Source organism: Eretmochelys imbricata, chromosome 9, assembly GCF_965152235.1.
Source record: "Eretmochelys imbricata isolate rEreImb1 chromosome 9, rEreImb1.hap1, whole genome shotgun sequence".
Classification (NCBI taxonomy): Eukaryota; Metazoa; Chordata; order Testudines; family Cheloniidae; genus Eretmochelys; species Eretmochelys imbricata.
This window is the reverse complement of record NC_135580.1, coordinates 99,780,273-100,068,630: the sequence shown is the minus strand read 5'-3', so window position 1 is coordinate 100,068,630 and position 288,358 is coordinate 99,780,273. Positions and strand designations below refer to the sequence as shown.

Sequence of the window (288,358 nt, the reverse complement as noted above, 5' to 3'; positions counted from 1 at the left end):
TGAACTGCCCTCAGTTCCTTCTCAGCTGCATTGGCCTGAGATGGAGCCTAGCCTGTCCGCACTGAGCGTGCCTTGGCTACTTTGCTTTTCTTTTGCTGAGCTTCGCTGAGCTTCATGTTTGTAACCCTTCTGCCCGTCAGAGTTGGCAGCAACAAGGGCCGGGTTCAATATCTAGGGGATCCATTCCAATAACACAATGCAAACCGGCTCGAGCCCCCACCCAGTGACCTGGGACAAATATATACCACCCCCGCTGGGCGCCTCCAAGAGGCAATACTTCCCCTCTCGCAAGCACATAGCCTGAGTGTAGCAAAAGCCTTTTAATAACAGAGAGAAACAATGTGGCATTATGTTGGGGAAACACCACCAACAGGATTCATAACACAACCCATGAGCAAAAAAAACCCACCCCAGGCAAATTGGGGAATGCCCTTTTCCCTTTGGTTCTTGAGTCCAGCAACCCCAAATCACCCAAGGTCCCAAAAGTCCAATGCCCCAAAAGTCTCTGTCCCTGGTCAGGGCAGCCCCAGAGTTCGAAAGTTTATCTGCGGAGCTTTACCTCCCAACCTGGGTGGAAATGGGACGGGGGTAAGAGGCACCTTACATGATCTGAAGCTGACCGCCCCACAGCTCCATAGCAGCGCTCCGCTCCGCCAGCCGCCCCACAAATTCCTTCGCTCCGCTGCGCTCCGCTCCGCCAGCCGCCCCACGAACTCCTTCGCTCCGCTCCGCTCCGCCAGCCGCCCCACGAACTCCTTCGCTCAGCTGCGCTCCGCTCCGCCAGCTGCCCCACGAACTCCTTCGCTCAGCTCCACGACCCACAAGCAGCTCCTGCCATCCACACACTGCTCCGCGTTGAACTGCTTCACCAGCCGTGCCGCAAACTGCTCCACAATATATCTTCAGGCTCCCCCACTACTTAACACAACACTCAGTGATTTCAGCTCTTAGGTGAATTCAGCTTGTAGTAGGGGAGCCCCAGTGCTGGTGCACTGTCAGCCCAAAGTGAGCTCAGCAGCCTATAACTAGACTTCTAATGAAATCAAAATTAGCTCTGATATTCCACAGTGGAGAGAGGAGGAAGTGCAATTAGCATGGAAGGCCCTCACCAAGGGGCCCATGCCACCAAGTATTAATACTTGTCCCCAGCCTCTCTCTATTCACACAGTTTTGGAACCCATGACCCTTGCCTAGCGAGTGCTACTTAGTTGATGGTGAATCCCTCCATCATAACAAAAGGCCACGTACAGTTCCAAGCACAGTTCCCATAATCAGGGTAATAACAATTTATTCTTCCTGCCCCAATAACAGAGACGCTGGGGATCCCACAGCAGCCAAAGTGACCATTTGAGCAGCTATGGTCTCATTCTAGGCGTGGTGGGTGTGCCTATGCAAATGACATCGGCCCCTGAAGTTCTTTTCCACAACTTGCCACACCTCACCACCAGATGTCAGGGTGGAGCTCATCCTGACACTGCTTACATCCTCCCCCCAGCCGAGACTTTGTCGTCCCGACAAATCACACCCCCTTTATACCAACTCATTGGTTTCCTCCAAAGGGCCTCAGGAAGCCCACTTTAGCTTCCACAAGCCTGTGTGCTAAATGTATTGGCTCCTCACTAGTCACCCCAGGTGCATCATAAGTTAACCGTTTCACTGGTCTTATCACCCTGTCTCGTCTATTGAGAATCTCTGTTGCCGAGGTAGGGAGAACATCCTCTTGAGTGACGGATGGAGAGGCTTCCCTGGAGGGTCCCTCGGCTACTGGCGTAGGCCCCTGCACTCCTAGTTCTAACGCTGGAGGGTCCAAGGTGCCCAGGACATCCTCTACCTGTCTGTCCCCATTGTCCAGTAACCTGTGTGTGTCATCACAGGGGGGTCTCATCAGCAGCACCGGGGTATCAGAAAGGGGCCTAAATAGTTCCGCCATTGGGTTTAGGGCGGAAGAGGGAAAACTCTCGTTTGGTTCAGCTGATCGAGACTGAAATCTTGTCTCCATCCCAGGATACACCAGGGTTGTGTCTTCCTCCTCAGACTCACTCTCAGATGTGCAGAATAGGGGTAAGTTAGCTGCAGGGGGCCCACTGTCTGTGTTGGATGGCGGCTTTGGTCTAGCACCTCTGTTCTGCCCGGCGGCCCTGCCGTGGCCCATCTCATAAGGGGTGCTTACCAATTCCCCCACAGGGAGCAAAAGGTTTCTATGCACCGTCTTTATTTGCCCTGGACCGTCTTCAGGTTTGATCTTGTAGACCGGCAGATCTCCCAGCTTTTCCATCACCAGGTAAGGTATTGCCTTCCATCTGTCAGCTATCTTGTGTTTGCCAGCAATACCCAAATTTCGCAGCAGGACTCTGTCCCCCGGCTGGAGCTCCTGCGAACGCACTCTAGCATCATATCGATGTTTGTTGCGGTCTGCGTTCTTCCGAGCCGCAGCGGTAGCTAAGCGATAAGCATCCCGCAGCTTTTCTCTTAGTCGGGATACATATTGCTGATGAGTTTCATAGCTATCTCCATCCTCTGATACACCAAAGCACAAGTCTATGGGTAATCTTGGTTCTCGCCCAAACATCAAGAGATATGGGGTGACTCCCGTAGCATCGTTCTTTGTGGCATTGTAGGCATGCACCAGAAATGCGACATGCTGGCTCCAGGTTGCCTTCTGCTCTGGTCGCAAAGTTCCCAACATATCTAATAGGGTTCGATTGAACCTCTCTGGCTGAGGATCACCTTGGGGGTGATAAGGCGTTGTCCTAGACTTTTTAATTCCTGCTATCTTCAGCACCTCCTTCAGAAGGTGACTCTCAAAATCCCGCCCCTGATCAGAGTGTATCCGAGCCGGGAATCCATAGACTGAGAAATATTTGTCCCACAATACTCGAGCAACGGTGGTGGCCCTCTGATCACGTGTGGGATATGCTTGTGCATACCGTGTAAAATGGTCAGTCACTACTAGAATGTTTCCAACATTCCTCTTGTCTACCTCTACAGACAAGAAATCAATGCATACCAACTCCAAAGGTTTGTTGCTGGTGATGTTCTTGAGATATGCAGCCCTCGTGGGCAGAGTTTTCCTTTGAACACATCGAGCGCAAGTCTCACATTTCCTGTGAACATCTTCAGCCATTCGGGGCCAATAGAACCTACTACGAATAAGTTCCAGGGTCCTCTCCATCCCTAAATGCCCAAAGTCATCATGCAGGGCCCTCATGGCCAGGGCTCTGTACTTTTTTGGCAGTACTAGTTGTGCTCGTTGTTTTTGTAAAGGGTCAGTGGTCATTCGGTGTAGCACTCCCTGAATCAGTTTTAGTTTGGTCCATTCTCTCAATAGTAGTTTACCCTCCGGGTTAGGTGGGACAACCGCAGCTGGGCTTCGCCCCTCCCTTTTGGCAAGTAGTGTATCACGAATGTCAATATCTTGCCGCTGGGCTTCTTGCCAGTCAGCCGCATTGAGCATGGGCAAAGGAGATTGGTCTAATGCAATATAGTTCACTGAAGCAGAAGGCATGCATTCAGGGGGCAGGCCCAAAGCTTCTGCAACACATCCCTGAAAGCCCTCACGGGCCTCTGGCTCTCGGCGACTCACACTGCAAATAGCTCTCACTCCATCTGTGGGTATCACAGCAACTTCTGGAGCCTGCGGACGCCTGGACAATGCATCTGCATCTACATTGCTTCTCCCTGATCGGTACTGAATGCTGAACTCATAGCTAGCCAAGGCAGCCACCCATCTCTGCCCTGTAGCATCCAGCTTAGCACTTGTTAACACATAAGTCAGTGGATTGTTGTCTGTCCACACCTGGAACTGAGCACCATACAAGTAGTCTCGAAATTTCTCAGTGATGGCCCATTTCAAGGCCAAAAATTCCAGCTTGTGGGTGGGATAGCGAGTTTCACTATCAGACAATCCTCGGCTGGCAAAGGCTACAGGTTTACATTTGCCTTCCACTTCCTGGTACAGGACTGCTCCCAGACCCTCCAAACTGGCATCAGTATGCAGGATAAATGGTTTGCTTGGGTCAGCAAAAACTAGGACTGGAGCATGAGTTAGGCAAGTAATGATTTCTCGAAAAGCCCTTTCACATCTCTCATCCCACCGTGGCCCAAATGGTGCAAAGGGGCCATTGTGTCTCTGCACAGGAGGCTTTGGGGACCTCCCCTTATTCTTGGACTTAGATTTGTTCTTGCTGGACTGATGTCCCCTGGTAAGATCATTCAGAGGCTTTACAATCGTAGCATAGTTTTTCACAAATCTGCGGTAGTAGCCACTAAATCCAAGAAAGGTCTTGAGTTCTCTGTAGTTACTTGGACGTGGCCATGTAGTGAGTGCTTCTATTTTATCAGGATCAGTACTCACACCTTCTTGGGACACAATGTGACCCACATACTTCACTGAGGTTCTGCAGAACTGGCATTTGTCAATTGAAAGCTTCAGACCATAATCCTCCAACCTATCAAGCGCTTTAAGAAGTCTTTCTTCATGCTCCTCTAAGGTTCTTCCAAACACAATCAGGTCATCCAAATAAACTAACACTTGCAGTAAATTCATGTCTCCCACAACTTTCTCCATGAGACGTTGAAAGGTGGCAGGTGCTCCAGAAATCCCTTGGGGCATGCGTTCGAACTGATAAAACCCTAATGGGCAGATGAAGGCTGTCTTCTCCTTATCTTCTTCTCCCAGAGGGATCTGGTAGTATCCACTTCGAAGATCCAACACAGAGAACCACTGGCTTCCCAGCAAACAGTCTAAGGCATCTTGCACTCGAGGCATAGTGTACTGGTCGACCACAGTACGGCTGTTTAGGGTGCGGTAGTCAATACACATCCGGATTTTCCCATTCTTTTTGCGGACTACCACAATGGGTGAGGCGTATGGGCTACGGGACTCTGTAATGATGCCATTCGCAGCCAGCTCCTGAAGATGATGTCGCACATCTTCCATCTCAGAGAGAGCAATCTTCCTAGATCTCTCCCTGAAAGGTCGAGAGTCATGTAGTCTGATATTGTGCTCTACTCCTTTTGCACATCCCACATCCCACTCATGCAGTGAGAACACCTTGGATCTTTCACAAAGTTTCTTCCTCAGGCGATCTTTCCAGTCCTCGGACACTGGTGAATCTCCAAAGTCAAACTTTGCTGGGTCTATTGTCGGAACTTGAGTTTCACACTGGGGTTTTACAATCGACTCAGGCTCAAAGAGGTCTGCTATCTTTTGTCCTTGCTTCACAACAACATCACGACTCGTTTCATTAGCAATCAGTATAGTCACCCTTTCCTGGGCTTCAGCAGGTAGGGTTATGACTCCACTGGGGACCAACACTCCTTCAGGGAGCTCTCCTCCCATCGGCTGCTCTATCATTGCTAATGTCCCTTTACTGCCTTTCAGACAGGTACTCATGACAAGCACTTCTTGCTCCGTCCTTGCAGGCACTACTAAGGGGGTTGTGCCCGCGTACTTCAGTGCCCCAAGCGGTAGCTCAGATGTGTCCCTTTTAGCGCTCTCAATTTTCCTATAGGCTTCAGCACAAAGCGTATGGATCATCAGGGTATTCAGGTATTGGTCCCCAGCCCGCCTTCTGCAGTAATCCGCGAGTACCTTGAAGAGACTGGAGTTGGTCCCTATCAGCACAGACACATCAGAAGTCCCTTTAGGGTCAGGGCATATTAAGGCAGCTGTGTCTACCTCTTCTCTTACCCCAGCAACCTCCTCTGGGAATTCCAGGTGCACTATAACATACCCTTGATAGGGGTATTCATCCATGCTGAGGCCACACAGGCCAAGGCCAGTCAGTGGCTGTATAGGCAGGTGCCTAAGCATCTGTTGGTAGAATGACTGAAATATAATAGTCACTTGAGATCCAGTGTCAAGCACTGCTTTACACTCCACCCCTTCAATCCTCACCGTGACCTCTGCTCGAGGCCCTATCAGTCCTGCAGGGATCCCAGCTGGACAGTCTTTTCTGGGGGAATCTTCAAATCCTGCAGACCTGGGGGGTCCCCGTCCCCAGACCCTCTGGCAGCTACCGGATCTCTCCCAACTGATCCTCAGCTTTCCATACACTAAGGAGGGGTTTTCTTCATTACGGCACTTGGCAGCACTGTGTCCATCCTGACCACATCGGTAGCAGAAGAATTGACCTTTTCCCCTTCGCCTGGGGGGGATGGTGGCTCTAAGTGCGGGCTTCTCAATCGCCACAGTTTGAGGCTTCTTATTCCTGGAAGTCTTAACTCGGTCAACGGTACTTTGCAGCTCAGCTATCCGTTCCGTCAGGACCTGCATTTGTTGGGCAAGTTCCTCTCTGGTGCTCACCATCAGTACACTGGCCGTTTGCAGTGGTGTTGTGCTGCCTGGCTCCGATGTTTGGGCTTCCCAAAACTCACTGGCAGCCTGCCTTTCTTCCTCCTCTCGGACCTCTTTTATCAGCTGGGAGTAACTTGGGGGATGTTCCCGTCGTTCTCTTAGCTGGAGATGAAGTAGAATCGGGTTCTGATACTGAGTTCCTCTTACAATTTGAGCCAGTCTGGTCTGATCCATCTGCTCAGCAGTCACTGCTCCCCTCATGACAGCTCTCTGAAGCAGTCTCTCCAGTCTCTGTATGTAGGCTGAAGCCTTCTCGCCCTTTTGTTGTCGGGAATTAAGGAACTTACAGTAGCTGTCTTCAGGGCCCTCTACGCTCCCAAAGTTGTGTTCAAGGGCCTCTAGGCAGTCCTTCACACTGACCCCAGGGTCAATGAGCTTCAGGGTGCGAATCACATCTAATGCTGGGCCGCCAAGGCTCTCTATAAGGCATCTTCGCTTTTCTGCATCTGGTACGGCCCACTCTTGCAGCATTTCAGTGGTATGCTCTAACCAGGGTTCAAACTCCTCCTCCCCAGCAAATAATCTTAACTTACGACAAGAGTCTGACTCAGCATGGGGCAGCACAACCTTTTCCAATGTTTGCCCCAGAGCTTTTGTCCAATCATCAGCCGAGGCTGCAGCCCCTGAGCTAGAAGCTGCTGAGCCAGGGCCCAACAAACCTGACATATTAGCCATTATACAAACAGTAATTTCCTCAAAATATAAGCACAAACAAAACAAAAAAAATATATAAATTGTTTCCCAATGTAGTGGATCACTCAACAGGTGCTTGCGAGGGGTACTGACCCAGGCTATCCCGGACGAGCCCCCAAAAATGTAACCCTTCTGCCCGTCAGAGTTGGCAGCAACAAGGGCCGGGTTCAATATCTAGGGGATCCATTCCAATAACACAATGCAAACCGGCTCGAGCCCCCACCCAGTGACCTGGGACAAATATATACCACCCCCGCTGGGCGCCTCCAAGAGGCAATACTTCCCCTCTCGCAAGCACATAGCCTGAGTGTAGCAAAAGCCTTTTAATAACAGAGAGAAACAATGTGGCATTATGTTGGGGAAACACCACCAACAGGATTCATAACACAACCCATGAGCAAAAAAAACCCACCCCAGGCAAATTGGGGAATGCCCTTTTCCCTTTGGTTCTTGAGTCCAGCAACCCCAAATCACCCAAGGTCCCAAAAGTCCAATGCCCCAAAAGTCTCTGTCCCTGGTCAGGGCAGCCCCAGAGTTCGAAAGTTTATCTGCGGAGCTTTACCTCCCAACCTGGGTGGAAATGGGACGGGGGTAAGAGGCACCTTACATGATCTGAAGCTGACCGCCCCACAGCTCCATAGCAGCGCTCCGCTCCGCCAGCCGCCCCACAAATTCCTTCGCTCCGCTGCGCTCCGCTCCGCCAGCCGCCCCACGAACTCCTTCGCTCCGCTCCGCTCCGCCAGCCGCCCCACGAACTCCTTCGCTCAGCTGCGCTCCGCTCCGCCAGCTGCCCCACGAACTCCTTCGCTCAGCTCCACGACCCACAAGCAGCTCCTGCCATCCACACACTGCTCCGCGTTGAACTGCTTCACCAGCCGTGCCGCAAACTGCTCCACAATATATCTTCAGGCTCCCCCACTACTTAACACAACACTCAGTGATTTCAGCTCTTAGGTGAATTCAGCTTGTAGTAGGGGAGCCCCAGTGCTGGTGCACTGTCAGCCCAAAGTGAGCTCAGCAGCCTATAACTAGACTTCTAATGAAATCAAAATTAGCTCTGATATTCCACAGTGGAGAGAGGAGGAAGTGCAATTAGCATGGAAGGCCCTCACCAAGGGGCCCATGCCACCAAGTATTAATACTTGTCCCCAGCCTCTCTCTATTCACACAGTTTTGGAACCCATGACCCTTGCCTAGCGAGTGCTACTTAGTTGATGGTGAATCCCTCCATCATAACAAAAGGCCACGTACAGTTCCAAGCACAGTTCCCATAATCAGGGTAATAACAATTTATTCTTCCTGCCCCAATAACAGAGACGCTGGGGATCCCACAGCAGCCAAAGTGACCATTTGAGCAGCTATGGTCTCATTCTAGGCGTGGTGGGTGTGCCTATGCAAATGACATCGGCCCCTGAAGTTCTTTTCCACAACTTGCCACACCTCACCACCAGATGTCAGGGTGGAGCTCATCCTGACACTGCTTACATGTTATTAGTTGGTTGACTTTTATTTGGAGAATTGTTTATTTCCTCCCTCACCAGAGCCCTTTCTCACTGAGAGAGGAGTGCCCTGTTCCCCAGGTTTTAAACGCTGCCTCGTGTACTGCAAGGTCATCCTGGTCAGTGATGGACACTCTAAGTGCATTAGCTGTTTAGGAAAGTCACAAGTCCCACAGAAGTGTAACGTCTGTTTAGTCCTCAAATCCAGGGCAAGAAAGAACCAGGAAATCAAGCTGCAACTGCTAATGATGGGGCCCTCCCTTCGATCTGCTTCAGAGCCAGGTAAGGAGAGCCCCCCTGTACATTAGTTTTCAGGGGTATCTAACGCCTCTTCGACCTCAGCTCGGCACTCCCCCAGAAAGACACCGAAGAAGAGGAGCGCTAACCCCTCTCTTAGGCATCCACTTTGAAAAGACCTCGCTCTCTGAGCAGGTCAAGGGCCTCAGAAGCTCCCACCTCAAGGCACTGTACTGCGGAGGCTAAGGGTCGCTCTGGTACTGGTGTGGTTAAGAGACCCTGTAGCTCTAAGAGCAGGCGTGGCTCCGAGAGGGCGCTGGTACCATCTGGAAGCGCTGGACAGGTTAAGCATAGAAGAGTGGTACTGCCAGACACCACCACTCTCCTGGTATCTTCTTTAATGGGCTCTTCAGTACCGGGTGTGACCAAGCCCCCACCTACATCAGTAACTATCTCAGAGCGCTCAAAACCTTTGGTCCTGTCCTGCAGGGATAAGCGCAGACAGTGCTGCAAATCCACTCAGCGCCGCAAGTCCGCGCAGTACCGCAAGACTTCAGGTACCCAAAGGACGTATCAGTGACTACTGAGCCCGAGTCGCCATTGCGTGCTGGTACCGAGAGTCTTTAGAGACCGAGTGGTTCTCAGTACCCAGACCCATACACATCTGTGGTACCACCTGATTCGCCACCCGATTCAGTTGGAGCTCCTCCATTAGAGGAAGAAAAGGATGATGATGGGGACCTCCCTTTGGTGTCCGTGGTTACCCTGCGTATCCACATAGGAACCTGCTTTCCTGAGAAGACAGGGATTAATTTGGGGGAGTGTTTGGTGGAAACCTGGGATTACCACCCCCTCCCCCATATGGACCTCAATGGCCATATTGGGATCCATGGGCAGCTTATTGCCAACAATTGTCCAGGACCCAACCCTCTCCCATCGGGATAATAGGGGGACACAAGCTTCTCCTCCCGGACACAACCCTCAACAGGAAGGGGCTAGGGTGGACAAAGAAGCTACCCCTCAGATTACCATCACCTGAATGGGCGGTAATGCTCTCCCCACCCCCATGGCCGATGATTTTTGGCAGTTCCAAGAACTTATCAGATGGGTGGCAGACTCCCTAAGAATATCTCTCAAGGAGGTCAAAGAATCACAGCACAGACTGCTGGATATTCTCCACTCTGCCACTACATACAGAGTCGCCCTCCCTGTCAATGAGGTTCTCCCGGAGCCTGCAAAAACAACTTGGCTTATCCCGGCCACAGAACCACCTACACGTAATAGGGCTGTTACAAATATTATGTTCCCTCCAAGGACTCTGAGTTCCTATTCTCCCACCCTCCATCCAACTCTTTGGTGATTGACATGGCGAATGAACGAGAAGAGTCCATCCCATATGACCGACACCAGAAGCGTCTGGATCTTCTAGGGAGAAAATCTTACTTATCTGCATCTCTACACTTCCTCATTGCACATTACCAAGTGCTAATGGGCAAATACAATTTCACAAATTACACAGAGCTTAATTCTCTTATTAAAAAATCATCCTCCAGAAGAAAGGGAACGATTCCGGGCTGTTCTTGCTGAGGGACGTTACTGGCCAGGCCAGTCCTTCAGGCATGCTTACATGCTGCGGGTACCATGGCTTGTTCTACCACCACTGAAGCGGTGATGCACAGGGCAGAGAAGTCCAGGATATAGCAGAGGGTCTCCCGTTTGACGGACTGGAGGTGTTCACGGAGAATACCAATGAGCTGCTCCGCACTCTAAAAGACTCTAGAGCCACATTGCGTTCATGGGAATTTACACCCCTGCGAACAAAAGGAAATTCAGTAGATCACAAAGAGCTCAAAGATCCCACCTGGTGCAATTCTCAGGATTTTAGAGACCTCTCAAACCTCAAAGAAAGAACCAGAGGTTCCAGAGAAAGAGATCCTCTAGCCTAACCAACACTAGCTCACAGCAGAAATAGGCGGAGAAATGTTCGCAATGGCATTGCCCTTAGCACCATGCGATCCCTGGGGTGAGCAGCATGGTAGCAGTATTCCTGGCATACAACACCAGGTGTTAGCATTCTCAACAACTTTCTGATTCGACTGCGGTTCTAAGCCAGGAAATGGCAGGGTAGCATTTTGCAGTGTTTTGATACTCGGTGTCCATGAAGTGACAGGCCTGCCCTGTGCTGTGACATGCTGCCTATCATGCACCTTTTCCAGATACCCGCCCCAAAACGATCTTAGGGTTTATGCTGCCACCCATCAGGCTAGTGTCCGAGTGCCTTCTATGTGCAATGAGTAGCAATAGCAAAGTCCCCAGGGACCTTAGCGGAGTCTCTGGTTCTCCTCCCTTTTGGGGGTAAAAACTCTGCTTGGGGTATTTTTTTGTTTGTGGCTTTTTGGTTTGGATGGGTTGATTGTGTTACAGGTTTTTATTTGTTAGTTTTATATATATATATTGGCTGGGGTTGTGGGAGGAGTGTTGAGGTAGATGGGAGCTCTTGGGTGGCGTGACATTTCCTAGAGGATAGTGAATGGATGACATCGCTCCATCCAGTGGTGTGTATCTTCACGCGTATTCCATCAGATCATCTTTATTTTTAATGGGCAGCTAACGAATAAGGTGCTCCAGGCCACTACTGCAGTATGCTACGGAAATGATGAAGAAACCTGTCTTCGCTCCAGCCCTCGTGCACTGTCTTGGAGGAGGATGGGCTGTAAAGCAACCACAAGCCGCTGGGAGAGTATTCCCACAGCACAGGGGTAGGGCAGGGCAACTGACTGTCCCTACACTGCCCCCTCAGTAGCCCTGGCATTGTGGGAGGAGGGGATGCATACACAGCCCAGAGCACAGCGGAGAAGGTGCGCTGCTCCAGGCTGCAGTGCAGCCCATAGGCAGTGTGAGAATGGCTGCTGTCCATTAGAACAGCCCCAGCACGCCAGGCCCTGGAGCAGCCCAGAATCTGGACAGCCTAAGCCACCTTTGTGCCCCCTTACCAGGGGCTGTGCCCAGTCATGTGCCCTCATCCCCTGGAATGGCTGTGGTGGCTTCCACATGAAAACTCCAGCTCCTTGTCCTTTCCTATCGGGCCACATACATTTGTGCTCTTCTTTCCTCCACACACCCCTTCCATCCTCTACACTCTTCCCAAGCCGCTCCCCTTGCTTCACCCTTCCCCTCCTCCTCCAGTTCTCAGCTCTGTGCCATCCATCATGCTCTCCCCTCGCCCCCCGGAATGGACTCCCCTCCTTAGCCTCAGAGCATCCACTTTATCCTGCAATAATTCCTCCTTAAAACCCACCTTTTCAGGAAATCTTTCTCCCTTCTCTCGCCCTGTGCCTCTCCTGCATGGCTGTCTGACGTTTCATCTTCTGTTGGTGTGTCAGGTTTTATGTAGATTGTCAAGTGTCTGGAACCTGGACTGCACCAGGTGGTCAGGAAAATGCTGTGTTAATTGATTATGTCAGTGTTTTATGATAATCCTGATCATTCCAAGAAAGCCCATTTCTGCATCAACCTTTTTATTGCCTTAAAACTTTCAGTAGGCATCCGTGCAACTGACAGCATTGCTAAGATCAGCCCATTTGTTCCTGTTCTTGAAGCATCTGTTCCATCATCCCACAAGGCATTCTGTTTCCCTGTGCCCTATCCAATGCCCAAGCTGGCGGAGAGCTGCGTTCCTGTGTTGCGCCAGGCTCTCATACTCCAAAGTTTTTATCTACAACTCCAGTGATTTATGCAGGAAAAGATTAGAATCAATTCCTCTACTCAGATTTTCCATGTTAGTAAAAAGCAGAGGAAAGCAGATGGGCATTCAGGTATCAACACCCATGGGGATAGAATCCCTCCCCCGACTCTGGTCACTCTGTGTCAGAATTCCTCCCCTGCACACACACACTCCCACCTCTACAAGGAGAATTCCAGTGGCAGCCACAACCTGGGGCCTTGATACTAGATAAGGGACAGGAGCCTTGACAGCTGAAGAGGCATAGGGTACTCCAGGGTCTAGCAGGTCCCCATGATTCCCAGGATTTGGTGGGTTCAGCCCCTGCTCCCGTTGCAGCGGTAGAGAGGAAACCCACCAGCCAGCACTGGACTGGGACTCAGGAGACCTGTATTCAATTCTTGGCCATCGACTTCTTGTGTGACCTGGGGCAAGTTGCACTGAGCCATAGCTCCCCTTTGTACAATGAGGATGTTAGCACTTCCCTCCCGCCCAGGGGTTTGTGCGGATCGGTTAATGATTGTGAGCGGCTCAGCAGCTACTGTCCTGGGGGCTGTTTAGACAGACAGCCATACCTCTGTCCTCTCTCCATGGTGCCTCCTACACCTGGGAATATCCTCCTCACCCTGTAGGCAGCACAACCTCTCTTTGATCCTCTTCCCACAGTGCTTCAGACAGCATCCTCTCTTGGCTATTTAAAGAAAAGAAGTCCCACCCTTTGCCCACCCCTGTGTTTGCGTGTTGCCTGTGGCCATTGTAAGCTGTTTGGGTAGGGGCCTGACTAGAGATTTTTGATACATTTCTAAAGCACCGAGCACATTCTGGGGCACTAAAGAAACCATCATCATCATTTAACCGGGAAGCCAGACATCTACTCCAGGCCCGGCATATCGATGACCCTACAAAGACTCCACTTTCCATGAAAAACCCAATGAAATTATAGGTTACCATTTCCAAGGTGCTCTTTCTTTACCAGACATTGGCAGTTGACCCCCATCCCCCATATAGGAACTACTTGGACCGAACCAAGATGGCACATTCTAGAAATGAAGTGAGGAATTAGGTACAGGGGTGTGGCTTATGGGAAGTAGAGGAGACCACCGAGCAGTAACAAGGGGCAGAGTAAGGAAACCCGAGGGAAGACACCAACAGTCATTAGCTGGTGTTGGTTGTGACTGCCGGTCAATTGTGGCTGTTATGACGGTTCTTTGCTGGTGACACCAGGAAGGCAAATACAGCTCTGGGGCGAGCTGCTGCAACACCTATTAACGCTAATGGTAATTGCACCTGCTAATACCAGAGCTTAGTTTGGTCCTGAGGGTGCAGAAACCGTGGCCCAGATTTCCTGTGTCTTGCTGAGCTGTGCTCATTCCAGGACTGGGAGGGACAAAGATGGTTTTATGTTAATTTTGTGGCCCTGGGGCTGACTGGTGACAAGTTTGGCCCGTTGCACAATTCGGAGTAGCCTCAGGGCTGCTCTAGGTTACACCCAGGACATTCAGGGAACACCAGAACTCAACAGCACGCCACTCATTCATCCTTTTACCTGGCCACGCTCCTGGAGCTTGGGCAGGAGTGGGTAGGCTGTAGAACTGCTACCCTGATTCTGCTCCACTGGGGGCAGGTAACCTGTTAAGCCGGAGTGATATGAAGCAGCCAGATTGTAGGGAAGAACCGGAGCCAGTGTTTCATGTTTTTTTTAATAGCCAGAAAAAAATAAATGTTTCATTAAAAGGCTTTTGCCAGTTCACTCCTCACACAGACGGCAGGTACAGCCCATCCAGATATGTGAGCCTTGCCCTCTTTGGCATTCCTTTGATATGTCTCAGGCATGTCCACAGAAAGGCAGTATAGACAGGTTGCTTGATTTCCTTAGACCAGAATGTCATCATCAACTCAGCTGGGAACTCTTACTGACAGGACAGGAATGCCAGGGCTGTAAATTTAGTCAAGTCTTGTGCACGCAGCACTTACCACAAGGAACTCATTTCCATTTTCTCCATCCGGGCTGTGCCTTTGGCTTGCAGCTCCCCTTTCACACAGCCACATGAGAGCTGACTGATCTGGAACATTTTTAAGATTACTGGCATTACCAAGGACACTTTGACCCTATTATTAATCTTGGCCTGTTAATTTTTTTCTGCAGTGACAGTTGCTTTGAGCACATAGGTGTTCTGCTTCTTTTGGGCCAAATTCACTTATGGCTTCGGTGAGTGCCACTCCCTTGCCATCTATGAGTATTCTGTGAATATGAAATGTACCATTCGCAGCAGGGCCCTGTGGCCATTTGCTGCAGCCTGGTTGCTAGAGTAGGACCAGTATAGCTGGGGTCATAGCCTCATGCCAGATTGAGGCTGCTTTGTAGTTAATCCAGCCTCAGCCAGACAATCTAATTCTCAATTACTACAGATATCATTATTCTCCTTACCTGCTGCCATAGCATTCTGCACAGCCGTGTGCAACGCCAATGGGAAGTTTTATCTGCAAAGATTTGTTTGGGTTGTGGGGGAGAAAGGCTGAATAATTTGTAATACCAGTCACGAACTGTACACTATATCTCTGGAAACTGTATTCCTGCTACCAGAGCTGTCCCTAGGGTACAGCAAATTGGGGCAACTGCTCCAGGCCCTGCGCTTTGTGGGGGACGGCACGATTGGTCCCAGAAGTGACCGATTCGTCACTTCCGCCCCAGGCCCCGCACCCCTCCAGAGACAGCCCTGCCCGCTACACCCAAACTGCACTGTTCTGGTTGGCTGGGAACAGGAAAGTTAACAATATTCACCTTTAAAGCGAACTGAAAACACCTGACCACACCCTGAAGAAATATGAGTGAGATTAAAACCATGGAAGACATTCTTCTATTTTGCTCCTATGAGCTTGGCAGAAACACAGCATTGTGGCTGCCAAATCTTGTGCACGCCTCCCTTTCTAGCCTCTTCCGATCAACAAATAGATTTGCTGATGCTTAATGACATCTCTAAAAAATCCTTCATAGTATGCAACATTATACTTGTCCAAGCTGATAAAGGAAATTTAGGTTGCTGATTGTTAGTGCTGTGGTAATTATCCTACTGACTTCCTATAGTGTCTAACAATTGCTGTGAATCTTCTCAGACATTTACAGGATGAGAGTTTTCAGAATGTGAAGGCAAAGATCGCTACATATAGGAAATTGGGCTTGATTCTGATCTTAATCTTGTACAAAGCAGGAGTAAATGGAGTTATACTTGAGTAAAATCCAGACTTGGGCTCTTGGTGATCTTTAAAATGCTAATGTTATCTATATCATTTCCTCTGGGCAACAATATACTCAGCCTTACAATTTCTGTCAGCTATTGGCAAAGTACTAAATTCAAGAAGCTCTTCATGTTTTTTCAACTTCTGTAGAGGTCTGTCTTTCCAATTAAGATTACATCATTAGCTTTAATAATTTAGAGACCACTCTATTGTCTTTAACGGAATCTATGTGTCATGCTGACTGGCAGAATAGGAACATGAACTATGTATTAAACAGTGAATCATTAGTCAGTAATTTGCTGCATGTGATATTTTGCCCTATTGTTCCCTACATAAAAGTGCAAGGTGCCAGCCAGGTCCCACCTTACCTCTTTATTGGAAGAAGTATAAAAACAGCAAAAGGATGTGCCAGGTGCCCTCCCTCCTCATCTTCCCCAACCCCCCACAACCATCGTCATCTGGTTGGCTGCCACTCTTCACTCATTACTGCCCTTTTGTGAGGGATGTCACCCTGTAGTCATGGGCACATTCAGAGAGAATGGGAACCTACTAGGTGTGTCCTTTGGCTCAAATGCTAGAGGTGTGTGTTTTTGGAGCTGAAGGCCCAGCCCTTCCTCTGCGTGTATGCCATGAGCATGCCATGTAGCCTCCTGTGTAGACTGGCCTAAACCCACATGCTATGCGGAGCACTCTGCTTTCATACTCTGGATTTCAAATTCTATCTTGTTCTGAGTAACGTTTTGTTTCTGAAAACTGATGGTCCATGCTTTTCCCACACAATCTTCCCCACTGAGTGATGGATTACAGTCAAGTTTTAACTATATTCTTGAGTCCCAGAGGCTCATTAGAAGAAATTTGTCTCTTCCTATGTGTTACCAAAGAGATTTCCATCGAGATTCCTTTGAATGTGTTGGCAGCTCTCTGCCAGATAAGTGCGTTTCCACAGCACTTATCACTTGCAGTGCTGCACATCCCTAATAGTGTCACAGTCTCATTTTTGGCATCGGATTTTTTTTTCCTGTCCTACAAAACAAAGTTGAAAGAGCAGACAGCGGTCTCACCGCAAGTTGTGCTGAGCAGGCCAGGTGACGCCGACCAAGGCTTTTAAACAGTTGTTACAAGGCAATCCTCTTGACAAAGTTGACTACTGTGACCAGATTCCCAGGGGACCCAGCTAAGGTCACATAATTAGGGTAAACTGCAAAGAATGGGGCAGACAATCCCCATAAAACTGGTGGATATTCCAATACTTAGATTCACCAAGCCAGCATAAGACAGCTTCTTTGTTACCTTACTGGTTACTCAGAAGTCCAAACAACACAGTTCCCTTAAAGTGATCCAGCCTCAGGGCTCCGCCTAGACACCCAAGTCAGACATGATGAGGATTAATGAAAATCTTATTTATCATATAAAAAAGGGATCAGACACATTACCTCCCAGGTTAATATCTTACCCAAATACATACTTACAGCCAATTCTTATTAACTAAACTAAAATTTATTAAAAAGGAAAAGAGAGAGAGAAATGGTTAAAAATCAGTATACATATAGACATAAGCACAATCTTGAAATTCAGATTCATAGCAGAGATGGTGAGCTTTATAGTTGCAACGAGTTCTTTTAGAATTTAATCCATAGGTTATAGTTCAATATCCAATATTATATTTGGTGTGTTCCAGCTCAGGCTAGGATCTCAGTCTTGCGACTCAAACTTCCCCTGATGAAGCTTAAGTAGATCTGAGATGACAGGATCAGGATCCAAGAGTCTTTTATACAGTGTTTTAGCATCCACTTGACCATACAGTCCTGGGTAAACAACAGGCTTTTGATGTAACCTTCTGTTTCCTAAACATCACCAGTTATGTTACACAAATTAACATAGGGCAATTTATCCATTAGGCCGGCTATCACAAACTTCAAAGAGACATATAAACAATGACATTATTGCACCCAAAATTCATCTAAATGTTAATATTCCCTTCTGATCTCTAAACCAACAGCTATAGTGACAGACAGGAACTGTCTGTTTACATGGCTAACATTTATGAGTACACAATTAGTATCACTTCTAACTTCTAACAATATAGGTTTGCATTTCAAAGTTCTAGCCTATCTACTATAGAATGACCCTAATTACTATTTCTAACATGTCTCTACAGGTTGGCTCTGGGTTAGTTAGCCTGCAAGCTATTTAACCCTTTCTGGCCATGCGTTATACTTTGTATAAGATTTGTTGCAATTATATAACAGTGGTAGCAATAATGATTTGCCTGATGATATTTTAATTAGATAACATCACAACTACCAATAATGAATCTAATTCAGCTTGTTCCTGGACCTGCAATGTATTTTAACAGGAAAATCCTCCTTAATGTGGAGTCCCATTTAAGATCCCAATCCTGCAAAGACTCATGCCCATGTTTAGTTTGAGGTACTGAGAGTAATCCCACTGAAATCTATGGGAATATTCACAGTGTATCAAATTAAGTATGTGCACAAATCTTTGCAGGATTGAGGGCTAAGGTACTGTATGGAAAGCTGAAGGACTGTCATAATCTTAAAATGCACTACTTGCAGACTCTGAAGTAGAGAAGACTATCCACTCCTCAGGAATGAGGATCTGTCCAAATATCCAAAAGTTTAGAAGTCTAGCCTAAGTGACAAAGACCCACAATTCAGCTTCGAGCCCCTGGCCAGAAATATTTGCCATTTAATGAATTAATTATGAATGTATTGCAGTAGTACCTGGATTCCCATCCCCATTGTGTTAGGTGCTGGACACAGACATATAACAAGGTGGTCCAAAGAGTTTACAACCTAAGTATAAGACAACAAGAGAAAACAGGTGGACCTAACAGATAGATGCGGGGGAAGCACAAGGTAATGAGACAATTATGATCAGCATGTCATCTTGGCAAGTGCTGATAAATTATTCTGCTTTGGTTCAGTAACATGTACTTATAAAATTACTGTACAGATGCAAAATGAAAGGAATGTTTAATGTGTCAGAAAGCAGTTAGATCCCTACAGTGAACTGTTGTTGCCTTATTCATTGATTATTTGGTGGTGGATGGAAAATGTCCACATAAGATAAATCTCATAGGCAGGAATATATATATGTATATATATATAGATATATAATATAAAATGAGGAACCAAAGAATTTGTCTCTTGCTGGATTCAAATGTTCATTGCTAAAGCTGGTCACAAAAAAACAATTTTTCTCAACAGGAAAAATCCCTTTTAAAATTTTTTCAACTGAAAATTTTTGGATATTTTACAGGAAATTTTGCATTTTATTTCATCTTGAAGTGTCATTTCATTTTTGGCTTTTGGAAATGAAAACATTTTGGTTTTCTATGGTTTGTTTTTGGATTTCCCCCTGCTTCTCTTTTTATTACATTCCACTCTTTTTTCCACTGGAAACCAGGGAAAAACAGTAAGAAAATGTGGGAAATCCATTTCTGACACTTGAAAAACTAATAAAATATAAGTGTTTTCCCCACTTTCCCACACATTCTTACCATTTCCCCCCATTTCCAGTAGAAAAAGTAAAAAAGGAAGAGAAAGGGGGAATCCCCCAAAATAAAAATATTAAATCAGAACATTTACATTTCCAAAAAACAAAGGAAAACATTATTTTAGAATCATAGGACTGGAAGGGACCCCGATAGGTCATCTAGTCCAGTCCCCTGCACTCATGGCAGGACAAACTATTATCTTCTAAACCATCCCTGACAGGTGTTTGTCTAACCTCCTCTTAAAAATCTGCAACTTAAACCTCCCTGGCTGCAATTTAAGCCCATTGCTTCTTGTCCTATCCTCAGAGATTAAAGAGAACAATTTTTCTCCCTCATCCTTGAAACAACTTTTATGTACCTGAAAACTGTTATCATGTCCCCCCCTCTCAGTCTTCTCTTCTCCAGACTAAACAAACCCAATGTTTTCAATCTTCCTTCATAGGTCATAGGACATTTAATCATTTTTGTTGCTTTTCTCCGGACTTTCTCCAATTTGTCCACATCTTTCCTGAAATGTGGTGCCCAGAACTGGACACAATACTCCAGCTGAGGCCTTAACAGCCCAGCATAGAGCAGAAGAATTACTTCTTGCTTACAACACTCCTGCTCCATCACAGAATGATGTTTGCTTTTTTTTTTTTTTTTGCAACAGTGTTACAGCGGTGACTCATATTTAGCTTGTGATCAACTATGATTCCCTTCCAACATCTATTGTCCAATCCCAGCATCTGGCAGTCAGAGGTTTAGGGACATCCAGAGCATGGGGTTGCATCCCTGACCGTCTTGGCTAATAGCCATTGATGGACCTATCCTCCACTAATTTATCTAATTCTTTCTCGAACCAAGTTATACTTTTGTCCTTCACAACATCCTCTGGCAATGAGTTCCACAGGTTGACTGTGCATTGTGCAAAGTACTTCCCCCTTTTTTTTTTTATACATGCTGCCTTTAATTTCAATAAGTGACCCCTGGTTCTTGTGTTATGTGAAGAGATAAACCACGCTTCCCTATTCACAATTTTATTAGACCTCCACCATAGCCCCTCTTAGTCGTCTCTTTTCTAAACTGAACAGTGCCAGCCTTTTCAGTCTCTCTTCTTATGGAAACTGTTTCACACCCCTCATCGCTTTTGTTGCCCTTCTCTGCATCTTTTCCAATTCTAAAACATGTTTTTTTGAGATGGGATGACCAGAACTGTATGCAGTGTTGAAGGTATGGATGTACTGTGGAAATATAGTGGAATTATGATACTGTATTTTCTATCTATCCCTTTCCTAATGGTTTCTAACATTCTGTTAGCTTTTTTTTTATTGCTGCTGCATATTGAGCAGATGTTTTCAGAGAACTATCCATGATGACTCCAAGAGCTCTTTCTTGAATGGTACCAGCTCATTTAGACCCCATCATTTTGTATGGATAGTCGGGATTATGTTTTCCAATGTGCATTACTTTTTATCAACACTGAATTTCATCTGCCATTTTGTTGCCCAGCCACGGGTCTTGTGAGAGCCCTTTGTAACTCTTCACAGTCAGCTTTGGACTTAGCTGTCTTCAGTAATTTTGTATCATCTGCCAACTTTGCCACCTAACTGTTTATCCCTTTTTCCAGATCATTTACGAATATGTTGAATTGTACTGGTCCCAGTACAGACCCCTGGGGGACACCACTATTTACCTCTCTCCATTGTGAAAACTGGCCATTTATTCCTACCCTTTGTTTCCTATCTTTTATCTAGCTACTGATTCATGAGAGGACATTTCCTCTTATTCCATGACAGCTTAGTTTGCTTAAGAGCCTTTGGTGAGTGACTTTGTCAAAGGCTTTCTGAAAGTCCAAGCACACTATATCCACTGGATCATCCTTGTCCAGATTCTTGTTTATTCCCTCAAAGAATTCTAATAGATTGAAGAGGCATGATTTCTATTTACAAAACTTGTATTGACTCTCCCCCAACATATCATTTTCATCTATGTGTCTGATAATTCTGTTTTTTACTATAGTTTCAACCAATTTGCCTGGTACTGAAGTTAGGCTAACTGTCATGTAATTACCAGCATCACCTCTGGAGACTTTTTAAAAAAACAGCATTATATTAGTTGTGCTCGTCATCTGGTACAGAGGCTGATTTAAGCAGTGGTTACATACTATAGTTGACAGGTTTCAGAGTAGCAGCCGTGTTAGTCTGTATCCGTAAAAAGAAAAGGAGGACTTGTGGCACCTTAGAGACTAACCAATTTATTGGTGCATAAGTTTTCGTGAGCTACAGCTCAATTCATCGGATGCATCCGATGAAGTGAGCTGTAGCTCATGAAAGCTTATGCTCTAATAAATTTGTTCGTTTCTAAGGTGCCACAAATACTCCTTTTCTTTATACTATAGTTGTTAGTTCTGCAATTGCATATTTGAGCTGCTTCAGAACTCTTGGGTGAATATCATCTTATATGGTGCCTTATTACTATTTATCAATTTGTTCCTCAGCTTCTATCCCTCAATCATGTAACTCGGGATCACGGCTGCTCAGAGACAGAGTTTTGTGGATCTTCTCTCTGTAGTCACTGTCTTTCCTATAAAAGCTGTATAAACAAGCCACCAAAGCAACCCTCCCAAAAGCAAAGAAACAAGTAGCTGAGTCATTCAACAGCTCCATTTATTATGTGACACCCTTCAGTTCTCATTTCAACCGTTGCTACCTTCCTTTTTCACAACCCACCTAGCTCCACCCTTATGCTGCACAACCAACCACATGTATGGGTTATTGAGCCATATGCTTTAACAATCAATCTAGGGTGAGTGGGGATTTCCTACATCAACCTCAACATATTTCTGTACACGCTCTTGCATTAGCATTCACCAGTCAGGGAGGGATAGTATCCCATTTTACGTGGGAGCTGCAAGATGGTTTTCTATGAATGGATAATCTAGGCGGGTAACAATCGATCTGAATTTGGTAGTAATGTTTAAACAGAAATGACAGCACTGCAATCTGCACCTGAGGGTGGACTGGTGCATTAGCTCCATGCTGCTTGTTCAGGGTGGAAGTGGGGGGATGTGCAGGCCGTGGTTGGTGAAAGGGAGGCAGTGGGGAGCTGAGAAGGGGAATGGATGAGTGGCGCGCTGACTGACTTAACTGCTTATTTTCCTTTTTGGGGACGTTGTATTTAACTTGAGTCATGCGAATTTAGCTGAGGCAGGGCTGCAGCTAGTAGCTTGACAGGCCACTAATAACGGTGCAATCTCTAGCACCCTGTCAGCCCAGGAACAAAGTGAATGAAACCACTGCCCTTCTGAGGGTCTCATCATTCCTGATCACTCAGGGTGCAAGGTGGTTTAGGGAAAGGCCTCTCTCTCCCGTAGGTGTTTGTACAGCTCCGAGAACAGTGGAGCCCTGCCCCTCCCTGCCCAACAGAAATAAGCACCAGCCTCTGTAAGCACCCAGTGCTGTGCCAGAGCCCCTGAAGCCTCTTGCCGAGAAGCGCCGGCAGCCTCTCTCTCTGTGTTTGTACAGTGCCTAGCTCCGCGCCTAGGTGTTGGTACAGCGCCTAGCGCCGTTCTTAGGTGTTGATACAGCACCTAGCACAGCGCCTAGGTGTTGGTACAGCGCCTAGCACCGTTCCTACGTGTTGGTACAGCGCCTAGCACAGCGCCTAGGTGTTGGTACAGCGCCCGGCACCGCGGAGCCGTGCCCGAGCCGGGGTCGCTTGGTGCTAACCCCAGTGAGCTGCAGCCCCGGCCCTGACCACGGGCACAGCAAAGCCCCAGGCGGGATCCTGGCGAGCCTAGGAGAGCCCCGCGCCCCGCCCAGGCTCTGCGGGGAGCACGGCCCCGCCCCCGCTCGGGCTACGCCGCGGCGTCCCCCGCCATTGGCCGACTCGCAGCGGCCCCGCCCCCGCCGGCAGTGGGCGGAGCCTCCGCCGCGCCAGCGCCGCTCGCGAGACTTGCGCGGCTCCCGCTGTCGCCGCCGCCAGCCGCCGCTGCCGCCTCGCCTCGCCTCGCCTGCTGCCTGCCGGGGCCCGGCCCATGGCGTCCGACAGCGACACCGAGGAGTTCTACGATGCGCCCGAGGACGTGCACCCGGGCGGCGCCTCCCCCGCGCCGTGAGTGCCCGCCCCCCCGGGTTCCCCCCCCGGCGCCCCCCCGCCCCAGCGGGCTCCCCCCCCTCCGGAGTGCCGGGCCCCTGCTCCAGCGCCCCCCCCGCCCCAGCGGGCTCCCCCCCCCGGAGTGCCGGGCCCCTGCTCCAGCGCCCCCCCCCGCCCCAGCGGGCTCCCCCCCCCGGAGTGCCCGCCCCCCCGGGCTCCCCTCCCCCGGAGGCCCGGGCCCCTGCTCCAGCGCCCCCCCGCCCCAGCGGGCTCCCCCCCCCGGAGGGCCGGGCCCCTGCTCCAGCGCCCCCCCCCCAGCTCCCCCGCGCCGTGAGTCCCCCCCCCCTCCTCCTCCTCCCCCCTGCCGCCGGCAGTACGGCCCCCCCACCCCCCCGAGTCGGGCCCCATTTCCCCGGGCTTCTTCCCCTCAGCCCCGCCCTGCCCCCCCTGCCCCCCCTTCCCCTTCCCCCTGCTGCCCCGGCCCTTCAGCTCCCCATTTACCCCCCGCTCCCCCCCCGTGGGCCCTTCTGAAACGGGGGCGCCTGGGGCTCCCCCTGAACTCCCGGCCCGGTGCCCTCCCCCTCAGGCGGCGGGGGCTGGGGCGGGCCCCTCACCCGGGCGGCCCCGGGGGGCGCGTTGGGAGCGAGCGATGCGCTTCCCTTTGCACCGCCCCAGCCCGGGGGGGGCCGCCCCCTTCGCTCGGCGGGGGCCCTTCCGAGGGCTGGACGTGTCCCCTGGGGCAGTCACCTAGCTCCCCTGCGCCGCCGGCTGCCGGGGGGGGAGATGCCGAAGGGTTTAGCCAAGCTTTTTTGTGAGGGAGGAAACAGCCCTAAGTCTTCAGTCTGTTCGTCAGTGGGTGGGACACCTCTGGTTCTTGGGGGAGTAGGTGGTGATCACAGCTCGATGGCACTGGGATGTTAGATAAGGATCTGACTTTACAAACTTTTAAAAATGTATTTTCCTAACTGAGGCTGCTTCCAAACTCTTCTGTCAAAAGGTCCTTTGTTCCTTGAAGAACTAGTCGTGTTTGCTTTGGTGATTCAGATGTATGCAGTAGTAAAAACAAATGCAATAGAAATGGCTTCCTACAAAATAAAAAATGGGGTGAAATTAGCTATTTAAAAAAAAAAAAATCCCTGCAATGTTTGCGAGTCAACCCTTGCAGCATGGTGCCAGTACATGAGATCATGAAAATGGCACTGATTGGTTTGTATTCATTGTCCAAACTGAGAGAGAATCTGCATGTGAAAAGCAAATTAGATATTTATAAAGGTCATGGAAGAGTTAATAACCATGTAAGAATTAATAACATGAGTACTAGTTTTTAAAAGCAAAATTTTTAACTTCATAGTGTTCTATTTAAGGCTGCCTTATGAGCTGAGATGCAGAGCATGAAAACAGTTTCATGTTTATAAACACAGAGCTCATACCTAGGAAATAGAGTTCTTGAGGCAAGCTACAGGTTTTGTTGACCTGCTTCGATATCATGTTTTATGCTTTTGTTACTTTTCTTTTACGTTGAATTTGGAGTTTAAGAATGCCTGTACACGCAAACAAACCACGCAAGACTCTGCAATTTAGATGATGTCATCTTTCATTCTAGAATATTTGTGCTACGTCATTTAGTTACTTATTTCATAGGATATACTCTTGCAAATGCTAGTTCAGTGTCTATTGTCTTGAATTAGAGAGGGTACCATTATAAGTGTTACAATTCAAACCATTACTGTTCAGTAAAACCAGGTTGCCTACAGTTGTAACCTCTGCTTGTTTGTATCATGGGGTTCTTTTAAATTGCTACAGCTGCATACTGTTTGGAAAAACTCATAGGTCTCGTATGTTTGCTGTGTTTCAGAAACCGTTCTCTGCTACTGAAAACTTTAAGCATTTTTGTTCTACCAAAACCTATAAAGTTTTCATTTTTATCTTGAATATAAAAGCTCTTTAATTGGCTGCACTTGATTACACAATTGCTGTTGGGGAGAAAAATATCACACAGATGACAAATGGGAAATCAAAAAACTCTAACCCTATTCTTAGTATCCATTACATATTTTTTTACATGCATATTGAGAATCGTCTCTATAAAATCATGTTTGTGTGCCCTGGCCAAGTAATGCATTGCCTTATATAAGGACAGAAATATTTTTATTACATCCAGTAGAAGTTGGTGGTAGACATTACTTTTATATATAATCTAGGAACCACAGTGAACCATAGAAGTAAGGCAAAATCAATTATGTAGAAAATGAGGCTTTTTTATTAAGTTAGTTTTATGCTATATGAACTACAATGTGCATGCTGCTTCATACCGCGGATGTATACCCAATCTTTCTATAAACTGGTGTAGTGCTGTTCAGGCATTATAAAACATCTTATGGATTAAATAAAGTTTTATTTAAATGTAAAATCAGAAAATGACCATCTGGAAATTAAGTATATTATCTGCAGCAGGGGTAGTTGTGGCTTTAGCTAAGTAAGCTTTTATTACAGTTACCTGTCACAAACACCTTTCTTTTTAACTATATTTTAAATAGGTATTAGCTGGATCAATTCTGTTTTACACACAGTCTGAACCAAAAGCTGTGCGTCCTTTGACCTTGCAGTGGAAGACTTGTTGAAAGAGCAGTAAGATGTGGGATCAATTCCATTTTTAAAACTTTGAGTTAGGGTTTTAGTTTTAACAGTCTGTATATCAACAAGCAGCCAGGTTCCAGAGCAAAGCAGTTGATACTGAGTCCACTCTGTCTGCGCGCACGCACACACCCATGCACTTCTGTCAAAGCTAGTGCATTCTGCACTATCAGCTTTTTACATGCACTCTGTCCTGGGCTATCTGAATGTCATAAAGAAGTATATTAGGGTTACTAGAGGGGGTCAACAAGCATGTGGACAAAGGAGATCCAGTGGAAGTAGTGTATTAGATTTTCAGAAAGCCTTTGACAAGGTCCCTCACCAAAGGCTCTGAAGCAAAATAATCAGTCATGGGATAAGAGGGAAGGTTCTTTCATGGATTGGTAACTGGTTAAAAGATAGGAAACAAAAGGTAGGAATAAGTGGTCAATTTTCAGAATGGAGAGAGGTAAATAGTGGTGTCCCCCAGCGATCTGTACTGGGCCCAGTCCTATTTAACATATTCATAAATGATCTGGAAAAAGGGGTAAACAGGGAGGTGGCAAAATTTGCAGATGATACAAAACTACCAATATAGGTAAGTACCAGGCAGACTACGAAGAGCTACAAAAGGATCTCACAAAACTGGGTGACTGGGCAACAAAATGGCTGATGAAATTTAATGTTGGTAAATGCAAAGTAATGCACACTGGAAAACATAATTCTAACTATACATATACAATGGTGGGGTCTAAATTAGTTGTTGTTACTCAAAGAGCTCTTGGATAGTTCTCTGAAAACATCCACTCAGTGTGCAGTGGCAGCCAAAAAAGAGAACAAAATGTTGGGAATCATCAAGAAAGGGATAGATAATAAGATAGAAAATATCACATTGCCTCTATATAAATCCATAGTACGCCCACACCTTGAATACTACGTGTAGATGTGGTTGCCCCATCTCAAAAAAGATATATTGGAATTGGAAAAGGTTCAGAAAAGGGCAACAAAAATGATTAGGGGTATGGAATGGCTTCCGTATGAGGAGAAATTAATAAGGCTGGGACTTTTCAGCTTGGAAAAGAGGCAGCTAAGGGGGGATATGATAGAGGTCTATAACATCATGAGTGGTATAGAGAAAGTAAATAAGGAAGTGTTATTTACTCCTCATAATACAAGAACAAGGGGCCACCAAATGAAATTAATAGGTAGCAGGTTTAAAACACAAAAAAATATTTTTTCATGCAACGCACTGTCAACCTCTTGAATTCCTTACCAGAGGGTTTTGTGAAGGCCAATACTATGACTGGGTTCAAAAGGGAGCTAGATAGATTCATGGAAGATAGGTCCATCAATGGCTATTAGCCAGGGTGGGCAGGAATAGTGTCCCTAGCCTCTGTTTGCCGGAAGCTGAGATTGGGTGACAGGGCATGGATCACTTAATGATAACCTGTCTGTTCATTGCCTTTGGGGCACCTGCCATTGGCCACTGTCAGAGGACAGGATACTGGGCTTGATGGACCTTTGGCCTGACCCAATATGGCCGTTCTTATGCTCTTAGACCTGGTATGTGATTTTTCTAATGTCACTAACCATGGTCATGCCTAGGCTGGATGTATAATTTAGTGGCCACCTTCAGGAAGCCTCTATAGAATAACTGGGAGACCTAGAGAATTACTGGTCTTACCCCATTTTGCTAATTTAGTAACCAGTTGCTGTAGGATTTCCATGTAGAGCTGGTTGGAAAATTTTTGACAAAATGGGTTTTCATTGGAAAATGCTGATTTGTCAGAACTAAGGTTTTTTTACAGGGACCTGTCAGTTTTGGGAAGGTTTCTCTGGCCCAGATTGGATTCAAGAGAGACTGACCAATTTATAGTCAGTCCAGAATAGGCCATAGCCTGGTAGTTAGGGCACTCAAGTGGAATGTGGTAGATCCAGGTTCAAGTCCTTGTCTCCAATTTTTTTTGCAAAAATCTGTGAAAGATCTTGGATTCATCCCAATGCAGAAATATAAATTCTTGAAAAATTTTATGGGATGTAAAAACAGTTTCCCACCCAGCTCTAATTCCATCTCTATCATTAGGTATGGAACATGCAAAACAGTGAAATTAGGGAGAAATATGATTTCTCACAATTTCTATGATCTGTCATTAATGTTTGTAATTAATACTTGGGCTCAGGAGTGCAAAACAGGAACTAATTTACATCGTGGAATACTCCAAATACATGGTTTTTCTTTAGCAGCAGGAAACAAGAGGCATAGCCTAATAAATAGAACATGGGACTGAATTCTAATCCTCTTACTGATATGGTACCTCTGGCCTTGGACAAGTCACACAACCTTTATGCTTTGCTGCCTGAAAATCAGGGATTATACTGCCTGCCCAGATCACAGGAGTGTTGTGAAGACTGTTTTAAATAAGCTTTAAAGTGCTAAGTATTATTACTAACAAAACCAAGTATCATTTGTTAACCAGCTGTTTTTTCAAATAATATTCCCACTATATTTAGCAGTCAAAATGCCTGCCATTATGTTTGACCCTCTGTGGGCACAAATAATTTAGAATTAATTGCAACATCTTTTGAAATTGGGCCCACTCCATCTGGCTCACACAGCATTTTTTGTTGCTACCTATATGATTCGTGTGCTTCTGAGGTCGGATAAACATATTTTGTTTTAGGTAGTGTTCTGCTGTCCCTGTTGCTCTTGGAGATTTCTGTGCATGTGGGAGGAACAGTATTTGAGATGAGATCCACCAGAGAAATACTGAGAGCGTAAGAACTGATTGGAGGCTCTTCCCATTCAGGGTGTGTCTACACAGCAGCTGGGAGTTGTGGTTCCCAGTGCAGGTAGACATCTATGCACTAGCTCTGCTTGAGCTAGCACCTAATCGTAGCAGTTTGGCCACAGAAGAAGAGGTTAGCAGAACCATTCAGTACGAACATACAACACCCAGGTAGTTCCTCTGATGCTTTGTTGGAGTTCTCTGCTCAGCATAATGAGTCCTGTGACAGCTTCTGAAGACTGATGCTTCAGGCTATTTTTCTTGCTAATTTTTGCTAAAGAACTTTTTCATGACTTAGTTCATTTGATCCTTGGAAAGAACTTTAACACACTTACACACACAATATTCTGCAGTGCTTTACAGATCTAAATGTGTACATATATCCTTCAGCATGGTGTGTGTGGGTGTGTGTATTTAACAACTTTAATGTGTCATACCTGAATTTTTTTAAAATGTTGTTCCTAATACAACTTTCTGTGCTTATAAAGGTCAAACATAGCATAAAGTTGGGCCTGATGTGAACAAAAGTGGACAAGTAAATGGTCACTGCTGAGTCTGACTTAAACACAAATATGAATTTAACAACTTAACAAAATAGAGGTTTAATGGAATCAGACACATCACGTGTGTCTATACAAATGGCAATGTTTTAATGCCACTGACTTACCCACTGGGACAGCTATATTTAAATCCTCTTGTAAAACTGTGCAGAACTTTGTGATTTTATTGCCTTTCCAGTAGACCGTATCTCTTGTTTTTTAGCCTTCTTATCAAATAGGACATCAACATTAGATAAATTTACTCCATGTCATCAATAACATGTCATATCAAGTTGACATATTGACCTTTTTTTATATGACCTAATGTACTTAGTCAATTTATGAATGCTTTTATTTAAATCTTGCTTACATGACTAGATTTTTAAAAATTGTTTAAAAACCTGTGTAAGTGTAACGGGCCTATGTAAATGTTACATACAACGAGAGAGAGAGTGGCTGTATACTTTCATGTTCCAGTTTTTAATAGCATATCAGTAAGGGCAATATCCTCCTATCGGGGGAAATGACTTAACCTCCCACCCCAAAATAGTTAATTTAGACATTGTAAAACATTCATGAGCACCCATATCGTTGCTGGGACAGATCTTTTCACAGTTCCTTTGTATTCTGTTTCTGCCAAGAGTAGGAATACATTTGAAGAGGGTTGGAGTTGTCCTTGGGGAGCATGACTTGGTCTGATTAACTGCGTGTTCATTCATACACGTGCATTCAAACCCCAGGCTCAAAGTTAGGATGGTGTTCCAGTGCTTCTGTGGGGAGACCCATCAGTATATGCAGGATTTATTAACAAAAAAAGTTAGTGTTTATGGTTACAGGGATATGTTCTGAACATGAACCAGAGTCGTGCTGTCTTGCTGAGACAGCAGACAGAAGGTCAAACAGTAGCTCAGATACGTAGACTACACCACTTATATCAGTTGAATATTGACTCTCAAGTTTAATAGTGGTTTAAATGTCATCGCTAACAATTTCACTTCTGAACATGTCAGCAAAATAAGACTGACTTTAGAGGTGGGAAAAATGTATTAGGCCACCTACTTCTTTCCCTGAGGCCTGAATAAGATTTTCCCAATGTGTGTGTTCTCATGGCTTTTTCCAGACTAATTAGAAATGGCTCAAGCAATGTGGTTTCCATCATATAGCTAAGAAGACTGATCTTTAGAAGTTTTCCTGAGCCTAATTCTTTTTTTCTTAAATTAATACCATTATTCTTAGTTTGATCCCAGTGCTCAAGGTGAAAGGATGTAAAGAGGGGTAAAAGCTACCTGTGGAAGGGGTGTTATAAATTGGGCATTGGTTTTCAGTTTGACACCTGTGTGGACTGCACACCCCACTACACAGGTGACAGTTCTTGTTGCTGAGGGCTTCCAGTGTAATCTCTCTGCAAAAGTTTGGTTTGGTCAGATTGCCGTAATAGCCACAGGTTAGGTTTTTCACTGTTAAGGGTGTCCATGTGTAAGTGTCTAGCTAAAACTTGGAGCTGATGGAAGACATATGTGTCAATCAATAAACTTAACGTTTGATTGTTTCATATAACCAGCTCCTTCCCTCAGTTCGCTGGGCCTTGGGGAGCAGTGGCCTTATCACTGCTCCCCTACTTGAACTGCACTTTGACATTAATTTCTGTCATTACCAATGAAACTTAGTCTAGTGACAACCACTGGTGTTTGAAAACCCTTTAAGTTTTGATGGTGGTATGAAGAAAAAACACCCCAAGTCCTACTTGTGATTAAATTGTGTTGCTAAGCTAGAATTCTTTAGATCTAATAACTTAATAAAGATGAGTTCAAGCTATTTATTTTTCACTTGTGAGCTTGCTTGGTGTGTTAATTTTGTTTTTGAGCTCTAAATCTTAGTGTAATGGAAGGGCTATTGTATTGCCTAGAATGCCTCATGTAGCTTTTAAAAAAAATGGTCTGGACTAAGGTATAAGCAGAATAGCTTTGAGGAATAGCACAAAGTTGCTGTTTTATTGTTGAAAATATCGGATTAGTTATTTTTAGAGCTGTTTGTTTAAGCAGCTGTCAAGCTTCTTATTGCAGTACTATGTAGGAGTAGTTTGTATTTTGGAGAATGGAAAACTTGTTTTTCCACATCTGGCAGCACTGTTGGGAAGGCTGGGTTTAAACACCCCATGCTGCTGCTCTTATTGATAGGCCAACTTTTCTGCAGATGTCTTCACTTATGATTTGGGAGCAGCATCTAACATTCCACAAAAGCCAGTAATGGGGATGTATGACTCTGAAGCACAAAGCCAGCACTTCAGGGAAAGCAAAAATACAAGAGGAGGCTGAGTATGCAAGGCCATCATTACACTGTAAATTCTTCAAAATAGTGACTTGATTTGGTATTTTTATCTGTTGCGTAGTGATATTCATAGTAACAGCATACATGATTTTAACAGGAATCACAACTAGCAATAAGAAAAGGAGTACTCTTGGCACCTTAGAGACTAACAAATTTATTTGAGCATAAGCTTTCGTGAGCTACAGCTCACTTCATCGGATGCATTCTGTAGCTCACGAAAGCTTATGCTCAAATAAATTTGTTAGTCTCTAAGGTGCCAAGAGTCCTCCTTTTCTTTTTGCGAATACAGACTAACACGGCTGCTACTCTGAAACCTGACAATTAGCAAGGAGGATTTTGTATGAGTATGCCATTGTGCATAGTCAGTTGACTCTCACTTGTGGGCTGCGTACACTGGTGGCAGTGTTACTTGAAAACCTTACTATTCCCTCAAAAAATAATATTGTGACTCATGGCTTTAAAATCTTGTGGCTGTCATTTTGTTTAACACAACTTCAAGAAAAACCTTCTGATTGCAGCCAAATGTTAAGTGATTATCCTTAAAGAATTGTCTACTCCAGTATCACTAAGACCCTGTGTGCATAGGAATATCTTTCAAAAATTTCCCACCACTGATGATAGTGGTTCAGTTTTCTGTTAGCAATTTTGTGGAATGCAACTGCTGCTGTTTTAAGCACCATGTTGTCTTAACACTCAACTGGGGTCATCTCAGACCTCATTTCTTGCTCTGCATGCAGCCGTGAATATCTTAAACAATGTCCACTGTGATTTATGTGGCGGAGTACAGGAACCTAACAGTAGGGATAGACTGGGTTTGATAACTACAGACTCAGGAAACCCAACCAGTCTGGGAAATAATGAGTTAAAATGGATGTAACATTTCTAATTCTCTGAGAAATCTATTGAGATGAGTTTGAAAGTGCTGGTCAGTATATGAAGTAAAAAAACGAGGAGTACTTGTGGCAAGTTAGAGACTAACAAATTTATTTGGGCATAAGCTTTTGTGGGCTAAAACCCACTTCATCGGATGCATGCAGTGGAAAATACAGTAGGAAGATATACATACACAGAGAACATGAAAATGGGTGTTGCCATACCAACTGTAACGAGACCAATCAATTAAGGTGGGTAATAGTTTGTGATTCTATACACTCTTCTATGACAAACATCAGTTTTGCCTCCCAACACCGCTGTGGGATGCCTTATCTCCATTTTACAGACAAGGAGGCTGAAGCATAGAGTAAGTGGCCTGCCCAAAGTTGCTCCCACCTCTCCTGCTGTGTTCTGCACACTTTTCAGGCCTTGTCGCTCCCTTTGTCACCTCATCCCACTCTCGCCTTTGTGCTTCTTGACGTGCTGCTCCTTATGTCTGGAATGGCATCTGCAAGTGTATCAGAATTTGTAACTTGCCCACTATATAATTGCTCAATTTTTTTCTTTTAACCTTTGTCTTGTCTTTCCTTTCCCTTGCCCTTCCATTTGTCATCTTGTTGTGACCTAACTTCTATTGTAAGACTGAACTTTTCAAAGGAGACTTGGGCTTCCAACCCCCATTGCGAGTCAGTAGGAGTTGGATGCCTAAGGCCCCTCTGACAATCCGTCTCAACTCCCTGGGGAAGCATCATGCAAAACGATGGTGCTGTGTAAATGTTTAATATGGATAAAAATCCATACAAGTAATTGCATAGAATGCAATTTATCCTGGGGATTTAAGTGCTAAACTTGCCCTTCCGGATTGGGGACTTGAGTAACATTAAATATTCTAAACCAGATGTTTAGAGAGCTAAGGCATTCCCTCTAGCTGAGCCTATATGCTTCATTGCCAAAGTATATCTTCTTTCATTTTATTTGTAACTATGCTTCTGTGATGGGACATATGGAGAGAGTCAATCTCTCAGATAACTGGGTCCTGGACTGAGTCCTGGACCATGTCATTGCCTATGAGAACATCTGTTCAATGTGCAGCTAGGGTCAAAATGCCTAGATGATAGGCTGTATTAACAGAGAATAAAACTGAAAATATTGTAATGACCCTATATAAACAGATGAAATGCCCTTATCTGGACTACAGTTTTTAGGTTTGGTCACCCCCTTTGAAAAAGGGTATAGTGATAGAAGGGGTTCCAAGAATGGCAATGAAGAGTAATAGAGACATGAAGATTTTCAGGAGAGGAAAGTGATTCAGGCTCTTCAGTTCAGAGAAGCGGCAAGTGAGATGGTAGAGATAATGAATTGTATAGATAGGGTAATAAATGCCTATGAGGGACTTTATCTCATACCATGAGAAAAAGGCGTCACCCAATGAAATGAAACAGTAGCAGACTTAATACTGATAGGGGGATACTTCTTGTGATCTACACACAAGAAACTTGGAACTTCTTGTTACAGGAGATTGGGGTGGAGCATAGTAGGATTTTAAAAAGGGATTTGACTTCCATGGACTATAAAATATCCTCTGTTACATTAACTAGGTAGGGTAAATATTTGAGGGTTTCAGTGCTCGTGCTTTTAGGATGTAAGCCAACCAACTAGTTTTCTGGGGTTACTGTCTAACTATCCCAAGGCTATTCTATTATTGGAGTTTTAATCTTTGAAGCATCTCATACTTACCCTTATTAGAGACTAGGTAAAATGCTGATGTGACATGTATGGGAGTTCCTTTGTTCCTATACTTATTTTAACCAGTATCTAAAACTGCACTCAGTGAATAGGTAGCCAGTGCAGTGTACGGTGCATTAATTATATCCTTGTACTTGCTCGCCCCTCCTGAGACAAGCTTCTTTGTTCTCTATCAACTGATGTTTCCAAATGTTTTTCAAGGGTAGGCCGGTAGAGTGCGTAGGAATGATGTATCCTTGTGATTACAAAGGTGTAGACTACTGCAGTAAGATCTGCAGATAGAGGCTGCAATTATTCCTACCAGCCATAGTTCATAGGAAGGAGGAAAACATTACATGTCATTGGTGTCACATGGAAATCAAAGATCAGCAGTGGATGTGATGACTGGACTGGGATGACTGAGGTCAAACATATACCTCCTGTACAAGATGGTCTTGTGGCTTCAGTCCAGTCCTCTGTTTCCCTCTTCCTTTCAGCCTCATCTTCCTCTTACGTAGGCTTCCCATCTACTGTCCCATCACCAGCCGTTGGAGAGATTTGCTCCTAGCCATCACAGATTAGCTACATGCCATTGTAGGCACCTCTCGCCATACCATCACCTCCATAAACTTATCAAACTCAGTCTTGAAGCCAGTTAGGTTTTTTGCCCCCGCTGCTCCCCTTGGAATGCTGTTCCAGAACGTCATTCTGACAGTTAGAAACCTTCGCCTAATTTCAAGCCTAAACTTGTTGATGGCCAGTTTATATCCCTTTGTACTTGTGTCCATATTGGCACTTTACTAAAATAGCTTTTCTCCCTCCCTGGTATTTATTCTTCTGATGTATTTATAGAGAGCCATCATATCTCCCTCAGCCTTCTTTTGGTTAGGCTGAACAAGCCAAGCTCCTTGAGTCTCTTCGCATAAGACAGGTTTTCCATTCCTTGGAGCATCCTGGTAGCCCTTCTCTGCACCTGTTCCAGCTCAAATTCCTCTTTCTTAAACATGGGAGACCAGAACTGCACATAGTATTCCAGATGAGGTCTCACCAGTGCCTTGTATAATGGTACTAACACTTCCCTGTCTCTACTGGAAATACTTCCCCTGATGCATCCCAAGACTGCATTAGCCTTTTTCACAGCTACATCACCTTGGCAGCTCATAGTCATCCTGTGATGAACCAAAACACCCACGTCTTTCTCCTCCTGTCACTTCCAACTGATATGCCCCCAAGCTAATAGGAAAAAATCTTCTGGTTAGTCCCTAAATGCATGACTTTGCACTATTAAATTTCATCCCATTTCTATTACTCCAATTTACAAGATCATCCAGATCTTTTTGTATGATGTTCCAGTCCTCCTCTGTATTAGCAATACCTCTCAACTTTGTGTAATTTGCAAATTTTATTAGCGCACTCCCACTTCTTGTGCCAAGGTCAGTAATAAAAATGTTAAATAATATTGGTCCCAAGACCAGTCCCTGAAGAACTGCACTAGTAACCTCCCTCCAGCCTGACAGTTCACCTTTCAGTATGACCCACTTTAACCAGTTCCTTATCCACCTTTCAATTCTCATTAATCCCCATCTTCTCCAATATAACTAATAATTTCCCATGTGCAGTTGTACCAAATGCCTTACTGAAATCCAAGTAGATTAGATCAACTTGATTTCTTAGACAAAGGAAATGCAGTAATCTTCTCAAAGAAGGTGATGTATCATTGACAATGCAGGGCTAAATATCTCCTGTTTTCCCTTGCACTAAATTTGTCAAGAAGCTGTTCAGTGGTGAAGACATTAATCTTCATGAAGTCTCCACTCTTAGCTTGACAGTCTACTAGCTTGGAGCTGCCCAATAAGGGGAAACAGGGAGGAGGAGGCCTTTTATAGCCTGGTCAGTTTTAGAATGAATAGGTAGGTTGAATGGATGCAAGAGCAAGTTCTGCAGGAGGCTGCTGGTATTTTCAGTTTTAGATATTCTAATAAACTGGTTATGTTTGTGGCTGTCCCACTGGCTCATTTTTTGACTCCTGCTTTGCCTATTAAACCCTTTTCGTTCGGGTGTAGTGACGATGGCAGTGATATAATAACTTAAGCTACTCTCTAAACATTTCATCTGCATTTAACTGAAAATCAGTTTTGTTGGAAAAGATTTTTCTGAAATCTGTTATGCAGGGCTGAGCCTCTAACTGCTAAATATCAGATAATGGGATCATAGAGCTGATAAATTTCCTGGAGGAATATCAGATTATATTCAACAGCACATTCATAACAACAGTATTCATTTGCCTTACGCTTTTGTTTAGTACATGACATTTCATTGTTAATATAGCATAAAGAGACTTCCTAATTGAATTTTTCATGATGGCTCAAACTTCTATAATGGATTAATATTTGTACCAAATAAATTTCATGTCTTCCATACATGTATTTATGAAATTGCTGCTGTTCATATACAGAATTGTAAAATCAGTGTCTGATGAAATAGAACTGAGTGTTAATTTTAGGGGGCTGGGAAAGAGAAGGAACCCATTACAGAACAATATTAACAAAACCTCTTATTGGTAAAGGTGCCTACTAAAAATTTTTTTGTGTGATGTACTTGTTACGCTGAGTTATAAAGGCTTAAAAAGGTGACCCACTCATGCCCTGGAGGGACAAGCACTGACATTAATGAATAATTGAAACGAAGTACACACAAGCCTAATGAACAGGTTTTTTTATTCTTAGTGCACCACAGATTGCTCTGAAAATTATGCCACCACAACCAAGAACAATTATGGCAGATCATCTGAATGCCTTATTATGTTGAATAGATGCCACAGCAACAAAAAACTTTTACCTTTAATGTGACTTTTATTCAGTAGCCTTATCAAATACTTGTTGTGTTATACCTTGTGATACCTTTGACATTCTTATTGTATTGTCTTTGTAAGCATTCTGTACACTTCAGTAATACATCAGAAGTGGAAAATAATTAAGTGGAACTTGTGTGTGTTTTCCTGAGAAACTGCAATTAATTATTTTGAATCTAAAAAAATCTACCCACGGAAGGCGGGAAGAAGAATTAAATTGGTTTACTGTACTACTTACTTCATATAACTAGTGAAGGAATGTGAGGGGGTGTTTCCCTGGTGTGTTTCCTTGCTTAGAAATAATCACTGTTAGCACTGATAGTTACATACGTATATAACTTTGTTTAGTATTACTTTGTAACAGGTAGGATGTCCGAAATATCTTTGGCCACTATGGTCATTTAGATTGTAAGTTCTTCAGGGGAGGGACTGTCTACTGTTGTGTTTGCACAGTGTTTAGCATAGCGGCCCCCCATTCTTGGTTGGTCCTTGTGCACCACCACAATAAACATGTTTAATAATAATACTAAGGAACAAAGTACTTCTAAGATTTATGGCTGTAGTGACATGGTACTGCGTATGTCAATGCTCCTTTCTCCTTTTCAACTTAAAATCAAGGGGTTATAGTACAAAGTCATGCTAGTTGGAAATACAAAGTGGTTAAGGATAGCTGCTGGGAAGAGGGAGTGAGGAAGGAGAGGGAAGTGAGTGAGTGAGCATCTTCCCAAGCAATATGTTAAGAATAGCAGTAAAAGGCACATACTGATATTTGAGTGAAGTATTGATTTATTGACCTGAACACCTTGGTCAACATTTACTTCTAGTAATTGTACATCGTAATCACTGAAATAAGTTACTATCTATATTACTACAAATATTCTGTATATCTCTGGAAATCTCTCTCCAATGCACAGATGAATTTCAAAAGCATATTGTTTTTTCCTATTAAAGAGATGCTGTCAACTTGAAATCTAGCCAATTTTTAAAAAGAGCTGAAAGTAGTTTTGTGTACTGTACCTTACTTTAATAATAATAAAAAACACCACAGAAATCCCAGTCCATTCTTTGAAGGGCCTTCTTAACTAAAAAGAAAAACTTGACTGAAGTAAGCCGAGTAAATATTTTTCTCTGACCTTTCAGTTTATTTTTTTAGTTGTCTCTGGTGTAACAATGGTAGTCTTTTTAAAAACAAATGAACCAAAAAAAAGATGGTAATTACTTGTTTTTCAAGTTGATAGTGTCCCTTGAAACTGTCATTCTGGAAAAAAGATGAAGAAAAGGGTCTGGAAAAAACTATTCTCTTAGGTCTTGTCTATACTAGAAAGGGTTTGCTGATATGGCTGTACCAGCAAACCCTCTTAATGGAGTTGCAGCTTTTACTGCCAAGAGTTCTTCTGCAGGTGTTATGCCAGTTTCTTGAATTAAATAAGCTATTATCAGCAAAATAACTCTTTTGCAGGCATAACTATGTTTACAATGGGACTTTTGCTGGCACAGCTAGATTGGTTTAGGGATGTAATTATTTTTTTCACACTTCTAACTGACATAACTAGGCCTAATCAATTAGCAAGCAAGGATTTGATTATGTATGTGGTTCATCAAAGGTGTGGTCACTGATCTCTGCAGCCAGTTAAAATTCTTGAGCAGTCTTTTTACCGTAGCTTCAAACTTTGATGCTCTCATTGGAGGAAGCAAACTATGGGCAAACAGCCCATAATAGGCAGAGGTTATGGTGTATGTAACTTTAAGGGCCCTGAAGTCAAAACACTGACTCAGCACTATTCAATATAAGAGTATCTTCTGGAACACCAAAAATCAAGAACAGGTTCAGGAATTTGGGTACATTGCAGAAGTAAAATAAACCAGTGAACTTTCCATTGCTGTCAACCTGAAGTATTTTTCAACCAGTGGCCTGAAGATGAGTAGCTCTCTGGTGCCCAATCCCTTTCTCTAATTAGGTTTATTGGAAGTTGCGCTTCAGATTGGAAGCTAATGTAGCTCTCTGGCTCTGAATGTAAACTTCTAGAGGCCAATTGTCCAAGCTGCTTGTCTCAGTCCTGTGGCTGGCTGGTGGGAAGGTGTTCTTATCGCAGTCCATGCTAGTTGGAACTCTTGGTTGCTGCCTTTATGGAGAGGCTGAAGAATGAATGGACTTGTCAGAGATGACACACTCTGTCTGGGCTGAGGCACTTGACTGCTGTCTCTTGGAGTTTGCACTACTTTTCCTTTTAATGAGGGCTTCAGTTTTCAGTGATGCTTCTCTGTCATCTTCCATGAGCAATAACTCTATTAAAATCCCTCTGATTAGAAATGATCAATGGCCACAGAGATGGGATAGCATCAGTTTTATAGAAGGGATGGAGGGCAGGAGAATCCTATTATTTTGGTTCTTAGAAATTGCTTTTGGCTGGGCATTTCAAAGGAGATTTAGGGAGTTATTTTCCCAGCTCCTGTCAAATTTCAAGTGACAATTGAGCATTTAACTCCCTTCAGCTTCTCTGAAAAGTCTTCACTGTGAGTGCTGAGGAACCTGTGGTATAATCACTTGGTCTTCGTGTAGAAGAGGCAGACACAATATTTTTAAACTGAAAATTCAGAGTAAACCACCAGTTTAGAGAAGACCTTTGTCATTGTGATTTTTGTATAGTGAAACTTCTACTAAGTAATCAAGGGAAGGATTCATTTTTGGAGCTTTGGGATTTTTTTGCATACTTTCATCTAAATCTTTTTTCCTTTTTTTTCTAGCAGGTCACCGACAAAAGTTGGGTCCCATGTATTGAAGGTGTGTCTCTCTTTATATAATCTTAAATGTTTGTAATCTGACAAATGCTTATGTAACATGCCTGACTGTAAGTCCATAATATTGGTTCATATTATATAGCTGCATGCGTAGGCAGAAAATGGCAAACTAAGGATGAAGCTTTTTCCCAGATCATACTTTCCTTGTTGTGGGTTTGTTGACTTTTTATGCTTCCACTTTTTTTAAGTTTAAACTTTTCTTGTTTCCTTTGGCTTAAAAAATAAAAAAAAAAGAAAAGAAAAATGGACCCGCATGCTTTGACTAAAGAGCTAATAAATGGTATCCTTAAATTGGCAGAGTTTTTAATTACTCAAACAGTATATAGAGGAACTGGACCCATCTTTTTTTGTTTTATATTCAGATACAGGAGTATGTCAGAGTTTTGGTCACCTTGATTATATTGACTTATTTCAAATCATTGACTAAAATTTCTATTTGTATTTTGGTGACAGAAGGCAGTAAAGTGTTTTATGCTTCAAAAGCTACCACTTCAGGTTACGTGAAAGCAAAACTCTAAATTTAGCTTATCGAGGCAGCATCACCACTTCCCACGCAGGTAATTAGTATGCTGTTTCTCTGCACAATGACAGTGCAGCTGAACCTCTGGCATTTATTAAGTAGGTCAGGAATTGGTATATATACGGATACAATTCATTATACAGGTTGGGAGAAGGACCAAAGGCGATGCTATGCAATAATCTTTTATGTGGAGTAAAGCAGGACTGGCGTTTTCTGTCCCAGAAGTGCTGGGTAATCCGTAGTGAAAATAGAAATATTTTGATTCATCAACAGTGGTAGAAAGTAAGTCATAACACTGTCCCACAGATAACAGCATATCTTTATTCATTCCACTGTAATGTGATTTAGGAGGAGAGATTTAGAAAAGTCATTGACTTAATTCTGTCGTTACATTTATAGGTGTCTCACCTGGTATCCTGCTTTAATTTCAATGTCTCCTTGACAATATGGTGTTAAATGTCTAAACTTTTCAGTAAATGTAGTTCCATTTAATTCTGACAGAAAGTAGTACGTGGATGTGGATTGAGTTGGATTCCATGTATCACTGGCTAAACTTTGAGTGAGAATATTTGGCTATAATCTAAATTTTTAAGTATATGCAGTGGCTGGGCACTACTGTTAGTTGCGTATGGGGTCCTCACCATGTTACTAATTTTCATTTTTCATTAAGGAGCGTCTTCCTAAATCACTTCACCTTCAAAAGTCAGCCTTGTATAAAAGCAGACTATCAGTTTCACCACTTGGTACCATTATCAGTTCATTAAACTTGTGACCAGCCGTACAGTTGAAGGAGTTTGGGATCTTTCTCAAGTCCAAAGTCTACTGTGTTAATGTCAACAAAAGTGGAAATTAATCTAGCAAGCTTGTTGAGGCATGGACTACAGTGGGATGTATTTGTGTCAAAATGTATTTGCTTCTTGTCACCTTGTCAGTATGCTTTTGAATAGCCTAAATTAAAATGTTGTAGGAGTTTATTATATGATGTCTTGTCACTAAGAGTAATTAGAAAAAGTACATTAAAATATACAAGTATTTCTATTATGGGGAAAATGCCTATATATCCTCCTGTTGAGTAATATTGCTCATTAATTAATTCTTTGATAGAATAATGGCAGGTGCTTCTTTATTGTATATTAATGCACATTTCTGGGCCAACACTTAAAAAAAAAAAAAAAAAAAAGAAATGTGTGCGCCTAAAGTTAGGGTTTCAAAAGACAGCTGAGCTCCGCTGAAGTCACTGGTAACTGCTGAGAGCTCAGTAACCTGATGTGTAACCAAGCTGATTTGGGTGCTTGAAATCAGGCTCCTACTTTTCAAGAACTTGCCCTTATTTTCTAACTTTTCAATTCTAATTGTTGGCGTGTATTATAGACAATTCTCCCTGTTCCTTCTCAGGCCATAAACATGTTGACTTCTGATTTTTAACTGAGATTAGTTAAGGGGTTTAATTGTAGACCAAACTGGCTCCCATTCAGCGGTTAAAATTTGGTCTGATATTACAATTTTTTGACAAACTTGATATTGCAGTAAAAGCTTTGTTATCCGGCATGTTGTGGGAATGGGGGGTGCCAGCCAGTTAACTAAGAGTTATACTTACCAATGGATTACCAATTTTCAAAGAATTGGAATACAATAAAATGAATAAACATTCCTATTCTTGCCCTTTACAAGATGTGGACAAATATCTATTTTCTTTTTTAATGTCAACACAACTCTCTTAGGCTTCTCTCCTTTGCTTTTCACTGGTATTTTGGATGCTATAATGGTGGTGATATTTTACGATAGACACAGGACAATACACCAAGTAATAAACCAACCAATCACAATGGCGGATGCAAACAGAACAGCATTCAGCTCTTCTTGGCTAACTAAGTCCGACTGCTCTCGGAAATACTCGGGTTCCGAATAGCTTCGGCATTGGTCCTGGTTACTAGATGAAAGATTCGTGTTGGGAGGTATCAGAAATGCCCGTTTCTCGAACTTTCCAGTTGGTAAAGTGCTGGATAGCACATCTTTTACTGTACTAGGTTACTAAAATCTAGAAAAAACAGACCAAATCTGCTTGCAAATTCATACCAGAATGGTTGTCATTTCAAATCTCTATCAAGATACAGTAGTCTGCAAAATAAAGGGCTTCAGCCTCTGTCAAGAAACCATAAATACTGAGGTGCTGTAAAATGCAAAGTGCATGTACGTGTTAATATATATGAAATGTCAGAAATCTTTTCACTTTGGCTATGAATTTCAGATGAAAACTTCTGACAGTTTGAAGGCTTAATGAAATAAGAGGCCTGGATGGGGATGGGAGGGAGCGCTGTTCAATTCACATGAAAATCACTGCTTCCTCATTTGCTCTGTCTTCAGACCAGAGGCGTAGAATAGCGTTCACTGCATCCGAGTTCAGAGAATCAAGTGTGTTCATTTTACATTGCTCCTGCCTTGGTTTTACCTCTTTGCAGGTTAATCATTAAATTAATGTCAGATGACTCTTCTCAGCCAGTCGTGCACCAGGATTTGTCTCTTCTGTGTAAGAATAGCTAATACTGGCCTTTGCCTGTGGGTTTGGGCTTTAAGTGCCACCCTTTCTTTTTTTCCACACCATTGTAAGCCATATAGTATGTGAGTTGCAGAGTATCTAAAAGCTTACGGATCAGCATATGATCAATATTCTGTCAGCTCAAATGAAAACTAGCTTTTTTTGTCCACTTAGTGGCGTTGAAGAGGAGAGAGTGAATTCCTAATAAATAAATTGCAATAGCAGATGTGTAAGGAACACTTCCACTGATTATACTGGAAAATTGATGTCACTATCTTTTTTCTATTCCTGAAAAATGCTCATTTTTGCTCCCTGGATTAAGCTTGAACAAATGGTGGTGGTCTCCTGAAAATACTGCACAGAATGCCATATCAGAGCAGCCAGTAACTATTTAGAAAAGCTGTTCAAAATGTAATGTCTATAATTAACTCGAATAGCATATTTAAATTAAAGAAATACTTTTTCTTTTGGTCATTTTTTTGTCATTGTATGAAAAGTCCACACTTTTAACTTTCAGTTGTAGGTCTTTACCCAATCTCTAAAATGTTCAAAATTAAGGTTAGTTACTTGACCTAAATAAGTGGCTAATATTTTAGAATTGGGTTCCAAATGTTTGCTTTAGGTTTTAGTGTATTTAATACACTTAATATATAACTTTGTTGTGTCAATTACACTGTTTTCATGGAGCTGCTGCTATGTAAACTTGCTAAAATTTATGCTACATTGTACTTTTCTTGGCTAAGTATGACTGGGGGTGAAACAAGGTGCTCTAAGGGTTGCATTGTATGTTTAAAATTTGCTCATAAAGTTAAAATATAACTAGTGGAAATGCTATTCAGATGAATGGTGCAAGATGCAAACTGCCCTACATGTGAAAGTATTTTCTAACCACAACATTTCTTATTTTTGTAACAAGTAAATATCCCATAAGAATCACACTTTTTTTTTTTTTTAGAAGGTTAGGTTTGGAAGGGACCTCAGAAGGTCTTCTAGTCCAACCCCCTGCTTGAAGCAGGACCAGTCCCCAATTTTTGCCCCAGATCCCTAAATGGCCCCCTCAAGGATTAAACTCACAACCCTGGGTTTAGCAGGCCAATGCTCAAACCACTGAGCTATCCCCCCCCCCCCCCAATGATTTAATGACTTTCATTTTAGGGTGGAGCAGTTTTGTCTGTCTGTGGAGCAGTAAACAATTGCTTAAGTATTTTCTTGTTTGTGTTCATTAAACTTCGTAATGAAATGAGTGTAATGTACTGTACTGCAGTTTCATTAGATTCCAAAAGCATCTGAGTGAACATACCTTTGTATTTAGCTGTATTAACTAGTATTGCTATGCCAGGTGTTAAGCAGTCATAATTAGGAAAGAATACGAGGTTGTGAATTTTCAAGAGCTCAAAGACTTATTTGTGATTGCCAGATGTGATTTAACCTGGCAACTGCTAATCACATTACACTTGCTATTGTGAGTGATGGTAGTACTAGGTTTTAAAAATGTGAAAATTCTGCAAGTACGTACAGATCACTTGTATTGAGCTAGTTTTGCATAATCAAGACAAACTTTATGTAAACTATTATAAATATAGCTGTGTTGATCCCAGTATATGTGGAAACACAAGGAGGTAAGGTAGTGTCTCTTACTGAAACGAATCTACAAATGACTATATACAAAAACCCATGTATCACCAAACTTACCTTCGCAGATCCAGCAACCGCTTCAGACACACCAAAAGATCTGTTATCTACAGCCAGGCACTCAGCTACCACTGAATTTGCTCTGAAGAGAGAGTCAGGGATACACGCACCTAAACATACTTAAAACTACCTTTACCAAGCAAGGACACTCTACCAGAGAAGTAGATCGCATAATAGAAAGGGTCACCCAAATACCCTGGGAGAACCGACTTCAGTACATGGGGGGGGAAAAGCCACTGACAGCTCACCCCTAGTTGTCACTTACCACCCCACACTGGAGCCCTTATGGAGAATCATCATCAAACAATTACAAAACCATATTTTATGGGGACCATATCCTGAAAGAAATCTTTCCTGAACCCCCTTCTCCGGCTTTCAGACAACTCCCAAACATTAGTAAGCTCCCCATGGACCAGGACACACCAAATCAAAATGGCACCAGAACTTGCCAGTACAGTGGCTACAAAACCTCCAGACATGTCTCCACTCCTATGATAATGAATACCACTCACAACGCATCTTTCACGATTTATGGATCCTATACGTGCCTGTTACAACATGTAGTGTACCTCATCTCGTGCATCAGATGCCCCAGTAACAACTATGTGGGTGAAACGAGACCATCTCTGCCCTCTAAATGAACTCCCAGAAAAATAAGACAAAAATGCCATCTCATCCATCAGCGAACAGTTCACAAAGTGATCGCTTCATTTCTGACCTCTCGTTCCTCATCCTGACACATACACAACACCTTCAAAAGCAAGCCTGGGAACTTAAATTCATAATGCTGCTAGACACAAAAAGACATGGACTTAACAGGGACACTGTTTTCATGGCTCATTCCAACAATTTGCAACACACTGCATGCTAACCCTTACTGGTCCACTTCAAACCCCTTTTGCATAACAATCTAATCCTTATTGCTCACGAATCTCAAGTGACCTGCAACATGTTACCCCTTATGCTTACTGTCTGTCCCACTCTGATTTTTTTCCCTAGACCTGAAGAACTGTGTGTGGTTCAAAAGCTTCTACCTTCCACCAACAGAAGTTGGTCCAGTAAAAGATATTACCTTACCTACCTTCTTTCTCTTATAAATGTTTAATTTTTCCTAATTTTCATTTGTTGCAGATTATTAAATATGCTTGCATTTATTTCTCATAACTCAACATTATCTTCCATTTGGTTATTTTAGCAACAAAGTCAGAATACTTTTTGTGACATTTCAATGGGAAAACACTGGGTTTCATAAGCACAAGATTCTAATGTCTGTGTAGGATCATTTAGATGGAAGGAGTTTATCTTGTGATAGGCAGAGATCTTATCAAGCACACCTAAAATAGCAAGAGAATAGAAAATTACTGAAATTAAGTGACTTTTTTTAGTTCTCAGCGTAGTGTGTGTTGTCAATTTCTGTGATTACTCCAGTGTGACACCTTCTCCAGTTTACTCTATGAATTACTACTTAAGCTTGTCAGTATGACAGCAATAAAACCAGTCTTCAAATATAGCGGAATGTTTGCCCCCTTGGGATATTTTGCTGCTTTGCCGTTTAATTTGTATCTTTGCTAAATTACCTTTCTTATTGAGGAATTTTATTCCGTTCCTTATTACTGATGGTTGTTTTTACAGGAAACAGACAGCAATATACCCAGAGTTGCAAATGAGGCCCTGATACAGGAAGTAAAACAAGATGACTCTAAAGAGGTTGGTTAAACATCTGTTTAGCAGTGTGTATAAAGTCTAAACTTAGATTTAGAGTTTTCTTAGCTGAATTAAAATATTTTTAAAATTAATTTTTAATATTTTTAGCAATATATTGAAATTGGAATCAGTAAGTTTTTAAATTACCTTAATGCAAAGTTTTTAGAATTAGTTATTGTAAACAGCCCAAATGCTGTTCATTTAGGGGAAATCAAACTAAATATGTTCAAATAAAAATTCAGGATTTGTGGTCACTAAATCATTTGGCTACTTTACGGTATAATAAACAAGGGGAGTGAGGGGGATGATAAATGTCCAAAAAAATTAATCAGATTAGATTTTTCTGTGTTTTGTTACAATCTTTTTAAAAATATAAACTACACTAAAAAGCAAGAAAATGCTGTTTACGTTTTCTGAAGTCACTTGACCCCATTACCACTCGAGTGGGTGTATTTCTGTACCCAGCTTCTATCCCCCATAATTTTGTTTAAAAAATGCTGGAGGGTAATAATTATATTAATATTAATATTTAATATATTTATTGATGTCCTTATTTTCATTATAAAAGTGAGGTAACTTTTCCATAGACACTGAGACTTATCCTATGCTTGGCATGGACTGCCTGACAAGTGTGCTTTAGGAACTCTTCCTTCCTATATTTGTATGTCTTGGCAAACATATGTTTTGGGTTTTTTTAGATTATTGACAGTATTATAGAAGAAAGCCAAAAGGTACAACAGCTAGAAGATGATCCTTTGGCTTCTCAAGGAAAAGAACTAACTGATCAAACTTCAGATATAAATACTTGGATTCCTGGAGCAGATATCCTTAGTAATATTCCTGAACTACTAGCTACTGAATCAGCATTACAAGAAGATACTCAAGAACCTGTGACTCAGAGTACATGTAAGGAGGCAGAAGTGGAATCCAGAGGGTTTTTTTTGCCTTCTGACCATACCGTTGAGCATCAAGAAGGTGAAACCACTAATAAACTAGCAGAAATAATAAATGCAGCTGAAGAGCTTAAAATCACTGAATCTTACTCACCAAAAGAAACATCTAAAGATGAGGAAGTCACAGAAGTGAAGCAGACAGATATTTTAGAACAGGTGACTTCTGATTTCTTACCTACTAAAAATCTTACAACAGAAGAAATGCCTCCAGCCAAACCCCCAAGGCAACTTAGTGTAGAACCTGATATAGTTGCTAGCACTAAGAAATCTCTTCCAGCACGTCCGCCGCCTCCAGCAAATGTTCCTCCTCCTAGACCACCACCACCTGCTCGGCCCGCTCCACCACCACGGAAGAAAAAGAGTGAATTGGAGTTTGAGGTGCAAAAATTATCTGGTTTAGAAGGCAAGTATATGCTTTGCCCTAAGGTATTGTGTCCAGATTAGTGCACCAATTTTCTGTCTTTAGACGGTTGACATTTTTCTGCTTTTCAGAAGTTACTGAACCTCTTGCTTTTCTTTTGGTGAGCTATCCTTGAATTAAAGAGGAGCAATCAACTGAACAATCACATGGCATTTTCAGATATCTGCATGAGTTAGGAGCCGAGGCCCTTTGAAAGTCAACAGGATTCGGGCTGTTAACTCACATATTTTCTTTTGAAAGTCTCACTCCATACTTCTGTCAGAATTTTTCACCTGCTTTTTTTCAGAACACCTAAAAACAACAGAGCAAGAGAAAGCAATGGAAATATTTTCTCTATTTTCTTTTCTGTGTTTGCACCATTTTGTGATCAGTTTCACTGTTCCTTTATCTTTTCCCTGCTTATGTCTCTTCTGCACAGCAACAGGAGTCTAAATGTTTTTTAAAAAGTAGTGATTATAAAGCCACAGATTAGATGTGGGATTCAGTTCTGTTTTTGGCTAGATGGCTATGTTTATGGCTAGATCTTTAGAAGTAATGTCTTTCTTTAGTATTCATATTGGACTTTCTAAAACTCTGTACTCATGACTTTTAGTTATGATTGTTGCCCATACTGTAGGTATCTTACTACCTCCTTCTACTAATGATGGTTGGATGTGCATATGTATTGGCGTGTCAGAAGTAAACATGAGACGCAGTCCGGAATCTAGCACCATGCCACTTTAATTATGTACTGTCCCAGAGAATTGCCCAGCAACAGTAGGACAGCTGATTAGAAACAGTAATCAGTTCACAAAGATCACATTAAACCTTCAGTACTAAATTTCTGATGCAATGGCTGTCAAAAATAATTTTTAGTCCGAACCAAAAGAAGCTTGATCTTCTGGCACTCTGTCAACTATTTCTGCATAGGAGAGGGCTGTCTTTTATGTTGAGAATAGTGTAGGACAGAAAACTGCAAGTTTGATAGGCTATAAAATATACTTTGAGCAAGATAGAATTCTTGTGGTGAAAGGTAAAACACCCAGCATAGTACACATGAATTTGTGTATATACATATAATTATAAATCATAAATTTTAGTTTTCCAGTAATGATTTTCCCCATATGTATTGTCTGAGGATTTGGTTTTTAAGCAGGGCACAGCCCTAATGAAACTCTTTGATGAAACATTCCACTAGGAGGAAAATTAACCTTTGCTCCAGCAAATAAAGAAATGGTGTAGTTTCAGTATGCCAAAAGTCAACATAGATAAATTTTTGGGTGAATTTTAACCACTGTATGATGAAGAGAAGGAGTTAGAGATGTCATATTGTAACTGTATAATTTTAGATCATTACAGATTATTTCAGTTCCTGCTAATTCTAAAATTATAAATGACCTGTAAAATATTCTATAATAAATATTTATTTTCAGAGATTACTATGGGGGAAAACAGTTCAAGAGAGTTGGAAATTTTTCAAAGAGACATTATTAAGGGAACAATAAGATCAAACTATCTCACTGTGTAGGAAAGTTAGGAAGTAATGATCTGAAACTCAAAACAGAGTCTTGCAAAAAGTGGAAATAACACAACGAGATTAAATTAGCTAGAGATGTAAAGCATAACAAGAAAATATTCTACAAATACATTAGAAGCTAGAGGAAGTCCCAGGACAGGGTAGGCCTATTACTCAATGGAGGTGGGAAACAACAGAAAATGTGGAAATGGCAGAAGTGCTAGAAGACTTTTTTGTTTCAGTCTTCACCAAAAAGGTTGTTAGCATTGGATGTTTAATGTAGTGAATGCCAGTGAAAATGATGTAGGATCAGAGGCTAAAATAAGGAAAGAACAAATGAAAAATTACTTAAATGTCTGCAAGCCACCAGGGCCTGATGAAATACATCCTTGTATACTCAAGGAGCTGGCTCAGATATCTCCTCAGTCATTAACGATTATCTTTTAAAAGTCATGGAAGATGGGAAAGATTCCAGAGGACTGGAAAAGGGCAAATATGGTGCCAATCTATAAAAAGGGAAATAAGGACAACCAGGGGAAATTACAGACCAGTCAGCTTAAGTTCAGTACCCAGAAAGATAATGGAGCAAATAATTAAACAATCAGTTTGCAAACACTTAGAAGATTATGAAGTGATAAGTAACAGCATGGATTTGTCAAACCAACCCGGTAGCTTTCTTTGATGGGGTAACAAGCCTTGTGGATAGCCGGGAAACAGTAGATATGGAATATCTTGACTTTACTAAAGTTTCATAATGTCTCACATGACCTTCTCATAAAGAAACTAGGGAAATACAGCCTCGTTGGAGCTACTGTAAGGTATAAGTTCTGGGTCTGGTTCTGTTTAATATCTTCATCAGTGATTTAAATCAGGGGTCTCCAAACTTTTTGAATCATGCACCCCCCATGGCCAGCTCTAGGGAAGCAAAAAAAGAGCTGCCGAAGAATCAAAGGTCCAGGAGCACTGCTGCCCGCCATGCCGGCGGTGCTTCTCCTGCCACGTGCCCGCAGGGGTGGTCTTGCGCACCCCCTAGGGTGAGCGCACCCCACCTTGGAGATCACTGATTTAGATAATGGCATAGAGAGAACACTTATAAAGTTTGTGGACGATACCAAGCTGGGAGGGGTTGCAAGTGCTTTGGAAGACAGGATTAAAATTCAAAATGATCTGGACAAACTGAAGAAATGGCCTGAAGTAAATAGGATGAATTCCATAAGGACAAATGCAAACATCATTTTGGGCTGTATTAGCAGGAGTGTTGTACGCAAGACACAAGAAGTAATTCTTCCGCTCTACTCCGTGCTGATTAAGCCTCCACTGGAATATTGTGTCCAGTTCTGGGTGCCACATTTCAGGAAGGATGTAGACAAATTGGAGAAAGTCCAGAGAAGAGTAGCAAAAATGATTAAAGGTCCAGAAAACATGCGAGAAGATTGAAAAAATTAGGTTTGTTTAGTCTGAAGATTGGGGGGAAGAGGGGCATAAGTTTTCAAGTACATAAAAGCTTGCTACAAGGAAAAGGGAGAGAAAATTGTTAAGCAACGGGCTTACGTTGTAGCAATGGCAGCTTAGGTTGGACATGAGGAAAAACTTCCTAACTGTCAAGGTGGCGAAGCACTGGAATAAATTGCCTATCCAATGATAGATAAATTGGAATATCTATCTTTGGAGATTTTTAAGAGCAGGTTAGACAAACACCTGTCGGACATGGTCTAGATAATACTTAGTCCTGATGTGAGTGCAGGGATCTGGAAGGATTCTAAGTTTAAAGAAGCTATTACATTATTGTTTCACCAGAGTACGGTATCTGCACCTGCACTGCCTGTCTTCCTCAGTAGAAATAGTTACCTAACATAATCTTGTACAAGGAACAGAACAATGAATATGGTGTATTCAGCAGCTTGGTATATAGCAGGCTTCCCAGAGTTGTGCAAATTGCAGCTGAAGCATGTATAATGTATATCTCCATGCTAATAAATAGACAAGAGCTGCTCAGGCCCTAGGGGGGAAAAACAGTAACATAAACATTTGCTGAATCATAAAATATCAGGATTTGAAGGGACCTCAGGAGGTCATCTAGTCCAACCCCCTGCTCAAAGCAGGACCAGTTCCCAGTTTTTGCCCCAGATCCCTAAATGGCCCCCTCAGTGATTGAGCTCACAACCCTGGGTTTAGCAGGCCAATGCTCAAACCACTGAGCTATCCTCCCCACCTGGGTAGAGGGAGTAGAGGTTAGTAGCAAAACTTATTTTCAGGCTTAAATGATCCCCTTTACTGGTGTTGGATTTGTTTGCATAAGAAATCTAATTGGCAATACAGATTACTAATACTGTTTGATATTTATTTCAGTTTGAAAAAGGTGGTGTATTAATGTAACTTTGACTAAATTATCTCTATTCTGGTATTGCAATTTTAAATAAAAAAATTTCTAGGGCATATAATACTATCAAGATGCACCTTTTTCTAACCTGCAGTTGCTTTATAGTTCCTAGAGAGAATTTAACAACTGGTGGTCTCTTTGCTTTGAATACAGTGACAGAATGCATGGCCAAAGATTCTCAGCCTTCTTTGGATCTGGCAAGCGCAACCAGTGGAGATAAAATAGTTACTGCACAGGTTAGTGAACTGTTCTATTATTATGCATTGTGGTTATCTGGAGTTGCATTCATGTATCCGGGCTGCATGTGTGTGTACACAGACAAAATGAAAAGATAGTCCTTGCCTACAAATGAAGTAAAATCTTTGGATGACCTTAATAAAGTATTTAGAAATCATACCGAATGGGTTCATTTAAATAGGCACTTTCACATCATAACAAACTTGGAGGAATCAAAGGTCTGCATATGTGTAGCTAATATTGTGTAAAATACAATGCAGCAAAAGGAGAATTAAAATAATAGAGACAGCATGTTTTTAATTCTTGACAGTCCTTTAATGCAGATAGAGCCTCCCACAAGTGCCTGTGTCCTCGAGCTGACAACAGGTAGCAGCGCACTTAAATGCTTTCCCTTCCTTCTCCAGGTTCTCTCTAACCCCACCTACCTTCATCCCAACTAGTCCTGGGGAGAGCCAATTACAATAGAAAATACATTGACTTTGTCAATATTTTTTAGTACATCTCTCACCAGTGAAGGGTTTTTTTGTCTGAATAATATTTTTCTGTCTCCCAGTCCACCTTTTGTTTGATTATACAGTAGATTTTTGACAAAGTTGCTGCAGCTGAAATTGTGTCCAAATTCACTTTAGAGTTAACTCCATTATAGCCAGTGAAGTTGCCCAGGGATTTGTTTGATCCTGAGCTTTCACCACAGGATGTAGCAAGAGAAAATGAGAGAATCGGAAAGTCACTTAAATATAAGCACAGTCACCCTTGGGTGGGATAAAGGCAAGGGAAGCTATTTGATCTTGGGGCCCAATCTTTCACAGGTGCTCAGCATCCACACTTCTTTAACAGAAGTCAGTTGGAGCTGCAGGTGCTCAGCACTTGCAAATATCAGTATTGTGTATGTGGCGGGCAATCTGTATAGCTCTTCATTCAGAGTTTAATTTCAGAATACTTTATTTATAAACATTACATGTACATTTTTCAAATGGAAAATGATTATCTTTATTTTTCTGGAAATATCCTGTAATGTAATTGCCAATTTGCACTTCTGGAATTATAGTGAAACTAATATACTAAAAGAATGTTTGAAGTAAATACATATATTTATATATATATATCTATGCGCACACACAACTGCAGGAAAATGGAAAATCAGCTGATGGACAAACAATACCAAATGAATTGCTTGGACCACAAAGACCCAGATCTAACTCCGGAAGAGAACTCACAGATGAGGTATTACTAGCACTTCTATCCAGTTTTCTTATGTGTGCTTTTCCTTTCCAATTTCAGAGATGGGTTAGAATAGTCATGTTTCATCACCCCTGCTCATGCACTGTTGAACCATGGTATCCTGAGGTGGGGAAAAGGAAGGCGCGGTAGGAATGGTGCAGAGCAACACTATTTTTCTTCACAGGCTAGGCGTTCCAGTGAATCAAGGGCTGTGAATGCTCACAAAGTGTTTAAATGCCTCTGTGTTGAGTGTACTGGAATTCCAAGAGTGTTTGGCTGCATATTTTATTAGAAGATAGAGTATTTTCTGTTATACTTATGACTAAGGATATGCTTATGTTATGGAATCCGTGACTTCCAAAGACCTCTGTGACATTTTCTGCTTCAGCACCTGGGGCTGCGGGACAGGAGCTGGCAGCCAGCGGGGCCCCGGCAGGGTTCCAGTGACAGGCAAAAGCCTCCTCAGGGTCCCCCTTCAGGTTTCCAGCCACAGACAACAGCCTCCTCAGGGTTTCCCTGCAGGGTTCTAGTGATGGGAGGCCCTCCTCAGGGTTCCAGCAACTCACCGGGGACAGCCTTGCAGGGAGGGGGAAGAACCCTGCAGTTCCCAGCCACCATGGTGGCAGGGGAAACCATGGAGCTGCAGCAGCAAAAGTCACAAACAGGTCATGGCTTCCCTTAATTTTTGTTTATTGCCCGTGACCTGTCCGTGGCTTTTGCTAAAAATAACCATGACAAAATCTTACTCTTACTTATGACTTGTGTGTATTCTTATCCGTTCTGACATTATAGGATTCCCTCCCCTCATAAATAGGTACTAGCTGTCTTGTTGTTGGAATAACACTGTAAGCTTTGTGTTTTCTTCATGCCTGTCCCTTATGTATCTCTTTCTTCATTCCATACCTTAAATTTGTACTAGTTATTGCAGCAAAATTTTAGATTCCATTCATAAGAGCATAAGAATGGCCATACTGGGTGAGATCAATGGTCGACCTAGCTCAGTATCCTGTCTTCCGACAGGTTTCAGAGTAGCAGCCGTGTTAGTCTGTATCCGCAAAAAGAAAAGGAGTACTTGTGGCACCTTAAAGACTGTCAAATCTATTTGAGCATAAGCTTTCGTGAGCTACAGCTCACTTCATCGGATGCATGCAGTGGAAAATACAGTGGGGAGATTTTATATATGCAGAGAACATGAAACAATGGGTGTTACTATACACACTGTAACGAGAGTGATCAGGTAAGGTGAGCTGTTACCAGCAGGAGAGAAAAAAAACCTTTTGTAAGGATAATCAAGGTGGGCCATTTCCAGCAGTTGGACACTTCCGACAGTGGCTGATGCCAGATGCTTCTAAGGGAATGAATAAAATAGGGCAGTACATTGAGAGATCCATCCCGTTGTCCAGTCGCAGCTTCTGGTAGTCCAAGGTTTAGGGACACCCAGGTCATGGGGTTGCATCCCTGACCATCCTGGCTAATAGCGATAGGTGGACCTGTCTTTAAAATTATTCTTTCTTGGATTGCTTTCCCCCACTCCATTCTCAAACAAAGTAGCATCATGAGTGGAACTTCCAGCAAGTTTAACTTGTCATGCATCTAAAAAAGATGGAGGAAAATCTTTCCTCAGATCAAATTAACATCTTCCTAGTAAAAAGAAAAGGAGTACTTGTGGCACCTTAGAGACTAACCAATTTATTCGAGCATGAGCTTTCGTGAGCTACAGCTCACTTCATCAGATACATACCGTGGAAACTGCAGCAGACTTTATATATACACAGAGAATATGAAACAATACCTCCTCCCACCCCACTGTCCTGCTGGTAATAGCTTATCTAAAGTAATCGTCAGGTTAGGCCATTTCCAGCACAAATCCAGGTTTTCTCACCCTCCACCCCCCCACACAAATTCACAGTATGCCAACATTTTTATGGCTGATTTAGAACAACGCTTCCTCAGCTCTCGTCCCCTAAAGCCCCTACTCTACTTGCGCTATATTGATGACATCTTCATCATCTGGACCCATGGAAAAGAAGCGCTTGAGGAATTCCACCATGATTTCAACAATTTCCATCCCACCATCAACCTCAGCCTGGTCCAGTCCACACAAGAGATCCACTTCCTGGACACTACAGTGCTAATAAACAATGGTCACATAAACACCACCCTATACCGGAAACCTACTGACCGCTATTCCTACCTGCATGCCTCCAGCTTTCACCCTGACCACACCACACGATCCATCGTCTACAGCCAAGCTCTGCGATACAACCGCATTTGCTCCAACCCCTCAGACAGAGACAAACACCTACAAGATCTCTGTCAAGCTTTCTTACAACTACAATACCCACCTGCGGAAGTAAAGAAACAGATTGATAGAGCCAGAAGAGTTCCCAGAAGTTACCTACTACAGGACAGGCCTAACAAAGAAAATAACAGAACGCCACTAGCCGTCACCTTCAGCCCCCAACTAAAACCCCTCCAACGCATTATTAAGGATCTACAACCTATCCTAAAGGATGACCCAACACTCTCACAAATCTTGGGAGACAGGCCAGTCCTTGCCTACAGACAGCCCCGCAACCTGAAGCAAATACTCACCAACAACCACATACCACACAACAGAACCACTAACCCAGGAACTTATCCTTGCAACAAAGCCCGTTGCCAATTGTGCCCACATATCTATTCAGGAGACACCATCACAGGGCCTAATAACATCAGCCACACTATCAGAGGCTCGTTCACCTGCACATCCACCAATGTGATTTATGCCATCATGTGCCAGCAATGCCCCTCTGCCATGTACATTGGTCAAACTGGACAGTCTCTACGTAAAAGAATAAATGGACACAAATCAGATGTCAAGAATTATAACATTCATAAACCAGTCGGAGAACACTTCAATCTCTCTGGTCACGCAATCACAGACATGAAGGTCGCTATCTTAAAACAAAAAAACTTCAAATCCAGACTCCAGCGAGAAACTGCTGAATTGGAATTCATTTGCAAATTGGATACTATTAATTTAGGCTTAAATAGAGACTGGGAGTGGCTAAGTCATTATGCAAGGTAGCCTATCTCCTCTTGTTTTTTCCTCCCCCCCCCCCCCCAGATGTTCTGGTTTAACTTGGATTTAAACTTGGAGAGTGGTCAGTTTGGACGAGCTATTACCAGCAGGAGAGTGAGTCTGTGTGTGTATGGGGGTGGGTTTTTGGAGGGGGGTGAGGGAGTGAGAGAACCTGGATTTGTGCAGGAAATGGCCTAACTTCATTATCATGCACATTGTGTAAAGAGTTGTCACTTTGGATGGGCTATCACCAGCAGGAGAGTGAATTTGTGTGGGGGGGTGGAGGGTGAGAAAACCTGGATTTGTGCTGGAAATGGCCTAACCTGACGATTACTTTAGATAAGCTATTACCAGCAGGACAGTGGGGTGGGAGGAGGTATTGTTTCATATTCTCTGTGTATATATAAAGTCTGCTGCAGTTTCCACGGTATGTATCTGATGAAGTGAGCTGTAGCTCACGAAAGCTCATGCTCGAATAAATTGGTTAGTCTCTAAGGTGCCACAAGTACTCCTTTTCTTTTTGCGAATACAGACTAACACGGCTGTTACTCTGAAACCTGTCATCTTCCTAGTGTCATTAGGAAACATATGGCTTATTAATAAACTAAAAAAATGAATGGTGGCATGAATAAGCCAACCTAGAACTTAATCATTGCTGTCATGGGATGACAGACCATGTCTAGGACATCATTAGGTTAAAGTGCCTTTCAAAAGATGTCCTTGTTTTGTCCTATCTAGGACTCAACTGTTCTAGCCCACAGGGCCCCCTGGTGAATAGAGGTTGGCAGTAGGCAGATAAGATGGTCCTCTCTCTTTTCCATTTGGACATAAACCTAAAGTAAAGTTTGAAGAGAAGGATTTCAGAATTTTGGAATTTGCATCTTATCCAATCTGCTCCCTTATTCAGTTTTCTAACTGTATAGTGGTACAACTGGCTATTAAATAGGGCAGTATCAGTTACCAAATATCGATTCAGAAATTGAAGGTAGTTGAGTTTGCATGTTGTAAAACAGAAAACAAGTTAGGTCTGTGTTCTGCAGAGGTCACATAGAATGCTTCCCTTCACACATCTAAAATCTGTAACTCTACCCGTATAATCCAGTTAGTTGTGTCCTTTCTTTAAAGTGCTATCATTAGCATTCTACATGTCTAAATCAAGACAATTTATGAAAAAATCGTTCATATAATGCAGTATTGTAAGGCATAGAGTGTACTGCAGAATTTCCCAGTAAAAACCACATACAAAATATTCTGGTATATAAGGTATCCTTTTTTTCTTTAGAATCCTCTAAAATCGTTGTTTTAAGTCTCAGGACTTAAGGCACCCTCATTAATGTCAGATTCTTCGTATTTTCTTTACTGCAGGAAATTCTAGCGAGTGTAATGATAAAGAACCTTGATACCGGTGAAGAAATACCATTGAGCTTGGCAGAAGAAAAACTGCCACCAGGCATTAACCCTCTGACGTTGCATATCATGAGGAGAACTAAGGAATATGTCAGGTATGAATGAAAATGGCTTCTAGCTGTTCATCTCAGATAGCTTGTGATATATTGTTCAAATATTGCTGTTTTGTTTCTGTACTCATTATTTTGTTTAAAGCCTTTTTTAACGGAAGCAAGGAAGTATGTTTCAACCCATCCATCTGTTTGTGTTGTGTATAATTTGAATGCTGTTACCTGGTTCTCTCTGACATTAGCTTATTTAATTAGGTAACAGAGGATATCGAATGAAATACTGTATTTTTAGGATAACTGACCACTGGACAATAAATCTCTGACTGGATCTGCAGGTGTTCAGCATCTCTGAAAATCAGCCTTAACTCCAAACCAGACAGCAGTAAATATGCATAATGTTGTGTTGCTTCTGACCTGAACTGAATGCATTTTATTATAACCAAATAATAGGTGCCTAAGAAGTAGTTAAAATAAATTTATGGGAGAATAAATATTAAGAGGTCATTCATGCTTTGAAATTCTACGGGCACAATTACAGTTGAGTATTCTACAGTCTCCATCCTATTTAAGCAGGTTTATAATTTCTCTTTTGAGTTCTTGAATAAGTTCGGAGATTGTTGTCAATTGACCTTATGGTAGACTGTCGCAGATACTTGATGCTGATCAGCAAGTCATATTTTAATGCAGAGATCTCTAAGCCCTTAGCATAAATGTCAGATAGGAATTTGAACACTTGTACTGTTTATAAATACGTATAGCATTGGACAAAATAATTTTCAGACAGCCACATAAACTTCTGTGTGCGAAGTTTTGCTTTGCATTATTTCTTCCTTCAGTATTGGCTTTCTTAGATACATATTTGCTTAACATCTACAATTGGAAACAAAGTACCATAATGAAACAGAAGCATCTGTAACATGTTGTGAAACAATAAAAAGTTGTTATACGTACAAATAATTCGTTAGCCAATTCATGTATTTAGTCTGCTTCAGACATTTTTCAAAACACAGACGAGAAAGAATGTGGCCTTTCAGGATATTTGAATGTACATAAGGTAATAGATAACATGTACCTTGAATTGGTCGCTCTGGAGAGAGATGTGTATGCAGTTTGTCTTAATCAAGGTACCGAATGCATTGTATCTGCTGACTACAGCTATTGCTTGCTGAACACGATGCTGAACATTATTGGAGGCTGTTGAACTTACTAATTGACTCCTAAATCAAGAGCTATCAAGATGTGTGATATAAGCAGGAATCTAAATATATGGTTTAATGCTTAATAGAATGATGCTAGCACTTTAATTTGTGTTAAGAGCTGTTACAGTATTTTGCATATAACAGTGTATATTTCACAGCAATGATGCAGCACAATCTGATGATGAGGACAAAATGCAGACACAGCAAACTGATTCTGATGGAGGAAGGTTAAAACAAAAAACGTAAGACTTTAGGCCTCTTGTTTCACTGTTTTATGTGAACTACCAGTGTCTTTAGAAGTACAAATGTTTTGTTTTCATGTAATGATCTGTACTCTGGTCACAACTTGTCCCCCCCTTTCATGTTTCAAAATGATTTCAGGACACGGGTCTGAAATCAGTTATGACTACTACTACATATTAAAAATAGGTACCTATATTTTACCCTAATTAAATTACTGATGCTTACCAGCAAAAAAGCTGAACCAGCAGGTTTAAGACAAACAGAAGGAAATTCTGCTTCACACAACACACAGACAACCTCTGTTACTCATTGCCAGGGGATGTTGTGAAGGTCAGAAGTATAACTGGGTTCAAAAAATAATTAGGTAAGTTCATGGAGTATAGGTCCATCAGTGGCTGTCAGCCAAGATGGTCAGGGACGCAACCCCATGCTTGGGGTGTCCCTAAGCTTCTGACTGCCAAAGCTGGGACTGGACAGCAGAGGATGGATCACTAGATAACTAGTGTCCTGTTCTGTTCCGTTCATTCCCTCTGAAGCATCGGGCACCAGCCACTGTTGGAAGACAGCGTACTGGGCTAGATGGACCATTGGTCTGACCTAGTATGGCTGTTCTTTATATTAAGATGTAAAAATACAAATGGAAAGAAATAACACTTTTTCAAACCAAAAATGTTTTAGGGTCGCAAATTGCAAATACTATATGTGATTGGTTTTCTGTGCATGGCATGAGTGGTGAAAAAATATCCTTGCATTTTAAGGACTCAGCTGAAAAAGTTCTTGGGCAAATCAGTAAAGAGGGCAAAGCATCTTGCTGAAGAATATGGTGAACGTGCTGTAAATAAAGTTAAAAGTGTTCGAGATGAAGGTCAGTGAAATAGAATCATTATCTAATAGATCTGAATCTTGTGTATCCCTTGGGACAAAAGCCAGCTATATAAGGGAATCTGGGATTTTCCTTTGAGGGGAAAATTAAAAATGAATTATGCTCCCACCAAATAGCTTCAACATAATGCGGGTTCTCGAGGCTGAGGTCTGTCTTGCAGTTCTCTGTACGATCTGACAGATGAATACTTCAGGGGTGGTTTTGTTTGCTTCCTTTGTGGTGTTACTGTTTCTTACACAGTACAAACAGCTGTGGGGAGGGTGGCAGGAGCTGAATAATGATTTTAAGTGTAGCATAAAAACTAGCCTATAGATGTACAGGAAATACAGGGGATTTAAAGACATTTAATCAATGTATATACTTAATAAAAATATAAAGAATTATGCTTGGTGGTTCTTCTAGTGCTGGTCCCCATGTGTATTCCACACCGGGTGTGCATGCATCCGAGACTAGAGATTTGTAGCAGGGAGTGCTTTGATCTGTGCGTGCACAGTTGGTTTCCCCATGTTCCAAACCATGGGCATAAAGGGTGGCATGGACCAATGCCACTCCAATTCCTTCTTACCACCTCACGGCCCGAGTCAGAATTCTGTGTCAACTATGGTCTTCCTCTGCTTTCAATATCTATAAGTGGTCTCAAACTGTGAGCAGCATTAACCTGGAGTAGAGGCCAAATCAGTTAAGCCTAAGAAACCTTCTCATAAGAGTGAGGAGTATAACCACAGGCATAAGGACAGATTCCCCATCTGCATCTGCCCCTAAGAGAAAGCATCCCTCCCCATCCCAGTACAAGCTGGGTGAGTCACTGTGTGCTGATCATAAGGAATTAAGTCCTCCTAAACCTATCCAAAAAGGAAAGGTGCAACTGAAGAAGGGTCTGACAATACCGGCTCTGGCCCACAAGCCAAAAGATCAGCACCCACTGCTCCTGTCTGGGAGCTTCACGCTGGACCCCATTTGACAGTTCTGGCACACTCCAAGTGGGATTCTCAGATTACCAGGTCATTAGAGGCTCTGGATCTGTCCATTCCCATCTCAGGAACTCCAGGTAGGACTAAAATCTTTTCCTCGCCCGAAGATCTTTTCTCTCTGCCCTATCCACAATCTCCTCTTCTGTCAGCTTGTTCCTCCTTAGAGACATTTCGACACCACAAGAAACCCTCTCAGAGAGAAGATCCTCCCCTGCTGCATCCGCAAGTCACAGTATTCTCCACCGGCACAGTTGGTAGAACAGGAGCCTACCCTTTCAACAGATGGAGTCGAAGCTCCAGATGAGCACACTCGATTACACAACTATAAAGCACTGTTAGCAAAGTACAGTTTCCTAAATTATTCTGAATTTCTGGAATTCAGAGACAAATATCCTCAGGAAGACAGAGCTCAGCTCAAGCCTTTATTGATGAAGGCAGGTTGTTGGCATCATTCCAAGCAGCTGTGGATGCAGCTGATACTGTGTCTGTTGCCATCTCCACAGCCTTAGTCATGAGGCATGAATCGTGGCTTCGCTCGTCAGGATTCCCCATGGAGGTCCAGAATACCATCAAGGACTTGCCCTTTGAGTCTAATCTCTACAATGAGAAGACCAACGAATCACTACACTCTCTTAAGAACTCTAAATAAGCAGGAAGTGGAGGGTTTTCCTACACCCTGATCCCAAAGAGGAAACACCTCAAGCAAACCTACAGGCCATGACCTCCTCCCCCACAAGCATTTGTCACCGGCTCCCTTATGAACTACCACTCAAGCGACAGGGTTCAGGAACCCAGGTACAAGGCTTCTTCCACTTCTGTGATCACTGCCCAGGCCCACCTACCATGTAAGGATTTCTTTGATGTGTCACTCAAGGACTGTATAGCAATATTTGATGCCATGACATACTGCCCCCAATCTTTTGGTGGCCGCCTTACCTACTTTGTTCACAACTGGAGGGCAGTAGCAAGAGACAAGTGGATACTAGATGTCATCCACTCCAGCAGCACAATCAAATTTATTTCACCTCCCACCACAAACCACCTTCCCAGCCTCTTCTCAGGGATCATACTCATGAGAAGATTCTTCATCAGGAGGTGAAACTTCAGGAAGGGACCATAGAACAAAAGCCACCACAACATCCAGGGAAGGGGTTCTACTCTCTATATTTCATAGTTCCCAAGGAAAACAAAGGATGAAGACAGGTTTCAGAGTAACAGCCATGTTAGTCTGTATTCGCAAAAAGAAAAGGAGTACTCCTTTTCTTTTTTTTTAAAGGATGAAGACCAATTCTTGATCTACATCAACTAGATATCTTACTTGCAAATCAAAATTTCTCATGGTAATCCTGGCAGAAATAATTTCCTTACTGGAGAACACCTGGTTCCTTGCCCTCGACATGAAAGATGCATGCTTTCTTGTGCATATTTACCAGTCCCACAGAAGGTTTCACAGATTCATGAGAAGACGAGCACTACCAGTTCAGAGTACTCCCATTTGGGCTGGCAACAGCACCCAGGGTCTTCACGAAAGTCCTCTCTGTGGTGGTGGCAGAGTGTGACACCCTGTAAATCATGTTCACCACTTGCATGGTTGGTATGTGTTGTACAAAGCATGCCTTATGAGGTATCATTTGAAAACTCATAAGCTGCTGAGCGTCCTTAGCCTATTCATGTGTATCGTATATGCAGTTATGAGACTTTGCTATAGTGTACTGAAACATGCGGTGAGTCTGGGGAACGCCCGCAGACTAGGTCCTTAAAGATAACAAAAGGACTGCCAACAAAGACCTTGCATGTTGTCTCTGAATATGCCTCAAAAGTCCTTGCTCACACCTTCTGTGTAAGGAAAGTGACCGTTCACCTGAAAGATGTCTCGACTCTCACGTACACCACAGACTGTCTGCACCCCAGCAGGGGGTGGGGGTGTTCCTTAAGGAGAGGAGGAGGGTGTTAAATAAGAGACAATGGCTTCCCCATTTACCTCTCCTACCCCACCTCAGACGCATGAAAACAAGATCATTCAGAAGACAGAGAGAAGCATCATTGATGTGAGAGGGGTGGTCCCAGCCTGCGAAATGTATTGCAGCTTATGGTAGCCTGGGTAAAGTTTAGGAATTAGATTGCGATTTTATCATTTTATTTCCTTTTGTAACCAATTCCGACTTTTATGCCATTGTCACTTACAATCTGTCTTTCTCTAGTTAATAAACTTGTTTTAATATTTTAATCTAGGCCAGTGTTTTGAGTAAAGTGTCTGGGGGAATCTCTACTCAGGTTAACAGAGGCTGTGGCATGATCATTTCCTTCAATTAAATTAACTAATTAATGAGCTTACAGTTACTCCTCACTTATAGTTGTGTTGTTGTTACGTTGCTGATCAATTAGGGAACATGCTCCGTTTAAAGTTGCACAATGCTCCCTTGTAACATTGTTTGGCAGCCGCCTGCTTTGTCCACTGCTTGCAGGAAGAGCAGTCCATTGGAGCTGGTTGGTGGGGGCTTGGAACCAGGGTGGGTCAGCCGCCCCCCCATCAGCTCCCCTAAGTTCCCTGTGCGGCAGCCCCCCAGCAGGCTATCAATTGCCAGCAGTTCAGGTGTCCCTCCCCCATTGCCCTGTGCTGCTCCTGCCCTCTGCCCTGGAGCTGCTCCCCGGAGCCTCCTGCTTGCTGGGGGCGTGGGAGAGAAAGAGGGGTGCTAATGTCAGGGTGTCCCCCTCCCCCTGCTCTTGTACCGCATCTTTACAGAGCCGGGGGGGGGGCACAACAGGGCTCAGGACTGAGGGAGCTTGCTGACAGCAGCTGCTGTCTCAACTTGCTGATCTACTTAAAAAGGCAATGTACTTAGAGTGGGGTCAGCATACTTAAAGGGGCAATGTGTGTGCGTGTGTCTCGCGCGCTCTTTCACACTCACAGCCACACAGCACTTTGGAAAGTGGAGGGAGTGGTGCTCTCCAGGGGGATAGCGTGGGTTCATCATCACGTTCAGTTTCCACAGGGAATGTTGGCTGCCACTGCCATGTGGTGTCTTTTCCCTCCATTCGTGCTGCCTTGTAGAGCGTGAGGCTACATTAACAACGTGTTAATCCCTGAGGGCTCAGCCAAGTGCTAGTTCATCATTTTAGCAGTAAGGCAATCCCTGGGAAATATCCCACCCTCTGACTTCACCACCACAAACAAGCTTCACAATCATCACTGCTGTGTACCAGTATTACACAGTTTTAGACAAACAATTTTTGTGTGTGTATAAATAAAATATAGTATTTTGTCTGGTGAAAAAAATTTCCCTGGATCCTAACCCCCCCATTTACATTAATTGTTATGGGGAACTTGGATTCACTTAACATCATTTCGCTTAAAGTAGCATATTTCAGGAACATAATTACTGCAACGTGAAGCGAGGAGTTACTGTACTCTGATCAAGGGGGTGTTCAGCAGCGTAAGCAGATTAGTGTTCTTCCTTTCAGATTAGATTTAGACACACTAATACAGTAATAACCTTGTCCAGTTTGTAAGATGTTCAGAACTCCTTGCTAAAAGAATCACAATTAATTCAAAAGCAAAATAATCTTCTGTTCCAAGAAAAATGATTGAGAAATGCACACTGCTGGGATCATTGCTATCTAATGTACACAGTTGTGTTGTGTTCTGCTTAGTGTTCCATACTGACCAGGATGATCCCTCTTCAAGTGATGATGAAGGAATGCCATATACAAGGCCAGTTAAATTCAAAGCAGCACATGGCTTCAAGGGACCTTTTGACTTTGAACAAATAAAAGTAGTTCAGGATCTCAGTGGTGAACACATGGTAAGTTTATCTTTTTGGTGTCAAGTTCCACTTTGATGTAAATGAAGAGAATACTTCTGCTTGCTGAGTGTGGTCAGTGTGAAATCCAAGTGTATCTTCAGATTATGAAATAACAGAGTAGGGAGACAGAGCCATTAAGACTTATTTCTTCTGTCTTATCTATGGATGAGATTCTGCAAATGAATTTGTCTGGACTCATTCCTAACCCCCCAAGGAGCTATTTGCAGGATGTAGCCCTGTATATGCAGCAGTTAATGCAGTTCCATTGCTCCAGTTAGAAGAGTATTATGCTGCTTTCTCATACTCTTGGTCTGAATGTTCTTGTGAGAACTGGAAGGCAAGAATCTCCTTCCCTTTCCAGCCTTCCTGGAGAGCCTTCATGCCTCAGGTCAATGTTCTATTTGAGTGCCACTGAATTAAATCTTCAATCTAGCATTGCAATGCACTGGGATTGGCGCAGTTCTTCAAGTGTGTGTATTATAGCATAATGATTGCCCAACTCTTCCCTTTTAAAGACCTTGTTTTCAGTAGCTTATAACTTTGCCAAACTTCAACTGGGCTGAAATGCTGGGTCTCTCTATCAGGCTGCCTTTTTTTTTTAAAGAAAATTTCAGGCAAAATGGTTAGGCAGTTTCCTAGAAAGCTACTAGGAAAACATGTTTTACCCATGTTAAAATTTTGACTTTTTTTTTTTAAATTTGAGATGCTCTCGCACCCTGTGTTTTGGAGCAGGGACTTTAAATTCAGGTGGCCTTTCTGTCAAGGATGTGCCTTTTGTCATTGCTGGGAAAATCCACCCAAATTTGGCCGAGTTACAAGCTCTTGAAAACCTGCAGTTTGCACATGTTCAGCAGAGATTTGCTAGCGCTTCTCAGCTAAGTTCCCCAAATATGTCATCCGCACTTGGCATGCTCCAGCCAAAGGTTGAGCAGAAATTTCCCTGTAAGTGCCGCTGTGGGCTGTTGCCCAGGTCCAACCCTGGTCTGCACTAGAACTGAGCAGGGAACTTGTCTTGCTGTGCTTTCAGTGACCTCTCACTGTAAACAGACATCCAGGTTGCGTGGAGGAAGAAGCTGTCTGATGCAAATGCGGAGAACAGAAAATCTTGACTGTGGCAGAGAAGAATAGATTGGGAACAGGTGCAGAGAAGGGCTAATAGGATGATCTGAGGAATGGAGAACCTACCTTATGAGAGGAGACTAGAGGATCTTGGTTTGTTTAGCCTAACAAAATGAAGACTCTGGGGAAATAGGATTGCTTTCTATGAATACATCAGAGGGATAAACACCAGGCAGGGAGAAGAGTTATTTAAATTAGGGCCAGTGTTGGCACAAGGAGAAATGGATATAAAATGGCCATCAATAAGTTTAGGTTTGAAATGAAACAAATGTTTCTAACCATCAGAGGAATGAAGTTCTGGAACACCCTTCCAAGGGGAGGAGTGGGGACAAATAACCTAACTTGTTTTAAGACTGAGCTTGATAATTTTGTGGAGGGGATGGTATGATGAGGTTGCCTACAGTGTCATATGGCCCTTCCATGGCTGCTATTAGCAAATATCTCCAGCAGCTGGAAATGGAACACTAGGTGGGGAGGGCTCTGAGAATACTATAGAGAATTCTTTTTCGGGTGTGTCACCCACATGCTTAGGGTCAAACTGATCACCATATTTGGGGTCAGGAAGAAATTTTCGTTTAGATCAGATTGGCAGAGACCTTGGGCATTTTTCGCTTTCCTCTGAAGCATGGGGAATAGATCACTTGCTGGTTTGAACTAGAGTAAATGGTGGATTCTCTATAACTTGAAGTATTTAAATCAAGATTTGAGGACTTCAGTAACTGAGCCAGAGGTTATGGTCCCACTATAGGAGTAGATAGGTGAGATTCTGTGGCCTGAGATGAGCAGGAGGCCTTAAAGACTGAGACTGGAGGCTGGCAGGCAGGAAGGTGGGGGACGCTGGGCCTGGCAGCAGGGAGAAGCAGGACCCTAGAAGTCAGTGGATGAGGGGAGCCTGTAACTGGCTGTGTAAAGAGACTGGAGAGAAGGCGATGGGGGAATGTGAGCAGAACTGGGTATGGCTGAGATGGGGAACAGGGAGTCTGGAGGGGTGAGAGTAGGATTTACTGGGTAAGGAGCTTGGGACGGGGACAAGAAGCCTCAGGAGTGGAGACTGGGACTCACTAGATGAGGAGAATGGGATTGGGATGAGGAGCCTGGGGTGAGGAGGAGGTGGTACAGAGGAGATCGATCTTGAGTGGGGAATGGGCAGAAAAGTACCCACTACAACAGCCCCCTCTCCAGAGTTTGGCATGGAACCCATGATTCCCAACTCTCACTAGGCCTCTGCTGTTAGCAAATGGCTGTGAAACCCACTGACAAAGTGTGTGTCTGAGTCCCCTGCAGCGCTCATTCACCCAAAGGATGAGAACCTACTTTGGCCTCAGTAACTCCATTAGCTCAAGTGGCAGAAGTTTGTGCAGTGAATCTAAAGGTTCCAGACCGGCTGACAAGCCATGTGTATGTCAATAAGGTGCCACATGATGGAATTGTTTTCTTTGTTTACTTTTTTAAAAAACTAGGAAAATTACATGCAAACTATGTTACAAGAACATTAAGATTGGAAAGTCAAAAGTTGGAAAATGTCAGAATTAAGGTTGTCTCCCCAACCTTAATTCAGCCCCCTTGTGCGCATGCATTATGGTACAGTCGCTAATTATGTGATCACATACTATTTTTCCTGCAGGACCCCTGCTCATGTAGTACACAGGTTGGAACTGCTCTGGAGACGAATCAGGGTTGTGTAGCGAAGGAGGCTGTTGTCTCTAAGACCTTTGCTTCATTTGTTACAGAGGTGTAGTGCCCGTGGCAGGGGACTGTAGAAAGAAAAAGGAGTGTCTCATAAGGCAGTTGAATGGTGCCCTGGAGAACTGGATTCTATCCCTGCCTCTGCCGCAGTGTTCCTGTGTGGTGCAAGTCAAGTCACTTAAACTAGACTCTTCACGGACGGTCACTAATTGTGTAATTTTCCTGTGCTTTGAACATATCAAGTGCTGTATAACACTATATATTCTGAAAAACCAAGTGGTAGTTATCTCAAATTGGGCACCCAGAATTAGTGGATACTTTTGACCTTAATCTCTCTATGCCTCTGTAAAATGTGTATAATAATAACCACTCATCTCCCAAGGGTATAACATAATTTCACCAATGTTTGTGAAGCACTCTGATAGAGTGGTGATGCCATAGACAAGCTGATGAGAAGTTGTTAATTCTGTGATCCTCGCGGAGTTTGAATAGCAAGCAGGAAATAAGGCATGGGGCCACATATTGAATAATGAGGAGAAATAAAAATTGAATAGCTGCATTTCAAGTGAACACTGTCCATCCTGTGCACTGAATGAAGCAGAGGTCCTGTGTAAAAAGTAGTATGTGATGATGTAATTACAGACACAGTCATAATGTATGAGCTCAGGGGGAAACAAATTAAGATTGCCCAGGCAACCTTAATTCTGGTGTTTCCTAACTTTTTGGGGCTTAACTTCACGATCTTAATAAAATGTTCTTTTAACATGATGGTGTGTATATATGCCTATTAATATGCTAGTTCTGGTATGGAAAAAGATACTTACATTGTTTTATTGTGAACTCTTATTTTGACAGGGTGCTGTTTGGACAATGAAATTTTCTCACTGCGGCCGATTACTTGCATCAGCTGGACAGGACAATGTAGTGAGAATATGGGTTTTAAAGAATGCTTTTGACTATTTCAATAACATGCGCCTGAAATACAATACAGAAGGTACCTCTCCATTTCTCACTGGTATTTTAAGGGCATTAGAAATTCTAGAACTATCTAGAGTTTTTCTTGTATTTAAAAAAAAAAGTTCCACTTAAATAGTTTCTAACTTGCTGGCTTTTAATCTGTGTTCTAGGTCGTGTGTCTCCCTCCCCATCTCAAGAGAGCCTGAATTCTTCAAAGTCTGATACTGATGCAGGGGTATGTGTACCAGATAGTGTATGAGTTTTGTAAGCAATGTGTTTCTCTAATGCTATAGATTTGCACTGCTTTAATCCAAAAAGCATGCCCCAGCTCCAGAGGAGTTCAAACTCTGAAGTCTCAATTCTTCAGTCTAATTCTACATGGTCGTCTGCAGGAGTTTCCCCTCAATAAGAATGCAGGCTTGGATCCTATGTAATAGGACTCAAACATTTATTCACTCAGTCAAAAACTAAGATCTGATTGAAGATGTTTAGTCAATGTGATACAGGCAAAAAATAAAAGAGCAAAACTAGATAACTTGTTACAGTCTGCACATCTTCATTTTGATATGTTATTAATTAAAGCTAGTCCCTCAGTGGATCTTTGAGCTGAATGCTGGAAGTAATTAAATACAGATAACATTGAATTTCTCACCTGGCAATTTTTCACAACTTTATTTAAAAATTAGTCTGACACTGTATCCTTAATTCTCACTTAAGACTAAGATTTAGTCATGGGCATTTTTAGTAATAGTCATGGACAGGTCATGGGCAATAAATAAAAACTCTCGGCCCATGACCTGTCCATGAATTGTACTATAAATACCTCTGACTAAATCTTAGGCGCTTTGGGGGGCGTCCCAGGGCCCCGCCGCTGCTCTGCCGGGTGGGGGGCAGCCTGAGCAGCTGGCTCCACAGCACCGCTGCTGCTCTGCGGGGGTGGGGGGGGGGCGTGAGCAGCTGGCCCCAGGGCCACCCTTCATTCTCACGGGGGTGTGTGTGGGGGTGTGTGAGTGAGAGGGAGAGGAGGGAACAAAAAACAAGGGAAGTTTTAAGAATGGTGTATGTTTATAATAGATGTGTGCATACCCATTGTTTCATTTATTTATACAGTTACATAAACTGAATACTGCTTAGCCAATAAATCAGAATTAACCTGCCTTAAATATGCAGTATGTATTTAGACAATGTTGTTTTAATCTATTCAAATCAGTTAAGTACAATAATAAGCATTAAAGTCCTTTGATTGACATTTGAGTTTTTACCACAGTTACTAAGTATACTGCAGTAACATTAGCTCATGCTCAGTTTCACAGTTTGTCTGTAACTGCACTGAGTGTTTTAAAATCTTTTCTGAAAATGTATTCTAGTTTAAAAAAAGGGAATGTCATCTTTTGGTAAATCCATACCAGCATCGTAGACCACATCAGTGCTCCTGTGGGTGTTTGTTCTGAGACCTAGCTTTTAATCAAAGGTCCTATGCAGAAGCCAACTATTTTCCTTTCATTTTGCCTTTGTTTATTGCTGAAAAGCTCACGTATCACTGCAGTCTCTAAATACCCCTTCCCAGTAAGCACTAGGAACCTTCATGTTTTTTATTTAGAATTTTTTTCCTTAATTGGGCAGTGAAAAAGTACAATCAGTGAAATGTTAATAAAACACAAAGTCTAAAACCCCAGGTTATGCATCCTAAAAAAGTGTTTGACTAATGGGATTGCTTATCTGCCTTCTCCCCCTGTTGTAATGAAAAGCGCTGCAGTGTTCGACACTTTAGAATAACCAAAAATTCGAGATGTATGGCAGAACTTTGTGCGTTTTAGAGTAGTGTAGTTGTAAACTCAGGACACTGCTTATAGCACCATGTAATTTATTTTGAATGTTCAAATAACTGACATGAATCACTTATTTCTCGAATACTTGGTACTTAGGTTTTATATCTGTGCTCAGATATCTGCAGCACATCTGCATATCAGAAATAGTAACAATATGTTCTGTTACCATGGGTTTTTTCTGTTGCATTGATTGATTTTGATATATTTATATCTGATAGGTTTGCAGTGGAGCTGATGAAGACCCTGATGATAAAAATGCACCATTTCGGCAGCGGCCATTTTGCAAATACAAAGGTCATACAGCAGATCTCCTTGATCTCTCATGGTCTAAAGTAAGACAGCTTTTGTGCAGACTATACAGAACTTTCCCTTTTCCACATGTGTTTTGCTCTTTTCCTTTTCTTGTACTTACGTTTGGCACTTTATATCTAAACAGTGAAACAACTGATTATTAGCCTATGGATATAGGCACAGCCCATTCGTGAATTTGTTGATAAATGTCTAAAACACTTTGTAGCTGGTTTCCTCTTGTCTCTCATAGAGTATCCAGCATAAGAATATTATCTCTCATTCTAGCTTCGCTGCAGTTTTTAGGGGGCCAGATTCTGAGCTGGTGTAAATTGGCATAGTGTTGGATTCAGGGAAGCTGTGCTGGTTTACTTTAGATGAGGATCTGATCGCAGAATATTCAGTACCTTCAGATTGGCCATCTCTGTGAGTTCGAGCTGTGTTGTCTGTGTTATATCTAAAATGTGATCTTAGCTGCTGTTCTGTGAAGAGCTTAGTTTATTGCACCCTTTTAATTATTATATTGTGGCTCAGTCTGTACTGGCAGGAAGCTGAGTCCATTTGTGGCTTTACGTAATCATATGAAAGATGGAACCTCCCGCCACTACTGGCTGTAGTTTGATTATCTGAAAATGTTGCTCTTCCTCAGGTTCCCCTATTTTTAAAAGAAGAAAACTGGTTATTTCAAAACCTTTTTGACTGTTCACTGAAGAACTTAGGCTACACAGAGAGGAGGCAGGAATGATTGTTACTATTTTTCAGAGGTTGACTGGCACTGGTTGAATGAGAGTGGTTGAATAACAGCCAATAAAAAAAATTAAGTTGTAAACTCTTGCCGCTAATTGTGTAACCCTACTGACTTGTGTTGATGAGGTCTTACTCTCCATGGAGCTACTCAAGTGTATAAGGCCTCAATAGCATAAGTAAAGGTGTTCCAATGCAGTTGTTAAAAAGTTTTCCCAGTTTCCATATTTATTATTGGATTGTCTAGAAGCAACTTAGATTATAAAGATTCAGAAATCAAGATTTTAAATTTACCATTATCAAATCAAACACCTTAATTTCTGGAGGCCATTACATTTCTTACTCAGTTCAGGGCCTATATTAAAATCAAAGTAGTATACATTCAGTACCTGGTACAGAACACACCTCAGGGATCTTCCCAAGATACACAAACAAAGGAACCCGGGAAGACCCATCATATCTGGCTACAGTACTCCTACTGAAGGAATATCACGACTCATAGAAACTATCCTCAAACCTCACCACCCAAAGGGCCAGCTTCCTCCAAGACAAAACTGACTTTCTCCAAAAACTCCACAAATTAACAACCTCCCTCAGAATTTATGTACAAGATAATAGACAACCCTCAGATATCCACCCAAAACACATCACCAAATTCATCCATTTCATCCTCACCCATAACAATTTTATATTCAACAACAAATACTTTATTCAAACCCTGGGAAGAGTCATGGTTACTAGGATAACTTCTCAATATATCAACTTCTTCATGGCCCACCTTGAAGAATTTCTAGACAAATGCACCACAAAACCAGTAATATCCCTGAGATACATCAGACATTTTCATCCTCTGGACAGACGACTTGAGCTCCCTCGTAAATTTCCACCACAACTTCAGCCATTAGCCATCCATTAAACTTTCTAGAACACACCCATACTAGCATCAGCTTCCTGGATGCCACAATCCACTTCAACAGTGGAACCCTACAGCCAGCCATATACAGGGAACCCACGGATTACCATGCGTATCTTTACAGATCCAGTAACCACTCCAAACAAACCAAGGCATCTGTTATTTACTGCCAGGCACTCAGAAACCACAGAATAGTCTTCCAGGAGAAAGTCTGGAATATACACCTTAACACATTTAAAACTGCCTTCACCAAACAAGGACACTCTACCAGAGAAGTGTAGAGCATCATGGAACAGGCCACCCAAATGCCCCGAGAGAACCTACTTCAGTACAGAAATAACCCCCTCTCCAACCACACGCCCCTAGTTGCCCCCACCACCCCATGCTGGAACCCAAACAATGATGCCCTCCACTTGATGGGTACCCCATCTGGAAAGAAATATTTCCTGAATCCCCTCTTCTGTGATATGTAATCAGTACTGAAATAACTCTGAATTTGAGATGGGAGGGAAGGGGAATTTCCACTGATCTATTCTGTGGTTTCTAGTTCCTGCATTGTTGCTATTTTTGTCATCAGTACAATCCACTGTTCTTGTGCAAATTATATAGTCCTTGAAGCCACTGCTGTATGTCTGCAGTTAAAATGAGAAAATCACCCAACCTTCAGCTTTGTATCACATTTTTAAAACCAAATTAACTTTTCTTGAGTTCTCTATACTGAAATAACAGAGCAACCTCTTAGGAATGCAGACATCTGGCCAAAGGAGACCAGGCAGTAGTCTCTCTGCCATCACCCTGGAGTTTCTTTCTTGTACCCATGCTGGGTTTTTTTCCCCAAATACTTTTTTAAGAACTAATTGTTATAACCATTTCATTGCCACTTTCATTGATATTTTTTCCTATTTTAAAAAATAAATTCTACCTAAATTTCTTTGTGTACTGATTTAGGTAAGGCACAAATCAGTAAGTATTTTGGGTGAAAATGACATTTTTATGAAAAGATCAAATGTTAAGCATGATAGGAGGAAAGGATTAAGTGGTCTGTGGGAGTTTATAAACAATTTCACTTGGTATCATTTTAGTCTTGAAGTGTGAAATTTACAAAGGATGAAACCTTACATGCATGCTCTCAGTAATCTTGTTTGGTAAATATCTTAAAAACCTACAGGCTGCACCTTTCAAATGCTGTGAAAATTATTCTGTTTACGAACTGAAAATATTATAAAGAGAGATTAGTATTTTTCTTCCATTTTGGTGAAAAGAAAAAGTTTATTCCTGTCCTGCAACAGCAACTTTGCAGTTCGTTTCTGTGGAGATTATTTTGATGTCTTAAATGGGAATTGTTCTTAATGGGTGGGGAATAATCAGGAATAGATAAACTCTAAAATTTTCATCCAATTTTTTCTAGTAATAAACAAAAGGGGGGGACAGAGTATGATATAGAAATGGTTTTTAAGTGATTTTCAGAATTCTTCAAGAAATGTAGGATACTTAAGAAAATAATTGTCGTTGGTAGGTGCCTCTGCACCCCAATTAGTAAGCTACTTGCTACTTCTGTTGTCTTCCCAGCCCCCCTTCGCCCCCGAAAAAGGTATTGTATTAAAATAATAGTGTTTGAGCATTAGCATTTGGGGCTGGGGGGGGCAGGGGGAGGCCTTTCATTAATACTGAGTTTCTACTGGAGTGCTGTTACCTGGAAATCCATGTTATAATCTGAGCAAGAAATATTATATACCAAACTGCAGTTGTGCTGTGTACAAGTATATTTGATAAACCTTTGAATTATTTTGTGCAATTTCTGCCACAGAACTACTTCTTGCTTTCTTCTTCAATGGATAAAACAGTCAGATTATGGCACATATCCAGAAGAGAGTGTCTCTGCTGTTTCCAGCATATAGACTTTGTCACTGCGATAGCTTTCCATCCAAGAGTAAGTAGCTGTATACTCTTTCAAATGAATAGAGGGGAATATTTTTGAAAGGGGATTTAGGCACCTCCCATTAACTGTCAAACCTAAAAATTGAGTCTCTGTAAAAGCTGGGCACATGAGTGCTCTTTGTGCCTCTTGAAAGTATTCCCTGTGCCCTTAAAATTCTGTCCTGAGCACTAGTTATTGCTAAACCCTAGTCCCAGTTGACTGGCTGACATGATATATATATAGCACATGAATTGTTCTTGTCTGCACTGACCACTAATATGGCTAGTATTGCCTTAGCTAACTTCATTGTAAAATAAATCATGTTTCAAAATGATAAAATTTCCTAATGTTGACAACGGAGTGGGAACACAATGCAGCACTCTCTGGAAATCCATCCCAAGCACTTTTGAGCTTCATCATGGACTCTGGAAGCAGCTGTGTCCAACCAGCCAGAAAAACATCAGTTCTTAGCAGTGTATATCTGAGAGTAAAGAACTCTAAGTAACACATTGCGCCTCTCAGAGGGAACAGTTAGACCGTCTTTGGATAGAAAACATTGATTATGTTGCTAAATTAAAAAAAAAACAACCTACAGGTGTGCGTTGTACATCCAATGATATTTCAAATAGTGTCTGGGTCTTAATTCTACTAATTGATCTGTCAGTGAATTTCTGATTGGGACGAATGGTGGGCCCGGGGATGGGGTTTCCAGTATGTATTTCAGTGCATACACATCCTTTTACTCCACAGCTTATGGTATCTGTCCTTTTAGGATGACAGGTACTTTTTAAGTGGCTCATTGGATGGGAAACTCCGACTTTGGAACATTCCTGACAAAAAAGTGGCATTATGGAATGAAGTGGATGGACAGACAAAATTGATCACAGCAGCAAACTTCTGTCAGAATGGCAAATATGCAGTGATTGGTACATATGATGGGCGATGTATTTTCTATGATACAGAGGTAAAAACTTCTGTTTTGTATACTCAGTTAATAATTACAGCCACAGCTTCCATTTATTGATAGGACAGTTTCACTTCTAACTTACATTAAATTAGGTAAACAACTTAGGTTAAAGCCTTTTTTTAACATTCATTTACAGAAATATAAGCTTTCTAAGCAGTTACTATTTTTCAACTTCTAGCAGACTTCTTTATGCTGCGTGCAGTTTTATCTAATACTTTCCAATAATTAAGAATCTCAATGTAATTTCTCTAGCACTTGAAGTACCATACACAGATACATGTGCGCTCTACCAGAGGACGGAACAGAGTTGGAAGAAAAATTACTGGCATTGAACCTTTGCCTGGAGAAAATAAGGTACTGTAATATAGTCCAAACAATCTTTCACATGCATGTTCAGCGAGGTGTTAATCTCAGATACTCTGTATTCTTCCCAGGGCTTATGCTAATAGTTATTTTTCAGAGGTCCTGGATGCACACTGCCCCCACTGTCTTTTGAATAACAATTTCTGGGCACCACTACGATATAAACATTTGCTGAGATGTAGTTCAGTTGATAATATGGTACCACAATCACAGCGGAGAGACAAATGCCATATTTAATATGAATATTGTAGCAATCTAAAATACTGAAATTGGCTGCTGATGGTTACCCCGGAAATTTACATGTGATTTCATACAGTTTACTTAGAAAAGTTGTTAAGCATGACTCAGAAGCTGCTGTTTTAGGGAATAAGTTACCTTTGGTGTGTCCCTAGTGGGTCCCCTTGTTCATCATAAGGGATAAATTATCATGAATCAAAGAACTCCACTACAGCATATTCAGCTTAAAATGAGAGAATTCTCAGCTCTGCTCTGCCAGGGCTCTGATGTTCTGCTGTATCAACTCCTGGCTCTGGCTTAATTATTTATCACCTGCCGCTCTGTTGCTTCCATGGCTGTACTCTAGACGTATACCAATGCTGTACGCAGCAGCAGCCCATCTCAAGGGAGTGCAGAAACCTCAGAAGTCTTTGGATCTGGATTGGGCAATGTTATGCTCTGGTTAATGAACTGGGGGGGGGAGGGGGGGAGGTTGGTGATAAGCTATGCATGAGCTGTAAAATAATGAGAGCTTATCTACATGCACATTCATTCATTTATTTACAGGTTAGTCCCAGTTGTTCAGATATCCCAGATATCGTTGAATAATTGGAATATAAAAAATGTGTTTCTATAGCAAGATTTGATGTGAAAGACATATCTGAATTTAAAAACCAGGGTTCAGTTAATTGGAATTTCTGTACTTCGCATGAAAGGGACGAGAAAAAATAAATATGAATACTACTAAACAGCCAATAAATCTGACTTCAGGCTCCTGCCTTACTGAAGGGGAGATTATTTTCTGAAATCTGGGGTCAATGCAAGTTGCTAAATATACTGCTCTTATACAAAATAATAAAAGAAAAGTGTTTTAAAAAATTTCCTTAAATTCTCTAGGCCTATTTATCAACAATTTGGTGTCATTCTCTCCCATGTTTTCTTGAGACTGTCAAAGCCTGAATGATTTGTTCAAGAACTCTTGTTGATAGAAGTTAGGTTTTCTAATCAGGTAGCAGAAACCATACCATGTGACTTGAGTGAACAGCATACCTCACAGATATTAAATGGTGCAGTAGAATATTCTACTGAGTTACCTATTGATGCCAATCTGCAAGAAACCAGATTAAACAGATACATCTCGTGCTGTGTCCTGAAGGCTCCCAGATCTGGGCATGTTACTTGGATGCTTTATAAGCATAACAGACAGGGAATAGATGAGCACACAGTTCCCACCTAAAGTACACCTGGCTTGTTGTGAGAGTTTATTTCATTCAAGGACTCCTTTTTAACTGCCATGTGGCATAGTGTGAGGAAACTCATAGACCAGATGCACCTGCTCAGTTGCTAATGCGGTGGTTAACACAGAGTGCTGAATTGCCTCCCCCCCCAGGGTCTCCCACTGCCTCCTTTCTCAATCACTATGGACAGTGGCACCATTCTGCCTGTCACTCAGGCCCATAACCTGGCTGCCCTCTCTGACTCATTCTCTCTGGGTCCTCACATCAAAGCTGTGTCTAAATCTTGTAGATTCTTCCTGCATAACGTCTCTCTAAGATACAGCCTTTCCTATCCGTCTGCAGAGCTAAAGCGCTTGCTCGACCTCTCATCTCGATAACTGCAGCAGCCTTCTCTCTGGCCGTGACACATGCAATCTTGCCGTATTCATATCCATTCAGAATGCTGTTTAAAGACCCTTTTCCAAGCCCGTTGCTTTGGCCATATCACTCCTGTCTTTAAATAGCTTCCCTGCCTCCCCTTTCCCTCGCTGATGAAACATAAGTTTCAAGTGTCTTCGCTTTCAAGGCTCTTCATGGTCAGTCCTCACCCTGCTTATCTCTCCTTCACTACGGAGCTGTGGACTCCCACCTCCAACCAGCCAAGGGTGCCAGCCTTCATCTCCCACGTGTTCAAATGTTCACACAGGCACCTTTATGCTTTCTTCCATGTTGGCCGTCACACTTTAGGAAGATCCATTCCTGTAAATATTCCTCTGATTTCTATAAACATCACCCGAGCTACCTCATTAACCTCCTACAAATCCCTCCTTAAAACCTCTCCTTTGACGTGATCCAACAAAAAACTTGACAATAATTATGCCACTGGTATGCCGAGACTGCTGCCTACCATGTTGGTCTCGTATTGGCTCATTGTTTCCTTGTATTCCCAGCTCTCTCTCTTTGTTAATCTGTTCTCTTGTTTTATACTTCAACTGTAAGCTCCTTGACGCAGGGCTTGTCTTTCTGTTCTATGTCTGTACCTCGCCTAGCACAGTGGGGTCCATGACTGGGACTCCAAGGTGATAAAGTAATACAAATAATGTATTTGGCTCAGTCTATAACCAACATGGGTGGGGATGTCCTGTATGTGCCGTTTGACATAAGACGAAAAAATATGGAACTATCATTTTACCAGTTCTTCTGGGATGAATGTAGGTGACAACAAGGAAAGTGTCGATCTATTTAAGTACCTGGAAATTCTGCTGCTGTGGTTTGAATCAGCTAGATCTTTTGTGTATGCTGCATTGTTTGTATGAAAGGTTTGTGCTTAGTATAATTTACCTTTTTCTGTTTATTTTCAATTGGAAAGCTGTTTCTAAACCTTTGCAACATTTTTATTTAACTTCTAGATATTAGTGACATCCAATGACTCCAGAATCAGACTGTATGACCTAAGAGATTTGTCCTTGTCCATGAAATACAAAGGTTATGTCAACAGCAGCAGCCAAATCAAAGCCAGCTTCAGGTAAGAAGTGGAAAAATGTAGAATGTGTTATAGCAATGCACTTTGTGAATCTCCTAGAAATCTGTTAAGGGTAATGTACAAAATCGTCTTGTTGGAGGATATCTGTATGTAACCTAATATGAAACGGAGCAGCTTGAATGCCGGGTTGCTAGAAATCCCAAGTGAGTTGTAGGTGAGGGGAGAACCAAATCCACTCTGCAGGCAGGAGTGGTGGAGCTGCTCAGGGATAGAGAGCTCATGTACATAAGCTAATCTCCTTCCCTTACCTGCACCATTACTCCTAGTTCTTGAGTCATGTCCCATAATTGCTTCCACAGCTGGCACACCACAGGCTCCAGAAGCCTCACACACAAGCTAGGAAAGCTCTAGGGCTGGAATAAGCACTGTACTTAAAGAGAGGCTCTCTGAGGTGTTCCTTCGTTTAATGAAGAAAATCTCTTGGTGGCTGTTGATGTCTTGGTTCTGCCTTCCCCATCTGTTGTAGGGAAGCAAAAGGCTCTTGATCACTGCTATTGGTGCGTCCATCAGCGAGTTGCTTCCATTTCTCAGGTGGGGGAAATTCTCCTTTTCTTCCCCCACCTCATATTGCATTGGTGAGGGGAGGAGTATTTGGCCCAGTAAGTATAATATACTCTCTCTGACTAAGCTCCTTTGAGCTTCTGACTCCGCTCAGGCATGGAGGTGTCAGTTTTCTGCTAAAAAAAAACTGGGGAGCTTGAAGGAAGAAGAAAGGGGGCCTTTACATGTATCATACATGGTAGTCAGGCCAGGCAAGTTGCAGAGCCCATCCCAGCGACTGCCAGATGCTGGGACTAGACGACAAGGGATGGATCACTTGATGGGTGACCTGTTCATTCCCCTTAAAGCACCTGGCATTGGCCACTGTCATTAGACAGGATACCTGGCTAGATGGACCATTGGTCTGACCAGGTCTGGCCATTCTTATGTTCTTATACCTGAGAAGCGGGGTAGGTTTGAATAGCTGCTTAGCCCAAAGTCTGCGCTGGGATTCTTATCTTATGTCAAAGGTGCACATCTGTACAAAAATAATAGGTGTCCCCTTGTGGTCGTGGCAGCAGGGGGATGAATGAAGTTCCCAAAGCTGAGATGTTCATGCTAACAAGCCTGTACATTGTGTGACGTTTAAATACGCTTACATTTAAAATCCAAAACTATGCAGCAGGAATAGAGGGGTAGCACAGTTCAGTACTCTGGTTAGGAATTGCTTGTACTCCTTTGACTGAGCCCGTTTTGTATATCACAGAATCACAGAAGATTAGGCTTGGAAGAGACCTCAGGAGGTATCTAGTCCAACCCCCAATCAAAGCAGGACCAACCCCAACTAAATCATCCCAGCCAGGGCTTTGTCAAGCCAGGCTTTAAAAAAGGCTGCATTATGACAGTCTGTCATCATATGATCACATAACTATTTCTCAAATGTCTGTAATTTTTGCAACCTTTCGTACACAAAATTTGTGCTTCTAGGTATTGGTCTGTTTGACAGATCATGAATATCTATATTGTATGATAGGCTGCACTGTCACTGTGTATCTTAAAAGGTGCTTATTTCAGGTTGCAGCCAGAAGCAGAAGAAAAACAGGACTGTGTTTTTGTATGAATGAATTTCCTCCCACTGAATGTAGTGAACTAGGATCGTGTAATCCCCTGCAGTTGCAGTAGCAGCGGGAGAGTAATTTCTTTGCAGCTGCCATCGTCAGCTGCCGGAGAGCATTTTGCGCAGAGGAGGGTGGCTAGATACCTGTTACTGTGCCTCGAAGGCGAGTGGACGGCTGATTTTAGGGCCGGGCTACACTTAAAAAGCTGCAGTGAAGCTACTATTAAGCCCAGGGGAGAGCTGCTCCCACTGGCGTACGTAATCCACCTCCCCGAGGGACAGTAGCTACATCAAGAGGAGAAGCTCTCTTGTCGACATAGCGCTGTCTACACCGGGGTTAGGTGGGTATAACCATGTCGCTCAGGGGGGTGGATTTTTCACACCCCCAAGCGATGTAGTTCTATCGATTTTAAGTTTGCAGGGTAGACCTGGCTTTAGACTCCGGGTTTCTTGTTTTAGGTGGCCGTGAAGGTTGCCATTGAAGCAAAGGAGCTACTTTGATTGTAACTTGTTTTTCCACAGTTGCTTACATTAGCTCCTTACTGTTCTAGTGTCCAAATCCTTTTCTGGATTCAGGTCTAATCACCTGTTACAATCCAGCTGCTGATAGGATGTATTTCTTATGATTTGACTGGTAACTAGCTTTATAGATGGTATTGGAATAATTTCTGATTTCTGTTCTGGACTATACGAACAGAAAGGTGTATGCTCTTCTGCGATTTCATGTCCTTTTCAGGAAAACGATGCAGTGTGCTGAGTGGAAGAGCCAAAGATTAAGGGAATAAGTCTTTGTCTTTTGTATCTTCAGCCATGATTTTACTTACATTGTAAGTGGCTCAGAAGATAAATATGTTTATATCTGGAGCACCTACCATGACTTAAGCAAGTTTACTTCAGTAAGGAGAGATCGTAATGACTTCTGGGAAGGCATTAAAGGTAAGTTACTGGATCTTTTATATATTTTGTTTTTTTATCTAAACTTGTACAGTTTTAGGGATTGAATGTTTTTAATGTCTTTTGGCTTTTACTTTTGCCCGCAACAATTAAAAACTGTAAGGAAAGTCGCACAGATTTCATTAACCTAATATAAGAAGCATTAAGTTTATAGAAGCAAGATGTACTATGTAACTTTTGAGCGTTGTTCATAATGAAACTTTTCGCTTGCAGAGCTGAAGAGACCCTTCAGAATATTTGACTAAGTACAACTGAATAAGTGGCGTGATAAGAGATGGATTTAAATTTTTCAAATAATCCATAAGGGTCAATCCAACTTCAGTCAGGGTCTGGACTTAGTTTTCTAGATGCACTATAATAATTCATGCAGGTCAGCAGAGCTGTTAGCTCAGTTGTAGATCTGTAGGGTCATCAACATTGAAGAATGTGTTGCTTGGTGTCTAATTTATTTAAAATCCCAGGGGTTTCTATTGTATGGAAATAGCAAGTTGACTCTAAGCAATTCATTTTGTTTTCAAACTTTAAGCTTTGTAACTTGCCTCTCCTTAAAATAAGAAAACATGACATCAATATAAAGAAAGTAAGAGCAGCAAAATACCCATCTTCTCCCTCTCCCCCCAGACATCTTGGTCGGGAGGGGAGTTAAAGTAAGAGGAGTTTCTTGTATATATGTTGTTCTGTCTGGGCAATCATTCACATTGTGCATCTTAATTAATGGGATGGGTGCCTACAGAGACATTTTATTTCCTCAGATTTTTAAGATGTCAACAATATTCCCTGCCTAGCTCCAGAATTCCCTGAAAATGCAGATGATGACTTAGTTCAGCTTACATTAAGCTACTTGGGCACTCTGCCAGGTTTCAGAGTAGCAGCCGTGTTAGTCTGCATTCACAAAAAGAAAAGGAGGACTTGTGGCACTCTAGAGACTAACCAATTTATTTGAGCATAAGCTTTCGTGAGCTACAGCTCACTTCATCGGATGCATTCAGTGGAAAATGTGGTGGGGAGATTTATATACACAGAGAACATGAAACAATGGGTGTTACCATACACACTGTAAGGAGAGTGATCACTTAAGGTGAGCTATTACCGGCAGCAAAGCAAGGAGGGGGGAGAAAACCTTTTGTCGTGATGATCAAGGTGGGCCATTTCCAGCGGTTGACAAGAAGGTCTGAGGAACGGGGGGGGGAGAATAAACATGGGGAAGTAGTTTTACTTTGTGTAATGACCCATCCGCTCCCAGTCTCTATTCAAGCCTAAGTTAATTGTATCCAATTTGCAAATTAATTCCAATTCAGCAGTCTCTTGTTGGAGTCTGTGTTTGAAGTCTTTTTGTTGAAGAATTGCCACATTTAGGTCAGAAATCGAGTGACCAGAAAGATTGAAGTGTTCTCCGACTGGTTTATGAATGTTATAATTCTTGACATCTGATTTGTGTCCATTTATTCTTTTATGTAGAGACTGTCCAATTTGGCCAATGTACATGGCAGAGGGGCATTGCTGGCCCATGATGGCATCTATCCCATTGGTAGATGTGCAGGTGAACGAGCCTCTGATAGTGTGGCTGATGTGATTAGGCCCTATGATGGTGTCCCCTGAACAGATATTTGGCAACACAGTTGGCAACGGGCTTTGTTGCAAGGATAGGTTCCTGGGTTAGTGGTTCTGTTATGTGGTAAACACCCATTTTTTCATGTTCTGTGTGTATATAAATCTCCTCACTGTATTTTCCACTGAATGCATCCAATCAAGTGAGTTGTAGCTCACGAAAGCTTATGCTCAAATAAATTGGTTAGTCTCTAAGGTGCCACAAGTCCTCCTTTTCTTTTTGGGCACTCTGAAATTCTTGGGTTTTTTTACTGTATTTACACAGCTGTATTTTAGAAAATTGATGTTTCTTGACATGAATAAATCTTAAAATGTATTTTCCCCTCTTTCTTTAGCACACAATGCCGTTGTCACATCAGCAATTTTTGCCCCAAACCCCAGCTTGATGGTATCATTGGAAACCTCTGAAAAACAAGAAACTGAAAGCAAGGGAGATGATCCTGAAGCATCAGACACTATACCTTCTGGTAGGTTGCTGCTGTCCACCTGTATTTGGTACCAGCCAGAAAGATTAGAAACCAGATTTGATCCACAGTGTATAAATGACTGGTCAGAATGTTCTTGAGGAAAATTGTAGTTCATCCATTGGTATGGACATTTTTTAATTAGGTGCTTTAATAGATATATTAAACTATTACTCTGTAGAAGCTGTTTAGCAATGTGCAGATGAGAAGAATCCCAAGTTCCTCATTAGGAACATATCACGGACATCCAGTCCCCGTTAGGAAGATGCATTTTTTTCCATTCAGACTGAGGACAATGGGGCCCCATTGTGGTAGGTGGCTGTACAAACCCATAACAAAAAGACTGTTGCTTACCCAAAGAGAGCTTATGATCTTGGCAGATAACAAGAGGCAACTGCTGACTATAACAAATGGGGAATATGGAGAGGACAAGGTATGTTGTACCTGGTCTTCAGTTGAAGATATGTTGTAGCTGGTCTTTCATTACAATTGGTAGCTTTGTTTTAATAAGCAGTTTTCTTTTAAAATCAACTAAATTCTTTCTTTTCGCTTAAGGTGCTTTGAAGACTGATCACACAGAAGTGCTTTTATCGGCTGACTTTACTGGAGCTATCAAAGTCTTCATTAACAAAAAGAAAAATGTATCTTAATTATTTGTAGCTGATAGCATTAAAATATGGTACCCTGGAAGTAAAATTCCACAGATGACATGGACAGAAGCAAAGTATCTACTGTAATAGCATCATGGGCTGATTTAGTTTAAAATCATTATTTTAAAGCTACTCAGTTATCAGACCTCTTGGGAAGCAGTCTCAACCTATTAACACCTGGGCTTGTAGAGTAGAAAGGAATGTGTAATAATAACCTTGCCAAACAAATAGGCTCAACGTTTTCTAAATACCATTGTTTTGCTACATAATTGTGAACATGCACAGATTTCTGCATGAAAATATGTTAATATATTCACACATGTGTGTGCCTTTTTGGTTACATGCACTAAATTGAACATAGATCAGGAGTTAATTTATTTAGTGGTGCTTATGGCCACTTGATGGGGGAGGGGAAAATAAATTTTAAAAAATGCTAAATGGTCTAGCTTGAAAAGAAAATGCAATCTCTTTGCACAAAGTTCCATTTCTAAGAAAGGTGATCTATTTTGAATTTGCGGTAGTTATGGTTCAGAATATCTAAGTTATGCAAGTTTCTGATGGATCAGCAACCATGTGTTAAACGTTTTTTATAAATTTCTCAACTTTCAGGACATGTGAAAATTTTTGTTGTCTTTTAATTGTGGATTTAGATTCCTTTATATATATATATATTTTGCACACTGGAGCACAATATTTCTATGTAAAGAATTCTCTCATTCCTTATTCACGAGCATCATGCTATGCTCACCTAAAATTAAGCTGCATTAGAAACAATTCTTATATTTTACAACAATGTAAAATAAACTGTTTACATATTTTTTTAAGCATTGTAGTTTAAAAAAGTTTTAAGTTGTCTTTTTGTTTAGAGCTACTGAATTTGAAAGTCTTTGTAAATATTCATATAATGTACCAATGAAATAACGTTCTGGGCAACATAACCCATGAAATGTTATTGATGGTTAAAATTGTTTCAGAGAACAAAGATGTATCATTAAAATTGGTCACAAATACTTGGAAAATATCATTCATTTTCAGATATTTTGTATGTTTGCCTCTTTGCCTTAATACAGTTTCCACCTGTTTTTTCTCAGATCAAAATCTTTTTGTTTAGTCATTCACTTGTCCACTCCACTCTCCCTGATTTTTTTTTCCTCCTCTGATTTTAAATGGTAATTTCAGTTTTCTTCTTGAAAGAAGCAGTAGGTAACTGGAAATGGGTATTAGGTGGAGACTGTGTTAAGAGTTATTGCATGATCCTATACACACACTTCCCTTATGAGAAATTCATGAAGTCTTGACATTTGTAGTAGCATGGGGAAAGGAATGGGAAAGCCACAAAGAAAAGGAAACCGCATACTTTAATTGCTCCAATTTCTTATTTCTACTTTGCCACTGCTGCTGCGGTGAGTATGATCACAGTTTGACTGAAGTTAATATTGGAGGCAGTATCTTAAGCAAGGAAGCTGATAGCTGAAAAGGACTATCATAAAGAAATCACTGCTTCTGACATCCCTGTTTACTAAATGCTAATATGGGAGACATGCTGTGGCATTGGGTTTGCCTTCAAGATGCTGTCACTTGGGATAAGTGCACTTGCAGATGATACTAAACTGGGAGGAGTGGTTGATACGCTGGAGGGCAGGGATAGGATACAGAGGGACCTAGACAAATTGGAGGATTGGGCCAAAAGAAATCTGATGAGGTTCAATAAGGATAAGTGCAGGCTCCTGCACTTAGGACGGAAGAACCCAATGCACCGCTACAGACTAGGGACCGAATGGCTAGGCCGCAGTTCTGCGGAAAAGGACCTAGGGGTGACAGTGGACGAGAAGCTGGATGAGAGTCAGCAGTGTGCCCTTGTTGCCAAGAAGGCCAATGGCATTTTGGGATGTATAAGTAGGGGCATAGCGAGCAGGTCGAGGGACGTGATCGTCCCCCTCTATTTGACATTGGTGAGGCCTCATCTGGAGTACTGTGTCCAGTTTGGGCCCCACACTACAAGAAGGATGTGGATAAATTGGAGAGAGTCCAGCGAAGGGCAACCAAAATGATTAGGGGTCTGGAACACATGACTTATGAGGAGAGGCTGAGGGAACTGGGATTGTTTAGTCTGCAGAAGAGAAGAATGAGGGGGGATTTGATAGCTGCTTTCAACTGCCTGAGAGGTGGTTCCAGAGAGGATGGTTCTAGACTATTCTCAGTGGTAGAAGAGGACAGGACAAGGAGTAATGGTCTCAAGTTGCAGTGCGGGAGGTTTAGGTTGGATATTAGGAAAAACTTTTTCACTAGGAGGGTGGTGAAACACTGGAATGCGTTACCTAGGGAGGTGGTAGAATCTCCTTCCTTAGAAGTTTTTAAGGTCAGGCTTGACAAAGCCCTCGCTGGGATGATTTAATTGGGGATTGGTCCTGCTTTGAGCAGGGGGTTGGACTAGATGACCTCCTGAGGTCCCTTCCAACCCTGATTAAAAAAAAAAAAAATTTCTTACTCTTGTTACCAGGTGTCTCCTGCCCCTCCTCTCTCCTGTCCAGCAGGCCCTCTTGTTGTGTTTATTATTTCTTCTAGTGGCCTCAGCTGGGCGCTGCGAGAGAGCCAGCGAGTTTAGGGTCTAAGCATCACAGACAGAGGGCAGGGAGAGATGCTGAGACACAAAGAGGGGAAGTGACTTGCTGGAAGTCACTCAGCAGGTCAGTGGCAGAGATGGGAACAGACCCTGAGTCGCCTGATTCTATTGCCCTGATTGCAGGGAGCTGCCTTTCATTGTGGTGTGAGGGTTGTTAAAAGCAAAGCCAGGGAGTTTCCCTCCAGAGGTGCCTACCAAACATGCTGCACCTGCTTTGGGTGGTTCAGCTACTAGAAGCAGGTGCAGCACGTTTGGTAGGCACCTCTGGAGGGAAAATCCCCCAAGAACTTTTATCAGCATTACTCCAGGTATTGTTCATCCCTCTGCACAGCTGGCTTTTGCAATCTCCCTGGATTGCCACCCTGCCGCTGCCACCCCCAAGTTGTTCCTCATTTCCTGTGCAGGGCTGAAGCTCCGGCACCAGCTCACGTTGACTATGTGATTTAAATATGGAAATTTTTTTTCATTAAATCTAGTGGCCAAGGGTGAGACGTGAATTTGACTGGGCGCTGAACATTAGCCAGCTGCCCTCTGAGGGGGGATGTGGTGGGTAAATATGGACGAACCACATTTAGAACAGAACTTTGGGTGTAAATGCAGGAATGCAAGTGCCTAGTGTCCACTTGTAAACCCCATTCAGCAAAGAGCAGCTGCATTTTATTACTAAACCTTACACGCCCAAGCCACGCTTCCTACAAACCTAACATGTTGGTTTATAAAAAGAAAAGGAGGACTTGTGACACCTTAGAAACTAACAAATTTATTGGAGCATAAGCTTTCGTGAGCTACAGCTCACTTCATCGGATGCTGTAGCTCACGAAAGCTTATGCTCAGATAAATTGGTTAGTCTCTAAGGTGCCACAAGTTCTCCTTTTCTTTTTTGCGGCTGCAGACTAACACGGCTGCTGCTCTGAAACCTGTTGGTTTATGTTGTCTTTTCTTCAGTGCAAGCTCTGATGTCAGTATCCAGAAATCCTGCCAAACCTGCCTATCATGCAAACAGCGGGACGCCAATCTGCCCTGACAGTTTCTCTTCCTATCCCTTTGACCAGTTCAAACATTAGCAGAAAGGCAGTTGATGGTTGAGTTCCCTACTAGCATTTCAACTCACTAGATAACTTTGTTATACTGGCAAACGAAGCTGAGAGAAAGTAAGTAGCAAGGTGGTTAAAAATCTGGTGCTTATACAGTAGCTCCCTTGCTAAAGGAGTATGAGACAAGGTGGGTGAGGCAATTTTTTATTGTAGGATTAGTATCTGTTAAGCTAACTAGGGCAAATGCCTCAATTCACCTACTACTTGAATCTCTTTGGAAAAGTACTTGGGTAATGTAGACCAGCTAAAAGCCATCTTAAGTTAGGATGTTCTTAGTGGGTATTATTTATTCTGGTCTTTTCCACTACAGTTTCTTAATAATTTGAGGGAAACCTGAAGAACATGAAGAAAGCCGCAGCTTGTAATTCCTAAAATGAAATGAGGAGCCACTGTAATGAAGAGGGTGAATACACACTCTGTTCTACTAGACAGTTTTGCTTCCTGTAGCTAGATACTGGACTTAGTCTGTGACAACTTAGATTCTACTAGATTTTCCATAGCTTGTATGTTTTGGCAGTATATGAATACCAAAATCCACTTGCTCACTTCTCTAACTGTAGTGCTATACGTCATCAAGCATGTTACCCAGATGTGATCACCGTAGGAAGAGGAATGCACCACAGACAGAGTCTCCTCCTTTAGGGAGCCTGTCCTTGCTAAGTTGCTGCAGCCCTTTAATTCCAGCAACTTTACTGGATGACCAGGGAAGAGTGGTTCATGTGGAGGGAGCTCATTCATGCATCTTCAGCTGTGGTGCAAGCAAAAAGCCATCTAGTTAAAGGCTGACCTTGGTCATTACAGGTAAGTAAAAGAGGAGGATAAAGTGCTTCCTTAGTCCCTATGTTTCAGTATTGCTCAAAGACTGGACATGAGCAGGGAACAGATTCTTGTCCTACAAGAATTTTTGACATTTTGAAAATTGCTCCTGTCCTGAATCAGAGGGAAAAATAAATATATTGAAACCTTGCACAAGCTGGTGATAATCCAAAATATTTCAGCTTGGGACAAATGAAATCTTGTTTCAGTTTTGATCTTTTTTTAAAATTTAACCACCTTAGTATGTGTTAATTAAAATGTCAAAACACCGTCTCCTCAGATCAAAAAATGTTTTGATAAGAGGCTAAACGTTCCATTTCTGCCATTTTAAAACGTTGATGTTCTAACTGGGAGATTTGTTGAACTGGCCTTTTCCCTCCACCGGTTTGTTTTGATGAATCTGCTTTTCTTGACAAAAAAGCATTTCGTCAGAAAATCCCTGACCAGCTCTGTGGGCCAGCTCGTAACTGAAACAGTGTTGCTAACTTTACTTTCCACATCTACTTATAACCTCATTTGCTCAGATTTGTAAATAACCACGTGCTGCAAACCTAAGGGAAATAGGTGATTTTTTTCAGTCTTCCATCATCCAGCAACTGGAGGTGAATAGTACCTCAGCATTTTGGCTTCTCCTTGCCAATACGTCTTAGCCATTTGTACATGTAATCCCACTGAGCAATATCTAGCAACAAGTGAGGAACTGATTCTTTTTAAGTTACTTATTCTCATACCTGAGAACCAAAGCTGATCTGCACAAACCACTTCAAACCTTCTAACTCTTTAAGTCTCCATCTTTCCTTAAAGATCTGGAGGAGGAATTTTAACGTGATTGGGTTGTAGTTAAAACACTTTGGAATTTGATGAATCAAACATTCATTTTTCTCCTTAGCTGCTGATGATGCCATTAGAGAGAGTCATGGAGCACATCAAACTTAAGTAAAGTATTTAATACCCCTTCATAAAAATCACTGATTACAGCTATCTTTAATTATCCAGTATCTGGCAGTAAGCGAAATAGACTCTCTCAAACAGACTATTTCTGATTGAGACAGTCTCATCAGACACCAGACACCTTTTAATTTTGCATTCATTGCTATATATCTACAGTAAGTGAGATTGTTAGGTTCAGCTCTCATGGTTTCTGAACTATGTTGAGATTCTTTGAATAGTTTAGGTACATCAATTTAAAAGAAAAAAACACACGGCTTGTTACCACCAAGCTGTGCCCACATCCAGTCTGTTTATGCCTTGTGCCTTTGTTTTTTCCCTTGTTCTCTTGTCCCTGTTCCTTCCTACATCCATACCCGTTGCTGCATCTTAAACAGGGCTGGGCCTGTCCTCTGTACAGTGCTCTGCACTGAGTAGCACCTACATGCAAGATTGGGGCACCAATCAGAGAACTCATAAATATCCGAGCTACTCATCTTCACACTGCCTGAAGTTGGTGGGTCGCTGAGTACTTGGCTACAATGTACACCAGCAAAATAACATACAGTTTTGTCCCTTCAGGCCTCTGCTCTTCGCCTCAGCACCACAGAGCTATGGAGTGTACCAGACCTCAGGCAGAAGTAATCTGGCCTCCCTCAGCAGCGTGAGGGTATCTGAGGCATCTGAGAAGCTGACAAGGAGGCACTTCCTGTCATTCCTGAGGTCTTCCTCCCGTGACATACATCTCTGCCAACAGACTAACTCGCTTTCTTTCATCAGCAGTGGGATCAGTTGTGCAGGCAAAATCCCACCTAAAAATGGCAACTCTCAACTCCTCCCTGTCAAGCCAAACAAATCACGAGAAATGGATGGAGGAGGAGGGGAATCATCCTTGTGGGAAAGAACTTGTACTCAGAGGAAATCCCTGCAAAGAAAAGACGAGCTCGCCCCTCCGAAGAATCAGTTGAACAAGCCAGCTTGATCACAGATTCTAGAACACTAAGTCCCCTCTCCATCTCTGCTGCAACCAGCTCCTACCTTTAGGCCATGGCTTTTGCCTACTGCCTCCCAGTCAGAGGGCAGGCTTTACGCAGCAGCTCGAGTGGGTGGCAAAGGTGCATGTTTCTCTAACACTTCTATTGTCCTTCAGCGGCCACCATCACTCCCAACGAGCGTAGCGTCAGAGAAAAGAATTCACGTTGTTTGAGTAATGTTAACAGGGTAGCCTGGAGCAGGATCTGGGTTTTCACAACCTTTGAACTGAGAAGCACTTGCATTTTGCTATGGCTGATTTAGGACCCGCCTCTATTCTAGTGGAGAAAGCGTGTTACACTATTGAGCATTCAGGAGCCATGGGTGCCTCTTCCACAGCAGAAGGTGCCTGTAACCAGGCAATTCCTGGAGAGGAAACTGTTGCCACCATCCACTCACTTCCCAGATGTTCATGGCTGGATGGGAACATGCTGCTCTTGTGCATTAATCATAGAGAGATTTCAAGGGTGTGGATGAATTAGGTTGTTTGTTCTTTCCTTTTAAATAGTTTTATCCGCACAGGGTGGATGGTAATGCAAAGGAATACTATTTACGCAATATTATTTGTTATATTAGCCCCAGGACCCCGTTGTGCTTGTTGCTGTACAACCACAGAACAAAAAGACAGTCCTTGCCCCCAAAGAACTTACAATCTCAGACAGGTGACAACAGATGGGGAGTATAAGGAAACAATGGGACAATGTAACCAGGAAGCTCTTTACCCAAAGAAACATGTATACAGAAGAAAATAACTAAATCAATGTAGACAAAAACTTGTCCTAAACTCTAAGTAGCTGAGAAACTAAACTCCATCCAGAGTGTCTGTGTGTGTTTCAGGTGAGTCTAGTTTGTCCAGTCACTGCCCTTCTCCTGATCAAATGTAGGATAGTGCCCCAATTTGGATTGCTGTTTGAGTGACGAATAGTAGGATTTCTCCTTCCACGATGCCAGGTCTTTAAAGCACAAGCCCAGTCTGATCTCTTAAGCTCCATGCAAACATGTCTCTGTCTCAGATGCCCTGACTCTCACCTTTCCCTGTCAGTTTAAAGGCTAGCACAGTTTGGTGTGTGAACAGGACAGGCTTAAAATATCATCCTTTGCACTGAATACAATCCAAGAAAGCTACAGCCCCTTATGGCTGAACACAAAGCCCTTCGCCTGTATCACAGGTATGTTGTCTGCAAGCCTGAACTGTCTTTTGTTGACAGCCATGGGACTTCTCACATTGCCATGATTTATTATTTGCATCCCAGTAATATTCACAGTGCACTGAGCGCTGTCCCTAACCACATGACAACTAAGTTCCAGCTTACTTATTCTAAGCAGCAATGTATTAGAAAATACAAGGAAAAGCATTAAATCGGATACAATTACTAGAGGCACCAAAGACCTGTGTATGCGTCTTTTCATTTATTAAAAAGAAAAGGGGTACTTGTGGCACCTTAGAGTACGCAAGTCCTCCTTTTCTTTTTGCGATTACAGACTAGCACGGCTGCTACTCTGAAACTTTTCATTTATTGTGTCTTGCAGAAGGAGGAAAGCAGACTGGCTGTATGTTTCTAGGGTAACTATTTAAATGATCTGCATGGGTGAGGTTCAGAGCCAGACATAAGTTATTAGTGAATATTCTACTCAATTTTTGTTTGAAATGTGTGTATTTTTGTGAATATTGATGAGCTGTAGAAGGTGGGGGGGATCAGTGCGTAATTTATTAGAGAAACTTCATGAAACTTGGCAAATTTGAATAATAGTTGACCATCTAGCATTACTGCTGATGGTTGAATAATTAAATTATTTGGCAAGTTTTATGAAGTTTTTGTAATAAATTAGGCACTGATTCGGCTTATAGAAAAACAAAATATTTCAATAGCTGGTGTGCCTAGATAATCTGCATGGATAATCTGTAGATTTTATACAGATGGTAACTAGCAGTAGCGTCTGTGCATGAGAATTACTGGAGAAACAAAAAGAACAGGAGGACTTGTGGCACCTTAGAGACGAACCAATTTATTTGAGCATAAGCTTTCGTGAGCTAGCTCACTTCATCAGATGCATGCAGTGGAAAATACAGTGGGGAGATTTATATACACAGAGAACATGAAACAATGGGTATGACCATACGCACTGTAATGAGAGTGATCATGTAAGGTGAGCTATTACCAGCAGGAGAGCCGGGGGGGGGGGGGGCGCGGGGAGAGAACCTTTCTGTAGTGATAATCAAGGTGGGCCATTTCCAGCAGTTTACAAGAACAGTAGGAGGGGAATGTCTGAGGAATGGGGGGGACAGGGGGAAATAAACATGGGGAAATAGTTTTACTTTGTGTAATGACCCATCCACTCCCCATCTTTATTCAAGCCTAAGTTAATTGTATCCAGTTTGCAAATTAATTCCAATTCAACAGTCTCTCGTTAGAGACGGTCTTTGAAGTTTTTTTTGTTGAAGAATTGCCACTTTTAGGTCTGTAATCGAATGACCGGAGAGATTGAAGTGTTCTCCAACTCGTCTTTGAATGTTATAATTCTTGACGTCTGATTTGTGTCCATTTATTCTTTTACGTAGAGACTGTCCAGTTTGGCCAATGTACGTGGCTCGGGGCATTGCTGGCACATGATGACATCTATCCCATTGGTAGATATGCAGGTGAACGAGCCTCTGACAGTGTGGCTGATGCGATTAGGCCCTATGATGGTGTCCCCTGAATAGATATGTGGGCACAGTTGGCAACGGGCTTTGTTGCAAGGATAGGTTCCTGGGTTAGTGTTTTTGGTGTGTGGTTACTGATGAGTATTTGCTTCAGGTTGGGGGGCTGTCTGTAAGCGAGGACTGGCTTGTCTCCCAAGATCTGTGAGAGTGATGGGTTGTCCTTCAGCATAGGAGAAACAAAGCTTGTTTCCAGTAGATGGTGCTACGAGCTTAGAATCTACAACAAAGATGCCAACCATTCCTTACAATAATGGCACAGGCAGGCAATGGTTAGGTTGTTTGCTCGGTAGAGAAGGAACAAAGCTTAATATTTGTTATACACAACTTGGAGCTTCTGAATGGTCTTGACTTTCATCCCTGCTACTATTGACAGTTGCAGGCCATACTATACGTCACTGAAAAGTAATTCCCCCTGGATTTGTGCTAGACTCTGTGATGTGACTACGATCATACTGATGAGGTATTCATGATTTCCAGACAGCTGCCATATAAATCAATAGGTGCTGGTTTGTCCATTTGATAGTTTGATTTTCAAGGTTAAACTCAACTCACTGCTTAAAATTTAACTTTCCACTGATTTCCCCTATTTCTAAACAAGGTTTAAACCCTCCAGTATCTAAATACTGAGAAACCTGTTTGAAATCTAGATATATGCTCTTAGAGAAGCAAAGCGAGTAAAAGGCCCTCTGCCTAACTACTGGACGCTCATTTATCCCTTCCCATGGATGAACCACACGTGCTTTACAGCTATTGATTATCACTTGTATTTATTGTTTGCATGGCAGTAGTGCCTAGCAGCCCAGCCATGGACCAGGACCCCCTTGGGCTAGGCACTGTACAAACACAGAACAAGAGTCGGTCCCTGCTCCAGGGATGAATTTATCCACAACACCCCTGTGGGGGGAAAGAAGTACTAACTAAAGCACGGAGAGGTGAAGTCCTCCAGGAAGTGTGTGGCCGGGCCAGGTGCAGACTCAGGAGTCCTGGGCCTCAGCTCTGTGCTGGGGCCATACATCCATTCCTTCTGGTATTTGTTAAGCAGGAGCACTAAGGGGCAGGGCCTGTTTGCTTCCCCACTGGGCGGGCCTGGGAGGCCTCTGGTGGGAGACTGTAAATGTCTGAGAGTTTCAGTGCTGGGTTATTCTGTATGTTAATCACTGGTCGAAGGAGGTTACAGAAGTCTTCTATTGGTAAAAAGGAATCCACTTTAATGTATCCGAGAGCCCCTGCAGCAAAGGACAGGGTGGCCTGTCTAGGGAGGGAGCATACGGAGTCACCCTCAGGGCAATGCCTGAATTTCTCCCTCTCATAGTTCTGAGTAATGCAGTAAACGCTACGTTTTCAGCAGATAGGTGAGGTGGAGGTGGGGGGTTTCTGCCTGTCTCCTTCACGTTTGTGCTGCTATTTGCCCCCTCCTCAGGAACTGGCAACAAGAGTAGGGGGGGGAAGACAGGATTCCTTATTAAACAGCCTTTAGGAAACGGAGCACAACCCCCAGTGCCGCTGCTGTTCGTGTGACCCCTGTGCCCTCGCAGAAATCCAGAGGACTTGCACCTGCTTTGTACATGATGTAAAGCCCTTGTGGAGCGAATTCTTTGTTGGTGCTCATGAAAGCTGCCTCAAGGAGAGCCCACCGGACACGTCCATAGGGGGGAGAGAGCCCAAGCAGCAGCAGGGCAAGGCTCCTCACACAGTACAGTCACTGGGCCTCAATCTGTAGGGACCATCTCTGGGGACAGGAACAGGCCTCAATAAATCGGTCTCCAGGACCCGTTCAGCCCTTGGCTTCCGGGCCAAGGTCACCAGCAAAGGAGCCAACTGGGATGGTGGTTTCTGAGAGACAGATACCACACAGAATTGGACAAGGATCACCATTTCTGATGGTCCCTGAGCAGCTGTCAGATGGTGACGACTTATCAGATATGAAGACTTTTTAATTCCAGTGGCTGCTTTCCTGCATCCAAGCATCCCATTGACCAGGGCAAGCTTTAAACAAGCAAAGACGTTGCGGGGGGGCGGGGTGTAGCTTTCAGCTAGCGAAGACCCAAACCCAGGATGCAGTGCACAGTGACATAGATCTAAAACCAGTGTTACACAAAGATTGTTCCTTCAGGAAACTTCCATGCAGAGGGGCTGATTCATTCACTGCAATCACACTATAGACTGAAGTCCATGAGGCTTAACTCCTGATGTAAATGGTACCCACCAATAAAAATGAGAGGGCACCATTCTGTGTGGAAGGTAGGCAATTTGGTGACAGCAAAGGAGTTACACTTGAGAGCCATTACTGGGACTAAGTTTCCTCACGTCAGCAGGACTGGAGGGGGAGCTGGTTGAAAAAATGGAAACACATTTCACAAGGGGTTTTTTTTTCATATTTTTCATGAAAAGTTTTCAAAACTTTTTCATGAAAATCATTCATCAAAATGTGGATTTTTCCCCCCAACATTCTGATAACTCTGTGAGTTGGTTTAGGGGAAAAAAAGGCAAAAAAGTCATCAAATTTATTTATTTTGCAAAAAAAATACATTAACATTTTGAAAGTTTAAAAGATTTTGTTTGGCTCCTATGTATTTGTATTTTTAATCCTGCCATACGTCAGAATGACATCAATGTCCACAGGTCATCAGAGAAAACTGAGAGGGAAATTTTGAAAAGACCTGAAAATCTGGAGTATGAGATTTCCTTGGTTGCCCCCAGCAGGCCAGGAGCAGTTGGGTCAATAGTTTCAGAGAGATTTGCCACTCGGATCTGTGGAGACCTCTTTGCGCTTCCCTGCTTGCTTATGTTGTTGCTCTCACCAATGGCCAGTCTTCCTCATTCCTTTCCCTGTCTCCCGTAGATGGTTGAAAAGTACATCCCCTTTGAGGGGCCCCTGTAGCTCCATGTTGTTCTGCTACTCGCCTGTCTTTTGTCCACAATGGTAGCGTTCCATTATGCTTGTAGCTCTTATCCATTCTCATGCTGATTCCTTCCGGGGGAGCGTTACCTTCGGAACACGTTGCACTAAGATGCCACATGTGGGAGAACGCACCCCATCTCTTCCCTTTCACTTATGTTCATCTCCAAAGGACAGTCCCATTGTTCCCTGTAGCTTCAAGGACTATTTAATCCAATTGCAGCAGGAAGCTGATGCGCAGCTGAGCTGACGCTCAGTAACTGGCCTCATGCCTAGCTGATAACTCCACGAGAGACTTGGCACCTCCCTTTATAGGAACTATGGATGCTGTGGTGCTGATTTCCTGTCCAGTCATGTGCCAGAGCACAAGGAGTTGTGTTCCTTCTTTTCATTTTTGCAAACAAAGTTACACTGGATCAACACACTTCAGACACTAAAGGGTTACGGTACAAAAGCAGCCCTCCTGAGCTTTGACGTAACAGCTAACCTCTACGTAAGAATGTACGTACGCTTGGGAACACTCTACTGCACATAGGAGCCAGCTTCCTCCTTTCCCCCGGGGGTGCTCAACTGCCACTCAGCCCCAGGCCCTGCCCCCACTCCACCCAGTTCCGCCCCCTCTCCAGAGTGTGTCCCGTGTCTGCTTCCACCCCCCCAACCCAAGCCTCTTGCATGCCACGGAACAGCTGACTGCAGTGGGCAGAAGGCGCTGGGGGGAAGGGGAAAGCTGACTGCTGATGGGTGCTAAGCACCTATGCTACTGGAAAAATTTTAAATGCTAAATATGTCTGTCATAAGTTCACCATTTCTCCCTCAATACTTCCTACATTTGAGGAGGTTAAAAAGAAAAGGCCATTTCTTCTTCGAGATGGGTGTCCCTGTGGGTGCTCCACTTTCAGGGTCGGGGCATCCCGGTGCTGTCGGTCAGAGGTTTTTGGTAGCAGTGTCCATCGAGGCCACATGTGCATCGTAGCTGTCTTGCAGTGCCGTTGGTGCCTTGACCAGCGTGCGCACAACTCGACCCCCTCGGTTCCTTCTCAACCGTCCTCGGCCTGAGACAGAGCTCCATAGCTGTGTCGAAAGACAGCCTAGGAAAAATAATTAGAAACAGAATTATTTTAGTTAGGTTTTTGTAGGTTACTAGTTTAGATATGTCACAACTTTTTGTTCTCCTTTTAAAAAAAAAAAAAACCTTTAATTTATTATGTTTTAAAAATGACCTCGGCGAGGGCCATTAAAAACATGCCTGGTTCACCAGGTTTCAAAAGCCGTTCCTTGTGCAAGGATGCTGTGCCGATTTCTGATGGCCACTCAGGCTGCGTCCATTGCTTAGGTGAGTCACACATACCACAAACAGGCACTCACTACAGCAACCTCAAAGCTAAAGCCAGATGGGATAGAGATCTCTGCTTGAAACTTATTCTCATGGAGAAATCCCTTCCGTCAACTTCTGACCCCAGACAGCAGACCCCCTTAGCCAGGGCCTCTCTGGGCACATCATCTTTGGAAACAAGTACTCACTCCTCCAAGAAAACAAGGAGAAGAGAGACCTCGTCCCAGCAGAGAGAACTGTTGAAAAGAAAATGATCTCCTGCAAGGTCCCTATCCTTGGTGACGACCAGGCTAAGAGTGAATACCTCTGATGCACCAGGAACCTCAGCACTGCCCCAGGGCCTCTGCCGGGAAAGTTAGGGCGTCGAGAGGGAAACACAAGCCAAACTCCTCCTTTACGGCCTGGACAATGCGGGTGAAGACGACAGCACCACCGTCTTCTCTAAGGCCCATGCCCCCACCAGCAGTGCCTCCAACAGCATCGGCACTGATGGAGAGATCCACATCAGCAACACCGGCATGGAACAAGGCACCGCGTGAGCAACCGTCACCGATCACCGTTACTGCACAAGGGGGGGTAACCTTCTCTTCTGAAAATGCTGAAAGGCCATTAAACAACCTCGCTGTTTGTCTAAACCTCATGGACAACATCTCTGAGAATCAGCAAAGGGGCGTGCATTCTTCACTCATTTTTCCTTCCAGAGACTCCAAGCACAGAAAAGCAAAAGGAGTATTTCCTATGAAATGGTACTTCCTGCCTATTTAACAAACTGCTTACAAGCCAAATAGCAATTGAGGGCATGCTTTACAAGTTACTACTAATGTTTACAATGATTTCAACTATAATCGCTGCACTTTTGACCCCTACAGATAATCTAAATAATTCCTTTGTACCTGGAGTGGTTGGTAATATGAATACAGGAACAGAGAACGTCCTCTTCAGTTGTGCTTAAATGACAACACTGCAGCAAGCATGTGAGGTCCCTAGAGTTGCTCAGAAAAACTATCCAGTTCAGGTTTGGTACTTTTCATATCGTTAACTGTATATTAATTATATGTCTTAGCCCTAGGCCCCAGCCACAATAAACTAAACACAACATAAATATAAATGTTAACATCAGCACAGCTTGGTAAAATAAATACAATTTTTTAAGACATACCCGATCAAAATACAAGCTCACCCCTTCTCTGGGGATCTATTACACCTTTACAGTCACAACCCCTAACGCGATATACAAACCTAGATGAAGGGTTAGAAATACATTAGTGCAGTGAGCTCTTAAGGAGCCTTCTTTCACCTACTTTTTTCTTTTTTGGGGCCTACCCAGCAACCTGGAGGACAGCCCATGTTATCAAAGCACTAGTGTGTCACGGCCGCGTGTGCATTCGCACCTCCATGAGCAGCAGGCACTGCACCATCACACTGGAGCCCTGCACCGGTAAAGCACACCTGTCCTGGCTGAACGCTGGAGAGCTGCCAGGGGCGGGAGGGAATATGGGCTCTGGGGCCAGTTTCTCGGGGTGAGCCAGAGAAGCCTTCGAGCCCCACTGAGCTCTTCTTTCCCACCTTGTATCTCTACTATCCTGGGAGGAGAGGGCTACAGCGCCCCGGCCTGTGCATAGAGCGAGCCGGGGATCCAGGCGGAGACCTCAGAGCTGGTCCGTGCCAAGCACAGGGCAGACGGGTACCAAACCCAGTGTACCCTGGGCTCACACAACAGCATGGCTCTGGGCAGCATGTCCTGCTCTGGGCAGCATGTCCTGCCCTCGGCAGAGGCGGGGCACCTCTTTGCTCTTCCCTGTGGTGTGTCCCTGAGGTGGGGCGCTGTTGGGGGCCGGTCCCTGCTCGCTCTGGCCAGGGCCCCCGCCCAAGCCAGCTGTCACCTTCACCCTGGGGCCCCTGCTTCCCAGAGCAGCCCTGGCCCCCAGCTGGCCGGCCAGCTCCCCTTCCCCCGGGGGCCCCTTCCTCCCAGAGCGGCCCCGACCCCCAGCTGGCCGGCCAGCTCCCCTTTCCCCCAGGCCCCCTTCCTCCCAGAGCGGCCCCGGCCCCCAGCTGGCCGGCCAGCTCCCCTTCCCCCCAGGGCCCCTTCCTCCCAGAGCGGCCCCGGCCCCCAGCTGGCCGGCCAGCTCCCCTTCCCCCCGGGGCCCCTTCCTCCCAGAGCGGCCCCGGCCCCCAGCTGGCCGGCCAGCTCCCCTTCCCCCCGGGGCCCTTCCTCCCAGAGCGGCCCCGGCCCCCAGCTGGCCGGCCAGCTCCCCTTCCCCCCGGGGCCCCTTCCTCCCAGAGCGGCCCCGGCCCCCAGCTGGCCGGCCAGCTCCCCTTCCCCCCGGGGCCCCTTCCTCCCAGAGCGGCCCCGGCCCCCAGCTGGCCGGCCAGCTCCCCTTCCCCCCGGGGCCCCTTCCTCCCAGAGCGGCCCCGGCCCCCAGCTGGCCGGCCAGCTCCCCTTCCCCCCGGGGCCCTGGCCCCCAGCTGGCCGGCCAGCTCCCCTTCCCCCCGGGGCCCCGGCCCCCAGCTGGCCGGCCAGCTCCCCTTCCCCCCGGGGCCCCTTCCTCCCAGAGCGGCCCCGACCCCCAGCTGGCCGGCCAGCTCCCCTTCCCCCCGGGGCCCCTTCCTCCCAGAGCGGCCCTGGCCCCCAGCTGGCCGGCCGCCGGGGCGGACGGAGCGAGCTGGGGATGCACTGGCCGGAAAACGCAGCCCCTGTGCGGGCCTGGGAAACACTGGGGCAGAGACCCGCACCTGGTGCGAGGGGGGGCGGGGGTGTCAGGGTTGGGGGAGAGACCAGCACGTGGGGGGGGGTGTCAAGATTGGGGCAAGCGCAGTAACAAGGCGCGGGGGGGGGGGGCGCACCGGCCCCCCTCCGCCAGCTCCAGTGCCCCTGCCCTGCCTCTCCGGGGGGGTTCGAGGCGGGGGGGCCGCGCCCCGCTCCCCTGCCCAGCCAGCCGGAGGAAGGGGGCGGCCCCCCCCGCCATCGTGACCCCGCCCCCGCCCGTGCCGGGGCGGGGCCGGCGGCGGGAGGGGCCCCTGCGAGCGGCTGCCGGGCCGGGCACCATGGCCGAAGTGAGGAAATTCACCAAGCGGCTCAGCAAGCCGGGCACGGCGGCCGAGCTGCGGCAGAGCGTCTCGGAGGCGGTGCGCAGCTCGCTGCTGCTGGTGAGCGCGGGGCGCGCCCGGGGCGCACGGGCGGGGCGCACGGGCAGGGCGCGGGGCGCGCCCGGGGCGCACGGGCGGGGGCCGCCCTGCCTGGCTGAGCGGCGGCCGGGGGCGCCCTGGGGGGCCGGCGGCGCCTGGCCCTGCGGCCCGGGCACTGCCCCAGCCCCTCCCGGGGGTGCCCTGTGCAGCGCGGGCTGTGGGGGGAGCCCCTCCCCGGCACCCTGGGCGGCTCCCCGCGGGTGCGATGGGAGGGGAAGGGCCGCGCCCCGCCGGCGCTTCCTGCAGCGGGCGCCTTCCCGCCCCGATCCGCTAAGCGAGCCCCAGGCGGGGCTGCCTGGTCGCCCCGGGCCCCGGTGCCGGGCGTGCCCTGGGGCTCGCACAGCAGACATTACCCCTGGGCCGGCCAGAGCCCGGCTCCGCCCGCGGGTTCCTGGTCCGCGGAGCCCCCAGCCGGTGCCCTGGGGGAGAAGGGGCCGCCCTGCCAGGCTGCGGGGCGAGGGGCGGGTTCCCAGCGGCCGAGCGTGGCAGTGGGGCTGCAGTGGAAGTCCTGGGCAGAGCCCAGCCTGGGCCACCCGGTTGGCCAAGCAGCTGCAGTCTCCGGGGCCGGGCGGAGCTGGGTGACCTGCTGTGGGGACGAGGTTTTGTAGGGTGACTCTCCCGAGGGAGCCCGGGGTTCGAGCCAGACCCTGGCGAGGAATGACCAGTGTTCCTCTGAGCCGTCCCTGGGCTGGGGAGATTTTTCTGAAGGTATATGTGGCACTTAGCACATGGGCCAATAGCTCTGCAATGGCCGGCGCGGGGGCCAAGTTCAGCTCAGTTGATGACCCTCAGTCCTTACTGCAGCATCCCTGCTCTTCCCGCCCTGATCCTCACCTCTCAGGCAGGAGTCTCCAGGCTGGATCAGACCAGTGGTATCTCATCTCAGATAAAGGCCAGATGCTTTAGAGGAACCTCTCGTTAGGCAGAGGTGGGATAATCCGCCTCCACATTAGATTTATAGCTTCTAAGGCCAGAAGGGACTGCTGTGCTCTTCTAGTCTGGCCTCTGGCATAACTTGGCCAGAGCAGTGCCTTGAGATCATTCCTGTTTGATCCAGAGCAGGTCTTTTAGAAAAACAGCCGGTGTCTATCCATCTATCCACCCACCGTAAACTCACCCCCATATCCCCCCTCACCCCCATCCATCAACCCATTGCTGCACCTGTGTCTCACTGCAGTTCCCGTCCCTGTCCCCCATGGCGTCAACCACGCTCCGACTGGGAGCTCTGTGGGGCAGAGCCTCGTGCAGTGAGGGCCCACTTCCTGATGGGGGCCTGTCAGGGCAGGGTTCCCTCCCCACTCTGACCTCCAGGGTACAGATATGGGGGACCCGCATGAAAGACCCCCTAAGCTTATTTCTACCAGTTTAGGTTAAAACTTCCCCAAGGCACAAATTCTTTGCCCTTGGATGGTACGCTGCCACCACCAAGTGATTTAACAAATAATCAGGGAAAGGACCACAAGGAGTTCCTATTCCCCAAAAATATCTCCCCAAGCCCTCACACCCCCTTTCCTCGGGAGAGTTGAGAATAGTATCCTAACCATTGGTCACAAGTGATTCCAGACCCAAACCCCTGGGTCTTAGGACAGTAGAGAAATCAGTCAGGTTCTTAAAAGAAGGATTTTATTAAAAAAAAAAAAAGGGTAAAAATCACCTCTGTAAAATCAGGATGGGAAATAACTTTACAAAGTAACAAAAGATTCAAAAACACAGCAGAACTTCCTGTAGGCTTAGTTTCAAAGTTACAAAAAACAGGAATAAGTCTCCCTCCAGCAAAGGAAAAATTCACAAGCAAAACAAAAGATAATATAACGCGCCTTGCCTGGCTTTTACTTACAATTTTTGTAATATGAGAGACTTTTAGGATGGTTTATAAGAGAAGGAGTTTTCTGACCTGATGCTTCTCTGCTTCCCAAGAAAACACACACAAAAAAAGCCTTCCCCTCGCCAATATTTGAAAGTATCTTCTTTCCCAATTGGTCCTTTTGGTCAGGTGCCAACCAGGTTATTTGAGCTTCTTAACCCCTTACAGGTAAGGGGGAATTCTAGGCTACCCTTAACTGTATGGTTATGACAGGGTCCTGGACACTATCTCAGTACACCCAGACATCAACAAGGGACCACTTCTTCCTGCCCCACTAGGCACTCATTGCCCGTGGCGCTGGGACTGTTGGGGTGTCAGAGAGCCTGCCCTGCTTGGCACGTGGCTCGGGCAGGGCTGTTTGTGTCCTGCTGTCCACGGTGACTCCTGGGTAGTTGTTCCAGGGCCAGGTGTGAGTTGAGGTTGTTTATCCCTTGGGATGGAGGCTGTTGTGAGGGAGCTGGTTAGGGGTGTTGGCCATTGATCTTCCAGTACTTTCCAGTGGATTGTGTGTGTTTGTACTTCCAGAGCCACAGTAGACCCCAGGAATCCCGGCTCCCAGCGCTTCCACCAGCTCGAACACGTTACACCCCCTGAGCTGGGGACAGAACCCAGGAGTTCTGGCTTCTAGCCTCCCACCCCAGCTCTAACCCATTAGACCCCCCACTCCCATCCCCAAGCTGGGGACAGACCCTGGGAGTCCTGACTCCCACCCGCTCTAAACCACTAGACCCAAGACTCCTCCCAGAACTGGGATAGAACCCAGGCATCCTGACTCCCAACCCCCTGCTCCCCCCGCTGTAATCCACTAGACCCCAGTCCTCTCCAGGAGCCCTAATAGTCAGATATTGACTTACATCCTCGCGCTCCGTCTCAGTCCTGGTTTGCAGCCCCCTGCTCTGCTGGCCTCTGTGGAGCAGCCCCAGCTAACTGCCCAATGGCGGGTTAGTCTGCGTGAGGGTCACAGGAATCGGCACCTTTGTGACCTATTCTCCTCACGGTTATGGATTGTTATTTCTATTGTGGGAGCTCCAAGCGGCCCCAAAAGGGAGCAGGGCCTCCTTGTACTGGGCACCAAGCAAACCTTACACAGAGGCGGTCCCTGCCCCAGGCAGCTCACAGCCTAGGATCGAGACAACACGCAGCAGTGGTACAGACAGAGGGAGAGGGCTAGCAGCAGAGAAAGATGCCCGGGGATAAGTGGGGAGTCCCAGAGGTCTCCGTAGTCACAGAAGATCAAGTGTCCAGAGGCGCCGCTTGCCCCTTTTAAGGTTTTAGAAAATAATCAGAAGAATTTTGTGTTCATTGTCAACAGCCTGTACTCTAGACCTGGGGAGCAGGCTGTCCCTGCCCGCCCTATACGCTGGATATCTCTATTGTGTTCACTTTTTAGTGTGTCTCAGGTGGCATGTCACCAGGATCCATCACCAAATTTGCTCCACTGGATGGATCATTAGCTTCCCCGGCCGGGGCCGGCTACTGACAGGGAGCGTGTCATGAACTCTGTCCCCTACTGAGTGTGGAGGCTATGGACTAAACATTAACAGCAGGGCTGTGGGTGATCAGCATTTGACATTAGGATCAGATCAAAGCCTCTCTGGCTTAATTTGATCTGCTGCCCTATTCCTGTTTGAATTACATTAGGAGACAATTAGGTTTGACCTTGAACTTGACAGAGTGTTAGTCAATCCTACATACAACAATACAAGTACAGTTTGTGCAGACACTTCTCAGTACAGATTGTTTCTACGAATCCTAGCCTGACAGACATCTGTGGAATAAATGAAGAATTTTAGACAAATCTTTTTAAAACAAAGCGGCCAAGATTGAGATCTCTTAATTTAACAATATCTTCACAGACTCAGAGATTTTAAGGCCAGAGGAAGCATAGTAATCTAGCCTCGCTTCCTGCCGAATGCGGGCCAGAGAATTTCATCCAGCAATTCCAGCATCAGGTTTAATCTACACTTCTTAGCAGGCTCCCATTCATTTTGCTCACTGTTTTTCAGGAACAATTCAGATGTACAAATGTTTTATGAAAGCTGATGGAACTTTTCTCATTAAAATAGTGATTATCTCTCTATTGATAGTCTGGTAGGTACCCGACTGCCTAGTAAGGACACAGTCCCTGCACTCGGGGACTTACAAGCAAAACAGACAATGGATGAGAGATGAGATGAGGAAAAAACCCAAGTCACCGAGCCAGTAATGATGTTCAGCACCCATCTGGCATGTTCTTTGTTCGGCTCACACTCACTTACACTCTCTCCCCCAGCTCACCTCTCTCTCTCTGTGTCTTTCACACACGTGTGCCCCAGAGCCCATTAGTGTGGGTTTGAGTGTTCACAGCCAAATGTGGGGGGAACAGGCCGTTCGATTCCACAGGGCTTGAACCTGCTGTTTCTGCAGAGAGCCCAGCTCCTGGCAGCCGAGCAGCCAGGGATACACAAAGCCAAGGCTGGAAGTTGGGTCTCCTGTAGCTCTAACATTAGATCAGCTGTCAAAACCAGAGTTCCAGGCTGAACTTGGGACAGTCCCATAAGCTGAAGCCACCTTCCCCCTGGGACTTGGCACTCTGCTTCTGGCTGGGAGCAAGCCCCTTGGTTACACGAGGGAAGAGACTGTTCCACTCTCCTCCAGGTCTTTCCTAGCTTGGGAGGGGATATCGCTCATGCTGCCCATAGCGATCAGGAGGAGGAAGAGAAGCAGGTAGCAGAAACTGGCCAGGAGGAATGGCGAGAAAGGGGAAAGCCTGAAGGGCCTTGGGGGTGAGAAGATGGGCGGGAGCCATAACGCCTCCCGGGCGTGCTGGCGACAAGGCCTCGTGTAAAAGCGAAGCACAAAGTGAAGCTGCTTGGCCCATGCTGTGCCTTTTGGGAATGGTGTGAACGCACTTACCTGGCCTCCTCCGGCACTCGCCATATGAACAGCTTTCCGAGGAGGTTGTCATCACGGGCTCCGCATGGCGGGAACTGCATTTTGGGCTCAGGCATCAGCAGTGGTTCGTTGTAACAAGGGACGCACAGCGAGCCTGTACAAGGTGCCGGTACTGAGAGCTGCTATCTTGGAGCGCAGCGTAGGTACAGCATGGGCCGGGGCAGTGCCTGCTTCCCCACGCAGCCCTCCGACCGCGCCTTGCTTGGCAAACCCAGGGCTGGTCGGGCACCTCAATGGCTGCATAATCCTAGGCCTGTCTGAGGCCGCCAGCCTGAGTGCCAGGGAGGTGGGGGAGCTTGTGACACTGACGCTTGCCCATAGGAACTGGCCTGAGACCTCACTGTCACACAAACCTTTTTGGATGCTCTGAACCAGACCAGATTCAGACTAGTGACTGCGGAGTGCAAAGATCCACGTCTCGTTACCCGTGCCATCAACCACCCAGTGCTGTGCAGTTATAATGCAGGAAGTGAGGATTAGCCAGTCAGAGCTCTCACCTGAGTTCAGTACTCCACACAGCACAGAACAGCTGAAGGGTTGGCTCTTCCACCGGCTGCAGGGAGATGCGCCCTTGGAGAATTTCTGTTTGTGAGCCCTTGAGTAACCCAGTCTCAGAATCACTGCCCTCCCATGCTGGTCTAAGCAACATCTGAGCATCTTCAGATCAGTCTTAGCACTTAACCACCTTATGATCCCATAAAGGACAGTCATTCATAGGGACTTGGCCCATTGTCCACAGAAGCTGACGGGAGTCTTTCCAGTGAGCATTGATCAGGCCCCAGAATAGAAAATACACTGTGCCTTAGCTCCTCCAGGGGGATAAATTTAACTCTAACTGCATGGGTACACCAGGGAGAGTGAGTCTAATTCGCCTCCAGCACTTGGTGAATGTTTCTTTGTCACATAGCTTCTGCAAATAGGTTTAAATGCAAACATCTTACTGAGGGTTACAGAGCACCTGGCACTGGCTGCTGTCGGAAGACAGGATACTGGGCTAGATGGATCATTGGTCTGACCCAGTAAAGGCTCAGTATGGCCGTTCTTACGTACAGAGCTTTTAGCAGCAGGAAAATGGTCTGGTTTTATTGCAGAATAACACTGCTCAAAAGATGACATAACTCCAGCTTGACAGGGACTGCTGAGAAATATACCCCTGTGTAGGCTAATCTCTCTGTGTGCCTCTCATGTTAAGTAGTGTGTTGGTTAAACAGCACCCGCAGTGTTCTTGCATTGTTGGATTTTAAGGCAGTATTGTTTCCATTTTCACGTTTCCAATGAAGCCTAGCTAGTAGGGCGAGAGTTTGAACGCGTGTTCTTTTTGTTTTGTGGTTGAACCGGGGTGAGATCCTGCCTTAGCGAAGTCCGTGGGCGTTGTGTCATTGCCTTCAGTGGGGTTGGGACTTCACCCCGGGCCAATTGTGGAATTGAAAGGGAGGAGCTGCGTACTGCCCTAGCCACCATCCGGTGTAATTCCAGCTTCCTCCCCCAGCTCCGCTCTAGTGGGACACAGTCTTGAGTTCAGGATTCCTGCTCCTCCAGTGCTGGGCTCTGGCTGTAGCAGTTCTGCATTGGGCGAGGCAGGTGAGGGATTTTGCCCTTTTGACTAGACACCAGGATAAGGCCACCGAAGTTATTTCTACTCATGCTGTGAAATGGGTTGTAATCCCCATCTCTAGAGGTGAAAGGGCTGCATGACACAGCCTGGGACATTCATAATCTTGGTGGCTAGGATAGGACGGAACAGAACTCTCAGTCCACACCATTTCACCTCCTCAGCCAGCATGTGGAAGCTGCATCTCCCCTTCCATAACTCTGGCTTCTCTGTGTCTCACACCACCCAGGAGAGGAAAACAGCCATCAGGGGAGGAGTGAGAGAGAGTCTGGGGGAAACCCCCCAGAGTCAAGCTGGAATCCTTACAAACAAAACCCAAAGAGCCCTGATTACCTTGGGCAGTGGAGACATAGGGGAGCCCTCATTCTTTCTGCAGGCTTGAGGTTTTTCACACATCTGTAGGGTGAGATTGTATCAGTTACAGCCTTTAACATTCCCTGTGTTTGTCAGGCTGTAAATGCATGGCTGGAGTCTTGGCAGGGTGACTTATAAACAATGTCATTATTTTAATGCTTTTGCTGTATTTATTTAGTGGTCAGGCTGCGGTATAAATGGCATGCAATGGCAGAGCGTGCTGCTTAAGTGCTCAGTAGTTCAAACCCCTCTTAATCAAATGTTTGGTCGTGAAATAAATCCTGGGCCCCCAAACAGTAACATGTTGCCTTCTGAACTGCAGCTTCACACCCAGGGTGAAAAGCGAGAGCACCGTGCGGTGAAGCTAGGGGAGGAATTGTGGAATTCGAGCCTGAACACAGCGAAAAGAGAGAGCCAGGGTCTCATGCGGACAGGATTATCTGACCTACATCTGAGCTTATCTGACCTACACATCATAAGTCCTAGTATGGTAGTGTCTAGGATCTCTCTTCCCCCCCTGGGCTCAGGATGTAACTTATGCAGAATGGGAGAGTCCCCCAGCCAACAGGGAAGGAGAGACCCTTTTGGCCCAGCCCTGCTTGGGGCTGTGAAGAAGAGCACACAAGAAAACCGGCCGACAGCAGTAGGAGCAGTAGGGGAGAGCTGGGTACTTCTGCTGTAGGAGTTATGGAGCGGCATAGGGATCAGGCTTGCATGGGAGGGGCTGCAGACAGGTTCTTGCTGACTGTTTCAGTGACTTCTGTGTGCATCTCCTCCCCCCCTTGGATCACATGAGTCTTGGCTTCGCCATGGGAATATTGCTGGCCATTGCAAAGAGCCTTGCACGTAGTTTAATAATGTAAAAGTCCTCAATCGGAATAGGATCCAAAATGCTGTTCCTGGTGGCAGGGGCAGCGAAGTTACAGAGCTCTGCCTTAGGAAAGCAAATCAGCTACCCCCAGGTAATCGGTTTCTCTTTGTGAAACTGAGACCATCAGGATTTCAGCACCATGCCACAAAGTTCATGCGTCTCGTTCCCCTGGTGAATACTAATGTATTCTGAAGGAGCCGAGCACTGCCATTCCAGCGCTGCAGGGATGGGGGAGTAGATAGCTGTTCCTGAGGCACGTTTCATGTCTTCCAAAGCGGCTGTCCCGTGTGGTGAGGGAGAAGTAACGTACAGGAAGCGTTCAGATCAGGAAAGGAGGAATTTCGGCAAGTATAGACAAACCGTTTCCCTGATGGTGTTGCAAAAATAGTCGTCTGGTGGCAACTTGAACTCTGACAGCATTACTCCTGCTCTTCTTCGTCGTTCTGCCGTGGAGTGAACTGAAGACACAGTCGGTATGTTACCTTAAGGATCTATAAAATGCGTCGTGGTTGTAACACAGCATCTTAGCTGAGAACCAGCAGCTGCACCAACCCGTTCAGAAACCGCAACCAGCCTCCTCCTCCGACTACAGTGCAATGCTTTACCTGAGCACGCCGGGTGGTCATGCACACGCCTACGTGCACACGCGTGTCTGCGCGTTTGTGAACATCTCTGCTGGCAGAGGGCTGCGTGGGTTTTTGCCATATTAAATCCTGCATCTACTCTCTCAGCTGTTATTAGATGCCTGAGATGTGCTCCCTGACACCTGGCTCTTAGAGAAGTGGCAGAAAGCCAAGGGAAGGTCATTTTTGTTTGATCCAGCCTGGGCTCGGTTTGTACATGTGGCTCAGTTTCCAACAGAAACAATGTAGGAGACCTGTAATGATGGTGTTAGGGAGGCTTTGACTAGAGGCAAAAACATTTTATTTTTTCTTTGTGCGTCTCTTTCAGTTTAATCTGTGTGATTGGCTGCAGGATTTACACTCATTATACAGTACACGAGAGAGCCCGTCTGCAAAGAAACAACCTTCCAACTGCGTAAACCCTTTTGTAATAAACTAACCCCACTGTGAACGTAGACGGTGCTGACAGGGTGCTAGGCTGGTACAGACAGACAAGCGAACGTGGAGCCTGCCCTGACTGATTTACTGTCTGAGCAGTCACTAGGTAGGTCTAATATTGACAGCAAACGGTTACATTACAGACAAAGGGTGAAATCCTGGGCCCATTGAAATCAATGGGAGTTTTGCCAGCTATGTAAGCATGGCCAGGATTTCACCCACCCCCTACACATCAAAATAACGGGGGGCCAGATTTTGCCACTTTTACTCCGAGTAACACCTTGCTCCAGGGTGGTCCCACTGTCTTCCTTGGGGTCACTTGCAGGGTAAGGCCACTCAGAGACCCAGATTCGGGAAAGCACTGAAGCACACGCTGAAAGTTAGTCACACGCTTTTCTGGCTAAGGGCCGCAGTGAGTTAGGGTAGCGGAGTATGCTCTCAGGCGATTTACACAACACAGGTGGGCAGTTTTGCGCTGGCCTCCCCATCCAGTCTGAGCACCGTGGGGGCAGAAGGGGCGCGCGCTGCGGAGGTATGAGCTAGCCCTGCTAACATCACTTCCCCCTAGTGCCGTTCAGCTTGGGTCCCACCTAGAAACAGCAAAACACCACCCCCAAGTCTGCCAATTGGCGAAACCCCTGGCTGCCGCCGCCACCTTCCCTGGCCCTCTGCTCCCTTCTGGGACTGTGCCCCCTCTCAGCTCTGCCCTGTGTGTGGGATCGAGACCCCTCTCTGCTACTGCAAGAGGTTCCACCCCCCGGCCGCCTAAGCGGGCAGTGGGCTGGTGGGTGGCCATGACGGTGCAAGACCCGGTGAATGGGCCCGTGGTGGTGGAGCCAGTTCTCCAAAGGTGCTAAATCTTATCCCTTCCTAGCATGCTTTTCAACTTGCCCCCGGGACAGGAAACCTCTCGGCCCCGGGAGCTGAGACCCTGACTATCCTGGCTGAGAAGAGAGCCCGCCCCAGGAAGCCCAGAGGGCTGGATGTGACAGGTGTACCTGGGCCTGCCTTCTCTCTGCTGGCTGCATGCACCTGTTGAGTTCCGGGAGGTGGGAGGGCGCAAACCCACCCACCTCCAAAGCCCCCTTCCCCAGCCTAAGGGGAGAAGCTACCAAACCTGAGGCTCAAGCAACTTCGGGGGACACCTAATGAGAAAACAGGGTCAGGAATGAGGGTTACAGGTTCAAAATCAGGGATCTGGAAGGGGGGCATCAAGCAGAGAACCCCAGGCAGTGCCCACTGCTGAGTTTTGGTTAACAGCTGAACACACTGACTGACTGACTGCACCACAGAGACACCTGGGCGAGAGACGTGGCCAAGGCGTACAGCCTGAGCAATGTCCCCAGGTGGGCTGGAACCACCAGCCTTTCCATTAATAGCTGAGCGTGCGGCCCGATAGTGCACCACAGGGTCACCTAAAGGCACCAGCATCTCCTGTTTCCTAGGCAGACATGTTAGGCAGCTCCACCCTGGCTGTGTTCACATGAACAAGCAGGGCACTGAGCCTGACCTGAGTGTCGCCTCACAGCTTCTGAGAGAAGGATTCTGGTCTGCAGCGGTTCTCCTGCACCTAGGGACAGGAGGGCGAAGGGCATGGGCCCTTCCCACCCATGCACATACATGTCCCATCATGTTTTGCCACCCAGGATGAGACTTCAACATTGCTGCGGCCCGGGTTTTGAATGGCTGAAGGCTATAGAACACCCATCCAGGCAGTGGGGTGCACACCGGTGAATTGCTACTGACGGGCTCTAAACAGACTATTACTGTTAGTAAAAGGAAGACTCTTCTCCTTGGTTCTGGCTAACGCTGGTGACTGTTTTGTGCACTGATGAGCAATGGGCTCAGGCTGCCAAATTCCATTCTGGATTGGAAGCACCCAATAGCCAGGGAGGCATTTGGATCTGGGGTGTTGGTCCAGCTCATTGTAGAACGTGGGGCCATTGGTAGAATCCCCCCAAAGATCGAGGGTGTTCAGAGCCCACATGCTCAGTTCTAATATAAGTCATGGTGGCTTTTTTAGTGTTTCCTTTAAAGCCTAACACGCTGCTTTATCATCTCTAACAGGGTTGTAAAATTATCTCATCCTTATTATTATTATTGGCAAATATCTTGGCAAAATGGTGAGAATCTTTTCAAATCTCTGTGGTTGGGAAGTGCAATCCCAGTCCGAGAAATCATTTGGACAGCGACCAGCTTTCAAGTGCAAGTTGTTTTCTAATCCCTTGGTTAATCCGTCTCCTTGTTCCCATTCTCTCCAGAGCACAGGAGCAAACTCACACGCTTTCCTGCTGCCTTTTCAGAAATGCTGGGAATTCTCTGTTTCCCTGCAGTTGCCTCCTTCTGTGTCTGGTCTGGCTTCATTCTCTCATTACCTTAAAAATACCAATCAGCGCTCTCCCTTCCTGGTTCCGGGTCCTTGCTCATAGCTCAGTCTGGTCTGCACAGCACTCCCCTGGCTCCTGCTGTTTCTCTAATGGTGTCTAGTCTGTTCTTGCCTGCCCCTTTCTCACCCGCATTAACTTCTCTCCTGGTGCCACGTGAAATAGCTTTGTCTCTGGCCCTATTCATTTCTTGCTGATCTAGCGATGATTCAATAGCAGAGCTCTGGGGGCTTCTCGGGGGAGCAACTGCAGAGGGAAAATATTCTCCTTCTTCCAGAACAGCTGTTGCACAGAGCTTAGTGCTCCCAGCATAGCAGGGCTCCAGCTGCTTCTGGCACCTCTCCCGCAGCCTCCGTGGAACCAGCCCAGGCTGATCCATCAAGTCCTGCCCATAAACCATGGTGCTCTGCTCCCGAACAAAGGGAACAAAAGCAAAGCCCAAGTGAGAGTAAACCCTTGACATGCTGTGGCCAGCACCTCGGGCAGGAGCAAACAGCTGCTGGGCCCCCATGCGATTTTCAGCGCTCGGGTCATCTGAGCCCAGTGGCTTGAGCACTCGGGGGTGGGGAGCAAAGGCTCCCGTTGGCGTTCCTGGGAATTGGATGGGGCCCAGCCCGGGTTAGGGGAGCAGCGCTCAGCTGGTGTATTCAAAAGGGCTGCATTTCTTGGAGAAGGTTGTGATCAGCTGAACAATGAGGTGTCCGTGGAGAGATGGTTTAAAATGGAAGTGACTTCCCAGTGACTGGTTTGGGTCCAATTCTCCACTCCCTCCTATCTCAGTAATCATTTACCCCTGCAAGCTGCTGCTAAGTCACAACAACAATTTTTGCTGCTCCCTTTGCCTGCACCCAGTGCTGGTCAGGAGGATCTGGCTCTTTGTTCACCCTCAGGAAATGCTACGACATGCACAGTGTTGTTTGGGAGAGAGATGGAGATTAAATAGCAGCAGAACCAGCCCAGGGTAAGGCCGTTTGCTCTCCAGCTGCAGACAGGGTTTTCTTAGATCAGCCATGGGCTCATGCCTGTCTGTGTCAAACTGACTTTATTAGTTTCCAAAAAGGCTCTCTCCTTTTGGCCTGAGCTCTGTCACTTTGTCAGGGAATTGCAAAAGGGGTTTAGACCAAGCTGGCCCCATGCCTCCTGGGCTCCTGACAAAACACGGCTTGATCTAATAGTAACTTTAGTAACATTAAATCTTTTAAATTATGTGTCTTCAGGAACCGAAGTAGCTAACCATTTTCCAGCCCGTTGAAAACCAATTCCACTGGAGATTTAAGCACCTGATTTCTTGCCATTGAAGTGAATGAGAAAACTCCCTTTAAATCAGTGGCAGCAGGACTGGGCCGGAAGTAACTGGGAAAAGCTCTTTGCTGCTGCACGCAGAGATGAGCTGGCTCTGCTGGGTGAGCTGTCCAGGGAAGTTAACGAGAATCTAGATTTTAAAAATTATGATCTGTGTTTAAAAATAGCTGGTAAAATGTAGTGACGGTAAGCAATGTAGTGACGGTAAGCTAGAGCATTATCAGAAGCAAATACAGAATAAAACAGTGTAAACTCCCCTATATTGTAACAGGACTTTCCTTTTTTGCAGTACCGCACAAGCATCCGTCCTCACAGCACCCAGGAGGAGGGAAGTAGTATTATCCCCTCTTTCTGGCTGAAGAAACAGAGACACAAAAGGTCAAACCCTGTTTGCCCATCTCTTATATTGTCTCCGGGGAGCTGCTCTCGAGAGTAAGATGGTCAAGCCTAGGCCCCCAATCAAAGATCATGCTAAATGCTGTCGAGATACAGAGCCGAGGGCGGTCAGTGCCCAGAGAGCTCACAGACAAACTAATGCGGGGGAAGGCCTTGGGAGGATGAGATCGTTGCAGAGCAAGCAGAGTTGAGCAGAAAAGCTGAAGTGGTGGCTCACCAGTGTCGAACTCATGCCAGTTGTGTGTGATTTGTGGGGATCAGAGAGGGTTGACCCAGGCAGGTTCAGGGCTAGATTGTGACTGGGCTGTACGTCCACACGAGAACTCTCTGTCCACCCTAGGGCAGGTCCCTGGACCTAGGGGCTGGGTGTGCAGGGGGAGGCAGGAGGAGGAGGAGGTGGGCGGGGAGGGAATAAGCGTGGCCTTGGCTCCGCCCCCCCCATGCTCTGGTCCGTGCATCTCACTTGGCTCCATGGAGCCGTAATTTGCTGCTGGGTCCAGCTGTGATTCCACTGGGCAGAGCGTGGCCTTTGTGCATTCCTGCGACGCAGAGATTTTGTAAATGGGGGAATTGTCTGGACCTGGAATAAGCTGGTAGCAGGACTGTCACTAGTACTGTAATGCAAGCATCAAGCCCTGGCATCCTGCTTCCAAAACCCTTTCTTCATCCCTGCCACGAGGAGGGCATTGAAACCGGACGGGGGCACGTGCCTGGCCGGATCCGCATCGCTGACAATACGCAGCGGGGCCGTCGACCGTTTCCTCGTGGTATTGGGGATATTTGCCATTCATGCTCCAGTTCTGGGCTGCTGTTTTGTTTGGGTTTTTTGCTTCTGGTGAGCTTTGCGATTTGTTTTTAATTGAAATGTACGCTTCCAGTTGTCACAGAAGAAACGCAGCATCTGGGTGCCAAATGGATCTTCCTGTGGTGTGTGAAGAGAATGGCATTTTGGAGACGCACAGGGGTGTCCAAGACCATCTAGCGTGACCAGTCCTTGCCGCTGCCACAGTTTGCTCTGCAGCGATGGCCTCCTGAAGCTCAGGTGTGCTTTAAACGTGGCCTGTAAAGAGAAATGACACATGAGGAAGGCTAGCAAACCGCTTCAGGGGCAAGGCTGCCAGGGACTCAGTGGGCATGGAAGGGGATAATAATGGGGGATCTGAACCCACAGTCTCGGCAGCAGCCGTGCTTGAGGAGGTGGAGTTAAAAGGACGAGTGAATCCTGGTAAAGAGAGGGGGACAGGGAGGCTTAATGGGGAGAGGGAAGGGTGGGTAGAGTTCAGTGGGGGAAGAGAGATCAGTGGCAGGAGAGGGAAAGAGATGGGGAGGCGTGCGAGAGACAGTGGGAAGAGGAAAGCAAGGGCAATGCTCAGTAGAGGGAAGGGACAGGGTAACACAGGAGAGAATACGGGGTTAGGCGGAGGAAGAGGCAGATGAGAGAGCCCGAAGAGGAGAGGAGAGAGGGGCTGCATTTTACAGGGGAGAGGGAAGACCTGCAGACGGGTCTGAGAGACCAGATGGAGACCAGAACAAGGCGGTGGGGGGAACCAAACACCGAGCCAGGCTCTCAGGTCAACAAACTGCAGTTATTTGTGCTTCTCTGCATGTCCCACGCGTCTATGTTCAGGGGACGAGGGCGGATTGCCCCTCACGTTGTGGGCCTGTAACGGGATTCACTCACCGCTATGGCACCTCCTCGTGGCTGGGTCTGGGGATGAGCACTCATCCAGACTAGCGCCCCCTTCTGTTGCTCACTGGCCCCGCAGCCCTCTCGCTCTCCAGGACTCGGGGTGCTCGCTCTCCGGGACTCAGCCCTCCAGCCGGGTCACTGTAGATTTCCCCTTCTGGGGGAGCCAAGTCCCACCGGACAATCTACCCGTGTGCTGTCTCAGGCAGTCTTCAGCCATTCCCGCTCTGTGCTACTTTCCACAGTGGCTGGTAGGGGAACCCAGGCCTGCCCGCTGCTCCGGGTTCCAGCCCCGGGGCCCTGTTGGTAGCCACCAACTCTGCACAGTCTCCACACTTGCTGCTCTTTCCTTGGGCTTCTTCCTACCCACCTGTTTGTGCCCAGAGGTGAAAGCAGGATCACTCCCTGCAGCCTCTTTCTGCCCTCCACTTCCAGGCTTTATTCAAGTCCCCTGCTCCTGCCCAGCTGGGCTTCATCTTCAGTTAGTGCTTATTGGTCAGGCCTGACTCTGCCCCATGTGCGGTCAATAAGGTCCATGACCCTTTCTGAGGCACTTTAACTCCGTCAGTGCTGGTGTGGGGTAAACACCCCATCACAGGGCCCGACCCAGCTCCTATTAACAATAGTGGGTAATTGAGGCATGGGTACTCGTCTCCAGACCAGTTCCCTACACAGCCCTGCCTCGTTTACTGCCCATCCTGTGGTGCATTGCAATGCATTTGCGTGAAGGGTGAACGGACACCCTACACGCAGTCGTTTTCTGACTCTGAGTGCTTCATTTGGTGGCTTGAACGTTTTTGGTGGTGTTTGGACTGGAACTTCATGAATGCTTCTCGCAATCCAGCCCCTGAAGGGTTGTTCGCACGTGCCTGCAGTAGGAACAGAAAAGAAAGGAACATTGTTGCAACTAGTATTCAGTCTGCGCCTGGATTAATTTAGCCCGCAGACCAGGCTGGGCAGGCCAAGCAGCAGCTGGCATGAGCAGCTTCCTGGAGCTGGGTAAATTGCTCTCACTTCTGTGAGATCTTACTTTTGTGCTGCAGTTTCATGGATGTTAAGCATGTTGTTAGGGCAGCCCGTGTGTGTGTTTCCCGGCTTCTGCTGCAGTCTTGCATATAACCTTGGGAAGTCACTTAACCACGCGATGCTTCAGTTTGCACAGCTGCCAGGGAGATTTCTGTCATGTCACCTACCTCCCAGGGGGGTTCAGCTAGTTTGGAGAGCTTCCGGGCCCTTTGTTTGGCCAAGCTTCTGAACAGCTCCTTGACGGAGAAATGGGGGTTTTCTGTTAACAAGCGGAGGGTCGATGTGTCATTGATCGTTGGATGATGTCTGGAGCCCGGGTGCTTTGGAGCTGAATGCTAAATGTAAATTCCAAACCACGTCAATAAATGATGAGGCATCATCAATGTCTGTAAAGCTCTCTGGGATCCTGAGATGGAAGAGCTTTCCTAAGTGCAAAGTAGAAGCAGGAGTACTGATGATGATTTCCCTGATACAGCATGCTTCTGTGTGCAAAACCAGATTGAAAAATCAGCCCTGACAGAGATCCATGTGTCCAATGGAAACACAGTCATTTGCCAATTTCTAATCCTGGCCCCGCTATTTCCAGAGGAGACGATCAAAATAGTGTTTTGTTTACATTCCTCTTCGCTCAAGTCAGTGGAGATGCACTGATGTTCACCAGCTCAGGATCTGCCTCTCTGTCTTTGACGTATACAAGCGGGAAAGCCATGTTTGGTTTAGCTTAGGGCCAGATTCTACCCTGGGATATGTACTGTTGACTTCGTGGGAGCCAGACATTGTGTCCAAGAGCGGAAGATGCCATAGCGATTGGTGACTAATGGTCATTATTATGTGTGCTGCAGAAGCGTTCAGTGACCCTGCTTGGGACCACTGGTGCATTGTGCTGGGTGCACACACAGATAGATAGGTGTGGCAGAACAAGTGAATGCGATAAAGCGGAGGGTGAGGGTAACAGGAATAAGATCACGTGGTCACGTTGCTGAGCTGTTGGACAGCTAGAGGTACCACATCGTCTCAGATACACATTTAAAACCGAGACCTTGTCTGTGCCAGGGATTTTCCATGATTCCAGCGCTGGGTGCCAGCCAGCGATGCTGATTCGAGCTTAACCTAGGCCTGGTTCTCCCTTCCTCTTGTGCAGTCATTTTCACTTGTGCAAAGTGGGTGTTGAGCATGGTGGCATTTTAACTCACTTTGCCTTGCTCGCAGTGTTGCCAGTTCTCACCATTTTATCTTGAGTCTCTCATTATTTGTTTTTTTTTTCTTAAAGCCCCAGCTCCTGGAGTCAAGTGATTGGGTGAGAATCTCTGCAGTCATTCAAAAAAAAAGTGAGGTTCCAGCCTTCCTGGTTGTGGAAGAGAGCCCCCAAATCAGAAGGGAAATGAAAAGAACCCCACACTTGTTATTTTTAAATCTCATGACTTTAAGCCAGTCTCTGGATGTTGTGATTTTTTGAATGCCTGGGGTTAGCCCCACTTCTGGTGTAAACAGCCACACAAGGTGCAAGACAACAGAGAGTCTGGCTCCTAGTGTAGACTGGCAAAGAGGTTATTTGCAGGGGAGGAGCTTAGCCCAGCTTGGAACTAGAGTAAATACAGTGAGTATGCTCAAGGTTGTTCTGGGCAGTTACATCGCGGCTGCCATCAATGTCTGTAACCAGAGCGGATCCCCAGAGTAGACAAGGCCTGACTGAATCGGATCTGCTCCTCAGCCTCACCCCCATTGGCTAGCTGGTTTTTTTGAAGGCATCCTGGCAGAAGCGGGTCTTGAGGCGAGTCCTAGGACTGGCCCTTAGCAGACCCCCTTCTGCTGTACTGATAGATTTGCTGCTTCTGTGTAGAGAGCTGTTTCTGAAATTAACAAGAGAGAGAGGTTTGGTGGTGAAGGACCAAGGCTTCCTCTTGTTCCAGGGCTGTCTGTGTCAGCTCTGTGCGGCTCCTGTGCCTAGGAAGGAGAAAGTGACTCTCTGACTTTATACCATGAGGGCAGCATACTGGGGGCTGTATCAGCCTCTCGGGGTCTGTCTACACTACAGTTAAAAACCCACGTCTGACCTGTGCCAGCTGACTCAGGCTCGCAGGACCCAGGCTAAGGGGCTGTCTAATTTCAGTGTAGATGTTCTAGCCTGGGCCCGAACATCTGCACTGCGATTAAACGGCCTCTTAGCACGAGTCAGCTGGCAGGGGCTAGCCATGGGTGTCTAGTTGCAGTATAAACACCCTAAGATTCTTTCTCACCACCCTTCGAGTGTGATGCTCCCAGCAGCATCTGTGCAGACAGAAAGGGGGTGGTGAATGTTTTTAGATCTTTAGAAGATGTCCCTGAAAAGAAATATTGTGAAAGGCTGGTCTGAGATGGCCCAAAGGAGAGGAAGAGTTATCTCCTGTATTGTAGATTAAGTATTACCAACCCCAAACATGCAGAAATCATGGGTCAGGCTTCCAAAACATGGAGAATTTAAAAAAAAAAAAAAAACCCGTGCATTTGGATGGTTCTTATTTGGTTCTTGAGTCTTTAGGTCACACTCTAATCCTATCGTCTGCAAATGTGAGGGCGAGAATCTTCCTTGTTTAACTGAAAGCCGAGATCCCCACGTTCTAGTGGGATAGCCATGGTGCTACTGTCTACCGTTGAGACAAGCTTACGGTTTAATTGATTTTTCTAAGTGTTCTAATATCCACAGCTTTAAACAGATCTTCCTGAAAACGGCTCTGGCTCCTGGGAATCCAGGGTAGTGTTGGTGATCAAATTTGAGGTCATTCAACCGAGCGATTCCTGACATACAGCCTTCATAGAATATCAGGGTTGGAAGGGACCCCAGGAGGTCATCTAGTCCCACCCCCTGCTCAAAGCAGGACCAATTCCCAACTACATCATCCCAGCCAAGGCTTTGTCAAGCCTGACCTTAAAGACCTCTAAGGGAGGTGGTGGAATCTCCTTCCTTAGGTGACCCATTCCAGTGCTTCACCACCCTCCTCGTGAAAAAGTTTTTCCTAATATCCAACCTAAACCTCCCCCACTGCAACTTGAGACCATTCCTCCTTGTTCTGTCCTCTGCTACCACTGAGAACAGTCTAGATCCATCCTCTTTGGAACCCCCTTTCAGGTAGTTGAAAGCAGCTATCAAATCCCCCCTCATTCTTCTCTTCCGCAGACTAAACAATCCCAGTTCCCTCAGCCTCTCCTCGTAAGTCATGTGTTCCAGTCCCCTAATCATTTTGGTTGCCCTCCACTGGAAGCTTTCCAATTTTTCCACATCCTTCTTGTAGTGTGGGGCCCAAAACTGGTCACAGTACTCCAGATGAAGCCTCACCGGTGTCGAATAGAGGGGAACGATCACGTCCCTCGATCTGCTGGCAATGCTCCTAATTATACATCCCAAAATGCCATTGGCCTTCTTGGCAACAAGGGCACACTGTTGACTCATATCCAGCTTCTCGTCCACTGTCACCCCTAGGTCCTTTTCTGCAGAACTGCTGCCTAGCCATTCGGTCCCTAGTCTGTAGCGGTGCATGGGATTCTTCCGTCCTAAGCGCAGGACTCTGCACTTGTCCTTATTGAACCTCATCAGATTTCTTTTGGCCCAATCCTCCAATTTGTCTAGGGCCCTCTGTATCCTATCTCTACCCTCCAGCATATCTACCACTCCCTCCTTCCTAAAAAAAATCACGCAGCTTCAACATTTAAGTATTGTTACAACTTTCTGTGCACAAGCCTTGGGCTCAAACTATGGCTCTGATCCTTCCCAAATGGATTTCAAATGGCTGCTTTGGATTGATCTCAGCTAGTGTCTGGCCACCGCTGCCCCTCTTAGGAAGCAGTATTTTTAAACTTTAATCTGGATGAGGAGAGATTATCAAAACTGGGACTTTTCAGCTTGGAAAAGAGATGACTAAGGGGGGATAGGATAGAAGTCTATAAAATCATGACTGGTGTGGAGAAAGTAAATAAGGAAGTGTTATTTACGCCTTCTCATAACAAGAACTAGGGGTCACCAAATGAAATTAATAGGCAGCCAGTTTAAAAGAAACAAAAGGAAGTATTTTTTCACACAACGGACAGTCAACCTGTGGAACTCTTTGCCAGAGGAATTTGTGAAGGCCAAGACTATAACAGGGTTCAAAAAAGAATTAGATAAGTTCATGGAGGACAGGTCCACCAATGGCTATTAGCCAGGATGGGCAGGGATGGTGTCCCTAGCCTCTGTTTGCCAGAAGCTGGGAATGGGTGACAGGGGATGGATCACTTGATGATTCCCTGTTCTGTTCATTCCCTCTGGGGCACCGGCCACTGGCCACTGTCGGAAGACAGGATACTGGGCTAGATGGACTCAGTATGGCCGTACTTATGGGGCAAAAGTTGGATCTAATATGTGGCTCAACTCAAACTGACAAACCTGGAAAAATCACTTTCCCGTGTGCGGTGGCACAGGGATTCTGTTGCAAGTCAGAGTATGTGCAGGCAGCCTGTGGTCACAAGCAATGTGTGGTTCAAGGTGACATACTGTGGCTCTTAAACCTGGGGGGCTCTGCCATCCACAGACTCCCCTGGGGCAAGGCGAATGCCCGGCAAGCTGTCCGGTTTTGACTGCTCTGAATCACTGGAGCAGTGCAAAGCTGTTGGGAGTTGAGGGGTCGGGAGAGAGCATCAGGCCTACAGTGGCTGCAACCCCAAGTCCTGCTAGCTGCGGCAGGCATTGCTGACACTCTGAGCAGACTCACTGCAGTAGAGAAGTGCTTTTAAAAAACGACTCCCAGAAAAAACAGCGGCTTGGCCTTAGCACAAAGGCCCCCACCTTAGCAACTGCTGTGCCAGGATCCTGTGCACGCCATAAAGGCATAGCACTGTCTCTGCCTGGTTCCTAAAGGCCGTGACTGAACGAATACCAACCCCACTCCACGGGTACTACAGCAAGGCCTCGCTGTGTAATTAGAGAAGTCAGCACTGTGTTTAAAGAAATGGAAAAGCTCCAGTTTCTAGAATGCCCTTTGGGGTGTGGTTCTGAGCGGGGCTACGCTGGCTGGTACTTTGTGGGCTGCTTTTCAGTCGGAGTCGGCCAGGGAGTTCCTTCAGCTCGGCGCTGGCTCTGCCTGCCTGGGGCGCTACCGGGGTGAAACGAAGGCAACGTATGGCCACGTGCTGTGGGCCACATCCTGGCCGGCATGTGCCTCTATGCACGTGCTGGAAAAGAGACAGCCAGCTGGGTTAGGCTGGGGTGAAAATGCTCCGACTCCCCACAAACCTGAACTTGTAAAAGGTGCTTTAGGAGTGGATCCCTGGAGAGGATTTCCAAGTGGACTCCGGTATCAGAGGCATGATCCGCTCCTTTTAGTCAGCGTGTCCCTGCTCTGGTCTCAGCCCCGTGTCCTGCACCGGCTGCTTACGCTGGCAGGAATCGCCTGGACCGGGGGGGAGGTGCTGTGCAGGGATCGCGGCAGGGCAGGGCATGGGTGCACAGTTACAGCTGGCTTTGCACCAGTCATGACACCGCTGGGGATGGTGCTGCTGCAGATGCCAGGATCTAAGCCTGTGTTTTCAAATGGAAACCGAGAGTCATTGTCACTGCGCAAATTCTCTGAAACTGCCCCAGCTGCCCCCCTCATCCCAAAGCAGGGACTTTCCATCCCCCTGGAGGCTCCAGCCAAAGCTGGCCATGCTGCTGCTCACGTGGTCCAACAGGAACCCTTGGAGGAGAACAGGAAAGCTGTTGTGTTTACTCTGCTTCTCGTTAAAATCCAGGCCTGGGAAGAATAACACAGCAGGCTGCAAGCATGGGGTGAGGTGGGCTGTGTTAGCCAGCTGGTCTCCCGTGGCCCTGGGCACTTGAGCCTTGCATGCCCCTGTCAAGTCCCAGCTTAGCCCTCTGCTCCCTGTAGTCTCAGTGCGGTGGAACAGGCAGGGTAGGGTTACAGGGCGTGATGGGCAGGCAGTAGAGCTGTACGGCCCGTCGGGGCCAGGTGCTGGTCTAAAAGAAGAAGGCAGGGAGTGGTGACAGTCTGGGGTGGGAGAAATGGGCTGTGGGGGGGATACTGCTACTTGGGCCTCCGCTAGGGGGAGTTTTTATGTTCAAAGCCTTGGGAGAAGTCCTGCAGATGGCGAAGTGGTGCCCAGATCAGATACTACAGGGATGGGCATGGTGTAAGATCTGGAACAGAGGGGAATATTTGCCATCTTACTGTGCCCCGCCCAAGGGAGGACTTGGTTTGTATGGTGCTTGGTGAGGAGAGCCATCCCGTGGTGACAGAGGAGAGACACGCTTTCCCACACTTTAGGCAGCAGAAAGTCCGGTTCCCAGAGCCAAGTTTTGGTGACATGTGGACGGGCTGCCAGAAGGCTCACAGGTGCCTGAGTTCCGAGCTGTCTGCAGTCCCTTGCACTTCCCTGCCCAGTCCTGCTGTAGACCACTGTGCCCAAGACACATCATCTCTGTAAGGACCATGGGCAGGGCGCTGGGATTCTGTGTATAAATACAGGCCCCTAGCTCTGCTCCACGTTGTCCCAATTTGAGGGAGCCTGTGCTCTGGCCTCTCTGCAGGTTTGGGGGGAGATGGGACAGGAGCAAAAAACAGAGTGCACCCACTTTTTATAACTGGCCACAGTGGTCATTGCTTATGAGGCCCTGCTCTATACAGCTATGTGGATGCTTGTTTCACATCCGTAGGATCCTTTGATGTTAGTAAGTGTTGTTAAATGACAGTGGGACAAGGTGAGGGAGGTAATATCTTTTATTTGACCAGTGCTGGTGAGGGAAACAAGGTTTTGAGCCACACAGAGCTCTTCTTCAGGTCTGGGAAAGGAACTCCCAGCATCACAGAAAAATGCAAGGTGGAACAGTGTTTAGCATAAGAAGTTATTATATATTGTAAGGGACTATTCAAGATAGAATGGCTTTTTAACACCTCTGCAGTCAGAGGGCAGAAAGAAGGGGTTAGTGGGTTACAGATTGTTGTAATAAACCATAAATGCAGCGTTCCTGTTCAGCCCATGATTTTTGTATCTAGCAGAGTAACCAATTTAAGCTCCCAGACTCGTCTTTTGAAAGCGTTGTGCATTTGTGGGGTTTCCTTTGGGGATGAGGACTGAGAGGTCAGCTATAGAGTGATCACTTTGTGAAAAGCGTGCACCCATGGGTGACAAAGTGTTTTTGTCTTTTATAATTTTCCTGTGCTTCAGGGGGTCCATTAAAACACCTGGAGCGTATAAAGGATGGGGTTAGGCCTATTTCAAGTGGATCACTACTTCGGAATCCCACTTTCCTTTTCTAGAATGTATAATCCCTTTGTAGGAAGAATGATGCTGTACTCCATGCATAGATGAATGGGTGTTGCCAACTCGCATGAGGGTTGATGTTTTTCTTTCAGCCCCAGCTGCTGGAGTCAGGAATTATATAAGAATCTCAATTCGGTGGTGGTGGGTTTGGTTTTTTGGTAATGAAAGTTTTAGCTCTAATGGCTGCAGTGAAAAGTTTGAAAATGTGACTAGAGTGACCAAAAGATGGCTCAGGAAGCGCAAGGCGAATAAAAAGAACCCAAAACTTAGCAGTTTTGTAAAACAAAAACCTCATGATTTTTAATCCAATCCCATGGAGTTTGGGGAGCCTAATTCAGTATTTCTAAATGTTTGGTGCTGGAGATACTTTTCTTCTGTTATAATCATTTACTTAAAAATGCCTCACATTTCTGTAGTGTACTTGTTTAAAGGTAGATTTCCTCGGATCTCGATTCAATGTAAACTCTTCCTTTCACAAACAAATTGTGTAAACAAAAGCTGAGTTGTGATGTCTGTGGTTTTTATATGCTTATGTATCCAGGTTAGTTACCTCTCTCGGAAGTTGTTCCCCTTCTGAAATTCGAGGTTGCAAGTTACACTCACAGTGGTTTTGAATTATACATGCATACGCCTGTTCTTTCTTGAGCATCACTGACTGGGCCACTGCGGTTAGTCGGTCCAAAATGTTTAATTATATGTTGTCATATATAATATATAAAAATGCACCCTTTTCAATCTGTTCCTCAACTTCTGCCTCATGTTTTCTATATTTTTCATCTAGTTGGTCCTTTGGGATCTATTTTAAAATTTAGTTTGCACTGGGTTTGCAAGGCTTTATGAGATGCTCCCTAGAAATGATTTCATACATAAATCAATGCATTACGGAGTTACAATAGAGAAAAGAGAAAGTAGATATACTGTAAAAGCTGACTGACTGATCAAGTTTTTGTGAGCAACAATTGCATAGCCTGATGCATATTTTTAGATTTGTATGTGATCTGTGTTGTTTCCCCTCTTTTGTCCAGCTGCCACTCTTAATATTCAGATTATTGGTGTCTCTGTTCAGGATGCCGTCTCTCTCTCTCGTGTGTGTGTGTGTGTGTGTGTATGCAATGAATGGATGTGTTTAGTTGAGTCTCATTTCAGATATTTCTCCATCAAGTCACAGTGAGAAAACGTGACATCTCTTGTTCACAGGTTCATCCACAAACAAAAGATTTTTAGTGCAAGGTTTGGAGAAGAAGCTGCAGTCAAGGTTGACTGTAGTAGGGGAAGGATCATCTACTGAAATATAATGTCCATGTTAATCGGTTGGCATTTGTCCATCAAGAAGTGAAAGTCTAATCTAGTCTAGTTCCTACACTGGGGGTGTGGGTTGAGAATAACGAACTTCCGTTCTGGAGCAGGAAATGTGAGTTGACGGTTACTGATGAGTCTTTCATATGCTGTCTAAACAGACTGCTGGAATTGATTAATGGCAAAGTAAAAACAGCTTTTTGGTCTGTGTGTTACTACTGCAAGCGGGTGATGGACAATTACTCTTCTGGGTTTGTTTGTTTTTAAATGCGAGCCACTGTGACATGACTGATGTGAAAGAATTTGTTATATTTGTTCCCTTAACGTACTATTTTGAAAACCCTCAAACCTTTGTGAAACAATCTTTTCTGCAAATTATGTACAATGCTGTAACTTTATTCACCATCTGGGGTGATTTGGAAGAAAAGGGAACTAGGAAAGAAGCCATTGGGATATGTTTCTATTAATAAACATGTGTTTGTAAGAAATTCAGCAGGTGCAGAAAGGAGGCCATTGGAGAGAGATTGTTGTACTGGCCTGGAAAGTTTGAAATGGAACTCTCCTTTCCTGTCCTCAATCCCATGAACTCTCCAATTATCGTTATAGGGAAGCTCATGAAGGTTGGGCTGGTGGCATTTAAAAAAATACTATTTTCTTTTTAGAGAAAGTGTGCCAAAGACCTTGTTCTGAAAAGAGGTGTAAAAAATTCCATCGATTTTGCAAATGGATACAGGACAGGTCTCTTTGTCTGACTCCTCGTCAGCCTCCGGAGTCCCTCAGTCTGTCCCCTGGATGTATCAGTCATTCACTTACCTGTTTCCTTGAGTCCTCTGTGACTCTTCCCCATGGCTGTACACACCCTGGGGCCCATACACTTCATGTTCGGATGTCTGTACGTGGCTCTAGCTAAATAGGGTTTGGGCAGCCGTACAGGTGAAGGCAGGTTCTGTGCAGAGACAGAGCAGCTTTGCCTTCGGGTTATTTTCTGTGCTTTCTCGCTCTTTGTATCTGCACCCAACCAAAGGCAGAGCCTGACTGGCTGGGCAATCCGAGTTTGTGTTTCAATGGAGTAATGCAGCTGAAGGCCCTGTCAAGGTGCAGGCTAGCGTATTTGAAGCCACGTTGTTCCCTAGGGGGATTCCTAGGCTCTAATATGGTGGCCGCCATCTTGGACGACACACCGAGGCCCTCCTGAGCTAAAAGCAGGAGCTGCTAGAGCAGAAGAGTCAAGGCTCTGTAGTTGGGAGCTGTAACAATTCACCCCCTTGGATTGGCACAGAGAGGGTCCTGGAGCGCACACAGACTGCTGGGTTACAGTCACGTGGCTTCAGACGCGCTGGTCTGGATTCAGTGCGGCTCTCAGGAGGGTTAAGCTAACTTGACTGAGAAACACACATCCTGTCTGTCCAGACATATCCCTTGAGACCACCTCCCTGCTGCCCCCCACGTGTTACCTCTCGCCCTGTGTCTGTGAGCATGATGCTCACACTCCCTCTAGCTGGCCAAACACGCTACCCCGGGAAGTACTAATGCAGGATGCCTCTGTGCTGACCTTCCCCTTGCAAGCTTCAGCACGTGGCCTCCAGGTGAAGGTGAGGAGAGACGTGTGAACCCAAAGCAGTCCTATCGACCCTGCTGTAATAAGGGGACACAGGCCCTTGTATTTTTCATCAGAGCTTAAAATTATCCTCTGTCAGTGTCTGTTAGCCAGGAGCAATTTGCTCAGCATTGTGCAAAAGGACAGTGACCAGAGACTGCTTCATCTTCTCCTATGGAGAAGCTCCAGATTTCTGCTGCTGACCTAGTTTGGCACTATCCCCATAGGCGGCCCTGATTCCTCACGTGGCAAAGAGAGATCAGCACTGAATTTCTTTGCCACCAATGGAGTCACTGAGGTAGAAAATTGCTGAGCTTTATGGTTTGCTTTGCTCTGCTTGATGGAGGCTTTGGTGTGGGACCAGACTCTTTAATGGGAAGATGCTTCACCTCATAATCTGCACAGAATGAGTGTTGTAACCGGGTTGGGAAACGTTACTCCATGGAGCAAAGTGTGTTAACTTGTAAATTTAATGCAGCCCAGTGTCAACACCTGCCATATCTCTGACTGTGACCCACCTCTCTCTTTCGGTGGGACTGTCTTGATTTTCCCTGGAAGAAGATAGTGATTTTGTTGCCGAGGTAGCCATGCTCCTTTGTGCTACAGTGTCGGCTGACTCTGTAGAGTCGGCTTCTAATTGTAAATCGCTTTAATGCAATTGCTTCTCCTCTTCTGTCACAATTCTGTTGGTGCCATCTGCGGATGTAATAGCAAGGGGCGGAAACATTTACACCAGGAGGTGTCTGTGGTCTGCAGTTTAACAGAGCTCAGCAACAAAACAAAGACTTTTGAAATCTTCTTTCAGGGCTTAAAAAGCTTCGTCTCCAGCCCTGTTAGATCAGCACTCTTTGATACATGCCGGAGAGCAAAGATATATTTTTGATGTCTGTCTTGCCAGCCTACCAGATTGCAGTTATAATTTGCATCAGGTACATAAAAATACTTCTCTCTAACTGGGTGACAACTTGTAACCGAGGAATTCAGGTTCTCCTGGATCATAGCTGTGCTGTGGGCTAACAGTCAAGTTTGTTTACAAAGACTTGACCTGCATCTTTCAGTTTCACTTTGAAGATATTGCTCTAAATCATCTTATGGCTTGTGGCAGCCAGCTGGGTTGTGTTTTGGTGATAAGTAAAACTAATATGATGTGTCTCTGCCATGTAACCCAGTGGAGTTATTCAGCAGTATGGGTTCCTGGGCCAATGCAGGCTGCAGCTGATACAGGGAGGACTGGATGGAGAGTGATTTAATGCCCTTGAAAATTATGTGGTGCTATCCTTCACTGAAAAAATGTAAACTGACCTCAGACATTGTGATTTTGTGTCTATTTCATGCATGTGAGTGGGCAGCTTCCATTCAGGCTTTAGGTGATTGAGAGCCTTGAGAGAAAACTAGAAAGCCCTAACCCCCTCTCCGACCTCCCTGCCTGGCTGGGCATTGCAGAGTCTGCTGGTTAAGGGATCACACTTCTCACATCTTTGAAAAAAAGGAATGTAAAACACCTTTGGCTCTGGGTACTGAAAGGCCCAGCCTGGCAAACCCTTGTGAGTATTTTGCACTTGTTGGTGGTAGGGTGACCAGACAGCAAGTGTGAAAACCTGGGATGGGTGTGGGGGTAATAGGAGCCTATATAAGAGAGAAACCCAAAAATCGGGACTGTCCGTGTAAAATCGGGACATCTGGTCACCCTAGTCAGTGGCTGGACTAGGTGGTTAAGAGCTCAGATCCGTAGGTCTGTGAAGTTTCCCCCCATGCAGCTGAAGGTCTGTTCCTGAAAGGTGCTGGGTTTCCTCAACTCTCCCTGAACCCTCTTTGCAGGCCAGAGCCTCAGGGGGAACCCTGCCATCCTGATGCTATAAATAAGAGGGTGTAAGTTACATCAGATGCTTTGTTGAACGTAATTAAAATCCGAAGAGGCCCCTTAGCGCAGAAGAGCGGAGGAAACACTGGGTTATTTTTAGGAGCTCGATAACACCAATTGCTAGTGCTGTACAGGTGTAAAAGTCTCTTGTAAGAAGGGCTTGGGTTCATGTTTAGACCTTGAAGTCTTTATAATTCAGTTGATACCAGTTCCTTTAAAGATGCCCATGCTGGGATGTGCTCTAGAAACTCTCACTCAAAGTGAATCCCTGCAGCCCCGTTACACTGCTTCTGCAGTGTGACAGACTCTTAAGGTGGACATGAATTACAGTCTTCCCCACTGCCGGAGCAGTAGAACGGGGTCCAAGTGTGAAGGAGAATGCAGGCTCAAGACTTGAGTTTAGCAACAGAGTTACTGATTTACCTTAATTGGCACTGCAGCAAATGTTGTTGCGTGGTCAGAGCCATGTGTTAAAGGCTGGTTTGTTCAGGAAGCAGCTTGGCTCAGAGAAAGTCCGACTCTATTTTTATGCATGCAGGATATAAAGCTGCAAGCCAGGAAAGTGACTTTTAGGATGGTTCTGCCCATCACTAGCAAGTATTTGGCACATTGTCCCAGTGCATTCTGTTTGACTGAAATAAGAGAGCTGTCCGGGGATGCTAACCAGTGACTACATTCAGGGCCACTTCCTGCCATCAGCGCTCAGTCCCAGCTCGGGCAGTGACGTCTGAGTAAAGGCTGCGGGCTCTTGCCATAAGTACGTGAAGTCAAATTCAGCTCCCATCCCCTCACTCTCATCACACTGCTGTGAGTGTGGAAGGCCATGATAGCCTGGGACCACTGATGCCGTGGGCTGGGGGGGAGGAAGACTGGAGGGGTGGGAGGTGGGGTTGGCTTTCATCCCCACAGTGTTGCTGTGGTATCAGCATTGCCAATCTAAGCATTCAGAGAGAATGGCTTGAAAACCGTGAGACATTAACAGCAATAAATATCAGGTTCTTTTGATTTGCTTTCTTGTTTTTGAGCTTTTGGGGGTCCCATTTTCAATCTTTTCTCTGCAATTGTGAAAGCTAGTAACTTTCTTTGGGTCTTTTTTGTTTTTTTGTTTTTTTTTTTTTTTTTTTAAACAAATGTTAACTGAGATTCTCACATAATCACATGACTCCAGAAGCAAGGGTCTTACAAAAAGCTATCACAAGACTTGTAATAAAACTAACACAAGGACTAGGGGCCACCAAATGAAATTAATAGGCAGCATGTTTAAAACAAAGAAAGGGAAGTATTTCTTCACACAACGCAGAGTCAACCTGTGGAACACTTTGCTAGAGGACGTTGTGAAGACCAAGACTATAACAGGGTTCAAAAAAGAGCTAGACAAGTTCACGGAGGATAGGTCCATCAGTGGCTATTAGCTGGGATGTCCCTAGCCTCTGTTTGCCAGAAGGTGGGAATGGGCAACAGGGGATGAATCACTTGATGATTCCCTGTTCTGTTCATTCCCTCTGGGGCACCTTCACTGGCCACGGTCAGCAGACAGGATACTGGGCTCGATGGACCTTTGGTCTGACCCTGTCTGGCCGTTCTTATGTTTTAAAACCAGAGGCATTGGTAGCACTTTGACCGGCCCCTGTGGCTTCACAGATCCCTGCCTCGCTAGGGGAAACTGCACAGGAACTGCTGCTACAATCCACACAAGCTGTTGAGCATCTGTGATGGAGCTCCTTGTCCTGCGGCGGTGCACCCGACCCGGGGCCTCGTCCTGGGAAGTCTCCAGAATTAGCTCTTCCGTGTGGCTGTGTTTCGTGCAGTATAACACGGCCTGCGTAATTCTCAGAAGTTACCCACTTGCGAGAGTGCACATGCTCTCTGGCAAGCACCTCTTGTTTTCCAAGTTGCTAGCTTGTCTGGTGGGCTCATCATGTCTGCGTCTGAAGGATTTTGCTGGCATCAGCACCCCGCCGGAGCTTGGCGGAATTCGTGGAGGGTTGTGTGCAGGGTGACGCACACATTTCCAGGGAGCGATTTTGATGGCACCGTTTCAGATGTTTGAGCTAATCCACACGGGCATTACTGCACGAAAAGAACGCTGAATGGAAAATCAGGTGGGGGCAGTTAGACACCGGCTTCTCACAGGGCCTCTCCATTGCCAACCCAAAGCTCACCGAGGCGGCGATTCAAAGAGCGTACATGAAAACCTGCGTGCGCTATTCACACGGCGTGGAATTCCCTGCTTGCTGACGAGCCACATGAGGCCAGGCACCACTTAAGGCAGGAAACTAGGGCTTAAACAGCATATAGCTCCTGTGGTAGCCTCCTGCAGGGATGGGCTGGCAAGCCTGACTCAGCAGGTTGCAGAACCGGGTCCTGAGGTTGAGGGAGGTGTGTTTTTCTGTTGGCGCACATGCCACTTCAAGGAAGCTTGAAGTGAAAGGTGGATCTTTTTTTAAAGTGCTGTAGGAAACTTAAGATCTCATTGTTACTTATCGCATTAAAAATTAACCCCAAATTACTTCCTGACTGAGCCTTCCCCAGACGTTGGGACATCCTATGCAATGAGCATTGTTCATCCTCTCACAGCCTTATAGTCAACCTCGCTTGGCCCCAAATGTACAATTTGTGAAAACCAATTGGAGACAGAGTTTGTTTTGTTTTTAAAACCGAGTGGGAACAGCTGTGTTTAATCAAATGGAAAACCTCCGGGGGATATTGCAGCCCTTGAAAATTAAACTAACTTTAAACCAATGTGAAAAGCACTTATTTGATTTCAGTTGTCCGCAGTGGGGAAAATGCAAAAAAGTAAATAAGGAGCAATAAACAATGAGATTCACGCTGGATATTTAAAATTCTTTCCTTATTCCTAACAAGTCTGATTATTAAAATGAAACTCATTTTCGTTTACAACACATGATATAAGTTAACAGCAGCCCATTCATAAAGGGGAAAAAAGGCAGTATAAAGCCAGTATTTGATAGCCTACAAAACATGCTTTACGATGTATATAAAACAAGGCTAACATCTTAAACTTTAGTGTCACTGGAGACAGACTGGCACAGCTGCCCTAGGTTACTGAATTTATTGACAGGTTTCAGAGTAACAGCCGTGTTAGTCTGTATTCGCAAAAAGAAAAGGAGTACTTGTGGCACCTTAGAGACTAACCAATTTATTTGAGCATAAGCTTTCGTGAGCTACAGCTCACTTCATCGGATGCATACCGTGGAAACTGCAGCAGACTTTATATACACACAGAAATCATAAAACAATACCTCCTCCCACCCCACTGTCCTGCTGGTAATAGCTTATCTAAAGTGATCATCAAGTTGGGCCATTTCCAGCACAAATCCAGGTTTTCTCACCCTCCACCCCCCCACACACAAACTCACTCTCCCACAGCCCTAAAAGAACAAATTGAAGGATCCGTTTTCATCTTACTGGACACAAGGACCTTCTCGTAACGTGAATTGGAGTTATTTACAGGTGTTAAAAGGAAATAATATCTCCTTATATTCAAGCTGATGAGATGTTATTGATAGAAGTTAGTTAAAATGAGTAAACAAAAACCCTAAATAATAGCAATTTTATCCTTAAAATAGCATAATCAGGGGTATTTAATTTGTGAGCGCATAGAGAAACGTTAAAGAAAAATAAGTTTTCTAATATTTCCTGGTTTTATAAAGGGAATGGTGTACTAATTTTCTAGTACCGCTGCTGGCAAAATCGTTTTCCACAGCACATTGCATTGTTGGAGAATATGCAAATCGTATCAAGGTATTTCAGTTTTAATCATATGATACCACTTCCTTTTTTGCGCTTAAGCAACGGGGCCGCAGCAGTCTTCTTACACAAAATGGCATTTCTGCCTCTTTGGTTGCAGTTATTGGGAAGTATCCTTTGTTTGCTAAGGATATGTCTACACTACGAAATTAGGTCAAATTTATAGAAGTCGGTTTTGTAGGAAGCGCTTTTATGTTTTTATACAGTTGATTGTGTGTGTCCCCACACAAATGCTCTAAGTGCACGTAGTCAGTGGAGTGTGTCCACAGTACCGAGGCAACTGTCGACTTCTGGAGCATTGCACTGTGGGTAGCTAACCCACAGTTCCCGCAGTCTCCGGTGCCCATTTGAATTCTGGGTAGAAATCCCAATGCCTGATAGGGCTAAAACATTGTCGCAAGTGGTTCTGGGTACATATCGTCAGGCAACCCTCTCCCCTCCCTCCCTGCTTCCCTCCATGAAACCAACAGCAGACAATCGTTTTGTGCCTTTTTCCCTGAGTTACCTGTGCAGACGCCATACCACGGCACACATGGAGCCCGCTCAGCTCACCGTCACCGTATGTCTGCTGGGTGCTGGCAGACGCCGTACTGCATTGCTACACAGCAATCGTTTATAGCCTTTTGGCAGCAGACAGTGCAGTATGACTGGTAGCCGTCGTCGCCGTAGTCCAGGGTGCTCTTTTAGCCGACCTCGGTGAGGTCAGGGCACCTGGGCAAACATGGGAGTGGCTCAGCCAGGTCATTTCCCTTTTAAGTTTCGTCTCATGGCGATTCAGTCCTACCGGCAGTGCACTGTCTTTTAATCAGCAGCCAGGAGAATATGATGGCCAGCAGTCCTACTGCACCGTCTTCTGCCGGGCACGCAGGAGATGACGATGGCTAGCGGTCGTACTGCACCGTCTGCTGCCAGCAAGATGTATAAAGCTAGATGAAGTGGCTCAAAACAAAAAATAGACCAGATTTGTTTTGTATTCCTATTCTCCTCCCTCCCTCTGTGAAATCAATGGCCTGCTCAACCCAGTTTTGAGTTCTATCCTTGAGGTTTTGAGTTCTATCCTTGAGGGGGCCATTCTGTTTCTCGCAAAGCCACCCCCTTTGTTGATTTTAATTCCCTGTAAGCCAACCCTGTAAGCCATGTTGTCAGTCGCCTCCCCCGCCCCGGCCAGAGCAATGGAAAAGGCAGTGCCCTTTTCCCTGGATTGCCCGAGCAGGAGCGGATACCATAGCACAGCAAGCATGGAGCCCGTTCAGCTCACCCCAGCAGTTATGACCATTGTAAACACCTCGCGCATTATCGTGCAATGTATGCAGAACCAGCACCTGAAAAACCAGGCAAGGAGGCGACAGCAGCGCGGTGATGAGGACATGAACACGCTTTTCTCTAAAACCGCGTTCCCCCGCAATTTGGAGATCATGGTGTTAATGGGGCAGGCTCATGCCGTGGAACACCAATTCTGGGCCCGGGAAACATGCACAGAGTGGTGGGACCGCATAGTGTTGCAGGTCTGGGATGATTCCCAGTGGCTGCGAAACTTTCACATGCGTAAGGGCACTTTCATGGAACTTTGTGACTTGCTTTCCCCTGCCCTGAAGCACAAGAATACCAAGAGGAGAGCAGCCCTCACAGTTGAGAAGCGAGTGGCAATAGCCCTGTGGAAGCTTGCAACGCCAGACAGCTACTAGTCAGTCGGTAATCAATTTGGAGTGGGCAAATCTACTGTGGGGGCTGCTGTGATGCAAGTAGCCAACGCAATCAAAGATCTGTTGGTATCAAGGGTAGTGACCCTGGGAAATGTGCGGGTCATAGTGGATGGCTTTGCTGCAATGGGATTGCCTAACTGTGGTGGGGCCATAGACGGAACGCATATCCCTATCTTGGCTCTGGAGCACCAAGCCGGTGAGTACATAAACCGCAAGGGGTACTTTTCTATAGTGCTGCAAGCACTGATGGATCACAAGGGACATTTCACCAACATCAACGTGGGATGGCCGCGAAAGTTTCATGACGCTCGTGTCTTCAGGAACACTGGTCTGTTTAAACGGCTGCAGGAAGGGATTTACTTCCTAGACCAGAAAATAAGTGTTGGGGATGTTGAAATGCCTATAGTTATCCTTGGGGACCCAGCCTACCCCTTAATGCCCTGGCTCATGAAGCCGTACACAGGCACCCTGGACAGTAGTCAGGAGCTGTTCAGCTATAGGCTGAGCAAGTGCAGAATGGTGGTAGAATGTGCATTTGGACGTTTAAAGGGTTGCTGGCGCAGTTTACTAACTCGCTCAAACCTCAGCGAAACCAATATCCCATTGTTATTGCTGCTTGCTGTGTGTTCCACAATCTCTGTGAGAGTAAGGGGGAGATGTTTATGGTGGGGTGGGAGGTTGATGCAAATTGCCTGCCTGTTGAATACGCGCAGCCAGATACCAGGGCAATTAGAAGAGCACAGCAGGAAGCGCTGCGCATCAGAGAAGCTTTGAAAACCAGTTTCTTGACTGGCCAGGGTACTGTGTGACACTTGTTTGTTTCTCCTTGATGAAAACCTACCCCCTTGGTTGCCTCTAAATTCCCTGTAAGCCACCCTCCCTCCTTTGATCACAGCTTGCTTGCAAAGGAAATAAAGTCACTATCGTTTAAAAAACATGTATTCTTTATTAATTGATTATAAAAATAGGGAGATAATTCACAAGGTAGCCTGGGTGGGGTGTGGGAGGAGGGTAGGAGGGAAGGAAAAGGCCACTTCAAAACTTGTTGAATGCCAACCTTCCGTTGCTTGGGCTGTCCAGTGGTGTGGAGTGGTTGGGTGCCCGGAGCCTCCCCCCCGCCCCCGGCCTCCCGCGCGTTCTTGGGCATCTGGGTGAGGAGCCCATGGAACTTGGGGAGGAAGGAGGGCAGTTAAGCAGGGGCTGCAGTGGCAGCCTGTGATCCTGCGCCGTTCATGAACCTCCACCGGACGCCGTTTGATCCCGCAGTAGCCCTAGCGTTGCCTCATTCCTCTCCTGATCTTCCTGCCACCACCTCTCCTCAAGTTCATCGGCCACTGTCCTGTACTCTGCTATTGTGTCCCTCCACACAGCTCTGTCAGTGCCGGACAACTGCATGAGCTCAGAGACCATTTCATCGCGGGTGCGTTTTTTTCGCCGCCTTATCTGAGAGAGCCTCTGGGACGGAGGAGGGAGGCTTGAAACATTTGCAGCTGCTGGAAGAAAAAAAGGGAGTGAAGTATTTTAAAAGATACATTTTACAGAACAACGGCTACACTCTTTCACGGTGAACAGCACTATTCACATTACATAGCACATGTGATTTTGGTACAAGGTCGCATTTTGCATCTTTTATATTGAGTGCCTGCGGATTTGGTGTTAGAGATCACACACGCAGGGCCGGGCAACAGAATTCGGCTTGCAGGCGGCCATGGTAAGCCATAGTCTTTCGGCTTCTGCAACCTTCATAACAGCAGCCCCCTGCTTTCCCATACCAAGCAAAGCACGTTGAGTTGGCCATTTTGTGCTGCAGTTTTCCTGTTAAGGTGCAGCAGCAGAAACCAAACTAACCCCCTCCCCCCTTCCATTTCTCTGGGATGATCGCTTTTCCCCTCCCCCCACCACCTGGCTGGTATTAGGGAAGGTGCCTGCTAGCCAAACGCGAACAGCTTAGCATCAATGCCTCCCCCCACCCCACCCCCCGTGTGGCTAACTGCGGGGAGGATTTCTTTTCAGCCACAGGCAAACAGCCCAGTAGGAATGGGCACCTCTGAATGTCCCCTTAATTAAATTCCCCTGTTTCAACCAGGTTACCATGGACAATATCACTCTCCTGAGGTTTCAGAGTAACAGCCGTGTTAGTCTGTATTCGCAAAAAAAAAAGGAGTACTTGTGGCACCTTAGAGACTAACAAATTTATTTAAGCATGAGCTTTCGTGAGCTACAGCTCACTTCATCAGATGCTGCTGATAACACAGAGAGATAAAGAACAGATGTTGCGTGAATGCCAGCAAACACCGGGACTATACACTGCCAGGCTTTGTCATGTAATGATACCAGATTACTTGCTACTAGCATGGCGTGGTAAAGTGTCCTACCATGGAGGACGGAATAAGGCTGCTGTCCCCAGAAACCTTCTGTAAAGGCTTTTTGAGTACTTCCAGGAGACCTTCATGGAGATGTCCCTGGAGGATTTCCGCTCCATCCCCAGACACATTAACAGACTTTTCCAGTAGCTGTACTGGCCGCGAATATATCTCAAGTCCTCAGGGCTACTTAATCATTAAAAAACACTTGCTTTTATAACATGTATTATATTTAAAAAGATACAGTCACCAGAGCTCCCTTCTCCGGCTTCGTTGGGTTGGGAGGGTATTTCAGTCCAGGTGATAAAAAAAAGATCCTGGCATTCGGGGAGAACAGTGTGCTGTGCGCTCTCCCCAAGCTGCTGCTGCTCCTTCTCCTCATCTTCCCCATCTGCAAAATCCTCAGCCATGGCGGAGAGTATCCCATCCTCGGAATCCACGGACAGGGGTGGGATAGTGGTTGCGGGCCCCCCTAGAATTGCATGCAGCTCAGCGTAGAAGTGGAATGTCTGGGGCTCTGTCCCGGAGCGTCCATTTGATTCTTTGGTTTTCTGGTACACTTGTCTGAGCTCCTTAAGTTTCAGGCGGCACTGCATTGCATCCCTGATGTAGCCTCTGTCCCTCATGGCCTCTGAGATTTTTTGAAATGTTTTGGCATTTCGTCTTTTGGAACGTAGTTCTGATGGCATGGATTCCTCTCCCCATACAGCGATCAGATCCAGTACCTCCCGTTCGGTCCAGGCTGGAGCCCTTTTTCGATTCTGGGACTGCATGGTCACCTCTGCTGATGAGCTCGCCTGACCAAACAGGAAATGAGATTCAAAAGTTCCCAGGGCTTTTCCTGCACACCTGGCCAGTGCATCCGAGTTCAGAGTGCTGTCCAGAACGGTCACAATGGTGCACTGTGGAATAGTTCCCGGAGGCCAATACCTTCAAATTGCATCCACACTAACCCTAATTCAAAATGGCAGTGTTGATTTCAGCGCTAATCCCTTCGTTGGGGAGGAGTACAGAAATCGGTTTTAAGAGCCCTTTATGTTGAGAAAATGGCTTCATTGTGTGGACGGGTGCAGGGTTAATTCGGATTTAACACTGGTAAATCTGACATAAACTCGTAGTGTAGACCAGGCCTAACAGATCAGATGTATGTACTGAAACAAAACTATATTCTAAGGCGTAAAGCCAAATTCCGTCATAGTGTCAGCAGGTGCAACTCCATGAGATGCCAAAGAAGGAAATCCTCGGGTGTCGCAGGGCAGAAATGAAAATGGGATCTCAGGAACCATGAAGATGGGTGCAGTATGAGAACCAAAAGGGACACCCAGCTAGGCAGCCTCTCCTCCCACCATAGAGGGAGGCCAAAAACAACTGTGCAGCTGGTCAGGAGAGGAGCAGGAGGGAATTCTGGCTCAACTTCATCAGTCCTTAATCAGACTAAATTTCCCTTGACATCAGTAGGAGTTTTGCTTGGGTAAAGATGGCAGAAGTTGGCCTTTTGTTACTAATGTGGCTGCTGCCTTATGGACATGGGGACAAAACCCTGCATGGACCCCAGGGCAGCGTTTGGCCTGATCACTCCCTCAGGTATAATGCTACTGAATACTTCAGTGCTGTCTCCTTAGAGCCTTGGGTGTTTGCTTTAGCTGGGTATCGTCCTGTCGTGGCATCACTCTCGGTTTTTTTAACATCCCCACCCCCAAATCTTAATATGAGCGTGTTTATTTTAAAGAACAAATAATGGCATGTAACGATGTTAACCCACTATTACATTTCATTAGATCGGTCTGCCAAATGGAATCAGGATACCATGGTTTACAGTGATTACATAATACGTAACATGACTGTGTCCTGGCAACTGCTTGTAATGACTTTGTATGGAGAGCAATGGCAGGGTTTTCATTTACAAGCAAATCCTTGAATTTCTGCAGATTAATTCTCCGTAAGAATTTGGAGAATGCCAAACCCTGCGCAAGTGGGGATTGCTGCACTAGGAAGCACAAGTAAAGACACAGCTATGTCTACGAGGAGCCTATCAATGTCCTCCTGCCACAGCGTGTGTGAGATCGGGAGAGTCAAACCGCAGGTGAAATGCGAGCGTTTGGGGGTGTGACGTGCCTGGACTTGTTGAGGTCTCCACCATCCCAAGGGCTGAGTGCCCTCTGGCAAGGGTGCAGCTCTTGAGGGAGTGCGGCAAATGTCAGGGTGTGCTCAGGGTCTCCTGGGATCAGGCCCAAATGGGTGTGAGGAGAGCGTTAAAGTTCCCGTCCTTCAGGAGGCTCTAGCTCGTGCTGCACAGGGTGGTCCCAGGATCGTGTGAGCACAAGTTTCATTTAAAGCCGCCGTTGCACCCCACTTCCATTCTGAGTCCCATCAAGTGCTCGCTGGCGGGTGCCAAGGATCTGATCTGGGACAGTCCATCTGATATGGCTGGTGTTCCTGTTTCTCAAAAGCAGTGTTTCCAGAGAGACTCTTCGAGGTAGTTCGTAGCCAGCCAGCCAGCCAGTTCTGGGGCCTCTGACTGATTGCCAAATGTCAACACAGTGTTGCCAACTTTCACTATCGATGGTGTTTTCCTTAAATCCCCAGCTGCTGGAGTCCTGTGATTGCGTGAGACTCTGTGTTCATTAAAAAAAAAAAAAAAGTCAGTCTCTAGCCTGTATGGTTGTAGAAGAAAGCTTGAAAATACGACCCCAGCACACTCTAAAGATTCAGAAACCAGAAAGCCAAGAAAAAGAACTTATTATTTATGATTTTTTTAAAAAAACTCTCAATATTTAAGCCAATCTCTTGATGTTTTACGGCCTGGCTCGTTTAACATTTGGGGTTGTCAGTCCTGCTACTTGTGTAGCATTCTCAGTGTGTTCTGCACGGCTGTTCAGAAGTGCATTTGGGTCTGATCCTGTGTTGTGCTCAGCACCCACAGTTCTGTGTTTGAAAGCGAAATGGGGAGTTGTGGGTGCTAGGAGCCCCTCGTGCTGAGGCCATTTGTCTCTGAAGCAGAAGCTGTTATCTGTGAGGCTTTTGCACAGGGCAGTTGCTGGAATTTTGATGGTCACATGCAAAATATAAGCTGCTGAATGCTTCACTTCTCATTCTTTATAACAGTTCTTCTCTTGGGCCTGACCCTCTATGCCTGGCTTAAGAGAAACTGCCTTGAGCCTCAGTGGGATACTTTCCTGTAGGATGGGATGCTGGCTCAATATTTAATTACATGAAAGTGGGCCACAACCAAAACATGCCCATGAGTCTGGAGCAAAGTTTATTGCTGGTTAAAAATAGTATGTTGATGCTTCACCTGAACATGCTACTCCTGTGATGTGGGTTGTCTCCGGTTCCAGAGTGAAACGTAATCAAAATCTCTGCGGAGACGGATTAAACAGCCTCTGTGGAGGGGCTGTTTAGTGTTACACTTTTCTCCTAACTCCCCAACAGGGCGAGGCTAATAGACTGAAGTTCATTTTTCCATTCAGTGTGATCCTTCCCCAACATCTATAACTTTTGAAAAGAATTTGGTCTAAAGTTTAATTTTCATAGCTCTTGTGATAAGCGTCCGATAATTGCTTCTGAAATCCAAAGTCTGGGCTGGACCTGGAGTAAATTTTCCTGTTCGTTGCTTTTTTTTGTCCCCCTTTTTTTTTAGCCTTTGTTCATTTTTGGTGCTCTCTAATCTGGCTAAAGGAAAAGCAGCGAATACCATAGTGGTTTTACAATACCTTCGCAGCAGTGCTGTGGGCTAACGCATGCCGACTCCCAAAGGGGTCGGATAAAAGCACCTTGCCAAGGATAACATAATAATTTGGTTTTTCTCTTCAGCAACAGCAATAATTGGGAAGAAAAAAAAAAAGGAATGGCCTTCCGTGGCGGGCAGTAAATTGTAAAGCTGTATCTTCTGATAGAGTAACGTAGTATGTATGTGATGACACCTCCGTATGATCAAATATGCAGCTGTTATCAATTCGGCGATGGGCAGATCTGTATGGAAAAAGGTGGAGCAGTCATTGCTAGCGAGAGATGTTTATCAATGGCTTATAAAGGGCTTGACTGTGCTCTCTCCCCAGTTTTACCCAGTGTGACCCCCATGGATTTCAGTGGAGTTACTCCTGATTTACCATAGCCCAGGTCTTCACCTAAACCTTAGCCACATTGCTCAGAGCTGTGAAAAATTCACAGCCTTATAGTTAAGCCAAAGTAAGGCCTGGTGTAGACACTGCTAGGTCAATGGGAAAATTATTCTTTCAACCTCGCTGCTCCCTCTCAGGGGGTGGAACGAAAAGCCCCATCCGTCGCTGTAGCGGGGGCCGGCACTATGGCACTATGATGGCACAGCTGCCATGGTGTAGCTCTGCTGGTCTCGTGCCTGGAACGTAGGCGAGCCCACGTTCGAAGTGAGAGCAAAGTCAGGCCCGGAGAGTTTACAATCGTTCTTGCCACAAACTCTCGCCTGGCAGTGGGCCTGGAGGCGTGATTTATTGCTAGGCGTTCACGTTTCAAGTGTTGAAAGGGATTATTGAGTTGATCTTCCTTTCCATCCTGCAAGATTCCTAGTCAGAGCTCGGAACAGCTGGTTTGCTTTCGTCTTGGCGAATGGCAGGCTTCCCGAGGCCCCGTAAACCTTGTCAGTTCCCATCACATAACAAGCCTCAAACAGGGAAGGCTCAAGCGACGCTGAGTGTCGGGGTCTCATTGCAGCGGGGTTCGACTAGTGCAGGTGAGCTACTCCTAATGGTACGTACCGTGCCTTGCAGGGGCTGTAAAAGCACGACCGCTAACCTGTCCAGGCAGCTTGTTTTCCACACTAAAGGGAGAGAGGGAGTGTGAACCGGGGCGCCTAGTGCTTAAAGCCATCAGGATGATTCAGTTCTTTCTGTAGGCAGTTGTGTGACCATGGGCATGTCACTGAACCTCTGATTCACCCTGGAGGATGTGCATAGTAATGTTCACCTACACGGCAGGAGGATTGTAAGGCTGATGTAATGAGTAATTCCCTGGTACCAGGCTTTGAAATCCTCAGAATTTGAAATGAACATTGCTGTGGAAGTGCAGATTGCTGTGAGTCACTAATGTGATTTGAAAAGGGCTCCTGGCGTAACCCAGATTCGGTAGCACCCAACCTCAGGGGCAGAAGTGGAACTGATGACTCGTGTTGGGGAAGTGAATCTCAGTTCTTGGTTGAGTGTCTCAGGTACAACATTTGCAATTTTTGTTCACTATCTCTTTTGTTGTTCTGCTTTTATTTTCCTTCAGGAAAAAACCAAAGTGATTGAACCCCTGGACTACGAGAATGTGGTCCAGCAAAGGAAAGCCCAGATCTACAGCGATCCTCTCCGTGATCTGCTCATGTTTCCGATGGAAGATGTGTCTGTGAGTTTGTGTTGGCTCCTTCTCACATACAAGGCCTAATCCACTCCTCCACTGACCCACTCCCACGCTGGGGAACCCCCTTTGATTTCAGTGTCCACTTCTACATTGATTTCAAAGGCCTTATAGCCAGGTCAAATGGGAGTGACCAGACCTTGAATCAGGCCCAGAGTATTTATTATTTTCACTGAAAATTTATAAGGGCCCAATTAACTATGAAATGTCTTTTTCTATTCCCTCCCTCCCCGCAGATCTCGGTGATAGGTCGCCAGCAGAGGACTGTCCAGTCTACGGTGCCAGAAGACGCTCAAAGGAAGGCTCAGAGTCTCTTTGTCAGAGAGGTAGGGTGCAAAGGCCTTTGACATGCAGCGTTGCAGCTCCTTGTCCTTCAGGGGAAATACTCTCCAGGCGGCTCTGCAGCTAATGGCAGATAAGGCTGCAAGTTGCTTTGCTGGCCTCGTCTGTGATGCAGGGGAGCTGTAACTTCAGGCCTGGAGGAACAGCTCTTGTTTTCGATCTGGCAGAAGCAGTTTATGAGCCACCTGCTGCCCCCAGCTCTGTGGGGTGCAGTACGCACCCCCATGGCCTTAAGGGGGGGAGGGGAAGGCAGAGGCTTCACTGCTTCTGCCTGTGGTGCCTGCGAGCCGCTGGAGAGGCTCCTGTGTGTGTGCCGGCAGGAGCGAGACTGGGGAAGGGAGACACCCGAGAGCAGCTGCTCTGAGCAGCACCAAATGGAAAAGGACCCGGCGGGGGCTCCCCTTGGCCGCGGCAGCTGTGCCCTTGAGAGTGGTTCCTGGGCAGCTGCAGGTGGGGACTGGTGGGGAGCCCAGCTCCCGCGTGGCCAGCATGGGGGTCAAGGGGGAACCCCGGCAGAGGTGCCATTGGTGGCTGACTGTTTTGAGACCCCTTTAAAGGAGCCTGACTCTCTCGGAGGCAGGTGCTCGGCGTGCTCTGAAAATCAGTGCACCAGGCTGGGCGTTCAGCCGCACTGGCCAGGTCTGACGGCCGCGGCCTCGGCAAGCGCAGGTTCCAGCACCCGGGCAGCTGGAGAGAGGCTCAGTGTGCCTTGTAACTGGGCAGCTCTCCTGTCCAGGCCAGGCGCACCTCGTTTGGTGTAGTGAGGAGGGTGGGGCTGCCCTGGGGAGTATGAAATGGGAGAGGGTCCAGAGGCGAGGGAGAGTCCAGGGGCCGCGAGCTCAGAGAAGGAGCCAAGCAGGATGGAGCGCCTCGGGGAGAGGACGCCCCAGAAGGAGGGAGCGGCGAGAGGTCCCTCGTCAAGCTGTGGAGCCAAATCTGGCCGGTCAGAGGAGGAGGCAGTCGTGGGTCACCCACAAACCTCCGCCGGCCAGAAAGGGCTGGATACTTGGAGCAGCAGAGGGAGATGCCTGGCGGCTCTCCGAGCGAGACAGCTGAAGCCGGAGGGCCGGGGAGTGGTGGAGGGCTGAGCCTGTCGATGTCTCTGGGCAAGAGCTAGAAGCAAACCCGGGACAGAAACAGGGCGGAGGAGCCTCCCAGCTAGAGGGACTGGGCTGAGGACTAGTGAGGTGACTGCACCGGTCGTGCCATGGCCTGCCACAGGAGGGCAGCCCATGGAAGGCTTGTGACATGGTGGAGAATGTGTGCAGGTGACCGGCCCCTTGGAAGAGAGAAATTGAGGCAGGGGGCCTCTTGCAGATTCACCCTGAGCCCGGGAGGGGGTGCTCTGGAAGCAGCCATCCTATCACATGTGTATCTAGGTCTCAAAGGAATGCTGTGTTGTTTAGTTTCCCCAGTCCAGGATAAATGAAACAACTCCACAAAGTCTTTGTCCAACCTATTGTGTATGCTTGTTACCTTAATGCCAGCCTCAGCATCTCACTAGTAGCTCTTCATTCTTAAGCGTTGTGCATGTTTTTGCTTAGCGTGCTGTGATTTCACAAAACATGCATCATTCTCCTCGCAGTGCATTAAAACGTACCACTCAGACTGGCATGTGGTGAACTATAAATATGAAGAATACTCGGGTGACTTCCGGATGTTGCCATGGTAAGTGATCTTTCTCTTCTGGGATACTAGGAAGTCTTAATAACCTTGCTAGACTGTGGTATGATCAGGTCTAAGTTTCAGCTTAGAAAAGAGATGACTCAAGGGGAAATGATAGAGGTCTATAAAATTGTGAGTGGTGTGGAGAAAGTGAACAGGGAAATGTTATTTATCCCTTCACCTATCACAAGAGCCAGGGGTCACCCACTGAAATTACTAGGCAGCAGGTTTAAAACAAAAGAAAGCACTTCTTCACACAATGCACAGTTAACCTGTGGAACTTATTGCCAAGGGATGTTGTGAAGGACAAAAGTATAACTGGGTTCAAAAAGGAACGAGATAAATTAATGGAGGATAGGTCCATCACTGGCTATTGTCCAAGACGGTCAGGGACGCAAACCCATGCTCTGGATATCCCTAGTCTCTGACTACCAGAAGCCGGGACTGGACAACATTATGGATCACTCCATAATTGTCCTGTTCTGTTCGTTCCCTCTGAAGCACCTGGCTGTTAGAAGACAGGATACCATTGGTCTGACCCAGTCTGGCCGCTCTTATGAAATATTGTTATTGATCCAACAAGCCACTAATATTTTCTGTTCCCTGATGTTTGCCCCACCCCCGTATCTTCTCATGAGATTTACTTGCCCTTTATTTAGGGTTTGCAAGCCAGAGGCCTGTGTCACTCAGACTGTATCAAGGAACTGCAGGAGATACTACAGGGGTTTGTTCACATTGTATCTGTCAATGTGCAAACATCCTCCTTCCATCAGCGGATATGACAGGAAGAGCCTAAATTCAGGGCATGTGGCAGAATAAGTAGCTTCAGCGCAGACTGCTCATCCCGAATCAGGAATCCCATTGTCTCTGAATGCTGACAGTCACAGCGCGCTATACAGCATTATTCCTTGCTCAGGTCAATCCTGCTTGTGCCTAACATGGTGGGGAAATCCCAGTCCTGTGGGAATAAGAATATTGCCATCAACACTGGCAATGCTGAAGAGAGCTTTGTGCATTAAAATGCCAGCCCTTGTGTTGTTCCAGCCAAAGGCTAATCTCATTTTGTGCCTCCATCTTCAGACAAGCACGTGCATGTCTGATGGATGGGTGGTTATGTGCTGGGTGGGGCCAGTTTTGCCCCCATCCCTTCTCAAACCACTTCAGACAAAGCTCTGGTGGTATGCTGACAGCCTCGTCTTGCTAATGACTCCTCTGGAGAGGCAGAGCTGGGGGACAGCTGGCTTTGCCTGCGCTGTGAGTGGTTTTGAGCTTGAAAAGTTTTGCTGTCCTGAATTGAGACAAAAAGTCAAAATCTGGAAATTTTTGTGAACCGAACAAATAATTGTCTCAGGTGGATCAAAATGTTTTAGTTCTGGAATTGTGAACATTTTGTTTCAGTTTCAGCCTTTTCCCTTTTAACCCTTTTCAGTCTAAGTGGCTTACATTTTAAAACAGAGAGTCACTCTGAACCGGAAGCCTGGAATTTTTCATTTTGAAAACATCCAAAAGAGGTGGCTTAACAATTTCAACACCTTTCCCCAAACACGTTTCTGGTCAGGAGGTTCGTCAGAAAGGGCCTTGTCTTGCAAACAGGTTTGGTTTCCACAAAATTTTTTCATCTAAAAATGCCAATTTATGTCAAAAAATTCCCCGCCAGCTCGACGTGCAAGAGGCCTGCTCCATGCAGGTGGCGTGAAAGCCATGCACGAGAGGAGGCCATTGCTGCTTGAATTACATTCAGTTTGCACATGCTCTTGCTCTCTGATCTTTGTTGGGTTTTGCAAAATAAATGATGGGCCGGTCCCTTGACTCGGTCCTGTTCATGCGAACCAGCGATAACTGCACTGAAGTTGGCGAAGTTACACTAGTGTAACAAAAACCAAAGGAAGAAGCCACCCACCTCCAGCCCTTGCTTGCCTCGCTCAAACAAGAAGTGCCAGTGACGTAAATGGGACTACACAGGTGAGTAAGGCAAGCAGGATTTGGCCCTATAAAGGCTATGGGCATTCTACAGGTAGAGCAAGGTCATGGGCCACCCACCTGTGGACTTTGGTCGGAAGTCAGACTTCGGTCACGTTTGGTCAGGAAATCAGGCTTCAGAATGACTTGGAGGTTTTTTTAAATGTAAAGATCTCTTTGGTGGTCAATTAAGGCACCAGTTCCTGTAAGTTTCACTTGTACTGAAGTGTATGTTCAGTGTGAAGCCCAGCTTCGGTGCGTGTGAAGAGGGCATGGGGGGAGGTTCACGTACAAGCTTTGATTGAGACTTCAGCATGTTTATATCATTTTCTCCCAGAGAAGCAACAAGATCCATAGATTTCAAGGTCTGAAGGGAACCATTATGATGATCTAGTCTGGCTTTCTGCGTGGAACAGGCCAGATAATTTCTCTCAGGGATTTCTCCAAGCCCAGTAACTTCTGCTTGAGCTAAGGCATATCTTTTAGGCAGCCACCCGCTTTTGACATGTCATGGCGACACACACAAATGTATGGCCTTCCATTGTCCTACCCCCTCCCTACTCATCCACATCAATTTTTGCAAATAATATCTGTTGTTGAGCCTACTCATTCCATTGCATGCATGTACGTGCCCAGCAGTGACAAGAGGACCAGTACCCATTCTTTACTATTGTCCATAATTCTTCCCTTTTGTGTGGCTATCTTACATACTGCATTATATTTTCAGCAAATCCTTTAGACCGGAGAAGATTCCAAACCATATATTTGAGATTGATGAAGACGTTGAGAAGGATGAGGTAAGGGAAAGATAAATGTCTCCGTAGCACTGTGCATTCCAGCTGGAACAATTCACACCAGGCAAAGCGCCAGTCTGGAATGCTCTTGCTGGGAAATCATACACTGACGGCCCATTCCCTTTTCTGAGCGGTTGGGACAAGGCTACAGACAATTATTCGTCCGCAGGTGTTACAAGATAATCTCTTAGAGCCAAGAAGCTTATGAATTAGTAGGCATGTGCTTCCTTTCAGTTCACCGGGATGTTTTTCCCTGGATGCTTTCTTTGGCTCTCCATCTGGTATTGTGCAGCAGTACGAAACGGAGAGGCCAGGAAAATTACTAAGCAATTCTTTGTGTGAAGGTTTTAATTAAATCTACTTCAATCAAAAGTGAACGGGTAGGTTCCGTGTGTAAAGGAATCTTGCAAAATGGTGTTGCAGCTCGTTTAAAGGCACAGGGTCTGACTCTCTTCTGCCTTGCAATGGAAGTTGTTAATAAGTTGTAGTCTAAAATTGTTGGACACTGTAGCCTAAATGTGTTTAAATTTGATGTGGCCGTGAGGCATCACAGCTGATGAATTTATTAAAGGAAAAAGGCAGCTTGTGTTTTACCAAGGCTGAAGATTTGAAAGTGATGTTTCGTATGCATTTTTAATGACTGCTGTGCATGTCCTGGATGTGCCTTTTAGCGGCAGACCGGAACGGCTCTTTATAGTCGAGAATTGATTGTTGGGCCCAACCCTGAATTTCCTGGTTGTTTTGTTGGCTTGTGTCATTAGCTGTGTGTAGTTCTTTCCTTTAATAGCTTCTCACTCTATCTAGATGCGATATTGTGCAGTAAGTTACACAAGGTGCTTTCCGGAAAGCAAAGGACAAAAATAAACCCTCAAAATATAATAGAATTGTTTTCTTTTAAGCAGTTCCCCAAATAAAATACTCCAATGAAAATACTAAAGTAATTTGAGGGAGTGCGTCCATACCCCTTCTTAGCTGAACTGTAATTCCTCATCTTGGCTTGTGTCTGACCAAACATGGACTGTGCTCTTTGTAATTTTCCAATAGTGCTTTCACATCAGGATTAGGTAAAAGAACTTCAGTGAAAAGCAATGTGTTCATGGAAAAGGGTGAACTGTCAGCTAGGAGAAATCCTGGACGTTAGTCACAGACGTAAAGCACTGTGAATATTTCCATTGTCACCGCAGAGTCTTGAATTGTGAGGCTTGGAAGCTGCTCTCTAGGGGGCCAGGAGGCCTAGGTTCTATCCCCCACTATGCTACTGACTGGCTCTGAAACTTTTAGCAAGTTGCTTCCCGGCCTGTGCAATGGGGATAATTATGCGTGCCCCCACGTAGAGCACTGTGAGATCTACACGTGGAAAAACGCTGAGTATGATGAGCTGGGCAGATGCTAAGGCCTGGCTTACACCGAAAAGTTTTACCAGTATAACTGGTTTGGGTAGGGGTTGTGATTTTTTTTTTTTTCTTTTTAACTGTAGTATTATACCAGTAAAAGCTCTCAGGTGGATGCAGTTATACCAGTATAAGGGTGACCCATACCAGTATGGATATTCCCCTTTCTGTACAAGAATAGCGGTGCCATTACAAAACTGTATATCGATAAAACTGCATCCATGTTGCGGGTAATACCACTTGAACGATTAATTCAGTGCAACTTCCTAGTGTAAATGAGCCTTAAAGTTCCCCTCCATGGGGACTTTTTGCATGTGACACAGTGGCAGGGTCAGGACCTGGTTAGCACTGACATCACCTCTTTCTAATCTCCTGTTTTGTTCCAGGACTCGTCCTCATTGTGCTCTCAGAAGGGTGGAATCATCAAACAAGGCTGGCTGTACAAAGCAAATGTCAATAGTACAATCACTGTTACCATGAAGGTGAGCTTAATTCCATATGCTGTCATGCCAGAGCAGTGCGGGGAGGGTTCTCATTTACAAGGTGGAGCTTTGTAGCCAAGTGTCTCCGTTCAGATCCAAGCTTCCAAGTCTGACTGCTGGGTTTTGGTTTGGGCCCCTCTGTAACTGTCTTACAGAGCCTCCCTCTGGACAAGTCCCTTTCTGCAGTGCGATCTTTGCTGAACCCTGACAAGCAGTGCATAGACTAGTCGCTTTGGATCACGAAGGGCAGGCTAAGAAGAGAGGTAGGTTAAAGCAAACCCATGCTCGCCTTCTGAATCAGCGCCCAAGGCCCAGAAGAGGAGGACAATTGAATTAACCAAAACAGCTGGCCTAAAAAAAATTTTAAAAAAGGCTTTTGAATGCTGGTTTCCTTGTATGCACATGGCCAAACTTTTAGACTCTAAATAACAAGTGTCTGTGCTTAAAGCAGGGATGGTGTCACTGAGATGATACAGTAGGACTGACCTTCTGTGCAGCAGCTGTGTCTTCAGCTCTTCTTTTTATCGGATACCGGATACCGTGCAACACTTCACAGCTCGGACTTCACTACAGAAGCTCAAACTAGTTGCATAAGTGGTTTTGCTCAGCCAGGGATCTATTTGTTGTTTCAGCAAACAGCTGCTTTGTTACTTGATAAGAGAGACTGATCTGGTGATAACACTTGGGTGGGTTCCAAATTACAACAGGAGCAAGACTCAGGAGAGAAAACGTTACATTCTTTTGCTCCCGTTGGGATACTAAAAGCTCTCCAAAGTATTCCACGATTTTGAGTTTCTGAGTCTGATGCCTTGATTCAGTGAGGTGCAGAAGCACATGCCTGAATTGAAGCCCGAGCTGTGATCATCTAGTCTGACCTCCTGTATTGTACAGGCCAGAGGACCGGTAGTTTCTGCACTAAGCCCATAACTTCTGGTTGCGCTAGAGCATATCAATGTACAACCTGTGAAGTGAGGCACATGCTCAAGGATGTTGCTGCCCGGGAGGCCAAAATGCTCAGCCAGAGGCATCTCAGGCCTGTTTTTCAGAGGTGCTGAGCAGCTGCAATCCCATTGACTTAGCTGGAGTTGTGGGGGTGTAACACTTCTACAGATCAGGCTCAAGTTATCTATAGAGTGACTCAAAAATCAAGGGACCCAAAATTAGTGCCCATTGGTGCAAACGTTGGTTCTGATCACTTCTCTTCCTTGCAAAAGACTTCTCTAATGCCTGTTGCTAGAGTTCTGAGAAAGCAGTAGCACCTTGAAGGTCTGAAGCCATCCGTACTGGCACAGTGAAGCATCATTATGGTGTTGCAGAAGGAGCTTTGCCATGATCTCAGTTCCGAGTTCCTTCATTACAGTGATGTGCTTGGCAACGAATGGTGCTGGCTGTTGCTAAGCATGTACAGAATGTTTTTGGTGGTGAGCCAGTTTATAAGCAGAACTTAATTAGGCTTACGGTTTACTGCGTTTGCTTCAGAGTAACCTTTTTCTTTGCAATGCATTTTCTTGCAGACACATTCTCCAGCGTGACTCTGGTTAGCTTGGATTCTGTTGCACACCAGTCCAGTTTAACCCTGGGCAATCGCTATATCAGGACCCTTTTTGTTTTCTGGACCTCCTCAATACCCTGGCTAGCCCCACACAATTGTCTAGCAACATTTTTTGTTGTTCTTTTTGCTTCATCTGAAGCTTTCACAACTCCCTCCTGCCAAAGGTGGGATACTGAGCCGGCTGTACTGATGGTCTGATCTGATATGGCATTCGCTCTGTTCCTAGGTTCCTGCAAGTCATTCCAAAAGCGGTACAGCATTCTGACAATTCTTTGTAACAGCAGGCCTGCAAAGGAAAAATCCATATAAATAATGCAGCGTATTTGTATCTGCTGCTTGCTTCTGCACTTTCCATTGGAAGGATGTTAAATGTTTCAAATGTTTTGCATGAAATCAAACATCGCATGAGAAACTTATTCTCCTCTCTTCTGAACATTAGTTAAACACACATCTATTTAATCTAAGATTTTCTGTAGCACCCAGCACTGAAGTATCGAAGGCCCCAGTTCAGCAAAGTGCTGAAGCAGTGCTTACCTTTGAGCTCCTGCTTAAGTCCACACATACTAAGGGCTTTGCTGAATCAGGGCCAAAGTGCTTACACTATCCTCTAAACTTAAAATTCATCAGCCTCAAGTCCTCAGAGCTCACAAACAGTACTCATCTAAACACTGAACTCAGTGTTACATTTTAATGGATTAGATTTAATTCACTCTTCCTATTCTGTGCAATAAGTGAATGGCCTGATCAAATATGTGATAGATTTACTATTCATGGAGGCATGAAATTAGTGGTAGAACCTGATCGGTGGTGGTCAAATGCTGCATTGATCCATATTTGTTCCAGGCACTCATTACGATGAGAATATTTTCAAAGTCTCAAAATGGGAGTGCAAGTGGTATTTCTCTTTCCTGACCTCCTGTGCCCTACCTTCATGCTCCTTTTAAGCATGGTCTCTAGCAAGAAGAAAATACATTTCTGATTCGTAGCAAACCTGAGAACATCTGAGGCTACTTTTCCAACTGCTGAAATTGCAAAATGTTCCTAGGCATTATGTGCCAGTATCTACTGCTAAGCAGACTCCAGGAAAGGTGCGTTGTGTGAATACTACCTAGGGCAGGAGCACATTTGTCTCATCTTTGTTGTGTCTCTGTAGCTCCCAGTATATAATAGTTGGATGGATCACAAACATCCTGGCCTTAATTTGGCATCCAGTACAGTAGGAGCAAGAAGTTGCAGATGTAACTAATTGTGCGTGTGGTCTTATGCTCCCATTGACTTGCAGCACAAGATTGCAGCTGCAGCATTGGAGGGCATAGTCCAGTCTGTATGTTTGTAGTCGTAACTCAGGTATGGAGACACTTAAGACAAACTTATTGCATTTAGGGGTGAGTGAATGAGTCAGGAAAATAAACCAAGGCTGGTCCATAAAAGTTACTCTGTGTTCTCCAAAAAGAAACACAACCAGTTGCGTGGATCCCATTCAGATTCTGTCACTGGACTGTTTGCTAAGTTGTTGTTACAACATCTGTCTGACAATTGGATTGCAACTATTACTGAGATCTTTATCACGAAGGGTTCTGGAAGTACCTTCTGTGTGGTGGAATGAATCTCCGGATGCTTGCTCAGCTGAATGGCCCAGACCCTAATGTAACCACCTGGCTTTTCTTTTTAGAGCTGAAGGGGATAGGAGCCAGTGGAGGGGAGGGCGTGCAGGCAGTATGAAGACTCTGCATTGGGGGGAAGGGAGGCCCAGCCTGTAATCATGCACATCTTCCCCCCGCAAAGATATTAATTCAGGGCTTCCTCCTGCAACGTGCTGAGCGCTTTGATCATGATCCAGCAAAACACTTAAGCAGATGAGTAATCCTATTGATTTCAATGGGGCTGTGGACAGACTCAAGTGCTTTGCTTGGTCAGCTCTGCTCAGCACCTTGCAGAAGTGAGCCATTCCAGGAGAGGGTGCAGAGGAGCCAGCTCAGATTCAGACTCCGACTTTAAGCTCAGAAGGGACCATCATGATCATCTAGTCTGACCACCTGCACATTGCAGGACACAGAACCTCACTTCTGTAATAGACCCCTAACCTCTGGCTGAGTTACTGACGTCTTCAAACCATGGTTTCAAGACTTCAAGTTGCGGGAAATCCACCATTCCCACGAATTTAAACCTGCAAGTGACCCCTGCCCCAGGCTGCAGAGGAAGGCGAACCCCCCCACCAGGGTCTCTGCCCATCTAACCCGGGGGGAAATTCCTCAGATTGCCAGCGTGAGAGGGACTTCTTTAGTTGTGGAATCCAGCCCTGCTAAGGAGTTTTGAATTACCCCATTAAGCGAACAGTCTCAAACTGCCAGAGGTGAACGGAGGGTCAAGGGAACTAATCTGGAATTAGGTGTGTGAGACGCAGGAGCTTTGGGGGGTTGTATTTCAGACCTGTCTGTGAGTGTGCTGACCTGTGAAACATGCTTTCTGTCCTTTCCGCCTTCCAAAGCCTGAGTATGAGAACATCTTTAGGTTTAATAATAACCTGGTAAATGTGTAGCACAGAGAGACCATCTGGTTTCCCTAGCGGGGATCGTACAGTGACCGAGAAGCCAAATGCTGAAGATGCGTGCCCTGCTGGCTATATGTGGCACAGAGTGACCCTTGTATGAGAATGGCGTTCTGCTCTTGCAGGTATTCAAGAGACGGTATTTTTACCTCACGCAACTGCCGGATGGTTCCTATATTCTGAATTCCTATAAAGACGAGAAAATTTCAAAAGAATCCAAAGGCTGCATCTTCTTGGATGCTTGCATTGACGTTGTTCAGGTAGGTTGCCAAGGGGTGAGTCCGTCCTGCTTTCGTCCCTGTACACGTGCTTCACCAATCTCATTCGCGCGCTCTGCCTGTTCCATCTGCCTACCCGCCAGCCTGACCAGCAACGCCATCACTGCGGCTAGCAGGGGTGGGCAGAGCCTCCCGGTGACCATGTAAAACCTGGGGTTCGCTGCCACCGTGCCTCCCGCCTGTTCCCCAACTGGCTGTGCCATCCATACTGAGACGGTAGGTGTTCTTTTTCTTCATGACTGTCCACTCTCCACCACCAAGGGGCCCTGTCCCCTGATGGGGACCTCTAGGCACCCCCGTTGACTTCAATGGGACTAAAGGTGCTTGAACTACATGCAAGATTGAGGGCAAGAAACTATTCTGTGCAGTCAGATGTTCACCCCAGTGTTACCTTCATCTGCCTTCCTCTCTGTCTGTCTGCACCCACTGGTTGTCTCTTGTCTTAAATTAGGTCCGGATCCTGTACACACACAATTCAATGGGACTACTCACACATGTAAAATAACTCACCCGTGCACAGGGTTACAGAAGCAGGGCCTAAAATTGTAAGCCTTTCCAGGCAGGTAGAGTCTCTTACTGTGTATTTGAACACTGTGGTTTGCTGGAGGACAATTATAATACAAATAATAAGAGAATGCAAATAAGCTGTGTTTGCTTCCTGTAGCTCTTGTTAGAGAGGAGGAGGAGGAGGAGTGGTGAATGGTAAAGACTGGTAGTGGAAAATGTCCCCAAATTGCAACATCATGGTGTCTTCTGTGGAAAACTGTTTCAGCCAAGTACTTTGATCATGTAAAAAACCCTTCTTTGGAAAGGTCCATCAGGCATTAGTCACATGCACTAGCAGTAGTGTATGGAAAAAAACAGCTTCTGAAGACTGAGACAGTTTTTATTCCTGACCTTGTTCTGTCTATTGTGTAGCTCCCACAGGGCGCATGTGGGTTTGGGCTAATGCTCAGGTGAGTAGTGCAGAGTCCATGCAGGTTCCAAAGTGAGTTTCCGTAGATTTCTTTGTAGCCATCAGTCGTGACTCTGGGCGGCATGGACTATACTTTACATGTTGCATCATGGGATTTGCCTAGACTTCTCACTGGAATATGCTACTATGAGACAAGCAGCGGTTGGAAAAGTGAGCTACCATGAAACCATGTTAGTTTGGTTTTTGATTAATGCTTCTTGCTATAGCGCTGGGCAGAAGTTCTACTTGGTGGGTTGGACGAGTCTTTAAAATCAAGCTCCTGGGTGTGCTGTAAAGCTTCCATGGCACGTTTTTTATAAGTGAAGGAATTTTCTCTTGTGACTTGGGCTCAAGTTTCCCTTCACACTAGTGTGTAACAGGCTGCACCTTTGCTGCTTGCTACTTTCCACCCCAGAGCTAGCTGCATGTCAGTGGGGCTGAGCCGTGCATGTGTGAGTTAGTGATTGCCCTTTGGAATGCCCCGGAATGGAAGGTGCTATGGAAGTAAGGCATTTGTAACAGTGTTATTTTTGCGTAGTATGTTTCATCTGGGAGAAGCTTCCTAATAGCTCTGCACTGAGCTGAGCTCTAAAGTGAAGACAGTATTAATGAGGTGTAATGCGAAGCCCGCTCTCTTGTTTGTTTGTGCAGTGCCCCAAAATGCGCCGCTATGCATTTGAACTCAAGATGCTAGATAAGTACAGCCACTATCTGGCAGCCGAAAGTGAACAGGAAATGGAGGAGTGGCTGGTAACTCTGAAAAAGATCATTCAGATCAATACAGAGAGTTTGGTGCAAGAGAGGAAAGACACAGTGGAGTCGGTACCAGGTAAGTCTTTAAATCACTAGATCTTTCATTTCACCATTCCGGCGCTGACGTCGTCGTTAGGGAGCATGGAGGTGTTTACATTCTTTCCTGCATTAAAAATAGGCATTGTAGCAAGTAAATGCTGACGCTGAGATTTGACTAGTAGCACATACACTGTGGTGGGTAGGATAAAAGTGGATTTGAAATTTGACTCTTCTGCTGGATGGGGAACCCATGGCAGCGTCTCCAGAGCGCCAATCAGTTGTCCCTGTGCTATTGTAAGTGAGCGGCTCAGGAGCAGAGCCCGGAGGCCTGATGGGATTAGAAGGCGCCATTGCTGTCATTTGGAACATCTGCTTTTCATGACTTCACAGATGATGACTCGAGCAGCCAAGGGAAATCGGAAAACATCCTGGAGAGCTTGGAGAGAAGCATGCATCCTGAGCTGATGAAGGTATTGTGTCCACAGTGGCCATTTCCTCAACTCCCACAGCTAACTTGCAGCTGGCACTGCAAAGGGACTTCCCACTCGACACTGTTAAGTGACTGAGGTTAAGGTCCCTACAGCAGAGGTCCCTAAGCTGTGCTCTGGGGGGAGCTGGGCAGCCACGGGATGTTGCTGGCACCGGCTTCGCCTCCTTGTGTACGGATCCCATCAGGGTGCCTCAAAGCACCGAGCTGGAGCCGGTCCCAGGCCTGCTGCTGAGGTTACTGCATAAGGAGCTGCCTGTATTCTCATCCCAGCTCAGGCACACCACCGCGGCTGCTGCTTCCCAGAGCCAGCTGCTGGGACAGGGATAGGAGAAAGAACCCCGGGAGGGGGGGCTGAAGCCAGGAGGGGGCAGGGGGAAGGGTATTGGGGGGAGGGTCCGTGTCTTTGGGAGTGGCAGGGAAGAAGGAGGCTGGAGCAGAAACCTGGAAGGAGCTGCAGACAGGAGGAAGACAGGGCCTCCGTCTGAGAACCTCTGTTGAGCTGGTGCTCTTGTTCCTTTCGGGGAGCTATTCGTGGAAGGGAGCTGCAGGAGGAGTGTGCCCGGCCCTGTGGCACAGAGCTGGAAAGGGGCTGGAGGCCTCCGAAAGGTGGGAGGGAGGGAGTGGGAGTGCAGTAGGAGATGAGGGGTACGTGCATCCCAGAGCAGTGCTGTGTGAGAGCCTTCAGAGTCAGGGTGAGGAGTCTGAAACCCAGTGGGGACAGGGTCAGAGCAGCCGTTTGGGCTGCAGCTCGTGGAATATATTGGAGTGGATGAGATGAGAGGCGGGGAGGCCGCAGAAGTTCTGGGGAGAGGTAACGAGGGCTTGCAGAGAAGAATTTTGTGGGCGGGGACAGGGCGGATCTCGGAGGGAGAGGCCGTGGAGGGAGACGTGGCTGAATTTGGTGAGAGCCGGGAGGTGAAGAGAGGGGAAGAGTCAGACAGCCATGAGGCTGTAGACATGAGTAACTCCGAGAATGGGAATGTTGCCGATGGTGATGGAGAAAGGCCGGGAGGGATGTGATTTGGGGAGCAAGCTGAGAAGTTCAGGTTTGGGCGTGTCGAACATCCCAGAAGACGTGGCCTGAGCGTGGATGTGGGGGGTGGGAAAGTGGAAGGGTCAGAGGTAACTGACCTGAGTCATCAAGGTAAAAGGTGCCACCCAAGCCACAAAAGAGGATAACTCAGCTGGGGGAGAGGGCTTCGAGCAAGGGACAGTGGATGCATCTGGAGATGGCGGGGAGTAGAGGTCACCAAATCTACCCCAGGGACATGCAGTGCAGAGGGGGGGAGAAGAGATTGGCCTCCAAAGTGGTGCAATAATATTGACAGCTTCACTCCTGTTTGGCAGGGCGGGGATGGCTCGTCACTACTCTCTGCGTAGGCCAGGTGCAGGTATCTGGTAGCTAGCTGGCCGTGTCACTTAGACTGACCCTGTCACATAGCCAGGCCATGGGACCCCGATTCCTCCTGTTTCCCGGCACGGCGTTCGGTGATGCGGCAGGGCACCAGTCATCAGTCAGCTCTGAACAATATTGATTTCTTTATTTTTATTACATTTTGCGTACATTCCTCCCAAAGACAAACACTTGCTTCTCTTGTGGCCTGGTCTCCTCAGTAATATCAATGCTTTCCTTGTCCTAGTATGGAAGAGAAACTGAACAGCTGAATAAACTAAGCAGAAATGATGGACGACAAAACCTCTTTTCCTTTGACTCGGAAGTCCAGGTAATTTCTGCCCCCCCTTAGAGTCTTCCAGAGTTCAGCCATTCTGAAAAGTCCATTTGGTGTCATCTGCTTCCTTCCTTCCTTGGGTGGCTGTGGTCGCCTCCGGCAGCAATGGGACTTGTAGGAAGACGGTAAAATGACTGGGAGTCAAGTCACCTCTACAGATAAGGCCGATGAGAGAAGCAGCAAGCCCATGTCTCTGCTGAGTCCTTGTGAGATATGCCAGCCACTCAGGTTCCGGGTTTTGGAGATACCAAAGCTCAGAACACCTCTCACGTCAAGGAAGTCTTGATGGCTGCTGGCACACGGAAGCTCCCAAACCACAGAGGCTCTTCCCTGTTCAGACTCCTATCTGACAGCTGCAGAATGCCAGCTTTGGTCTTTCCCCACTGCTCCTTTCCGGGGACTTAGTCTGATTCCATGATAGCCCTTAATTTGACCATGTAGACAGCTGACCCTTCTTTAAGTAGGCTGTGGGAACACATCTGTTTGTCTCTAAATTTGTTCTTTAAGAACTTTGAAGTTTGGGCTGTGGAAAAGTGTCAAGAATGAATCTCTGTTCACACGGTTAGGAAAGAGTTAATAGAAACGTTGATACAAGCACAATGATAATGTGGCTTGAGCTCAGTACCTTTGGAATAGAAGGGACGACTTTGTCCACTGCACAGTCAGGGGAATAGAGGGAGACTGCCCCAGCTCCAGCAGAGCCGCCATGTGGGATGATGGGGGCCCGAGGTCCTCCCCAGGATGGCAAAAGGAAGGTTCGGCATGCACGCTAGCATTTCTCCTCGGTCCCTGAGGCCAGCGGGACGGAGCTGAAGGCACGCGTGAAATTTAAAGGGAATAAGCTGCTGCTGTTAATACGACTTTAGAAACCTGTTCCATTTATTTCCTAGTTTCTGATTTTCTCTAGCTTCAACTCAATATGATCTGTTTCAGAGTAGCAGCCGTGTTAGTCTGTATTCGCAAAAAGAACAGGAGGACTTGTGGCACCTTAGAGACTAACCAATTTATTTGAGCATAAGCTTTCGTGAGCTACAGCTCACTTCATAGGTGCCACAAGTACTCCTTTTCTTTTTGTCAATATGATCTGTTAGAGCCCAGGAAGGTGAGGATTCTGAGTTAACGGGAAAAATTCAGAGTCTCCCAAGAGTCTTTCTTGTACCAAACCAAACTTTCCTCTCGGGCCTTCTTTAGGATGATTGCACCGGGGTCTCTACGTCCCTTGTGGCAGCCATGAGGTTTGTTTTTAAAAAGGGACTGTTGGCAACACCCCAAAATACTAGTCGTGTGATTCAGAAGGGGAACATCCTTGACAGTGCAGTACAAAAGATCTTTATTGGCTGGGCTGTCACTGAACTCATGGTGCCCTTCTCCTGGGCACAAAGAGGTCTGTTGATTCTGGTTCAGAGCAGACCCCGTGTGTTCTGCGGCTTGGTACGTCTGCGATCGTGGACACAAGTTCAGTTTTGTGGCGCGTGTTTACACGCTTGTCAGGCTGATGTTGAAGCAATTATGTGATCGCAGCAATGGGCCTGAGAGAGGGCAGGGTCTTCTGTCTGCTCGAAAGAGAATCAGAAATAGTTTTCTAAAATAAGTTAATGATTGCAGCCTATATTTGCTTAGATTACTCAGAGGGGGAAAACAGCCTTCACGGAGCTATACCACGGGTCTCCTCAGTAACTGGGGGGAAATGATCGCATGTACTTCAGCCTTTCAACACACTGTTATTTTGATGTTCTGGATGCAGTCCTACGTCCTTGGCACACAGCAAGATGGGTCTGGTTGAGGGAGGGAGTTGTTATCTGGCTAAGGGTCATGCCTAAAAGTCGTCTTGTCTGTTTCTTCCCGTTCTGCACTGTCTGTGAACGGTCGCTGTGTGGGCACAAACCAGTGACAGGGCTAGCTGGGCCTCCTCCTATGGAGGAGGTGACTGGATTCAAGATGGCTTGAGTTTTATTGCAGCAAATCTAAATCAAATGCCCATCTTGACTGTTTATAACCAGACTGGTCATTGCTGCCTATCAAAAATGTCTTCCAGTTTGTGAGCTGTTGCTGGTTCTGGCAGCTCTGTCTATTAACTATGTGAACGATCTGGTCAACCAATAGAGTCCTGCTAAGTGGTAGAAACTCTTTGAGATTCCCGCTGCACCTACGCTGTTTTCACCTCCAAGCTCCTTATGTCTGGACATTTGAGTGAATCCTCAAGATTACAACTAAAAGGCAGAGAGCAGAACTGATTTAGTTCTCTGTACGGTACAAACTAGACTGCCAGAAATCAGTACACAGTTATGAATTCCTGTCCTTAATGCATGTGAATAACAGGCACCAAATGGGCTCTCAGTTTGTGAATGTCCTGCACTTTTTATACCATCTTTTAATCATGGTAAAATAGCATTAGCTATAAGGTAATCCAATAACATTTTTGTGAGGTTCCCGTTTTCAAGGCTGTGTGTCATTTGTTTTCTAGAGGCTGGACTTCTCTGGAATTGAGCCAGACGTAAAGCCCTTTGAGGAAAAGTGCACCAGGCGCTTTTTGGTGAACTGTCGTGATTTAACCTTCAACGTCCTGGCTCACGTCTGTGACCGATCCGAGGGCGCCCCCACAAACGTATGCATATTTTCATGGGAAAGTTCTCTTTCTTCTCTTGGAGCTGTGCTTAGACATAGACAGTTACCTTCCCGTTTCTTCTGATCAGCAACAGACACTGACCGGGGGTGGAGCTGGGAAAAGAAATTAGGCCCCAATTCTGCTCCCAGTGGCCTGTGGACCGACACAGGGGGTCGACTGGCACAGAGCTCATTGTAGGCCTGGGGCCTGAGTTGGCATCACTGTGACAGTATTTCACCAATATGACGGAGAGGGATGGAGACACTGCTAACAGAGACCTCAGTCCTGATGCACCCAGGGCCAGTGGGGACTTCAGATTTTAGCCTGCAGAATCAGGCCTGGAGATAGCAGAGATGTACGTCACTGCTCAGCTCAGTGCTGGATCAGGCACGCTGCAGTCTTACCTTCACGTGGTAGCTTTGTCCTCTACAATCTTTCTGAACCAAAAACATATGGGATTGTTGCTACTTGTCAAGGCCTGGAGCTACAAAGTCCAGCATGAGGTCTGATGTAGTCCCCCATTGTGGAACTCACTTCAGACAGTTCACATGCAAGGTGAGAACAGCTAGGGAAAGGTGATTAGTTTATGCTGGAAGCTTTCGCTGTGTGACTCTGCCTGACGTGCCAAGAAATATGTAGAGTCTCTTGCTAGAACCCATTTGAAGTCAGGCAACTCAGAACTGAGTTCTTTGGGACTTTGTGAGGTGTGAAGTAACATGCTAAAAATACACATTCTTAGGCTGTGTGTACACTACAGACCTTACCGCAGCACAGCTGCGCCGCCGTCAGGACTCCCGAGTGATCGCTCTATGCTGATGGGAGAGAGCTCTCCTGCTGGCATAATCAGACCTCCCCCTGTGAGCAGTGGTAACTAGGTCGGTGGGAGAATGTCTCCCGCCGGCATAGCACTGTCCACACCAGCGCTTCTGTCGGTGAAACGTATGTTCTTTTCACGCCTCTGACTGACAAAAGTTTTACCGACAAAATGGCTAGGGTAGACATAGCCTTATACTGAACTTACATCCTTCAAACAGCTCTTACAGGCTGATCAGTGTTTTCATCTCTTCCTGACATTCGTGTTCCACCATTTGTATAAATAACCCGCTCCTCTTCTTTCTTTCTGTCTGTTAACGTCAGTGATTTTAAAATGGCATTGCTCAGCTTTACTAGGTACAAATGCAAGAAGATCCGGCAAAGCTGTGGCCTTAAAGTCCTTTTTTTGGATAGTTAGAAGCAAATAAACTATTGGTTACTTATGTAATTCTTTCACAGTGAAATTCACCCTGCGTACATGGCCTCCACAGATTGTAAGTGGTGCACAGTCCTTGTGGAAGGGGGAATTTCATCCTAAGAGTTGAACCGAGACTCAAAGAAACAGAGGTCACACTTGTGTATCTGGCAATGAATTTCACGTACACCTAGATGTACCAGGCTTTTTAACAAGAACATTCATTCAAATTCCCAGGTCGAGCCTTTCTTCATCAGCCTGGCATTATTTGACGTAAAAAACAATTGCAAGATCTCAGCTGACTTCCATGTCGACTTGAATCCTCCCTCGGTCCGTGAAATGCTCCTGGACAGCTCCACCCAAGCAACTGCCGACAGTCACCCCAAGGGGACTTCGACCAATGAGCACCTCATTCACGGAATTCCCGAGTCTCACCTTCGCTATATAAAGCAGGTGAGGAACTGACTTCCTGTTTTCTTTCCTTGTTGTCATGGTATATGCAAGGAAAAAGCTTTGATGATGTTGCAACTCTTCAGAAAACGTACAGCACATGATTGATTATGTGGAGTGCTGTAGCATCTAGGGGCCTTTGTCATGGACCAGGACCTCACTGTGGTAGGTGCTGTACAGAAACAGCACAAAAAGATGGTCCGTGCTCCGAAGAGCACAGTCCCAATTATCCAGCCCTCGCTCACCCATGACCCTCTGTCACCTGAATGATCACTGAGAAAACATGCAAACAAAAGTCGTAGACATTTTTCCTGATTTTTATCAACATTTTGAAATTCAAAAAATGTCACCCACTCTGCCTGAAATGTAGCCACCTGGGATTTGCGAAGGAGCCAGTGAAAGTGCCTGGAAGCTGCGCATCTCCCTCCCTTTGACTCTCCCAGTCCATAATTCAAGCATACGCTGTAGCTTTTCTTTGAGGGGGAGGGAGGTTTCATTATTGAATCCCCTCCACCCAGCTCCGCAGTCTGCCGGGAACCCAAACGGTTCTGACTGTTCCCACGCTTGGGGCTCATAGAAAGAGCTGATGAGCCATTTAACCTTCCAAGTCCCACAGCTAGCACCAGTTCTGAGAAGTACCAAGTGTCTGCACCATCCCAGTGGCCTCTCAGGCTTTGGCCCGGCTCAGACCGTGGCAACCTGCTGGAACCGGGCACGTGGCCCCAGTGCCATGTCAGTCATGGACATGTGCCATGAATCTGCAAAGTGCCAAAGCAGGGAAGCTACCAGGCTCCATTCTGATTGGAGCCAGAGGAAAGCGCGGCCGTGGGAGGAGTAATTGCCTCTGACTCTCTGCTGTTCGTTCACTTTCAGGGAGTTTTCTCCGTGGCAAACCCCCATGTGGAGATATTTCTTGTTGCCCGTGTGGAGAAAGTGTTGCAAGGCAGCATTACACACTGTGTGGACCCGTACATCAAGAACTCCGACCCGGGGAAGGTACCGGATAAGGTTATGTATGGCAAGGTCTCCCAAAGGGCACTGCAGGCCACTCCTCTGATAACCTGGAGCTGGCTAGTCTCCACGGGCTTCTGATGCTCTGAGAAGCATGAAAATACACAGGGGATTGTTGTTTCTCGTCCTTTCTGGCAAACCTTGGGTTCTTCCTGCGCCGTTAAGGTGACCGCTGCTCTTGGCATTTCTGGCCTCACTCTGGGCCCTGGCGTCATAGCTGATGTCAGCTCGGCTCTCAGAACAGAGCTTGGCTGTTCAGAAACATGCGGTAGATTTTTAAGATGAGTTTAATTATTTCCCCAGCACGCTAGAACGGTGCGGGGCCTGATGCCGCATTGGCCTAAGTTGGGTGTGGAACTGCTATGCACAGGAGAGACTCAGCCCTGCTCACAACCAGCGGCCTCAGGTTGCTCCTGCAGGTGGGAAGAGCTGTTTTTAATGAAAATGGTTCCTGCACCACAGTCTGCGGGGCTCAGAACCAGGCAGAATATGGCCCACCCCATAGCCACGCCCACTCTGCACACAGCTCCGCCTCCTCCTTCTCTGCTTGGGTGCACAGGGAGTGTGCTGGCCAGTGTGTGCAAATGTCAGCAGGATCTGGGGGCCCTCTAGTGGTAGCTGCCGTGAATTACGTGTACCCCAGCTGGGACCTGAACCGTCCACTGAATTCAATGAAAAGAGTCACATTGACTTCAGGGTGAGGGGGGGTGAGACTCCGGGTGGTAAAGGCTCTGTAACCCCCTTGCATACAGCGTAGGTTAGTGCAGGATCACGGAGGTCAAATTTGGAAACTCCCTAGTGATGCCCTTCTAGCTCTGTCAGGTTAAGGAGTTATTGAAGCTAATTGGTAACACAACTGGGCCCTGAAAGGCATGCTGATCACATACAGCAATGAAATAGACATGGTGTGAAGTCGCAATGGTCTTATTCCTTGGTAGTCAGCTTCGATGTTCGAACGTGCTACCTGGCTATATGTTGCTAGGACGCTGAGAGCTTTCCTTCCCCACAGCTGTCGCGCTTTAATTCTTGTCCTATGAAGGTGTGACCCCATTGTCACCTTGTTGATCCTTTCTCTTGTTTTTCCAGACTGCCCAGAAGGTTCATAAGTTGGCTAAGCAGGTGTGTAGTCGGCTTGGGCAGTACAGGATGCCCTTTGCTTGGGCTGCCAGGTCAGTTGTCCTGAAATCCTCACGTGTCCTTCTGAAGTTGTTGTTGTCTGTGTTGTTTGTAAATCAGGCCACATGGTGATGGGTTAAGGGCCAAACTCCTCAAGACAGGGAGGCTGCACAAGTGTAACTGAGGGCAGAATTTGGCCCTACGTATTGTCTTTCTGAGCCAGCATTTCAATTGGCTGGAGTCCTAGATCTAGAGCGAGATTATAAAATAAACAAAAGTTCTGGGGAGGGCTATAAATAGAGCTGGTCGAAACGTGGAACTTCCGTTTTGTGGGAAATGTTGACGTTTTGAAATTTGTTTTTGTTCCATGTGGGAACAAAAACATTTGAAATTTCCCGGGCAAATGGAATTCCCATAAAATTTCTGATTTGGAAAATGTTCATTTTGGAATTCTGAAATTCCATTTTGAATTTTGTTTTCACTTTTATGTGTAATATTTTGATGTTCTTTCATTCCATGAGAGTAATAGTAGGGCCAGACTGTTCACTGGAACACAAACAGGAGACACTTTGATCTGGAAAAGAAAATGTTTCAATCACTGCGATGTAGTGTCTGCCTTAATGATTTTAAAAATAAAATAGAATATTTCAGCTCTTAGATTAGGTCATATTGTGCACCGCTACTGCTGACATGGCAAGAAATAATGTGAAAATATTTTTTAAAAATGAAAAACATAAAGTAAAATAAAATCTGAAACAAAACTTCCCCCAAAATGAAAATTTCAAAACAGAAAAAATGCATTTTCCTTCCCCCAGGAATTTTCATGACAAGCAACACATTTGTTGAGGTGTCTGGATTTCAACAGCAATGGCATTTTTCACCAAAACCATGTGGGTGAAAAATTTCCAACCAGTTGTAGCTATAAACCCTCCTGCTTCAGGTGTGAGCTGACCTCTGCCTACTGTGGTCAGGAGGGAACTTCCTTGGGGACAGGTTATCCCGTAACTGCTAGTGCCAAGGTCTTGCACCTGCCTGTGAAGCAGCTAGTACAGGACACTGTCAGCCTCAGGACAGGATGGTCCATTGGTCTGATCCCATCTGGTAGCCCCTGTAGTTCTTTTTCAAAGAAAGGACTGAAGGGACTGCATGCATGTCCTCTCCGCTTCAGTGACTCTGCCCAGGAGACAAGGGCTGCAGGACTGGACCTTTAGTTAGTGGGTTTTTTGGGGTGGAGGTTAACTCGTTCAGTCTGGAATTCTGGAAAGTCCCAAGAGATGCCCCCTAGCTGCATCTCCTCCCTTTGTTTCCGCTTAATTAGTATTCTCTTGGATGACTGAAGAAAGACCGTGATCTGTTCCCCTGAATATTCTTTCGTTGAGGGTAAACATAAACCGAGCCAAGCTGGCCCTTAGTGCAGCGCCCTTGAAGACACTGATGTAAATTCATCCCACTGTCTCCTATTCCTACCACTAGGTTGCTGTTTGGTCCTAAACCAAGATGGTGATGACTCTTGAATGTCAGCGTGGGCTATGGCTTGGTACATACATGTCGGTTCCTGAGCAGAGTTTTCATATTGCAAGGACATGCCGAAGAGCTTCCATAGGATGCTGTTCATTCCTTTGCGGAGAGCTAGCACAGACCGTACACACCACCGGTGTGCTGGTTAGACTATTTGTGTTGCATAGCCCTTGTGTGTGTTGCCTGCACAGGAGTGAATCTCACCCTTTGAGCTTGTCCCCAAGCCCGCTGAAGTCAATGACAAGATTTCCCCGACACAGATGGGCTGTGGGTCAGTTCCTGCTCCATACACGGTTAATAGCAGGGCAGAGCACAGCACTCGGGAGCTGCAGAAGCTGAGTGTGTCACAGACTGGTGTGTGTAGCCACACAGCTGCCTGATACTAATGCTCGGGAAATGTGTCCACTTTTGTTTTTTGCAGGCCAGTTTTCAAAGACTCTCAAGGTACTCTGGATCTTGACGGGAAATTCTCTCCTCTCTATAAACAAGACAGTGGCAAACTCTCTAGCGAGGATCTGCTGAAGCTGCTGGCAGAGTTTAGGAAGTGAGTGTAAGGAACTGGTGTAGCGGCTGAGTGGGCATTTGAATATTCTTTAAAATAGTATGTGTGGATGCGAGAGTGTTTCTAAACCACCGGTAGAGATCAAATATTTGGGGCTAATTTGTTCATGCTTGAATTTTCAAGATTGGTGAGTTTGTTCTTGCTTTCTAATACAGGCCAGAGAAGACAAAACTCCAGGTTATCCCAGGCCACTTAAATGTCACTATCGAGTGCATCCCTCTGGAATTCTCAAGTAAGAAACACAAATCAGAAAGTAAATATTGACTGTGCTAACCATACCGCATACTTCTCTAGAATATGGCTGAGGAATATCTAGAATTTACAGTGTTAGATAATGAGCAACTCACGTAGCGAAACTGATATTTTAAAAAGAATAGGAGGACTAGTGGCACCTTAGAGCCTAACCAATTTGTTTGAGCATAAGCTTTCGTGAGCTACAGCTCACTGGAGCTTAACAGCAAAGGTTTCTCTTAAGGAACACATCCATGCACTTTCGTTTTCAAGCTTTAGGAAATCGGCAGCTCTGGCTGCACTAGTCTAATGATCCTTTGAAGGGGTGGCTGTCCTGTGACTGACAGGAGAAGTTGGCCCAGTAGCATGGAACAGGCTCTACCTTGGGGCATGTACCCATGGCTCTCTGACTGCAGTGAGAGCCCTGGATGTGATGGCAAAGGCAGAGTGTCAAATGTGCAGTGGCACGTTGCATTTGCTGTCTTTCCCATGTTTGTCAGACTCCTGCTTATCTCAACTTCTCCTTCCTCTTTAGATTGTGTTACTGCCTCTTACATCCCTATAAAGCCTTTTGAAAAGGGCCATGAGAACATCACCGTTGAGGTGGAGGAGTTTGTCCCAGACGTGGCGAAATACCGTTATCCCTTCACTATTTACAAAAATCGTCTCTACGTGTACCCCTTGCATTTAAAATATGACAGCCAGAAAACATTTGCAAAGGTGAGTCACGTGGAACATGGGCCGTACAGACGCTCACCACATCTCCGATCTAAAACTTGTAGCTTACTGTCCCATTCTTCTTCAATCCAGGCAAGGAATATCGTGGTCTGCATGGAATTCAAGGACTCAGATGAAGCTGATGCCCAAGCTTTGAAGGTTGGGTCATAATCCATTTTTGAAACCGTAAACAAATGTATATAGAATTGGGCACTTTGTTGGGTTAATATGGCGTAGTACTGAGTGTCTCCATAAGAACCCAAGAATGGCCATACTGGGTCAGACCAAAGGTCCATCTAGCCCAGTATTCTGTCTGCCAACAGGGCCAATGCCAGGTGTTTCAGAGGGAATGAACAGAACAGGGAATCATCAAGTGATCCATCCCCTGTCACCCATTCCCAGTTTCTGGCAAACCATCCCTGCCCATCCTGGCTAATAGCCATTGATGGACCTATCCTCCAGTCAAATGGTCTCTCCAAGCTGGAGAAGAGCATCTAGAAAAATGTCAGTATTTTCTGTTTCCAATGTATTTCATTATTCTGGTTGGCAAATTTGAGTGACAGCTGCCTTTGATCCAACATGTCACTTGCCTTCATTCCAGTGTATCTATGGCAAGCCTGGAGGACCCGTCCTGACAGCAAATGCCTATGCCATCGTGTTGCATCATAACCAAAGTCCAGAATTCTACGATGAGGTAAAAACTCAACTCTAGAACAGCTGCGGGAAGTAGTAGTCTTTCATGGGTTTCCCAAAGCCATAGAGAACTTCAGCACCTCTTTCTGTACAGCTGGATATGGAACGGGGGGGGAAATGAGCATCGGCCCATCTGCTCAGTGATTTTCAGTTTTTAATGTCAGTTTGTTTGCTGGTCTCTTGCTTTCCTAGTATGTGGTGTTATTACTGTAAGGTTATGGTCACAATGTACAAGTAATACACAGTTGTGATGAAACTGTTACACGGTCGAGTTCAAAGATGTGCAGAAATATCTGCAACACAATGTGTGATTCTGAAAATGACAGTAAAACTTCAGTAAATAAGAGAGCTTACAGTATAACTTGACAATTATAAATCCAGTATTATCTGTCATGGTATCATTTTAGATTAAAATTGAGCTTCCAATTCATCTCCATCAAAAGCATCATTTGCTCTTCACCTTCTATCATGTCAGCTGTGAAATTAACACCAAGGCATCAATGAAAAAACAGGACTCCATTGAAACTCCAGGTATGTTTTCTCCTTAAGTTATAGCCCTTAAAATCTAAAACTCAGCGATGGGAATAAATGTAAAGAGCTGAATAAAAAGAAAACACTGTTTGTAATTTAAGGTACTAGTCTGTTTTCATCTTCTTATGAACAAATGAATCATGTAACCCCCTACTACAAGAAGCAACACAATGGGTTAGTGGCTACTAAAATACAAACTACTGCCTCCATCCTAGAATCATAGAATATCAGGGTTGGAAGGGACCTCAGGAGGTCATCTAGTCCAACCCCCTGCTCAAAGCAGGACCAATCCCCAATTAAATCATCCCAGCCTGGGCTTTGTCAAGCCTGACCTTAAAAACCTCTAAGGAAGGAGATTCTACCACCTCCCTAGGTAACGCATTCCAGTGTTTCACCACCCTCCTTGTGAAAAAGTTTTTCCTAATATCCAACTTAAACCTCCCCCACTGCAACTTGAGACCATTACTCCTTGTCCTGTCATCTTCTACCACTGAGAATAGTCTAGAGCCATCCTCTTTGGAACCACCTCTCAGGTAGTTGAAAGCAGCTATCAAATCCCCCCTCATTCTTCTCCTGCAAACTCTTCTGCATATTCTTACCTTTACTTGCATGAGAAGTCCCACTGGCTGCAATGGGACTACCCATGGGAGTAAAGTGGCAGGCTGGTGCAGGATCAGGGCGTATGTGTAACTTTGAGGTCCTATTGATCTGGGCATCTGTGCCTGCAGTCCTCCCTCAGGCAATGCTTGCTGGGGGAAGTTCACCACTGTGAATTAAGCCAGCACAAAGGCTATTTGCCATGCAGCCCCACTGAGGGTCGCAGTTGGTGTCACGTGAATTTCAGCCGCTGACTCTGCGGAAGGGATTTTGTCAGAGTAAGGCGGGTGGAGGACAGTTCCCAGTCGCTGGGTTAGCTTCCCTGGGCGGGTGAGTCTGGGCCACGGCTCCCGAGTCTCATGAGAAACTGGGCTGAACGCACACCTGTGCGGGTACGTTAACCTCTGCTCATTGGCTCTTTTCGCAGTGGGATTTGCCTGGCTCCCTTTGCTGAAGGATGGTCGAATTATCACCTTTGAGCAGCATTTACCCGTTTCAGCCAATCTTCCACCTGGCTACCTGAGCCCTGGGGACATGGAGTCACGCAGGGTAGGAAGAGCTTTTAAAATACACTTAAACATAGAGAGAAGAAAGCTACGTCTGGTACCATTTCAAGCCTTAGGTTTGCATTTGCCCCACAGATCATCTTAGCCATGCCTGTCCACCCAGAAAGTCCTGCCCCAACTTCACCCACCATCAGTAGGCTGCAAAAGACCCCTAATGCACCATGGTGTTACTGCCTGGGCCTTAGACAAGTACAGGCTTTGTAGGGGACTCCATGTGCTACGTCCGTCTCTCTTCCTGGTCCTTTATTCCATGCTCACCATGTGAGTCCCAGTGTGTCTCCCCTGGTGCAGTGTGGAGTGGGCAGGTGTGTGTGGTACCTGGCTCGTGGGCACATGTATTATGTGGATTCAGTGGCTGATGAAGTGCCGCAGGCCACGTTCCTTGCTGCAGGCTGGGAACAGAGTGGCTGCAGGGTGCACTCTGGGTTGAAGGACGACTCCATTCTCCTGTGCCAGGCAAATCCCTTTTCGCCAGATTTTGTGCAGGCAGTGAGCATTTAAATGCGGGGCTGAATAAAGAGCCAGCTGCATAAAGCCTTGTTCTCATCTGCAAATGTCTGCAACCAAGTAGCTGAATATTTTCTGGTTTCAGAGTAGCAGCCGTGTTAGTCTGTGTTTGCAAAAAGAACAGGAGGACTTGTGGCACCTTAGAGACTAACCAATTTATTTGTTATTTCCTGTTCGTAGCAGCCGAGCGTTGATGTTAAATGGGTCGATGGAGCAAAGCCACTGTTGAAGATCAAAATCCACTTGGAGTCAACCATTTACACCCAGGTAAGCGCACCGTCTCATTCCTAGCCAGGAGCATAGTGGTAGCAAGACCTAGTAACGATGAGCTTGGAGGGAGCGTTGGAATAAAATGATTTGAACTACTCTGTTGCTGCTGGGTTTAGGGTATTAAGGAAGGGATCAGAGCTCTGCAGCATAGAACTGGGAGAGTCTATGTAATAGCAGGTTACAGCTTGTTTCCTCTCCTCTCCCTTCTTCTGGACTGGGAGCGTAAGGAGCAGTCAGAGCTGAGAGAGAGCCGCAAGACGTGCTGGCATTCCCTTTGCTGGTCACGCTACAACCCACAGGTGCTATGGAAGCCTGAGTCGCTGAGCTGGTTGGAAAATGCATTTTTCCTATAGGCAATTTTGTCTTTTCATCCCCAAAAGAAAAGTTTTGGGGTCTTGACCAAGTGTCACACTTCGCCCCAGACAGCACTTTCCGCAACAACCTTCGTTGAGTCACAAGGCCCTTTTCTCGTAGGAAAAATGGAAAATTGTTCTCCTGACCCTCCTGAGTAGGTCAAACTCGTGATGACAGGTTCCATATCCCCAGCGCCTGACCCTGAGATCATCGCTGTGACTGTGCGAGTGTCAAGGGAGCTGCACTGTGTGTGCAGCAGCACTGTGTGTGCAGCAATGCTGTGGCGTCGTGGGCCATATTCAAGGCCGTGTCGACACTAGGGGGACTCTAGCCCCAGAGCTGTGCCAGCATAACCCTATAGTGTAGACGCAGACCACAGCCTTGGAAGGGGTTTTCCATCGGTGTGGAACTCCACCTCCCCGCTGAGTGACAGCAACGTGCTTCCATCGACTGAGCTGTGTCTGCACCGGACGATAGGACAGCAGAGCTTCGGTACTCAGAGGTGGGGATTTTTCACACCCCTGAGTGCCGGAGCTCGGCCAGGCTGAGATTTGTAAGTGTAGACCTGGCCTTGGTGTGCAGCTGGCTCATTTTCGCTGGGGCTTTTTATGCCTTCTGTGATGTTTAAGTGTGCTTTTTGCTCTTACCTGTGTGGTACTGTGGGTAGCAACAGCACAAGCCCACGTACGCTGCACCCTTCGTACAAACTGTGCCCCCAAACCTTTTCAGAGGTAAATACCCCACTAATAAACTGTAAGATCAGAGGGAGAGAGAAAGGAAGGGACATAGGCAGGGGAGAAAGGAGGGGATCCGTGAGGCAGGCGGACACAGCGAGGCTGTTTCAAATATTAGGAGCTAGGAGGAGAAAGCTTTTGCCCCACCAGTGCTGGGACTAAGAAGGGGCAGGAGGAGGCTGATGCTGAGCAGACTGTGTGGGAAGGGGCTAGCCAGAAAGACACAATCGTGATGCAGATTGGTACAAGCCTACCGAGGCCGCTGTTTTGCGCTAATGCTGAGAAGAACAGGGAGCCAGAGGAGTCGTTTGAAGAGGGTGGTTATGTGGCCATGCTTCTGTGTGCATCTGAAAAGGCAGGGAGCAGGGCTCTGCATGGGCTGGGCTCTAGGGAACTGGGATGCAGTTGAAGAGGTCCTGGCAGGGCTGAGATCAGGCTACGCCACGCGCTGGGCACTGCTGCAGAGGCGGATAGAGGTAGGTTTGCAGATCTGGGGAACGTGGGGTAGGAAAGACTGACCACGGTTGAGGCTTAGTAATTGAATTTTGTATGTTTTTTCATCTCTCTTTCAGGACTTGCACCTGCACAAATTCTTCCAGTACTGCCAGCTGGTGCAGGCAGGAGCTCAAGAAGTGCCAGGAGAGCTTGTTAAATATCTGAAGGTGAGCAGTGTCTTTCCCTGACCCTTTTTACAGTCCATTGGGGGATACCCAGAGGGCTTTTCAAGTCACTCAGTCACAACTAAGTATTCCACGTGGAGTATGCACGTGGGGCTTTAAAGGCTCCCGTGGGACAGTAATAGAGTTACTGATCTCAGTAATGCTTTCTAGTATGTGCATCTGTAACTCTGGAGACCTGTGAGTCAGCAGCCCCATGCCGAGAAAGTAAGTGGCTTATCACCGGAGTTAAAAGTCGGGTAAACGTACGCTCATCAGTATTAGTCCCTAGTTACTAGAACACACAACGCAATGCTTCTGCACTTACAGTGCGGGCGGCGGGCGTAGCTTCAGTAGCCACTTCATGTTGTGTTAAAATTAAATATCAAGAAGCTAAAGAGAGACCGTTCACCAAACGCACTGGCGCGCTGTGTTACAGACCAGTCCAGTCCTTCCCTGATTTCAGGGAAGCCCCCCCCCCCTTTTCTGATGTCATTTCCTGCTCTGCCCTATCTCTTCGTACTGCAAACGCCTCAAGGCAGGGACCCACGAGCTGTGAAGTGCCATGCATCTCCTGGCACAGCACAGATAATTGGTTCTGCTCAGATGTCTGGCACACACTGCAGCAGGGTCTGTTTTTAGGGAACGGCGGAGCCCCTGTGAGAAAGGACCCTCCTCTCCGCACCCATTAGGGTCTGACCCAGCTCCCACTGATGTTGACAAGAGTTTTCCATTGACAGCATTGGAAATTGGGTCAGACCCTCAAAAACTAGAATGAGGCCAGGGTCACTGTCCTTGTGAGATCCTGAGCAGCGCATGTTAAAATACAACGCCCTCCTTCACCTGAGTTAATGTTCCCCGGGTTCTGCTCTTTCAGAAGTGTGCTCTCCTCTCTGCCTGCGTGATTCGCTCAGAAATGCTCGCCGCTGTTTTCACGTTCATTCTGATTTTTATGAGGGTGTGAACATAGTGGCATTTGTGCAGCTTCCGGGCGCCCTCTAGTGGTAAAAGTCCAAATAGTGCCCATTCATACCGGCAGTTTCCCGTAAACGTGGGAGTAATTCTCTCGACTGGCAGATGTCACAGGCACATAAGGCCCAGAATGTTTCCTGGTATCGCAGGTGGGTTTGCTACATTGAACCTAGCTGGTATCAATGATTTCCCAAAGGTGTAATGATCGTTTATATTATACCTGTAATCTCAAGCTGCTGTAGGTACTGAAGAGGCCCTTGGATTAGCATCGTCTCTTATTTTCAGAAATTTATAACCTGTGTACACCATTTTTTTTTTTGCCAGCCTGAAATTTGGCCCCTGTGGCCAATAGCTCAGAATTGAATTTTAGTTTTAAAGGAACCCCAATCCTGATGCAAGTGAGTGATCCCACTGAAATCGGAAGGTGGGTTGTAGGATCAGGCCCAAGTTTTTATAAACAGTAACTTCTGAACAGAACAAAAACTTTCTGTACACCCCTTCTGATAGCTTTATGATAAGAACTTGTCTTCAAGTGTGATTCAATAGCAAAGAGGTAGATCATTTAGCGTTAAAAATCATTGGATCTATGTCATAGATCTAAATATTGGTTTAAGGAATAAAAATAATCACACTTTTAATAATAATGGCGAGCACTTAAATAGTAGTTTCCATGTTCAAAACACTTTACAAACATAATCTAATGAAGCCTCAACCCCCTGAGATAGGCCTCTTTCACAGATGGGGAAACTGAGACAGAGATGTTGTCACATTGTCAAGGCCGTAGAGGGAGTCCATGTCTGAGGCAGAGCTTAGCACCTCTGAAAATGAGGCCACTTTTATTTAGGTCCCTAAATATGGACTTGGGCCTGGGGAATGGCTGAGTGACGTCAGTGAGTTCATATTTAAACTCACAGGGTCAAACTTTCGAAAGCTCCTAAGTCCCATGTTCAAAAGTGGGCACTTGGGAGCCTGAGTACCCTTGCACATCAGTGGGAGTTAGGCACCAAAGTGCCAGAGTTGCTTTTGAAAGTTTTCCCCTAATCACAAAAAGAGAGTTGGGATCAAAACTTCAGCTTTAACCGTTTGGATATATGGGGCCCTTCGGAGCGAGCATGTGACTTCTTGTAAAGGCAGCTGAGTTGCTCCAAGACCGCGCTCAAGCTGTCTGGGCACAACTGAGGGTTGTATTTATGAGCCCTGGAAATGATTTACATTTGCTGGTGTGAGCAGCTGGCTGGGTAATTCCAACCTCTCCTTCCTTCTTTCCAACTGGGAAGAGGCCTGGCCTTTATTAATGCCTGCACTGGTGCTAAAGATTCTGTGCAAAGTAAACAGAGGGCAACATCTGTAACATATCAGGCTAATAGCCATGTGTTTTGAACCTTTGTTCTAGTGTTTACACGCCATGGAGAGCCAAGTGATGATACAGTTTCTACCGGTAATTCTTACGCAACTGTTCAGAGTCCTCACAAATGTGAGCCAGGAGGATGAAGTAGCTGTCAACTGCACCATGTAAGAGTCTGCTAACCAGTGCTGCTTTCTTCCATTGTAAATATGAAGCTGTAATTCAGACTTTTCCAAAGGAATTCTGACATTCCATCATCAAAAAAAGAAAAAACTTAGCATTCCCGCAACTTACATTTCTCTTAAAGGTCTTACTGACCTCCACAAAACAGAGCGGGAAGTCAGCTTGCTTTAGCAAAAGATCTTGCCTTTATTTAAAAGTATTTGGAGATGAAGTCACAGATCAGGGGAATTTGATTCTCCCTCTTTTGTTATTTTACTTCTTGGCTTCAAAACTTTATTTTTGGAGGGCCAGGTTCTTTCTGAGCTGTGCGGGGTAGGATTTGCTCTTGTGAGTGGTCCTGTTTGGGGCAGGCGTAAATGTTACTCAACATGAGTAAAGCTTGCAGAATCTGACCCTAATTGTCTTGAGGATCCTGACATTGTTTGAGTGAGACTAGAGTCACTTGTCTACTCTGAGCTGTCACTTCCCACCAGGTCCTACAGCCTGAATTAGAATCGGTTCGACTCTAATATTATTAAGAATCACTTTCACAGCACTGCTTGTTATGGGCTGGGACATGGGCGGTGAGGCCTAGAGGTCTGAGTGGGATGTCAGAGCCGGAAGAGCAGGGACAGGTACCCCGAGCTGGACAGGGAAGCAGGAACAAGGCAGGGAAGCAGGCAAGACTGGAAGGCAGGTCCAATGTAGCAGGAAGCCAGGAGCTCACCACTTGCACAGCCAACTTCCTGTGCCTCTTTCTGGCTGAAATAGTGCAGCTGGGCCATCGGTGGGTCAGGCGCTCCTTCAATCAGGACTCCTGTGGACGGTGCCCCTGGTGGGGCTAGGATTCCATTAGCCGCTTAGCCCACCCTGTGCTAGTAAGCTGCTGGATGGCTGTTGGGATATGAAGGCTGCCCGGCGACCCAGGGGCCCCAGGTTCAAGATTTAATTGGGGATTGGTCCTGCTTCGAGCAGGGGGTTGGACTAGATGACCTCCTGAGGTCCCTTCCAACCCTGATATTCTATGATTCTATGACCCATGGATCCTCGTGCTGAACGTGCATGGTGCTGCATGGCCATGTATAAAGTCTCATTCCCCTTAATACACAGCTTATGGTTAAAATGCAGGGGAGGCAGGTTTGTATAACATTGGCGGTGCGGGTCCAAGTCCTGCTACCCCACTCCCCTGCCTAAGGCTCTGGGAGGGAGTTTGGGTGCGGGCTGTGGGCTGGGGCAGGGGGTTGGGGTATGGGAGAGGGTGCAGGGGGCAGGCTCTGGACTGGGGCAGAGGGTTGGGGTGCAGGAGGAGTTGCAGGGGGTGGGCTCTGGGAGGGAGTTTGGTTGTGGGGTCTGGCCTGGTGCAGGGGTTTGGGGTGCAGGGGGCAGGCTCTGGGAGGGAGTTTGGTTGTGGGGTCTGGCCTGGCGCAGGGGTTTGGGGTGCAGGGGGCGGGCTCTGGGAGGGAGTTTGGTTGTGGGGTCTGGCCTGGCGCAGGGGTTTGGGGCGCAGGGGGCGGGCTCTGGGAGGGAGTTTGGTTGTGGGGTCTGGCCTGGCGCAGGGGTTTGGGGTGCAGGGGGCGGGCTCTGGGAGGGAGTTTGGTTGTGGGGTCTGGCCTGGCGCAGGGGTTTGGGGTGCAGGGGGCGGGCTCTGGGAGGGAATTTGGTTGTGGGGTCTGGCCTGGCGCAGGGGTTTGGGGTGCAGGGGGCGGGCTCTGGGAGGGAGTTTGGTTGTGGGGTCTGGCCTGGAGCAGGGGTTTGGGGTGCAGGGGGCTGGCTCTGGGAGGGAGTTTGGTTGTGGGGTCTGGCCTGGCGCAGGGGTTTGGGGTGCAGGGGGCGGGCTCTGGGAGGGAGTTTGGTTGTGGGGTCTGGCCTGGCGCAGGGGTTTGGGGTGCAGGGGGCGGGCTCTGGGAGGGAGTTTGGTTGTGGGGTCTGGCCTGGCGCAGGGGTTTGGGGTGCAGGGGGCGGGCTCTGGGAGGGAGTTTGGTTGTGGGGTCTGGCCTGGCGCAGGGGTTTGGGGTGCAGGGGGCGGGCTCTGGGAGGGAGTTTGGTTGTGGGGTCTGGCCTGGCGCAGGGGTTTGGGGTGCAGGGGGCGGGCTCCGGGAGGGAGTTTGGTTGTGGGGTCTGGCCTGGCGCAGGGGTTTGGGGCGCAGGGGGCGGGCTCTGGGAGGGAGTTTGGTTGTGGGGTCTGGGCTGGGGCAGGGGTTTGGGGTGCAGGGGGTGGGCTCTGGGAGGGAGTTTGGTTGTGGGGTCTGGCCTGGCGCAGGGGTTTAGGGTGCAGGGGGTGGGCTCTGGGAGGGAGTTTGGTTGTGGGGTCTGGCCTGGTGCAGGGGTTTGGGGTGCAGGGGGTGGGCTCTGGGAGGGAGTTTGGTTGTGGGGTCTGGGCTGGGGCAGGGGTGTAGGAGCTGGAACAGGGGTGCAGTGCTTACCTTGGGCAGCTCCCGAAAGCAACCCGCACACCCCACTGACAGCAGCTCCTAGGCCAGGGGCCGGAAGGGTCTCCAGGTGCCGCTGCCCACAGGCACTGCTCCTGCAGGTCCCACTGGCCACAGCTCAGGGCGGGGGCAGCATGTGGAGATGCCCCCCCAGGGGCTGCAAGGACATGCCGGCCGCTTCCAGAAGTGGAGCGGGCGGGCAGGACGGTGCCCTTGCCCCGTTGCGCTGCTGGTGATGGCAGTGGGGGCCCTTTTAAATCACCCGGGGGCGGCAGGAGAGACCCAGCTCTGAACTTCGGTGGAGTCGGGCCCCCATGCTGGCATATTGGTGTAGTGCGGGCACCACGGGCCCATACACCTCGCCGCCCCTGTGCAGAAGAGTCATTCAGGAGGAAAGGGTCTAGAGAGGTTACTGGGGAGTGGAGCAGTGGAGCGTTCCTGGCAGAAGGGTCTGGAGGAGAAGACTCAGTGCGAAGAGGAATGCGGGTGGGCGTTGCTCAGCTGGCCCTTTCCAATGACTCTGCTGGGTTGATTTCAATTTTGAGAAAAAATAGGTTCCCAGGGCCAGTGGGAAGGTTCCACAGGTTTTAAATCTCCAGTGAAAACTAGCTTGTGTTGGAATTTGAAAATCCCCTTGCAGTGTTTGCAAGCCCCAGTCTGGGCGAGGGGGTGAAAGCCAGAGGGCAGCTGGCTGGGCTGCAGGTCTCTCTTGCCCCAGCTGAGAGAGACGCAGAAAGGAAACCCCAGGCCTAGCAGTGAATAGTAAAGTTGCTTTTTAAAACAGCTTTTGCTCCTGGTGATCTAAGGCCCAGTCAAAATGCAGGTAAACCAAGTGATGTGTTAAACATCTCTGGGGCCTGGTTCACTTGTGACACCGCTGCCTCTCCACTGCAGCGCCTTGTGACTTTCACCAGTCAGAGAGCAGAATCAGGCCCATAGAGCTTCGCCAAACACTGCAGGCTTGCACACATTGGGAGTAGAGGGCAGGGTGGCCTCTGTCCTGCCCTAGCCCCCTCTCTCTCACCCCCACTGGAGTCTGAGGGCATTCCGTCGGGCTAGAATGTCTCTGGGATGAACCTCCTCCTGCCAAAGGGCTCAGACTCAGGAGATGTGTCTGATCACACCAGCTGCAGGGCCTCTGGCTGCTAGGCTACTGTTGTAGTCGGATGAAGCCCGAATGCTCTCTGTTCGCCAGCTGGATGAGCTAAGCCTTGCACATCACCGAGTGCTCTGTAGTGAGCAGAACCCTATGGTTTGTTTTTGTAGGGTTCTTCTCCACATCGTGTCCAAGTGCCATGAGGAAGGTCTAGATCATTACTTACGGTCCTTCATAAAGGTCAGTCAGGACCATGCTCTGGTCTGGTAAATTCCTCACTGCGAGAAAGCACCTCACTGGCCTGACGATGTCCCTGTTCCTTTGTAGTACGGCTTCCGTGCAGAGAGACCCAGCGCCTCACAGGCGAAGACGACCCATGAAATCCTGGCCATCGCAATGGCCACAGTGCTCAAGCAGTCAGCAGATTTTCTAGCCATCAATAAGCTGCTCAAGGTAAAGGGGTAGCTGGCCATTTACTGTAAACTGTCAGAGAAGAAAGGGGGAAAGGTCAGGGGCTCCATGTTACAAAGCCGCTTCTGCCCTCTCAAACCTATCCACAGGATCAGAGCCTCAGTGTGCCCGGGCGAGCCTTTGTAATCTGTTCCCAGGCCCCCCTCCTAGCAGACACTGATCCCTGCTCTCCCTGCTGGAGAGACAGCTGTGACTGTGATTCCTAGTATGATGCACCTCGTGGATTTCTCCGTGTGCAATTGTACTCATTCAGCTGACGTACAATCTCACTCCTTTCCAGACTCCACTCAGGAGGAGTGTTCCTTACAGTGCTGATTTTGCATTCCCCGGGAGACCCCGCATTTCTGCCTCCTGTAGCCTAGGAACACTGCCCTTTCTGTGCTCTCCCTCTGTCCATGCGTAACGTTCTTTGGACCCAGTCATGCGCTGCCTTACCCCCCATTCCAGCCCCAGTGACATCAGCTGGCCCTTCCTATGTGCCTTTGCATAACGACATAGCCCCTGCTCCTCCAAGTGGATCTTCTCAGGTGCAAGGGTCTGCCTGGAGGGAGACCCGTTGATTTCAGGGATGCGCTTGGTTTAAACGGTCATTCGTATTACTCCTCCAGTCATTACAGTCCTGCATTTTCTGATTCAGATCAATGCGCTCGATCTTACTGGGAGATTGAACTGATCTCCATTTCTTTGTTCTAGTACTCCTGGTTTTTCTTTGAAGCGCTGGCGAAGTCGATGGCAATGTACCTGTTAGAGGAAAACAAAATCAAGGTAAGCGTGACTGCCCATGACCCGTACGAGAGATGTCACAAGGCAATATTCATTCAGACAGCTACTTTGCAAACTTGATCTTCAAAAAAAAAGTGTAAATCTTTCTAAACAAACCAGAAAACACTCAGCCAGATTCTTTTTTCTTCTCTCTCCTCACTTCCCCTCCATTGTAACTTTATGTCGCTGTAAACATTTGTGGTCTTTTTCCTATGGTCAGTGCAGCACAGACCTCCTGTACCTGAGCTAAAGGAGTAGCTCTGTTAGTTGGTAGCAGTAGTAGGCTATTCTCCTGTAGTGTCCCCGCCACACTATTTTCTGGTGTGTAGCTCAACCTTTCTTTCTGTGAGTGATTAAAGGGAGCTTGCACAGTGACCCCTCTCAGACCTGATTGTGCACTGTGGTTTGTGTTTGGTTTCAGCTTCCCAGAGCCCAGCGGTTTCCTGAATCCTACCATCGGGTTTTACAGTCGCTGCTTCTTGCCCTAATTCCCCATGTGACTATTCGCTACAGTGAAATCCCCGAGGAGTCAAGGAGTGTCAGCTTTAGCTTGGCCAACTTCCTGAAGGTCAGTCATTTCCTGCTCTCTCCCAGGCTAAATAAATAAAAGACAGCTAGCACTGAACAGGCTGTGAATTCACAAGCCAGGCAAACATGGCTTGGCTGCGTCATCCCTGCAGATCCAGTGACTCCGGCTCTTTCTGTCATGGTTAGCTTTTGTTGCAGGTAAGAAGCAATGAGGACTCTCCACTTTTAATATGGGGCCTGCCATCATACCTAGCAGCTGTGCCAAAGCTTTGATTAAAATGAGAGTGCGCACATTTAATTTATTTGAGCAGAAGCTTTCGTGAGCTACAGCTCACTTCGTCGGATGCATGCAGTGGAAAATACAGTGGGGAGATTTTATATACACAGAGAACATGAAACAGTGGGTGTTACTGTTATACCAATAAAATAAAAACCAGCAGGATCTTATTAAAGGGGGAAAGGCAAAATGCCACATTTATTGTGAATACAGAAAGAATCATAGTAAGCAGTTAGTTATAGCTATAACACGCCATTAAATTTCATATTTATTCACACATTCATTCATACAAACACACACACAGGTTCTGCAAGGTTATTATCATAGTTACCAGCCTTAGAGTTGCTCATGCCAAGCCACTGGCCAGGTGGCCTGGACATGAGGAGGGAGCAGGGCCTCGTCAGATGCTCATCTGATGCTCCTGGAAGTTGGTTTGCAGAATCAGACCCCAAAGTTCTCACTTTCTAGAGTCCATTGTTATAGGAATTTCTTCCTATGCCAGTCTGTGGGAATTGCTTCATCATGCTGTTGCTGAATCAATCAGCAGATGGCACATTCCTGACGGCTCCGTGCTGCCAGATGTTATCTTGTTCTTTGGTTCTCCCATCCTTGAGGCTGTTGGGTGGATTCCAGTCTGCCCTCCGGGGGTCCTCTGGTTATTTCCACTTGACGCCTTCTTCGGCTGATGGACACTGGATTCTTAGGCTGGCACCTCCCTGATCATTCAGTTATTATCTACACCAAGTATCCATCCACATACATCCTCTATCTCTGTTTTAATCACAATTGTTAACAAAGCAAGATGAATACAACAAAAGGGCGGGGAGTCTCTGGGTGCTGTTTCTATTGTTGTATTCATCTCGCTTTGTTAACAATTGTGATTAAAATAGAGATAGAGGATGTATGTGGATGGATGCTTGGTGTGGATAATAACTGAATGAGTATTGCTTTGAGTCTCTCTCTGTGTGAGTAGTTGTTGTTACAAAGAATTGCTTTGAGAACAGACTCTGTCTTAAAATGAAAGCTCATGCTCAAATAAATTGGTTAAGTCTCTAAGGTGCCACAAGTACTCCATTTCTTTTCTTAAAATGTACTAACACAATTAGCAGCTTGCAAGTTTCACACACAGAGGGAGAGAAACAGTACCAAAAACCAAGAGGCCTCTTAATCAGTAATATCCTGGAATTTAAACTATGGGGAATCAAACTCATTTGTGATTTTAATACAGAACTACTTTAATATGATCCACCATTACCATACACACCGTAACGAGAGTGATCAGGTAAGGTGAGCTATTACCAGCAGGAGAGGGAAAAAAACCTTTTGTAGTAGTAATCAAGGCGGGCCATTTCCAGCAGTTGACCCATTGTTTCATGTTCTCTGTTTATATAAAATCTCCCCACTGTATTGTCCACTGAATGCATCTGATGAAGTGAGCCGTAGCTCACGAAAGCTTATGCTCAAATAAATGTGTTAGTCTCTAAGGTGCCACAAGTCCTCCTGTTCTTTTTGCGGATACAGACAAACACGGCTGCTACTCTGAAACCTGTCACGCATTTAATGTTTCTCTTGCCCCTTCAAGGCTGAAGTGAGATCATCCAGTACATTTCAGAGAAAAAAGTTTATAGATCACATGGGACTTGAGTAGCCCTGCAGAAGGACTTGACTCTTGGCAGGACTCTTGGTGAATTGACTCTTGGGGTGTAGAGAAGATTTAGGATGGTGACGTTCTTTTCTAATGATTGCTGACATGCTTCACTGTGCTTTCTGCAGCGCTGCTTGACATTTATGGACAGAGGGTTTATTTTTAACTTGATAAATGACTACGTTTCTGGATTTGGCCGCAAAGACCCTAAGGTGAGCGTTGGATTTATTGTGATCGCATGTTGGGGGGGGAGGGGCGTTATTTGTCAGCATCAACCAGAGCTTTGCAGTAATTATTTTGCACTGTAATTGGCTGCCACATGGACACAATTGCTGCAATATCAGCTAAGTGTAGAGGTGTCTCCAAGAGCACCAATACCGTTCTAAATTTTCAAACAACCTGAGAGAATTGGAGCAACCAAACTCCAGAGACGCTAGGGAGTATCAGGCCCAGGGTAGCAAGAGAGGGTATGGGAGACAAAGAGCAGGGTAGCAGAGGACAGGCGGTCACAGTGGCTTATAATGACTGGAGAGACAAAGGAAGCAGGATATAAACCAGCCCTAATCGGTTACTGATACTATGGAGACCAAGCTGGTATCATGCAAACCCTGTCCCTGCCTTAACTCCGCAAGCAGTGAACAAGAAGTACATTGAATGCCAACTAGCAGTGAGCTAATCCAACTAAAATCTTATGTCTTTTATCCAGATACTGGTTGAATTCAAGTTTGAATTTCTGCAAACAATTTGCAATCACGAGCATTACATTCCTTTAAATTTACCGATGATCTTTGCCAAACCAAAACTTCAGAGAGTTCAAGGTACGTGCTTTTCATATTGAATTGGTTAGAGAGCCCTAATTTATCAGCCTTGATGGGTTCCCTTGGTGGCATTTGGTGTTAATTTTCTGTAATGCCCCTCGGTGAGCCCCATTTTAATTCTCATGTTTCTGTGTGAGTGGGCCCACATAACTGCAGACACACTGTTGGTCAACACGTTCTGTATTTCCTACGTTTAAATAAACCCATAGAGCTGCCCTAGAGAAATTCTCTCTGTTTTCTGAGCAGGGTTCAGTAACTATGTTGAATATAGTGTAGCTAACTGCCCTTTCCCACAACCTCCGTACTCTGTCCCCAAGGAGGATGGCTGTTCCCATCGGGGGGGGCACTAGCCTGTTACACGGGAGACCTGGTTTAATGCCCTGCTGTGCTGCTGGCTCAATGGGTGACCAGGTCTCTCTGCCTCGGGGTATATCTATACTGGGGGGAGGGAATCAAACTTGCGGTGGCAAGTCTCAGAGCTCAGGTCTCCAGACTCGGGCTCATGGGGCTGGTGCTAGGGCACTAAAAACAGCTGTGTAAACATTCCTGCTCAGGCTCCGAGCTCTACCCCCATTTCTGGGCTTCAGAACCAGAGCCGGCATGGCTGCATGGCTATTGTTAGCGCTGTCATTTGAGCCCCGCAAGCCCAGGTCTGCAGGCTCTGAGACTCGCTATCATGGGATTTTCTGCAGCGTAGATGTCTCCTCGGTTCCCCACCTGTCCCATGGAGATAACAGCACTGCCCTACTGCCGAGGGAGCTCCAAGGCTAACTGCCTTCAGTTGGAGCGCTTGGGGACAGATCAGCATCTTCCTGTCTGTTTTCTCGCATTACTTACCTCTCTGAGCGGCCCAGCCCAGACTAATCTCCGTCACACTCGCATAAAGCTGGCCTTTTGTCTGTCTGGCCCGGTGTAACAGCATGCACTGCTGGAAGTGGCTGGGAAAGAGAGGAGATGTGACACACTGGGATGTCTGCTGACTGCTTACGGTTAACACAATAGGACAGGGATAACTTGGTTAACATACATCTCTGTACTTGCAGCATTCAGACTGAAAAATGAAAAGCCACTAAGCTCCCGCCCTGTAGTTCACTGCCGCCAGTGTCTGCCATGATATTCTATTCTATGATTCTATGATTCAGGTTATTTTCCTTCCTTTTAAAAAAACGTGCGTATGTTAATAAGTGTGAATCGGTTCACCACAGTCACCAGGATCTGGCTGACGTGAGAAAGTGGCACAGCCCGCTCCTCAAATGTGCACACGAGAGAAGTGGCATTAACACGTGCCCATTCTGCCTGCCCTTGCAGAGGTGCATACAGGGGCGTGTCCGTGGTGAAGTGGGCCGGTCTGTAGGTGGAGTTCATGGAGTATGGAATTGTCTGAACCAAGGGAAGAACCCTTCACACCACCCCTTTAGTATGGTGTTCGCACTAGAGAAAGACTAGTTTGCATAGGGCTGGGAACAGGGGATGTGGTGTTAGCAGACACGTCGCATGCAGACCATGCCCGCTTTGGGTCACTCTCCGTTATCTCTCAGAGGCATCTCAGAGCAGTTTGTCTGTGGCTTCGCAGGGTAGGGATAATGAGAAGTCAGTTTTCACATCTCCTCCCTCCCCATGTAGGTTTCCTGAAAGACATCTGTGTTTCATCAGAATTTGGCATTGCTGTTGTAATCAGAACTAACACTGGCCAGTTTCTGCAGGTCGCTGTCAGCCAGCTAAACAATAGATTAGTAGAAACAGAAGTTACAATGTGTGAAGAAGTGGGTTTTTTATCCACGAAAGCTTATGCCCAAATAAATCTGTTAGCCTTTAAGGTGCCACCGGACTCCTCGTTGTTAATGTGCGAACAGTGTGTAACAACACCATCAAGACTGTCCCCTGCCCAAGGCTGAGGGCAGGATTACTTAATACTGTTCAGTTTTGCTGTATTTTTATTTGTTCCTTTTCTTTTTACATATTTGTTAGATTTTTTTTCATTTGCTGTGGAACGGTTCACTTCAGTAGGTAGGTTCGACTGGGATCATTGAATCATCTAATGTCAAATTAAATACACAGCTTCAAATCAACGCGCTTGCTTGCACGCAGCTAACTGAAATAACCATGGTGTGTGCTAGACGCAGACTTTTACTAAAACAACTAACAATCGATGCTAGAGAGTTTCTCCAGCTTGCTTTCTGTTTTCTCCTAATCAAGAATTCACAGTTCAGTTAACGGTGTATTGGATGATATGGAGCAGCAGAATTTAAAATACCGATTGTTTCTGTAATCAGCATGATACAGTTGTTGGAAAACCTAGGCTGGGATTTTCAAAGCTGTCTAGACACCCCAGGCCCAACCAGGTGTATCAGGGTAGCCTTCCACACTTGCGGGAGTGTCCAAAAGGCATCTGAGCCAAGAACAAGGTGGCTGTCCACTCTGGGGAAAGGCCACACAAGTTGTGTCATGTCCACCAGACTGGGAGCTTGCGGGATATTCCAACTCTGTGTGTGCGAGCATTAGAGGAGAGCACAACAAGAGCTGGCCATGGTGAAGTTAAACCACCCGAAGCAGTGAAAGTCTGGGCTGCATTGCTCCTTGGTGGCCGAGCTGCAGAGGCAGTGTGGTGGGAACAGCAAAAGATGTCTGCTGGCGGAGGTGAAGCCATCGCAGCTTCTGGCAAGCAGGGCATTAAACCCCTGCCCGGTTAGCTCCCCAGGCCCTCGGGGGCATATTGAAAAGCCGGGTGTTCTAAACCAGCAGCAAGGACAGGGGATGGGCAGGGAAGATGTGTCCTCAAGTGCCTCCCGTATGTTCTAGCTCTTCCTGCAGCTTGATCTTGTACAGGAGTCGCAAGAAGCTGTCTCTTGTATATTGGGACTCTGGAGTATTTTAACCCTTTCCTTTGCTGTCTGACCAGGGCTGAAGGAGACAGTACTGCCATTGTGGATGCAAAATAAACCAGCGCCCGGACTCAGTGTGCAGATTCCTTCCCAAGCCACTGCACCAAGTGGCCTATTGTAACTAGGCATCCCGGCTATGAAGTGTCCCATTCCCCCACCCATTAGCCATTGCCTGCAGAGTGTAGCACTCACTCCAGGGCTTGAGCTTCTCTCTTGCTTGTTAGTTCTCAGTAGCATAAACAGCCCCCGAAAGAGGCTGTGTCATTACGCTAACCCCTCAAGTGGGCTAGTCCCCAAGTGCTAAGTATCTCTGGGTCTTAGCAAATCTCTTCCATCCCTGTTCTCTGTGATTCTAGGACGTCCGTAAAACTCTGCTGACCCTAGAGAGGTAAATTTAATAAGGCTCTCTGAGGACCTTTAGATCCGGCGCTGCCAAAACATGGTCATGAAAGAGAGAAGCCAATATCAATGTTTAATCTAAACAGGAGGAGCTAGTGGGTGTCTGTGACCTTTAATGTGATTGAAGTCGGTGGGCAAAACCTGTGGTTAGTTCAGTCTTAATCAGAATGTTGCTCCATTGAATAATGGTTACAAAAGTTCCAGGGCTGTTCATAGTCCCTGAATCACGCCAACCTAGAATGCTTTACAGAGAGGGCGGCATCTGTGTTACGAATATATCATGATTGTGTTTTCTTTCTCTAAAACAAAATATTGCGAGCACTGCTCAGTGTTTTGCTGTTTTGTTGCAGATGTAAATCTTGAATACAATTTAACTGATGAGTATTGCAGGCATCACTTCTTGGTGGGGATGCTGCTGAGGGAAACGGCTCTTGCTCTGCAGGACAATTATGAGATCAGATTTACAGCCATCACTGTATTAAAGAATCTGTTAATAAAGCATGCGTTTGACAATAGATACCAGCACAAGGTAAGGCATGACTATTTTGACGATTCAGTGTGTCTTTGGGTGCGATGCAAAGACACACAACAAACTTTTGGTTTTGCAGAGTTCATTAGTATTTTATTACTTTTTAAAGACCCATTCGGAATAATTGACAGGAGCTTTACTGTGTTGTGGAGAAAGTTTAAGATGGAAATAGCTTAATCTTCAGTTAGTTATTCCCATTGGTTTTAGCCATATTGAGCATTAAGGTGATAAGGCCTTGATTCAACAAGGTACTTAAGCATGTGATTAGCCATGGGCTACCTAAAGTTAAGCATGTGCTTTGCTGGACTAGGATTTAACTTAACATCCTCGTATTAAATATGCAGTAATATGAGGAGAGAACCAATCTCTATTACTCTAAGATAGCTTGATGTTTTTCTAACTAGTCGATCTCACACTAAGATAAAAGGATTTGGGTGAGGTTTGGTTTCAGATGCCTACATTGTGTTCATGATGCCTTTCTTACTCCAGTGGTTTTATGGTAAAACATTTTTAAACGTTGGAACTATCTTCCCCATGACTTTCCTGTCACTGATTTCTCAAATGCAGGATTTCTGCCATCGTAACTCCTCTCTCTTTCGGGAGAATTAGATAGTCAGCATTTGGTATCAGGTTTGTTTTGCTTCTCACTGATCTCTGTTGACTTCTGTAGTTTAGAAACTCTTAGCTGCAGTGCTCAGTGGTTGGCAAATCATGTTGTAATAATCATTGAGATTAAGGAAAAGATCCCTGTCCCTTCTCAGTGCAAGATAAGGGAACAAAAGCCACAACTCGTTAATTCAGTGGCATTTACTGGGTACTCAGTGCTCTTGCAAATCAGGCCTCTTATTTAGAAGAAGGATGGTCTAGTGCTTAGGGTGCAGCCGGAGACTCAGGATAGTAAGGTTCAATTGCTTGTTCTGCCACATACTTCCTGTGTGATGTTGGGCGTGTCACTTAGCCCTGCTGTTCCCCATCTATAAAAGAGGGATAGTAATATTTCCTGCCTCATAGGGGTGTTGTGCGAATTAACATATTAAAGGTAGTGATGGAGCAGTAGCTAACTCTTTCTAGGCTATTGCAATCAGCAGGGATCATCATGGAGAAGCCGAGGAGTTTAACTGTGTCACCCACATTTGAAGAGATTGGTGGTTATCTTAACAGTTTGTGCACTGATTGTCTTTCAGAACCAGCAGGCGAAAATAGCCCAGCTGTATCTGCCACTCGCTGCACTGCTCCTAGAGAATATCCAGCGAGTGGCTGGCCGGGACACCCTGTACTCCTGCACGGCCATGTCTAATTCTGTGAGTAACGCTACCTGCACCGAGGATTGGCAGTTCTCTTCCTCGGGATTTCCAGCTCAAATAGAGCAGTCACCATCCAAGTGTCCCTGTGTTCCCCCTCTTCACTGGGCACCAAAGATCCACCTCGCTCTCCCCTTGTCTCGGGGCCGATCGAGGCTCTCCCATTCTCCACCGTACGTGACAGAGCAGGGCTTTCCCTAGCTTAAGCACTCGCCACCAGACCAGTCTCCTTGAAGTAGGTTTATTTGTCCGAACATAAGCACACTCCACACAAAAACAGTTCCTTGGCTTGCCCTTTGTCCTAGTGTTTCGCAGCCTCCCCTCCCAGGGGTCTGTGGTAATCCTGCTCTTTCAGCTTCACTGCCAGTTCTCTGCTCTCAGCCATCTTTGCTTCCCTTCTGGAACACCGGCCCCAGAGCCACCTCCTTGGGCCCCTGGTCTCTTGTCCCAGGAACCCATCATAGAATCATAGAATCATAGAATATCAGGGTTGGAAGGGACCCCTGAAGGTCATCTAGTCCAACCCCCTGCTCGAAGCAGGACCAATTCCCAGTTAAATCATCCCAGCCAGGGCTTTGTCAAGCCTGACCTTAAAAACTTCCAAGGAAGGAGATTCCACCACCTCCCTAGGCAACGCATTCCAGTGTTTCACCACCCTCTTAGTGAAAAAGTTTTTCCTAATATCCAATCTAAACCTCCCCCACTGCAACTTGAGGCCATTACTCCTCGTTCTGTCATCTGCTACCATTGAGAACAGTCTAGAGCCATCCTCTTTGGAACCCCCTTTCAGGTAGTTGAAAGCAGCTATCAAATCCCCCCTCATTCTTCTCTTCTGCAGGCTAAACAATCCCAGCTCCCTCAGCCTCTCCTCATAAGTCATGTGTTCTAGACCCCTAATCATTTTTGTTGCCCTTCGCTGGACTCTCTCCAATTTATCCACATCCTTCTTGTAGTGTGGGGCCCAAAACTGGACACAGTACTCCAGATGAGGCCTCACCAATGTCGAATAGAGGGGGACGATCACGTCCCTCGATCTGCTCTCTATGCCCCTACTTATACATCCCAAAATGCCATTGGCCTTCTTGGCAACAAGGGCACACTGCTGACTCATATCCAGCTTCTCGTCCACTGTCACCCCTAGGTCCTTTTCCGCAGAACTGCTGCCTAGCCATTCGGTCCCTAGTCTGTAGCGGTGCATTGGATTCTTCCGTCCTAAGTGCAGGACCCTGCACTTATCCTTATTGAACCTCATCAGATTTCTTTTGGCCCAATCCTCCAATTTGTCTAGGTCCTTCTGTATCCTATCCCTCCCCTCCAGCGTATCTACCACTCCTCCCAGTTTAGTATCGTCCGCAAATTTGCTGAGAGTGCAATCCACACCATCCTCCAGATCATTTATGAAGATATTGAACAAAACCGGCCCCAGGACCGACCCCTGGGGCACTCCACTTGACACCGGCTGCCATCACCAGAGTTAGCGCCACTCCTTTGTGGTTCCGCTCCCCCGGCACAACCTACCCCAGCCACTCTTCCTCCTCTTGGCCTCCAGCAGGCCTTTCTAGTCCCAGGGGTAGCCCTGCCCCCTTGAACTGGCTCCATTGGGCTCACCTGCCCTGATGCAAGAGCACCGGGCCTGGTATTCCCACGGGGACCAACCCCACCGTTCCGTTAGCTCTGTCACCCTACCCGCAGTTTTTAGTATGTTTTGCCGGTAGCCTGCTCCGTTTTGCTTTATAAACAAATAACTGCACTCTCTTTTCCGTAGCCCAGTTTGATCTCGCTTGTTTCATTCATTTCACATTCCTTTTCTACTCCGATATCAATCTCTCTGCACTGCTAGGTGAGATTGCTTCGCCCTTTCATTTGCAGTTTATAACATTCTTTTGAGATCTACCCTACGCTTGAGGAAAGTGGGTTGTCGCCATGTGTTAATGTAAAACCATGTCCTGCTCTCGCACAGACGTGGATTTACAATGGGAGTTGTATATCCATATCTGAGTTTGGCCCCAGGATGAGCTCAGCCTTGCAAATTGTCCCTGCCCAGTTATTCAGGGCAAGTAATTTTTTTAGACTGGCAAGTAAAATATCAAATTTTTAGAGCTGGTCAACATTTCAACAGAAATCTTGGGGAGAAAAAATTTGACAAAACTTTTGTTAAAATGTTTTACTAGTCTTTGAACAGCTCTGCTAGTGTTTTCATCCTCCTGGCAGAAGTGAGTGAGGAGATTTTTTTTTTTCTTTTTAGTCACACTAGATATTTTTCAGTCCACATTTTCAGCACTGATCTAGTTGGTAATCACTGTTCTACTTTGACGTTGCTTTTCCATCACACACATCTCCTGTTGTTTTGCAGGCATCCAGAGAGGAGTTTTTGTGTAATTTTACATCCCCTTCAAATAGATCGAGTCTGATTGTGGAGAAAGATACAGGTAAATGAGTTATTTAAAGTGTAATTAAAGTATCACTAGCACCAACTAAAAGCAGCTGGTGGAACCAAACAGCACTTTCCTTGTTTTCTTCCAAATGCACAGCAAGGAAAGGAAGGAGACAGGAGAACAATTACTCAAATGTGGGCTGTCCTCTTCATCTTCAATGGGCCAGAGTTTTAAGTGATTAAAAATGGCAGAATTCTGCTCCATTCCTTGCCCAGAACAATAGTATGCCCACCCTTTGGGAGGGACTTTGTGTCCTTAAGGTTACCAAGGGCTAGATTTGGCCGTGCTTTGACGGAATAACTCTGTTGAAATCAGTAGGACTGCTCGTGGTAGCAAGGGTCTGTCTATGCAGTGGTCAGAGGTGGGATGCATGGAGCTCACGGACACATACCCACCCTAAATTCAGTCTAGTTAGCATAGCTAAAAGTAGCAGTGAAGACCCGGCGACGCAGGCTTCGGCACAGGCAAACAACGTGGGGGGGGGGGGTGTACGTACACTTAGGGTCCCAGTGGATTTGTACCGCCCTCCCTGAAGGCCTGAAGTATTGCTATGGCTTCCCTGCCCTTTTCAGCTCTTCTAGCTAGATTAGAGCTAGTGCAGGTCTGCCTCTTGGGGCTGGGATCGCCTCTCGAGTTGCAGTGTAGACATACCGCAGTGTCCTAAGCGTTGGTATCGTAACCAATGAGATTACTCCAACGGGTGATTATTGCTAGATGGAAACTTTTCTTAAATGTTTATAAACGACTTTGTTCTTGGGGGAAGCCACGAGAAGTATTAAAAGAATAGATTTCCCTCATTATGCTCAGGAGATAGGTGGTCCGCCAAACTCTGCAGTCCAGATAAATTCAGCGGGAGCTGAGAAAGGGCTGGTGGAACTGAGCCATTGTTAATATTAAACAGTTATCAAATCAATTGCCAGAAGAGTCTGACACCCTTACTCACACTGAAATCCATGGGACTACCAGTGGAGTAACGCGTTACTCAGTGCAAGTAAGTGGAACGGAAGCTGGGCCAGAACATGACGCTACTATTCTGTTAAACAACTGCTTAAAGGTTTGTAAGTCTTTGTGGACACTCTGCCTGACCCTTCTCAATTCTTTCTGGATTAGTCGTTGCTCCAGGGGCACTCAGATACGTGCCATTTGTTCTCTGCCGATCATGTATCCATCCGCGAGCATCTTTCATGAAGCCCCTTCCCAGCGATATGTAGTCGCTAACGGTGCCTTTGTGGGTTTGTTCTTTTTCTTTAGGCTATGGTACAGCACTTCCGAACGGCCACAGTATGAAAAGGGAGGACTCGAAAGGATCTCTGAGTTCGGAAGGGGCAACGGGTTCTCCTGATCAGTACAACACCGGGGAAAACGTAATGCATGTGGGATGACAGAAAGCAATAGCACATTTGGGCTGTTCAAAAAAAAAAAAAAAAATCACCATGTTGATCATTCTCTTGCAAACCAGTTTTAAAGCAAACAGAAAATGATACTTGTGTTTTATAGAGGTCAGACTAGATGATCTAATTGTGCCTTAATCTATTGATCTAAAATACAGTGAATGATTTATAAAAGGTCAAAGTCAGAATTCATAGGGAATGTTTCTACTCCCTGAGTAGAAACATTGGCTGTCCACATGCACACACACATCCTCATTGACTTCCGTGGGTCATTGCACATTTGACCAAGGCCTGATGAGTTCTGTATGTGGACTGAAAGCAGAGCACCGTGGTGTTTGCCTGCCAACGATCGTCACTTTCAGGGGAGAAGACGTTGAGAGGACACAGCTGTAGGAAAAGCAGCTCTGTTTAAAAAGCAGCCACCACCTCACTTTCTATGAGGTGCAAATGACCCAGGGAAGAATGTGGCCCCAAATTTTAAGAATGCAAGTTCCCTGCCTGAGCCCAAGTTGCATGCACAGAGACTGGGGATTTGTCCCAGCTTTCCTGTGACCAGCAGGCATTTGCACATGTACCTGGGGCAGACACGGAATTGCTACATGCTCTTTTAAAAACACAGGCCTCTGTGAGTAAAAAGGCAACAGGAGCGAGCTCTCGGAGCTGCCACCGGTTCTACTCGTGCATACTCAGAAGGGAGTCTGCAGAGCTTCTCGGTGGGAGAGGCGGGGCCTGGTGAAGGTCCAGTATCCCCACCAAGAGCCCTGAAGCCCCAGTTCTGTCAAGTACTTGAGCACTGAACCATTCCTAGTCAGCCAAGTATTACGCTTGTGCATAAGTTCCATTGGAGAGAACATCCAACTCTGCTTTGCAGCAAGTAGTGTTGGTATTCGCACAGTTCTTCTCGAGGGACCCTTGTTAGCCAGGAGTCCTCTTTGTTTTTCAGAGTACCCAAAAAATAGTTCTCTGTTAATAGACGTGATGTACCAGGGTTCAGTTTTCCAGCAACAAAGGTGCATGTCTTTAGAGCTACATGGTATAGTATGTGGAATGTTCTCTGATGCCATCTGTGCACCTCCTGTTTTCCAGCACTGAGTGGTGTGCAGATTTAGTAGGTTGAATTTGGCACATACGAACAGCGTGATGCTCATTCTGTGTTGTGCAGTGACTCATGTCCCTAGCCTGTTCCAGAATCAATCAGAAACCAAAAATTTCTGTCCATTCTTTATGAGCCTGGGGCTCAGCTTAAAAAAAAACAAACCAAAAAAACCCCTGTGTGGGGCTTCAGCCAGAACTGACTGGCCCAGGGAGCTGAGAGGGTGTGTGCAGTTCCATTCTGCACTCGGTCCATGGCAGGGATCGTTCACTCGTCATTCCCCTTCAGTCAGCCGAGACCCCGGCAAGTACCAGTTCCTGCCCGTTCTCACAGTAGCTTGGGTGACATGGGAACATCCCGCCCCTCACACGCAGATTGCAGCCACCAGCATATTTCACCTCGGCCACCAGTTAGCCATCAGGTGGAAGCAGCCTCGGGTCGGGGCAGCCTAGGCTACATTCAAAGCAGGGACCCGGCTCTCTGTGCTGCAGGATGGTTTTCTAACATGTATCTTTGTGGTGATTAGAGCCGGAGAAGTTCCACAAGGAGTAACGTGTCCCATCACAGTAGGCTGGACCAGTATGAGATCAGGAGTCTCCTAATGTGCTACCTCTACGTCATTAAAATGGTCTCTGAAGGTTAGTGACACTCACCGAACTGTGTGCTTAGGGAGATGGGTCTGCTCCCTACCACAGCCCCTGTATGCCATGGCGTGTAGCAGCCGTAAAGGCGAGGGGATCTCCCCCAGCACAGAGGCAATGCAGGGCCACCAGAAGCAGCCATACACTTCCTCACCTGACAGGCCCCGGTGTGGGGGGCAGGAGGGGGCGCCCCCAGTGCTGCAGAGATCTTGGAGATTCTGCAGTGCTGCCCACAGGTAGCCCTAGAGAGGCTGCTGGGAGTTAGACACTCTCTTCGCCCTCCACCCAAGGTTGTGCCACTCAGACACCAGCATGGGCCCAGCGTCTGGTAAAGCACCGTTGGTCGGATGGTCTCCGTACCGTATATTGTAGCAGGGTGCGTTGGGGCATCACAGAAGTTATGCGCCCTCTGTTTGCATTGGCTGGCCCTCGTGTTACCAGAAATGTACAGTAAGTGAACTCGTTTCTGGGGGGAGGGCTGCACCTCCCCTTGCTAAGCCCAGCTGTCTCCCACGGTCAGCTGGGGCTGCCGAGGCCTAGGACTAGAATCAAGGGCTGCGAACTCCGGCCCTTCCCACGCTGCTGAGTTGAGGGGGGAGCAGAGGGATCCCAGCTGGAGCTTGGTTAGATAGAGGAGCTCCCATCACAGGAAAGAAGACGAGCCTGCGGGTACCACATCCATGACTGGGGAGACAGGCAGATCCCAGACTTGCTCTGCTCTGTCTTATTTCATCATTTTCAAAAATCCATCTGTGGGGAAGGGGAGCGTCTGACCCTGACTGCAGGAGGAGAGCAGCTGAGGGGCTGTTCCCCTCCACGGCTAGAAACACGTTCACTGCAGCTTCCTGCCCCATTGCATTGGACGAGCCGGCTTGGGCAAAGGCCTCCAGGGAGGTAAAGAATCAAATAGCCAGTATGAAAAAACACATGGTTGTGTGGCTGCAAAGATAGATTTTCATGGGCCACTGGTCACAGGCTGATTTAGCCTGCAAAGACCCCCTGTGACGGTCTTAAATGTTATACATTCTTAGCGGGTTTGTTTCATTTTCAGATACACTTCTCGCCTATTGGAACAAAATATCACCCCATGAGCTGATAAATGTCCTCGTACTTTTGGAGTAAGTATCAGGAGATTGTATCTATGCTTCGAAGTGTGCATGATACGTTTGTTATATAACATAGGTAGGTAAAATGAAACCATCCCTCCATGCACTGCACACGGTACATGCTGCTCCGTTCCACACGAGATGCAGCTTACCAGGAGGTAGAAAAGTCTTTTGGTATAATATTGCATCACATGAGGAATGATCTAGGATCAGCCATTGCAGACTGTAGGGTAACAGGTAGCCCCATGAGGCCAGGCTGGCAAGCTGACTGTGATCAGCACTGATTCTGTGCGAAGAGCGTTCCATTGCATAAGAGCAGAGAAGGTGATCGCATCAAAGGCCCTGGAAATACCAGCACGGTCTCGCTTTCTATTGTGTCTGGCGGCACAGATGGGTGAGTAGATAGGAGTGTGTTTGGAGGGGCTGAGGGCCTACATGCTGAGCACAGGTTTAAAATACAGACACCCAAACCCACGCACGCAGACATGTACTGGTTAAAGTGAAACAGCTCGGTATCCTTCCTGACATTTACAATGTTTTTCTTTCTAGAGTCTGTTTATTCCACTTCAGATACGCAGGGAAGAGAAATATAGCCAGGTATAGTTCTCTTTTTGCTAGTGGTTTCTTCCCCCACCCCACCTGCCCCATGGTGGCTACATGAGAATGAACAGGGGAGCACTCATGTCCAGTGCGGAGAGGGAGCTGTTGGAGAGCCCTGCTCACCCCGTCCAGGGAGAGGAAGTGGGGGGCTTCCTTCCGCTTTTAGCAGAGAAGGGAAGCTACACTTCTCTCAGTGGTCTCACTTTTCCTCCGGCTCAGCAGAGGGCAACTTCAGCTCTCACTGGTAAAGCTCAACTTCCCAGCCGTTTGTCTGATCCTTCCAGCCCTTGGCTGAGATTTATTTTTATAGATTTCTGCTAGAGTGAAGCTGCAAGCTTTGAAATACAAGTGGTGGTTCTCAGTTCACACATCTGGCTCTGGGCCTGATGCTCGGAGGTGCTGCAAAGCTGGTTATTCTCTAGTTTTAGGGACACACCTGCCGGTGGGGCTACTTGGCACAGTGCTCCATTGGGCAAGCAGGGACAGGCCATCCCTGTTGGTTTTTTTGTTGCCTGCCCCAGGTGCCACTTTAAGCCCTCCTGTGTGTTGGCATGAGCTTGACAAGCAGATTGGACTCAGGTCTCCCTGCTTCACACTCCAATGGTAATGATGCCAGCCCAGTGCCACTGGCCCATCCCAGTCTGCATCTTGGGTTTTCCTTTCAGGGTTCACGATGCCTGGTTATCAAAGCATGTTGGAGTTGACAGGAAGTCGCAGACAATGCCTGCCCTTCGCAGCAGGGCTGGCCTCATGCAGGCCCGGCTACAGCACCTGACCAGCTTGGAAAGTTCATTTACGCTCAATCACAGTATGTACAGAGACGGAGCTGGTAACGTCGGTTGATCGTATTAGACGATTGCATGCTGCCACTTGTGACATCACTTCCCTTTTGTTGCGTCAGGCTGCTTGGCTTTGCATCTTTCCACTGATCCCCTCGCTTCCCTGCAGCCCTTTGAACTGCGGGGAGTGGCAGGGGCTTCAGGCCAAAGGGTGTGTTAAAAATCACCCCTGTTTAGTCTGTAGATGGAATTTTCCTCTTCCAGTCTCGCTTCCGTGTCCTGGTTGCCAGTAGGGACAGGTGGTGCTCTGGTGTCAGTGAGCAGAACAGACAGGAATGCTGCATCCTGCATGGCGTTTGGCCATTCGCCCCGTGCAGATCCCCAGCACAAGGCCAATGCCAATGGGGCTTACGTGGGATTTAAGTGGGGTATAGGCCTTGTATTGGCCCTTCTTCATGTGGGTGAACTTCACCCCTCCCCAATGAGAGAGCCTGCCCCGCTTCTGCGCCAGGAATCCAGCTTGGAGAGGCAGCTGTTGGAGGGGAAGTGCTGAGGGAAGTGGCAAGAGGCCACTCACAAACTTCCCTCCGTGTGGTGATGAAGCTGCCCTTGCCTGCTGTGGGTAAGGTGAGTACCTGCTGCATTTAGGTCTCAGGAGGGCTGGAGTTATAACCCTGTGTGTGCCTGAGCTCCACACTTGCATGTTGTTCTGGAGGGTTCCATCACTTTCCTTTACTTCCTGCTCCAGATGCTGGCACTTCAGAAGCAGACATTGTGCACCAGGCCTTACTAGAAGGCAATACGGCCACAGAAGTTTCCCTAACAGTCCTGGACACCATTTCTTTTTTCATCCAGTGTTTCAAGGTGAGCATTGAAATCAGCATTGTCCTTTGGTGTATTGCAGACCCCCAAAACAGTGTCAGTTTGAAAACCTTGCGTTAGACTGAACGCTCTCACATGTAAATGTGCTTTTCCTTTCCGTTCACGATCATAAAGACGTACCACACAGAAGTATAGTGCAAAGAAGGAAAACCCAAGCTGAGTCTTAAGCATTTATACGTTTATTGACAGAGCTAGTTCAATAAAGTGAGTAAATGTATCCGGCTAGTAGACATGTTTAGGAATTCAAACAAATAGTAAAAGCCAAGAACTCACGCAGAGTATTGCCTATGCTTTGTGTAGTTGGTCAAATACTTCTCTGGGGCCAGATCCTAGCCCATGTAAAAAGTGCTACACAACTGTACCAGGATGTCTGTGATACAAGCTTGTTATTTTTTTAAGAGGTGTGGTGAGAGACATAACAGATAAGTGGTTCAGCTTTTGAAGTGACTTCTGCAAATGTGGTAATATCATTTGACTTTTTATCTAGTGTAGAAAACAAAATCTCTGACCAAATAATATAGCTTTAGGGGGACTTCCCATTTTTCTACCATCATTTGTCTGTACTTATTTACCCAAGTCGCTGTAGAGCTGCTATTTGTCTGGCTTAAGAAATAGCATATTCTGTTAGGCATGGGTATCCCAGTCACTTACAGTCCTTCGAGTGCTTGCCCATGTCGATTCCATTCTAGGTGTGCGCATGCCCATGTCCGCAGCCACCAGAGGTTTTTGGTGTAACTGTATCTGTAGGGTTGGCTGTGGCGCCCCCTGGAGTGCCGTGCTCATGCGTTGGTATATTAGGTGCCACTGGCTCTATGCCCCCTCAGTTCCTTCTTACCGCCCGTGGTGGCTAGTCGGAGCGCCTTTCCCTTGCCTAGCAGGGGTTACCGGTTCTTCTACTTCAGCGGCCTGTGTCCGACTGATCTTGTTGGGTAGCAGAAAACCCTCCACCAGAGTGACCTGCCTGGCCAAGTGGAAAAGGTTCACATGCTGGACCTTGGACCAGGGTATCCGGGCCGAGCAGGCCTCACTGCAGGCAATCCTAGATTATCTTCTGCACCTCAAGCTCCAGGGGTTGTCCCTGTCTTCAATCAAAGTCCACTTGGCCGCTCTTTTGGCCTTCCACCCTCTGCTCAAGGGCAGGTCAGTCTTCGCGCATGACATGATGGTTTTTGAAAGGTCTGGAGAGTCTCTACCTGTACGTCAGGGATCCCATCCCTCCCCTGGGACTCAACCTTGTGCTGTCAAGGCTCATGGGTCCCCCCTTCAAACCTCTGGCTCCCTGCTCTCTTCTTCTCTCCTGGAAGGTTTTGTCCCTGGTTGCGATAACATCTGCCCACAGGATCTCTGAGATCAGGGCACTACTTCGGAGCCACCCTACATGGTGTTCTACAAGGACAAGGTCCAGCTGTGGCCACATCCAGCATTTCTGCCCAAGGTAGTTTCACAGTTTCATACAGGCCAGGATGTATGCTTACCTGGCTTCTTTCCAAAGCCTCATAAATTGGAAGAGGAGCACAAGTTGCACGCCCTGGACGTAAGGAGGGCACTTTCCTTCTACATTGACAGAACTAAGCCATTTCACAAGTAGACACAGTTGTTCTTTATGGTGGCAGACAGGAAGAACGGTACCTGGCCCAGGTGCTGATTCAGGATATCTGCAGGGCCGCTACCTCGTCCTCCATCCACACCTTTACATCTCATTACATGCTTACCTAGCAAGCTCGAGAGGATGCTGTCTTTGGCAGAGCAGTGCTGCAAGCTGCAAGACCGTGAACTCTGAGCCCACCTCATAGAATCGTAGAATATCAGGGTTGGAAGGGACCTCAGGAGGTCATCTAGTCCCACCCCCTGCTCAAAGCAGGACCATTCCCCAATTAAATCATCCCAGCCAGGGCTTTGTCAAGCCTGACCTTAAAAACTTCTAAGGAACTTCTATCACCTCTGTAGATACTGCTTGTGAGTCACCTAGAATGGAATCGACACGAGCAAGCACTCGAAGAAGAAAAAACAGTTACCTAACTTCTGTAACTGTTGTTCTTCGAGATGTGTTGCTCATGTCCATTCCATTACCTGCCCTCCTGCCCCTCTGTCGGAGTTGCCAGCAAGAAGGAACTGAGAGGGTGTAGGGTTGGCGGCGCCTAATATACCAACAGATGAGCATGGCCCTCCAGAGGGCTCAACAGCCAACCCTATGGACACCGCTAAGGCAAAAATCTCTGACGGCTGCACACGTGGGCGTGCACGCACCTAGAAAGGAATGGACATGAGCAACACATCTCGAAGAACAACCATTATGAAAGGTAGGGAACTGTTTTTTTGAGGCACACACGCTGGGTATTTCTGCAGAATGAATTCTCTCCTTGCTTTTCAGAATCAGCTCTTAAACAACGACGGCCATAATCCACTTATGAAAAAGGTTTTTGATATTCATCTCGCCTTCCTCAGAAACGGGCAGTCAGAAGCAGCTCTGAAGCACGTCTTCGCTTCCCTGAGAGCTTTCATTAGCAAGGTAGGTGCAGAGGTGACGCGTGAGGTAGTCCTGTGCCCCCGAACCTTTACATGGTGCCTCCCGCCCCTACTGACGCTTACGAGATGTCTCTGGGTAGGTGGGGCAGCTTTAAAGGTTCCGGTTAGAATTCATACAGGCCGGGGAGCAGGAGGGGATGGCCCTACCGCAACCTTCACTGCCGGCCTGCACTGCTCGGGGGAACCTTTTAAAATAGAGATTCTTAACTAATGGAACAGCAAGGCCAGATGAAGTCATCTAACTTTAAACAGCGGTCAGCAATGTACGGACACTCATCAGGGCTGGGTAAAATAACAGGGACATCACCAGGAGCTAAAGAGGCTGTCCTGACTCTGACTGAATGTGCACAAGTGTGGGTCAGAAGTAACTCCATTGACCTCTGCGGTGTTCCCTGGGTCCTGTAAGAGATCTGTATCAGTCCCACCAAAACGTTGCTCTTCCTTGAAGCATTTGTGCCAACAGGCAGTGTTAAAATGAGTTATCCGCAGGGGTGGGTCTAGCACTCAGGACCTGCTGCATCTATGGGAGGTAGCATCATGCTCACTTTCTCCGGCAGCTTTTTCAACATTCCAATAGTTCTGTTTTGCACAAAAGCAGCCCAAGGTTGTGTTTGAACACAGCAACTTCCTCCCTTCCCAGCCAACTGTTATGCAGTTCAAATGAACAGGCAAATCCACACCTGCCCTACTGGATCTCCTGAAGAGATTCCAAAACCCTGAGCTCCTGGAGACTTTCCCCAGAGCTAAGGCCTTATGCCCATGGGTTCCAAAGCAAAGTGAAAACTACGGTGGGCCAAGTTCCTTGCTTGTGTCCATGAGAGCAACTCGTTGACTTCAGTGGAGTCTTGACCATCTACAGCAGCTCTGAATTTGGCTGATATATTTTCAGAGACTTGCAAAATTATTTTACTGAAGTTTTCTCATTTCCCCTGAGATATGTTGCTTCTGTAAAATGAGATACAGGCCCAGTAGATAGTATCTGCAAGGAAGTGTTTTCTCTGCTAGCTGTACTCACATGGGTTCAAGCATCCTTCTTCTACCTCTGTTAAACTTTAAAGGTCATTTCTAACTGCAGAGTGACTATAAAGTGGCCAGGGCAATTGTCTCTCAAAGACGGGTACAAGGTTGGCTTTTATGTTTGCAAACTTGTTATGGGATCTGAAAGTCCCAGCATGTTGTTTTTGGTTTGCGCACCATCACCAGTAACTTTTTTCCCGCTACGGTGTCCATTCCATTGGTTGTAGCTCTGCTGCAAGTTGGATGTGTATGTTCCCTCCTACTTTCACACTTCCTCTAGTGCAGAGATAATGGTAATGAAGCAGGAAAGAGCCTCCTGTCATGGTGAGTTTGTAAAGGTAGTAGTTAGGAAAAAAATCTTTTTAATTTCACCCATACTAGATACATGTTACTGCTTGTCTCAAAAGTCTTCCCCGCTATACTAAATTCAACTGGGCAACGTGACAGGGAAGAGACAGAGAACAGAATTGGTGTGCGAAAACTGAGCTCACGCTGTGCTTAGTTGTTTAAAAAAAAGAGGAAGAAGCAGCTCTGTTTCTTTCCTTAGTGGAAACTCAATAAAAATCAATTATTCTTAATTGTTTATACTCTTGGTTGCTGCCAGTCCCTAGGTTGCTGGGGAGAATGCTGACATAAAACACACATCTCCTATTCAGGAGTGGTCCCAAAATGAAGGGTAGTGAAGGAAACATGGCTTTTAAGGGGCTAATTCACTTGATCCACAACAGGCTTGATTCTCTACTATGTCCAAGTGGAGCTGAGAGGGAGGATGAGGGGAGCTGATTGCAGATCCCTACTCCCTTGCTGTAACTTAAAGCTGCAGGGGAGCAACTTTAACTTTTGTCACTGGCAAAGGTCCCTGAGAACTTCCTGCCTGCGGAGAGTCAGGAGAAGCAGAGACCCACTCCACCATGCCCAGGCTCCATCTTTCTCACCCCTTGGCCTGGCACTCTTCCTCCCTCTCCTTATGCCAGGTGGGGGCAGCTGGCACAGGAGGCTTTTCCCACAGCACAGGGGAAATTCTCTGGCCACTTTAAGGCCACCTTGGGCTACTCGTCTATTCAGGCCCAGCATGGAGACACTTTCTCCATGGATGTTGTTCAGACGTCCCTCTATGGGGCATCAGGGATGCCATGAGCTGTGTGCTGCAAGGCAGAACCCCACTGGACCAAAGCATTCTGAGCTGGGAGCCCCGTGGCACTTCTTCAGCACTTCCAGACATGAGGATCTAGATGCCCCTCTGCCGACAGGCACTCCGAACTCATTGGGGCAGCAGCGCCTCTGAAGTCAGTGGATCTAGGACAATTTACACCCACTGAGGATCTGCCCCATAGATGGGAACAGCCAAGTTACCCCCTTTCTGGGGGGAATGGGTTCTCTTTGTATGACAGAGAGCTGCCTTCCCACATCTGACATGCTGGAGGAGTGACTGGCGAGTATTATAGACATGGAAAAGACTCTAAACTCTAAATCTGATGAAGTGAGCTGTAGCTCATGAAAGCTTATGTTCAAATAAATTTGTTAGTCTCTAAGGTGCCACAAGTCCTCCTTTTCTTTTTGCGGATACAGACTAACATGGCTGCTACTCTGAAACCTAAACTTTCTGTGTCAGCCAAAGACTACACATTCCTGCAGGTCTCAGGGTTGTGTGTGGAATAACGCCATGCCTGTGGGCCAGAATCAATTCCTAATATAAATACATCACCCACTAATCCTCTCATCCCGCTGTTGACTTAACTTGATCGTAGGGGAACTGCCTAGTAGAAATGCTTGAACTGTGGTTGATCTTCTGCCTTTGGTAGTGGAAGAGGGCAATGCTACCTAAGCAGCAGTTAATCTTTAACCATTGGTTTCTTGTGTACACACTTTGTTAGTTCTTTGCTGTTACACTGGTGTGTTTTTTCTCTTCTTCCCAATTTTTTTTCCTTAAAATGTTGATTTTGGCCAAAGACAATGAATATAAGGCTTATTTGCTGTCTCGCTCACTATAAGCTATTGTAATTATTATTTGTGTTACCAACTCAACGGAAGAGATCTGCCCCGTGCATAGGAGGTCAGAGCTCCCCTACCAATGGTTCAGTCTGTCGTAGAGTAGAAAATATTTGATCTTTCAGTTGTTGACTCTTCTTTGACAAATAATGCTACGAGGCAGTCGCAGTCCCTGGTGGTGCTGATATTACCATTTACTTGATCAAACTACAAAATAAATCAAACCTCCTCTTGTAAGCTGAGCAAGTTGCTCAGAAATCATGTGGCGGCAGAAAGCCTAGAGCGCCACAGCGACATCCCCCCAGTTCATTTCCTCATGGACATTTTCAAAATGTCTGCCCAGTATTCTGGCCACCGAATACAGCCTTTAACAGCGCTCACAAGTCCCCATCCCTTCAGCAAACTACTCTGCTCGGATCCACCCGCACACCCCAGGGTGTCCCCTCTTCCTCTGCCAGGAAGAGCAAGAGAAGAGACGAGTCCGTGGCATTCCCCTGAATTGGCGTGAGCCGGGGCACTCGGCCTGAGGTGGTGAGTCAGCTGCTGAAAAGGCTCAGGCCGACGGCAACGCAGGGTGCATCTACGGAACAGCCGGGCGGGTGCTACCCAGATGGACACGCACTAGCTCGGCATTAAAGGTAGCAGTGCGGCTGTAGTGGCATGGGTGGAGGCTCAGGCTACCCGCCCGAGTACAGCCCCGCCTGATCCTTGGGGAGTAGACTCAGGTGGCTAGCCCGTGAGCTGCACCGCCCGGCTGCTCCGTAGATGCACCCTCGCTGGGCAAACCCCCTGACGCTTTGTCGCCTAGTACGGCAGCGTTTAACGTCTCCGTGATGTCTGGGGGAACGACGCCCCCTGAGAATACGGCTACACTGCAGTGGAAACCGCCCCACACTGAGTCTCGGAGCCCGGGCTGTGGGGCTAAGAATTGCAGAGTAGACATTCGGGCTCAGGCTGGAGCCCAGGCTCTGGGAGCCTCCCCTCTCATGGGGTCTCCAGGCCTGAACATCTACTCTGCACGTTTTAGCCCTGCAGCCTGAGCCCAAGTCAGCTGACCCAGGCCAGCTGTGGCTGTGAGGCTGGTTTTTGATTGCAGGGTAGGCATACGCTGAGCATTTGTGCGTGTTCCAGGCCCACAGACAAATCCTGCCCACTCCTCAGTGACTATCTAGCCCTCACCATTTGCACGAGGAAGATCCTTGTGCCACCCCCGAGCTCGCCTCGTCTCTGAAGCTGCCCTGCTGCGGTTTCCTTGTGGCGGGCTGGAAGGTAGCATGCATCCCCCTTCCCCCTGTCCTTCTTCCAGGTCATTTCCCTGCTGCGACCCTGGTCCCACCATCAGGCCCAGTGAGTTCTGGGAAGAAGCAGATTGCAACTCCTGGCAGCCAGCAGAGAAGGCTTCAGCCACAATTCACTCTTATTTAGAGATTTGCTTGGATTACAAATGTCCTAGCTGCTGCTATTCCTCTCCTGCTGCTCCACCTCATTCTCAGTGTAGAAAATATCTGAGGAGATATACTTCTTCCTCAGGAGAACAGTCTGTGTTTGTTTTAACCCTCATCCTGCCCTTGCCTACTGCTTCCTTTGCCTGCTAGCTCCGTTTGGGGGGATCTGATGGAGATTTCAAGCTCTCTAGGACAGGATGTGTCTCATTTGTGTGTCTTCAGAGTTCCACACAAAGTCAGGGCATTCTATAAACATTCAGCAATTAAAAATAAGCCCCTGAAATTCATTCCCACGAGTATTTATAGAAGCCAAACACCAATCTAGGCCCATTTGCATTGAGACGTGAAGACAAAGCATGGGCCTGCATGTGCACGTGTGTGTGTGTGTGTGTGTGTGTACTGGGTGTGTTTCACAGGGGTGTTTTTTTTAACATTGGCACACTTCTTGTTAAGTTTCCCTCAGCATTTTTCAAAGGAAGGGTGACCATGTGTGCAGCCTTGTGCTATGAGGTCCTGAAGTGCTGCACCTCGAAGCTAGCCTCCACCAGGAATGAAGCATCGGCACTCCTGTATCTTTTGATGAGGAACAACTTTGAGTTCACTAAAAGGAAAACCTTTCTGAGAACACACCTGCAGGTCAGTGAAAGGTGAACTCCTGCACAGAGGTGCACCTCAATGCTTAATCTCCAGGTCAATCCTGCAGACAGAGAATGTGTCCAGCATGACTCTGAGCTTCAGCATGACAGATTAAAATATTTACACTTAGGACCTAGCTGTCATCCAGCGCTTGTCATCAGCAGATCTCAAAGCACTTTACAAAGGAGGTCAGTGTCGTGCCTCCCCATTTTACAGCTGGGGAAAGTGAGGCACCAAGCAGGGCAGTGACTTGCCCATGGTCACGCAACAGGCAGGGCCAGGAGTAGAACCCAGAACTCCTGGGTATTATGGGGATTTATCAACCTCAGCCTGTCCTGTTCTTCAGGGAGTCTGAGAAGGAGTTTGACTTTCTTTAAGCAGGCTAAATCTTGCAGTCCTTATCTGGTCAGAAATCCCATTGATTCCAGTGATTTCCCTGGGAGTTTGGTCTAAGTCGTGATTTCAGGATTTGGCCCAGGGTCCTTATGGATGAAATACGTTTGCTGTTAGGGTCAGAGATTATTGATTTTCAGAGTATGCTTACAAGGCTCGCCTCTTTGCCAAGAGATGAGTGAAGAGAACGGGGGTGATTGTCCATGGTCAGGTGGGAAAAGTCCTGCCTGTTGGATTGGGGGAGGAATTCTTCTGGGGGGTTGTTTCTGGCTTTTGTTGTATTGTTGTTTTCAGTCATGATAAAAGCAGCCAGAATAGCAGATGGGCTACAAGCTGTTATAAATCACAAAAGAGATAAATATAACATAGCATCTAATAGCTACGGCCCCAGGATTTGTTGTCTGTTCTAGTCCTAATCCTCGTCCTAAAAATGTGGCACACTGAGAGCAGAACTATGTCCTGTGGTGTAATGATCATCAGATTTTGAAGAGTAAACAAGGAAATGAGACCGGTTATGATTAAGGTTATGATTTAATCATGAGTATTTTAAATAAAAGTAATGAACAGGTCACGGGCAAGAAACAAAGAAACACAGTCCGTGAGCTGCCCATGACTTATTCCACAAATAACCCTGACTGAATCTTGGAGGGTGGGGGGTGGAGCCCTGGTGGCCCATGGCACCAGCTGTGGGAAGGCAGCCTTGGGGGGCCCACAGCACCAGCTGCTGGGGGACCTGCTGCCACTCAGGCCACCGCCAGGGGGGAAGCTACGGGGGGCCAGCCGCTGCTCCAGCCACCCCAGGACTGCTGCCAGGAGCCACCAAGCTGCGGCTGCTCCCGCCGCCCCCAGGACCACTGTTCAGGTGGTCTCCTGGGCCACCCACATTGGCCGCTGCTCAGGCGGTCCCCGGGGCCAGCTGCCCAGAGCAGCAGCCGGTGCAGCTGGTCCCGGGCCTCTCCAGCAGTGGCTGGTGCATCTGGCTCCAGGGCCAGCTGCTTGGGAAGCCCTGGGGTCAGCCACACTGTCTGCTGCAGAAGTCACGGCGGTCGCAGACACTGAGCCCTAGTTACAATTAATTGTATTCATTCTATTTGAAAGATTATTGACTCACAAACATCTTTTTATACAATTGTGACAACAAAGCACATGGATGAGAACCTGTCCCTTTTCCAACAGATAATAATTGCAGTGAGCCAGTTAATAGCAGATGTGGCACTAAATGGAGGATCGAGGTTCCAGGAGTCACTATTCATTATTAATAACTTTGCAAACAGTGACAGGCCTATGAAGGTAAATTTGATGAATTAAAACAATAAGTTTGCACTACCACCACCAAGTATGTGGTCTGGGAAATATACACAGAGATTGTAGTTAAAGAGTGAATGTTATGTATTTATACTATTTACTCCTGAAACCATCTGCCAAACTATGTGTGTTGAATGAGAGGAAACAAACATTTTGGCTGCAGCGATTTGAGCTCTCTCTCAATGACTATGACAGCTGTGTCAGTCTAATTGTTGGTTTATTGCAGCTGGGTGAGAGGGAGAACTGCAGTTGAGGTTACAGCTTTGTATGTAGCATTACTTTCTGGTCATCTGAAGATCTTCCCGAGAATTTCCAACAAAGGGAGGGAAGAGAGGACCAGGTGTTTCTCATGTAATAAAGCTAACCATTAAAAATAAAAAATTGAGACAGTCACTCTCTGTAAAAGAGGTGAAATAATCACCATATTATTTTTGCTTTGCAGTCTACCTTTTTTGAAAAGCAATTGCCTTCCTTAGTGCTAAAGTAGTGTGAATACATTCTGTCTGCTTCAGTAAATATCAATATACAATGCTTGTAATCTGGTCACATTTTACAATATGTAACTGCCAGTTTAGGAAAGGAAAAACCTGGAAAATGTTTTAGAAGACCACAGTTTTCCTATTATTTAAAGATGGGGGAGGAGGAGAACCTAAGTAGAGTTATGGCCTATGATAGAATGAAACTGGTCATTGGAATTGGTAGGTAACGGGCAAAGATCCTTAGTTCTGTTCTGCACAGGAATGTTTATGTGCATTTGAAGTTCACTGAGCCACGCTTTGTTTGCTAACTGTATTTTACACATGTGGACCTTTAAGTAATGCACTTTTCAGGGAAGGGAATATGTCTGTTTATTTCTAGTTTTTACTTAGCATTTTTTTAGTACTGGGCACACTTTTAGTACAATATACAGAAAAATGATAAACCACACTAGAGAGCGAACAAGTGAGGCAGGTGTTGACTCGAGTGAAAAATACTTCAGGAACTAGTGAAGGCCCAATTCTGTAGCCTGTACTCACGTTGTGTAGCACTTGCTCACCCACATGCCAGTCCAGTAGGGTACGTAAGCATAAGTAGTCCCACTGAAGTCCATTTGGCTACTGTTTACATGAGCAACTCAAGCAGAGTTGCAAAATTTGACCCTGAACAAGAGGATTCGCAGACCCAAGGTCAAATGCATCGATTGCATAGCAAAATGACACAGTATAGGATTAATATATCAAAAGTCCAGTCGGCATCCTCTCCTGTACCTTGCATGTGAAAATTGCTACATGCAGTGTACATAGCAATTAAATCCATTGCACGTTGAGTAAGCTGAAGGGTTGACATCTGTCTTTCTATAGCAAAACCTCGAACATCTTTATTTCTGTGTTTTTCTAATTAGATTTGTTTTGTGCCAGGCAACTGCTTTCCCCTCAGAAGTCAAAGATTTGACCAAGAGAATCCGTACTGTGCTTATGGCTACCGCTCAAATGAAAGAACACGAGAAGGACCCTGAAATGTTGATCGATTTACAGTACAGCTTAGCCAAGTCCTATGCTAGTACCCCAGAGCTCAGGAAAACATGGCTGGACAGCATGGCAAAGATCCATGGCAAAAATGGAGATTTTTCAGAGGTAATCTGTCAAATTCCATTGAAAACAGGTGGTGTGGAGAGGCAGAGATTCCAACTGACGTGGTAACTACTCCTGTTTTGTTGTATTTTGCAGGCTGCCATGTGTTATGTCCATGTAGCAGCCCTTGTTGCAGAGTTTCTTCACAGAAAAAGTAAGAGTTTACTGTTGGGGTGGGGAACGCTGCAGCCTTTTTTTGTGTCCATCTTTGAGTTTACAGGTCATCAAAACGTTTTCAAGATCAAATTCACTTAATTTGGTAAACGACTGTTGTCAGTTTATACTGGGTTCTTCTAAAATAGTGAACGAAAGCTGTGGTCCTCAAACTATTGTACTGGCGACCCCTGTCACGCAGCAAGCCTCTGAGTGCGACCCCCCTTATAAATTAAAAACACTTTATATACTTAACACCATTATAAATGCTGGAGGCAAAGCGGGGTTTGGGGTAGAGGCTGACAGCTTACGCCCCCCTCCCCCCCATGAAATAACCTCGCGACCTCCTGAGGGGTCCTGACCCGCAGTTTGAGAACCCCTGAACTAAAGGGAAAACTACAGCATAGGAATTTACACATGTAAATGCCAGTCTAACTATTCAAACACGGGACTGAAATGTCCTAATCAGTGTAAAAACTGGCTCCCCACTATTCTGATCATGCCACAAGTGTCACTGCATGGAGTTCAAAGCCGTGTATCCCTTCACAGCGGGAGTACAGGCTAAGTGCAGTGAAAGCGGAATTGGTCTACGCCCTGTACAACTAGATAAAGAGCCAGTGGTGAGAGAGGACATTGTGGCTTAGTGCAGAACAGGAAGTGGTGGGCAGACTGGTTGGTTTTAAAATATCACGATTTTGCATGTAAAAACACATTTTTCTTTCGAATACCTCCCTGCTCTGACCGTTAATGTACTGCACTCCACCTGTCGGCTCCCTCTGATCTTTTAATCTAAAGGGCGCCATTGAAACTGAATTTGGAATATCTCTGACTGCAGTTGATCTGCAAAAACTAGGAAGAAGGGAACAGAGACCAGGAAACGCTAGTTTTCAGCTGTAGTTCGCAAAGGTGATTGATGGCACCTTATTGGCATACTGGGGGCCAAAGTCCCATAGAAGTATATATTTTGTGTTCATCAAAAACATTTCTGGTTACGTATACAAAACGTACATGATTGCAGATGGAAGGGTTGTTACAAATCTGGATACTCTCCATTCATGTGAGTGGAAAGAAAGGGAGACTGAAGCCAGCAGGAAAAGAGGAACAGTCCCAAAGGATGCATGAGTTAGTATTGCTACTGAACTGCATTGCTCATCCATCACATGTGCAGGAAAGTGACACTTTTGCCATGCCCAAGGAAGTACTCTCAATTTCAGAATCCATGCCACTAGAAACAGGCAACCCTGCGCATCCATTACCCTGCACTGCAGCACACAGCACTGCCCATCACTCAGCGTGCACGTTCAGAACACAAACACAGCCTGCTCCTTCTCTCTTCTCCGGTACATTGCAGCCCCCCTTAGTGGTTCACGGATGACTCTGTGCAGTAGTTGTTAGGTGAGACACGCGTTCATTGCTTTGTGGTAGAGGAAGCCAAGGCTATTGGTGGAGGAGGGCGTTATTCTGAGAAGTGGGGCCCCCTTACCAGATGGAACAGGCTGGCCAAGTCATGGGTGGTGTCCATCAGAAGGAGCAGGCGAGCAGGCCAGCTGGGCCTGCCATCAGACAGATCCAGGCTGTTGGATTAAGCCACGGTCTCAGAGGATGTGCAGGCTGACAGTTTGTTGAACAGTATGGCTGACTCAAGGGGCAATGTGTGTCCATGCCTCAGTGATTAGTTAATACTCCCCCAAATTCCTTGCAGCTGCAGAGGGGTCAGCTGGAGGCCACACTCTCTAACGTGCTAATTCATCTATTTTGGTTCTATTCCTCCCTTTGAGGTACAAAGGCAGAGCAGCCTGGAGACCTTCGTTGTCCCTTCTTACTTCACAATCGACTCTTTCGCTGAAGTGTTTTTGGACATTATTATTTTTATTGCAGCAGCACCTAGAGACCCCAGCTGAGATCTGAGCTCAGTTGTGCCAGGTGCTGTAGCTGCCCAGGCAGTCCAGGCCCAAACCATCTAACAGTCCAAAGGGACAAGACAGACAAAGGTTGGGGGGGAAAGTGACGTTGAGAGAGGGGAAGGGACTTGCCCAAGGTCATCCAGTCTGTCAGTGGCAGCACTGGTAATAGAACTCAGATCTTCTGACATGCGTATAAGTGTCCTATTTGCTAGCCCACATCGCTTCCCATGCTAAGGCATGATGGTATGTATTAACTATGCTAAAACATAAGCCACTGTATAACCGATAACATGAAAGTAAGTTTAGCTTTTCATGCACAAATGGACCAAGTACAATGGGAATCTGCATGACAAAGATATAGCATGGGTAACCATAGCACGGTATTCCATACGCCACATTAGACTGTTTGATAATATTTGAATTCTAACTTACTTTTCTTTTTGCCTTCCATAGAATTGTTCCCTAATGGATGCTCAGCCTTCAGGAAAATTACGCCCAATATTGATGAAGAGGGAGCAATGAAAGAAGATGCTGGGATGATGGATGTTCACTACAGCGAGGTGGGATTCCAAAGCGCAGAACCTTAGATTGAATAAGAATAATTCTTTAAGAATGAGTCACCCACCCTTGGGCTGCTGAACTGTTCTGATGTCTTTCACGGTACCTCTCCCTAAGATTACTTAGCTATGAACAGCCTCCATCTTGTGCTTCATACAGGAAGTCCTAGTGGAGCTGCTGGAACAATGCATAGATGGCCTGTGGAAGGCAGAACGTTACGAAACGATTTCAGAGGTTTCCAGACTGATCATTCCAATTTATGAAAAGCGCCGTGAGTTTGAGGTAGCTATTTGGAGCAGGCTTTGTGTTAATGAGAATTCCCCAGGCTGCTAGTAAACAAATTCTTAGTTTGTGAGTGATGAGCAGATGTGATGGGTTGTATCATTTCTTTTGTATACTCTGTATTATTGATTAATATTAAACAAAATAAGTTAAAGCAAGACTCAGGAGGCTAATAGTTCCCATGAGATGCCGCAGTCAGAGATCTCTTAAATAGGGACCCAATTCAGCAAAGATTATAGGTACATCCATACCACCCACGCCCATAGAAACCCCTGTTTCTGGGTGCCCTTAGACTTGGGAAGGCTTCAAAGCTTTGCGGATTTTTTAAAACTGAATGAGTCCCTTCCTTTGACCTGGGGGTAACTGACACTAATGGGTACCCAGAGCTTCAGCTGCCCCAAGGCAAACATTTCCTCCTGTTCCCAGATGAATACTTGTTTCTCCCGTGCTCCTGGATCTTTCTTCCAAGAGGCAATACAGCCCAACGTCTCCAAGCCCACCACAGCAGGACACCAGCCAGGAGATATTAGTTGTGCCTTATACAATTACCTGCTGCTCTGCTGCAGACTTCCTGCTGCAGACCATGGAATTGAGTCACTAAAAGCAGATGATAAACCAGACATTAAAACTGTGCCTTCAGCATGTATTGACTTGCTTAATGCGTAGTGCTTGCTTAATGCGTAGTGCTCTTAGTGGTTCACAGCCAAAGTACCAGGCAGGCACATTCCAAAATCCATGTCATCTCTGGCTGTAAACCAGACAGAAGAAATGCAAGCTATGCTCCAGCATGCAGTTGTATGTGTTACTTTCCCTCAGAATAGGTGCAATGCACAATCATATCTGCAGAGAAGGCATTGTTGAGGACAGGCTTTCAGTGATGCCAAGTGATTTTCTGTACCCCATGGGCCACACGCTGTCCCTGGATGATCCCATTGGCCTCACTGAAAGCAATGCCTACATGGCTGAGGGCTGAATTTGGCCCTATGTGAGAGTCACAGGGAACATTCAGGGACATCTTTCATTTTCCTGTGGCTTTAGGAAAGGTGGGGGAGTGAAAGAATGCACTGAAGTAGGGTGGGTCGAAAAATGTTTCTTGGGGATTTCAAAGCTCTGTTTTGCAGGATTTGAAATGGATCCATTTTTTGCTTTTTCTGGAAGATTCCACAATACTTTGTCGCCATTTTCATGTCAGAATTTTTACTGAAATCTTGTTCAGAATAGTTCTCCAGCATTTGTGTTTACTGGAATCCTGGTCTTTGGTAAACAAAAATGTTGGACGAAGATTTTACATATTATTTCAGTAAACATTCTGCTTTAAAATATAAAAATATAAATGTCACCAAAACTTTTAGGAAAACCAGAAAGTTTCAAATATGTCGGCAGTTTTTCACAAAAAGTTGAGTTTTTGGAAAAGGTCGGTTTTCACTGGAAAAACTTTGAGTGTGAAATATTTCAAGCAGCTCTGCTTTCAAAGACTCAGTCCTGCAACGTGCTGATCTCTTAACCCAGCAGAGCATTTAGGCGCGTGCTAAAGTTTAATGTGACTAACCCTATTGAAATAAATGGGACTACTCTTGTGCTTAATGTTAAGCATGTGCTTAAGTCTGGCATTTTCAAAGGAGCTTCTGTGCTAGGCTGAATCAGGGCAAGAGTGCTCAGCACTTTGCAGGATCAGCTCTGACTTCCTGCTCACATAATTCTACTTCAATAATGTTGAAACACACCTGCCTTTTTCTGCTTTCCAGAAACTTACTCAGTTGTACAGAACACTTCATGGCGCTTACACTAAAATATTGGAGGTGATGCACACAAGAAAAAGACTTCTAGGAACCTTTTTCCGAGTGGCCTTTTATGGACAAGTAAGTACATAGATCAGCCTGCCAACTAACCTGCCCCAAGCACCCTGTCTTTGCTCAGCCATTTCATTCAGGAAGCATTCTTGTTGCACTGACCACTAGCTTCTTTAAGATGGTTCTGTATTTTGCTCCCTTGTGCTCTTTTATATAGTAAACTCTTCAGTACAGGGCTTCTGTGCCTTGTTAATGTGTTATTACAAAGCTTTATGACACTGGGTGGGATTCTCAAAGGCAGCTGACTGATTAAGGATACAAGTCCCATTGATTTTTAATGAGATTTCTCCTTTTAAGTGACTTAGAAGCTTTTGAAAATCCTACCCTGTATAAATATTACTGTAATGAGTTAAAAAATAAAGTTTAAAAAACACTTTGGATTACTCAAGCAATACAGAACCAATAGCGATCGTGGATATTTCCCTCTGCAGAAGATCATTGTGACATTTCAGAATATTAGCAATGGTGTGTTCAGGGGGAAGGTCTGCTTAAAAACTGGTGGCACAATATGGCCCACTGTTGTTATGGGTTCGACATACTCCGGTAGTGGCCGTCTCTGCAGTGCACGTAGTCTGATGTCTCTCACTTTGGACTTCTATAAAACCAAGAATAGAATCCCTTTTAATAAAATGTACAAGGAGCAACAGCTGGCGTTAGTTTTCTATATGCTGGGATCACTATATTTACAGTAATGTGACTAAATGATATTCAGCCTTATTCCTGGTACAAGTTCCAGATTTTCACTTTGAAAGTTTCACCAACTTTTTAGATATTACTACACAGAGATCGTTTTAACATATAAACGTATCTTATCTGATAAGTTTTTAAACATTTTATTTTAAAAAGCTCATTTTAAAATGTTTTTTTAATGTAATGAAATCTCTCCATTCACCACCTATGTCTTTCTGATTAATGCTAGACTTTCTTTGAAGAAGAGGATGGCAAGGAGTACATCTACAAGGAACCCAAGCTGACGGGCCTGTCAGAGATCAACCTGAGGCTTCTTAAACTTTATGGAGAAAAATTCGGAGCAGAGAATGTAAAAATTATCCAAGATTCAAATAAGGTGGAGTTAAACGGCATGTAGTGTCATTGAGTCTAGACAGCCCTGCTAACAAAATGCTTGGAAGAGTGAGCTCTAGGCTGCAGAGCAGAGAGGATCAAAGGAATGGAGACTCCATTCTAACATCCCAATCCTTTGGACTGTCAGAAGGGAAGGAGACCAAAGCTACATTGTCCTCCTGACTCCTATAAAACCCCCTCCATGCAAACATCACACAGTCAGGGCCCTGTGGGGTTTGGAGGAGGCAGGTCTCAGACCAGAAGGAGATGGATCTGGAGGGCTTCCAGGTGACAGTGAATGAAGTATTAACTCATGCTCTGCAGCCTCTCCAGACTGAGTCATGTAGTCAGAGACAGAGAGCAGGGAGCAGCATAGAGGGACTGATGCCCATATGGTCGGGGACAGGATTGGCTGTGGGTTCTCAGGACTTGCCAGACAGGCATGAGATGCCCCTTGTCCCTTTTGCAAACTCCTCCCCTTTACTAGGACGATGCCTTGGGATTTCCCTCGTACATGTTCCATTCACGGGAGTTCCTCCTGTGCAGCAGGTCCTTGACCTGCCCATTCTGCTGCAATTGCACATCGCTCTAGCAGTAAATTGTGATTTTTTTACTGAGTGTAAATGTGACCATGTTCTGAACACAGGAACTACTTGCAATAGCTTTGAAATGTCTGTCACCGTCACAGGGTGTGACTGTGTCTTTATAGTGCTATGTGAGCAGGGGAGGGCCGTTACTCTGTGAAGGCGCTGGGAGTTCATCGCATAAGCAACCTGACACTGTCTGGCAGAGCTCCAAAGGAATTCTTGTGGGTGAAATTCACCCAAGGCAGCAGGGTCAGTCCAAGGCCTGTGTGCCGCTTAAGCCCTTGAAATAGCATGTAAGTGGAACTAAAGTGATGTATAGGATTCATAGAATCATAGAATATCATGGTTGGAAGGGACCTCAGGAGGTCATCTAGTCCAACCCCCTGCTCAAAGCAGGATCAATCCCCAATTTTTGCACCAGATCCCTAAATGGCCCTCTCAAGGATTGAACTCACAACCCTGGGTTTAGCAGGCCAACGCTCAAACCACTGAGCTATCCCTCCCCCCCAGGATTTGTACTGGTCCTCTGCATGGGGTGAATTCACCCAGGATGGATAAATCCGTGAATATCTAAACTGGTCATTAATGTAGTTTGTGCCAGTTTCCTCTTCTAGTAAATAACTCTCTTCTGTCATAGGTCAATGTCAAAGATCTTGATCCCAAATATGCTCATATTCAAGTGACTTATGTGAAGCCCTACTTTGAAGACAAAGACCTCTCTGAAAGAAAGACTGAGTTTGAAAGAAATCACAACATTTGCAGATTTGTGTTTGAATCTCCTTATACCTTATCTGGGAAAAAACATGGCTCTGTGGAAGAGCAGTGCAAAAGACGGACCATTCTAACTAGTGAGTATGACCTTCTAAATATTAGGGAATAGGAATCAGCAAATATTGTTTTAACACATAAATCACAGCTGATTAACCTCCAAAAAATGGCAGGAATACCCCCTAGAACTTAGAATTGTGCAGAATTGTTCATTTTGATTTGTTACATTTTATTGCCACATACAGAATGTTTAAAGTGTCAGCTAATTACAGTACAGTATTAACCCCTGGATCTCAAATTATTCCTGTGGGAATTCTGCACCACTGTGTGGGCACAGAATTCATGTCCCCCACAGATTTCTTTGCTTCCCCGCAGAAAAATGACTTTCTGACGGGAAAGCAAAGGGAAGCGGCAAGAATGGTCACGTGCCCCTCCCCAGCAGCGTGGGTACATCCTTTCAGGCTCCCAGAGCAACCGGCGGAGACGTAAATCACTGTGGGGGCAGAGGGTGGAGGAGCCCCCTGTAACTGAACTCCCACCCTGCCGAGCCCCATCCCCGCACATCCGCCCTCCTCAGCCCTGTTTGGGGCTGGGGACACCCTGGCTGGTGTCTCCTATTCTGTGCAGGGCTCAGCTGCTAGTCCAGGCTGGGCTGGGGATGGGGATGGAGCGCACTTCCCCAGCACAAAGTGGCCAGGTCAGACCCACCCCCAGAAACCTCCCCTGGCTCCACCCCCACACTTCCTGCCCCATCACTCCTCAGCTACGGGGGAGGAGGGTGGGGTCACTGTATGGGGAATTGCTCCCCTGTCCTCCAAACCCTCTTGCATCTGGACACTCCATATACCCAGTACCCCCACCAAGTCTCACTCCCCACACCTACAACCCCCCTGCCCCATAACCCCTACCCTGTTGAGCCCCAGCCCTCTGCACAAGGCCCTCCCTGCTGAGCCCAACCCCCATACATCTGGAACCCTGCCGAATCCCTACCCCCTGCATCCGGTCCCCCACCCCTGCACTCAGATCCCACCCCCACCGAGCCCCACCCCCTGCATCCAGCCTTCCCATTTGTGCACCCAGACCGCCCCCTGCACTCAAATCCCCACTTCAATGAGCCCCATCTCCTGTGCACCTGGATCACCCCAACAAGCCACCCACACATGGACCCCCGCTCCACTGAGCCCCAACCAGCTGCACCTGGGACTTCCCTGCAGAGTCCCATTGCCCTGCATCCAGTTCCTCCCACCACCACTGATCACCCGCGTGTCCAGATCCTCCTGGCACCCGTACCCCCCCACTGAGCCGCCCGCACCCAGACTGCCCCACACAGAACCCTCTCACCCCACACCTGGATCCCCCCACACTTGGATCCTCCCAGGCTGAGCCTGCCTTCCCACACCTGGTGCAGCTGGCACAGAGGGGTGGGGCCCTGGGGTGTTTCTGGGTCAGGCCAAGCCCTGGTGCTGCGTCAGGATCAGATGCAGCCTCACAGCCGATTATCCCTGTCCTGGAGTCCCTGTCCCACCTCTGTGCAGGTAGTGGTCTGTACTCCCCAATGCCATGCTGGGGCCTCCACATTTATTTATTGACAAAATTTGCAGAATTTTAAAATGCATTTACATTTTTAATATTCTGTGCAGAATTTTTAATTTTAATTGGACACGGACTGAGTCTCCATATTGTTTTAGATCTGATTTATTCAGCCTCACCCCTTCCTCCCCCTCTTGTTTGTGATCGTGTCATGCCTAAACACTGTGGCTGAAATCCTGACTCCTCTTGAAACTCAGTGGCAAAACTGCTACTGACTTCAGCACAGCCAGGATTTCACCTTTGCTCTATGAGATCCTCAGGGCAGGACCCTGGCTATATCTGTTCCGTGGGCCTTTGGGAAAGGGTCGACTGAGAAGACTTTCAGACTGTACATTCTGTTTGATATGTTTAATAGCTTCAAACTCGTTTCCATATGTGAAGAAGAGAATTCCAGTAAATAATGAACAACAAGTTAATCTCAAGCCCATTGATGTTGCTACTGATGAGATAAAAGACAAGACAGCAGAGCTGCAAAAACTCTGCTCTTCCAATGAGGTTGACATGATCCAGCTGCAGCTCAAGTTGCAGGGTTGTGTTTCCGTTCAGGTAAGGCCCGTCATTAGCACAACATCTTGAAGTCCTTACTCTGTTGGCAGAACAGCTTATTTACTTTCCAGAAATCATTAACTAGCTCACTGGAGCACTAAATGTAGTGCTTACCACTGTAAGTCAATGGAACTACTCATGGGAGTAAACACTATACCCAGTTGTGTTTGCAGAATCAGGCCCATTATTTGTTTGTGACAGGTGTTGGTTATATTTAACAGCTCTGAAAGACTGACCTGAAAATGACAGACAGAAACAGCATCATGAATCCTGACCTGTCCCCAATCTGAGACATGGTCCATGTGTCTCAATAGGTCACTCCCCAAAAAGGAAATGAAGGGATGTAAATTTCTTCATTTTTCTTTTTGTATGTAAAGATCATAAATAGAAAAGTAAAGTCTAGCACAACCCTTAAAGCAAACCGTTGTAGCTGATACACTAAAAAGAATGCACGATATGAGTTTATCTAGATTGCTGAAACTTCAAACCTGTGTGTAAAATTTTCTAATACAGATAGCTTTGTTGGTGCTTTTCTTCTCTGAAAGTGATTTTTAATAAAGTAAGCAGCAATCAAGATTATGTCTAGAATGTGTAATCACAGACTGTAAATATGAAATAACAGCAAAATAATGGGATGAGATGATGCAGACAATGAATAGACTCTAATATTAACGTAGTGCAAGTTCAGTCATTTTTAGTTTACAGAGTGTATGTTTCTCCATGTCTATATAATAAAATACATAATATTGCCCCAGATATCTGTATGAAATGCAAGACAGCCAGGCCCTCTTTCATGCATGTGATATGGGACTGGTGGTAATAAATAAAAAATTGGAAAAATATCCTGAAAGAAATAAAACAAATATTAGCAATAGAATTTGAACAGGACTGAAAGATTTATATTGGGAGCTGGCCTGTTAAAGAGATTCAAATCAGGAAATATATCTAATACAATGTCTTTAAACATTTTTTTTTAAAAAGGGAACTGTTAATAACATCATAATATGTAGTCAATATTCAATATGTTGCTTAATATTGTTAATTCTGTATTAAGATATACTTATCAAGACAATATCATCATAATAATGTCTTATTGTAAATGTCTCAGAAGATCAGTAAATACATTTTTTCCATCCCAAAAAGTAAAGCCTAACATTTTGAACTACAGGTGCCTTCTGTTCTGGTACATAAACAGTACTATAGCATTGCTATCCCATGACCATATAGAAATGCACACCTAGTGGCATGAAGTAATATCTTAAGTAATATTTCTAATAAAACAAACTGATTATCCTCTGAAATTAACCTAAAAGCTGCAGCATAAATGAGTTCTCACATTTTGGGTTTTAGGTTAATGCTGGTCCGCTGGCCTATGCTAGAGCTTTCCTGAATGACAATCAGTCCGGCAAATATCCCACTAAGAAGGTGAATGAGTTAAAAGAAATGTTCAGGTAGGTTACTCAGTAATTGAATTAGCCTGCTGGCAGCAATGGAATATGTGTTTTTTCTTATATTTTTAATGATCAGGGTTAAGATTTGTAATACTAATGCAAAGATTTGCTACTGTCCTTCTGATTTTGGAAGGAGACTGGTTTCCACTTTCCTGGCCCAAAAGTGTCCTGACCATGATCATAGAATCATAGAATATCAGGGTTGGAGGGGACCTCAGGAGGTCATCTAGTCCAACCCCCTGCTCAAAGCAGGACCAATCCCCAACTAAATCATCCCAGCCAGGGCTTTCTCAAGCTTGACCTTAAAACCTTCTAAGGAAGGAGATTCCACCACCTCCCTAGGTAACGCATTCCAGTGTTTCACCACCCTCCTAGTGAGAAAATTTTTCCTAATATCCAACCTAAACCTCCCGCACTGCAACTTTTGAGACCATTACTCCTCGTTGTGTCATCTGCTACCACTGAAAACCGTCTAGATCCATCTTCTTTGGAACCCCCTTTCACATAGTTGAAAGCAACTATCAAATCCCCCCTCATTCTTCTCTTCCGCAGACTAAACAATCCCAGTTCCCTCAGCCTCTCCTCATAAGTCATGTGTTCCAGTCCCCTAATCATTTTTGTTGCCCTCCGCTGGATGCTTTCCAATTTTTCAACATCCTTCTTGTAGTGTGGGGCCCAAACTGGACACAGTACTCCAGATGAGGCCTCACCAATGTCGAATAGAGGGGAACAATCACGTCCCTTGATGTGCAGGCAATGCCCCTACTTATACAGCCCAAAATGCCTTTAGCCTTCTTGGCAACAAGGGCACACTGTTGACTCGTATCCAGCTTCTCGTCCACTGTAACCCCTAGGTCCTTTTCTGCAGAACTGCTGCTGAGCCATTCGGTCCCTAGTCTGTAGCGGTGCATGGGATTCTTCCATCCTAAGTGCAGGACTCTGCACTTGTCCTTGTTGAACCTCATCAGATTTCTTTTGGCCCAATCCTCTAATTTGTCTAGGGACCTCTGTATCCTATCCCTACCCTCCAGTGTATCTACCTCTCCTCCCAGTTTAGTGTCATCTGCAAACTTGCTGAGGGTGCAATCCACACCATCCTCCAGATCATTATTTAAGATATTGAACAAAACCGGCCCCAAGACCAACCCTTGGGGCACTCCACTTGATACCGGCTGCCAACTAGACATGGAGCCATTGATTACTACCCGTTGAGCCCGACAATCTAGCCAGCTTTCAATTCACCTTATAGTCCATTCATCCAGCCCATACTTCTTTAACTTGCTGGCAAGAATACTGTGGGAGACCGTGTCAAAAGCTTTGCTAAAGTCAAGGAACAACACGTCCACTGCTTTCCCCTCATCCACAGAGCCAGTTATCTCGTCATAGAAGGCAATTAGATTAGTCAGGCATGACTTGCCCTTGGTGAATCCATGCTGACTGTTCCTGATCACTTTCCTTTCCTCTGAGTGCTTCAGAATTGATTCCTTGAGGACCTGCTCCATGATTTTTCCAGGGACTGAGGTGAGGCTGACTGGCCTGTAGTTCCCAGGATCCTCCTCCTTCCCTTTTTTAAAGATGGGCACTACATTAGCCTTTTTCGAGTCCTCCGGGACCTCCCCCGATCGCCATGAGTTTTCAAAGATAATGGCCAATGGCTCTGCAATCACATCCGCCAACTCCTTTAGCACTCTCGGATGCAGCGCATCCAGCCCCATGGACTTGTGCTCGTCCAGCTTTTCTAAATAGTCCCGAACCACTTCTTTCTCCACAGAGGGCTGGTCACCTCCTCCCCATGCTGTACTACCCAGTGTAGCAGTCTGGGAGCTGACCTTGTTCATGAAGACAGAGGCAAAAAAAGCATTGAGTACATTAGCTTTTTCCACATCCACTGTCACTAGGTTGCCTCCCTCATTCAGTAAGGGGCCCACACTTCCCTTGACTTTCTTCTTGTTGCCAGCATACCTGAAGAAACCCTTCTTGTTACTCTTAACATCTCTTGCTAGCTGCAACTCCAGGTGTGATTTGGCCTTCCTGATTTCACTCCTGCATGCCCGAGCAATATTTTTATACTCTTCCCTGGTCATTTGTCCAATCTTCCACTTCTTGTAAGCTTCTTTTTTGTGTTTAAGATCAGCAAGGATTTCACTGTGAAGCCAAGCTGGTCGCCTGCCATATTTACTATTCTTTCGACACATCGGGATGGTTTGTCCCTGTAACCTCAATAAGGATTCTTTAAAATACAGCCAGCGCTCCTGGACTCCTTTCCCCCTCATGTTATTCTACCAGGGGATCCTAACCATCAGTTCCCTGAGATTGTCAAAGTCTGCTTTTCTGAAGTCCAGGGTCCGTATTCTGCTGCTCTCCTTTCTTCCTTGTGTCAGGATCCTGAACTCGACCATCCCATGGTCACTGCCTCCCAGTTTCCCATCCACTTTTGCTTCCCCTACTATTTCTTCCCAGTTTGTGAGCAGCAGGTCAAGAAGAGTTCTGCCTCTAGATGGTTCCTCCAGCACTTGCACTAGGAAATTGTCCCCTACACTTTCCAAAAACTTCCTGGATTGTCTGTCTGTGCACCGCTGTATTGCTCTCCCAGCATATATCAGGGTGATTGACGTCTCCCATGAGAACCAGGGCCTGCAATCTAGTAACTTCCAAGAGTTGCCGGAAGAAAGCCTCATCCACCTCATCTCCCTGGTCCGGTGGTCTATAGCAGACTTCCACCACGACATCACCCTTGTTGCTCACACTTCTAAACTTAATCCAGAGACTCTCAGGTTTTTCTGCAGTTTCATACCGGAGCTGTGAGCAGTCATACTGCTCTCTTACATACAATGCAACTCCCCCACCTTTTCTGGCCTGCCTGTCCTTCCTGAACAGTTTATATCCATCCATGATGAACTTACCTAATCATAGTCAGAACATCTTGGCTCCTTCTAAACCTGAGACCATTGCCCATCACGCTGACCCCTACTGACTCATTGTTTTTATACTCCCCCATAATCGGTCTGTCTGTATCCATCCATGTATCTCTTGTCTTAGATGATAAGCTCTTTGGGGCAGGGACTCTCTCTTCTTTCTGGATTTGTACAGTGCCTAGCACAATGGAATGCTGGTTCATGACTAGGGCTCTTGGTGCTACAATAAATAACATAAAATAATAATAATGATGATAATAATTAATAAATAAATACACCAGCAGTTGCTGCACACTAAAGCTGACTCTGTTTTTAAAGCTAGAGCGTCCATGAGCTATCAGGTGCCCAGTCTCAACACCTAGACAAAACTGTTTTTTAAAAGTGGGAAATGTCTCGCTAAAAACCAAAGACTTGGTGTTTGTGTTTGTTAATTTTTTTTATTATGCTTCATTTCCTGATCTTTCAAGAGAGACTTTTCTCGGGGGACTGTTAAACTGGAAAGAACTTTAAAATATTTAAATAAATCCATTTACTGTCCATGTGGTTCCATTACTCTTGTCTCCATTGCTACTTTTGCAAAGATATTTGATTTCAAACAAGAATTTGTTTTTGCATCTATCTGTCTATCAATCTACCTACCTACCAATCTATCCTGGCATTCTCTCTGTGGTCTTAGAATTGTGGCCAACACTGTGCCTCCCAAGAGATAACTAAAGAGCTAACTTCCCGTCCTCCATCCATTTGGGGCCATTGTAGATTTTTCCCCACTTTCATCCTTCCCTCTCTCCTCCTTCCTACTAGTCTGCCTTTGGTATCTAGAATTCCTCTTGAAGCAACGAGGCACACCCAGCCTGCTCGCCTGTTGCTGCTGCCTCCTTTGTTGGGTGCAGCTGCCTCCCACCCCACACAGCTGGCCAGTGCACAGGGGGAGTAAGCTGTTGACACTTCTTTCCTGTCCCCTTTGGGGCACTGGACATCCCAGGGAAGTAGTGAGGGAACAGCCCCTTCAACTGTACCGGAAACTTATGCTTGCCACGAAAGAAAGAGGGAAGACATCTTGTACCCCGAACCCTGCTGTGCAGTCTTATGGTCCCGGCAGCTCTATCCCTTTCATAACAGCCTTTGAAAGTCAGACACTGTTATTTCACCACAGCCTCAGACAGGGGAGAAGTGGTCATGTGAAAGAGAGAACTTAATCTGAGAAAAAAGATCAGGAGGACTTGTGGCACCTTAGAGAGTAACAAATTTATCTGAGCATAAGCTTTCGTGGGCTACAGCCCACTTCATCAGATGCACAGAATGGAACATATAGTAAGAAGATAGATACATAAAGGGAACATGAAAAGGTGGAGTAAGAGGCTAATTAATTAAGATGAGCTATTATCAGCAGGAGAAAGGGTAACAGTAACAGCCAGGAATAGAATACAAACATCCTTTTTGCTCAGTGCCACCCAAGAGAGAACCTGTGTGTTGCTTTTTGGATGAGATGTTGCCCATGGGGTGAATCTGTAAACAAAGTCATACATATCCGTTTGTTTTTTTGGCTCCAATCTGCAAATCTGAATGAGAAACAATAATGCCCAGTGGCTATTTCTTTCATCCCCAGGAAGTTTATACAGGCCTGTGGACTTGCTCTGGAACTCAACGAGCAGCTCATTAAGGAAGACCAAGTAGAATACCATGAAGGACTAAAATCAAACTTCAGAGACATGGTGAAAGAGCTTTCCGACATCATCCATGAACAGGCATGTATTTAAAGAGACTCCAAAAACTATGCTGAAATATTATCTCTAGCCTGGCAGCCCAGTGTAGTGAAATCACATTCTGAGGGCAACTTAGTGATAAGAAGGTAAGAGAGGTATCCTCTGACTCGAAAAATTCTACAGAATCATTTCAGTGGAGGACTCACTCCCACCTTCTCCTGCCCCATAGTGGCCAGCTCCAGGTCCTCTAGTTGGTGGGAATTTTGATAATACAATGTCTTCAGAAATGGGTCAAGCTGGGTATCGTTTGCAGCCCTTATTCAAGCCCTTTCTTCCACACACACAGTGGTACCAAACATGGCAAACCAGGAACAATTATATAGCTACCTATCGGAGAAAATGTTGAAAAATCAATGTTTTTTTAATGATACTCTAACACAGGGATGCACTGCTTACATTAAAAAGGACATTGATCTCTGGCAACCCTAGGGAAGTTATCCTTGACATGTACGACTGAAAATATTTATTCATCAAAGTCATCTCCATCTAAGGCATCACTGCTAAACCCATTGTCATGCTGATCCTCGTCCATATCACACTTGCACTTCTTGTACAAGGAAGGCTGCTGGCTAAACATTTGCATGGTGGTGAGCACCTGGTCTTTGTGCACAAACATTTGATTAGTTGAAGGATTGATTGGGGAGCGCATGGTATTTCAAACATGACTAGTGTGATCAGTCCATCCTCCAATACCCCTTCATGCCTGATAGGGGATGGTAGTTTTGGATATGTTTGATCATCCCAGAGCCATTCCATTGCTTGATAATTTACCTCTAGATGGCACCCCTTCTAGGTGGCAGTTTTGCTCCGTCTGCCTTCCTCTTGGAAAATGTCTACCAATGTAACTAGGCAAGTGTCGTAATGTTGGTCTTCAAACGGCAAACTCATCATGTAAACACCTCCAGCGTACTTATGACCTCATCAGTGATTGTCTCAGCTGTTCCAAGCACCTCCAGAGCCAGGAGAGAGTCTTTGGAGGCTGAAACAAAAGCCTTCCAGTAACATAATTTGGTCTTCCCAGCCAACCTCCAGTAGTGTCACATTCTGAAAGGACGTGGAGACCTGGCAGAGTGGCAGCTTTTAATGGTCCGAGTGATAGGAACAGGTCTCTGAGGGATACACTGCGATTCTGCTCCTCAGCAGCAGGCACAAAAACAGAATCTTCTGAAAGTCTTGGGTAGCATCTCTGTGACATACCACGGTGCAGTCCAGATCAGTGAAGGGCTGTCTCACCATTGTCCTGTAAGCTTAGGTGCCTTACAGTGTCTTGGTGCTGTAGCTCCCACTTGGGCTGCTCACAAACAGCCTTCCAGCATGCCACCCACGCCCTGTGTGTCTGTGCATAACTGCAAACTTCCAGCCTCACTTGGGTTACTTCTGCAGGGTGACCCCAACATATTCCCAATCGCAGATTTCCCCCCTAAAATATATGTCCTGTGCCGCTCAGCCCTCTCCTGGACAGTTCAAATATATTAAGTCCATTATTCCTTTAAGGGAATAATATACGCTAGCTTGTTATCTTAAATAGTTACCCAGACACTTTAAGATAAACACACTGGATTAGGTAAAACAAGTTTAACTATAAAGAGAGAGATTTTAAGTGAGTACAAGGAATGAGGCATAAAAGTCAAAATGATTACTAGAAAAATAAAGATAACACTTTCTAATGCCTATCTTAACAAATTATATTAGATTCAAAGCAAAATTTCTCACCACATGCTTCCAAGAGTGTTACTGACCAAACTCTTCCATTCAGGGCCCCTTCCCCAGAGTCCAGCAGCTGTTTCTTTCACCTTCTCAGGTGCAAAATTGTGAAATAGACAGGGGGAGAGAGAGGAACAGGTCTCTTGGGGTGTTTGCTCCTCCTTTTTATAATTTCAATTCTCCCCCTTGGAAAACATTTCCAGCTGAGAACCAGGAGATGGAGGTCTGATGGAGGAAGGACACCTCCAGCTATTTTTTTGCTAAGATGCAGATCTCTTTGTCCATGTCCCCTTTTCTTGCCAAATAACGTCCACTTGATAAGTTATGTCCCATCAGCTTTATTGACATCTGGCTGGGCCATCAGCTTGCCCTTTGTTTTAGAGAAACTGGCTTAGCCCCTCCTCAGACTTATCTGGGAAACACACTTCAGTCATGATGTCAGCGTATGTTCATAACTTTACACACAATGTTGCTACTTGCATTTTACCATGATATTACTGATTGAGTTTTCAGATGGTACCTCTCAAGGCATACTTTGTACAGAGAGTATTACAGTAGGGTGCGAGTATGGGGTGCATTCTGTCACAATTGCACAGAGCGCGCTACAACATCTGAGTCTTGTGCAAAAATTTGGAGTTCAGATGCACCTCTCTTTGTGGCACTGATGGCACGCAAGATAATTCTCGCGTCAGCCTCTTCGTGGGAGCAACACAGAAACTTCACTGAACATGCATGGCAGCAGCTTCATAATGCCATGTCTCACATGTGGAAACTGTGCATAATGAATGCCTTTGGGCTAACCACAGAAGAAGCAGGTGTTCTTCTCTAAACACAGACCTTGGGACTTAGTATAAGGCAAGTCTTGCCCACAGCTGGCACATGTCCCATCTGTTTTCCTGTTGCTTGATGTACTTTCTCTCCAACCTTTCCATATTCAGTTTGTGTGCATTTCTTATAGCATGTAAGGTGCCACAAACGTTATGTGTTACCAGATCTTCAGTGGTGGTATCCTCCAAAGATTCGGCTACTAGTTGGTACTCTGTCTTCCCATTGATACCTAAAAATGATGAAGACCAAAGTTTAAAAACAAGGATTTTCTAATAAATTACTTTGGGATTGTATGTAATGTATGTTATATGCATTGTTGTATAACTATATGCATGCTATTTGAAGATGGATTCTGACGTCTTAATCAGTGCTTCATTACAACTCTTTTGGCAAAATAAGCAAAGCTGATAATACCACTGAACTGCTTCTTGTTTGCCAATGATGGCAAATCAGCTTGATGCATTCCTTCCATTTACAGTAATCTGTAACATTAAAAAAATGATTCAGGTGTCCTGTTCTGAGCATTAACTGATAACCCAGTACTGTCAGTCGAGGGCCACAGTATAACTTTGTGAGGGCTGCATGTTTCCAATACCTGTGGTAAAGTATAATTACAAAAACATTGATTTTTTTAAAATCATTTTGTCAAATATACAGCTCCATAATTAGTTGAGTTTTGGCATGTTTGGTACCATTGTTTTGGTGGCAGAAAGGGGACTGATACCCAACTCGACCCATTTCTGATGACACTGTATTACCAAAATTCCCACCAACCAGAGGACTTCAAGCTGGAAGCGGCGGGTGGGCAGAGCCACATTAACCAGTAGGCTGATAAGGCTATAGCCTGAGGCCCTTCTATCTTTAAGCCTTACTGGTCAGGCAGGGGGCACAGCCGGGGCTGGGTGTGGGGGAGTGAGCTTGCAAAAGAAAGGCAAAGCAGCCCTCTGTGGCTTGGAAGGAGCTCAGCCACACTGCAAGGGATCCAGTTAACACTGGTGACCGGACACTAAAAATCCAGTTACCACGGAAACCTGTGCCAACCATGGGTGTAGTTTGAGCAGGCATTGTCCCCCCACTATGCCCCCCACCCCCGATTTCTCCAGAGCTCTGCTTAGCTGTCAAGGAGGGAGGAGGCTCCCTCTGTCCCTCTCCTGGGCTGAGGCTGGCAGGCAGCTCCAGGATGCTGCCTCCTGAGTCCTAGTGCCCATCACCGTCATCTTCTATGTGTGCTGGGTCCCGTTTCTGGACAACTGGTGAGCACCTGTGGGGGGACGGGGGGAAGGGGCAATACCAGAGCGGTAGGTGGGAAGCTTGCACAGAACCTGCACACACTCTATCTAACTCCAGCCAGGACGATTGCCCCTCCCGTGAATAAGGAACGAATTCCCACACATTTGTAGGAAAAACAAAACAAGACATCCCATTCTGGATTCCAGTCCTTGAACTTTTACAGACCCTTCCATGGAGGGGTGTCAGGTGTATGATGTGCTGTGTTCAATACTGTAGTGAACTGTACTAAAAATCAAAGACATCCAATGTTTTTCTTTGGTGTATTTTTCTGTACTGGGATGCACAGGCCACCAAGTTCTTCCCTTATGCTCAGCCTAGTTCCACAGGCCAACGCATCTTTGTACTTTTAAGGGGTTGCAAAAGCACTGGAGGAAGCTCAACACACAATGTTGTAGGTTTCTCCCTCCCCGCTCCCTCAAGGATTTTAAATCCACTTCTTAGCAGGCTATGATAGAAAGACTGGCTGAATAGGCTAAAGGCAGGTTCTGTCCATTTGCTGGTTCTCTAGCCATTCAATCCATCATAAAAGTACCTCACATTTGATTTCTTTTGAGTTTAATTCCAAAAACTTAAAGCTAAATAAACCTGACGTTAGTCCTTATTTTTCTGCCCCAACTCAAACGAACTTCTTTCCCGACTGGAAAATGTTGGGTAAGCATGGGATGTGTGAGATTTGAGATGGGAATGAGAACACAGGCCAAGTCCTGCTGACAGTTATTGACTTCAGGGAGAACAGATTTTTGCACAAGAATAGCTTTTGGTTCCTCTGCTTTTTCACACGTGGTATAAGCAGAATCTCATTCACTTTCATCCCCTAAACTCTGAGTACTTAAGGGAAAAAAATAAGCAAGGTTTGCTTGATTTACACATGCACATGAAACAGGACACTCTCCCTTCATTCTAAACCAGCCTTAAACACCAGACCTGCTGTAACAAGGGTCTCACTACAGCAGCCTTGATTGGACTGTTCTTTTGAAAGATCCTTAATGGTTCTTCTAAAGTGCTGATTTTCAGTGAAGTCTTTTTGTTCAGGGGGGCAGAGAACACAACAGGGAATAGGTCTGTTTTGTCAACTCCTAGTCATTCAAAAGCTGAAAGCCTTTAGATTAAGTTTGTTTAATGTTTGTACAGTGATTTTGAAGAGCTACAGTACAGAAATGCTAAATATTGTGACTGGGCAACCATCTAAAGATCTGTGTCACTTCTAGCTGTTACCTTTTTCTTACAGAAAGCTTAAAACAAACAAATGCAAACCATAGGGGGCTGGTGGACACAGAACTCATGCTTTAAAAAACTCATGTCAGAGCTGCTGATCACATATTCTAGAATAGATAATACTTAGCCCTGCCATGAGTGCAGGGGACCGGACTAGATGACCTCTCGAGGTCCCTTCCAGTCCTGTGAGTCTATTCTATGATTCTAATTGTGGAAGAGCTGGTGACAGAATGGCCTGATGTAGTGAATTACTGGAGATTAACTACACAAACTGGGTTGCAGTATACTGTGCTTTAGGGTGCAGCCTTCGCAGATGCAAATAACTAGGATCCTAGCCATGTATAGGCTGGCAGTTTTTGCAAGAGTACAGTAATAAGTCTTGGCTTGCTGCAAACTTGATTAGTTACATCTTGCCTATATAAATTCCTTCCCTCTTTTTCTAATGTTTTCTGCTTCTTGGCCTAAACAGCAGTGTATGTGTTAGACAGCATGTAAAACCCAGGAGGAAATGAAGTGGGTATGTGGGTGTTATGCCATTAGATATACATGCACTGTAATCACACTTTGGGACTCTTCTGGGTGAAAGGTGTTGTACAGATGTAATCTATGATCAGTAATAGCATAGTGTTAACAGATGCAGAAGAATAACTTGTACCCATCCATTAACATGGTATGAAATCAAAGGCCAGTTGGCTCTTTGAAGTGATCTCTCTACCTCTGGGATCATATCTTTAATTTATAAAAGAAAGTTAATATAACAAAGCTACAGTACCAGGTGTCTAAAATGAATAGTTGTGTTTGTGTTTGTAACTTCTGATTGAACAAGATGTTCTCAGAATTTCCTAGTCACGTTATGCACAATAATTTCATCTCCTACAGGTTAGAGTACTATATACAGTATAATTTTAACTGAACATGTGAAATCAAAATTATTTTACATTAAAATAGCCTGGGAGGAGGGTCTGCACACAATATATAATGATTTTTGTTTGATTAAACAGTTCCCTTCATTTCTGTTATAACTGTACCACTTTAAATTCATATACATCATCAGGTCTCTTTAAAAATATTTCATCAGGTTCAGTGGTGACACAAACAGTTGTGTAAATTGATAGGAAAATGTATGTAAGTGGCAAAGTATAACTTGCATCAATTTGGCATTTGCAAACGGAGTGCAATTTACAATAGTTTGGTGTCTGTGGAAGCCAACTAGAACCTTGACATAACTGGATGTTGGTTCAGGTCAGTGGGAGTTTCCCTCTCTTGTGCTGGGTCTGAATTTGGCCCTGGGAGTGTTGGGGAGGAGGAAAGTACTAAGGGGTGGGGAGTGTCTGCTTTACCTTACATCTTCTAGTTAGTTGCTTTTTCTGCTACCTGCCCCCTGCCGTGCATTCTCCACATATTATAACCTGTTTATTTCACTGCTGAATTTTGCCCAGAAACTTTCACAGAGTTGCACCTGCTTACTCCAGTCTTTTTTCAAGTAAACATGACCAAGCTATTTAATTTACATGCAGCTGCCAGAATTTGAGGGTTTTTTAATTCTGCAATATTCAAATTGAAAACAAATCAGCCAGTACCACACCTTGGCATCACAGCAGGTAGAGGGCTCTTAGAACAGAGATGCATTGTTAATATACTCCCTATTATCTGAACACATTTAAAAATGCACCATCTTGTTCTCTTTGATGAATGGGGCAACATATTAATGTATTATCTGCTGTTTTTAGGTTAAGTGCTAGCTAAGAATATTAGTTTTCATTAATGAAGATTCTACATTTTGCATTGTATAGAATGAATAACCCAAGATTTCTTATATACAAAACTGATCTTCATGTTCATCTTACTTATTACATGTAGATAATGGTTGGCTTTCAATCTTTTGTGCATTTAATAGCAACAAAACGTCTACCAGTTTTACCATAATGAAACTCTTCTGCAGAGTTCCTCAGTTAAACACAGAGGAGGAAATTGGGTTAGTTTTGAGGCCCAATTTAAAAAAAAAAATTTGTTGCTATACTTTTTTTAAAAATCAGTCAACAAACAAATATTGTCCCCTATTTTGACATGGAAGGGAGAAGGGCAACCCAATAGATGCCCCCCTGAGGCCCACTTTCAGGTCATTTACAATAGTGAAGGGAAGGGAAGCTGCGAGAGAGAGAGATAGGGGAAGAGAAGGGTAGAAGCAAAAGTAGATGGAGAACTGCAATTAGAGGACACAGGGAGCCACAGAGAGAAGCACAGTGCTGGATGGCCCAAAATGGGCCAGATTCTGAGCTCAGTTCCATCAGTGGAAATCCTTTGGCTTACCAGTGCCCCCACAGAATGTACACTAACCCCCCAGTTACCTACCCCAGTAGGAACTCTTTGAAATCAAGGTACAGCAGATAGGTACTATGTTGTAGTTCCCACTGTGCCCTGACTTTTTTTGGCAATAAATGCAAGATTGGTGACACAAACATTTATGAATTGGTGTTGATTTTGCCAAATTTGGCAGGGGGGAGGTTTTATATTTTTGGTTTGAAACACACTTTTCATTGCTCACAATCTAAACAAAACATTTCATGCAGAGTCACACAAAACATTTTATTCAACTCTAAACAAATTTTTACTTTTGAATTCTCCAAAAATTTTCATTTTTAATCTAACCCAAAACAATTTTTTGACTTTTTTCAAAATTGCCAGTAAACTGAAAAATCCATTATTAACCCAGCTCTACAGCCGTGCTCTCTAAGAGAGTACCAAAACCAGTTTCATCATGTCTATGCCTGCAACTATGCTATATTCACCACTCTGCACTGACATCCATTGTCATCAAAGGGTCAATTTGCTTCTGCAGGGAAGGCTCAGAACTCCCACCTATTTCAATGGGATCTGAGCACCTAGAATCTTTCTACCACCAGGTTGTACAAGCAAGTGGGTTCCTATCTGTATTTGTATTTAGCGCTCATCCTGACAGTTGCATCACAGAATTTAGGTTTATTTTCTAAACTAGAGAAGTCTGCAAAGCTACTGAAATCAGACTAAGAAATATCAGTTTCTGGAGCTGTGTGTCCATTTCATTTTGTACATTTTTAAATGCTGCAGTAAAATGAAGTTTGGTTTTCTAGGTCATGTGTATAGGTCATCAAATCATACTATACAATACTGATTTTGGTTGAACAACATCTTTCACAAGCAGCTTTCTGTTCTTTGGTAATAAATTCCTGATTGCCGCTAAAATAACATTTGTTCTGAACTATTGTTAAAATATACAGGTATAGCAGTAAGGAATTCTTAGACTCTTGCCTGTCTTTAAGCTCAACAGTCTCTTCTCCTGAAATCTACCTAATAATATATATGCATCATGCTGTAGTTACTGAATAACCATTCTTTCTCATTTCTTTGTTATGCTGCCTTTGCAACCCAGCTTTGAAGACAAAATTGCGGTAATACTATGCCACTTTTGCTTTGTGTATCTTTTAAAATAATGATATCATGAGTGAATAATGAGTTGAAGCTTGACTTAATTACTACCTTGGTTTTGTTTTAGATGTACCAAGAAGATACTATGCATTCTCCCTGGATGCACGACTCCTTACATGTTTTTTGCGCAATCAGCGGAACATCTGGTGACGGAGGTTATGGCTCGCTTAGATCTACTGCCGAAATATAAAGAGATTTAGAAGTAGAAGTGACACTTTACAGATATTTCTCAGGAATACTTGGAGCTGTGCAAAGTTTGTTTAAAATTCAAATGAGTGACTAGTATACATTCAGTATTTCCCCCCCCCCCCCCCCCAAATTAACATGCTTTCAAACAGTGTTCTTGCTTATTTTGCTGAGCAACATTGAAAGTGCCCGGACAATTGCACCACTGTGCTTGTTTTGTACTTTTTTTAGTTAAATGTATACAGTACACTGAAAGGCATTTATCAAAGTATGTACTGAATTGCTTAATTATGAGTTGAAATTGTAATGGTAGTCTGTAAAGTTGTAATATGGAATATAATAAAGTGTAAAACTGCTTTGTAAGTAGAAAGTGGAGTACAGCATATAGAAATTACCCCTCTGCAATATTTGCTGCTATATTCCCAGTCTCTTGTGGGCATGGGGTATGCAGGTTGGTGTGGAAGTCAACCTGCCCTCAGAGCACTTGTGAGCAGGAGCGGTGGTGCAAAACGTTTTCACTGCCCCATCCCGCAGCAGTCAAGCCTCCAATATATTTTTAAAAGACTGAATGGTACGGTGGTACAGCACTTCCTCCTAGAAGCTAGTACCTAGGGCAACAGCCCTGCTCGGCCATCCCTAGAAGCGTCCCTGCTCCCGAGAGATCCTGTCTTGCTAGAAAGTGATTTAGGCTGTATATGCTACTTATGCACCAAGAGGCATTACTATACAATAGCTATATTTACTTAGTTTGAATCCTGCATATATCACATTTAACACCTAATGCAGACACCACATAGTCCACAAATAGATGGTCTGTCAGGTGAATCAGGAATCCTTGTTGAGCCTCTGGGAGACTTACCTCAGCTGGCTTTTTGCCTCTCATACACTGTCTGCTTGAGGAACCATCATTATGACTAAGCAAGATCTCTGATAATACAAGCCTTTGTTTATCTAACTCTTCCTCTTTATCATTCATGGGATAGAAGCTGAATAAACCTTGAGAGATCCTGTGTGATGCAGTTATTACATTTTATGTATAAGATAAATAAATAATTAGAGATTTTAAAGTGGGTCTGGGAGTCTAAAGTGCTTTAGCACCTTTCAGAAAATTCTAATGTCGTGCAAGGTCTATTTTAAAGAAAGAAGGGTTTTTCACTGGAAATTTCTCAGACTGAAATAACTTTTATTAACTAGACTTTTTACATCTTGTGACAAACCTCAGTGTTCATTCCCCTATGCAGGATGGATCTCCTAGAGTTGTATCTCTCAAAACAATTTTTCAGATAAATGTTGCTTTTTCTGGCAGATGGTTGAGGGACATTTAAGTACAAAGGGATTTAGTCTTTAGTGAATTTCACATGCCCTCATATAGCATCTGTGTCTCTTTCATATCAATGGGACTTATTCATAGGTAGGAAGAGGAAAATGGATCCTCAAACTACTCAATAATTCCTTCATGCATTATCTTTCGTCCAACAACAAATGTAATGTCTTTATTTTCAAATCACTCCTACTGTTAATACAATTCCATGCATCCTAGTGTCTGTAGAGCTTTAAATTTTGACATTAATAAAAGCAGGTGCATAATAAAATGTATACAAATATATACAAGAGACTCCAGCTAGGTTTTGACATGGGAAAGGTGTCTGAGCGCATTCAACCCTATGAAATGCTAAACCTCTAATCTCTATAATAAAAGTGGTCTATAATAAAACTAGCAAATAGTCCACACGCTATGTATGGTAGCTGTCCTTTATGGGGAGCTATGTCCTAGCCTTCCCATAACTGTCCCAGGTGGCTGATTAGTAAATAAAGGTTACCTAAATTCAGTTAGAAGGGAATACTCCAAGGGGCGACAGGAAGCTCCTGTGGGGAGGAGAAACTGAACCTAGAGGGTGAGCTCTCTGGGGAACCCACCAAAATGTTGAATCTATAAGAGGTGCTCCTAGAGAGGGGAGCCTCCTATATGGAGGACTGCAATCAGCCAGCATCCAAGGGGAGCTGCTCTCAGCCAGGAGTCTCCTTGGCAGTGACCAGAAGCCTGGCCTGGAAAGGATCACCTGCTGTCCCTGGAAAAGAGTCACTGTGGATGGACCTCTGACTTCAGAGAAGGATCTTACTTCAGTGAGGTAAGAGGCCTAACACCAAGTGCAGAGACTGGAACCAAGAGACCCCCCCAGAGGGAAGTGCCTGGGTAGAGAGAGCACTGGGCTCAGGTGTGGGATGAGTAGAGCAGGAATGACCTAGTCTCCCGGCTGAGATGTTGAAGTGAAAGTTTTGTTCATGTCCTCTGTTGCATTTTCTGTTAACAAATGAGATCCTCCACAAGGAGGTTCTCTTTAGCACCTGATGGTCTGTTTGGCCTTGTTGATACCCTGGGCGAGGGGAAAATCAACTAAGGGCTCATCTGCAACCCCATGTCTGCCTGCAAGGGGACACGGCAGGTAGCCTGGAATGATGACAGTGGAAAATGGCAAAAATTAATAGAGTGTCCTGGGAAGGAGATTGAGAGTTCCATTACTTTTAGTAGTAAGCAAAATATAGATACTCCTGTTTCGCAAACAGATCATGTTTCTGCTTGTACGTGCTTGTGTTCCAGCCAGGATCCAAATTTAGTTTCACAGAAAGAGGAAGAGAGATTAGTACATTTAGTTATAGTCATTACTATCTTGGTCATCAGCTTTCTTTGAGGAATGTTTAAAGACAGATAGTGGGCGTATTCCAAATTATGCTTTGAAAAGATAAATATGTTTATCAGTGACTGCAATAAATGGCCTTATCTGTCCATTAATAGCAACCAGCAGTACTGAAAACATGTTCTGGTACACAGGGACAGAAAGCAATGTAGCAAAAAAGTTTCCAAGCTATAGGCACTGATGCTATCTCAAATGCCATAGCCATACTAATAGTTATTGCTGATGCTGTTCCTGGTGATGACAATGTGATTGTTCCTGGTCGCTTTATACTCCCTAGTGTTCCCAGCTGACATTCTGGAGAGAGTTTTCAACAATATATATTATGCCACCAACATACACATGTTCAGGAACAAACAGGTAATATGCAAACACTCAACTGTTTGCAGGCAAACTAAATATTTTGTGCCCACCTCCATATTTTGCAGACACAACATGCACTTAGGGTCAGAATGAGCAGGGCATGGAATGCTGTCAATGGGCATTGAGGGCACTCAGCTTCTCACAATATCAGGAGCCGTTTTGTGTTGTGAACGAGAAAAATAAGGAAAAAAGATGTAGAAAAGGTATCTGTCAGCACTTTTCTTTGAGAGTATAACTATCACAGAATCATAGTATATCAGGGTTGGAAGGGACCTCAGGAGGTCTAGTCCAACCCCCTGCTCAAAGCAGGACCAACCCCAGCTAAATCATTCCCAACCAGGGCTTTGTCAAGCCTGACCTTAAAAACTTCTAAGGAAGGAGATTCCACCACCTCCCTAGGTAACGCATTCCAGTGTTTCACCACTCTCCTAGTGAAAAAGTTTTTCCTAATATCCAACCTAAACCTCCCCCACTGCAACTTGAGACCATTACTCCTTGTTCTGTCATCCGCTACCACTGAGAACAGTCTAGAGCCATCCTCTTTGGAACCCCCTTTCACATGGTTGAAAGCAGCTATCAAATTCCCCATCATTCTTCTCTTCCGCAGACTAAACAGTCCCAGTTCCCCCAGCCTCTCCTCATAACTCATGTGTTCCAGTAAAGTCTGCTGCAGTTTCCACGGTATGCATCTGATGAAGTGAGCTGTAGCTCACGAAAGCTCATGCTCAAATAAATTGGTTAGTCTCTAAGGTGCCACAAGGACTCCTTTTCTTTTTGCTAATCATTTTTGTTGCCCTCCGCTGGACTCTTTCCAATTTTTCCACATCCTTCTTGTAGTGTGGGGCCCAAAACTGGTCACAGTACTCCAGATGAGGCCTCACCAATGTCGAATAGAGGGGAACGATCACGTCCCTCGATCTGCTGGCAATGCTCCTACTTATACATCCCAAAATGCCATTGACCTTTTTGGCAACAATGGCACACTGATGACTCATATCCAGCTTCTCGTCCACTGTAACCCCTAGGTCCTTTTCTGCAAAATTGCTGCCGAGCCATTCAGTCCCTAGTCTGTAGCGGTGCATGGGATTCTTCTGTCCTAAGTGCAGGACTCTGCACTTGTCCCTGTTGAACCTCATCAGATTTCTTTCGGCCCGATCCTCCAATTTGTCTAGGGACCTCTGTATCCTATCCCTACCCTCCAGTGTATCTACCTCTCCTCCCAGTTTAGTGTCATCTGCAAACTTGCTGAGGGTGCAATCCACGCCATCCTCCAGATCATTATTTAAGATATTGAACAAAACCGGCCCCAGGACCGACCCTTGGGGCACTCCACTTGATACCAGCTGCCAACTAGACATGGAGCCATTGTCTAAAGTCAAGGAACAACACATCCACTGCTTTCCCCTCATCCACAGAGCCAGTTATCTCATTATAGAAGGCAATTAGATTAGTCAGGCATGACTTGCCCTTGGTGAATTCAGGCTGACTGTTCCTGATCACTTTCCTCTCCTCTAAGTATTTCAAAATTGATTCCTTGGGGACCTGCTCCATGATTTTTCCAGGAACTGAGGTGAGGCTGACTGGCATGTAGTTCCCAGGATCCTGCTCCTTCCTTTTTTAAAAGATGGGCACTCCTCCATTAGCTTTTTTCCAGTCATCCAGGACCTCCTCCAATCGCCATGAGTTTTCAAAGATAATGGCCAATGGCTCTGCAATCACATAGAATCATAGAATATCAGGGTTGGAAGGGACCCCAGAAGGTCATCTAGTCCAACCCCCTGCTCGAAGCAGGACCAATTCCCAGTTAAATCATCCCAGCCAGGGCTTTGACAAGCCTGACCTTAAAAACTTCTAAGGAAGGAGATTCTACCACCTCCCTAGGTAACGCATTCCAGTGTTTCACCACCCTCTTAGTGAAAAAGTTTTTCCTAATATCCAATCTAAACCTCCCCCACTGCAACTTGAGACCATTACTCCTCGTTCTGTCATCTGCTACCATTGAGAACAGTCTAGAGCCATCCTCTTTGGAACCCCCTTTCAGGTAGTTGAAAGCAGCTATCAAATCCCCCCTCATTCTTCTCTTCTGCAGGCTAAACAATCCCAGCTCCCTCAGCCTCTCCTCATAAGTCATGTGTTCTAGACCCCTAATCATTTTTGTTGCCCTTCGCTGGACTCTCTCCAATTTATCCACATCCTTCTTGTAGTGTGGGGCCCAAAACTGGACACAGTACTCCAGATGAGGCCCCACCAATGTCGAATAGAGGGGAATGATCACGTCCCTCGATCTGCTCGCTATGCCCCTGCTTATACATCCCAAAATGCCATTGGCCTTCTTGGCAACAAGGGCACACTGCTGACTCATATCCAGCTTCTCGTCCACTGTCACCCCTAGGTCCTTTTCCGCAGAACTGCTGCCTAGCCATTCGGTCCCTAGTCTGTAGCGGTGCATTGGATTCTTCCATCCTAAGTGCAGGACCCTGCACTTATCCTTATTGAACCTCATCAGATTTCTTTTGGCCCAATCCTCCAATTTGTCTAGGTCCTTCTGTATCCTATCCCTCCCCTCCAGTGTATCTACCACTCCTCCCAGTTTTGTATCATCCGCAAATTTGCTGAGAGTGCAATCCACACCATCCTCCAGATCATTTATGAAGATATTGAACAAAACCGGCCTGAGGATCGACCCTTGGGGCACTCCACTTGATACCGGCTGCCAACTAGACATGGAGCCATTGATCACTACCCGTTGAGCCCGACAATCTAGCCAGCTTTCTACCCATCTTATAGTGCATTCATCCAGCCCATACTTCCTTAACTTGCTGACAAGAATACTGTGGGAGACCGTGTCAAAAGCTTTGCTAAAGTCAAGAAACAATACATCCACTGCTTTCCCTTCATCCACAGAACCAGTAATCTCATCATAAAAGGCGATTAGATTAGTCAGGCATGACCTTCCCTTGGTGAATCCATGCTGGCTGTTCCTGATCACTTTCCTCTCATGCAAGTGCTTCAGGATTGATTCTTTGAGGACCTGCTCCATGATTTTTCCAGGGACTGAGGTGAGGCTGACTGGCCTGTAGTTCCCAGGATCCTCCTTCTTCCCTTTTTTAAAGATTGGCACTACATTAGCCTTTTTCCAGTCATCCGGGACTTCCCCCGTTCGCCACGAGTTTTCAAAGATAATGGCCAATGGCTCTGCAATCACAGCCGCCAATTCCTTCAGCACTCTCGGATGCAACTCGTCTGGACCCATGGACTTGTGCACGTCCAGCTTTTCTAAATAGTCCCTAACCACCTCTATCTCCACAGAGGGCTGGCCATCTCTTCCCCATTTTGTGATGCCCAGTGCAGCAGTCTGGGAGCTGACCTTATTGGTGAAAACAGAGGCAAAAAAAGCATTGAGTACGTTAGCTTTTTCCACATCCTCTGCCACTAGGTTGCCTCCCTCATTCAGTAAGGGGCCTACACTTTCCTTGGCTTTCTTCTTGTTGCCAACATACCTGAAGAAACCCTTCTTGTTACTCTTGACATCTCTTGCTAGCTGCAGCTCCAGGTGCGATTTGGCCCTCCTGATATCATTCCTACATGCCCGAGCAATATTTTTATACTCTTCCCTGGTCATATGTCCAACCTTCCACTTCTTGTAAGCTTCTTTTTTATGTTTAAGATCCGCTAGGATTTCACCATTAAGCCAAGCTGGTCGCCTGCCATATTTACTATTCTTTCGACTCATCGGGATGGTTTGTCCCTGTAACCTCAACAGGGATTCCTTGAAATACAGCCAGCTCTCCTGGACTCCTTTCCCCTTCAAGTTAGTCCCCCAGGGGATCCTGGCCATCCGTTCCCTGAGGGAGTCGAAGTCTGCTTTCCTGAAGTCCAGGGTCCGTATCCTGCTGCTTACCTTTCTTCCCTGCGTCAGGATCCTGAACTCAACCAACTCATGGTCACTGCCTCCCAGATTCCCATCCACTTTTGCTTCCCCCACTAATTCTACCCAGTTTGTGAACAGCAGGTCAAGAAAAGCGCCCCCCCTAGTTGGCTCCTCTAGCACTTGCGCCAGGAAATTGTCCCCTACGCTTTCCAAAAACATCCCCCACTCCTTTAGCATCCTCGGATGCAGTGCATCTGGTCCCATGGACTTGTGCTCATCCAGCTTTTCTAAATAGTCCTGAACCACTTCTTTCTCCACAGAGGGCTGGTCACCTCCTCCCCATGCTGTACTACCCAGTGCAGCAGTCTGGGAGCTGACCTTGTTCGTGAAGACAGAGGCAAAAAAAGCATTGAGTACATTAGCTTCTTCCACATCCTCTGTCACTAGGTTGCCTCCTCCATTCAGTAAGGGGCCCACACTTTCACTGACCACCTTGTTGCTAACATAAAAACCCTTCTTGTTACTCTTAACATCCCTTTCTAGTTGCAAGTCCGTTTGTGATTTGGCCTTCCTGATTTCACTCCTGCATGCCTGAGCAATATTTTTATACTCCTCCCTGGTCATTTGTCCAAGCTTCCACTTCTTGTAAGCTTCTTTTTTGTGTTTAAGATCAGCAAGGATTTCACTGTGAAGCCAAGCTGGTCGCCTGCCATATTTACTATTCTTTCGACACATTGGGATGGTTTGTCCCTGTAACCTCAATAAGGATTCTTTAAAATACAGCCAGCTCTCCTGGGCCTTCTCCTGTGACCCAATCATAAGAACAGCCATACTGAGTCAGACTAAAAGTGCATCTAGCCCAGGAACTTCTCTTCCAACAGTGGCCAATGCCAGGTGCCCCAGAGGGAATTAACAGGTAATCATCAAGTGATCCAACCCCTGGCAAACAGAGGCTAGGGACACCACCCATGCCCATCTTGGCTAATAGCCATTGATGGACCTACCCTCCATAAATTTATCTAGTTCTTTTTTGAACCCTATTGTAGTCTTGGCCTTCACAACATCCTATGGCAAAGAATTTCATGGGTTGACTTTGCGTTGTGTGAAGAAATGCTTCCTTTTGTTTGTTTTAAACCTGCAGCCTATTAATTTCATTTGGTGACCCCTAGTTCTTGTGTTATGAGAGAGAGTAAATAACACTTCCTTATTTACGTTCTCCACACTAATCATGATTTTATAGACCTCTATCATATCCCCCCTTTAGTTGTCTCTTTTCCAAGCTGAAAAATCCCAGTTTTATTAATCTCTCCTCATATGGAAGCTGTACCATACCCTTAATCATTTTTGTTGCCCTTTTCTGAACCTTTCCAATTCCAATATATCTTTTTTGAGATGGGGTGACCACATCTGCATGCAGTATTCAAAATGTGGACATAACTTGGATTTATATAGAGGCAATGCGATATTTTTTATCTTATTATCTATCCTTTTCTTAATGATTCCCAACATTCTGTTTGCCTTTTTGACTGCCATGGCACATCGAGTGGATGTTTTTAGAAAACTATCCACAATGACTCTTGAGTGGTGACATCTAATTTAGACCCCATCATTTTATATGTATAGTTGGGATTATGCTTTCTAATGTGCATTACTTTGCATTTATCAACACTGAATTTCATCTGCCATTTTGTTGTCCAGTCACCCAGTTTTGTGAGATCCTTTTGTAGCTCTTCACAGTCTGCTTGAGACTTAACGATCTTGAGTAGTTTTGTATCATCTCCAAATTTTGCCACCTCACTGTTTACCCCTTTTTCCAGATCAGTTATGAATATGTTCAATAGGACTGCTGTTCAGCTAAATTGCTAAGTAATGTGGTGGTGACACCCAGTAATATACAAAAGCTATCTCCAGAGAATTCTAAAATCTAGCTTTCCAACAAGAACATTACCTGTTTCTGGTTCCTCCTCGTTGGAATCCATAATCCAGCACAGGAACTGGGAGCAAACTCACACCTCCGGTGAGCCAGATAGAGGACATTTCACTAAGGCTCACCAAAAGGATTATAGAAAGAGGACAGGAAAAACTAGTGGTACACTCTGCACTTCAGTGAATCTTTTACTTACTGAGCCTGATTCTGCTCTTGTTTATACCAATATAGAACTAGAATATTGTTTTTTAAAGTGAATAGCTACACCACTGTAAAACTTGTCAGAGCAGAATTAGGTCAAATGCGTACTTTTATATACTTCCCACAACCCCAGATTACTATGCTAACCCCACAAAATGTTGAGCTACTCCAAATGAATGAGAGTTAATACTAAGTCATTTACTTGGGGGATGCAGATTGAGGTAGTTGATACTAATTCAAACAGCTCCAGAGGAACATGCATGCCATTCAGCGTTACTAGAGCTACACTCACCAGGGAATCTCCTGAGTAAAACCAGGCACTAACCTAGATTAACTGTAAATATGGTATAGTTCCCCTAGAAATGAGACGATGACAGCAAACTGACCTCCCTCCTCACCTGGAGAAGATTCAGGAGGGTAGTGATCCAATTTTTGCTGCATCTTGCAGTTACAGATTCTGAGCCCAAAGTCTGTTGTTTTGGAATATATTTACCCTAACTGCCCACTTCAAGTATCTAAAACTAAGGGGCTCGATGCTGATCTCAGCTACTTCAGGGTAAATCTGAAATATACGTAGTTATCCTGGCTTTACAATTGGTGTATCTGAGATCAGAATGAAATCCCATTCTTATTGGATACTTGCAAGCTTGTAACAGCTGGTAAAAGTTAGACATAGCTTTTTCTGTGCTGTGTGGCTGGGAAAATGGATCCAGCTGCCATGGGGTTAAGAAAGGAAGCCTGACATTGACAGCATTCAGCAACTGGAGCAACCTTCTGGCAATGCTTCCGCTGGCAGTAATTGCTGGAATTATTTATGCAAGGAATTATCATGACACTAATTTAACCATAAATTAATTTACTAAAGCCAAATGACATTTATACAATCATTCTAAATATGTCTAAAAAGCCTAAATAATAAGCAATTTCCTACACCAAACAGTAACAAAACATTTATAACCATTTGATCAAGATGCTTACAACTGGGCTAAACCCAGGGGTATTTCGATCTACAGTAGTCTGCTCCAACTTGATCAGACATGTATTAGCAATTCACTAGTGGTGTTATTGCCTGTTGCTAACTTAGCTAAAAAACAGGTTTGGGGGCAGTTTAGGGTCATTGCTAGTTCAAATGCACCATTCTTTCTTACTATTAGCTATCCCTGTTAATTGGAGCTGCTACTTCCATCTGCCTTATCAGTTACCTTTCAGGTCCAATTAAGCCATATTCTTTCAAGGCCTTCCCACAAAGGCTAACAAACCTGCACTTTACATAACCTACAAAAATGTGTACATTTAAACTAATTTACCCCTTTATGTCCTACAGTAACTCTTCCTTTCACCCCTCACTCAGCTGGCACATTGCCTCTTCTGGGCCCTCTAGCTGCTGTGGAGCACTCATCAGCTAGGTCACTTTCTGGGACTCCAGGTGACAGTGCTGCACCCAAGACCTGTATTCCCTCGATTAATTGCCTCTGAACCTCCAGGCCTCAACAGTCCATCACACAGCTCCCCTGATGCCATCCCTCTGTATAAAGCTTCTCAAGTTTTGTTTAACCAGTGGAGGTCAGGGAGACGGAGACTATTATCCTTTGTCTCCTTTCTTTCTCTCACTGTCTAGTCTCCTGCTGCCCACAAACAAAGAAGGGAAAGAGACTATAAAACGCTCTACAGAGATATCTCCAAGTCTTGCAAGATCCCTATATAAGCAACCTCTTCAGGGAGGAGACTACAATTGTTTATATGGGTTAGGGTCATGGATATTAACAAGGCACAAGCTATTTGTAGTAAATAATATCTGTCAAGCGTTACTGCAAAATTAATTCAATGGTACTGACTTTTCATCTGGAAACCATACATATACAGGTTATAAAAGCCTATATAGGAAAGATGCTGTCAAAGCCCTCCCCCATCCTGCAAAGACACATGCTTGAAGGATCAGGACCTAAACTAGTAATTAATAGCAATTCGTTCCATGTCTGGTTTCTATTGTTACATGCCACTTATTGTAGCAACCAGAACAGAAATTCAGAGGCTTTCTACCAGACTACATTGTAAATTGTAAAACTGGTATATTTTAAAATATAATTTACTCAGAGAGACTAGCTTTTTTGGTAGTTTTACATTTTATACGATTGTACACCCTAACCTGTATTCTTAATTGCACAATTTAATTCAATGACAATCTATTCTGTGTGATTTTTGATATGGGGTGCAAGAACATATTTTGAGAACCAAAGGGGTACAGGCTGTAGTAAAGTTTAAGAACCACTGCTTTATGACATGACTACACTGTGCATAGACACCTATAGCTGGCCCATGCCAGCTGACTTGAGCTAAGGAGCTGCTTAATTGAGGTGCAGACATTCCCAACTCCCCTCACAAGGTCCTAGAGCCCAGGCCTGAATGTCTACACCACAATTAAACAGCTCCTTAGCCTGAGCCCCATGAGCCCAAGTCAGCTGGCACGGGCCAGCCACTGGGTTTAAATTGCAGGGACCTCTCAGCTAGCCCTGTTCTGGAGAGAAGCCCAGCAAGCAGGTGCTGAGAATCAGCCAACTCAGTTGTACAGAAACTAGTGATTAGGACTGATTTCCAGCTGAAGGATACAAAGGAGAGCTCCAAACTCCCTAAGAGAGTTGATAGGATGCTTATTTGTGGTTGCAGTAGTAGAAGGCTGGGAGAAGGTAAGCTAAAGTAGCCATGAACCCATTAGGTAGGGGTGAAGATCAGACCCTTGAGCTACTAAAGGGCCCCACAATCTCACTCAGGAACTATAGCTTTTTGTTTGTTTGTGTGGTGAGAAATAAACTGAGCCCTGAGACATAGGCTACAAACTGAACTGTGTATGGCGGAGTGCTTGTTTGTCCCAGGCTAGTGATTGGGTCTACTGGCCTAAATTTCAACAAAGCACAGGCGTAAGGTCCTAGTGAGTAATTCAGTGCAAGCAAGTGTGGCTCATAAGTTGAAAGCCACAACAGAAAGAAAACCTACACAATGCATTGCTTAAGTGAGAGATTCAATCTATGAATCCACATCTTTGAAATCCCCTGGAGTTATGGAGTCTCTAGAAAGGTGATCAATGGGTAAAATGTTTAACATTGTAGATTTGGCTCATACAAAATTGTTCAATTTGCCTGATGGACTGCTATGATGTTTAGATGTTGCTTGTAATGATTAGAATTGGGTGCACTGGCTGTTGGGAGTCTGAGGGAGAGCTACTGCGGGTGCAGCAGCAGCTTGGAAAAGAGGTTTCTACTTCAAAAAAAGAAAGTCCTGTTGAAGTTTGTTACTACCTTGCCTGACTACTATAACAACAGCTTGGTTTTGTTTAAGGAAAACAACATGGCCCAATTTTGTTACCTTTATTCACCTTGATGTAGTACTTTGCTATGGATATTAAAAAAAATATAATTGTTTTCAGTGGGACTATTCATGCAGTAAGGCAGTACTCAGCATGAGTAAGAATGGTGGAATTTGGTCTTCAGTAACATCTTTATTGTCTTACTGAAACACAAACTATTACTTTCATGAGGGTATTTAATCCAATCAAAATATTTGTATATTCAGGATTTATGCTTCCTGCTGGGATTTACACATGTACAATGAGGAGAAACATTAGAGGTAGGGCTGGTAGTACCTCCTATTAAGGCTACTCAACACTTACTTACCCTTATAAAAGCCTAGTTTGGGTTGCTTATAGCTTTGCCAAACTTATAGGCAGGGTACTATGGAAAATAGAGTATCAAAATGTGTATAGAGCTGAATTAAACCTGCACAGGCAATCGTACTTTAACATTTCCTCACTTTTGGGTGCTTGACTTTGCAAATTAATAATATTCTTTTAAAAGTAGGGTGATACACATTCTATCCTACAAACTGCAAGAACAGGCTGAATTTATAATTAATCATACAGTGATAACTGTACAATAAAATGAAATATAGCAATTTACTTTGGACAGAAACATCTGTTGGGCTTTTTGGCCCTTGGGGAAGGAGAACATAAAGAATGTATGGAGCCAAATTCATTGCTAGGGTAACTCTACTGTGGACAATACAATGACATGGGATGAATTAAAGTCTGTGTGCCTGGGAAGAGAGACAACAAGAGGAAAGAAAACAAAAGAGAAAAATTAGAGTCAAAACTGAGGGAGGAGGGGGAAAGAGCTAGAAAATAAAAGAAAAACAGTCTACCAGGAATAGTGTTTCATGGTAGTCCCACGAAACCACCTCTGACTCCAGCAGAGCCTATAAATGTGTCCAAGAAGACTGTCAGCGGTGAGAGAGGAGGAGGCTGGGAAAGGAAATGCAGGGATTTATTCCAGGAATTGAAACCACAAGAGGCCGGACAGGAGTCAACACCAAGGAGACCCAGGAATCTGAAGTCTCAGATTAGAGAGTAATGAATATGGGAAGGGATGTGACTGCCATCAAATACGTGGGAGAGTAGGAAAGCATGGTATGTTGTTGGAGCAGAGAGGAATGTAACATTCTGGGAGCTGGGTTGAGAAAATAAATGCAACAAAGATCTGGGAGGCAGGACAGAGAGTCGAGGACTGGAGTAATCTGTGATGCTGTTGCTGCTCCGAGAAAGAGTGAGTGGATGGGGGGTGGAGGAAAGCAGAAGTGAGAAACTATACAGTGTAGTGCTGACTAAGGGTGGAGACTGGGAGGCTGCCATATAGCTCAGGATCAAGCCCTTATGCTGTAGTTCCAGAAGCTCTGTGCTAGCAGGCATTGAGTGCCCTGTCAGAAACCTAGCAGTGAAAGCCTGACACATGTTCCAGTGTGTGTAAATTAAGCGACAGTGTTTCTATTTTGCTTGTCTTGGATACCATTTTACAGAGGTTAGGAGGTTCCCTAGACCTGCTTCTTTTCTTCTCCCACAACAATTAAAAAAAAAAAAAACTCAGAGGAAAAATGCACTATTAAAACAGCATAATCCACACCATAGAAGAATAGGGTCAGCTTCCCTTTTCCCAAAATGGCTGTGAACTCTAATGAATACTTGCAAAACTCTTCAGCTGGGAAGTTGAGTAAGTCAGACTACAGAATGTTAGTTTTACAGGTTTAGGAACAAGGAGAATTTTAGCTAATTCACTCTTAGGTCCACCAGCAGTTTAAAATTATTACCCAAAGTTCTGTATGGGCTAGACTTTTATCATTTGTATTGTGGTAACATCGAGCACATTAGATTGCTAGTTACTACACAAACAACACAAAAAATGGTTCTTGTCCCCCAGAGTTTACAATCTCCTTTAGTTCTAATCTCATGTGTGTTCAAGGTGTAAATCAGGAATAACTCTCAAAGTCAGTGGAATTATACTGAGGCAATACAGGTGTAAGTGGGGCCTGGGCTACTCCTAAAATTTAGGTTGACCTAGCTGCATGACAGGGCTGTGAAATGTTGTGCCCTGAGCATCACAGTTAGGGTGACAGGTTTCAGAGTAGCAGCCGTGTCAGTCTGTATTCGTAAAAAGAAAAGGAGTACTTGTGGCACCTTAGAGACTAACCCCCAGGGTAGACATTCCTATGTCCACAGAAGGATTCTTCTGTCAACCTAGCTGCTGCCTCTTGGAGAGATGGGTTACCCACACTGATAGACAAACTCCTGCCATCAACATAGGAAGCACCTGCACTATGGCGGCACAGCTGTGGGACTGTAGCTGTAGGGGCTGTGCATATGCTAAGAATAGAATCAGGCCCTCTTATTGCAAGGGGCTTGTGAAGTCAGGCCAACCTAACACCTGGTGTAGATGTGGCTAGGTCAGTGGAATTCTTCTGCTGTCGTAGGGACCATCTTTCTGAAAGCTAAATAACTACATTGATGGAAAAAATCTTTTGTGTTGCGGTCAAAGCATCTACACTGTGGTGGGACAGCTGCAGGCTGTAGCTGTGCTGCTGTAGCATAGGGTCTGGACTCTGAAGAAGAGGCTAGGTGTCTGTGGACCCTTAAAGTCTGCTTAACACCTTGTCAATATAGGAACTCTCAGGAAAGTTAATGTGAATCAGCTACAGGTGTGAAGTCATCGGGTATAAGGATTAACTAGTTTATTCCTGAATGAGATTAGCCATATGGTTTAACATGCTTTAATTTATGTGGATTGTCTTCACATCTTTAGTTGACTCTGGTTACATTTCCTGCGTGTCCCTGTGTAGACATGACCTAAGAGTTTGTAGTAGTGGGTCGGTATGAGGAAAACTGTTTGTAGTACAAGGTGGGTAGTAAGATGGGGGGGCGGGGGTGGAAAGTAAAATGAATTTGCAGTAGTGGGTGGACAAGATAAATTCTAGGGTCTCTGAGGGTATGATGGATACGTCTAGTGCTGGATTTCTAAAAGGGGGGCTGTAGTGGGAGCGTGGCCATAAGAGGGCTATCCGATATGCGGGAGCAGAGACGACTGGCAGTGGGGCCAGGCTGGTGGGTGGGTTCGGGGCGGCGGTGGCCGGGCCGGGGGGTGTGGACGGGGGCTGGTGGGCGGGCTCGGGGTGGCTGAGGGGGCTGGCGGTGTGGGGCGGGCTCGGGTGGCCGAGCCGGGGGGTGTGGGGAGGGGGCTCGGGGCGGCAGCCCTGAGGGGGCTGGGGGTGTGGGGCGCCGAGGGCCGGGCCGGGGGGTGTGGACGGGGGCTGAGGGGACGGGGCCAGGGGGCGGCAGCCCTGAGGGCGCCTGGGGGTGTGGACCGGTGAGCTGCAGCCCTGAGGGGGCTGGGGGTGTGGGGCGGCGGTGGCCGGGCCGGGGGGTGTGGACCGGGGCTGGTGGGCGGGCTCGGGGCGGTTGACGGGGCTGGGGGCGGTTGACGGGGCCGGGCCGGGCCGGGCTCGGGGCGGCTGAGGGGGCTGAGGGGCGGGGCGGCTGAGGGGACGGGGGCAGGGGTGTGGACCGGTGAGCTGCAGCCCTGAGGGCGCCTGGGGGTGTGGACCGGTGAGCTGCAGCCCTGAGGGGGCTGGGGGTGTGGGGCGGCGGTGGCCGGGCCGGGGGGTGCGGACGGGGGCTGGTGGGCGGGCTCGGGGCGGCTGACGGGGCTGGGGGTGGTTGAGGGGGCCGGGCCGGGGGGTGTGGGGCGGGCTCGGGGCGGCTGAGGGGGCGGGCCGGGAGCTGAGGGGACGGGGCCAGGGGGCGGCAGCCCTGAGGGCGCCTGGGGGTGTGGGCCGGTGAGCGGCAGCCCTGTGGGGCGGGCTCGGGGCCGCTGAGGGGGCCGGGCCGGGGGCTGAGGGGCCGGAGCCGGGAGGCGGCAGCCCTGACGGGACGGGGACGGGGCGGGGGCGGGGGCCAGGCTGGGGGCGCTCAGAGGGCAGAGGTGGCAGGGCCGCTGACCCGCCCCGCCTTTCCCGGCGAAGGCCGCTCCCTTCCCGGCTCGGGTTACCTGGGCGGGCCGCCCAGCGCCTCTTCCCGTCTGGCCCGTCCCCGCAGCGCTGGGAAGCGGGGCGGCGGCGGCGGCGCTGCCGGACGCGGACATGGGCCCTGCGGTCCCCGCCGGAGCCCGGCTCTTCCTCGCCCTGACGCTCTGCCTCGCGGCCGGGGCCGCGGAGCCCGAGGGGCGGCCAGCAGGTGCGGTGCGGTGCGGAGCTGCGGTGCGGTGCGGTGCGGAGCTGGGGGGGGGGGCGCGAGGCCGGGGCGAGGCGGGCAGCCTGGGGGGCGGCCCGGGGCCGAGGGGAGACACGGCGGGGGCGTGGGGCGGGGCCGCCGGCCGCCGGCCGCTGCGGGGGCTGCAGCTGGCGGGTCACCGCGGTCAATGTTCCCCGGGCGCCCGGCCGGCCCCTTGCCCGGCTGCCCGCGCCCGGCGGTGCCTGCCCCCCCCAGCTCCTCGTTCGCACCGGGCGTGTCACGTCGCTTGCCTCCGGGCCGGGAGCTCTCTTCGGCGCTGATCCCGCCAGCGTGTGCGGCGGGATCGTTCCCAGGGCATGCAGCCCAAGTCAGCGCCCGCACCTGGGCGGGATCGGGGCCCTCAGTCTCCCTCTTTTGAAATAAATTTAAAAAAAAAAAAACAAAAAACCTTGCAACCTGGCCAGCCGTTCCTAATCCGTTTAATCCCGCCAGCTACACGCGTGTGGTCCTGCAAATCTTTACTACTGCAAGTAATTTTGTTCCTGTACAACTCTTTGTAAAGACAGGAGGTAGTTGCTGTTTGCAGGATTAGTCGCTATATTTCTTTCAGGGTGCGATCATTAGATTGCACCTTCCGTTCAAATAACTTTGGCTTTTCAGCCTAAACCTCCTGTAGATCGTGGAAATTTTGAGTGATGTGCAATCTGAATTAGGATTTCAGACTCTCTGCTTCCTATATCATAAAATAGTGAGGAGAAATTTAAGATTCTGATCTTCCTTCCTTTATGATGGTATTTCAAAAGTACCCTAACATATCTGACAGATTTCAGAGTAGCAGCCCTGTGAGTCTGTATTCGCCAAAAGAAAAGGAGTACTTGTGGCACCTTAGAGACTAACAGATTTATTTGAGCATGAGCTTTCGTGAGCTACTTCATCGGTCTGATGAAGTGAGCTGTAGCTCACGAAAGCTTATGCTCAGATAAATTTGTTAGTCTCTAAGGTGCCACAAGTACTGCTTTTCTTCTAACATATCTGGTGGCTTTAAACTGTATCTCAAATTTCTGTGGCTGCAGCCACAACCACCGTAAAATAAAAACACACTTTTCTAAAAATTTCAAACCTGCGTCTCTTGCAAGTAGCACCAAAGTTTACTTAAATTGAAAGAATTAAAGAAAAAAACTTTGTTTATTCAGCACCCCGGTTCTTTATTTTGTGCATTTGATACTATTTTCTGTATAGTTCGTTTCCCATTGCTTTTTCTGAAGCAGGGTGCTCACACAGTAACAGGGAAAACAAGGTTTTTTTAAATTATTTTAGCTTTCTCAGATTAATAGGAAAATACATCTGTAAACCCACAAAATCAGCAAAGAAAGATTTGAGAACAATCTACCTCTAGTTGGGGGATTTTTTTAAAGTGTCTAGAATTTCATGTTGACTGTCCCTTTAACTAAAGAAATTCAGTGGAAAAACGTTGTGAATATAATGTGACTGAAAATGTAAATGAAAATTAAACAATCTAAATTGTAAAGGATTTCCTGTTTACATAGGATGAGTGTAAATACTTAGTCAAAAGACCACATGCTTAAATGTATGTAGAGACTACATTCGATCCCAGTGATGTTCCCTGTGTTTGCTTTTCCATCAGAATTTTTTTCTTATTCTTATTAACAATCTGAAAAGTAAGTGTGTGTATGTGTGTGTGGTAAGTACAAAGGAATAAAATTCATGAGTAAATTCCATTATATAATTTTAATTCTAAATAACTTAATTAGTTCTTATCTTCCGTGTGGGATGCTAGCCTTATATGTAGATTATTTACTATACTAACTCATTGGAGTACTGTAAGTTGCTTGTAAATAGGGACCTGCATGCCAAGGTGGAGCCCAGCTGAAGTCATTAAAGCCTCAGATGTTAGATAAGGATAATTTTGGTGGAGTGCAGAGGGAGGGAGGCAGAGGTTCAATATTTAATCAAGTTGTATTTTGTATAAATGGTGGTATTTCTGATATTGGGGAGTTAAATATTGGAAACAAGAGTACATCAGTGAATCGGTCCCTGCTACAGTTAATCTTCCTGGAGGTCTCACTGATGAGATCGATAGATAGATCTTGAGCAAAAATAAAATACTTCTCTTTTTAGGTTTTTGAAATGGAAAAAAATCTTGGTCTTTGAATTGAGCCATTGATTTTCTTTTCCTATTATTGTAAACTTTTTTCAGCTCAAAGGGGTGCCATTTTAATGGTCACTAAATCACTGTGCACACCTCTGGAAGAGTGGAAATAATGAATAATTATATATTTTTTTAAATATAATGTGGTGTTCTCCTTGAGAGAGTTGGAATCCCCTCACGATTATTGATAAGTACTTATCTTTGATCTACTTCTTCTTTCACTTTCATAATTACTGTTAGGCTGCCATTACGAGCTAATCTAATATTAATCTGTCAAACTTTCTATAGTAATTTATTTAAATTAGATACCTTAATTGTATCCACAAAAACAACAAGGAGTTCAGTAGTCTTTTTGTGATAAGACTAACATGGCTACCCCTTGATGATTAATTTTATCACGTATATTTAAATCATGATTTACCAAACTAATATGAACATTGGGTGCCACCTGTATGTAATAGTATGTATTAATATTGAATCAGGTTGATTATTTTCTACTTGATTTTTAACACTTTAGTGTGAAGTGAAGTAAAATCCCATTAAATCATTAAGTTGCTAAATGAAGAAAAATTTATGAGTAGAAACACAGTTTTGCAGAGATATTGGTTACTTTTACTTTTGTATTATGGTATTTAGTCAGAGAGAGCTATAAGGAAAGAGAGGCCATGAAAAAGGCATGGAGATCCCAGGCATGTATTTGTATGTATTTTATAAGTTAGATCCTTTCAGCTAATGCTGATCTGCTTATCAAACTGAGGATGGTAATTGGGATGATGCAGAAATAAAACATCACAATGGGGACTGAATTTAAAAGCAGAGGTTTCTATTAAGTAAACCATCCTGCTGTGTTATCCACCAGCTCTGGGTTTCTAAATAATCTTGCACCCATCACATGTCCTGAGATATGGCTCCAAAATGGAAGCTTCCAAACCATACCAATATTCAAGAGGAACATGTTTGCTTGCCTAATCTAGTGTTTGATCATAAAGCTGTCATGCATCCCTGTGTCCTTCCTCCCCCCACTGCCCTAACCATACCTGATCCTGTCAAAGTTAGATTCAGGACTCCCATAATTTGTCAGACCACTCTGTTTATTAGCAAAGCGCTTTGCCAATGCACCCAGATATGTGAGCCCCTCTCTAAGGCTCAAGCTAACTTATTTATCCAGATAAGCCAAAGCCAATTTAACATAAGAGACAAAAGGAAGCAGAAACTGACAAATATACATACAGATCTTATTTGCATACTAACGTTTACCAATCTCCTAGCTCAGTAGGAGCTCTAAGTTAATTAGTTTGAGAACCCATTGTTTCACACTCCTTAATGTTTCTCTTTCTGACAACTATATTTCAACAAACCCTTCAAGTAGCATTTCTTTAATGAATTATAATTTCAATATAATTCATTCTACTTTCACAATCCCAAACTAGCATCCAGATTTTGGGAAAGGAACGTACGCTACTCAGCTTTTACCAGAAATTAAATGCACATAGAAATGTAACTTAGAATTTTTTGCCTATTAATGCAAGTATTTTGCATCAGAATTTAACTATGCTTTACATGGAATAGGTCCAAATTCATAAAAGTTGAAAAGATTGTGGTAATTGCTGTTCAAACCACTGTCTGGCTGATATTTTAATAATAAAAATAATGAGCAGGACTTGAGTAATCACCGAAGGTGTATTCTATACATGCTTTTTACATCTAAGCCATTTTTTCTTCAGAGGTTGACTTAAAAGCATGAGACCTGAAAATTACTTTGGAAGTTTATTAGGTTAAATTGGTTATGCTAATAAGACTTAGTCAAGGTTTAGATCTTGCAAACACAATTTCAGCTTCAGGCAGTGTGAAATAGTTGTGTGTGAATTTAAAATACCTAAAATTAAGCTTTACTAAAAGGAAAGCTGTAGAATTTTAAAAGGAGTGTCTATTAAAGTTCTTAGCTTGGAATTATTTAAAGACACCTTGGGGTGCCGCCCCAAAAAACATGCCTCCTGTGCTGGTTGCGGTTTATTAGGGGCTTAATTCTGTAAATACTTCAAGATGTGATACTACTGTAGAAAGTCATATTGAAAGACTTAACTAGAACTACTAATTGATTTAGTGAGATCACACTCAGTAGTGAACGTTTTCAGAATAGGGCCCGAATAGGGCATGTCTGCTACCTTCTTGTGGCATCCCCCATAAGCAGTGCAAAGGGAAAAGAAAACAAACAAAATGTGGAACAGGCTAACGTAAGCCACATTCAGCCTGAAAGGGCCATTTTCCAATGGGGTCCCTTTCAGGGCCAGCACCGCAAACCCTAGCACTAGGGTCGGTTCTCAAGATGCTGTGTTCCAATATTGAGGGGATATCAACAGCAAAGTTACAAACTCCACCTACATACAAACCTTGAAGCACATGTAATTTTGCTTCAGGAGATGCACTTTACCACTGATGTGCAAGTTTCAGTTCCAGGCTACACTGTCATGGCTCATCACCATTGCAGTCAGTATGGGATGACATCTTATGTTAGAGAAGAGCTGTCCTCTGTCACAGTATCGACATCTGGTCCAAATGCCATCGCAGGAATCGAGGTGAATGAGTTTGCACTAATTATCTACAAGCCTCCATCAGCTAACTGGCCAACCTCTACTCCACTCACCTTTCCAAGTCTTTCCATTTACTGTGGTCTGCTGGGGTTACCCTGAAAACAATGCAGATGGAGAGAATCTAATGGAATGGGCATCAGTCACTGACCTATAACTCCTCTATGATCCAAGGCAAACCCGCAGCTTTCACAGTAGGAGATAGGCTACAGGCTCTTCACCCAAAATCACCTTTTCATCTTCCAGGCAAATGCCTCCAGTGGTCAAAGAGCAGAAAGTATTTGAAGCTTTTCTGAAATCTCAGCATCTGCTGTCCTTGACCACCACAGGCTTGCTGACATTAACAACAAACAGTTTACAGAAGGCCTGATGGAATTTTCAGAAAGCTTGGTGGGAGGTTTTTCAAGCAGAACTAGATACATTTATAAGCAAACTGGCCCCCCGCACCTGGGATCCCTAGGGAGGGCTCTGTCCATCATTACAGATTTTTTTTTTTCTGAGAACCCCCGATACATTTCACGAACCTCCAAGTGTTCATAAACCCCAGTTTGGGAACCACTGCTCTACATAAGATCGAAGGGTCACTCAGCCAGGACACACGCGCTCTGGCCACTTCCCTTGGTCAGTGGAGACTTCCAGTAAATGAGTCTAAGATGGCAGCCCCAACCTTCCAGCTGAAGGATCGCCTGGCTAACCAAACCCCTTGCAGTCTGTGGTGAGGCTCGCCCCCTCCCTTTCCAGCCAGTTCTCACTTATTTAGGAGCTGGCAGCCTGAGCTCCGTGACCATGACTTCCTGGCGGAACAAGTTTAAGCTTTGTTGTAGTTGTGCATTGTTTGCCTGGACTGCTCAAGACCCGAATGCTTGTGGGAGGAACTCTTTATTGAGTTGGCTTCTTAAATACTTTCATGCTGGTTCACGTCTGGTACTCCTGGATGAAACATGTAGGAGGCTTAATCCAAGTGATATGAGCTACAGAAATGAAATCTTGGAAGAGTGTTGCCGTTTTCATAATGTAATAAAATTAATAATGATAAATAGTGTAATAATTGTGTGTAATAAGCAGCGTGGATTTGATTTAAATCACTAGTCAGGAAGACTCGATTTAATCATGGATTTCTACTTAAAAGTGCATTCTTGTTGGTGGTTATAACCTCAATACATATTCTTCATAACTCAGAGACAGATGTAGGTTTCATTCTTAAAAGGTACACACTATACATTTTAAAGTGATTTTATTTTGAAAACTTTTCAGATTAGTTTTACAGCTGTATCAGAAAATGAAGGATTGTTTGGTTATTTCTTTTACCAAAGTTAATTGAAGCAGATAGTTCACCTCCCAGTGACTTCATAAATATCTCCAATTCAACAGATTAATCATTAATATTTGGAGGATTTTCTTGCCATGCTGCATTAGGAGGAGAACATCACCAAACCGACATTTAAATTGTTTTATTTAACTAAAACAACAACATTATGTATTCTGGATTTTTTTCTTCAACAGCAAACCTACAATATTTGAACAAAACAAGGATATGAATTTTTGAATTTAGTTAAGCGTTCAAGTTTTTTAAAATCAGGTTTGTCTTTGTTAAAATTGTTAACTAAAATAGTTAAATGAAATTTTTTAAAAAAACAAAACAAAAATTAAATCGACTACGTCAGCCAGGTCAACATGAGAAACTTAAAATATTGGCTTCTGCAGCTAACAGTCGTCTTCACCTTCATTTTCCTGTTTGTTCATAATCTGGCAAAGAAAAACAAGCTCTCCTGCTTTTTCAGGCCCAAACGATTTCTCAATTTGGAATGAATTAGTCCAAAGGAAGAAAATAGTCTTTCTACACCTGCAGAAGAAGCTACTGCTGTTAAAAGTGAGATTATCACGTCAACGGTCTCTGAATCCAAGTGCTTGAGTGACTTCCACCAGTTCAATGGTGTGACTTTCTTCAAAACGTCATCAGCAAACATATATTTCTTGAATGGTTCTTATTCCGAAACTGGGTCTCTTTTATGGCCTGCTGCTATTATAGGTTTTTCCCTTCTAGTGAGAGAATGTTATGGTAGATCTCAAATCAATGGAGGCTACACTCAAGACTTCTGGAATATGCTGCTCAAACAGTTTCACTTTTGTTTCTACTGCATGTCCCTCTCTTCTTACATTTATCTCTTCTCCTTATCTAGATCTATTCCACCCCCAACAATCTTCTATTCATTGAACTTTCTGAAACTTTGCACTTTTAGGGAGAGATAAGGGAGTGACTCTGTACACAAATTTGCAGAGGGACAATAGGGTTGAGGTCTGTTGTTTCTCACCTCTATATATTTATTTATTTTAAAACATTTTTGCTGTTAACAGGCACGTTATCTGTGGAGACAAATCCACAGTTTGAGAACAGCAAAACTAAGCATCTCTGATGGTATCTTCTAGACTGAGCACTGAGTCCCATTGGGTAGATATAAAGATTAACCTAAATAATCTATACAGAAGCCTCTGGAACCTCATAAAATGGGGTCCGTAATCCATGAACTATTGGAACTCATTTACAAAACTTTTTTCTTAAACATTACATGAATATATTGTCTCATACTATAGAATTAGAATTTATAATCCCAATTCCATGATGAGATATCTTGGAGCTAAAATGTATCTTTGTCTTTAGATAGGTTTTTTCCTCCAAAAGCATTTTATCAAAAAAATCTGATATAAATAAAAAAAAATCCGATTTTTTTTTTTATTGATTTTTATCCATCCTGGTAATAGGCATGTCATAAAAAAAATAAATTATTTCCAAGATCACTGCTTCCATAATTTATGCTCAGGTAAGGGAGGAAATCCCTGGAAATACTCATTTTTAGGAGGGGGTTTGCGAGATTCGATATTTTCGTGAAAGGGGTTCATGGGTGGTTAATGTTTGGGAACCACTCTTCTGAGGGGTAGTAGTGTGCTACTAGCCTATGCCAGCAGTAAATTATTTCTTATCGCACCCTGGTCCTACCTATTGTGCACTTGAGTTAAAGATCAGGTGAATCCATGGAAGGTAAAGTTTTTAATACCCTCTTACTCACTAAGGTGTGTGTAAAGTCCAAGCCACAATCTACCCCAAAGGTTGTAATTTGAAAGACTAATTTTTTGAAATTAAAACTACTGGATTATGTCTCTAAACACAAAATAGGTTCTGTTAATACACACAACTTTGTTCTGAAGCACTTAGGGTTACTACAAACTCACAAAAGCCTCCAAATAAAAACTTCAGCCACCTGCCAGGACATATTCTCTGTTCCTTTGCCTGCAATCGCATCCCTTGTTACCGTAACTATTGTATGCCACACACTGCAGTCTTAACGTTGTCTCCCCTTCTGCCTTTGTGTACCCAGCACTTTCCCAGATTAATTTGTCCCATACTAGTAATTGTGGATGTTTGGTGTCGTAGTTGGTTATGTTGGGAGACAGTGACTTGGCAAAGGGTTGTTTGTAGAAGAGCATGTAGGCTAGCATCTCGAAGGGGTAGAATGAAGGTAGCTGTGCTATATGGTAGTTTTAGGTGAAGGAGTAGAGGATATGTACTGTTAGGTAGCGTCACTTTTGTTTCTTCGCTTTTGTAGACTTGTTAGGCATGTATTTTTGTAGCAACCGTAATTGCTTCATAATAACATCTTTGTGTCATTGCCTGTGCTTTTGTTTAATCCGATGGCTGGATGTGGGATGGGCAGACCTGTGAGGGTAAGGACAGAGAATAGTTCATCTGTCAGCCTCTGTGCAAACACTTTCGCATCAGCAGCCATCCATAAGCCCTTTGCTGATGCCAAATAAAATCTGACCAAAAAATGTAATTCCTGATGGAGAAGGTTTTGTGTGCACCTGCCGACCCAGTCAGCCAGTATGATTTGGGGAAGTAAGAGGAAGCATTGATTGGGCAAATATTTCAGTTGTGTTGCTTTACAGTCAGTGTGAACCACTGTAAAGACAGGATTTTTTTTAATCAAATGACTTTTTAAAAATAAATATAAAAATATACTGGGTTTTATTTATCCTTTATTTTAGGAGGGTTGTGAAACTGAAGCAGATTTACATTTTAAATCATTGTAATATAAACCTCTTAGGATTTCAGCTTCATTACATGAAACTTAAACCATTTTCTGACCAGCTTTAATTTTTTATTTTCCACAGGCTTGACTTTACTTTTTTATTTTGGGGGGGAAGAGGGGGTCAAAATGTGAGAGTTTCCAGCTGAAAACTTGATTTTCATTTTTTGACCAGAAAGGGTGGGTTCTTTTTCAAGATAACTGTCAGCTTTTGGTGGAACATTTCATTTAATTAAAGTGAAATTTCTGTCGAAATAGTCCTAATGAAAAATTTTTCGCCAGTGTTAATTAAATTACTTAGAGCACCCATGAAGTATTTATTTAGAACTTTTTCCTTTGCTTTTATAGGAAGAAAAGTTCTCCCACCTCCATCCAACCTGCATTATTCATTTGGCCAGCTCTGTAAACTGAAATGGACATGGAATCCCCCAGAGGGCATGAACAGTGGCTGTGATCTAGAATATTGCAGTGAAATTTTGATTAATGGCATCCCACAAGAAAACAGAGTACGTTTTGTTGTTGTTTTTGTTTTGTTTTTTGTTTTTCCCCCAGCTCTTTGAATTCCACAATATTCCAGTAAACGTTTATTCTTACAATGAAAGGAAATAAAATTACCTGTAACTGTTCTTAGATGTTATACACTTCATAATGGATCGACATACTTGGGGGTCGTTTGCAGGGCTGTGCAAATAACTAGTTTACATTTGGTGGCCAAACGAGGGGGTAAAAATTATCTTGACTTTACCAGAAACAAACCAAAAATTTTGACAAAACAATTAAAAAAATTATTGATGGATTTTTACCTTTTTTTAATAAAATGGAAGTAAATTTTGAAATGAAAAGTTTAATTTGAAAATATTACTTTTTTTAATTCGAAACAATATATTGACTTTTTAGAGTCTTTTTCACAGAAATAATTTGGTGAAATCAACACAGTTACAAAATATTTTGGTTTCAGAGTAGCAGCCGTGTTAGTCTGTATTCACAAAAAGAAAAGGAGTACTTGTGGCACCTTAGAGACTAACAAATTTATTTGAGCATAAGCTTTCGTGAGCTATGGCTCACTTCATCGGCTGCATTCAGTGGAAAATATGAAGTGAGCTGTAGCTCACGAAAGCTTATGCTCAAATAAAAATATTTTGGTTGACCCAAGTATACGCTTTTTGGTGTGTGTGGGGGGAGAAATTAGAGAGGGTTTGATCTGAAAAAATCTCACCTGTTACAGTTATGATGTCATGACGGGTTGTGGAATATTCAGAGCTCAAAAGCAGTAGCCAGCCTCGTTCTTGAGCAGGGTACTTTAGTAGTAATTCACAGACAGCATAATAGAAAAGACTCATGCATCCATTAAATTAAGTATTCTTTTTAAAGGTACTTTTAACCAATACATACCAAACTTGTCTTCATCTTCAAGCTACACAAAACTGGGTTTTCTGAAAGGGTCCTGTACCCTGACTCTGAACCCCTCAAAGTGGGCTCCGAGTCCAGAAGAGAGACATCAGTCATCATCTTAGGTTAGATAGTCATATACTTCCAAATTATAACAAACTTTACTTTTTTCCTGAACTGCCCCCAAGTGACTGTGTCTTGGATGCAGTCAAACCTGATATGATGCAAGTCCTCCAGGCCCAGAGAGGATGCCTCATGGAGACACTCTGTGATTACTGAACGTTATTGCTGAACATTATTGCTGTGACAGCTGCCAAGTCCAGGATATCCGGGTCTTTTTAAGGGAAAGCAGTTCATAAATTTGTTTTGTGGCTGCAGTTTTGCGTTCTGATCTGCTGTATTTGGAATGTTAATGGCTGTTTGACTCCCTACCTGTTCAATGATTGTTTGCTTATATGCATGTTTTTTTCTGTTGTTACTCTGGTATGGGCTTTGAGTGCTTTTTTCCTTCTGTTAATGTTTTGTGTGACTATGGAGTGGTGAAAGGTGCTGGATTGACCTCCCTGTATTTTTTAAGTCCTCTGTTTAGACAGAGGTAGTGTAAACTTCATGACTTTGCCTTATCAGATCTGGAAGAATGCCCATAGGAAGAAAAGTCTCCTCCATACTCCATTTTGGATCTCTGTAGGTTGCCAGTCAGTCCATGTCCACGGGGAATTGGTTCAGACTATGACTCTCTCTCTCTTCTTGAGTGGTATGTTTGAGTATGCCTGCCGAGAGATCATCACCTTTTGTTTTTGCTGAATGGCTGTTCATTGCTTTTGGTTTGGATTTTTAAGCATCCTCTTTGTTCCTTTAGTTCTAGAACTGGGTGTGAGCCTTTTGATTTGTTCTAATATGTTTTTACATTAACTATGGTTTCCCTTGTACTTTGTGTGTTTACTATATTTGGGCATTTTAAAGTTTTTTTTTTCTTTAAATTTAGGAATGGAGTAGGAATCTTTTTCGTGAGGAAGATGTATCCTTGAATGAGGAGGCTCATTTCAGAGTGAGAAGTGAATGCAAATCTGATAATACAAGTGAACCAAGCAACTGGGTGGAGATTTCTACTCCACCAAAAGGTACCCATTCTAAAACCTAGCCTTGAGCATGTTACCTTCTTTATATCTGATGAAATACACAACTTTTTTTGCTTTCTGAGATGTAGTACAAGAAAGCTGAATCTTTAGAAAAATAAAACTCAGTTAAAATCTTAAATTAGCTGAAAGTGTCTGTATTTTTGCACATCCCAATACACTTTAAAAGTGAACTGTACAGTTCTCACCTGCCAGGACCTTAGTTCAGGATTGTTTGTTGTTTATATTATTAGCTCTTACAGGAGAAACAGAAAATCCTGAACACCAATCCTAGCAGGTAAGTAAGATAGCAAATTAGAGAGACAAGGTGGGTGAGGGAATGTCTTTTGTTGGAACCACTTCTGTTGGTGAGAGAGACAAGATTTCTGGTTTACGCAAGCTTTACTCAAAAGCTTGTCTAAACTTGAAAGCTTGTGTCTCACCAACAGAAGTGGTTCCAATAAACTGTATTCCCTCATCTCCTTGTCTCACTAATATCCTGGGACCAACACAGGTACAAGAATACTCCATACAACTGGGAAATAATTGTCATATGTTTTAGTTCTTAAAGTGTGTGTGCCTCTGTAATATTGAAACCTACCCTGTGTGCCCTGCTAATAAATTTTGATTCTTATATTCTCCTCATTTTTTAAAAGATGAATTCAGAGATGAGAAGTTTAAGTGACTTCAGGGTCAGGGGAGAATAGCTAAGGGAAACACATTTTCTGGGTAGTGTCAGGGACGAGACAGGTGTATGGAGGACTGATCAGTAATAGGCCACAGGGCAGAGTCCAGTTGCTTGGGAGTAGAGAGAGCTGCAGGGAGAAGTGGGCAGGAAAGCAAGTGACAGTAATGGAAGCAAAAAAAGCAGGTCAACTGGAAAGAAAAATAAAGTTGCGGTGAGACACTGAGATGTGGAAGCTTTCACTGATTAAAGGGAGGCCGTGTCCTAGGAGTACTGTGTATCCTTTGGTCTAAGGACTGTTCTGATGCACCCCAGGGGTGGACCATTAGGAGTGAGTGAGCTAAACAGACTTTTGTTTTTAAAAAGCTATCTGCATAGACATCTGTCACCTTATGAACTAAACACAATTTTAATTTTCCTGTAATAAACCGTCAAGTAGTCGCTTCCGCAGAAGAAACAAGTTTAGGAGCAGAAGTGAGGTTGAAGGCTGGGCTCTTTATGGAAGTAACATATATGTGTAGTGCCTGAGGATTATTGTGGTGTTACCAGATATATTTATTTCTTCTCTAAGATGTAATCTGTTAAAACAGTGTGAGACAGCAGTGGATGGAAGGAAATGAAGAAATTAAATTTAAAAAAGAAACTCTTCAACCTATGCAATTTTGCCACTTTTTGTGTGAGTGACATGAAATTAAATATGAAGAACCTGATTCTATAGCTGTTGTACCCACCATGGGATATCCTGTTAACATCCCAACTCATGGTGGCTATGTAATCATTTGTTTCTACCATTCTGTCACTTGTTTCCTAGTATTTTAAATACCGTCGAGGTATCTTGGAGGTACAGTAGTCATGATTAAAACTTGACTTTGACTCACTTTTGCCACTGAATAGTATTTTAGAGACAGTTTATTTCCATATTCAAAGTACATGAAAATAACACTGATACCCCAGTAACTGTGGGTGAGCACTGATGTTTTCTAATGGCTGCAGCTGTCATGCAGTTCATGGCTTTGCAACAATGTTCCTTTGACTGTCAAGGATTTTAACTAACCCTAAAGCACCTGCATTTTATTGGAATATGACTTCCCTGTTTCACCATCTCATTCTATCTGTAAAATTATTGTTCACACTAGTTCAGATTAAATGAAAGCAACAGCTTAGGCTTTTCTGGGTCACTTGTGTTTAGAAGGAGCCTTGCACAGGTTCAGGAATGCCATGCTGTACAAGTGAGTGACTTTCACTTGCTGACTAATGAAGGTATTCACTGTAGCCTGAGAAGCCCATTGTGACAGGTTGGATCACAGAACCCCCACTTGGTAACTGCCAACTGATGTGCCAAAGCTATTTCTGCTCCTGCTTTCCCTGCCAGCTTGGGACTCCAGCACCCTGTCTTGATGAGCCAGACACGCCAGTCTGCTCCAATACAGACCAAGGGTCTGAACCACGTGCCCCAAAGCTGCAGACTTAATTGAAAGCAACTTAAGAAGTGTTCCTGTCTTTAACACTCACATGTGCAACTCCCAATAGGGTCCAAACTCCAAATCCGTTTTACCCTGTATAAAGCTTATACAGGGTAAACTCATTAATTGTTCGCCCTCTATAGAGAGAGATGCACAGCTGTTTGCCCCCCCCTTCCCAGGTATTAATACATACTCTGGATTAATTAATAAGTAAAACGTCATTTTATTAAATCCAAAAAGTAGGATTCAAGTGGTTCCAAGTAGTGACAGAGAGAACAAAGTGAATTATCAAGCAAAATAAAATAAAACACGCAAGTCTAAGTCTAGTACAGTAATAAAACTGAATACAGACTGAATACAAAGTCTCACTCTCAGATGTTTCAATAAGTTTCTTTCACAGACTGGACGCCTTCCTAGTCTGGGCACAATCCTTTCCCCAGGTACAGCCCTTGTTTCAGCTCAGGTGGTAGCTAGGGGATTTCTCATGATGGCCGCCCATTTGTTCTGTTCCACCCACTTATATATCTTTTGCATAAGGCAGGAATCCTTTGTCCCTCTGGGTTCCCACCCCTCTTTCTCAATGGAAAAGCACCAGGTTAAAGATGGATTCCAGTTCAGGTGACATGATCACATGTCACTGTAAGACATCATTACCCACTTGCCAGCACACAAGTATACAGGAAGTCTTACAAGTAAAACAGAGCCATCTACAGTCAATTGTCCTGGTTAATGCGAGCCTTCAAGATTCCAAACCACCATTAATGGCCCACACTTTGCATAATTACAATAGGCCCCCAGAGTTATATTTCATATTTCTAGTTTCAGATACAAGAGTGATACATTTATACAAATAGGATGACCACACTCAGTAGATTATAAGCTTTGTAATGATACCTTTACAAGAGACCTTTTGCATGGAGCATATTCCAGTTACATTATATTCATACTCATTAGCATATTTTCATAAAATCATATAGAGTGCAACGTCACACCCGCACTCTGCCTTTCAAGTGGGATAGTGGAAGGTGAACAATGTCAACTGCTAAGATATTCACTAAACAACGGGAGGGTGCTCTGATATTTGGGAAAGAAAAGCACTTACTGGTAGAAAAAAATCTTTCTAAAAAGCCTTTGAACTTGCATTCCAGGTGCTGCAGGCACTGCTGCTGTTGGCATAAATTGCACTTGGTACAACTTAGAGTACATGGTCTGTACATGGCTTCCTGGACAGAATGCAAGTGCTAGTACCAACTACACTCTGTACTACTGGTTTGTATCGATTGGTGGTTTGTTTTTTTTTTGTTCGGTTTTTTTTCCCTGCTTTAAAAGTACTCTGCATACCTCTGACTTAATAGTAATAAGAATAATTAATAATAAAAATATTATTTTTATTACCCGTTGCCCTGAAGGATCCCAAAGCTCTAATATAGAGACTAGAACTGTGAGTCCCATCTAGCATGCTGGCTCTTTAGAGCTGATTTGCTTATATGAAGCATTTGGCCTGCCCCAGAAACTCATTTTTTAAAAAAATTTATCTGTTGGTTTTATCTTCCATCTTTAAGAAACTGATTTATTCCTGGAAGTTATGGAGTAGGATGCCACCTTAACATCTCCAACTCACTTGCCAACTGTCTTCCATAAATAGTGTTCTGTTACAAGACAACAAGAGTTGTGGAGAGAGAGAATTTGGCACGGATATTTATATACACTAACCAGTGCGCACACCCCTATATTGATGTCTTTCCTGAAATTTTAGACTTCATTAGTTTCTGCAGAGATATAAAGAGACTTTTTTTGAAAGCTTTCAAAGTTCTTTTTAGTTTTAGTTTTACATTACATCTTACTTTCTGTTGACTACATAAAAAAGTTGTCTTTCTCACTCTAATGGTAGATACTAAAATTACTAAGTTTTCTGCAAATGTATTTGGACAGCAAATACCAGGATGTTTGTTACTTGTTAAGCTAAACACAGGGAGAAATGACCTTTTCACTGTCCAAAACTATTCACCTCAACCCCTTCTTGCATGTAGCAGTGGTAACCTAGCCCTGGTTCTAATTGGAAAAAAGAATTTAAATTTCTAGTGGACTATGCACCTTCTTGGAGTAGCATTTTACACCCCTCTCCTGGAATCCTTTCCTGCCCAACCCATGCTGGGATCATGGATGAATATGAATATAAGGCCTCTCAGCTGCCTGGGTTGTTGGCATTAGCTGGCAACAAATTCCCACCAGTCCAGAGTGGTATTAGCTGGAATAGAGTCCAGCTGGAAGGAATGAGTACAATATTGATATATCTTTGTACTCAAATTTTCCTGAAAATTCAGGGGTGGTTGAAGGTGGTAGGCACTCAACAGGGAGGTGGATAGTGTGGGGTGGGACGGAGTTGGGGGCCTGAAGGTGCATATGTGAGAGGGACTGCAACAGCTTCCCCACCTCCTACACATGGGGGCAGGCAGCATGGAAACTGCACTCCTGTTGTGGTGCCAGAGTTTTCCTTTCCTGCTGGAGGGTGGGGGGCAGGGGGCAGGAGGGAAGACATCTACAGCAGCAGTACCCCAGCTCCTGTGGAAGAGCCAGGAGGTCCCTGCTGTGCTTGCGTCCATAGGGTAAGGTGGGGAAACAAGGAGGAAGGTGTGCAGGTGGCCGTAGTTCTCTTGGGCAGCTGGGGAAGGTGGGTAATTAGTAGCGTGGGTGGCATGGGAGGGACTCTTGACTGGATTAGCCAAACCCTGGGTGACTCTATAAAAGTGGTTCCCAAATTGTGGGGCCCGTCCCCTTAAGGGGGTGAGGAGGAACATTTAGGGGTGCACAGCAGGGCCCAGGCCAGCCCCGTGGGGGTGGGGAAGGGAGAGGCACCCTGCCCTTGGCCTCCAGACCTGCCACACTCCCAGCCCCTGACCACAGTCTCTGCTCCTGACCATGGCTCCGGGGGGCATGGGCAGATTACATTAGGAGTAAGGGGGTCGTGACTGAAAAAGCTTGGGGACCTCTCCCCTATAACTGCTAGTAAATTACAGGAGTAGGACTCGCTACTTTCCATCATTGAGTGGACTAACTTCCCTTTTCGGGGTGAGGGAATGTCAAAAGGAATCAATCAGAGGTGGAATTCTTTTTCCCTGGGGATGTCTGCCCTCCTGGAACAAACTATTTTGAACTAATATTTTTTTAAACATTTTAAAATATAGTATAGAGGTAGCAGAGTTGTATGTCATGCTTTGAGTTAAAAGGCCCAAGACTTGCTTCTGTTTTGCTGCAGCTTTGTACAGAAAAATCAGTGTGTTTCATGCTTTGGCATTCCTTGAAGTATGAGTGAAATGACACCCTGTGTGTTCAGTCTAATCCTGTCTCTTATTGCTCTAACCTAACCGTCATGCAATGCCCACTTTGACAATCTTGTAAAGCCGATTTAAAAGCACATGTAACCATTGTTGCCCTGGTGTTTGAAGTTAAAATGTGGTATGTTTACATTTTATTCTTGTAGGTATGACGGCCTGGGAAATAACCAGCAGTGCCAGAATTATATCTATGGAGATAACTTTGGATGTAATTTCAGTCTTTCCATCCAAAATTCCACAGATGTGTATCCAACTATCAGTATTTTGATCAGAGACAACTCGGAGGAAATTAGGCCTGTCTGTGCAAACAGAAATCCAACAACAATTGGTAGGTTTAAAAGATTATGTAACTTTGCAAAGAGTGTTAGGTTTAAATATCAGTCAAAGAAAAGGGAATGGAATTTGTTTTGATTATGTATTGTTCCGTGCAAAAAGGAACAGCTGGTTTAACCTGACAAGAATACACCCAGGATACATATCTGTATGTATTCTAACAAGAACATTATGTAATGTTCATAAATTGTGCATGAACACTCAAGATTCTCTTGTAATAGGCTGATCATCTTATCCAGATTAAATTGCATCAGTGATGCCTCCGGATAAAACTCAGCACAAAACCACTTTACACTAGCCTAAGATCTGGCCCTTCATCTACAGGAATGGCCCCACTATATTCCCTGCATGTTAATCATCCTAGATGTCTCATGTCTTCTGGGAGTTGGGGATAGGAGAGCGGATCTGGATAGCATTGGAGCCATTTAAATCCATTCTCTTCAATCTTGAATCCAAAGTTTTGTATTCCCCTGGATATGAGTCACCGGCACTTAGTGAGAACAGCAGATGCATCTGGTCAGCTATCAGCTTGCAATTGAGACTTCTTGCAGGTACCAGATTTTTGCAGTAATAGTGGGAGATTTTTAGGGTATTTTTGCCCTTGTGTGTGTTATCATTCACCTAAACTACACAGCCCCTTGTCCTTAAGGATCCTGGTCTTTCAACCTTCTTGCCAGTCTGTGGCATTTGAAAATTGTCAGGGACCTAGGATTTGTACACAGCTTCCTCTAAATTTATTGTCAAGTAGTCAGTTATTTTTGACAAATGAAGGGCACTTTTTGGTGTATCTTAGGCCACACTCTCTAATGTTGGAACTCTGTGGCTAATCATAGCTCTTTGTGATGTGATGACTAGCTTCTGAGAGACTCTATCCTATTGCAAGGTAAATGAGCCCATTCAGCATGTTGCTTCTTGGCAGGATATTCTTATTAGTTTGACTTCCTGGTGTGAGAAATTACACTGTATTTTGAAATACCAAGGACTTGACAGTACTGAGTAGTGGTTTAACTTACACAATTTTTGAGCCTGCCATCTCACAGTCATGTTCAAATTTCCTAATAATAAAAGCATCATTTTAGTGGTTGGCTTGTCTTTAACATGTTAGCAAATGCTTCCATGTAAACGGAACTTCTGGAGCATGGCCATCCATGCTCCAGACAATAAGACCAGTGCGGAACGATACAATGATTGCATCTTATCTGCTACTTACTTTTTCATGAGATTTGATTTGGGAATTCATCAGAAGTGTTGTTGATCCTGATACAGGGTGACCAGACAGCAAGTGTGGAAAAATCGGGGCAAGGTTAGGGGTAATAGGTGCCTACGTAAGACACAGCCTGAAATACTGTGACTCTCCCTATAAAATTGGGGCATCTGGTCACCCTGTCCTAATATTGAATCTGTCAAGCTCTTCCCTTACTTTTCACTGTCCTAATTGCTGTGCGTGCATTATGCCTTATACTGCTGTATCTAGTGACTCTTTCTTTTTAACTGGTATGGACTTTAATCATATTAAATGTCAAAATAAACTTAGTTCAAAAATTTGGATTTTTTCTATTTCAGTAAAACCTGGACCTCCAAGGATTGTAACAGCATCAATGATCAAAGATGAAATGCACATAGAATGGCAAAACCCAGGCACCTTTCCACCACATTGCTTAGTATACCAAGTAGAGCTTAAAGACAGCAAATCGGGCTCCGTTCAGCAACATGATGTAACTTTTTTTCCATTAATTGTTTACAATGGCACTGAAATTTGTTGCATGTGTTTTTTTTTTTTAATATCTTCTTCAAACTGTTCAATGCAACACTTGAGTTGCTATTAAGAGCTATAATTGTATGCAGAGCAGAAATGTGTACGTTTTATTAACTTACTTGAAACTGCATATGTGGACATAACTGGTTTTCCTCTCATGAAATGTGGTTCAGTAATATGACCATGCATTGAAACTAATGCCAGTTTTCTGAGTCTCTTGCCTTAGCTACCCATTTACCATAGCAAAAGCTTGGTATGTACGTAATGTACTCTGCAGAACAGGTACACTTCTGAACGGGGTAATAGCTCTTCAGAAACATACAGCACAACTACATTACCCTATGGTCTGTCTCCCAGTCAGATCCTCATATTCATGTACTCTGGTTTTGTGACTTGATTATCACAAAGAAAATGAACATGCTGATTTGTGGTTCTGTGCGTGTAGTAAGCAAGGAGATTTGAGGGTAAGGGAAAGGGGGAAATAATCACACACACAAACCAATACAATTGCACTGATATCAATGTGTGGGTGTGCACTTGCTTGTGTATATCTGTATCTGAGTAACCGAACTAGGTGTGCCATTAAATCAGTAAGGAAAACAGCTTAGTATGCTAGGTTTCAGAGTAGCAGCCGTGTTAGTCTGTATTCACAAAAAGAAAAAGGACTTGTGGCACCTTAGAGACTAACCAATTTATTTGAGCATAAGCTTTCGTGAGCTACAGCTCACTTCATTAGTATGCTATCTACTAGTTTCAATGCTTTGTAACTTGGCAAAGCAAGAGTCCTTTCCTGAGGACTGTGTACACAATAAGTTATAAACAAAACTGAATGGTCCACACACCAAAAAAGGCACTAGATGAATTTGTTCAGTCTTCCCTTTTATTTCTCCCATAGGAAAAATGAGAGAAATGGATGCGGTTCTCAAACTTCGTTGTACCGTGACCCCCTCAGATAACAAAAATTACTACACCACCCCAGAATGGGGACTGAAGCCTGAGCCCGGTGGGGGAGGGCAGAGCCCGAGTCTCACCACCCCAGGTGGGGTGCCAAGGCTGAAGCCCAAGGGCTTCAGCCCCAGGCAGTAGGCCTGTAACCTACCTGAGCCTCGCTGCCCAGGGTGCAAGTTAAAGCCTGAGCCATGCCACCCTGGGCTGAAACCCTCAGGCTTCAGCTTCGGTTCTGGGCAGTGGGGTTCAGGCTTCGGCCCAGGGCCCCAGCAAGTCTAATACCAGCTCTGGTGACCCCATTAAAATGGGGTCACAACCCCCTTTGGAGTCCTGACTCTCAGTTTGAGAACCACTGAGGTTGGGCATTTGTCCTAACTTCCATGGAGAATTTGGTCCTTTGGGCTCAGAATAAACATGAAGGTTCTCAAGCATTTCACTTCTCACAGGGATAGGGGCAGACTCTGGTGTAGGGAAAGCTTGGGCAGCAATTCTGCCGTCCTGATAGATGGAGGGGAAGGCAGTAGAACTCATGCAGGTATTTGGGGGAGCTTGTAGACCACCACTCCAGGCCATTCAGCCTCAGTTTAACCTTTGATGCTAACACTGGGGTCAGCTAGTTTGAACCCTGATTTCTGAATGACCTTGCTTCGGCAGTTTGGATAATTGGTTAAGGCCAATACAAATTGTGAAAATCTAAATTCCTTATCTTTTACCCTTTTATTTTATGGAGTTCAAAAATACAAAAGGCAAATGGGGCTTCAGTCAAAACATTCAGTTTGATTATGTTAAAGCTACACAATGAAACCAGTTTGCAAATGTCATGTATCCTGTCACAAGAAATAAGTAAATATCTTTAATTTCTTTATTTTAAGATTAAAGGCTACACTGAAGCTTGGTTTCCCAGTGTTCATCCTAACACTGTGTACGTCGTCAAAGTGAGAGCAAGGGTTGAAGGAACATGTTACAGCAGCAATCGCTGGAGCGACTGGAGTGAGGAGAAGAGCATTGGTAAGAACACTCTTTCTTTGAACTGATCTGAATTTTTTTTCTAACTTCAACTTCCAGTCATTAGCCCGCTTATGCTTTTGTCTGCTAGATTAAAGGGCCCCAGAATTGTCAGATTCTTTCTACCTGTGTAGGTACTTACAGCTATGACCAAGTTCCCTCTCTCTTAACACTTCAATATCTCCGGGTCACTCGATTACAGACCTAAAAGTTGCAATATTACAACAAAAAAACTTCAAAAACAGACTCCAAGGAGAGACTGCTGAATTTGAATTAATTTCCAAACTGGACACCATTACATTAGGCTTGAAGAAAGACTGGGAGTGGATGGGTCATTACACAAAGTAAAACTATTTCCCCATGTTTGCTTTTTCCCCCTACTGTTCCTCACACATTCTTGTCAACTGCTGGAAATGGCCCACCTTGATTATCACTGCAAAAGGTCCCGTCCCCCCGCCACTCTCCTGCTGGTAATAGCTCACCTTACCTGATCACTCTCGTTATGGTAACACCCGTTGTTTCATCTTCTCTGTGTATATAAATCTCCCCACTGTATTTTCCACTGCATGCATCCGATGAAGTGAGCTGTAGCTCACAAAAGGTTATGTTCAAATAAATGTGTTAGTCTCTAAGGTGCCACAAATACTCCTTTTTTCTTTTTGAGGATACAGACTAACACAGTTGCTACTCTGAAATCTTTGAAGATCGTTAGCTTTACTACGTGAATTTTCATAGCTGTTGCTGTTTTTCATCTGTCACATTTTGAAAAGTTAGTGGTCACTTTCATTGCTCACAAAAGCATTTGTGAATTTGTAAGTTGGAACATTCTTAGGAGTCTATCATGTAGCCTGAAAAGACGTGTTTGCATTAAACGTTTTCATTATTCCTGAAGCACTTTGCTCTCTAAATTCTTTGGGTTTTTTTGTTTTGTTTTCCAGGTGAAAACACAGACTTCACATTCTATATTGTTTTAATACTCACTGTTCCATTAACAGTAGCAGTCGCTACTATAATTCTACTAGTGTACCTGAAAAGGTAAATATCCATACCGCTTTTATATTAAAATCTGTTACTGACTGACTTGACTTTTAGAGTTACATTGCAGTCAGTCTCTGCTTTAGTTTACCTTTCATGTGTAGTATGTTATATTTTGACAGTGGTTATCTTCCCTTTATACCTCTGTGTACACAATTAATATGGAGGTGCCAATCAGAGCTCTAGAGTTGACTTTGAGTTGAGGTTTTTTATGGAACAAATATGTTCTGGTTGCAGTAACACTGTGTTTAGTTTATCTCCCTAAAAAAAAAGGAAGTTCCTCTCACTCAATGATTGCAAATGCAGTAGGTGCACACTTGCAGCTCCCATTGACTTCCGGGGGAGTTGCTCAGAGATATCCAAAGACATAGGCGCCGACTTCCACTGTTCCTGGTGGGTGCTCAAACCCCCACCCCACCCACCCCTGGCCCTGCCCCCATTCTACCCCCTTCACCCAAATCCCCGCCTTTGCCCCACCTCTTTTCCGCCTCCTCCCCTGAGCACATGCTTCCCCCCCTCCCTTCTGAAAAGTCCTAAGTGACGCCAAACAGCTCTTTGGCAGCGGGAAGCACTGGGAGGTAGGCGGAGGAGCGGGGACGCGGCGAGGCTCGTTGGGGGAGAGATGGGGAGGGGAGCTTGGCTGCCGGTGGGTGCAAAGCACCCACTAATTTTTCCCTGTGGGTGCTCCAGCCCCAGAGCACCCGCGGAGTCGGCACCTATGTCCAAAGACAAAATTGGGCCTGTATGTACAACTCCTTTTCCATTCATTATTGGGAATGAAGGTGGAGGTGGAGAGAACGGGGCATGGTCTGGGAGGACAAAAGATGGTCAGAGAAGACAGAGTCCAGCTGACTTTCACTATAACATTCTAAATGCAACTTTGAAATGTTCTTCCTTTGGTTAATTGTTTTCATCGAACACTTTTATTTCTCTATTCTAAAGGCTCAAGATACTAATTTATCCACAAATTCCTGACCCTAGAAAAATTATTAAACGCATGTTTGGAGAGCAAATTGAGGACTTCCAGGTTAGTATCTGCCTGTTTGCTGTCAAGTGATCTCTCAGAATTAAGTTGTCTCTACATTCCCACCTCCTATATTAGTATTTTGCCTTTACATAATCTAAAAGAATTTTAAAGAGAATTTTACACTATATATAGACCAAGTATTTAAGACCATGAGAATTATACAAAAACAAGTACAGTCTAAAACCAAGAGTTTCATGTCCTCAGTTAAGTTTTTTTCTTAAGCAGTGTAAACTTTTTCCCACTCACTAGTTTACTAAATGCCATTATGCTATTCAACAGAGCTTGTGCTTTCTCTTCCAGTTCCATGAAATGGTTCTCTTTGCAACTCAATTAATCTGCTTTTCCAATCTCCCAGTCTTGAGTAGCCCTACAGAGACTCACAAAGAATTGGTGTATGGGGTTAATTACGTGCTACTGTGAAGTCACAGGCACTTTGCACCTTTGCAATTGTTATCCTGGTTATGCTACATTTAATTGTGTTTAAATCCCTTTTTCTCTCCTCAAATCTCTGGGCCAATCCAGACACCGCTTGTAGTTCCTTCCTGCCAGCAGTTGGAGAGAGCCCATTGAACCTTTCTGGTGAGGCCATTCCCAGTTTATAGAGCAGCTATTGGTTCACCACAGTGAATTGTCTCTGTCTTCTGCATCTGGAAAATAAACTGTCCTTGACAGCTTTATAGAGGACTAAAGAACGATTAAGAAGGTCTCTTCCTGGAGCCCTTGTAGGACTAGGACACCCTGGGCTGAACAGCTTCCACTGAGGGAAGTACTGGTGGGCTCTGGTTCCCAAGGGGTTTCAGATGACTCTGTAAAGCCATGGTCTCCAAACTTTTTGGCACGCGCCGCCGATGGAAGAAGACCTGCCGCAGGCGCGCTGCCAATGGAAGAAGACCGGAAGACCTGCTGCAGGTGGGCTGCCAGAGGGGAACACCAGCCTTGGACTTGCAGAGCTGCCGCCGAAGGAAAAAAAACAGTGGAGTGCCATTAGGAGGGCTCCTGCTGCTGCACACCCCCGAGGATCCTCTCGCGCCCCAGTTTGGAGACCACTGCTCTACAGAAAAGACAGGATCAAGTAGAGGAGAGAGCTTCTTCCTCCTGCAGCCTCTCAAGTGGGAGGGAGTTTGGGCAGTGTGAACCCAAGAAGCCCCACTCCCCATAGTGATGGGCAGGCTAGATACTCCCAGTGTAACTCAGCCCAGTGTGGAAGGCTACGTTCAGGCTCGATGCCGGCTCCCCCTGGGTCCAGGCTACAGCATCCGGTGATCACTGAGCCTCTTCTAATGGTGGTTCTAGTTCTACCAGTGTTAGACCTACTGCAATGTTCCTCCCTATCACTATTCCCCGGCTGCCTTCTTCCCTTCTTCCGATCCCAGCAACAACGGCCTCCCACCTGTATGAGCTCAATGTCCATGGGGAGAATGGGGAACACACCCTATGTGCAGTTTGGCAGCATTGTGGGACCCAGTCCTGACCTCTGGAATGTCCCGCTTGCATGCCTGCCCCTCTCAGATAAGCAGCTGCAGCAGGGGGAACTCTCCTGAGACTCTGGCCAACCCTTGGCACCAACCGAAGCCCCATCACTTTCCTAGGAGGAGCAACTACACCCCCACATTCCCCCTCCATAGGACATGCTCTTGGTCCTGAGCTGCCTCTGCTTCCCCCTCTGAGCTGAACACTGCATACCCTGTAAAGCTGACTATTACTGCTAACTAAAAGAGAGACTGAGCCCTGAGGACACTGAAGATCTTCTGTAAAATAATGTGTTGTATTCTCTTTCAGAGCTGTCCAGGGGATGACTTTTTGAATGTCCGTAAGCCAGCTATGGAAGAGGAAATCCACTATTTAGTTTGGATAGAGAATCCAGAGAGCTCCACATCTGATAATGAGGACCGAGAAAGACCTGCTTTACAAGTGAAAGCCTTGTGAGGAAGACTTCTTTGTTGCTCTTGTTTACCTCAGAGGATTTCTGAATATTGACAGTGACTTGTCTGCAAGGCAGACACCCACATTCCAAACAGCAAACATCTGCTGAAAACTCACCTCTCTGGTGACACTCGCAAGATAAAATGCTGACCGTTGCCACCTTCCATCTCTGCTAAAAATGCTACCCAGAGCCACCACAATATGCATGTACATAAACCATGCACTGGACCCACAGCAGTGCCCCTCCTTCTGCCTAAGCCCAGCTCTTCTGACTACGTGCCTTTCTTACTTCTGCTCATGCCTCACATTTGGACTGTAAGCGGTTTGGAGCAGAAACTGGTTCTTCTGTGAAGCACCTTGCTCAGTTCGGTGAGAAGTAAAACAATAAACAACTTGTTTACAGCTTATCACTGCTAGAACATAGGAACTGCCAAGAGATTGGGTGGACCATTTAATCTGGCTTCCTGTCTCTGACAGTGGCCAATTCCAGAGGAAGGTGCCATAAATCTTCGAGAGTATTTATGGAATAACTACCTGGATTTGTGCTGGAAATGGCCTAACCTGATGCTCACTTTAGATAAGCTATTACCAGCAGGACAGTGGGGTGGGAGGAGGTATTGTTTCATATTCTCTGTGTATATATAAAGTCTGCTGCAGTTTCCACGGTATGCATCTGATGAAGTGAGCTGTAGCTCATGAAAGCTCATGCTCAAATAAATTGGTTAGTCTCTAAGGTGCCACAAGGACTCCTTTTCTTTTTGCGAATACAGACTAACACGGCTGTTACTCTGAATCCTGTCTGTAAAGGAAGTTTTTTCCTAATGCCACCTGTTAGTGGCTGCTGAAACCAAAGAGGACCATTTATATCCTTTCTTTAAAATATATGTATATACACAAGTCTCCTAGCATAACAGTGGATGTTGTCACTAACCACACAAGTGTTTTTAATCCTTTTTGAATTCTACAAAGCTCTTGGCCGCTAATATCTTTTTGACGGTGAGTTTCATCAGTTAATTATGCTTTGTTTAAAAACCACTGCAGTCTCTCACTTGAAATGTGTAGCCTTTCAGCTGCTGCTGCTGGGACTGGTTCTCTCCATGTACCCCTGTATAACCTCCCATGCTGGGAAGAAGGTGAAAGCCCACTTCTTGGGAATAAGCCTCACTCTTTCCCCTGGTTAACATAGTGATCCTATTTTGTTCTTGGTTTTCTCCTCTGAGAACTTGAAAGCTATTTAACTTTCTGACTTTACTTCAGCCTGTCTCTGCTGATGGTATTTATCTTTAGTGATTGTACATCATAGACTTTAAGGTCAGAAGGGACCCTCATGATCACTAGTTGATTGTTCATAATATTCTCCTAAACTATGTTTGAGGTTGTTTTTGCCATGCTTTCCTGCTGTAAATTCTAAGCATAACCTAATGTGTGCTTTTATGCTTCAAATAGGGTTACTCCCTGGCCATTATTATGCCTCCTAAAGATGGGGAGAAAGAACTGCAGGAAAAAAATCATATCGGCTGGCCTTATGTGGTGGATTAGGGATTTTCTCTCTCCTCTAAATCCCCTTGGCAGCCTCCACTACGAAGTGCAGTCCAGTTAGCTGATAAGAGACCTAACTCTAAACAAATTGGAACAGGCCACCTCAAAAGTTTCATTGGAAGCCATTGGGACTGGAAGGGACCTCGTGGGTCAGTAAATCCAGACCCCTGTGAGCCCAGGCAACCCTGTCAGATCATCCTCTTCATATATGTGTCAAGCCCCAAAACAAGGATGCAATCTCAGGGATTTTAATAAAAGGTACAGCAAAACGCTCAGCCTCTGGAAAACTCTAACATCAGCTAATAATAGGTTTTTCCAGAGGGAGAAGAGTTTTAAAGAATATCCTGTCCGTTAAATTCCCTTTCCAAGCTTCAACCCTCCCCCACCCCCAAACATTCATTGTATATATTCTAAAGATATTCCCTTTACTTCTCAGATCTTACCATAGTTAGAATGATCTACCTCAACTAGAATGGTATTAGCTCTGGCATCACGGTGTGACTAGGAACATCAGACGACCGTGTAAGGGAGAGCAATCGATAGCTTTTCTGTAAAGGTTGGATTTTTTTCTTACCAATCAAGGAAGAAAATTATTGGCACTTTGCCACAAATTCTTTTGAGTTAGCTTCTGTGGTGTTTCTGGCAAAACTGAAGCTTATTAAAGAGAAGAATTCTGTTTGGTTTTGTGTGTTTTTTAAGAAGTAGGGTAGTGCTAGGCCAAAAGGAACCTTTTATTTTTTTTAAATGAAGAGATAAATGTAGGTCCTGATGAGGATGTTGTGAATAATTTTTTTCTTTCCTGACTGAATAGTGAAGACACTTCCCGGTAAAAGAATGTTTTGTGTTTATTCCGTACCATACCACACCACAATGCAATGTGAGTACACTTGAATTGCTATTTTTTTCTTTGTCCATATGCCATTTTTTAGTAGACTTCTTGATAAGTTTGGGATTTTTTTTCAGCTTTTGTAATGATGTGAATCTTCTAACATTTGTTTTTGTTTTCCTTTATTATAGTTAGTTGATTGTGATTTTGTTAAAAGGATGAATAAAAATATATTTGATTAACTGTTGCATTTCAGTTTAATTGAATAGCTTCCTTGTATTTTAATCAGAGGGTAAATCGAGAGACTGAAAAAATGGGAGCTGTTTAGTTTAGAGAGAAGATAAGTAAAAGGGGATGTGCTAGAGGAATGCAGAATAGTGAATGATACACAGAAGGAAAAACGGCCATTCCCATTTACTATTTCTGGTGTAAACAAGCTAAGATAATGCAGAAGCTGGCATTTTTCACTTGGGTGTTCAGGCAAAAAGAGGGGATGTACAAAGAGCCTTAGCTATCATCTTGTGTATTTCCATTTAAGTAGTCTGTAACTACGTCAGCATATACTGCTTCTCAGTAATACAATAGAATATCATACAGACACCTTCAAACTTCAATGTGTGTCACACTGTTGAGAAGATCAAGTAGGGTTTAAGATGTTGTTTTAAATCATAGGGGGTTTTTTATTACTCCCCCATATTAGCAGCAATTTGGGTCTCACGTTTTGTTACCAGGAACCTGTTAAAGTCTGATCATGTTTCTTCTTTAGGCAGAAAAAGCAAGTACGCAGTAGGGGTGAGAGCGAGAGAAAAGATTGAAAAGTAGGAAAATGCAGCTTCTGTCTGATGCTTGCAGTTCCATAACTAGAAAACCACAGACACGTATCCACAACTGGGACCTGCAAATATTCTACCAGAAAATTAGGCTGCTTAGGGATTGACAAACCAAAAAACAAACTGGTCATTGCAAAATGTTGCAAGGTTAGATTTGTCCTCGCTGGCCAAGTTCAAATCTTCTCAGATGACCATGAGCAAGGCACGCTGTCCGACAAGAGGGTGATGATAGGAACAGTAGCATCACTGTTTGGAATTCAGCCACCTTTTTGTAAACTAGCGAAGGAAAAGTTTCTGAAAGTTAGGAGTGACTGAAACCAAGGATTAGAAAAGAAGACACTAGTTTAAATGTAGCAGTTGTTGGAACTTTTATGATAACAAAAGTGACAGGCAGTGGGTATTGCAGGCTGGAAAGAAATGGGTACATAAAAGGAGCATCCTTTATAAGAAGTATAATTAGAGATTAAATAGATATCAACCTTTTGTTACCTTTAGAGCTCTGTGCACATGTGGCAACAGAATCCTGTACGGTTTTGAAATGTCGTCATCTGGCCCTCCCACAGGAATCTAGCCAGGTAGAATCATAGAATCATAGAATATCAGGGTTGGAAGGGACCCCTGAAGGTCATCTAGTCCAACCCCCTGCTCGAAGCAGGACCAATTCCCAGTTAAATCATCCCAGCCAGGGCTTTGTCAAGCCTGACCTTAAAAACCTCTAAGGAAGGAGATTCTACCACCTCCCTAGGTAACGCATTCCAGTGTTTCACCACCCTCTTAGTGAAAAAGTTTTTCCTAATATCCAATCTAAACCTCCCCCACTGCAACTTGAGACCATTACTCCTCGTTCTGTCATCTGCTACCATTGAGAACAGTCTAGAGCCATCCTCTTTGGAACCCCCTTTCAGGTAGTTGAAAGCAGCTATCAAATCCCCCCTCATTCTTCTCTTCTGCAGGCTAAACAATCCCAGCTCCTTCAACCTCTCCTCATAAGTCATGTGTTCTAGACCCCTAATCATTTTTGTTGCCCTTCACTGGACTCTCTCCAATTTATCCACATCCTTCTTGTAGTGTGGGGCCCAAAACTGGACACAGTACTCCAGATGAGGCCTCACCAATGTCAAATAGAGGGGAACGATCACGTCCCTCGATCTGCTCGCTATGCCCCTACTTATACATCCCAAAATGCCATTGGCCTTCTTGGCAACAAGCGCACACTGCTGACTCATATCCAGCTTCTCGTCCACTGTCACCCCTAGGTCCTTTTCCGCAGAACTGCTGCCTAGCCATTCGGTCCCTAGTCTGTAGCTGTGCATTGGATTCTTCCATCCTAAGTGCAGGACCCTGCACTTATCCTTATTGAACCTCATCAGATTTCTTTTGGCCCAATCCTCCAATTTGTCTAGGTCCTTCTGTATCCTATCCCTCCCCTCCAGTGTATCTACCACTCCTCCTAGTTTAGTATCATCCGCAAATTTACTGAGAGTGCAATCCACACCATCCTCCAGATCATTTATGAAGATATTGAACAAAACCGGCCCCAGGACCGACCCTTGGGGCACTCCACTTGATACCGGCTGCCAACTAGACATGGAGCCATTGATCACTACCCGTTGAGCCCGACAATCTAGCCAGCTTTCTACCCACCTTATAGTGCATTCATCCAGCCCATACTTCCTTAACTTGCTGACAAGAATACTGTGGGAGACCGTGTCAAAAGCTTTGCTAAAGTCAAGAAACAATACATCCACTGCTTTCCCTTCATCCACAGAACCAGTAATCTCATCATAAAAGGCAATTAGATTAGTCAGGCATGACCTTCCCTTGGTGAATCCATGCTGGCTGTTCCTGATCACTTTCCTCTCATGCAAGTGCTTCAGGATTGATTCTTTGAGGACCTGCTCCATGATTTTTCCAGGGACTGAGGTGAGGCTGACTGGCCTGTAGTTCCCTGGATCCTCCTTCTTCCCTTTTTTAAAGATTGGCAATACATTAGCCTTTTTCCAGTCATCCGGGACTTCCCCCGTTCGCCACGAGTTTTCAAAGATAATGGCCAATGGCTCTGCAATCACAGCCGCCAATTCCTTCAGCACTCTCGGATGCAACTCGTCCGGCCCCATGGACTTGTGCACGTCCAGCTTTTCTAAATAGTCCCTAACCACCTCTATCTCCACAGAGGGCTGGTCATCTCTTCCCCATTTTGTGATGCCCAGCGCAGCAGTCTGGGAGCTGACGTTGTTAGTGAAAACAGAGGCAAAAAAAGCATTGAGTACATTAGCTTTTTCCACATCCTCTGTCACTAGGTTGCCTCCCTCATTCAGTAAGGGGCCCACACTTTCCTTGGCTTCTTGTTGCCAACATACCTGAAGAAACCCTTCTTGTTACTCTTGACATCTCTTGCTAGCTGCAGCTCCAGGTGCGATTTGGCCCTCCTGATATCATTCCTACATGCCCGAGCAATATTTTTATACTCTTCCCTGGTCATATGTCCAACCTTCCACTTCTTGTAAGCTTCTTTTTTATGTTTAAGATCCGCTAGGATTTCACCATTAAGCCAAGCTGGTCGCCTGCCATATTTACTATTCTTTCGACTCATCGGGATGGTTTGTCCCTGTAACCTCAACAGGGATTCCTTGAAATACAGCCAGCTCTCCTGGACTCCTTTCCCCTTCAAGTTAGTCCCCCAGGGGATCCTGGCCATCCGTTCCCTGAGGGAGTCGAAGTCTGCTTTCCTGAAGTCCAGGGTCCGTATCCTGCTGCTTACCTTTCTTCCCTGTGTCAGGATCCTGAACTCAACCAACTCATGGTCACTGCCTCCCAGATTCCCATCCACTTTTGCTTCCCCCACTAATTCTACCCGGTTTGTGAGCAGCAGGTCAAGAAAAGTGCCCCCCCTAGTTGGCTCCTCTAGCACTTGCGCCAGGAAATGGTCCCCTACGCTTTCCAAAAACTTCCTGGATTGTCTATGCACCGCTGTATTGCTCTCCCAGCAGATATCAGGAAAATTAAAGTCACCCATGAGAATCAGGGCATGCGATCTCGTAGCTTCCGTGAGCTGCCGGAAGAAAGCCTCATCTACCTCATCCCCCTGGTCCAGTGGTCTATAGCAGACTCCCACCACTACATCACTCTTGTTGCACACACTTCTAAACTTAATCCAGAGACACTCAGGTTTTTCTGCAGTTTCGTACCGGAGCTCTGAGCAGTCATACTGCTCCCTTACATACAGTGCTACTCCCCCACCTTTTCTGCCCTGCCTGTCCTTCCTGAACAGTTTATAACCATCCATGACAGTACTCCAGTCATGTGAGTTATCCCACCAAGTCTCTGTTATTCCAATCACGTCATAGTTCTTTGACATCACCAGGACCTCCAGTTCTCCCTGCTTGTTACCAAGGCTTTGTGCATTTGTATATAAGCACTTGCGATAACCTGTTGATCGCCCCTCATTCCCAGTATGAGGCAGGAGCCCTCCCCTCACAGACATTCCTGCCTGTGCTTCCTCCCGGTATCCCGCTTTCCCACTTACCTCAGGGCTTTGGTCTCCTTCCCCTGGTGAACCTAGTTTAAAGCCCTCCTCACTAGGTTAGCCAGCCTGCTGGCAAAGATGCTCTTCCCTCTCTTTGTAAGGTGGAGCCCGTCTCTGCCCAGCACTCCTCCTTCATGGAACACCATCCCATGTAAACACTGCTTCCTGTCACCTTGACGCTGATTTGAGATGAAATGGGGTCTCTTCTTGACACTAGCACGAGGTGGCAGTGCAGTTACTTTTCATTCACATTGCAGCTGGAGTGTTCTACCCGCTTTCCAGTGCAGCTGACGCCCCCTTTCTCCTTGTACAAAACGTTAAAAAGTGCCAAGAACTTTTTAAAAAGACAAGGAGGGCTTGTGGCACCTTAGAGACTAACCAATTTATTTGAGCACAAGCTTTCCTGAGCTACAGCTGTTACTCTGAAACCCGTCAAGAACTTTTTAGAAAATGTCATTTAGGCTGTCTTTAAAAGTGCACAGCTCCCTAGCTCTTTAAATGACAGGACAGTTGTGGACCCCGTTAATAAAAGTGCCTTTTTCCAAATTCACTTAATCCACTTTGGAAGTGCATTAAGATTAAACCAAAAAAAAAGGAAATTCTTGCCCTGGATTAAGAGGGTCCATACACAGCGTTACTCCGGAATAGCTATCCTACTTTAGATTCACACCCTATTTTACACCAGAGTAACTTTCATGTAGAGACATTCCCCCCCAGAATAAAGGAAATTTGAAAAGCACAGAGCTGTTAGTGCTTACTCATAACTAAGGAGATGACTAGGTCATGGAAGTCACAGATTCCATGACTTTACCGGAGCTCTGTGACTTCTTTGGCTTCAACTGTCCGTAGCTGCGGCTGGAGCTGGGGCTGTACGCCCAGGGCTGGGGCCATGCACAGCCTTGCAGCCGGAGTTGGGGCTGTTCTCCCCCCTCAGCCCCCATGGCAGCAGGGCTCAGGCTGTCATTACACACACACTCACACACCCCGATTTATTTTTAGTAACAGTCACAGACCAGTCACTACTCCCATTAATTTTTGTTATTGTCTGTGACTGTTACTAAAAATAACCGTGACAAAATCTTAACCTTCCTCATAACTAGTTTTCGATGTGCTTTTATTCCATAAAAGAACTTCTCTCTGTCACTCATTCTGCAGGGTTTTTTCCTTTGAAGAAACAGTAAGTAGAAAACTGAGACCCTGTCACTTATGCTCTAGACTTTAAAAGGTTACATTCACCTTAGCTTAAGTCCAAAATCTTGATGGTTGGTGGGTTTTTTGTTTTTTTTTTTTAATTAACCCTGACATGAGTAGCACAGGTTTAATAACTTATTGACAAATTCTTTGCAGTGTTGTGAGCTCAACCATACCAGGGATGTGCTAGAAAACCACAGGCCTATGGCTACAGTATAGGACGAGAAGCCAGGAGACCAGACTGCGGGGGCTTCCTATGTCACCTGGGCAAGTCACTTAATCTGAAGTCAATGGGAGCTTCAGGGGCTCGGTACCTGGAGAAATGTTATTCTGGAATCTGACTTTAAGCACCCCGGTCTCTAACCTTTTGGTCGAGGAGCTTAAAATACAATATTGATTTGATTTTTTTCCCCCTTTATTAGTATTTAGTGCGTTTCCATTCTGAGATGATTTGTGCGCCTTTGTCAGTCTCACTTTGGATGCTATTTTTCCCGCTCCACAAACCTATCCAGCAGATAAGGCAAAAATGTAATTTCAGAGTCGTTAAATGTGAGAATGAGCTCCTAGCATGTTTGATTTTTAGATGACTCCAGAATGCGAGGCATTGACCTGCTGACATTAGTTTATGTATACCTAGGTTGAATCACTCTTCTCCCTGTTAGCTGGCCAGTGCTGTAATGTAATCTAAGTAGTGATCTGTAACACTGTGAGACCTGCTTAGAGAAGCAAAGTTACTATATAGTTACAGTGGGTTCTTATTGCCCTATCTGAATGTATTGATCTAGTATAATAGGGGGCTGGAGGAAAAACAAGCGGGAAGGCAGCACAATGATGATGATACCCCAGCACACACTTGAAAGACGAAGGGGAAAGTTGTTAGCTTTGAGGATCCTACGTCTCGCCTCTGATGAAGTGACAAGCCCTGTTTTGCCAAGGCTGGGAGCCAAGAGATGAAAAGGGAACCAGACAGTTGAAAAGCCCCTGTCAGGAGAGGTAAGGGGGCTGTCCTGAGGAACAGGCTGCGTGAAGAGGTTGGGTCTACAAGGCTGACATCAGGAGCTGGTGAGCTCTACACAGATAGGCCTCGGTAGAGGCTGGTTTGTTGTTTTAGGTCTGTTTTCTCTGAATGCTGTTGTGCAAATCAATATACTTGGCTTTAAGGAGGCTGTCTGGTCACTAGATAAACTGTCACTGCTCCTGGGGGGACTAGAGCTGCAGATATTGCACATAAGTCAGGCCTGCTGAGGTAATCATGGTAGGTCACAGGAGACCTCCATCCAGGGCCTGATCTGAGAGTGACATGATTTCACCCCTACTGAGATGACAGTGTGAGGCCTGAGAGGGGAGTGGCCTCAGGGGACTGAGCCCCGGTAACTGACCGGTGATCACAAATAAGTCACTGCAAAACCGGGCATTATTTTCACTTGGTTGCTAAGCCAAGATTTTTGTCTCCTCTGTCTTCAGTCCAAATTACTCTACCAAATATGGTAAAAGGCCAGCATAAGCTTGTGCTAGGGAACAAGAATACATGGAGCGAGGTAAGACAGGGCACTGTGTACATATACACCAGATAGGACTGGAACGTTATTTATCACTGTTTAGAGTTCTCTCAAGGATGTTTTAAAGGCCTTGTCTGAAGAGTTAGCACATTACAGAATGCTGTAAACATGTGGCAAAAGTAAACATCATAATTTAAAAGATGCTTCTGTCTACGTGATACTTAAAAGTGCACATGGCAAACAAAAGGAAGTATTTTTTTTCACACAATGCACAGTCAACCTGCAGAACTCCTTGCCAGAGGATGTTGTGAAGGCCAAGACTATAACAGGGTTCAAAACAGAACTAGATAAATTCATGGAGGATAGGTCCATCAATGGCTATTAGCCAGGACGGACATGGATGGTGTCCCTAGCCTCTGTTTTCCAGAAGCTGGGAATGGGTGCTAGGGGATGGATCACTTGATGATTACCTGTTCTGTTCATTCCCTCTGGGGCACGTGGCACTGGCCACTGTTGGAAGACAGGGATAGTGGACTAGATGGTCTGACCCAGTATGGTGGCCAGAGGTGAAAGTAAACCCATCTGGTCCGGTGTACTGGTAAAAGCCGGTACACAGCTGACTGCACTGGCAGGGCTGATGATGATGGGGGCCAAAAGGCAGCTTCCCTGGGACTGGCAATTTAAAAGGGCCCAGGGCTCCCGCCAGTGGCTGGAGCCCTGGCCCTTTAAATTGCCCCCAGAGCCCCAGGCCGCTGTTACCATGGGGCTCCGGCAGCGATTTAAAGGGCCTGGGCTCCTGGCCCCTGCTACTGCGCCAGCAGCCGGAGACCCAGGCCCTTTAAATCACCGCCAGAGCCCTGGGGTAGCGCTGGTAGGGGCAGCCAGGAGTCCCGGGCCCTTTAAATCGCCCTCCCAGTGCTGAAGGGTTGGCTGGGGGAGTCTGTCCCCAGACCCACCCCCGCCCCTTCTGGTTGAGCTGCCCCCCACACCTTGCTCAGGATCCCGGCCACCCTGAGTACCGGTAAGTCCCTTACGTTCCTTTCACCCCTGATGGTGACTCTCATGTTCTTATGTCCTCTCTGTTCAAGCATGGGAATGAAAGTGGGAAGGGTACACGGAGAGAGAAGACGGCGGCTGTGCTAATGCCAGTTACTGCTGTGTAAGGGACCTACAGAACTGAGCTCAGATTAATGTCCGTGACTGGTGTTGGGATATTGTAAAACACCACGGACATGTCCCAAATTAATAACAGTGTGTCTCTAAAATCCATTAAAATCTAAAATGAAGGGCACAGCAAAACAGGAGTATAGAAGGTATACGCTGCATACAAAATCATCTTCACACCCAAACACTCTTGCACCTTTCTCCCCCTCCCCTTTCCCCTCCCCCCCCACTAAACATTTTCAATGCTGCTAATTTACTACAATAGAGCCGTCTGAGCAGGTGTGGGGGTGTCCAGGATTTTGGCACTAGAGTGAATGGTATCTTCCTAGAGAGTAGCGCAGAGGGGACTTCTGTGATCCTTAGTTAGGCAGTAAACCTCACTTCCTCTTGAGGAGACCCTGGCCGGAGCCTGGAAATGCTTTAAAACTCACTATAAAAGAGAAGTGTTTATAAAAATGAACTCTCTGCCTTTACATGTTCTGCTAGCAGCTTGGAAAGAGAAATGTCCAAGGACGCAGGCCCCAGGCCTTGTGGGCTGGGCTATCTGGAGAGTGGGAAAGAGATGAGCCCCAGGTACTAGGGGCATGTACAGGAGAGCTGAGCGGAAGAGGACTAGGGGGCAGAGAATCATGTGCTGAGGGGCAGGGTAAAGGAGAGAAGTGATGGGAGGGCGATGGAAAGTAGCCAGCATAACTGAAACTCCTATTTGTCTCCTGCTGGGGCCCTGGAATGCTCAGCCGTAGGGGGCGCTATGCCCACCGAAATGTATGCCTGGTTTGTTTTTCCCTGACTGTGGCACCCTGTCACTTGTAAGAGGAGGGGTGCAGGGAAGACATTTGGTTGCTGGTTCTGGCTGTCTGGCATTTACTGCCTTGGCCCTTATGCTTCCTGGGAAGTGGGATGTTGCCTTGGGCTTTTGTCAGCTTGATGGGAGAAAGAGAATTTTGTATTACCTCAGGGCTGAATCCTCTTCTGGTGTACATGGGTGCTTCGCCATTGCTTGCAGTGGAATTGTGCTAACTCACCCCAGCGGAGAACTTGGCCCTGAATTTTCATATTTTCACAGCTAACAAGGCAAATCTCTCTCCTGGAATGCTGGGTTTCTGTCTCCGCCATCCTTCGCCAGATTTACTTGGCTGGTCTGAATAATGGGAGCTGTGAAATTGGCAAGCTAATTGGTGAGTTATCCCACATCTCTGCTCTTGGCCGTAATTATTTTTCTGTTCACAGAAAGGAGGCATGTACCTTAAACGGACTGAATAGACAGTGAATGTTTTTGTTTGTGCTCCATTCTCCTCCAAGGATAAGCTCCTGCACACAGCTGGTAGGTAAACACGGTCAGCTGGGTACGTACAGTGGATGTCCAGAAATTCTCCCTGGGTTAGTCTCAGACCAGCTCCTTGTATCATTTCAGCTGTGCCTGTACTAGCAATGGTTGAAGTACTAGTGTAAGCCATGCCATCAGCGTTCGTATCACCATGGCACTGAGCAGTGAGTTTCTGAAAAGATACAGCCCAGACAAGGCCATTGTAAACAATTCTATCATCGGGTGACAGTGAAACAGAACAGGCCAGCTCCTCACTGACACCTGAGTTTAATTTAAAAAGGGAGAGGGAATGCTTAATGCAACCCAGGAAACATCAGGGCAATGACACAGAGGCACTGCAAAGAATTTGAGATGAATGTCCTGGGATTCTTCCCTCTGCAGGTGAAGGAATATTTCTCCAAGGCCCTGTCTACAGCAGGTTGTTGTACACGTTTCCCACTGTTGCTAGCCCCAGTTAAACTTCTGGGTGATAGTGTCTTTATGGTTAACACCTTCACTAATGCCAACCCCGAGCATTCAGAAATCACGAGATGTTTTTAAAAAGTCACTGTTGGATTCTTTTTCTTTGCCTTCAGGTTTCTGAGCCTTTCTGGTGCACTTGGGCCATGTTTCCACATTTCTCCACAGCCAGCTGGGCTAAAAACTTTTTTTTTGTTTTTCAAGGAAAACTAAGATTCTCAAGTCATCACCTGCCTTCAGGAGCTGTAACTTTCAGAAAAACAACAAATACCGCAAGGCGTACAATAAAATGCAAAAGTTGGCAACACTAGGGCACCATGTTTATACCTGCTCTGTGTGTGAGGTAATGCTGGCAGCTGTTGGAACCTGGTCTATCCACTACAGCTAACACTGGGGGAGCTGCACCCAGCCCAGCTGTGAGCTTGGAATCCTTTTGTTTGCGTCTCTTCAGCTGGGGGGTCATATTAAAAAAAAAAATCAATTGGAAATTGAAATCAGAGGACAAGCTGCAACATGGCTCTAAGAAGCCTGATGCACAGCAAGATTCTGGGCAGGTGCTTGAGGGAAATCGAAGGATCAGGTGTTACAAAATAATAGGAAAGACTAATTAGCATTCGCCTGACCTCTGGAGGCAGCAGGAGGATGTTGCTGTGGGACATGGAGGTCTTGAATCCCTGCGTTCATCTGGGCACTATTGCCTGAAATGTACATGTTTTTGGATCATACAGGGGGATTTTTTTAAGCTGTAGGCCAACTGTCTGTGTCTTTTACTCTCTTTTCTGTGCATTATCTGCAGAACCAGCAGCTCTCAAGAGGTTCTGGGACCATTAACAATAGTATTAGAGGCTGTGTTAATAGCTTTGAAAGCCATATTTGCAGTGTAATTAAATTGTGTACTGAGCATCACCTTGCCTTGATTCATGTAGGTAATTACCAGGCTACTTAGCTCGTCAAAACAAGCTGCTGCAGCCAGAAGCAATTAATGGATTTGCACAGTAATAGTGCCCATGTCTAGAGGAGACGCTAGGGGACAGGATTCTCCCACCAAGCGAGCGCTCTGGTTTATTGCACTGAGTTGTTACTTCCCTTGCTGAGGAGTTCATCTTTAATGCACAGTGATAGTAACTTGCAGGATGCCTTGAGTTACCATTGTTTGCATGTCCAGTAAATACATCCCCTGTAGCTCCATCGGCCCTCAGGCTCGGCATGTCTGGCCGGGTGAAGAGGCCTTTGGACAAGCTGTGGTATTTGGCCTTCAGACCTATGGATGGGCTCAGTTACCCAGCAGCTGTTTCTTTACACTAGGGGGGTCGCACACCTCATGGCTTCTGCTAGCCAAGCTCATTACACGCACCGCGGGCCCTTCTATTCCCCCTGCAAGCTCCTGGGGTGCCCCCCTCCCAACCCCTCTATCAAAGGGACTCCCTGCAACTCCTCCCAATCTCCCCCTGCAGCGGGCTCTGCCTGCCCCATTCCCCACCTTCCCAGGGTTATGCAATCTCCCCCCAAGGTGGGATTGTGTGTGCCCCATTCTCTTCCCTCTCCTTAGGGTCCCATCTTCCCTCATTGCAGGGGCTTCATGTACCCCTTCCTCTCTTTCTGGACTTTCCTTGGTGTAAGCAGAATCAGGATGAGCTCCACCCTGACATCTGGTGGTGAGTTGTGGCAAGTTGTGGAAAAGAACTTCAGGGACTGATCTCATTTGCATAGGCATACCCACCCCGCCTCGCATGAGCCCATAGCTGCCCAAATGGTCACTTTGGCTGCTGTGGGATCCCCAGTTTCTCTGTTATTGGGGCAGGAAGAATAAATTATTATCCTGATTATGTGAATCAAGGACAGTGGAACTGTACTTGGCCTTTTGTTATGATGGGGGGGACTCGCCATCAATTAAGTAACACTCGCTAGGCAAGGGACATGGGTTCCAAAACTCAGTGAATTCAGAGAGAGGCTGGGGACAGGTATTAATACCTGGGGGTACAGGCCCCTGGTAAGGGCCTTACATGCTAATCAAATGTTCTTCTTCCTTCTCCACTACTGTGGAATGTCAGAGTTAATTTTGATTCCATTAGGAGTCTAGTTACAGGCTGCTGAGCTGAATTTGCTTTGGGCCAATGGTGCATCAGCACTGAGGCTCCCCTACTACAAGCTGAAATCACAAAAGAGCTAAAATTACTAAAAGCTGAAATCACTGAGTGTTGTGTTAAGTAGTGGGGGAGCCTGAAGATATATATTGTGGAGCAGTTTGCAGGAGGGCTGGAGCAGTTCAGGGGTGGGGGCTGGCAGAGCAGGGCGATTTGTGGGACAGCTGGTAGAGTGGAGCCCTATGGAGAGGTGGGGCAATTGGCTTTGGACCATGTAAGGTGCCCCTTAACCCTCCCATTTCCACCCCATTCCCTCCTTCCCCCCTGTCTCCCTGGGATGCTAAGGGTTCTGCATCCCACCTGTATCAGGGTATCCCAGTTCCCCCTGCCAGGGCAAATGGGGGACATGCAGAACCCCTATGTCCCTGCTTCACCCCCTTTCCCCCCCCCACCCCTTAGTATTTAGCTGGGAAACAAGTCATTCAGCATGGTACGCTCTGCTGGGAGGCTGGGCAGAGTTGAGAGAGGAATACAGTTATGCCTGAAGGCCTTAATGAGTGCCAGCAGCCAGTTGTTTGGTCTGTTGATGCTGTGCTAATCTGATAGCAGGGGCTCCATGTGTCTTCCTTTCCTTCTTTTTATTTTTCTGATTCCCCCAAATCCATAGGCCCCTTTGCTATGACACTGGACATGCCTTCCCCTGCCCTGAAGAAGAGCTGTGTGTGGCTGGAAAGACCATCTCTCTTGCTAGCAGACATTGGTCCAGTATAAGAGATTCCCTCCCCCGCCTTGTCTCTGGACCATTCCCCGATGTTGGTGTTGATCAATGCAACATTGCAAAGTTATTACATTACAGACAGAAACACCATCATGGTGAGCAGCCGGCCGGCTACCGGGAAGCCTCTGCCCCCTACCAAAGGGATGTGGGGATGATGGTCCTGCCTCCCCAGTTTTGGGCGGGAGTGAGGGATGGGATGATCTTGCTCGTAACTTCCCAGCTGTTGTTGCCTTCCCAGTTTGGGGGGGGAGAGATAGCTCAGTGGTTTGAGCTTTGGCCTGCTAAACCCAGGATTGTGAGTTCAATCCTTGAGGGGGCCATTTAGGAATATGGGGCAAAAATTGGGGATTGGTCCTGCTTTGAGCAGGGGGTTGGACTAGATGACCTCCTGAGGTCCCTTCCAACCCTGATTAAAAAAAAAAAAAAGATTTCTTACTCTTGTTACCAGGTGTCTCCTGCCCCTCCTCTCTCCTGTCCAGCAGGCCCTCTTGTGTTTATTATTTCTTCTAGTGGCCTCAGCTGGGCGCTGCGAGAGAGCCAGCGAGTTTAGGGTCTAAGCATCACAGACAGAGGGCAGGGAGAGATGCTGAGACACAAAGAGGGGAAGTGACTTGCTGGAAGTCACTCAGCAGGTCAGTGGCAGAGATGGGAACAGACCCCAAGTCGCCTGATTCTATTGCCCTGATTGCAGGGAGCTGCCTTTCATTGTGGTGTGAGGGTTGTTAAAAGCAAAGCCAGGGAGTTTCCCTGCAGAGGAGCCTACCAAACATGCTGCACCTGCTTTGGGTGGTTCAGCTACTAGAAGCAGGTGCAGCACGTTTGGTAGGCACCTCTGGAGGGAAAATCCCCCAAGAACTTTTATCAGCATTACTCCAGGTATTGTTCATCCCTCTGCACAGCTGGCTTTTGCAATCTCCCTGGATTGCCACCCTGCCGCTGCCACCCCCAAGTTGTTCCTCATTTCCTGTGCAGGGCTGAAGCTCCGGCACCAGCTCACGTTGACTATGTGATTTAAATATGGAAATTTTTTTTCATTAAATCTGGTGGCCAAGGGTGAGACGTGAATTTGACTGGGCGCTGAACATTAGCCAGCTGCCCTCTGAGGGGGGATGTGGTGGGTAAATATGGACGAACCACAATTAGAACAGAACTTTGGGTGTAAATGCAGGAATGCAAGTGCCTAGTGTCCACTTGTAAACCCCATTCAGCAAAGAGCAGCTGCATTTTATTACTAAACCTTACACGCCCAAGCCACGCTTCCTACAAACCTAACATGTTGGTTTATAAAAAGAAAAGGAGGACTTGTGACACCTTAGAAACTAACCAATTTATTGGAGCATAAGCTTTCGTGAGCTACAGCTCACTTCATCGGATGCTGTAGCTCACGAAAGCTTATGCTCAAATAAATTGGTTAGTCTCTAAGTTGCCACAAGTTCTCCTTTTCTTTTTTGCGGCTGCAGACTAACACAGCTGCTGCTCTGAAACCTGTTGGTTTATGTTGTCTTTTCTTCAGTGCAAGCTCTGATGTCAGTATCCAGAAATCCTGCCAAACCTGCCTATCATGCAAACAGCGGGACGCCAATCTGCCCTGACAGTTTCTCTTCCTATCCCTTTGACCAGTTCAAACATTAGCAGAAAGGCAGTTGATTGTTGAGTTCCCTACTAGCATTTCAACTCACTAGATAACTTTGTTATACTGGCAATCCAAGCTGAGAGAAAGTAAGTAGCAAGGTGGTTAAAAATCTGGTGTTTATACAGTAACTCCCTTGCTA

The 288,358-nt window shown here is 45.5% G+C and overlaps 3 protein-coding genes across 8 annotated transcripts; all 3 read left to right on the top strand.

The window, feature by feature from the left end:
* Positions 1–23,238: 23,238 nt before the first annotated feature.
* On the top strand, positions 23,239–84,678 carry WDR44 (WD repeat domain 44). Of its 3 annotated transcripts, none has more exons than XM_077826020.1 (20): positions 23,239–23,360; positions 39,806–39,839; positions 46,237–46,311; positions 47,007–47,664; positions 51,711–51,793; positions 52,923–53,018; positions 57,445–57,581; positions 58,894–58,977; positions 59,737–59,843; positions 64,484–64,635; positions 68,296–68,434; positions 68,568–68,632; positions 70,445–70,558; positions 73,979–74,101; positions 74,862–75,053; positions 75,309–75,410; positions 78,262–78,377; positions 80,801–80,928; positions 82,890–83,021; positions 83,574–84,678. In XM_077826020.1, exons 1-20 carry the CDS (start codon positions 23,284–23,286, stop codon positions 83,666–83,668), a joined length of 2,709 nt encoding a protein of 902 aa, XP_077682146.1. In that variant the 5' UTR covers positions 23,239–23,283; the 3' UTR covers positions 83,669–84,678. The 3 variants fall into 3 exon arrangements, with proteins under 3 accessions (XP_077682146.1, XP_077682147.1, XP_077682145.1); XM_077826019.1 differs by having other exon boundaries at positions 23,240–23,360; positions 39,803–39,839; XM_077826021.1 differs by lacking the exons at positions 82,890–83,021; positions 83,574–84,678 and having other exon boundaries at positions 39,803–39,839; positions 80,729–80,857.
* Positions 84,679–100,113: 15,435 nt separating this feature from the next.
* Positions 100,114–230,281, top strand: DOCK11 (dedicator of cytokinesis 11). Of its 4 annotated transcripts, none has more exons than XM_077825955.1 (54): positions 100,114–100,243; positions 140,878–140,994; positions 141,243–141,332; positions 142,934–143,016; positions 145,700–145,769; positions 147,544–147,639; positions 151,865–151,999; positions 153,624–153,801; positions 154,155–154,234; positions 155,895–155,978; positions 158,449–158,589; positions 160,055–160,270; positions 161,141–161,263; positions 162,365–162,447; positions 164,334–164,456; positions 164,630–164,706; positions 165,241–165,425; positions 165,516–165,581; positions 166,024–166,116; positions 166,523–166,646; positions 167,671–167,792; positions 168,497–168,583; positions 170,247–170,336; positions 172,696–172,814; positions 176,505–176,574; positions 176,662–176,787; positions 177,499–177,570; positions 177,989–178,135; positions 180,146–180,229; positions 180,724–180,835; positions 182,804–182,842; positions 184,467–184,645; positions 185,830–185,946; positions 188,300–188,375; positions 189,633–189,745; positions 191,392–191,503; positions 192,558–192,624; positions 193,162–193,209; positions 193,878–194,020; positions 194,740–194,855; positions 197,245–197,382; positions 202,304–202,486; positions 204,056–204,169; positions 205,582–205,797; positions 205,891–205,948; positions 208,305–208,411; positions 208,569–208,691; positions 210,437–210,550; positions 211,461–211,607; positions 212,828–213,038; positions 214,904–215,094; positions 216,445–216,545; positions 221,067–221,205; positions 229,793–230,281. In XM_077825955.1, exons 1-54 carry the CDS (start codon positions 100,142–100,144, stop codon positions 229,913–229,915), a joined length of 6,270 nt encoding a protein of 2,089 aa, XP_077682081.1. In that variant the 5' UTR covers positions 100,114–100,141; the 3' UTR covers positions 229,916–230,281. The 4 variants fall into 4 exon arrangements, with proteins under 4 accessions (XP_077682081.1, XP_077682080.1, XP_077682084.1 ...); XM_077825954.1 differs by having other exon boundaries at positions 161,141–161,275; XM_077825958.1 differs by lacking the exon at positions 182,804–182,842.
* Positions 230,282–246,276: 15,995 nt separating this feature from the next.
* IL13RA1 (interleukin 13 receptor subunit alpha 1) lies at positions 246,277–273,869 on the top strand. Its single transcript, XM_077826242.1, has 10 exons — positions 246,277–246,512; positions 255,698–255,855; positions 257,724–257,859; positions 261,150–261,270; positions 263,483–263,664; positions 265,233–265,384; positions 267,246–267,381; positions 268,317–268,413; positions 269,356–269,440; positions 271,220–273,869. Exons 1-10 carry the CDS (start codon positions 246,419–246,421, stop codon positions 271,364–271,366), a joined length of 1,308 nt encoding a protein of 435 aa, XP_077682368.1. The 5' UTR covers positions 246,277–246,418; the 3' UTR covers positions 271,367–273,869.
* The last annotated feature ends 14,489 nt before the right edge of the window (positions 273,870–288,358 follow it).

Bases quoted from the DNA above. Each gene is read 5' to 3' on its own strand.
- IL13RA1 (XM_077826242.1), top strand. From the start codon at position 246,419: ATGGGCCCTGCGGTCCCCGCCGGAGCCCGGCTCTTCCTCGCCCTGACG. The intron at 263,665-265,232 runs GTAGGTTTAAAA...TTTCTATTTCAG, and splicing joins CAGAAATCCAACAACAATTG to TAAAACCTGGACCTCCAAGG. The intron at 267,382-268,316 runs GTAAGAACACTC...TTTGTTTTCCAG, and splicing joins GAGTGAGGAGAAGAGCATTG to GTGAAAACACAGACTTCACA.
- DOCK11 (XM_077825954.1), top strand. From the start codon at position 100,142: ATGGCCGAAGTGAGGAAATTCACCAAGCGGCTCAGCAAGCCGGGCACG. The intron at 152,000-153,623 runs GTAGGTTGCCAA...TTGTTTGTGCAG, and splicing joins CTTGCATTGACGTTGTTCAG to TGCCCCAAAATGCGCCGCTA. The intron at 154,235-155,894 runs GTATTGTGTCCA...TCCTTGTCCTAG, and splicing joins TGCATCCTGAGCTGATGAAG to TATGGAAGAGAAACTGAACA.
- WDR44 (XM_077826019.1), top strand. From the start codon at position 23,284: ATGGCGTCCGACAGCGACACCGAGGAGTTCTACGATGCGCCCGAGGAC. The intron at 57,582-58,893 runs GTATGAATGAAA...TATATTTCACAG, and splicing joins AGAACTAAGGAATATGTCAG to CAATGATGCAGCACAATCTG. The intron at 80,929-82,889 runs GTAAGTTACTGG...CTCTTTCTTTAG, and splicing joins CTTCTGGGAAGGCATTAAAG to CACACAATGCCGTTGTCACA.